The sequence below is a fragment of the Dama dama genome, chromosome X (genome assembly GCF_033118175.1).
Source record: "Dama dama isolate Ldn47 chromosome X, ASM3311817v1, whole genome shotgun sequence".
Classification (NCBI taxonomy): domain Eukaryota; kingdom Metazoa; phylum Chordata; class Mammalia; order Artiodactyla; family Cervidae; genus Dama; species Dama dama.
Genome location: NC_083714.1, coordinates 115,421,399 through 115,658,156, shown reverse-complemented (window position 1 = coordinate 115,658,156; position 236,758 = coordinate 115,421,399). Strand labels below are relative to the sequence as shown.

At 40.2% G+C, this 236,758-nt stretch overlaps 3 protein-coding genes and 1 long non-coding RNA gene across 5 annotated transcripts in view; 3 read left to right on the top strand and 1 right to left on the bottom strand.

The window, feature by feature from the left end:
* The first annotated feature begins 12,791 nt into the window (after positions 1 to 12,791).
* LOC133051459 (cytochrome b-245 heavy chain) lies at positions 12,792 to 45,886 on the top strand. The gene is made up of 13 exons (XM_061135880.1): positions 12,792 to 12,947; positions 15,117 to 15,212; positions 16,597 to 16,707; positions 23,248 to 23,332; positions 24,500 to 24,645; positions 27,060 to 27,250; positions 30,025 to 30,154; positions 32,573 to 32,665; positions 35,343 to 35,596; positions 36,907 to 37,069; positions 38,943 to 39,089; positions 41,784 to 41,908; positions 43,342 to 45,886. Exons 1-13 carry the CDS (start codon positions 12,903 to 12,905, stop codon positions 43,466 to 43,468), a joined length of 1,713 nt encoding a protein of 570 aa, XP_060991863.1. The 5' UTR covers positions 12,792 to 12,902; the 3' UTR covers positions 43,469 to 45,886.
* Positions 45,887 to 52,769: 6,883 nt separating this feature from the next.
* Positions 52,770 to 144,330, top strand: LOC133052467 (uncharacterized). 2 transcript variants are annotated; one of them, XR_009692054.1, is made up of 4 exons: positions 52,770 to 53,035; positions 61,806 to 61,888; positions 67,081 to 67,193; positions 144,258 to 144,330. It is a non-coding gene; the product is annotated as an uncharacterized LOC133052467 (long non-coding RNA). The 2 variants fall into 2 exon arrangements; XR_009692053.1 differs by lacking the exon at positions 144,258 to 144,330 and adding an exon at positions 68,889 to 69,340.
* On the bottom strand, positions 82,351 to 93,066 carry DYNLT3 (dynein light chain Tctex-type 3). Its single transcript, XM_061136285.1, has 5 exons — positions 92,996 to 93,066; positions 90,296 to 90,337; positions 85,364 to 85,487; positions 84,652 to 84,729; positions 82,351 to 84,134 (listed from the first exon to the last, which is right to left on the bottom strand). The coding sequence occupies exons 1-5, from the start codon at positions 93,023 to 93,025 to the stop codon at positions 84,058 to 84,060; spliced, it is 351 nt and encodes a 116-aa protein (XP_060992268.1). The 5' UTR covers positions 93,026 to 93,066; the 3' UTR covers positions 82,351 to 84,057.
* An 8,877-nt stretch (positions 144,331 to 153,207) lies between the features above and the next one.
* The window catches only part of SYTL5 (synaptotagmin like 5), a 265,631-nt gene continuing 182,080 nt past the window's right edge, over positions 153,208 to 236,758 (top strand). Inside the window, exons 1-2 of the mRNA XM_061136176.1 lie at positions 153,208 to 153,281; positions 208,800 to 208,856. The gene's annotated coding sequence lies outside the window, so the exon portion shown is untranslated. The remainder of the gene's footprint in view (positions 153,282 to 208,799; positions 208,857 to 236,758) is intronic.

Below are 236,758 nucleotides of genomic sequence, written 5' to 3'. Positions count from 1 at the left end.
TTGGGATATAATTGACAATGATGTATAAGTTTAAGATTAGTTATCTTCAATAAGGTTAGTTATCACCTCTGTCACCACACATAATTAACATTTAATTATTGTAATGAGAATGTTGGAGATCTACTCTTAACAACTTTCCAGTATATGATACAGTGTTGCTAGTTATAGTCTCCATACTGTACATTAGATCCTCAGAACTGATTCATATAACTGGGCATTTGTACCCTTTGACCACCAACTCATACTGATCTAAGGTGGCATCATCTTGCAGCAGCTTGAAGCAGGTCTTGGGTTTTCAACCACAGATTGAGGTTGGGTTGTGGTCCTGAGAGCCCCGAATCCTAGCTACTAGACCAGTGGTCAGTGATAAGGCCCTGGCCCTTCGGTTGTGCAGAAAAGAATTCCCACAAAGATGGAAAGTAGGGAAACAAGTGAAGTATTTATGGGGGGGTGGGGTGGGAATAGAGTACAGTGCGTGTGATTAAACACACAGGCAGGCTCAGAGAGAGTCACTGAGTCGCACCCTTGTGGCAGTTTGAATCTCTTTTATGGGCATTTCTTCCAGGTTTCCTTTGACCAATCATCTTGCTTTGTCTGGTCCTGAGTCTGTATTTGGTTTGTCTCAGGGTCCTCCCGTGTGTGTGTGTGTGTGTGTGTGTGTGTGTGTGTGCGTGCGCGTGTGTGCCCACATCTCTCAGCCAAGATGGATTCCAGCAAAGAGGCTTATGGGTAGTTGATTCATTTACTTTGAGGTGACAACACCCTCTCCCTTTTGACCTCCAAGGAGCCTTTCTGTGTATATGTAGTCAGGGAGGTCTCCTTGACTTCAAGAATGAGAAATATGTTGTCTTTTATCTCTTATCTTGGCAGAGTCCAGAATCCTCCATCATCCTGCTTTTAAGGAGTTTCTGCTGTTATGGAATTTCTGTGCACAGAGGAGAAAGTATTCAGCCTGGGGCCCATCTATCTCCTACCTCAATACATATAGCTCACATCTTCTTTATCCATTCATCTGAGTCATACTTTCTTGTTTCTTTGCATGCCTGTAATATTTTGTTGAAAACTGGACATTTTGAATCTTATCCTGTACTAATTTAGATTATTTGCCTCACTTCCAGGATTTGTTGTTGCTTGCCTTGGGTTTTAGTTGTTTGTTTACTGACTTCTCTAAACTACTTTCGTGAAGACTGTATTCTTTACAATGAATGCTATATGAGGTCTCTGTTCCATCAGCTCAGTGGTCAGCTAGTCAACAGAGGCTTTCATTTCAATGCTTTTGAGGGAGGATCTTTGCATGGCCCCTCCTCCACTCCGAGAGAGTTCTGATTTAGAGGAAACAAAATCAAGCACTTATGCCAGTCTTTCATGGAACCCCTAGACCAATCAAAACAGACAAATGCTGTTCCTTGGGATTAAGGTCTGCCCTGGTCCCTCTACAACCAGGTACCCACAATGGGAATGCAGGCTGCTGTCTTCAAAGTCACTGCCATCCTGCAGAGGGGGAAGGGACTAAGGTAAATTAAAATGCCACAAAGCTCTCCTACTGTGTTCTCATGGCCTTTCTCTTAGTTAAGTATTCACTTGTTGCTGTAAACATTTCATTATCGTCCAGTGTTCTGATGAGGTTTCTGCTGACAGTTTTTCCCCAGGTTTTTCAATGATTCTGGGCATGGACAACCTCCTGGATTTCCTTCTTCTGCCTGTATTAATCTACTCAGGCTGCTAAAAGAAAATACCACAGACTGTGTGGCTTCAATAAGTGAAATTTTTTTTGCACAGTTCAGGGGCTAGAAGTCTTAAGGTGCCATCAGGGTTGGTTTCTGGTGATGCTTCTCTTGCTGCTTCCTCCCTGTATCCTGCATGGACTCTTCTCTTGCACACAGAGGAGAAGAAAGAGCTCTCTGGTGTCAGTCTTCTTATGAGGATACCAGTCCAATCAGATTAGGGCCCCATCCTGTGGTCTCATGTAACCTTAATTACCTCCTAAAGTCCCTGAGTCCAAATACAGTCACAATAGGGGTTAGGGATATAACAGATAAGCTTTATTTTTTATTTATTTTTAAAAATTTTATTATTGGGTTATGGTGCCTTACAATGTTGTGTTAATTTCTGCTGTATAACACCATGAATCAGCTGTTTGTATAACAATTCCCTCCTTCTTAAGCCTCCCTCCCACCCCACCCCCCCCACAGATTTTAGAGGGACCCAATTCAGTCCATAAAACCACCATTGTCACTGACATCATCCTTGACTTCATTATTATTACAGTTTTTTCAAATAAAAGGAAATTTTTTTCCTGTAATGTATTATCTTCCATGCTCCTGGAAGATATTTTTGTTTTTTGGCCATGCTGTTTTATCGCTGTGCACTAGCTTTTCTCCAGTTGCAGTCAGCAGGGCTACTCTTCATTGCGGTGTGTGGGCTTCTCATTGCGGTGGCTTCTCTTGCTGAGGAGCACAGGCTCTAGGTACATGGGCTCAGTAGTTGTGGCACACAGGCTTAGTTACTGCACAGGCAGGTGGACTCTTCCTGGACCAGGGATTGAACCCCTGTCCCTTGCTTTAGCATATGAATTCCTAACCACTAGACCACTAAGGAAGTCCTGGAAGCTTGTATTTTACAGTCTACTTGGGAGGAAGTTTGGGAGCTTCCAGAGACGTTGTATTTGTTTTTATTTCTGTTCTTGTTTTCATTCTCTATATTGGGAGGCAGTGGAGGAGAAGGGAGTTAAGAAAATCTTGAGAGTAATGAAAACAGTGCGTGCTGTGCTGGTATTTAACAGGCTAACCCATCCTGGGGAAATGGATTGAGTTAGAGAGTACCTCATTTTGACTCTGAGCTTGCATTGCTCATGGTGCCTCTTTGATTTCAGCTATTTCATTATTGCCTGCAATGCAGGAGACCTGGGTTCAAATCCCTGGGCTGGGAAGATCGCCTGGAGAAGAGAACGGCTATCCATTCCAGTATTCTTGCCTGGAGAATTCCATGGACAGGGAAGCCTGGCAGGCTATAGTCCATGGGGTCACAAAGAATTGGACATGACTGAGCGACTAACACTTTCACTTCATTTCATTAATAATTGCAATTTTATACAGTCACTTAAGACTCAAACATTGTTCATCATTGCGCCATATTGCTAGATATTTTATGAGAGTTTTAGCATCTAGAGCCACATATTTCCATGGACAGTATCAGCTTTGATGGGCATGTGTTATTTTTAAGCCCAATCAGTGCTTTTAAAACTGAATCACACTCTCAGGACTGATATTTATCCAATTATATGTGTATAGATATAGACATTTAAATTTCTAAGGCAACTGAATAGATGTTAAATATCATCCAGAGTCATCAAATCATTTTTTTAAATTGTGGTTTCATTTCCACAAAAATGTTTGCCTTTGTTCAAAATCTTGAATCCATTGAGTCCAGGGAAGTTTAATAAGGGAAATAGATGTGATCTCTGAATTATATAACAGTCTGAGTTGTGTCTGAATATCTTCACTTCCTTGAACTGACAACAGTATTTCACATTTTTAGTCTGTAGTTTCAAGTTTAGTGTGTGCAGATGTCTTCTCACATCAGTGAGAAAATAAAACCTCTTGGTTCATTTGAACTCTTGTTGTAGAGCTTCTTAGACTTTTTAAATTCCTGAGATCTCAGTGTCAAGAAAGCAGTGCAGTAAATCTCACAAGTAACCACAAATTAATAATCTCACTGTGCTAAAATCAAATAAATAGTCATTACCTGTCTTCTTATTTTTATACATGGTCCCTAAATTAGCAAAGCTTGAAAGTCCACACAGAGGAATATTCTCATTCTTGATCCACCTCATATGCAAGGGATGACTTTGCATAACAAAATCATTATTCTCCTGATGCTTGTTGTAGTAGAAGGTAGGCACACCAACTCTTCCTTTGGACTTGAATAAACCACTCAGCTATATTTTTTTTAACCATTTATTGTACATGACCCACATGTGGCCAGTGAACTCTACTTTCCTATATATGCTTACGTTCTCTGGAGTTCTGCAATCTTCTTCTCCTTAACAGTCAAATCGCTGCAATTCAAACACCAGAGTATGCCTGGAAGTCCAGTGTCTTTTCCCAAATATTTCCAGGAATTTTTCAGACTGTTGGTATCCTCCTGATTGTCTCCTGCTCTTCCTTTCACGTCTGATCATCTCATCATTTTTTTTCCTCCTTGCTGCCTCAGGCCCTCCTAGTCAATTTCACCACATGGCCAACTTCCACTTTATCCCTCAAGATGACCATTAATTCAAGGCTGATGCTATGGCTTGCTGGTTTATCAGCTGTAGTGAAGACAGAGGAACAACATAAAGGAATGACACTATAGAAAAGGGAAAACCAACAATCATTATCACATGGCCCCATTCCTGCAGATTATTACCGTGAACAGGAAAGTCCCTTATTGCCCATGTTCTCTTTTTCTTTTTTTAAAATTAGATGACTTCCCCACCCCCCACCCCCACCGGCCATGCCACAAGGCATATAGGATCTTAGTTCCCTGACGAGGTATCAAACTGGCGCCTCCTACGTTGGAAGCATGAAGTCCTAACCACTAGGGCTACCTGCCTGTGTCCTCTCTTGGGCCAGATACTCTGTTCTGTTCTTGGGCCTGTTACTCATCTCTGTGAGAAACACTTCTGTCCTCCAGGACACTCTATTTCACCGTCTCCAGTGCAAGCCTCATATCAAGGTAACACTATAAGTTTCTCCATTCAAGGACATCATCCTTTCGTTGTATTATGCTAAGCAGCTTAGCTTTTTTTTCTCTGACTCTACCTCTAACCCCTTGACCAAGCAATGCCTTTGAATCACCAACAAGCCCGTTGAAGTGCCTTCCCTCACAAAAAGCAGCATCCCCCCAAACCAATGCTGCCCCCGCAATGCCAGAGCAATCTGTACATACTGAAGACAGCTTCTAATGTGTCAGATTTTTAAGCTGCTTTATTTAAAAATGATGTCAAGCCTGCAGTAGAGTTATCAGAACAGGACAAAGAAACCCAGTGTGCTGTTGACCCAGATTTATCAGCTATTACCATTTTGTCAGATTTCCACGATCATGGTTATTGTTTGTGAACCATTTGAAAATAAATGGCCTACATTTACTCTTAAAGATTTCTCTGTGTGTTACCTAAGAGAAAGGTCATCATCAGCAATGTGACAGACTGACATCATGTGCCTCTCTGATGTGATGCTCTGACAAGGACACTTGCCATTTCTAGCATATTCCCGCCCAAAAGGCGTAAGTTGAGTCTAGTCATAAACAAATGCAGTACATCAAAGGAGGGACATTCTATGCAATAACCAGCCTATATTCTTCAAAAATGCCACAATCAGGAAAAATCAATCAATCAAAGCTCAGGAACTGGTCCAGATTAAAGGAGCCCCAGAGGTACATGACAACTGTATTCCATACATGATCTTAGACTAGATTCCAGAGCACAACAACAAATCACAAAAAGGGCAGTTGGTAAACTCCATGAACTGTAGATTACACAATAATATTGTATTTGTGTTGTATCTCCTAATTTTGACAACTGTACTGTGATTATATATCTTAACAGATGTTTGCATGTGGCTACAAGTATTGACGTGAAATATCTTCAGTTTCTCCTTAGCAAGCAGTCAGACCCTATTATTAATAGTTTTGTTAGGCTAGACATTATTTGGTGAAACTGTCAAGGGAACTAGACCTCAGGCTCACGTGAAATGAAGATGCCTTTTCTCTTGGAGAGAATCCTATTTCAATTCCAGTGGTCCTACAAGAACTGACACTTGCCTCTCCCATGTGGCTGACACTTGTGATGACAATGATGATGTTTAGTTGCTCAGTCGTGCCTAACTCTTTGCGACCCTATGGACTATAGCCCTCCAGGCTCCTCTGTCCATGGGATTCTCCAGGCAAGGATCTTCCTGACCCAGAGATTGAACCCGCATCTCCTGCATTGGCAGGCAGGTTCTCTACACTCTGAGCCACCTGGGAAGCCCGGCTAACACTGAAGTGACTGATTAACATCTCCTCCAGAATGAACCCTTGCTAACTGCTGCAAGTGGGGCTATGAGAGCTCAGATACCTCCTAGGGCAAGGAAAAGTGATAGTGGAAACACAGAGAGAGTTTTCCTGCTTCGGGTCAAGGTGAAATACGCAGAAACTGGTTGTACGGAGTCACCCTTGTGGCTCAACAGACTCCTTCAGGCTTCTTGGGTGGAGCCAGTCCTGCATGCCAATGGTTACTGCAGGAAACCATCAGCAACATCTAGACTGTCAGAGGGAGGCTGGAAATCAAGGGCAATTCTGGTCAGTCCTAGGTGGGAGAGCTATGTGTTGCAAACTAACAGCAGGATAGCAGAGTTCAATCCAGGGATCTTGGAACAGAGGCTGATCCAGGGATCTTGGGACAGAGGCTGATGCTCCAAAATAAATGACTTTATTATTGACAAGGAAGTCCTAGCTTTACGAAATGATTCTGGCGGCACGAATAAGCAGTGATGCATCAGACTGCCCGCAGCATTCAAATCTCAGCTCCAACATCAAGCAGCCGTGTGATTCTGGGCAAGCTACTTTATCTCCTCACAGCTCTTATCTCTGGTCTTTAAAGAGGGATATGAGTCTTCTATTGCTTCTGTAACAAATTTCCACAAACGACTGGCTTAAATCCACACAAACTTACTTTCTTGCAGTTCTGGAGGTCAGAGGTCTGGAATCCATTTCATGGGGTTAAAATCAAGGTGTCAGCAGGCCTGCATTCCTTCTGGAGGCTCCAGAAGAAAATCTGTTTCCTTGCCTCTTAGAGATCCTAGAGCTGTGTTCCTTCCATTCCTTTGTTCGGGGCTTCTTCCTCCATCTTTGAAGTCAGCCACATAGCATCTTCTCTGCTCTCTGAATTCTGCTTCATCCCTCACATCCTCTCTCAGTGCATCTGAACCTCCTGCCTCCTTCAAATAAGGGCCCTTGGGATTACATTGGCCTACTCAGAATAATCCCTGATAATCTCTCCATCTCAAAATTGTTAACTCAATCATGTCTTCAAAGTAAAGTTAAAGTTACTTTAACCATGTAAAGTGACATATTCATAGGTTCTGGGAATCAGTACCTAGACATTTTGGCTGAGGCGGTGGGTGGGGGTGCAATACCTTCCCTGATGGCTCAGATTGTAAAGAACTCGCCTGCAATGCAGGAGACCTCAGTTTGATCCTGGGTCGGGAAGATGCCCTGGAGAAGGAAATGGCAACCCACTCCAGTATACTTGCCTGGAGAGTTCCATGGACAGAGGAGCCTGGAGGGCTACAGTCCATGGGGTCGCATAGAGTCGGATGCAACTGAGTGACTAACACACAATATTCATCCTACTTCAAATGGATATGATAAGTTTGCACACTTCGTAATGTGACTGTGAAAAGTGAATGAGATAAAGCATGTCAGGCACCTGGCATGTGTAAAATGCTTTACAAATGTTAGCTATTGTTAGGACCTAGCTAAAGCCTGTAAAAATATTTTTTTTTTCAAGAAAAAACAAATTATTTACACAGGAAGTATCCTCAAAAGTTTTAAATTCAAATCAATGATTAGTGAGAAAAAATAGGTAAGCTTTCCTCATTTTCTTCCTTATTCTTGTGAATAAATGTATGCAAATCACAATCTAAAGAGTTAAATTTTAAATCCTCATCACCAGACATTTTCACTTTCTGATAAATAAAATATCAGGTAAAACCATGTTCTTAATGCCTACATCAGTAAATTACCCCTTCCTCCCTGACTGTCTCTTCTTTTACTCTATTTTCTCCTTCAAACAAGAAATAGAATATCTGGATCCCATTCCAGCAGCCTTATTCAACTTTCACTAAACCTTTGAGACTGTGGTTATGGAATAAAAAGTGGTTTCCATTGCAACATGCTTTAGTAGGAACCCTTCTAGGTATAAGTGGTAGAAAGCCAACTCAAACTGTTTTTTCTTCCCCTTAAAAATAGGAATTTATGGCTTGTGTAACTGGGTATTATACTATAATGTGGCAACTTCAAAAGTGAAAGACTTACTCCCCTGCTGTCGACACCTCCAGGGAGTGTCTTAGTGAAGAGCACCGTCTTGCCCAAGATCATGCATTCATCCCAGCTTCACATCTCCCCACAGGGTTGCTGAGGCCTTCTTATGACCACATGATAATTCAGCTTCTCCTTCTGCCCACTGCTGTTTTCTTATGTTTCCTTCCTTTATGCGGGCGTGTGCCTCCAAAGACACTCTCAGATCAAACTCCTGAGCACTCATCTCCAACTTGGAATGTACTTCCAGGGAACTCAATCTGTAAGAATAACTGAGATATCCCAGTGTCTCAGGTAGATCAGACCCAGAAAGCAAATGCTGTTATATTTGTCTCCAGACCTCTCGCTGCTTCCCCAACTACTGATCTGATTTTGTGTTGGCATGATTCTTATGCAGCTTCTTGGCACGAAGTAGTAGAGATGGTCAGTGGCAGCCGCATTCATGCATATTCACAAAGAACAAAGAAAAAAGCTTCACTCTCTCGCCTCCATAGACCCTAAAAACTCCCTCCTTGTGCAAAAAGAACTCTCATTGGCCTAATTTGGGTCAAATACCCATCCATGAGTTACTATTTCCAGGAGGATAAAGTCCTCTCATTAATCATCCTTAAGCAAGGGAAGTGGGGCCATGTAACTCATGGATGCATAGAGAGTGGGAACATGGTAGTTCTGAAAAGAATAGCTTGCACAGTAGAGATAATAGGAATAGAAATCCATTTTTCATCATTACCAGGAATGAAATTTCTCAGGAATCTTGGTACAGTAACATACCTGCCTTTCTTCACCATTCCATACATCTTTCTGGAAATAACTTTAGTATACTTTTTTTTTTTTTTTAATTTGACAAAGCTTCCCTGGTGGCTCATTCGGCAAAGAATCTGCCTGCAGTGCAGGAGACCCAAGTTCGATCCGTGGGTCAGAAAGATGCCCTGGAGAAGAGAATGGCTACCCACTTCAGTATTCTTGTCTGGAGAATTCCATGGACAGAGGAGCCTGATGAGCTACAGTCCATGGGATTGCAAGGAGTCAAACATGACTGAGCAACTTTCACTTTCACATACTTTTTTATTTTGACAAATTGGGAAAGAATTATACTCAGATTGCAAAATCTAGGGATCTCCTGGAGACATGGGTCTGCTTCTCTCTTTTTTCCCTCTGCAAGAGGGGTCTAGGATTTCAATCACAAGCTGATGGTGTTGGTCATTGTCATTACTGCCTGCTGGAAGGGTTGAACACTTTCTTGCATTCATCACAGTCTAACTTGACACTAACAGCTTAGGAGGCAATGGAAGCCCAAGTGACCGGAAGAAGATAAACTGTTAGCTGATGCATAGAGGTTCAATTTTCTTCATTCTCCATGTCCAGTCAATACCAGTCAACCAATACCTGTTGCTCCTTTATCAAACTTTCTGCTTGTCTTTTCAAGAGCAGAGCACATTGAAATTAACTTGAACAGTGTTCTCAAAAGGGAAGTTACTTGCTATAAAAGAAAGATTTTACTCTTCATTGCAACTGAGCTCTCTTCCTCCAGCTGTGAAACTGATGGAGGTTAAGTCTCTCAAGACATCTCTACTCACAGCCCTGTGATTACTTTTATAAAGGAGAAAAAAGAAGCCATAGGAAGGAATGGTTGATCACCCATAAAAATATTCTTTTTTGAATTTTCTTCTCAAACTGTGGAGGGAGGGGAAAGGAGTTAGGAAATGTTCAAGGAGCATTCTTTCCTAGTATATGAGTAACTATGGTCCCCTTGTAATTGCTGCCCCAGCAGAGCACGGTCCTTGGGAGGTAGATGACAAAATGTGGGAGAGACTTGAAGTTTAAGATAGGTAGGGCAAAGGGACGATCAGCCAGTAGGTTAGGAAAGAGAGAAGCGGGGAGGGGTGGAGAGGGGAAGACTTTGGCAAGTTTTGTTTTGTTTTTGTTTTTAATTGGGGTATAGTTGCTATACAATGTAGTGTAGGTTTCTGCTGTACAATGAAGTGAATCAGCTTTATGTTTATATATATATATATATCTCCTCTCTCTCTCGGACCTCCCTCACACACACACCCCCACCCCACCCCTCTAGGTCACCACGGACCACCAAGCTGAGCTCCCTGTGCTATATGGCAGGTTCCCACTAGCTGTCTGTTTTACACATGGTAATGTATATATGTCAGTCCTAATCTCCCAATTCATCCCATCCCCCCACCATGTCCACTCGTCCGATCTCTACATCTGCATCTCTATTCCTGCCCTGCAAATAGATTCATCTGAACCATTTTTCTAGATTCCACATATATGTGTTAATACATGATATTTGTTTTTCTCTTTCTGACTTACTTCAGTTTATACGACAGGCTCTAGGTCCATCCACGTCTCTATAAATGACCCCATTTCTTTCCTTTTTTATGGCTGAGTAATATGCTTCCCTGGTGGCTCAGATGGTAAAGAATCTGCCTGCAGTGGAGGAAACCTGGCTTTGATCCCTGGGTTGGGAAGACCCCCTGGAGTAGAGCATGGCAATCCACTCCAGTATTCTTGCCTGGAGAATCCCATGGACTGTACAGCCTGGTGGGCTACAGTCCATAGGGTCACAAAGATTCGGACACAGCTGAGCAACTAAGCATAGCACAATATTCCATTGTATTTTTGTAGCACATCTTCTTCATCCTTTCATCTGTCGATGGACTACTTGGGTAAGTTTCAAAGACCCTGATGGAGCAGGAATCATCCCTGTGGAAGAGTTTGAGAGTGGCAGGAAGAGAGAGAGCAGATTTTAATGTGTTTTATTCCTCTTTAGGCATACATGCCTCACTTATTTAATTCCATGAGAAAATGAGTACAGGTCTGAATTACTTTCTGTATCAGGCAAAGTCCAGTCAGAAAAACAGAAACCACCCTGTTTCAACAGAGGGAATTTCATACCAGGGATTTGTTACATGGATGACGTGAAAGTGGAGAATCCCAATGTGGGTGCAGAGGCAGCAAAAAGATTACCGGCTACAGGAAGTGGTGACTGCCCTCTGGATTGGAGGGAACCTGGGAGGAGTTGGTGTAACTCAAGCCCAGAAGCGAGGGCCATCTGATAGGGGCTGGACCTATAGTGGTGATGGCCAACAGGAGCTCAGGCCACAGGGAGAAAGGCTGACTGGTGGGAGCTGGGGTTTCTGGTTAAAAGCAAGCACTTCTGAGACACCTCTTGAAGCTGCAAGCCAGGGGAAGAAGCACTGTGACTCCTCGCCTGCTCCTCATCCTCCAGTTTGACTGACCATCCCAGAAGCCAGAGGGCCAAGGAGCCTGGCAAATACAACTCTCTCTAAAACAGAACAGAACAAAGAAAGGGTGAGGAATAGGTCCCAGAGCAGAGAGGCAAATTACTGACACATAACTTGATTGTCTGTGTTTCTTTGATTATCTCTGTGTGTAACTGAACCATGAAGCTGACTGTCCTTGATGTGGGTTACGCATGATTCAAGAGCCATGCAGAAAGTCACAGTTGAGTACCTTTCCTTAAATATTAAAAGGTGAAAAAGAATTACTTTACTCATGGTCACAATTCTGCAGGTTGTCTCAAGTGCCTCAGCAGACACCAACCCAAATAGTTCAGGCCTCTCTTTCTCTTTTTTCTTCTATTTTTCCCGTTTGCTCCTCCAGTTTCTTCTTTTATCTCTCTCTCTGCTCTAGCTGTTGTACCTTGATGCAATTAGTCAACTTTGATGTTGTACCTTGATGCAATTAGTCAACTTTGAACTCAGAGTGGCGTTACCACCCTATCATTCTGTCTCTTTCATTTCCTGAAGACTGGGTGGGAGTCAGGGGGGAAAAAAATGCTAAATCAGACTTTTGACATCCACCACCTAGAACATACCTTTGTTCTGACCCTGTTTACCTATCCTGCCTAGAAAAACGGCCTGTCAACCTGGGACTACTACAGCCATCCAAACATTTTGGCCTGTTTGTTGTTTTCTTTTCCCATAGTTGTTTTGGAAGTGATTTGGGACGGGGTTGCCACTGTCAGGCTTTTTTATTTTGGTATCATGGTAAAAGTATGGCCAAATTATTTAGGTTTCAAATCCCAACTCCACAGTTTCCTAATTGCATGACCTTGGCCAAGTAACTTAACTGCTCTGGGTCTCAGTTTCCTCATCTGTAAATGTAATCATAATAATAGAAACTACTTTATAAGGTGGAATATTAGAATCAAATTAATTTATTTACATACTGAATTTATATATGTGTGTATATGGGTGCCTTTGTGTGTAGACACACACATAGATGTGTATCAACTTTTATATATGTATATGTGTGTGTGTATGTACATGTGTGTATGTACACACATATGTATCTTAGAAAATTGGCATAATGTAAGCATGGTATAAATATCAGCCATCACTATTGTTATTTTTCTCAGTAGGATTATAAATGCTGCTCCAGCCTATCAAAAAAGATCACATCTATCTAATTATTTTTTTTTTACCTAACACGAAGTCATGGCTAGTTGGGTGACTTTTTAAAAATTGCCATTTGCTAACCAGTCAGTCCAGAAATTAAATCACTGTGTAATTCACCATGAATTACACTGTTATTTGTCTCTCCATTGTAGAAATTAGTTTCATTTCTCATTATGTTTAATCGTGATTGGATCATTGTAGACTTTTTTTTCTGTCTTTTTTTTTTGTGGTTTGAAGATTTAAATTTGTTATGGAAACAAGCTTTTCAGTTGACCAATGATTAGCTAATTTCTGATAATAGAAAAGGAAACAGATTGCCCCAAGGCTGCTGTTTTCATTTCCTCATGGGAAGAAGAAGCATAGCAGAGAAGAAAGGCAAACTCAAGGCATTGAACCTCTGCTACCATGGGGAACTGGGCTGTGAATGAGGGCATCTCCATCTTTGTCATTGTAAGTACCAATAAGAAAGAAATTACAAGTTCTCTAACTTGTCTATGTTCTCTTGAAAATGAAAATAGAGCAAAGCTTTATTTCATTCATTTGAGAAATTGTGTTGAAACTTATTTATGTGAGCATGCATCCATCTGATGGATACAGAATGAGTCCATTCTTCCAAATTTACTCATGGAAGGAATGCATCTAGGGGCTCACTTCGCCTAGTTTATTTCTGGAATTTTTTAAAAGTACTAAATTAGCCAGCATTTCACAGTGGGAGTAGAAGATATTTCATGATAACAATCCCTGAATATGAATTGGTTACAATGTTAACTCAGAAGCAAATTTTTTCTATTTTTTATGTACTTATACCACCTAAAAATGAGCAATTGAAACTTTATACAGTTTTCCAAATAATAAACACAAGATTGGCAGATGTACGGGAAATTGGCCTGTATGTTCAGTAATTACACCAAAAATAATTGAATTTCTCAATTTTCTCTTTTAAAGAAGTATCTTCTTTCTTCTGAAGTAAACTTTAGTTATTTGTGAAGTTTTTTTTAAAAAGTCAAGGAAAAGGAATTGAAGTAAACTAGATATATGTGTATAATGTTTGTATGATATATATTACACATAGTTACATGTAAATTAATATAATGTGTCATGAGAAACAACTTTTAAGTAAAGTTATGGTGATTTTTCTAATAGACATGTTGATTTCTTTAGTTTTTGACATAACAAATATCAACTATTATTTTAAGGTGGTGGTCTCAGCAAAGCAATCACAGATGGTTGGGATGATAGAAATATGATTTATAAGTAGCTTTTCCAGTAGTCAGTAAAAGCAGTATTCAGATTTTTAAAAAGGACACCTATGAATGAAATTTTTAAAAGAATTTGTCATGAAGTAAATATGACTATTTTAACTGGAGAGGTAGAAACAAGTGGCACAAGTAAAATAAAAGCCACAATATCTTTTTCATTTAAAAAAATCAAGCCAAATTAACAGTAATGAAATACAGAATTGTTCTGAGGACTCAAAGTTCTTAAGTTGATTGCTCATTTCTGTTTTAAGAACAGATGACTCCTATAGAAACTAAGTTCAAATTATACTTTTAGCCCTTACCACAGTTTTCCCAGGGAAATGACCTCTATCTAAATTATGCATTCATATACTTGAAAGTGAAGACACAGCTTAGAAATCAAGAATAAACATGACAAAGTCAGAAAATGGAGAAGTGGTTTTAGCACCTTCTTTTTTGTAAGGAGAGACTGTTCTCCAGCATTGAAGGACATTAAATAAGCTGAAAGCACAGTTAAGATAGCAACCAGGGACCTGAAGGTAGAGCACCAGGCAGAGTCACTGTTGAATGCAGTCAGTGCTTGAGATGAAATGGACACTCACAGTCTAGAAGGATCTCCTTTTAATAATAATAATAATAAATCCCATGCCTCTCATCCCCTTGGGCTTCCCAGGTGGCTCTATTGGTAAAGAACCTGCCTGCCAATGAAGGAGACACAAGAGATGCAGGTTCATTCCCAGGGCTGGGAAGATCCCCTGGACGAGGGCATAGCAACCCACTCCAGTACTCTTGCCTGGAGAATCCCATGGACAGAAGAGCCTGGCGGGCTACAGTCCATAGGGTCACAAAGAGCCGGACACGACTGAAGCAGCTTAGCATGCAGTCATCCCCTCATTGATGCTCACTTGAAGCAAAATTCATCAAGTAGAATTAAAGACTGAGGAGAGTCCCACTAACTGGGGCAAGATGCTGTGTGAACAAGGGAGATCTTCCACCTGTGAGAATTGAGAATCGAACCCAGAGTCCTCCTGGTGTGAGAAACAGCATAGTAACAGATTCCTTTCCCTTTGAGTCACTTGCTATCATCTATCAACCTAAGAGGAGGAGAAAGAAACAAGAAGAGATAGACAGATAATAACAGCATAGTGGCCAAGTAGTAGAACAGTCACAGGGGACAAGACAGAGTGGAAAGGTTACTACCAAAGTGCAGAGACACCTTGGTAGGAAAGAGCTGGTTCGAAGCTGGTTCCACCCAGCTTTGTAACCACCTATACTGAGGCCTGTCCATGGGGGAAGCCCTGACCCTGGTCTGACTCCAACTTGGTGTGAAATTTGCTTGTTGAAACTTGAAAACTTCATGCAACCATTTCTATTTGTGCAGCTGATATGGCTGGGGATGAACGTCTTCCTCTTTGTCTGGTACTACCGGGTTTATGATATTCCAGATAAGTTCTTTTACACTCGAAAACTTCTTGGGGTAAGTATAAGTTCCATTTCCCATGGTATTGGCTGGCTCCCATGTCTCATCAGAGATTCTTGTCCCTATTCCTCTTAACATTTTAAAGAAATATTCTGACCAACCCAACAGCACCATTGGCCTCAGTCCTTCCATTGCAACCCCCTGAGCAAGAGTCTTTCGGTCCTCCAGTGTGGGGCAAACAGAAGGCTGGCAGAAGGTCCCAGCAGCAACCTTCCCCTCCCAAGAACTACTGTGTACCTGTTTAGCTTAAAGGAGAAATCTAATACTGACTCTGGAATGGATGGCCAGCTTGAAGAGATCCATCCAGGGTGATACAGGTAGCACAAGTGGGACTGTCTGTATTCTCTAAATCATCAATTCCTACTACTTTTTTGCATGAAAAGCCCTAGTGACATGTTATGAAATAGTCTTCAGGAAATAAGCCTCTCCCTACGTATGGAGCCTTTGAGGAACTTGCCCAAAGGTCACATCTGTTGACTAGACTGGCAGAGCAAAGGCCCCTGCCTTTCCTTGGGTCTATTAGCATTCTCAGTTTCCTTGAACTGCCAGAGTTCTTCTTCATCATAAATGAAATAATTACAATTAGGGCTGCCTCAGAGGATGTCATTTGTTACATCATGCTGAAACCACAAATTGATTACTTAATGATGGTAATTATAATATGTATTATGCATCATATGCATAAATACTTATAGCATATAATTATACTATGTTATTATAATTGTTGTTAATTTATTCAGGTTGATGCTGAAAAGGATGATTTCCTTTTGCATTTTCCTCCCCCCATATTTAATTGCATATATGCAGTTTTTTTAGGCATTACAAGGAACAGTTTTAATGCCAAAGCATTACACCATACCAACTTAGTTACTGTTGAGGTTAGTCTAAGTGCTAAGAAAATCTTCTTTACAAAGCCCCAGTTTCTATACTGAACTCTAATTAATGATATGCATATTGAGGTATTTAGGAGGAAGTGAACTAATGTCTGCAACTTGGAAACGCATCAAAAATAAGATGCATTGATGGATGGATGGATACAGAGGTAGGCAGATGAATGGATAGATTAATAGACATTTGCTAAAGCAAGCTTCATAAAATGTAAAAGGTAGAATCTGGGAGATGAATAAACAGGTATTCATTGTGAAATTATTTCAGATTCTCTTTGTGTTTGAAAATGTTCATAATAAAAATGTTGGGGTGGGGAGCAAGGCCTTAAAAATAAATCCTTGGCTCTGAAGAACCTTCGTTCCCAGATAACTTGATGTCTCTGGAGTATGGTCCTCATGCTTGCTGGGAAGCCTGGAGGTTGGGGGGCCGGAGTGAGATGGGGGAGTGTTCTGGGCTCACAAGAGTCACCTGCTTTTCATCCTGCCCTTTTCAGTCAGCGCTGGCCCTGGCCAGAGCCCCTGCAGCCTGCCTGAATTTCAACTGCATGCTGATTCTGCTGCCTGTCTGTCGAAATCTGCTCTCCTTCCTCAGGGGTTCCAGTGCGGTAAGAACCAACGTTTACAAAGTTTGAGTTCCTCAAAATTTCGAAGGCCATCAAGCTCAACGCCCTTTTATAGGAAAAGCAAACCAAGGGTTTATAAGAATTCCAACCACTGTACAATATTCATTATACAATCAAGCCATGCTTGATTCTCTATTTTTATATTATCTGTCAATGGAGCTCCCTGAGACAACCTTTTAACCTGGAACAGACTTTGAAAACAAAACAAAACCCCCCAAAAAGCAAAACAACCAATCTACCTATACCTCCACAATAGCAATAAAGTACATGTACACACACACACAGACAGATATACATAATATGACATATCTGTATATATATACATACATATAGAAATTTATGAGACTGATGTGAAATTTGGGGATTAATCTCATAGTGTCATGTTTTTCAAAATGTTTAAGTCAGAGAAACTCTCTTTGGTGGGTAATATCCCAAGAAGATTGGAACAATGAGCCATGAGTCACTATGCAATGAATGTGACAGGTGTTTGGTCCATGGAATTGAGGAGTTCAGAGCTTTCTAAATGCCCCAGGCTCTTTCACCCTCACTTCAACAGTCTACTGAACCCCTAATATACTATGCTGGAAGAAAAAAAGATTATGTAGGAAGAACTTTTGTAACCTGTAAAATGGTATACGAATTTCTTATTGTTATACAAAGATGAGAAGCAAGGAACTTGGAATCTACATACATACTCAAATATGATACAAAGCAAAATGTGATGGGTCCCACAAAATGTTACAAAGAAGGAGCTACAGGGAATCAAGCAAAGGCAAAGGAAATTGTATCAGGTGGTGCAGGGGATGAAAAAAGAATTCTTAGAGAAGGTAGCATCAGGTATGGGCATAAAGGATAAAAATAAACCTGTAGGAGATATAAGCACAGGAAATGGTGAAGAAATCATATTCTTGAAAGTCCTGTGTGATCATAACTTGTGGCTTCTCTTTGGCTGTGTTGGCCATTCCTGACCACACCACAGAGGGTAGCTCTTCCAGACTTAGGGACTGATGCCTGGGGGGACCCATTCCACTGCTCATTAGTGACTAGTTGCCTCTGTTTGGGGGCTTCCCTGCCGGCTCAGTGGTAAAGAACCTGCCTGCAATGCAGGAGACCCAGGTTCAATCCCTGAGTCAGGAAGATTCCCTGGATTAGGAAATGACAACCCACTCCAGTATTCTTGCCTGGAAAATCCCACGGACAGAGGAACCTGGTGAGCTACAGTTCATGGGGTTGCAAAGAGTTGGACATGACTTAGCATGCATGCAGCCTCTGTTTTTCCTTTTAATAAAATGCTCCTTTTATATTAACTAGCTTTTTAAAAAATGACCTATTAAATAGAAGTCATTTATAGTGGAGAGAAGCAAGCAATCTACTTTGATGAGAGTGTAAGGATTTTAAATGGTAGATACCTGAGGTCAAGTTGGAGCTTTGCTAGTAAACTTGGACCTGAAATGTATAGCTTAGGTGTTAATCTTAATTGGTAATCAATGACTACTTGAGGGACGGAAAGTGATCTAAACTGTCAATAACAATTAGAACTTGCCTTGAACTCTACTTCACTTTTCCCTAGTCTTACTAAATTCACATTGATCCTAAGGAGATTTTTTTTTTCTTTAAGACTATACAACACTTGATTTACAAATATAGGGTTAACAAGCCATAACTAACACATTGATCACAAGGATTTCCAAAATAATCTTAACCTAAGAAACCACAGAGGTAGAACTCCATTTGATGGAAAAGTTTTCTTTTTTATTGAAGTATAATTGATTTACAGTGTTAATCTATGCTGTATACCAAAGTGACTAAGTTATATATATACATACATTCTCCTTTATATTCTCTTCCATTATAGTTTATCACAGGACATTGAATATAGTTCCCTGCTCTATACAGTAGGACCTTGTTGTTCATCCATTCTAAATGTAATAATTTATATCTGCTAATACCAAACTCCATCCCTCCACCACACTCCTCCCTTTTGGCAACCGCATGTCTGTTCTCTATTTCTGTGATTCCATTTCTGTTTTGTAGATAGGTTCATTTGTGTCATATTTTAGATTCCACATATAAATATCATATGGGATTTTTCTTTCTCTTTCTGACTTTTTTCACTTAGGATGATGATCTCTAGGTGCATCTATGTTGCTGTAAATGGCATTATTTTGGTTTTTTTTTTATGGCTGAGTAATATTTCATTGTATATGTGTACCACATCTTCTTTATGCATTCATCTGCTGATGAGCATTTATTTACGTTGTTTCCATGTCTCAACTACTGTAAACAGTGCTGCTATGAACATAGGGGTGCATATATAGTTTTGTCTGGATATATGCCAAGGAGTGGAATTGCTGGATCATATGGCAATTGAAAAGTTTTCTTGAAGGGCGACCTGTAAAGTACAACATCTGGACATTTTCTAAATGAAATTCAGGGACTGTAGCTGTTTTATTCTCCCCCAATATCTCCTGTTCAAATAGTTTCTATTTAGAGGAAGTAAACCCTAAGAAACAGGCAGTGTTTTCACCAGGACAGCTTGTTAAGAAATCCTTGTTACTCCACAGGCTCAAATTGCACTGCCATTTCATGGCTATTATCAGCACATGTTGTAATGGCCGCTTTTAGGCTTCCTGTGACCTAAAGGGAGTGAAGATTCTCATGAGGGTCTCTAAAGACAAGGGTGAAATGAGGCTATTCTTCAAATTGCAGAGAAGTTCAGCTCTCTAGCTAGAGAGACCTGAACATCAAAGAATGCGTTTTTTAAAAAGGAGGAGCAAGTAACATTCTTTTATAGATGGGGTGTGTCCTTCCTTGCAGATTTCCCAACCTGAAATGTGAACTTGGCAAAGAACCTTCTTTTCTGGTTGGGATTAAAATGAGTGGACATACTGTGACTCATTGGAAATGGTAACAGCTGCAACTTACTGAGTCTTCATAAACCTTACCTCCATGAAATCTGCATGTCAGGCCAGTGAGGTGGGGATGAAATTCAATGAGAGTGTTGAAGTTCCAACCCAGGCATTTGTGCCCCCACAGCCTGTCCACTTTCCCACTTGCCACCTAAACTCAAAACTCTTGTGGTCTTAGGAAGTCCATCAAATATATCAATGTTTGGGCAGGCTGAATAAACTAACCTAGAAGTGGCAAGGATGTTGTAGATTCAAGGATTTATTAGTTGGCCTTTATGAAAACTAAACAGTCACAGAACTTCAGTGTCTAATGGTCTTAATCCTTTAGAACTGGCTTTATAATCCTGGTTAGCTGGAGAAAAAAAGCCCCAGGGTTGGCCTTTCCCAGGGAAGATAGGGGTAAACACTGAGCCTGCTCTGTTGAGGGAAATGGGGAATGGTGGGACTCAGCAGACAGAAGTCCCTAAAGAAACCTTAACAACCTCAGCTTGGATGGAAGTTCTAGTCTGAAGATCAGAAAGAAACAGAAACGTGAGAGAGTGAGCTCTTTTCTATAACCTTATATAGCCTGTGAGTCAGAGGCTCTCAATGTAGCCCTCTATCTAACATGTGGTCCAGGGCAAGGCTCTTAGACTTCCTGTCTTGTAGCTGTTTTTTTCTTCTTCTCTTTGTTGTTGTTTTTAGCTTAAAAACAAATGAAATAATGCGAATGTAAGAACAGATATGAATGACATTCTAAAAGTGTATTAATTGACTAAGTCTGTCAACTAGTGAGTTGTCAGTGAACAAATATTTGTTGAGTGCCAACTATGTGCTAAGCACAGGGACACGTAGTGAGTATAGGGTAAGACATGGATGAGCCAAGAGCTCAGAGAGCTTAGAGTTTTATGGAAGAGATAGAAGATAAACATGGAATTTTAAAATTATAGACAGTGCTACACGAATCCAGTGGTGATCTTCATATTTATCGCATATTCTAATGCTTCCAGGTTTCTGTCAGCTTCTTTGCCTGAGTTCTGTAGAGTCAAGGCTGGCTTTGCAATTTCTCTCAAATTGCATATAAATATCTAATTCAGATTCATTTATGGCATTTGTGGTGAGACCAGGTGTACATAAAATAGAACTTTAAAGTTTCCGTAACACTCATGTTACAGAAGCTAATGTTATGCTCCATTAAATATGTAGTTCTGTAGTTTGTAGTTCTGTTTCTCGATTTTTTTAAATTTTTTTACTCTTGCAGTTTGAATCAAGCATAGAAATCTGCCAAGGTGACTGAGTAATCTCCCTTGCACTTGAATGTTAGCTTATTGAGATTGAGCAAGGCTCTAACTGACAGTAACAGAGGACCTCCCCATTATAAGTCAAGGGAGTGGAAGTTCCCTGATGGTCCTGTGGCTAAGGCTCCATGCTCCCAATACAGAGGCCCAGGGTTCAATCCCTGATTGGGGAACTAGATCCTGCATACCTCTACTGAGGATCCCTCATGCCACAACTAAGACCCAGCACAGCCAAATAGATAAATATTTTTCTAAAAAAAAAGAAGTCACTGGTCATTCAGTGAAGAAGCTATGGTACATGATGGCAGCTTGGGTCATTAGTAGGTGGCTGGTGGTAATTCACAAGTGACTCAAAAGCATAAAAATTGTATCTGCATGGTAGTGAGGAAGAATAAAGCCCTGGGCAATCACAGGCAGCAAAGCCCTCCCTTCCCAACCAACCATCTCACCGCCACCCCCCCCCCCCACCCCTTGTCAGGAAACGATGAGGAAATTCTATCTGGAAGCCTGGTATAATCATGATGTATGGCTTCTCTTTGGATGTGTTTGCCATTCCTGACCACATTATAGAGGGTGACTAGGAAAAAAATGAGGGATTGGTGCCCTAGTAGGACCCCATTCTACTAACTCATTAGTGACTACAAGTCTCTGTTTTTCCTTTTAATAAAATGTATATATATGGTGGTGGTTTAGTCACTAAGTCATGTCTGACTCTTACAACCCCATGGACTGTAGCCCACCAGGCTCCTCTGTCCATGTGGGTTGTCCAGGCAAGCAAGAATACTGGAGTGGGTTGCCATTCCCTTCTCCAGGGCATCTTTCCTACCCAGGGATCGAGCCCGGGTCTCCTGCTTGGCAGGCAGATTTTTTACCACTGAGCCATCTGGGAAGCTTCAGTTTTGTTATCTGTAAAATGAAAATAGTAATATTTATCTGGTTATATTAAATGGTGTAGTGATTATGGATAAGCTGCCTGGCTCATAGAAGGCACTCAGCAAAGCCTAATTGTTTTTTTCCCTTTTTTTGGAATCATGTGTCTTCGTTACTAGTATTTCTGCAGTTTCAGCAATCTGCTTTCATGGTCCGTTTGGCCTACCCTCCCTAAATGTAACTAACTCCAAGATAGTGGAGTAAGCAGTTTTCCATGTAATTCTATTTTTTCTATAAAACCACAATATTTTATTAAAATTAAGTAAGTCAAATATTTAATGCCCTTGTATTGAAATTAAATATGTTTAGAACCAGTTATTTATAATACCTAAGTTTTTTGTTTTGTTTTGGGGTTTTTTCACTTTGGTCTCCTTAAAAGTTTTCTGAATCTTTATGCCAGTACATCTACCCTTGGAAACAAAGCAGCCAGAGCAAGCACTTGACTCCTTTTCAGGAAAACAAGGTTCCGATTCAACCAAAAAGCAGGGTTTTTTCTCTATTTTGGGCGATGTCCTGAATCCAGATTGAAGCATTGAAACCCACAGCCTCTAACATATGTTCGTAAGAAAATTACACTAACCAACTGGCCATAATTCCATAGTAATGCCAAGGTAATCATAAAAGGTATGAAATATCAGATTGTTGATATCTCTAGCATCAGGGAACTGGGGTTTAGACCCCAGCCAATTCTGTCACTTATTAACTATGAAACCTAGGGGAAGGTAACCTCTCTATGCCTGTCATGTGGTGATAACAATGGTACCTCCCACATAGAATTAATGTAAGAATGAAATGAGTCAATGCATGTAAAACACTTCTGCACAAGCTCTTTGTGAATACCCTTGGCTATTATTATTTTTGCTGTGATTGTTTTAATGATTTCCCTTGTTTTGTTGTCTCTATCAACATGTGCAGGTGGACACTTTTCTACCTCTCATAGTGTGTATTTCCTAGAAGGGTGCTATTCTAAAACTATTCACTTGTTGTAGAACTGTTCATTTGTCTGTGTCCCCACTGGACCTTTGGATCTTTGAGGGCACCCCTGTCCTTATAAAATTTCTATATCCTCTCTTTATTGAGTAAATTAATCTGAACTAGAAGCTACATAGTTTGATGCTTTCTGTCCAAATTCATATTTTATACCATTAAGCAATGAATTCCATGCGAGGCTTTTTATGTTAATAGTATGAGAACCTAAAACATTGCTTAAGCCAACCATGCTACTCATTGGCTGTTTGACCAATCTGAGCCTCAGTTTTCTTATCTGTCAAATGGGTAGGATGATATAGCTTTGTTTTTTTTTTAGAGAATTGGTTGTAATAATTAAATGTGAAAATATGTGTCTGATATCTGACACAGAGAAAACTTTCTTGTTAACAGTTACTATTTTTCCCTTTAATCCAAAGTGCTGCTCAACAAGAATTCGGAGACAACTGGACAGGAACCTCACCTTTCATAAAATGGTGGCATGGATGATTGCACTTCACACTGGTAAGTTCATTCAGATATTTGAGATTGCAAAGAAAACTCGAAACCAGAGTATTCCCTCTAAGATACTTTCAAAATAAGAGATCAGCCTTTGCAGGTAGGTTGAGATATTTTTTTGAACGAGTTCTGTTAGAAAAATATTCAACACTCTTTCTGCCATCCCAACATTAGGATTTATTCCTTCAGGTCTTAAAATGTTATTCCCTAAGGCTCTTCTGATAAAATCCCAGTGCACTCCCCCTTTTCCACACTTTTTAATGTGAAAATTGTTAGTTCACATGTAAGAACTTTTGTTCATTCATTTTTAAAAAAATACTTGGTTGACACAATTGAGCGACTGAACTGAAGCAATAACAGTCTAGATCAAGAAATGGAACATTATCAGGCTGCAGCTCATTCTCTGGGCTCCTAAGTCACCCCCATCACAAAGAATCACCATCCTGATGACTAACTCCCTTGAATAGCTACTCTTACTTTCAGCTTTATATAAATCAAATTATGCTGTATATGATTAGACAGAGGTTTCCTCCATTCACTATCAGCTTCTGAGACCTGTCCATGTAGTTCATTCATTCTCATTGTTGATTCATTGAGCACTGTTTGAACATACTATGATTTATTTATTTATTCTTTTATTGATGAATATTTGTCATAACAGCTGCCTAGTTATTAAAATAGTGCTTTCATTAAAAAAAAATACTTGGTTGCACATATAGATCCATGGATTTCTTGCAGTAACCCTACAAGGACCATAGCCCATAAATTGAGAATCAAAGATAGACATTATGAGCTAAAGATTTTATTTTTATTATTGTTTTTTATATGTATATATAATAGTATTCATGTATTTATATGTGTTAAATATTTTGTTTTATTACTATAATTATTAAGAAAGTGGTGTTGGTATAAGAAGGGATCCTTATCAAATCTTCACTACTTTATCATAGAGTCAGGAAATGGCAACCCACTCCAGTATTCTTCCTGGAAAATTCCATGGACAGAGAAGGCTGGCAGGCCACAGTCCATGGGATCACAATGACTCAGACATGACTGAGCGACAGAGCACCACACAGACACACATACACACAGGGACTGTAGCCAGAAACTCGGCTCCAAATAAAATTATGTACACCACTCACCCTCTTTGTTTCTCTTCTCTGCCCTCTTTAGCAATTCACACCATTGCACATCTATTTAATGTGGAGTGGTGTGTGAATGCCCGAGTCAACAATTCTGATCCTTATTCAATAGCACTCTCTGACATTGGAGATAAGCCCGGTGAAACTTACCTCAATTTTGTTCGACAGAGAATCAAGGTAAGCCTCTAACTTCCTAATTCAGATGTTCTCTAGACTGTTAAAACTGAGGATTAGATTTCAGTGAGTGAACAATTTTACTTGGTCAGAACAGCAACAAGGACAAAAGTAGACTAACTATATCAGAGGGCCAGGTCTGTAGGTTCTAAGAATGTGGCCACATAGAAAATGCTTCCCATACTCCTGATGCTAAATGTGGAAGGTCACGAGATGTTTTCCAGTTTCTTAAACTCGCCTGTAAGAGCGAGTATACATGAAGCCTGGAGCAACTCAGGCTTATCCTTGACAAGGCCCAGCAGTCAAAGAAAGCCAGGAACATCGTCTAGTCAAACAAACTTGGGTTTATTACTTACTGCAGCAAAGAAACCTCACACTCTGAGGAAATCTGGGGTTTCTCAGGAGGATGTTGAGAAAGGCTTGTTGTGGGATTTGTGTCAGATGATTTGGGAGGGGTTTCAGAAAACAAGCATTTGCTCTGGGTCAGATTCAGTCCGGAATTGGGATAGTTCCAGCATTAGGTATCTTAATAATTCTTTTTTTCTAGGAGGCAGAAGAATGGGGCTAAGTCTGTAATAGGCTAAGAAGCAGCAGTCATACGTGTGTTTGTCTTGACTGCTCTTGAATGACAAGGTCACAGAATGACCTTGTCTGATGTTGGTGTTCTATGAAACTGTTTATGTGAAATAGGGAAGCTTCTGGCTGAGGTGTTAATACCAGGTCAGCCACCAGCTGACACCCATCAGCAATGCTTTTCCTCTTTCTTGCTTATAACATCTGATAGGTGGCCTCTGTCTGCTAATTGCTCCAGCAGCAGCCATATAGGCAATCCACAGGCAAGGACTTCTTCCCTTCCAGTAGTTGCTACAGCCTTCTATGCTCAGAGGGAGAAGGTCGAAATCATCTTCATGTGCCCAGTCAACGGTTGGGTAGGATAGTTGAATCAAATCACTCACTATACACTGAATTCTAAACACATTTTCTTGTCCGTTTAGATTACCAAAAAAGTCCTTTAATTTTGCAGAAATCATTATCCTCAGGCTGATATTAAAAAATGTGATCTATTTAGGGACAGAATTGAACAGCATCAAATAAAATAGGAATTCTTTTTCTATGATGTCTTGGATGACTTTTCTTTTATTTATACAATGATACATAGAGGCGACACTGCGAACATATCAAGTGAGCTGACTCTGCAGTGCTGGGCTCAGGTCACTCTTCTGATCTCTGTTCCCCCGCCCTTCTGTGTGCTTTCATTTTCAATTGCCTGTATTTGTGTTTCTTCCTCAGAGGATTGCCCTGGGGCTACTGGAGGCCCTTTGCCCACAAGCTCCAAGATCTGAAAGGGCCTAGGTAACTATCTCTCTGAGCTGGTCTTAACCAATAACTGATGGGTTCGGGCCGTAAAAACCCAGCTTCTTTGCCTCTAGTCAGGATAAACCCTGAGGTGTGTTTGACCCTCAGCAGTTTCCCTGCAGCATCAGGCTGAAGATTTGGCCTAAGATCACCCTCTCGGAAAGGACCCTGATGCAGGGAAAGATTGAAGACAAAAGAAAAGGGGGCAGCAGAGGATGAAATGGTTAGATAGCATCACCGACTCAATGGACATGAATCTGAGCAAACTCTGGGAGCTAGTGGAGGACAGAGGAGCCTGGTGGTCTGCAGTCCATGGAACACAACTAAGCCACTGAACAACACCCTCTTATTTGACTTGACATGTTCCTCTTTCCTGTTCTCTTACCAGTTTCTTCAGGAGCACATTCTTTCAAAATCACTTACCCATGAATCCTCATCTCAGGATCTGGTCAGGAGGAACATAGCCTAAGATGTGGTGTGCCCAGAATACTTTTACAAGCTAAGCATTATAACACTTTGCAAATCAAAGCGAGAAAAGAGCTTCTGACCCTTTTAGGACATGGAGTTGACAAATGTCCTTTTTTCTGATACTGAGAACTACTTCTGTATATCAATTGATATTTCTGATGACACCTCAACCATGTAAGACTTTTAATTTGGAACCATCCATTCTAAGTCTACATGGGCTTCCCTGATGGCTCAGTGGTAAAGAATCCGCCTGCCAGTACAGGAGACGTGGGTTCTATCCCTGGGTCAGGAAGATCCCCTGGAGAAGGAAATGGCAACCCACTCCAGTACTCTTGTCTGGAGAAGTCCATGGACAGAGGAGCCTAGTGGGCTACAGTCCATGGAGTTGCAAGAGAGTCAGTCACAACTGAGAGACTAAACAACAACAATTCAAAGTCTGTACCACCCTGTTGAGGGATGCTTAGGATTATCTAAAGAGGGAAAGAACATACCTATTGCCCTATTCATTGGACTCTCTATAGATGGGGAGTCCTGCATCTGAGAGCATACAAGTAATGTGTGTGTGTTTGTGTCTGTGTCTGTGTATTTTACAGAATCCTGAAGGAGGCCTATATGTGGCGGTGACTCGGTTGGCAGGCATCACCGGAGTCGTCATTACACTGTGCCTGATATTAATTATCACATCCTCCACCAAAACCATCCGGAGGTCTTATTTTGAAGTGTTTTGGTACACACACCATCTCTTTGTGATCTTCTTCATTGGTCTCGCCATCCATGGAGCTGAGTGAGTATTTAAACTCCAAGGCCAAGTACTTTATGCCCCTCAGTTCCCAGACCTGGTGCTCTGTTAAGAGGCACAGTGACCCTGTCTTGGTGTGATCAGCCTGTCTGTTGAGAGAATAAGAGGTGAAAACAGAAGTCACTTTGATAAAAACCACTCAGTACCACTTTAGTTTCTGGTGCGCAACTCATAACTATTCATAGTGCAGTTATTTATAACAAGCTTGAAAAATACACCAAAGTTTTGAATATCTTTGCAAGCATAAATGAAGCATTCTGAGAGTGCTGGTAGAGTCTTGGATGTCCGCAATGATGTTTCCCATGGCTTAATCCCTCATAAATTAGACAAATTCCCAAACAAGGGAGGGTAATGATTCATCAGGTGAAAGGGTCTGCTGTAGTTCAATGAGTTTTGATTCAAGCCAATCATTCACTGATTACCTACTGTGTATGAGGGCCAATCTCAGACATAGTTGGGAATACTAGAACGACAAACACATGGTTATTGCCTTCAAGCATACTAACATAATAAAGGGAAGACCTAAGCTTCTATTGAGCATCTGTGACAGACATGTTTCTTTTAACCTGTAAAAGGAAGACATGCTCTTACTGTCCTCATTTCCTGGGGAAATGATAGACAAGGAAACAGACTTTAAAAAGGTAAGTACAGGGTTGGCCAGAAAGTTAATTTGGCTTTTTCTGTACCATCCTATGTACAAACCCAAATGAACTTTTTGGCCAACCCAGTATGTAGCCAAGCCACCACCAGTTTATCAGTGGTTTAGATGGGATTGGAGCTCAGAGGGGCTAAGGCAGGCAGCGGTGAATCTGTCCTAGAGACACTCAGTGCCTGGATGTGCGGTTGAGAGAGTTTGCCTTATTGGGACCCCTGTTTCATACCAGGCTTCCTTTTTCTACTGTTTCACACTAGCTGATTCTCCCACCTGCACGCAAAAGCAGGCCTGGGAAGTTCCCCAGTGGGTACGGGGCTGCAGATAACTAAGAGTAGAGGAAGTAGGTGCTCAAGGCTCAATGACTCTGCTCTGAGTCAAGTCAGCCTAGAAGGGGCTGAGACTTGAGTATGAAAAGGGGAAGAGTGGGGGAAAGAAGCCTGTGGCAACTCCTCATGTGGATTCTTTTTAAAAAATGTTTTATTGAAATACAGTTGAGGTACCATGTCATGTTAGTTTCAGGTGTACATCAAAATAACTCACACATTCTTTTTCAGCTTCTTTTCCATTATGGTTTATTACCAAATATTGAATATAGTTCCCTCTCCTCGTGTGCATTCTTGATCAACTTGCAGACCCTGACCCCTGGTCATCCCTTTCTAAGCACTGAAATATCTGTATAGACAAAGCCTCTTTCAGTTCAGTTCAGTCACTCAGTCGTGTCCTGCTCTTTGTAACCCCATGGATTGCAGGATGCCAGGCTTCCGTATCCATCACCAACTCCCAGAGCTTACTCACACTCATGTCCATAGAGTTGATGATGCCATCCAACCATCTCATCCTCTGTTGTCCCCTTCTCCTCCTGCCTTCAATCTTTCCCAGCATCAGGGTCTTTTCAAATGAGTCAGCTCTTCTTCGTATCAGGTGGCCAAACTATTGGAGTTTCAGCTTCAGCATCAGTCCTTCCAGTGAATATTCAGGACTGATTTCCTTTAGGATGGACTAGTTGGATCTCCTTGCAGTCCAAGGGACTCTCAAGAGTCTTCTCCAATGCCACAGTTCAAAGGCATCAATTCGTTGACGCTCAGCCTTCTTTATAGTCCAACTCTCACATCCATACATGACTACTGGAAAACCCTCTTAAACCAATGAGTATCTTTAAATGGGACTCAGTCATCATCCAGTTGTTTCAGAGAATCCTAGAGAAAAAAAATTAATCTCTTCCCCCCTCTAGCTGAGTAATTTCACCACTTTACATTTGTATAGATTCATAAATTTGTATCTTTTTTTTTTTTTTTGGCCACGGATCATGTGGTATCCTAGTTCCCAGCCAGGGATTGAAACTGTGCCCCCTACATTTGAAGTGCAGAGACTTAATCACTGGACTGCCAAGGAAGTCCCTCCTAGATATGTATCTTACTGTGGAGCAGGCAGAGGACAGATATGTTCCCTGTTCTCCATCTGAGGAGAATCTGCCACTTACACTGGTTGACTGATTACTTAGTCTCATAGCTAGGTAGCAGCTGAACTGGGATTAAAATGCAAGTTTTCTGACTTCCGGTCGTGGCACTGAGAAGAGAAGAAAGTCAGATTTTTTTTTTCTATCACTCCCCATGTGATCTTGAGCACTAAGAACTCTAATAGTTACCATTTGTTTTGTTTTGTTTTGTTTTTCAAAAATATGTATGGATGATCCAAAACTTACCCTGTAGATGTAATGTTACATATAAATATCCTTTTTGCCACCATACATGGTTTTCCTTTTTATTCTTTTCCTCTTTTTTTGGCTATGCTGCACAGCATGTGGGATGTGGGATGTGAGATCTTAGTTCCCAGACCAGGGATCAAACCCACATCCCCTGCAATGGAAGTTTGGAATCTCAACCACTGGATTTCCAGGGAAGTCCCCATATAATTTTTTTTCTATTGCTAAAGATCATGCATTTTTCCCCTTCCTCTAATCTACTTGGAGGGGGCAATGAGATATTGCTTTTAAATGAAAAGTATAAGACCCATATTAGAATACTAAAAACATGTTCAGAATCTCAAAAAATTAAGAACTTAATGTCTCATTTCTAAATGATCAGGACTTACATTTCCTCCTCAGGCGGATTGTACGTGGGCAGACTAACGAGAGTTTGTTGAAACACCAACCAAGAAACTGTTATCAAAACATCTCACAGTGGGGAAAAATAAAGAACTGCCCAATCCCGGAGTTCTCTGGGAACCCTCCTATGGTACGTACAACCCATTGTTGCTATTATAGTTTCATTACCTACAATCTTCAAACTGCGTCTAAGAAATACATACAAATGTCATAGAGTTGTCCATTATGAATGTCATAGAACTGCTAGGATAAGTATCCAGTGTTTTTCTGCTATGCTGATTGTCTAGAATTAGTTCTTGAAAAGTAACCTAAAGGTTACTTTTTACATTAGTCTGTTAGGAGCATCCTGACATAAAACTTGGAAAAGTATTGTTTTTTTAAAGTGCATTTGGATTCAAGAACTTCTATCTCTTCTGGATAAGATGGCCACGATAATATCAGTTAATGATTTTCAGAGGGATTCCATCCTGAGCTGAATTGGGAAGCTCAGATAATGATTTATAATATAAGGAGCCAGGGACTCTTCAGATACCAGGAAATAAGATTTTCTATCCAGCTTTTAGAGCTGGGTGGAAATTTGTAAGATGGTACATAGGGCTGCCATTAGGTATCAGGAGGTCCTGTCTGTGAATAAAGGAGACTGGAGAGCTAGGTTCATGCCAATACCCAATGGCACTTCATGGTAGAACAGGAGTGTGGCAAGGGTGACCAAGGGAAAGGATGCTAAAATATTTCCCTTTTGTTGGGAACTCTCAAGAACTCCATTTGGTTTATTCTCAATATCTCTGTTTCATAGAGTGAGAAGTGAACCCCGTGATTTTCATACCTTTTCCCCCATTGGCAAGCAATACACGTTATCAGTTATTATCTTAGCTATTGGTATAAAACTAAGCAAAAATCAACGTTTGTACAGGTCTTCTGAAAAGGATCATTAATTGTGTCCTTAAACACAGTATAATATAAAGGCAAATTTCCCATCCCATTTCTCCTTCCTTTTTCCCTACTCTCCTAATATAGGGGTACTCTTCCTCTAGAAACAGCATGCTGTCTGAGGACTTAACATCTTTCAGCATCCTTACTCATTAATGAAAGTAACCAGACACGTCACTGAACTACCCTCACTACATAGAGACATCAGTTGTTGTTGTTGTTGATGTTGTTGTTTTAGTCACCCAATCTCATCCAACTCTTCGCAGCGCCATGGACTGTAGCCCACCAGGCTCCTCTCTCCATGGGATTCTCCAGGCAAGAATACTGGAGTGGGTTGCCATTTCCGTCTCCCGGGGATCTTCCCAACCCAGGGACTGAACCCACATCTCCTGCATGGCAGGTGGATTCTTTACCACTGAGCCACCAGGGAAGTCCAGAGACATCAAGAGAAAGGATTAAAAGGGAACTGTATTGCAGGTCCTCTTATGAGTTGGGGAAGGCACATTTCCTTGAAGACAGCTGGAGTCAGAATGCTACTACCTTAACAGACACCTCAGAAATGCTCCTGGGTTTCTGGGAAGATTAGAGGCGATGTCCAACACCTGGCTCCATTCAATGTGGCCCCAGGTGGCCCCCAGGAAATAGATGGATAAAGTTGGATGGTTTGAAAAACCCGTCCCATGAAAATGAAGGCCAGTAGCAGAGAATTTATGACCTCCGGGCAGATATTTTTCAACTTTGACTGGAGATAGGTCTATTTGGGTGCTCTCAACTTCCAAAAATAAGTTTCTTAAAAATTTTCATAGAAAGCTCATAAGTGAGAGTCCGGAAAGTCCTCTGGGGTTTCTTCCCCTCTTGGAATCCCTTCTGGAATGTCATATTTTAGATGGTATCACCTTCTAAAATTCTTTGCTACTTCAGATATTCAACTAGGAACCTAACTGACTGAATCCCAGGATGGATCTGTTTGGTCTAAATATTTTTGGACAGCCAACAATGCCACAGAGTAATTCCAGTGGTCTGAAACATTGCAGATTCTGACAAGAGGGGACTTTAGAAAAAGCTGAAAATCTCTGGATCTGTCCCTATTCAGCAAGTGCATTGCTTAGCTCTGAGAACTTGCCAGAATATTGGAGAAACAGCTAAATTCTTACATGAAATTTCTCATCTTGTGACGAATTAAGCTTTGACTACATGACTGAGAGAAAGTAATTGCAATGTTACATTAAAAATATGATGTTGTTGAAATGCTATCCTTTAGAGAAATGTTAATTCCGAAACCAACTTTACTCTGCTGTAGGATTATTGCAACTACTATTGCAACAATAGGAGGAAATCCCATTCTTGTGGGCAGTTCCTCTTGGGAGAGTTTCATACTGTAGATATAGTTCCCCAATGTGACCAAAGAAAATGTTTATTTTTACTGGCTCAGAAATTTATTTTAACTTTAGGTATTTTCATGCATTCTCTTATAGAAGAAATTTACTAATATAATATCAAATATTTAAACAAGCCCACAAATGTTAATTGCATTTCTGAAATGTTTTGTCCCTGTGAATCTTTTATTAACTACCACCCCTTAACACACGCTTTTTTTCGTTGTTTGTTCTGATTACAGACTTGGAAATGGATAGTGGGTCCCATGTTCCTGTATCTCTGTGAGAGGTTGGTACGGTTTTGGCGATCTCAACAGAAGGTGGTCATCACCAAGGTAGGCACTGACTTAGGAATGACTGTCTAACTATATCATGGACAAGTCTACCCAAGTTCTCTACAACACTGTCAGAGCTGTCTTTTACTTGGTTTCTTTTGATTAAACTTAGGGCAGAGAGATGACCTATGGTTTGTTTCAATGCCCCTAGCCTGATAATCAAATGATTGGATCTTTTCATTGGGGAAACTAGAATTTAACATTTTCTGTTGAAAAATGAACACAAATGTTTCATGTAAATGAATTTGTGTTGTGTGTGTGTGTGTGTGTGTGTGTGTGTGTGTGTGTGTGTTAAGGGGAGAGGCATGAGGGATGATGTAATTAGTTAAGAGTAAAGAAGCAAAAGAGATGAGTTCAAAAAGTCACAAAGGTCATTTATTGAGCCTTAAAATGTTCAGTTGCCGAAAGAATCCAGGAACCAGGGCAGGTCTTACTGAGAGAGAGATCATTCCCCAGGTCCTCTTTGCCTCCTTCTCTGTGCTTTGTATGTGGTAACAGAATATCAGAGGTAATGTCTTCAAAGTCTTCAGTAAGCTAACTAAACTTCATTGAGAGTTGAGTCTGGTAACTTCAAATATATAGCAGTTTATTCCCCTCATGTCAATGCCACTTCTTATCACTAAATAAATAAATAGAAATAAAATCACCTTATTATAGTTTCAGGAAACATCAGACAAGACTATTTTTATCAAATAAAGTTGAATTCAATTCAGTTCAGAAAGTAGTTACCAAAGTTTACCATGGGTTGCTTTTGCAAAACACACAAAACCTTCCTGTCCACCTACCTCTTCTTTCTGGACCTCTATGGAAGGTCATAGGAACGTAGTCCAGCTAGCAATAGAGATCTTGAAATATAGGAAGCCACAACAGTTCTCCTTTTATGATATTTATATTGTATGAGAAAAAGCCCACAGATCAGCAAAAAGAGCCACCACAAAATTTCCCTTACTCGACTAAAATGAACTAACCAGACAAGTATTTCTGCTTGGCCTATTTCTAAGGCAAACTTGTTTTCCTGTGAATAAAATGAATATCCATTTTCTTCTCATGTCAACACATGTAAGGAACGAAGTACTATCCAAAAGTATTTTGTGACTGTATTGTCCACTAGGACATTTTACTCCCTCCTGTCCCAGTGTTGCCTGCGGTGGCAACATTGCAATATGGTAAAGATCATGTTCACCACACAAAATTGCAATGTGAGCAGCGTAATTTGCAAAATCATTTTCATCAAACTTTATTTTCTGTTTTCAAAATGAAGCTTTACACCTCCTTAATTCAATGATGAAGGGACATGGGTTGCAGCCTTGTCATTTAAGTTACATTTGGATCACAAATTTTGGAAACATTTGACAATTTTTCTTCAAAGGATTTCCCATTCTCCTACTCCTCACTCATGAAAAGAAAAGCTCAGCAGTATCAGTTAACATTGTGCTCAGTCCCTTTAGTCATGTCTGACTCTTTGCAGCCCCATGGACTGTAGCCTGTCAGACCCCTCTATCCATGGGATTTTCCAGGCAAGAATACTGGAGTGGGTTGCCATGCCTTCCTCCAGGGGATCTTTCCAACCAAGGGATTGAACCAGTGTCTCCTATGTCTCTTGCATCGCGGGTGGATTCCTTACCACCGAGCTACCAGAGAAGCCCCTCAGTCAACATTAGGAGAGTGCTATTTTGTTTCTATTGATTTTCCTTTCCTTTGATGTCCCTTGGTTTGTTTTCTGTTGTACATATAAAGTCCTTCTAAGATCTCAGGAATCATCACAGAAACAGCATATTACAGTGAAAGCATTTTGTTGTGTTCTGTTTTTATTTTTATTTACCGACTCACCAGTTGATGGGCATTTGGACTGTTTCCAAATTTTTTTGCTATTGTAAACAAAGCTATTATGAACATTCAGGTACATGGAGAAAGAACAACGGGTGGGTGGGGCTTGGCTTTGGGAGAGATGGACCGTGTACTCCCCAAATAGAGAGAAACAAACAATGCATGAAATCAGGCAGGCTCAAGGTGGGACTTGGGACAAAGACAGACCAGCACCTTAGGCTTGGTTTGGGGGACGTAGCTATACAACTAGTCAATAGGGTCGCCTTCTGCCTCTGTCCGGCTGCTGAGGCTCTTGATCATCCCCTGGGGAAACAGGAAGGCTGAATAGAAAACCATCTCTTCTTCCTGTTTCTAGCCACTGCCTTGATTTCTTAGAGGAAAAGAAAAAAATCACAATAAGCTGGAGTCTTAGGGTGAATTCCCCAGCCAAGACTCAGGGACAGAGAACTGCATGCAGAAGACTTATTGAGGCGGGTTCTCAGGAGATGAACTTGTAAAAGAAAAAAGGCAGGACTGAGGGAAGGAAATGGGTGGCTGTCAAAGTGGTTGCAACTGCAGCCTCAGCGGATCCTACAGGAAGTGTTGGAGCTGGGATGGCCCCCGGGAGTTGTCCCAAAGTGAGGACAATGGCCAGGCCTTTGGGTCCCTGCATCAGAGCTCATTGTGGGCCACTGGCTACAGCCGAGGGCTCTTCCCAGTAAGAGATTAATTTGCTGGAAGAACTACTCTGTTGGCCCTGAAGAAGGGACATGGGTGAGGCCTCTTAGCTCAGCCTCTTATCCATACAGACACTGACAGGACAAGTACTGGGAAAAAGGGGCATTTCCAGAGACATGTTTTATTTCCTTAGGTGGTCACTCACCCTTTCAAAACCATTGAGCTCCAGATGAAGAAGAAGGGATTCAAGATGGAGGTGGGCCAATACATTTTCGTCAAGTGTCCCGTGGTGTCCAAGCTGGAGTGGCACCCTTTCACCCTGACCTCTGCCCCTGAGGAAGACTTCTTTAGCATCCATATCCGCATCGTGGGGGACTGGACAGAGGGACTCTTCAAAGCTTGTGGCTGTGATAAGCAGGAGTTTCAAGATGCCTGGAAACTACCAAAGTGAGTACAGAGTGCCTGTTACAAAGGTGCATGAGTTCAGGAAAAATGTCACTAAATAGCTTTGCTTCTCACGTCTCTTACTCCAGTAGCCCCTGAGTCTTGACAAAATACTCGGATTCTACAAACAGAAGTAACGATCTCTGTGTTCCCCATCTTACATGTGGTGAAGTGTTAGTCTTTCAGTCGTGTCCGACTCTTTGAGACCCCATGCACTGTAGCGCACCAGGCTCCTCTGTCCATGGAATTCTTCAGGCAAGAATACTGGAGTGGGTTGCCATTTCCTTCTCCAGGGGATCTTCCCGACCCAGGGATCGAACTCAGGTCTCCTGTGTCTTCTGCATTGCAGGCGGATTCTTTACCATCTGAGCCACCAGGGAAGCTGTTTATGCATATCTGTATAAATCTTATGTAAAATATAAAATATTTGAATCATATGTTAATCAGGGATATTCCCCAATGCCTTTACATTTATAAGGGTCAAGGTCAAGGTATATTAACTTTCAATCAAAGCTATACTTAAAATTTAATTGCTGTACATTATTTGAGGGGAAATGCCAGGTGGCGCTAGTGGTAAAGAACCCACCTGCCAATGCAGGAGACATAAGACACTCTGGTTCGATCCCTGGGTCGGGAAGATTCCCTGGAGGAGGACATACCAACCCACTCCAGTATTCTTGCCTGGAGAATCCCATGGACAGGTGAGCCTGGCGGGCCACAGTCCATAGGGTTGCAAAGAGTCAGACACGACTGAAGTGACTTAGCATGCATGCATGCCAGATATTACTCAGTGGGCCTCCTTCTTCCCACATGCCTAACATGGTGTCAGGTACTTAGTAGATGCTGAAGAAAAGTTGGTCAAGTAACTCAATGACTAGACAAATGGAAAGTGCAGATAATAAATTTATTAGATATTATAGTATGGAAAATTCTCACTTTAATGTGCAAGAATTTCAAGTGCGGGCTGCCCTGGCAAAACACAGACATGTGTGTGTGAGTGTGTATGTGAGTGTGTGTGTGTGTGTGTGTGTGTGTGTGTGTGTTTGATGTGTGAAGGGAGGTACAGGAAAAAATAACCCTGAGAGTTACCGCATGTTTTCAGTTAGCTAAAACTTCCTCTTCTTACTTCCAATCCCAATGTCCACACTGAGTTGGTTACTTGAAAGCCATCTCACAGAAGAAAGTGCCACATCATCAATACATTGTCCCGGTTTGAAGTGACGTATTGCACACCCCCAGTGATAATGTGTGCCCCCTCCACCTCTGAAGAGCAAGACATCTGTGTAACCATCTCCCCCCATGCTTCCCTCCAGGATAGCTGTTGATGGGCCCTTTGGCACCGCAAGTGAGGACGTGTTCAGTTACGAGGTGGTGATGTTAGTGGGAGCAGGGATTGGGGTCACGCCCTTTGCATCCATCCTCAAGTCGGTCTGGTACAAATATTGCAATAAAGCCCCAAATCTGAGGCTCCAAAAGGTAGGTTCTTTCTTTTTCTCAAAGAGCTTGGACTGGTCATCACACTCTGCCAAGTGAAGCCTCAAAGAGCCATCAGGGCAGTGGCTGGCAGAGATCAGGCGAAGTGAAGACAAGTTCTGGGTGGTTTCAGAGAGGCAGGCTTCTCCCAAGAGGGCTATTTGATAAATTAAAGGTGTCTCTGGGACTTACCTGGTGTTCCAGTGGTTAGGACTCAGCACTTGCACTGCCAAGGGTTTTGGGTTCGATGCCTGGTCAGGGAGCTAAGATCCCTCAAGCCTCGCAGCACCACCAAAGAAACAAACAAATAAATGTGGTTCTATAGAATCAGGCCTATTATTGAAAGTAATATACCGTATTTGCATAGTATTACTAGAAATTCAGAAGAGAGAGCTAAAGTTTTCACAATCCCAATCCAGTAATTCTCCTTTTGGTAAATTCTCTTCCAACATTTTTCCACTTGTTTATACATTTTCAGAAAGCTGCATATATTGAGTATGTACAATTTCATGTCCCACTCTTTTGAAAACATATAGTGTTTTTCAGTGTTGTCACAAGCTTGCTAATAATCATTTTTGATGAGTCCTTCCTGTTCCATTGAGAGGATATAGAATAATTTTTCTATCATCTTCTATTAGATATTGAGGTAGATTCCATTTCCAGTCACCCCTCCCCCACATGTCCTTTCATGACACTTTTATTTGTTTACTTTCTGTGGCTGTCTCCTCAGAGTAAAATCCCAGGGGAATTTTTGGTCCCGTGTAAATTGGGTTTCATTGCCTGAGAAACGACATCTTTAATAAAGCTTGAGTCACTCTAATAACTGTTGTTATTTAGTCACTAAGTCATGTCCAAGTCTTTGCGACCCCATAGACTGTAGCCCAGCAGGCTCCTCTGTCCATGGGATTTCCCAGGCAAGAATACTGGAGCGGGTTGCCATTTCTTTCTCCAGGGGATCTTCCTGAGAGATAACCTCTAATAGGCACATGGAGCTTACTTTGACTTTCATTCTCCCTTCCCCTCTTTTCGATGTTGAGGAGGTATGGGTATAACTACTTTTTCCCCTAGAGCTCAAAGGTGTCTGGTGTAGCAGGCAGGGAAGTTGCATGGTGGCAACCATGGCTCATCTACATCCTACTGATCTTTCTGAAAGGAGAATCCAAGGAAGTGAGGAATTCTGGGAGGCAAGAGCAGTCCCAGGGGGCAAGTGGTGGGCTCATGTTTTCTTCTTAAGCTACAGATTTCTGAGAACAAGCTGATTATTTACTATCCTGCCATGTAAAGGCCAGAGCAGGTTCATGCGAGCTAGTTTGTCAAATATCTAGAGTTTTCTGAAAACCTATGTTTCTAGACATTCTGAGCAACAGGGAAAAGTGGAAGGTGGGAGGGTAGAAATCCATATGTCAATGCTGATAGGTCTCTATTTAAATATAATCTACTCAATTCACAGATATAGAGAACTAGTGGTTACCGGTGGGGAGAAGGGACAGGGAAGGGCAACATAGGGGGAGAGGATCAAGAGATACAAACTATTAGAAATAAAATAAGCTACAAGGATATACAGCATGGGGAATATAGCCAATGATTTATAATAATTATAAAGGGGATATAACCTTTGAAATTATTGATCACTCTATTATACACTTGTAATTTATATAATACTATACATCAACTATACTTCAATTTAAAAATAAAATATATATATAATGGTTGGATGGCATCATCAGCTTAATGCACATGAGTCTGAGCAAAATCCGGAAGATGGTGAAGGACTGTGATGCCTGGCATGCTATAGCCCATGGGGTTGCAAAGAGTTGGACATGACCGAATGACTGAACAGCAAATAATCTGCTTCACGGTCTGTCCCCCACCTCAGATCTACTTCTACTGGCTGTGCCGGGACACACATGCCTTTGAGTGGTTTGCAGACCTGCTGCAGCTGCTAGAAACCCAGATGCAGGAGAAGAACAACTCGGGCTTCCTCAGCTACAACATCTACCTCACTGGCTGGGATGAGTCTCAGGTAAGGACAAGATCCCCAATCTAAGTTCTCTCCCATAGCACCCAGGGCTTACCGACTTCCCCTTGGCTATTGGAGTGTCTTGTTTTAAGACTAGTCAGTGGGTTCAGGTGATCCACCGCATTCACTCTGACTCAGTATGCCCATATGTTCAGACTGTTGAGACTAAATTCAAAGTTGGTATCTGTGGGACAGGTCAAAGCTAGGGAGCCTGCAAAGAAGTCAGAGCCATGACTGTGACCTTGTTAGAGCAATGCTCCACCAGGGGTAATGAAACAGGTAGATAAGATGATCCACTGGGTTATGGGAAGAAAAGAAAACATTAGCTTTATCTCACTCTCCTTCTGTACTCTCCTTCTGTGTGTGTATATACATATATATACATGCACATGTATGTTGCTGTTGTTTAGTCACTAAGTTGTGTCCAACTCTTTTGTGACCCCGTGGACTGTAACCCGCCAGGTTCCTCTGTCCCTCGGATTTCCCAGGCAAGAATACTGGAGTGGGGTTGCTATTTCCTACTCCAGGGGATCTTCCAGACCCAGGGATCAAACCCATGTCTCCTGCATTGGCAGGCAGATTCTTTACCACTGAGCCCCCTGGGAAGCCCATAAATATGTATACACATGCATAGATATGGGTATATATTCCTTTAATTTGTATTATGTATGTTTTATAATATACATAATACATTTAATAAGGAGTCATAATAACTGGTAATAGTTCTTAAGCATATGCTTGTGCCAAGTATTCCTCTTAGTGTTTATATAGATTGTCTAATTAAATCCTCACAACAACCTTATAAGTAGCTATTATCCTTATCCATATTTTACAGATAGGGAAGCCAAGGCCCAGAACAGCTTAGGTCATTTGTCCAAGGGCATCCAAGTAATAAATATGCCAGGACCTGCCACTTCCAGTAGTTCATGATAATCGTTTGTAAATAAATCAATATATATCTAATGAAGGTGATATATGTGTGTATATATGTATACATGTGTGTAGTATACATATGTATATATACTCCCTCCTGAGACATTTAGCAATGAACTTGTGAATTTTCAATGGATAAAACAATTACAGCTACAAGTATTGATAAGATAACAATTCACGAGACAACCCCCCACCACAAAAAACTGCTGCTGCTGCTAAGTCGCTTCAGTCGTGTCCGACTCTGTGTAACCCCAAAGACGACAGCCCACCAGGCTCCCCCATCCCTGGGATTCTCCAGGCAAGAACACTGGAGTGGGTTGCCATTTCCTTCTCCAACGTGTGAAAGTGAAAAGTGAAAGTGAAGTCGTTCAGTCCTGTCCGACTCCTAGCGAACCCATGGACTGCAGCCTACCAGGCTCCCCCATCCCTGGGATTCTCCAGGCAAGAGTACTGGAGTGGGTTGCCATTTCCTTCTCTGCCAGGAAGAACTATCTGGCCTTAGAACTATCAAATGTCTAAAGTGATGAGACTGAGAAACTTAGAAACAAGTTAATGACTCCTAGCAGGTAACATGTTTCTAAATAAGCAAACGTTAATGACGTGGCCCAGAAGCAGCCTAACTGTCCTCCTGAGTGAGGAGCTAAGGCAAGACTTTCTGGTCACTGGCTCAGCTGGCCACACCCACACACTGGCTCCTCATCAGAGACATTTTTCACATGTACCTTGTACCTGTGAAAACTGACTTCTTCTCATTCAGGTTTTGGCATATTGCCTATCATAAATTCTCCAAGTCTTCGGAAAGTCTTGTAGGTCCCGTAGGTCCCACAAACATAGGTCCCGGGCCACATGACCATGAAAATTGCTGCTCTAGAAAAGTGGTTTTAAGATGTCACTTCTGCAATTTAAAGACATAACAACAACAAAATTTGATAAAAATGAAACCCAGGGGCAAAAATGTATAATATATAAATTGCTCTGCAGTTCTGTTTTTTTTTTAAATGGGGAATTTTTTGCATTGAAAAATAATTCTTTTGCTTTGCAAAACTTTGTGTCTACAGGATTATTAAACCAGAGAAACCACCCTTCTTAACCTCTTCCATCCCCATTATCCATCTCCTGTCCAGTGAATTTAAAATCTGATTTAATTGTTAAATTTAATTAACCATTTTTACTAAAAAATACCTGTGGTTCAAACTGAGGCTCCCTGGAATGGTAACAGAAAGCAACCCCTCCCCACCCCACCCCCACACAGACTATTAATAGCTTTAGGCTTGGTTTGATGTCTCATTACATTAGCAAAATATGAGTGCATTTTAATCTATGATTGTCTTAATTTTTAGTGATTCTCTCAAAACAGTGGGAGTATATTTAGGACAGACTGCTAGATGTACTGCAGAGAGAAAAACAGTGAAACAGAATTTAAATCGTACCCACACTTTAAAGTCTGGCTCAAATGCTGCCACCCTGAGACCTTCTCATATCCTCCACTTGTCCTCCCTTCTTTGTTATGGAGATATTTGTGCCTCCTCTATGGCATTCATGGTACCTTAGTCTACAAACAGGATTGCCCACCTTTTTACTTCAAGGTCTCCCTTTCTAGACTATAAATGGCTTGAAATCAGTGTATTCAGTGTTATTGACCTTCTAGCTTCTGGCATAATGCCTTGCTTCAAATATGTACATTTAGAATGGGTAGTTAGAGCTTGGTTTGTGTGTGTTTATAGAGCATGCCTTTTTTTTCTGATTTCATGTCCTTTCCTGCAGGCCAGTCACTTTGCTGTGCATCATGACGAGGAGAAAGATGTAATCACAGGCCTGAAACAAAAGACCTTGTATGGACGACCCAACTGGGATAACGAGTTCAAGACCATTGGAAGTCAACACCCCAAGTAAGGAGTTCCCCCAACAGAGTGTTCTTGAGGCTTACCGTCTATGTAAAGGAGCAGCTCCCAAACACTGCTAGATTTATATATTCTGGAAACTAAAATATCTAGATAACTATATTCACACTCATAAAAGGTTCTAAATATCTCTCACTTTAAGAAGAAGTCTTTAAATCACACCCAGAATTGACTGGTGAGCCAAACAAAGATTCCCAGGCCCCACCTCAGACTTTCTGAACCCTGCTGCCCCCAAGTAGGCCCGTAACTCAATTCTTTGCTTTTATCTCCTAAATTTCACTCATGTATCTGCTTCTATTAATTCAACAAGATTTATATTGTTTACTAAGGAGACACTGGCCCCATTTTCATGTATAGCTTTTGGGTCCTAGATCATAAGTTGACAGATACCCCAGGTCTTTCCTGCCCTAACTAAAGCTTTAGTCATTATGAAGCTTTGAGGAGATCTTTTATCTTGTTAGAACACATGACAAACTCAAGAAATCACCATAAATACACTATGTCATTTCTTCTTACACTTTAATGAACATGTAAGTTGGAGGAGCTTTTTAAAACGCTGATTTAGTATATGTGGGGTGGGGCCCAAGAATCTGCATTCTTGGCTTTGAATGGCTTTTTGAGTTTTCTTGAAATCTTAACATGAACAAGGAATTGGAAATACAGTCACATCAAAGAACAAATCATCACAGCTTTGACATTTAAGCCAAATAGATATTTTAGGGCAGATTTGAAAAAAGTGTGAAGTCATAACAATTTAAAAACACAGCTGACCTACTTCAATAATATGTATTCTTGAAAAGCTGACACCAGGGCTACTGGTCTGAAACCACAGCTAGAGGAACAAGGCTTTAGAATCTAAAAAGTTGAAGGACGAAGCCGCACCAAGTTTTTAGCAGAGTTGCCGTTCCTAAGGTGGGTTTGTTCCTGATTTTAAGACACTGGAGGGACTTCCCTGGTCGTCCAATGGTTAAAAGTCCGCGCTTCAAGTACAGGAGGGTGTGGTTCGATCCTGGGTCATGGAACTAAGCTCTCACATGTCCCATGGTGTGGTCAAAATAATTTTTTTTTTTAAAATGATGCTGGAGCGTTTGAGAACACAGAGCCCTGAAAGGAAGTAGACCACAGACTCACAATTTCACCACCATTTTCTCTGTGGTAGAAGTTTCCATAAACCTTGCTTGAATGTCATTTTTTTTTCAATAAAGTCAGCTGCCTTTTGAAGTAGCCAGCTGCCCCCGTGAACAGGACCAAGCCACCCTCCTGAGGGTCACCTGAACTCTGTCATTTGTGGAAAGACAAAGGAGCTGAGGAGGCTCTGCTCTGAGGCCTAAAATCAATAGGAAATCTCCCCATGTGCTTTGTAATTGATCCCATCCCAAAGCCTAAAACTGTCTTTTTCTTTCTCTTTTTCTCCCCAAAAGTACCAGAATAGGAGTCTTCCTCTGCGGACCGGAAGCCTTGGCTGACACCCTTAATAAGCAGTGCATCTCCAACTCCGACTCTGGCCCCAGGGGAGTGCATTTCATTTTCAACAAGGAAAACTTCTAACTGGTCCCTTCCATGAGGAAATAAGTGTGGGTTGTACCACTGAATAACCAAGTAATGCTAGTGGATAATATAAGTTCCTTCCTTAAAAAAAAAAAAGAAAAAGGAACTATGAAGTGATGACTTTCCCTGAAAGGAATGTCAAAGATTTTTAATGGTGATAAATTTGCATTTGTATTGAGCTTTGTGGTTTTCAGAGCAATTATATAAACTTTTTTTTTTTCATTTTTTTTCCCCTTCACAGTAATGCCAGAGAAAGGTAGGGCGAAGATTCTCAGACTCAGTTTTCAGGGTGAAAAAAAAAAAAGGTTCAAAATGGTGAAGTAACCTCCCTAAGATTAAAGCTGAGACTGGCTCTAGGCCATCTGACTCTAGGTTTGGTGATCTTTCAGCAATAGCAGGTTGCCTGGGAATTGGTTGGTATACTCCCCCAAAGAAGAAGCAAACCAGGGAATAATTATTCATATTCCCTTTTGTGTCATCTTTGTTATCATTACTGTCCTATTGAAGGAAATTTTCCAAGTAGGAGGTAATTTATGCTGAGAGTGATTCATCACTTAATAGTGACAACATCCTCCAGTTTACCAATAGAGCAGCCTAACTGGGTCAGAGATTTCTCCTAAAAAAGAATATTACACTGACTGGATGTATGTATGACCTACCATTTACACTGGTGTTTGACAAAGAGTGGATACTCATTGAAAGTTAACTGAATGAATGAATGAAAAAACATTTAGAACCATACAGTGCCAAGGTAGAATCAACTGAAAGCCTTAAACAGTATTATCTGAGGAAATCACTTCCGATACTCTAGTTGACCAAACGAGCCTGATTCTCTTAAGGGTACAGAACAGGCTAAGGTTAGTAACCAATAGTTTGTCCTGTCCAAACACTCTTATTTGAAGCATTGCACCAAAGGGAGATGAAGGCAGAGAAATGAACTCCTCTCATAACTCTGGCTGGCTCCTTTAGTCCTGCTCCTGATGCTATGAGAGAAATGCAAACTAATTTATTGCCCAAAACAGTCCTCTCAGCCAGCACTTGTGAATTTGAAAATAAGAATTGTGACAAATATGTATCTGACATCTGCTTTAAATAGCATCCACCCTTTGTTTTACTTAAATACACATGCAAAATTGATCTTGCTGGTGTAACTAATGATTTATCCTTCTATCATCATGATCATGATAAAATTTACATCCCAGAAACTAAAATCCCTAGCTTACTATGTAGCTTTTGAATTCATATCCAATAGCATATTCTGGATATTCATGAGTCCAAGAATCTCTAAATCACGGTTAATGTAACTGCTCCTATTTCTGGGAACTAAAAACAGCTTTATTTGTTATATTCTCTGGGGCCACAGATATTTAGAAGTAGTCAACTTTAATAATGAGAAAGAAGGAGAAAGGAGCAGAGGGGAAGGGCAGAAGACCAGGTTAGGAGGAAAGGGGAGGGAAGGAGGGAGAGAAGAGAAGGAAAGTGAGAGAAAGCCAAAAAAAAAAAAAAATGGGAAAAGGGAAGGGTAGGGGAAGGGGGTCACTTTCTACCCCAGATTTCTTAAAGTCTTGTATATATTGAATGTAATTGCAGGAGCCATACACATATTCATTTTATTTTGATCACATAAGGTATTGAATCTGAAATTCTGGCCACAAATTTGATGCTGAGTGGGCCTATTCAGGGGACCGAGCTGAACTAGAAAGAACTCAGTTGTTCCATTGGGTCCCCAGGATGCCCAGGGCACTGAGGGCATCAAGTCAGGCTTGCTTTGGGAAGGTCATTTCCCCACGATGTCCAGGACTGTTTCTTCAAAGAGAAACTTAGGTCCACCCCATTCACACTGCACCTGAGGTATCAGTTCATTCATTCAACAAATTTGTATTGTGCTATTGCTATGACTCAGGATCCATATTTGTGGTTTCATTTCTTTATGACAAAGTGCGAGCCAGAAGGGGGACCAGGGTTACAGGGAGTCTGAGAATCTGGGCCCTTGCTCCCTATGTGGCATAAGTAAAACCAACTTCATTTGTTGCTCTGAAAATATTTCTCCAGGGTTTTCTATTTTTGACACCCAGAGAGTTACGCCCTGTGTTATCCTGGTTATAAGATGGAAAATGAGTGTAAATATGCTTGTCATTATAAGAGCTTCCTTCCTGCTCCCCAGCCGCCGGCTGCCCATGCAGCCTTTTTAGCATTTAGTATTTAGTAACAGTTACTGAGAGAACGATTAAGCATTATTTTTAATCTCAAAGCTATGAAGGCGTTTCTTATTTCTTTTGCTTTTGCAACATTGTGTTTATTAAATTTGAATATTTGTAGATGTTGTGTGTGAGTAGTTTGGGAGAGGGGGGCCCTGGGAGATAATTCTTGGGAAGAACTATCAAAATTGCACTCAATTATTAAAATGAATGAGCTCTCTCTGTGTCTGTGTTATTCATCTTCATATTCAAGGATGGACTCAGAGGGCATAGATTTTCTCTGCCCCAGTGGGATTGAGATACTTTGTGTTTTCATAGATGACATGTCAGTTCAGTTCAGTTGCTCAGTCGTGTCCGACTGTTTGCAACCCCATGAACCTCAGCACACCAGGCCTCCCTGTCCATCACCAACTCCTGGAGTCCACCCAAACCCATGTCCATTGAGTCGGTGATGCCATCCAACCATCTCATCCTCTGTCGTCCTCTTCTCCTCCTGCCCTCAATCTTTCCCAGCATCAGGGTCTTTTCCAGTGAGTCAGTTCTTCGCATCAGGTGGCCCAAGTATTGGAGTTTCAGCTTCAGCATCAGTCCTTCCAATGAACACCCAGGACTGATCTCCTTTAGGATGGACTGGTTGGATCTCCTTGCAGTCCAAGGGACTCTCAAGAGTCTTCTCCAAAACCACAGTTCTAAAGCATCAATTCTTCTTTATAGTCCAACTCTCACATCCATACATGACCACTGGAAAAATCATAGCCTTGACTAGACGGACCTTTGCTGACAAAGTAATGTCTCTGCTTTTTAATATGCTGTCTAGGATGGTCATAACTTTCCTTCCAAGGAGTAAGCGTCTTTTAATTTCATGGCTGCAATCGCCATCTGCAGTGATTTTGGAGCCCAGAAAAATAAAGTCAGCCACTGTTTCCACTGTTTCCCCATCTATTTGCCATGAAGTGATGGGACTGGATGCCATGATCTTAGTTTTCTGAATGTTGAGCTTTAAGCCAACTTTTTCACTTTTCTCTTTCACTTTCATCAAGAGGCTCTTTAGTTCTTCACTCTCTGCCATAAGGGTGGTGTCATCTGCATATCTGAGGTTATTGATATTTCTCCCAGCAATCTTGATCCAGTCTGTGCTTCCTCCAACCCAGCGTTTCTCATGATGTACTCTGCATATAAGTTAAATAAGCAGGGTGACAATATACAGTTTTGACATACTCCTTTGCCTATTTGGAACCAGTCTGTTGTTCCATGTCCAGTTCTAACTGTTGCTTCCTGACCTGTATACAGGTTTCTCAAGAGGCAGGTCAGATGGTCTGGTATTCCCATCTCTTTCAGAATTTTCCACAGTTTATTGTGATCCACACAGCCAAAGGCTTTGGCATAGTCAATAAAGCAGAAATAGATGTTTTTCTGGAACTCTCTTGCTTTTTCGATGATCCAGCAGATGTTGGCAATTTGATCTCTGGTTCCTCTGCCTTTTCTAAAACCAGCTTGAACATCTGGAAGTTCATGGTTCATGTATTGCTGAAGCCCAGCTTGGAGAATTTTGAGCATTACTTACTAGCCTGTGAGATGAGTGCAATTGTGCAGTAGTTTGAGCATTCTTTGGGATTGGAATGAAAACTGACCTTTTCCAGTCCTGTGGCCACTGCTGTGTTTTCCAAATTTGCTAGCATATTGAGTGCAGCACTTTCACAGCATCATCTTTCAGGATTTGAAATAGCTCAACTGGAATTCCATCACCTCCACTAGCTTTGTTCATAGTGATGCTTCCTAAGGCCCACTTGACTTCACATTCCAGGATGTCTGGCTCTGGGTGAGTGATCACACCATCGTGATTATCTGGGTCATGAAGATCTTTTTTGTACAGTTCTTCTGTGTATTCTTGCCACCTGTATTTAATATCTTCTGCTTCTGTTAGGTCCCTACCATTCCAAACCCGGCACAATTTCTGGGTTGAGTAAGGAAAACTAAGTACTGACTTCTGTACTGATATCCGGGTGACACTCAAAACACTGGTACGAGGAAATGGACAAGAGAGTATCACCTGATATTGTAGATAGAATTTCAAAGGCAAAGAAGCCCTAGTATAGCAACCTTTTTTTTTTTTTCATTTCTACTCATCTTTTAGGTTCTATCTTTGCAATTAGGTTCCATCAAATCAGGTTGTGAATAGATATACACTCATGGTTCTTCGTCGGTCATTGTTCTAAATGAGTCAACCAAGTATGATCCCCCCCATTTAGGAAAGCGATAGAGATGTGGGCATATGTTCCTGCGGGGGTTAGCAAATGCTGCCATGGAGGGAAAGGTCATTAACTGAAACAAACATCAGCAACATCAATAGCTAATCTTTAATAAACACTTTCTACTATGTCAAATGTTTTAATCCCTCAGGATTTTGCAAGGTAGTTGTGTGCGTACGTGATAAGTCGCTTCAGTTGTGTCTGACTCTGCAACCCTATGGACTATAGCCTGCCAGGCTCCTCTGTCCATGGGATTTTCCAGGCAAAAATACTGGAGTGAGTTGCCATGCTCTCCTCCAGGGGATCTTCCCAACCCAGGAGCTGAACCGCCATCTCTTAGCAAGGTAGCTATTTTATCTCAGTTTTGTTGATTAAAAAAAAAAACTGAAGTTGATAGAGGATAACTGATAGGCTCAAACTATCCAACAACTACTGGGCAACTGTAATCAAAATTAAGTCCGTGTATTTCTAGCTAAAAATTTCATGTTCTTTATGCCATGCTAGCAGATTAGACAAGGTATAAGTAACCAAGGATTTTTTTTAAAGCTATTGTGCTAGGTACAGATAATGCACTAAGAATAGCTGGGTAAGAGTGGTGTCTAAACCTTCGGTTTATACTATCTAAGTATCTTGGTAACTTAATTTCGAATTATCGGTTAACCAGATTCATGCTAATTTTTACTTTATTTTAATGTTTTTGGCTTTGTTGAGGTATAGTTGACAAATAAAATTGTAAGATATTTAAAGGTGACATTGTATCCTTAGTGCATTGCATTGGGAGGCAGGTATTATCAGTTTGTCCTGTTATTAGTGGTATTAAGTTTGACCACCAGATTTTTCTGTTATGAATGTAAAGGTATTATTTTACTTTTGTAATTAACATTTGGGGAATACTTCTGACGACATCAATATCATTTTCTCTGATAGTCTTTCACCCAGTCATTTTAGGATACATTGATGAAATCACATTGAATTGATTTTTGTAATGATGGTTACAAAATATCTAGATTCTTAATAAAACTAGCTATTTTATAAATATCTTAAACCTCAGTAACCTACCAATTTCTTTCCCCTCCTCAGATTTATTGAGATATAATTGACATGGAACATTGTGTAAGTTTAAGATGTACAACGTGTTGATTCAATACATTTATATATTGCAAAATGATTACCACTATAACCTTAGCTAACACTTCCATCCTGTCACATACTTACAATTGCTTTATCATGGTAAGAATATTTAAGATATATTCTTTGCAGTATTCCAGACATTTTGACATGTTGCGCTTTTCATTTCCATTTGTTTTGAGACATTTCTTGATTTACTTTGATTTCTTCTTTGACCCATTGGTTGTTCAGGAACATGTTTAATTTCCACATATTTGTGAATTTTCCAGTTTCCTCCTGTTACTGGTTTCTGGCTTCATACCATTGTGGTCAGAAAAGATACTCATGATTTCAGTCTTTTTAAATTTACTAAAACTTGTGTGAGACCCATCATTTACTCTATCCTAGAGTATGTTCTGTGTGTGCTTGAGAAGAATGTGTATTCTTTGTTGTTTGATGAAATGTTTTATATATGTCTGTTAGTTCTATTGGTCTGAAGTATGTTTCAGATTCATTTCCCTGTTGATTTCCTGTCTGAATAACCTATCCATTGTTGAAAGTGGGGTATTGAAGTCCTCTACGATTATTGGATACTTGTCTATTTCTCCCTTCAGATCTGTTAGTATTTGCTTAATGCATTTAGGTGCTCTGATGTTGGGTGTATATATATTTATGATTATTATATCTTCTTGACTAATTTCCCCCCCTTATCATTATATAATGACTGTCTTTGTCTCCTTACCATTTTTGCCTTAGAATCTATTTTGTCTGATCTAAGTATAGCTACTTTTGCTCTCTTTTGGTTTCCACTTGCATGGAATATCTTTTGCCATCCCTTCACTTTGAGTCTATGTGTGTCCTTAATGCTGAAGTGAGTTTCTTGTGGACAACATAGACTCTTTGCGACCCTATGGACTGTAGCCTGCCAGGCTCCTCTCTCTGTCCATAGGATTTTCCAGGCAAGAATACTGAAGTGGGTTGCCATTTCTTTCTCCAGGGGATCTTCCTGACCCAGGGCTCCCACATTGCAGGCAGACTCTTTACCGTCTGAGCCACCAGGGAATCCTATATATATATAATATATTTATATAAAACATTATATATATATATAAAACAGTCTACCTTACAGTGATAATTTCAACTATATACAAAACCTCTTTTCACTACCCCCTTTTATATTCTTTATGTCACTATTTACATCTTTTTATATTGTGTAACTAAACAAATTGTAATACTTTTGTCCTTTAACCTTTATACTAGAGTTAAGTAGTCAACACATCACCATATTACAGTGTTTAGGTATTCTGAATCTAGCCTTATGCTTACTTTACCAATGTGTTGTCTTTTTTCACATCTAATTAGCATCCATTTGTTTCAAGCTTGAAGAGCTCTTTTCAGCATTTCTCTTAGGGCAGATTTACTGGTGAGAAATTCCTTCAGTTTTTGTTTGCTAGGGAAAGTTTTTATTTTGCCTTCAATTCTTTTTGTTTAAGATTTACTTATTTATTTTATTTATGGCTGTGCTGGGTCTTCATTGCTGGGCATGGGCTTTCTCTGGTTACAGTGAGCAGAGGCAGCTCTTCGCTCCAGTGTGCAGGCTTCTCATTGCGGTGGCTTTTGTTGTTGCAGACTACAGGCTCTAGACCCAAGGACTTCAGGAGTTGGGGTTTGTAGGCTCAGGAGTTGCGGCTCCAGGCTATAGAGTGCAAGCTCAATAGTTGGGGCTCACAGGCTTAGTTGCTCTGTGGCATATGGGATCTTCCTGGACCAGGGATCGAACTCATGTCCCCTACATTAGCATGCAGACTCTTAACCAATGGACCACCAGGGAAGCCCTTGCTTTCAATTCTGAAATACACCTTTGCTGGCTAAAGTTTTCTTGGCTGGTAGTTTCTTTCTTTCAGTATCTTGAATTTTCAGCATCCTTTATAAAGCATCCCATTCTCTCCTGGCCTGCAAGGTCTCTGCTGAGAAATCCACTGATAACCTTATGGAAGTTCCTTTGCATGGAAGATTTTTTTTTTCTTTTGCCGGTTTTAAAATTCTCTCTTTGTCTTCAGTTTTGGACAGTTTTGTTATTACATGTCTTGGAGAAGATTGTTTTGGATTGAAATTTTTAGGTGACATTAGCTTCATAAACTTGGATGTCTAAATCTCTTCCCATGTTTGGGAAGTTCTCAGTCATTATTCTTTAAATAAGCTTTCTACTCCTTTCTGACTCTCTTCTTCTAAAACTCTAATGGTATATACATTATTTTTTATCGTGTCCCATAATCCCCCAGGCTTTCTTCATCCTTTTCCATTCTTTTTTCTTCTTATTCCTTGATTGGATAATTTCACTTGGTCTCTCTTCTTGCTCAAAGATTCTCTCTTCTGTTTGCTAAATTCTGCTGTTCTATACTGACTTCTTCAATTATTGTATTCTTCAGCCCCAAAATTTATGTTTGTTTTTTTTTCATTTTTTTTCTTTTTGTTGAACTTCTCATGTTCTTGTATTTTTTCCTGATATCATTAAGTTGTTTATCTGTGTTCTCTTGTAGCCCTCTGAGCATCTGTAATTATTTTGAACTCTTTATCAGGCAGTTCCTAGATCTCCATTTCTTTGAGGCCAATTACTGAAATTTTACTATATCCCTTTGGTGGAAGCATGTTTCCTGATTCTTCATCATTCCTGTAGCCTCAAATAGGTGTCAGCATATTTGAAGAAGCAGTCGCTTCTTCCAGACTTCATGAACAGAGTTTAGGGAAGGAAGCCTTTTACCTGCAGGAGAGGCATACTGGATCATATTGTGACGCTGGGTCACCTGGTCCAGGGTCCCGAGCGTGGGGGTATGTTGCAGCGCCCAGTCTGGGAAAACGCGATGTCTCTGCAGCTCAGGCCATTGGACTCTACAGTACAGAAAACTGTGCTCCTTCGTGAGTACTGCATGGGGGAGAGGGGTTCCGTAGTGGCTGCTAAACAGTACCTCCAGTTCTGTTAGTGTAGGCAGTGGGGATGGCCAGAGCTGGTGGCATACACACACTTGGTTGTGGCAGCCAGCTGCAGTTCCCATGCAGTGGCGGAGGCTCCTTGCAAACACACTCGTAGTGATAGGAACCAGGGCTGGTAGCGAGGGCCAGGCTAACCGTGTGCCCTCTAGTAGCTGCTGGGGACCAGGCTGTTGACACGTTCTCCTGCAGCTGCAGACACTCCCCCGCAGGGTGTACACGGCAGTGTAGGCTGGTGATGGGTTCAGGCTGGGGGCGTGGAGCAAAGCTGGAGGTGCTAGGTACAGGTGGGCAGGGTGGTGCTGGCCAGTGACAGAACGTGGCCAGATCCCAGCTCACAAGCTGCTGTCGGGCCCTGGTTGTCGGCGCACTCACCCATGGCTGAGCACTCACCCAGGGATGCACACTCCAGCTTGCAGGCTGCAGTCAGAGGCCAATGCCTGGCGGCAGGCCAGTGGTATGCAGGTGCCCAGCTGCGGGGCTCGCTTCCAGGGCAGGCCCGGCAGTGGGGTCACCGAGGGGTGGGCGCTAGGCTGGCTGTGAGCCTGACTCCAGGGCGCTGGTGGGGGTGGGGAGGGACTCGGGCAGCTGGTATCTTACACTTGCCCAGCCGCCCGGACCTCAGTGCCTGCAGGTGTGACCGGCTTCCGGTGGGGGCTGGGTGGCAGTGCTCGGGGTAGGGGGCGGGGCAAGACTCAGGCGTTAAGCATCACTGAACAGACTACCTGTGGGGCAAAGGCTGGAGACATCAGCTGGGCGTCCACGCAGGTGTGCTGGCCATTGCCTTCATCAGTGGAGAAACCTGCAGAGTTTTTCTGCAGAGCGGGTCTCCGTGAACCACACTCTCTCCCACTGCGTGTCTGCTAATAGTTAGCAGCTAGTCTCTGCGTTTCTTCCTGGTTCGTAGCCGGCTGTATTAACCTCTCAATTTGGCCGGTGGGGTGGGGGTGAAACTGAAGCAGAACCTTCCTGCAGTGTCCCAAGAACCCAAGGAAGCTGTCATTCACCCCACTCTTAGGGAAGGGGTGAGTTCCTGGTGAGGGCAGCTCTTTCTAACTGGGAGGTTCCTTCTTGGCCCTGATCAATGCCTGCTTGGGAAGAGGGGGAGGGTGGCAGGGAATGAAGTGCGCAAAATGAATTTGTTTTTTCTTCTCTTTTTGTGTGATGATTCTCGGGTGTTTTTTTTGTTGTTGTTGTTCCACAGTGTTGCTAACAGTTCCTAAGTGGACTCCAGATGTCTCCCAGAGCTGTTTGTGTTCAGGAAGAGTGTCCAGTCATTAATCTTCGTAGGGAGATTAGGAAGCTGGGTTCTCCTATGTCACTATATATTAATTTTTGGTTGTGTTGGGTTTTCCTTGCATTGTGTGGACTTTCTCTAGTTGTGGCAAGCAGGGGTTACTTTTCTTTCCAGTTCTAGGGCTTCTTATTGTGGTGGCTTCTCTTGTTGTGGAGCAGGGCCCTAGGGTGCTAGGGCTTCAGTAGTTGTGGCAAACGGGCTTAGTTGCTCTGCAGTATGTGGGATCTTCCCTGACCAGGGATCAAACCCACATCTCCTGCATGGATAAACAGATTCTTTACCACCGAGGAGACAGGGAGAGGCGGGTTTGATCCTTGCATCGGGAAGATCCCCTGGAGAAGAAAATGGCAACCTACTCCAGTATTCTGGCCTGGGAAATCCCATGGACAAAGGAGCCCGGTGGACTACAATCCATGGCGTGGAAAAGATTGGAACGTGATTTAGCGACTAAAACAACAAACAAACAACACCCGGGAAGCCTCCTACGTCACTGTTTATCCCATAACTTAATTTTCGCTTTAGGATGGACCTATTAAGAAATGGAATTATTTTGCTTGGAGAAAAGGTTTCAAAGTGATTCAATAATATTTATGAAATCCATGTTTTTAATATTTATTTTATGCATAAAGGATTTCTATCTGACAGAAAAGGCCAGTTATTGTCAATATTGTTGTGTGTGTGTTATGAAATAAAATTACATGAGGAAGAAGCCACTTTGAGTTTTAAGCCAGCTTTTCCACTCTCCTCTTTCACCATCAAGAGGCTCTTTAGTTCCTCTTTGCTTTCTGCCATAAGGGTGGTGTCATCTGCCTATCTGGCCTTATTGATATTTCTCCCAGCAATCTTGATTCCAGCTTGTGCTTCAATCCAGCCTGGCATTTTGCATTAAGTACTCTGAATATAAGTTAAATAAGCAGTGTGAGAGCCTTGACATTCTCCTTTCCCAGTTTGGAACCAGCCCGTTGTTACATGCCAGGTTCTAACTGTTGCTTCTTGACCTGCATACAGGTTTTTCAGGAGGCAGGTCGGGTGGTCTGGTATTCCCATCTCTTTAAGAATTTTCCAGTTTGTTGTGAGCCACACAGTCAAAGGCTTTAGCATAGTCAATGAGGCAGAAGTAGATGTTTCTCTGGAATTCTCTTGCTTTTTCTATAATCCAACAGATGTTGGCAATTTGATATCTGGTTCCTCGGCCTTTTATAAATCCAGCTTGTACATCTGGAAGTTCTCAGTTCACATATTATTGAAGCCTAGCTTGGAGAATTTTGAGCATGACCTTGCTAGCATGTGAAATGAGTGCAATTGTGCAGTAGTTTGAACATCCTTTGGCATTGCCTTTCTTTGGGATTGGAATGAAAACTGACCTTTTCCAGTCCTGTGGCCACTGCTGAGTTTTCCAAATTTGCTGGGATAATGAGTGCAGCACTTTAACAGCATCATCCTTTAGCATTTGAAATAGCTCAGCTGGAATTCCATCACCTCCACTAGCTTTGTTCAGGCCTACTTGATGCTTCCTCAGGCCTACTTGACTTCACACTCCAGGATGTCTGGCTCTTGGTGAGTGATCACACCATCATGTTTATGCAGGTCATTAGGCTCTTTTTTGTATAGTTCTTCTGTATATTCTTGCCACCACTTCTTTTTTTTATATTTTTTTAGTATCAGTGCAATATTTTTTTAAAATAATAATCATGCAAAAGAATCCTGATTATCAAAACTCTAAAGGACAAGATCAGTATGTTACAGTTTCTCCTGGTCTATTTATCTTAATAACAGCTCTATTGAGCTGTAACTCACAGACCATACAATTAACCCATTTAAAGTGTAGACTGTAGTGGTTTTTAGTCTATTCACTGAGTTGTGGAACTGTCACCATAATCAATTTTAAAACATTTCATCACCCTTTAAAGGAGCTCTGTACCATTAACAGTCACTCCCCATTTCCCCCTAATCTCCCCAGTCTTAGACAACCATTAATTTACTTTCTGTCTCTATGGATTGAATTTGCTTATTCTGGGGCATTTCTTATAAATGGAATCATTCAATATGTAGTCATTGGTGATTAACTTCTTTCACCTGGCATAATGTTTCCACCTCTTCCTAATATCTTCTGCTTCTGTTAGGTCCATATTATTTCTGTCCTTTATTGAGCCCATCTTTGCATGAAATGTTCCCTTGGTATCTCCAATTTTCTTGAAGAGATCTCTAGTCTTTCCCATTCTATTGTTTTCCTCTATTTCTTTGCATTGATCACTGAGAAAGACTTCCTTATCTCTCCTTGCTATTCTTTGGAACTCTGCATTCAGATTGGTATATCTTTCCTTTTCTCCTTTGTCTTTAGCTTCTCCTCTTTTCACAGCTATTATAAGGCCTCCTCAGACAACCATTTTGCCTTTTTGCATTTCTTTTTCTTGAGGACTGTTTTGATCACTGCCTCCTGTACAGTGTTACGAACCTCCGTCCATAGTTCTTCAGGCACTCTATCAGATCTGATCCCTTGAATCTATTTGTCACTTCTACTGTATAATCGTAAGGGATTTGATTTAGGTCATACCTGAATGGTCTGGTGATTTTCCCTACTTTCTTCAATTTAAGTCTGAATTTGGTTCATGAGCTGAGCCACAGTCAGCTCCTGGTCTTGTTTTTGCTGTATGGAGCTTCTCCATCTTTGGCTGCAAAGAATAGAATCAATCTGATTTCAGTGTTGACCATCTGGTGATGTCCATGTGTAGAGTCATCTCTTGTGAGGCTGTTTGCTATGACCAGTACGTTCTCTTGGCAAAAATATGACCCCTAGAGTTTTCTAAATACTGGACAAAAGATCAATCAGGTAGCCTGAGATTCTTTAAAAACTGTAGTCTTTATTATCCTGTGGTGATGGTTGGGAAATAGCCTCAGGAATTAGATATTCCAGTTAATAATAATTAATACCAACAGATTTGCAATCTTCAAGGAATTGCAATACTTTATAAAGTATAAGAGGAAACTCAGTCCTGATATATACTACTTTGTGGACATGAATAATGGCCCCTCTGAGTTTATTTTCTTGATCTTACTCTGAGAACTATTAGCTGTCTGACTTTGGGAAACAGTCCAAAATACTATATTCTGAAACTTCATCTGTCAGAGAAGACTACTCCAAATACAGTAAAATCTGATTTATATTAAAAAAAATGAGGTTCAAAAATCTTAAGTTTTAGAATGACATGAGAATATTAAGTAATCACCAAGTTTACCATTATATTAGATCACTTGCTTGCTAAACACTGCTTCCTCTTTCCAGTCATGCAATTCCCAGTTAAGTAACAATAAAAATCACTAGCCCTCCCACTCACATAGAAAAAGCGAAACATCCCTCTTTCACATCAGATGGAGGGAAATTCAGGGCAGAAGGAATGAACCACCTTTGTCTTTCCTGAGATTCCAGAGGAAATTTCAGATCTCCTTGCATTTGTTGATAAGAAGAAAGAATCATGCTTCTAAACATCTCCCAGGAATAGTTAATGTGCCTGTATTGGCTGAAAATCACCAGAGCATGCAATTCACATAGTAATTATTCCATATGTAGCTAATGAAGTTCAGCAGACCTCTCTGATGATCCTGTTTTTCAGTTGGGGGCTCAGCAGCACCCACCCATGGCTAAAATATTAAAGTCAAGTTATCTCCGTTGTCAGCTTCCTGGTGCATTTATTACTTGGTGTTCCATTCTTCTAGGGCCACTGTGCCTGTTACTTAAGAGATCAAAGGCAACAGCGGGTTTGACCACATCCAACTCACAATGGAATTACACTGTCAACCTCCTTTTAAGAATATGAGTTTTTGCACTTTTTTCCTTTGTAGAAACCATTCAACAAATTTTACTTTCCATGTGCTCGGTAGAAAAATGCATTTTGATAAGTCTTCCTCTTTAAGATATTGTATATCAAAGAATGTGGAGATGGAAATAGGGGGGAAAAATGCAACATCACTAGATGATACCAGCATTAATTAGAAGGAGTGAAACAAAATAGGGAATATTACAATAAAATGGAGTGAGTCTTTTTCCTTGCTTTAAAAAAAAAAAGTAAATGTTTCCATTGATGGCCATTTGGCCCTGAGTTTCCACTACTCTCTATATCCATGTCCTCTGCAACGTGACTTCACAGTTTCTTTCAGCAAGAGCAGGAGTCTTAAACCTCGGCTATCCTTATAACTTGGCACTGACCAGTGGAATGCAGTGAAATTGGTGTGTGAGTTCCAGAGTCTAGGCCTCAAGAAACCTGGCCTGCTTCTCTGTTCTCTTTTGCCCTTCTGCCTTTTCCATGGCAGTATGCCCAGGCTAGCTTGCTCAGAGGTCAAGTGTGGAGAACAGAGCAGATCCAGCCTAGAAGTGCCAGCCGAGATACCAGACACACAAGAGCCCAAGACTAACAGAACTTCTTAGGCAACCCACTACTGACTGTGGATGTATAAGAGAGCCCAGCTTAAATCAACAGAATCACCCAAATGACCTCTAGATGCATAGAAAATAGTAAAAAGTTCTTGTTTTAAGCCTCTAGAATAATTTGTTACATGACAAAGCTGCTGACTGGACAGATCTAGGATGAGGGTTGAAGGTGATAATATACTTGTTGACACTGCATGAGAAATTTTTCTGGGGATTACCATAAAGAACACGTTGGCTTTACTTTGAGTAAAAACACTATATCCTCTGAATTATCATGACTGATGTGGTGTTATACTTGCTTTGAAAATCCCTGGGATCATGGATCCCAAAGGTGTTGCCATGTAGAAAATACAAGTAGTTTATTTTAGACAGTTCTAACCCAATGGATAGCATCTTGTCCTGTCTATGCAGCAATAAGCTATCAGACAGTCTATCTGAAACAGAACTAAAAGCTGGGGATGAGGGCAGAAGGAAGTGTATGAGCCGCCAAAATAGAACTAAAATCCACAAGCAGCACTTATAACTCTGCCCAAGCCAATCTGAAATTCACTCAGAGCATTTTCATACTTGCCATAACAAGCTCAGTGATCTTGGTCCCAAATCCATAGTTGATGAGAAGTGGCAAGTAAGAAGAAGCAGAGGGTGGCAGAGGATGAGATGGTTAGATAGCATCACTGACCAAGTGGACAAGAATTTGAATAAACTCCAGGAGATAGTGAAGGACAGAGGAGCCTGGCGTGCTGCAGTTCATGGGGTTGCAAACAGTCGAACATGACTTAATGACAAAAAAACAACAGGACAGAGTGGTATCAAGTGACATCTGAGAACCTAAAGGTAGGGCAAAGAAAGACATGCTACAGCAGACTCAAAAACTCAGAAGCTTAGCGATCTGGAGTCATTTAGTGTAAAGGAAAAGAGGTCCATATACCTCAACCAGACAAAGACATCATTGTATTGTATTTCCTTTTTTTGTACTGTATTTCTTCATTCATTCATTCATATTCAACAAATGCAATATACACTGAGCTTTTTCTCTGGTCATTGTACTGGCCAGAACCTAAAGGGTGGAGAATATTAATTAGAACCTACAATTTGACATAATATCCTGTGTGATGGCTGGAGAAGGCAATGGCAACCCACTCCAGTACTCTTGGCTGGAAAATCCCAGGGACGGCGGAGCCTGGTGGGCTGCCGTCTATGGGGTCGCACAGAGTCAGACACGACTGACGAGAGCAGCAGCAGCATGTCTGACTCTTTGCGACCCCATGGACTGTAGCCCGCCAGGCTCCTCTGTCCATGGGATTCTGCAGGCAAGAATACTGGAGTGGGCTGCCATTCCCTTTGCCAGGGGATCTTCCTAACCCAGGGATCGAACCCAGGTCTCCCACATTGCAGGCAGATTCTTTACTATCTGAGCCATCAAGGAAGCCCTGCTCCATTCAAAAAAAGATAAAAAAGAGTTAAATCATGTTAGTCAGCTAGGTATTCATGCACAATGGTTAAGATTTTTGTCTCTGTTTAAAGGGTAAATTTTCAGTTATCTGGAAAGTTCAGACATTGAAAATGGCTCAGGGTGTTCCTAGATGGCTTAAGTTTTGCATTATTAGTATGTCCAAGTTATGTCTAATGTGGGTTTTGTATAGTTAGTGTATCCCTGTCCAGTATAGGAATGGCCACATTTCTTGGAGAAAGACAAGGAGAACTTGTGTAGATTTTCCTTTAAAAAGTAAACTTTGGGGGCTTCCCTGGTGGTCCAGTGGCTAAGACTCCATGCTCCCAGTGCAGGGGACCCGGGTTCAATCCCTGGTCAGGGAACTAGATCCCACATGCCACAATTAAAGAGTTTGTATGCCACAAGTAAAGACCTGGTGCAAATAAATAAACAAATATTTTTTTAAAAAGTAAACTTTGTTTATAATTAAAGATAAAAATACAGAATTAGATTGCTTTCAAAGTGGGGAGGGGAAAAAAAGTTACATGATATGTAAGACATTAAAAGAAGAAATATAGTTTTCTTCTTCTGAAAATAAAGCCTCAAATCTTCTGCTGAAAATGGAAAAGTACAGAATACACTAACACTATTTTTTTTACTTTTCATTTTCTTTTACTGGTATTTAAAAACAAGATTAGTTATTTTCAGAAATGAGGAAGTTTTGACCTGCTGGATAAAGTTCTGCTGCAGGTGGTGTTGATTGCTTTCAGATGGCAGAGAATGGTAAGCTCTTCTCTAAGTGAAGATTAAACTGGGAAAATGAACCCAAAGTGTGCCTAGCACTTAGGGAAAAAAACACGAAACCCACCAGTCACCATGGAAAAGACAGATTCAACTACATAATAAAAATTTAGACACTTCCAGTTCGAGATGAACTGACCCTAAACAATTTTCTTCCTCTTTTTCCCAAGACTTATAAAGCACATTTAAAAATAATAATAGTATAACCCATGCAAAAAGAATAAAAGAGGGCCATCAAGGGATAAAAGATTTCAGTATATTCCTAGAAGCTGGGTAATTGGCAAGGGAGTGGTAATTCATGAACTGGGATAATGAAAACCAAAACCAGAATTATGTGAAGAGGAGGCTAAAGCTCAAGAAGATGCCTAGCTGTCCTGAAGAATGCCAGAGGGTTTCAGTTCTGTTCAGTCACTCAGTTGTGTCCAACTCTTTGCGACACCAGGGACTGCAGCACTCCAGGCCTCCCTGTCCATCACCAATTCCCGGAGCTTACTCAAGCTCAGGTCCATTGAGTCAGTGATGCCATCCAACCATCTCATCCTCTGTCGTCCCCTTCTCCTCCTGCCTTCAATCTTTCCCAGCATCAGGGTCTTTTCCAATGAGTCAGTTCTTCACATCAGGTGGCCAAAGCATTGGAGCTTCAGCATCAGTCCTTCCAATGAATATTCAGGACTGCCGGAGGGTTTAGGGACATGGAAATACCAGATATAAAGGAAGAGAATAGTGACACCTGTGACTAAAAAGAGTAGAACATCATCCAACTAATGAAAATTCCAGAAAGAATGCAGAGATAGCAGGTGGGAGAAAAGCATCAGAGAGAAGATAATTTCTCTGAGCCAAATAACATAAGTTATCATACTGATAGGATTCCACTGAATAACCAGTACATTGAAAGTGAATCCCCACATCTAGATACAGTGTTACAAAGTTTCAGAATATCAGGTTAAAGCAAGATGGAAAGAGCCTACACAAAGCACAATCAAACAAATGAAAACAAAGCTAACCCATAATGTAGAAAGAATCAAACAGTTTCTACCAACACTGCAGACTTGAAGACTGTGAACTTCCATAGCTCCTCATAGTTTTGCTACAAGTTATATTCAACTTTGAGTTCTATTTGGTCTCAGACTAGGTTCCCTTGAAAGCAGAGTTTAAAGCAAAGATTAAAGTGCAAGAGGTGTGCTCCGCCATCTGAGCCACCAGGGAAGCTGGGTCAAATTTAAGGAGTATGCTTTTCATTTATTTCAGATGGGACTGGGCCTTTAATTTGTGAACTCTGTTGATAACTCCAGATATTAATAGAGGGTGTCAAAACTGAATTGAGTTGCAGGACACCTAGCTGGTGTTAGAGAATTGGTCAGTGTAGGGCAAAATCCATCCATACATTTGGCAACCAGAAGTGAAATAGTGTTGAGAGGAGAGAGATTTTCCTTTTCATCACCCTCCTCCCATCCCCCCAGCTTCTAACCCACATTTTTGCACTGTATGGTCCAGCCTCAGTGACATGAGAGAAACAAGATGTCATGTTTTGCGTTGGGACATTTCATTGAAGTCTGGGAAGGAAGGAGCCACCCCACACAGATGGGACTCTGACATGAGGGAAAGAAAGGAGACATTTGAGAGAATCAAGGAGGAAGCACACAGTTCATGTCCTAAAAGCTGGTTGTTGTTCAGGTGCCCAGTTGTGTCCAACTCTTTGCGATCCCGTGGACTGCAGGCCTCCCTGTCCCTCACCATCTCCCAGAGTTTGTCCAGGTTCCTATCCATTGCATCGGTGATACTGTCCAGCCATCTCATCCTCTGATGCCCTCTTCTCCTTCTGCCCTCAATCTTTTCCAGCATCAGGGACTTTTCCAATGAGTCGACTGTTCGCATCAGACGACCAAAATAGTGGAACTTCAGCTTCAGCATCAGTCCTTCCAGTGAGTATTCAGGGTTGATTTCCTTTAAGATTGACAGGTTTGATCTCTCTATAACCCAGCTCAACACTCAATTGTAAGGCAGAATAAAGGTATTTTGTGACTCCCATTTTTTTTCCTTTTCAAATCGTTTGTTGATTATATAATGTATGTAAAGCTAAGTGTATAATGGACACTAATCTGGAGTGTGCAACTCGAGCCATTTTTTACATATGTAGGCACCATGTAACACCACACAGATTGAGATCCAGAACATTTGTAGAAACCTGATTTCCCTCTTGCCCCTCGACAGTCAATACCCTGACCCTTAGAGATCATCACTGTTCTGACTGCTAATATATACTTGTTTTTTGTAAGCTCTGAATTTCATATTCATAGAATCCTGTAGTATATGCAGTTTTGTGCCTTTTGTTCAAAAGTCTTCCTGTGACTCATTCATGTTGTGTGCAGTAGAAGTTTGTCCTTTTTTATGGTGGTGTTACTTTCAGTTGTATGATGCCACTGAAATTCATTTACCCATTCTTCCATTAATAAACATCTGGTTTGTTTCAGGTTTGTTTCCAATTTTCAGCTATTGTGAGTAAAGCTGCTCTAAATATTTTTGTATATCTTTTGGTAAACATATGCATATATGTAGGAGTCAGATTCCTAGATCATAGAGTAGTGTATGGTGTTTTGTTTTGTTTTAACAGATTTTTATTTATTTATTTTTATTTTTGACCCTGGCTCATGGCATGTGGGATCTTGTTCCTCAACCAGGGAACCAACCCGAGCCCCCTGCAGTGGAAACGAGCACAGTCTTAACCACTGGACTGCCAAGGAAGCCCCTGAGTGGTGTATGTTTAGATTTAATAGACACTTCCAGACTTTTCCAAAGTGGTTGTCCCAATTCATAGTTTATAGTCCTGGACTTTCCTAGCAATCCAGTTGGCTAAGACTCCATGCTTCCACTGCAGTGGACACAGATTCGATCCCTGGTCAAGGAACTAAGAGCTCACATGCCACGAGGTGTGGCCAAAAAAAAGAAATAGAAAATATATAGTCCTACTAGCATACTATGAATGTATAATAATTAAGACAGTGTGGTATAAGATATAAAATAGCCTATATATTTTTCAAGTTTATATAGTCAAGTTTAACATAAATGTATATAAATCATAAATATATATAAATCAAGTTAATCTATATTCATGTAAACCAAATGTACTATTTCACTTAAGGGAAAGGTTGGTCTTTTCTATAAATGATGCTAAAGCAATTATATTTCCATATGAAATAATATAAACCTTGACTTCTATCTTACCATAAAATTAGAGATTAGTATAGACTTAAGTGACCTAAATGCAAAATGTTACTAACAAAACTTGTAGAATAAAATGTAGATTACCTTTATGATATAGGGGTAGGCAAAGGTTTAATAAACAGCATATAATGAGCACTAACCATAAAAGAAAAAAATTAAAAATCAGACTTTATAAAATTAGGAAATTTTGTTCATTGAAAAATATTAAGAAAGTGAAAAGTCACAGATGGGGAGAAGATAATTGAAATACATATATCCATAAAGGACTCATTTTTCAAGTATATAAAGAACTTGTACAGATCTATAATAGAGACAAAGATATTCAAAATGGACAAAACACTTCAACAGTCACTTCTCAACAAAATGTATCTACATAGTCAATAGCAATGAAAAATTCTCAACTTCATTAGTCATCAGGAAGACACAAATTAAGATCACAGGGCAATACTACCTCATATGGACCAATACAGCTAAAATTTTGAACTTTTGGTGTTAATGGAGACGTGGGGTAATTGGGACTCTAAGACATTTTCATATTTTTAAGTACACTAAAATTAACCTCCCATTACTCTTTCTTGAGAAGTCACTTAAGGCTGTATTTTTTGAAAAATGAGGAAGTAATCTAAAACAAATGAGGAAGTAGGATCTAGAAAGCAGTGGTTCTAACCCAGGAGAGCAGAGAAAGAATATCCCAGGATTATGACTGTGGAATATTTCAGGCTGAGCAGATATTTTGATTGAAGCTGCAGGAAATAAATGAATGGGATGGAATACATAAACTGATGGGGAGTTGGGTTTCTTGAGCATATGGGAAAAACATTTGATGGGAGCTTGGGAAAAAAAAGTATCAATTCAGACATCACTCTAGGAATATCTTCTTTTTAGTAGCATAGACATGACATTAGAGCCATAGAGAAGGAAAAATATACTAGCACAACTCAGCTCAAAATTAATAATAATAAATAATGAATGTGGAATATTACGTCCATTGATCAAGGCAAATTGGAAGTGGTCAAACAGGAGATTGCAAGAGTGAACATCTACATTTTAGGAATCAGCGAACTAAAATGGACTGGAATGGGTGAATTTAACTCAGATAACCATTATATCTTTTATATCTACTACTATGGGCAAGAATCCCTTTGAAGAAATGGAGTAGCCATCATAGTCTACAAGAGAGTCCAAAATGCGGTACTTGGATGCAATCTCAAAAACAATAGAATGATCTCTGTTTGTTTCCAAGGCAAACCATTCATTATCACAGTAATCCAAGTCTATGCCTCGATCAGTAATGCTGAAGAAGCTGAAGCTGAACGGTTCTATGAAGACTTACAAGACCTTCTAGAACTAATACCCAAAAAAGACATCCTTTTCATTATAGGGGACTGGAATGCAAAAGTAGAAAATCAAGAAATACCTGGAGTAACAGGTAAATTTGGCCTTGGAGTACAGAATGAAGCAGGGCAACAGCTAATAGAGTTTTGCCAAGAGAACGCACTGGTCATAGCAAACACCCTCTTCCAACAACACAAGAGAAAACTCTACACATGGACGTCACCAGATGGTCAATACAAAAATCAGATTGATTATATTCTTTGCAGCCAAAGATGGAAAAGCTCTATACAGTCAGCAAAAACAAGACCGGGAGTTGACTGGCTCAGGTCGTGAACTCCTTATTGCCACACTGAGACTTAAATTGAAGAAAGTAGGGAAAACCACTAGACCATTCAGGTACGACCTAAATTAAATTCCTTATGATTATACAATAGAAGTGACAAATAGCTTCAAGGGATTAGGTCTGATAGAGTGCCTGAAGAACTATGCATGGAGGTTCGTGACATTGTACAGGAGGCAGTGATCAAGACCATTCTTAAGAAAAAGAAAGGCAAAATGGTTGTCTGAGGAGGCCTTACAAATAGCTATGAAAAGAAGAGAAGCGAAAGGCAAAGGAGAAAATGAAAGATATTCCCATTTGAATGCAGAGTTCCAAAGAAGAGCAAGGAGAGATAAGAAAGCCTTCCTCAGTGATCAGTGCAAAGAAATAGAGGAAAACAATAGAATGGTAAAGACTAGAGATCTCTTCAAGAAAATTAGAGACACCAAGGGAACATTTCATGCAAAGATGGGCACATTATAGGACAGAAATGGTATGGACCTAACAGAAGCAGAAGATATTAAGAAGAGGTGGCAAAAATACACAGAAGTATAAAAAAAGATCTTCATGACCCAGATAACCACAATGGTGTGATCACTCACCTAGAACCAGACGTCCTGGAATGCAAAGTCAAGTGGGCCTTAGGAAGCATCACTATGAACAAAGCTAGTGGAGGTGATGGAATTCCAGTTGAGCTATTTCAAATCCTAAATGATGATGCTATGAAAGTGCTGCACTCAATATGTCAGCAAATTTGGAAAACTCAGCAGTGGCCACAGGACTGGAAAAGGTCAGTTTTCATTCCAATCCCAAAGAAAGGCAATGCCAAAGAATGCTCAAACTACCACACAATTGCACTCATCTCACACACTAGCAAAGTAATGCTCAAAATTCTCCAAGCCAGGCTTCAATAGTACGTGAACTATGAATTTCCAGATGTTCAAGTTGGATTTAGAAAAGGCTAAGGAACCAGAGATCAAATTGCCAACATCCGTTGGATCATCGAAAAAGCAAGAGAGTTCCTGAAAAACATCTACTTCTGCTTTATGGACTACACCAAAACCTTTGACTGTGTGGATCACAACACACTATGGAAAATTCATAAAGAGATGGGAATACCAGACCATCTGACCTGCCTCTTGAGAAATCTGTATGCAGATCAAGAAGCAGCAGTTAGAACTGGACATGGAACAACAGACTGGTTCCAAATAGGGAAAGGAGTACGTTAGGGCTGTATATTGTCACCCTGCTTATTTAACTTATATGCAGGGTACATCATGAGAAATGCTGGACTGGATGAAGCACAAGCTGGAATCAAGATTGCCAGGAGAAATCTGGATAACCTCAGATATGCAGATGACACCACCCTTATGGCAGAAAGCAAAGAAGAACTAAAGAGCCTCTTGATGAAGGTGAAAGAGGAGAGTGAAGAAGTTGACTTAAAACTCAACATTCAGCAAACTAAGATCATGGCATCTGGTCACATCACTTCATGGCAAATAGATGAGGAAACAATGGAAACAGTGAGAGAGTTTATTTCTGGGGGCTCCAAAATCACTGCAGATGGTGACTGCAGCCATGAAATTAAAAGATGCTTGCTTATGACCAACCTAGACAGCATATTAAAAAGCAGAGACATTACTTTGCCAACAAAGGTCCATCTAGTCAAAGTTTTGATTTTTCCGGTAGTCATGTATGGATATGAGAGTTGGACTATAAAGAAAGCTGAGCGCAGAAGAACTGATGCTTTTGAACTGTGGTTTTGGAGAAGACTCTTGAGAGTCCCTTGGACAGCAAGGAGATCCAACCAGTCCATCCTAAAGGAAATTAGTCCTGCATATTCATTGGAAGAACTGATGTTGAAGCTGAAACTCCAATATTTTGGCCACCTGATATGAAGAACTGACTCATTTGAAAAGACCCTGATACTGGGAAAGATTGAAGGAGGGAGGAGAAGGGGATGACAGAGGATAAGATGGTTGGATGGCATCTCCAACTCAATGGACATGAATTTGAGTAAGCTCCAAGGAGTTGGTGATGGACATGGAAGCATGGCTTGCTTCAGTCCATGGGGTCACAAAAAGTCAGACATGACTGAGTGACTGAACTTAACTGAATGATCTATATTATCATAATATCATAATGTCATTATAATGTAAATCTTTATTGGTTTTCTGATTTCAGAATTATTATAAGCATACATCATTTTATTGCATTTTCTTTTATTGTGCTTTGCAGATACTGTATTTTTTACATATTGAAGGTTTGTGGCAACCCTGCATGGAGCAAGTCTATTGGCATCCTTTTTCCAACAGCATTATTTTTTTTTAACAGCATTATTTTTAATGAAGGTATGTACATTGTTTCCTTAGACATAATGCTATTTGCACATGTAATAGGCTATCATATAATGTAAAGAAAACTCCTATATCCACTGGAAAAACCCCAAAATGTGTGTGACTCGCTTTATCGAGATATTCACTTTATTGTGGTGGTCTGGAACTGAAAGATCTCTGAGGTATGCTTGTAGACAAATCACAGAAGAATTAGGCATGTATACAAAGGTTTGAAAAGATATGCACCAAAATATTGATATGTTAATCTGAGGAAGTAAGAGGGGTTTGGGGTTGGTGAAAGGCTGTTCTCACTTTTGCTTCCTGTTGTGTTGTGCTATGTTGTGTTATTTTTTGGATATTTTGATCAGATTTCACATGATCAGATTCATGCTTAGATTTTGTTTATAAAACAGCCTATTCTAAGTTTTGGTGGGAAATGTAATTCTGGCCAGCCCATCTTACTTCTTTCCTCTTTTGAATACTTTCCAAGGCTTTAGAGCCCTGACTTTGTAACATGACTTAAAAGAGACGGTGTTTACTTTTTGGCTTCACTTCTTTACTTCTTGATTTTGTACCTAGTAGTATTGATATTATGAGGGCTTCCCTTGTGACTCAGATGGTAAAGAATCCACCTGCCAGTGCAGGAGACCCAGGTTTGATCCCTGGGTCACGAAGATGGCCTGGAGAAGGGAATGGTAGCCCACTCCAGTATTCTTACCTGGAGAATTCCATGGACAGAGGAGCCTGGGGGGATACAGTCCACAGGGTGGCAAAGAGCCAGACACCACTGAGCAACTAAACAACACAACAAACAACATTATACCTAATATTGGGTGGGCTGAAAAGTGCCATCCTGCCATATGCCTCATACTGGGTACTTGTGAAGAACACCACTAGTTCATGATCCTTTTTGTGTTCAAAATACACTCAACCTTTGCCTAAGGTTGACAACCCCAGGGTTCTTCCTTCCTGTCTCAGTATTAAGCTCAAAGTCCAGGAATGTTGGTTGATACCCAGGAGTTACTGTCATTTCTACCTGCAAGCCAGTCAATTCTCAGTTAACAGCCAGGAGCTCATTGCCAGCATTAAGTTTTCCAACTTTCCCTCCTAGATCTACAGATTTAATAGATACAGGATTTTCTTCCCAAGGGACTACAAGCAACATTTTAACACCTTGCCTGTTGCCTCACAGAGATCTTCACTCTTTTCAGTCTTCAGTATCTGCTGCTTTGCTACCCACCAACTGATCGCTATGTCAAAGTCATTTATTTTAGGTTTCTTATGCTATGCCCTACTTTCTGTCTCAATTTCTATGTCAGTAAGTCAGTATTAGACTCTGCTGCAATAACAAATAACACCCATATCTCAACAGCTTAAAGCAATAAAAGTTTACTTCTTGCTATACTACATGATCATTGCCTGTTGGCTGGGGGTGAGAGGAGACTCTGTTCAACATTATCCTATATGGACCCAGGCTGGGGCAGGCTCCATCTTCTTGCTTCTATGTGCCAAGGGTGCTATATGCTTCATTTCATTGAATCCTCACAATTATTTTTCCTGCTTTTCAGAGGAGGAAATTGAGACATAGAGATATTAAGCAATTTTCCCAGGAAATTTTCTTTCCTAGGAAACAAAGCAGTTAGGATTTGAATCTGATTGGTTTGTCTCCCACCAAACTTAACTACTACCCTTCATGCTGTTTCTTCATAGAATAATGATGAAGGATCAAGGTAAATGGATGAAGATACTGAAGTTCACTGGGATGAAGGGGGGCAGTTTAAACTCAAAAGATGATCTTGGAAGAATTCTTTCTTTAATTTGTTTATTTATATATTTCGACTATTCTGGGTCTTCATTGCTACACACAGGCTTTCTCTAGTTGCAGCAAGCAGAGGCTACTCTTGTTTGCCATGTGCAGGCTTCTCATTGCAGTGGCTTCTCTTCTTATGGAGCACATCAGCTTCAGTAGTTGTGGCATGCAGGCTTAGTTGCTCTACAGCATTGAACTTATGTCTCTGCAATGGCCGGTGGGTTCTTAACCACTGGACCCCCAGAGAAGTCCTTGGAAGAGAATTCTGCTTTCAAACCCAGAAGTTTAATTAGTGATGATATCTAAGAGCAAAATTGGGTTATGATGTTAAACAGTTAACAATCGAGTGAGATTAAAGTGCATTTATTTTAGTAATTTCATTTATTTTGACAAGACACTTAAGATATAATCCTGGAATACAGTGTGGTATGGTTTCCAGATCTAGGGCCACTGTGAGTCCTGGAGTACCTGTGATTATCTGGGGAGATTTGATGTGAGTGGTGAATGACTGTGGAAAGCGTTGGTGTTGCTTGAAGCCCTAGGAGCTCTGTGGATGGTCAACCGAACTGAAGCAGCATTCTGGGTGGAAAAGAAACACCCTAAATGGAGAAGTCTGTGTTCCTCTTAAAGACTTGTGATGTGTTTGCTCGTCTCCCACTGTGGGATTGAGAATTCAGCTGTTTACTGTCTAGTAGAACTCTTAGAAGTGGGAAACTGAGAACAGACGTAGAGAACAGTCATGTTTTGAGGCTGGATATGAAAATTATCCGGAGAAGGCAGTGGCACCCCACTCCAGTCCTCTTGCCTGGAAAATCCCATGGACAGAGGAGCCTGGTGGGCTGCAGTCCATGGGGTCGCTAAGAGTCGGACACGACTGAGCGACTTCACTCTCACTTTTCACTTTCATGCATTGGAGAAGGAAATGGCAACCCACTCCAGTGTTCTTGCCTGGAGAATCCCAGGGACGGGGGAGCCTGGTGGGCTGACGTCTGTGGGGTCGCACAGAGTCGGACACGACTGAAGTGACGCAGCAGCAGCAGCAGCATGAAAATTATCTCTGGACTTTTGTGGCAATCCAGCAGTTAAGACTCTGCACTTCCACTGCAGGGGCGCAGGTTCAATCCCTGGTTGGGGAACTAAGATCCCACAAGCTACGTGGCATGAAGTGAAGTGAAAGTCACTCAGTTGTGTCCGACTCTTTGCTACCCCATGAACCATACAGTTCATGGAATTCTCTAGGTCAGAATACTGGAGTGGGTAGCCTTTCCCTTCTCCAGGGGATCTTCCCAACCCAGGGATTGAACCCAGGTCTCCCGCATTGCAGGCAGATTCTTTACCAGCTGAGCCATAAGGGAAGCCCAAGAATACTGAAGTAGGAGCCTATCCCTTCTCCATTGGATCTTCCTGAACCAGGAATCAAACCGGCATCTCCTGCATTGCAGGCAGTTTCATTACCAACTGAGCTATCAGGGAAGCCAACCCAAAAATAAATGAAGAAATCATTTTTTTTAAAAAGAAGGAAAATTGTCTCTAACAGTCCACTGATATCAGTGAGACTGTGAGGTAAGCAGTGACTGTCACCATAGCTGCAGCCAAAAGGGTTGCCATCCACCTCCTCAGTGCATGACTGAGTTGATCACAGCCTTCTCCTTGCGAAACTCTCCTCACTGGACTTTCCAGGACCACACCCTCTTCTGACACTGCTGTAGTTTTCCTCTGACTCTGCTGTCCATCCCCCAAGCCTTCCATCTCCAGTGCATGACTCCGTTTGCTTACCCAGAACCTCCGCTTACCCAGTTACCTGCCGCTGACTTTTCTCTCTCTCACACAACAGGCATCTCATTTTCAAGTCCTGTCCACCCTACCTTCAGAACGTGTCCAGCATCTGACCTCCATGGCTGCTCATCACCTCTGCCTTGACTATCCTAGTCTGGGCTGCCATCATCTGTCACCTGCATATCACAGTAGCCCTGCTGACGGGGCTCTTGGCTTGTGTCCCCACCCGCCTACTGTTGACTCTCAACACAGGAGCTATGGGGATCACTCCCTCCTCTGCTCAGAAACATCAGAGCAGCAGCATCTCATGCAGATATGGTCCCATATGATCAAGTCCCCTGGCACTGATTTGGTTTTATTTCCCATTACCTCCTTCCTTTTCTCACTCAGCTCCAGCCACACTGGCCCTTTTCTTGTGTTAATATTTCTTTCTTTCTTTGGCTGTGCCAGGTCTTAGTTGCAGCATGCAGGATCTTTAGTTGCGGCGTGTGGCATCTATTCCCTGACCTGGGATCGAACCCAGGCTCCCTACAGTGGGAGGGTGGAGTCTTAACCACTGGACCTCCACGGAAGTCCCTCACACTGGCCACTTTGTCCCTCAAACATACCAAGTCTGGTTTCACCTCAGGATCGTCACACTTAGGATTCCTTCTGCCTGGAAGGCACCTTCTGTCACAATTCTATGTGACTCACTCCCTCATCTCCTTCCGACCTCAGATGGAATGTCACCTTTACGAGAGAGGTCTGCTCTGACTGTTGTGTCTGCCTCTCCACTAGAATGTAAGCTCCAGGAGGGGAGAGTTTTGTTCATTTCTTTCCCAAAAGCCCAGAATGGGGTGTCTGGCACATGATGAAAACTTAAGTAACTGCTAACTGCATAAATTACTGACCTTACATTGTTCTGTGTAGGGAAGAGACTAGATAAGGAAAGTAGGTCTTGGGAGTTTGGCAAGAGGTGGCCTGGAAGGGCCACTGAGGAGACCCAGCTGAGAGATGGTGAACGGAGCAGATCAGTCACTGCCCTGTCTCTGCTACTTATACTCAGAGGCCTGGGAAGCGCGAGTTCCAGGGTGATAGGTTTAGAGTTTGACTTATTTTAACCATCTGAAAAATTAGATATGTTTTATGGGAAAAGCTGGAAATCTCTGACTATCCATCTTGGATGAGTGATCAAAGGCAGCAGCGAGCCATGGTTTTTCATCTCAGGGAGAACAGACTCTGGAGCTTAGACTTCAGGACACAGTCAATGGCATCCTTCTGTCCCCTGGTGGCAGCACAGCAAAACTGCACAGGGAGACAGATGCCTTCAAGAAAAAGAAAAGGCAAAACAAAAATGTCAAGCAAGGTTCTAGCTCTCAAAGCCTGTACCCACCAGAGGTATGTGTACACGGGTGTGTTTGCCTGGGAGAAAGATCTCTAAGTGTTTTTCCTTTCTGAAATCTGATCATGCTTCCTTACTCACGTGACTCCAGCATCCCAGGGGACCAGTTTTCATGAAATACATTATCCCGATAGCTAGGTTTAGATATACACACCCCTTAATCCAGGCCCTGGACAACCTCTTCTCATAACCATCTGCCAAACGTGTTTATAGAAAGGACTTCTCTGTGGCTGGGAGGTTGACAAAGGCAACCTCAAAGTCCCCTCCAGCTCTAGGCTTCAATGACTTCACAGTGAGCCCTTGTCACTCCATTCCCTTGACCGGAGTGGGATTCTAGCCAGCCCTAAGTTTCCTGCTTCAGACTCTCACTTGCTGGAGGCATCTCCATTCCCCTTGAAATCGTCACTGCTTGCATCTTACTTCTAGCAATATGCACCTTTTTAAAATTTTTTTAAATTTTTTGGCCACACCATGTGGCATTTGGGATCCTAGTTCCCCAACCAGGAATCAAACCCACGCCCCCTGTGGTGGAAGCAGAGTCTTAACCACTGGACTGTCAGGGAAGTCCCGAAGCAACACATTTCTTATTCTTGGTTTTGTGTAACTAGAGATCTTATCTTTAAACTGTGTCATGAATGTAGTGGACTCCCAAAGCTAATGGTTCTCTCTAACATGCATATGGATCGCCAGAGGAGAATGTTAGAATTGGAGAATTTCAATTCTTCCCCATGTCACTCTCCACCTCTGATTCAGCACATCAAGCAAGGAGCCTGGGTATTGTCCTTTTAGCTGGCACTTCCGGTCTTCCCACTGTAGGTGGTCTATGGACAACCTTTGGGAAATACTGGAAAAAATGGTAACAAGAGAACAGAGTTCTAAGGCCCCTCCTCTGACACTGCCCTGAACCATTAAAAGGAAAGCGTCAAGCAGTTTGTAAATATCGTACGTAGAATTGGATTTTCTCAGAAGATACGTCCTGTAGGCTGACTTAGAGAAGAATATGATCCAGTGTTGCCAAGGCTACTGGCCTCAGCCACTGATCACTTTCCTGTCTTTCTGGCTTCTGGATCATGGCCAGCTTTAAGCCAAACTTCCTGCTTGAACCCGCTCCCTTGCTTGGTGCCAGTCTTGGCTGGATTTTCTATTTATCCCATCTTAATTCTGTAAAGTCCTATAACATATTATGAAGGGGAGAGGCTTCTGGACAGATGCAAAAGGTGGATTTAGCATCAAATATATATTAGATGAATAGACTGTTGCTTTGGATTTTTTATTCTGTGATACTAAAGGCCCTAACCTGCCCTCTTCATTTTATAGATGAATAAAGTACAGTTTAGAAAGATGCAGTGATTACTTCAAGATCACATAGGCAACTGGAGTTAGAGCCAGAACTAAAGTGGAGGCTTCTTACTCCCACTCAAGTGCCATTGTTGACTCGAGAGAGGCAAAGCTACAGGCCTTAATGAAGCTGATCCCAGTGAATGGTGCTGTGTGTGTGTTTTTTTTTTTTTTTTAATGTTAATTGTAACTCATTTTATTTCATTTTTGGCTGTGCTCGGTCTTCATTGCTGCACAGTCTTTTTTCTAGTTGCAGCAAGTAGGGGCTACTCTTCGTTGGGGTGCATGGGCTCTCATTGCAGTGGCTTCTCTTGTTGTGAAGCACAGTCTCTAGGCCACATGGGCTTCAGTAGTTGCGGCTCACAGACTCTAGAGCACAGCCTCAGTAGTTCTGGTGCATGGGCTTAGTTGCCCTGCAGCATCTGGGATCTTCCTGAATTAAGGATCAAACCCATGCCCCTTGCATTGGCAGGCAGATTCTTAACCACTGAAATACCAGGGAAATTCACTCTGCATGATTTTAGATACTTTAACAAACCTTATTCAGCTCAACCAGTGAGAAACCAAATCCCATGGCATCCTTAGATTTTCTTTCTTCTTGGCTCCCTAGACCTACCAGTCATGAGTTCCAGATAATTCAAGCTCCACTATATTTCTAACATTTACACATTTCATTCCTACTTCCACAGCACTTGCTATTGTTCAAGATAGTCATCCAGAAGAAAGCCTACTGCAAGTTCTCTGTGGCACACACACACAAATACACACAGTCATAAATAAAGAGCTGGGCAGGTTTGATACCCTGAACATGACAAAAAGAGCAGGCCTAGTGTGTATGATTTTTGTGCTTGTTGGGGGAGCTATACTGCGATTCACAATGAATTCCATTTTAGAATGGATCTTTTTAAGGGCTGGCACGGCATCTCTTTAGCTATATGTGTATATGTTGTATATTTATACATGGCAGAGGGAATTCTCTCCCATGTACAGATATATGTGCTTGCTGGTTTCCAGAGTCTTAACTCTGTTCTCTCTTCTGAAGACAAATGACAAAAGAAATAAAATTTATTAAGATTTAAAAGGTACTCTTCTTATAATCCAATAATTCCACTTTTAAAGTGTTTGAGAAGCATTCACACATGGACACAAGGAGGTTTGAGCAAAGGTATTCATATCAGCATTGTCTGTAAGAGTGGAACACTGGAAACTTATGTAAATATCCACCAATAGGAAATGGAATAAACTATGGCCTGTCCATACTATGTGATACAACATAGCAGCTAAACTCAACAAGGTGACTCTGTATATGTTGACATAAAAAAAAAATCCCTAAGGCATACTGTTGCCTAAAAGGAGCAATCTGCAGAAGAATATACATTATATACAATAATACAAGCGTATATGTATATAAATGTGAAAAGAAACAGAATCATATACATCAAAATAGCAATAATTATTAGCTCCTATTATCCTTGGGAGTGGATGGCAGGATAGGAGATCAAAAGAGGATAAGATGGAGAACAAGGGGCTTTTAAGCTTTTGTTATGTGGAAAAGCTTGGTGTAAAACAGTGCATTCACGTACTGTGTAATTTAAAGTAAGTTTTTCAAAGTAATGTATGATTGTTTCTAACCACATAATACATAAAGTGACATGTGATACTTCCCTTTTCTTCCCTGTAATTTCTCTCTTCCCCTATTGGTGGGCATTTCAGTTGTTTTCGTCTTCTTTTTTAAATTAGCTTTTACAAACAGTATTGCAAGGAAAACTTTTGTTTTTATCCATTTATGTTATTATTTCTGTGATATAGATCTTAAGAATTGTGATCATGGGACATAACACTTAAAAAATTGATAGATGCTGCCAAAATACCCTCCAAAAAGAGCATACCAATAATTCATAGAACAGTAGTTCTGTGGTAACTCTCTAGATCATATTATCATGATTGCAACAGTAATAGCTGCTTCCAGACATACTGCGTTGGCCTTAAGGCCAGACAATAGCTGACTTAATGTCCTTCCCCTTGCCTGTTGACCACTGATGGAACAATCACAGAGCCCGCCACAGCAGCCTAATGGTGGAGGAGACTGGGATAGGGTGGGAGGGGAAGGTAGAGGCTGGTAGACCATGAAACTGACACAAATTAATGACCCATGGGCCACATTAACCCAAAAACATGTTTTCTTTGGCCTGTACAATATTAGGCTACACAGTGCTTAAAAACTATATATATATATATCAAAATCAGTGCCAAGTGTCAAGGGAGCAGTACTTAATCCCCACTCATGTTCTCTTCCATATGGTTCTCCATGTGGAGAATCATCAATTTCCTTAACATTCCTGATCTTTCTTTACTCTCACTCATTCCTGACCTGGTAAGTAGAGTGCTTCTTCTTCCTTTCCTCTATGTTGATTCATCAGACAGCGAGTATTTATGCTTACGACTGGATGGTAACTCTCATTCTGGGGGTCAGTATATTTTATGTATTTATTAATCTTTGGCTGTGCTGGGCCATCATTGCTGCATGCCAGTTTTCCTCTGGTTACAGTGAGCAGGGGCTACTCTTCACTGTGGTGCACAGGCTTCTCATTGCAGTGGCTCGCTTGTTGCAGAGCACAGGCTCTGGGCATGCAGGCTTCAGTAGTTGTGGCTCATGGGTTCATTAGTTGCGGTTCCCAGGCTCTAGAGCACAGGCTCAAAAATTGTGGTGCATGGACTTAGTTGCTCTGCATCATGTGTGATCTTCCCAGACCAGAGATCAAACCTGAGTCCCCTGCATTGACCTGCAGATTCTTATCCACCATGCCACCAGCGAAGCCCCTGGCAAGTGTGAAAGTGTCAACCACTCAGTCATGTCTGGCTCTTTGCGACCCAATGGACTCTAACCTTCCACGCTCCTCTGTCCTTGCGATTCTCCAGGCAAGAATACTGGAGTCGGTAACCATTCCCTTCTCCAGGGGATCTTTCCCACCCAGGGATCAAACCTGGGTCTCCTGGGTTGCAGACATGGCTACCGTCTGAGCCATGAAGGAAGCCAAACTATTAAAATATTAATAAGACCAGTTCCCCTCAGTCCCATTCTCCAACAAAAAGGTCATTTTTAAAATTTTTATAATTTTTTAAACTTTTTTAACTGAAGTATAGTTGTTTTACAATATTGTGTTAATTTCTGGTGTATTATACAACAAAGTGATTCAGTTATGCAGATCCATGTATTATATATTATTTTCATATTCTTTTCCATTATGGTTTGTTACAAGACATTGAGTAGAGTTCCCTGTGCTATATAGTAGGACAAGTTGTTGTTTATCTATTTTATATATAGTAGTTTATATCTGCTAATCCCAAACTCCTAATTTATCTCCCCCTCACCCTCTTTCCCCTTTGGTAAACATAAATTTGTTTTCTGTGTCTTTAAGTTTGTTTCTGTCTTGTAAATAAATTTATTTGTGTATTTTAGATTCCACATGTAACTGATATCATGTAATATTTGTCTTTCTCAGAAAGGGGATACTTCGGTTTTAATCTTTCTCCCTGTCTCTTAATTTGTTCAGAACTCAGGAAGGGAGGAGACCCACCTGCCCCCCCATCCCCTGCCGCCACTAGGTCCAAATACCAATGTTGAAAAATATTGAGGCTTTGAAATTGAGAGACTTCACACGTATTTCTGAATTTCTTGCAAAGCTGGCAGATTAGGGAACCCCAAAACCTTAATGACTGGAGCTGAGGTGTAGTCTCCCTCTGAAGGGGCATGTGCTATCAAACACCTCACAGTCCTCAATATTCCCTATTTCTTTTCTGATACTGAGTCATTTTCTGATATTTTTTAAATCATTGAGATGCAGCATCATGTGATAATGGAGTTGCACTACATAAAATGATGCCCAAAGGTATCCACTTCTCAATCCTCAGAACATGTAAATGTTACATGGCAAAAGGACTTTGCAGATGTGATTAAAGCTCTTGGGATGGGGAGGTTGTCCTGGGTGGACCCAGTGTAATCACAAGGGTCCTAATAAGGGAAAGATAGAGGCAGGAGCCTCAGAGTCAAAAGAGGAGATGACAGAAGCAGAGGTCAGAAAAGAGAAGAGATTTGAAATTGCTACACTTCCGGTTTTGAAGATGGAACCACTAACCAAGAAATGTACATAGCCTCTAGAAGCTAGACAAGGCAAAAAAAAAAAATGGATGCTCACCTGCAGAAGGAATGCAGGCCTGTTTAAACTTTGACATTAACCCAGTAAGGGGCTTCCCTGGTAGCTCAGTGGTAAAGCATGTGCCTGCAGTGCAGGAGACATGGGTTTGATCCCTGGGTCAGGAAGATCGTCTGGAGGAAGGAATGGCAACCCACTCAATATTCTTGCCGGAAAATCCCATGGACAGAGGAGACTGGTGGGCTACAATCCATGGGGTCGCAAAGAGTCAGACACAACTGAGCAACTCAGCATGCATGCACACAGCCCAGTAAGACCATTGTGGACTTCTGACCTCTAAAACTTACTGTAACAGAGTCAATTCAGGTTGTTTTCAGACCACCGAGTTTAAGCAGCAATAGAAAACTAATAGAAACATTAACAAGAAAGTCTTTCTTTCTTTAATTGAAGTACAGTTGATTTACAATGTTGTGTTAATTTCTGGCATACAGCAAAGTGACCCAGTTATGTATTTATATACATTCTCTTTTATATTCTTTTCCATTATGACTTATCACAGGATATTGAATATAGTTCCCTGTGCTGTAGAGTAGGACCTTGTTGTTGAGCCATTCTACGTATAATAGTTTGTATCCCCAAACTCCCAATCCAGCCCTCCCCCATCTCCTTCCCCCTTGGCAGACAGAAGTCTCTTCTTTATGTCTGTTCTGTTTGTTTTGCAGACAAGTTCATTTGTGTCGTATTTTAGATTCCACATGTGATAGCATATGGTATTTGTCTTTCTGACTTGAAAGTATTTCTTTTCACTCACTTTATTCATATTTCCCCAACTTTACTCGTACTCATTTGTATTTAGTTCTACACAATTTTATAATGTGTACATTTGTGTATCCACCACCCCAGCCCAAGATACTGAACAGTTCCAATACCACAAGAATTCCTCATGTTGGCCCTTTATAACCACACCCACCTTCCTTCTGCCCATTTCCTCTTTCCCCTCCACTATGTCTAACCTCTGGCACCCACTAATCTGTTTGACATTTTTTATTTTTATTATTTTTTAAATTTTGGCTACATTTGGGTCTTCATTGTGGCACAGACTTTTTGTAGCTGTGGAGAATGGGCTCTGGAGTGAGTATAATCAGTAGTTGGGATTCTTGGGCTTAGTTGCCCAACCAGGGATTGAACCTGAGTCCCCTGCAATGGGGGGCTTTCCTGGTGGCTCAGACGGTAAAGAATCTGCCTGCAATGCAAGAGACCAGGGTTCAATCCCTGAGTTAGGAAGAGCCCCTGGAGAGAGGGCATGGCGACCTACTCCAGTATTCTTGCTTGGAGAATTCCATGGACAGAGGAACCTGGTGGGCTACAGTCCATGGGGTCGCAGAGTCAGAAACGACTAAAGTGACTAACACTTTCATTTTCACTTTTAACCACTGCATTGGAAGGTGGATTCTTAACCACTGGACCACCAGGGTAGTCACTGTTTGCCATTTTTTAAACTTTTGTTTCAAAATGATATATAAATGGAATCATAACAGTCTTCTTTTTGGGTTGGCTTTTTCACTCAGCATAGTTCTCAGGAGATTCATACAAGTTCTTGTGTGTGTTTTCTGAGTAACAGCCCATGTATGTACCAGTTTGTTAAACTATTCACCTGTTGACGGACAAAGTGGTTTCTAGGTTTTGCTGTTACTAATAATGCTGCTATGAACATTTATGTACAGGTTTTGTTCTGTAATCACCCTATGCTGGTGATTCTAAACTGACCACCAGACCATTGCCATCAACCTGCTCCCTGCCTAATACACCACTCCCTCTGCCACATTTGCTGCTGACACCATTCTCAAAACTGCTGCTGGTGTTGCTGGTATTCGAAGTGTGGTATGTCTTCCCTGGGTTGGAAGGTGGTAGAGAGAGGAGCAGGCAGCTGTGATATTTCTGCTAATAAGAAAACTTGGATGAGTCCTTGACAAGATTTCTGCTTTTCATCTGCCCTTTTCCTCCTGTCGAATAATACTCTCCTTATTTTACAAACCAAAATTCAGAGAGACTTACTTTGCCTGACCAAATGTGTCCCAGCCATCTCATGGATTAAAAATAAATTTACGGATAAACTATCATTGGGTCAGGTGCTCATGCCTGGTATAACATGTAGCCATTCCTGGGTAAAGAACATCTACTTCCCCTAAATTTTCATGGGGCAGAGTCATTTTATCTTCAGCCTGTGCAATTTCGTGTTTGTGTGTGTGTGGTATGATTTCTAGCAGGAGGCACTGAATGGGTTACTACCATGTTCAGTATGCATGGATGACTCTCTTGGTAGAAGAGATGTCCATCTTAGCTATTAAAAAAAAAAAGCAAAAATCAGTAAATAAAACGGTAACCTTTTTATAATAACGTTCTTTCAAATAAGGCTGTTAAAATGAACTCCAAGACAATATAAAATTATCTGTACACCAGTAAAAAGTGAGGTGATATACATCAAAAAATGAATACTTTGGAACTTCCCTGGTGGTCCAGTGATTAAGACTCTGCCCTTTCAATGCAGAGGCCATGGGTTTGATCCCTGGTTGGGGAACTAAGATCCCACATGTTAGAAAAAAAAATGAATACTTCAGTTTTGGAAAAGTTGACTTCTTTCTTTTAATAAGGAGAGTACAGGTTTGGTTTATTGGTAAGGCCTCTGAGTCCAAGATAATAAAAACATAATATATGAAAGTACCTTGTATTCCATTGTTTATAACTGAGAACAGTAAAAAGAAAAAAGTCCTCAAATTAAGGTATAATTTTTTAAGTGGCTAGGAAACACCTCTTACTCTTAAACAGGGGTTGGTAAACTCTGGCCAGCCTGCGACCTATTTTTGTAAATAAAGTTCTATTGGAACATGGTCATGCCCATTCATTTACATACTATCTTGGGCTGTTTCACACTACAATAGCATATTTGAATAGCTGCAAAGGCCTATAAAGTCTCAGATATTTATTACTTGGCCCTATAAGAATGAATCTGCTTTAATTATTAAGAGACCACTACTCTAGTCCTGATCATTTTGAGTGGTATTCTCCATGAGCATTATCTGTAGAAGCCTATGTTATCACATGCAGCTTACTCCAAATTCCTAGCATACAAAATTAAAAATTAAGGAAAAGTCAGTACATGATATAATATTAATTTTCATGGAGATTTTCTCTACAAGGTATTATAGGGATTGAAAACAACAGAACTGTCATTAATAATGCTGCCTCATGTAAAATTCTGTGCTGAGAAGCCTAAATGGAGATATCTTAAGTTAGAAGCTGGCATACAGAAAAACATCTAAAAAGACAAAGCATTCAATAAAATAAAAAAGCTTATTTTGGCATGAAGCAAGTTGAATTTGCATTATTGGCTAAGTCCAGGCATCAAATTCCCTGACCTGGTTACACAGAACTGCAAAGACACTTCCCCATACAGTCTTCACCTTTAAAGCATCCCAGAGGGAGGGTAGCTGCCCACATTTTATGTCCTCTAGGGAAGATACGTACTGTCCCAGTGGTGCCTACAAGTGTTTATACAAAGTTCCAGCTTCATCTCTGAGATCCTTAGAAACCATTTTGGGAAGAGATGCTCTTCATGAAGTAATTAGGGGCCATTTCTAATTAGGCCTGGATTGTCAGTATTTCCTACATATTCAAGAATGACATGGAGTGACACCACCATGAGAAATACGAATTTGCAATGAGACAAGGTAGGCTAGAAACTCCTGGACTCCTGAGGTTGATGTATGTTGATGGTGGCTATCTAAATCTTGGAAAGGCTGAATGCTTAAGATACTTTTATAGGGAATTTAGTAAATATGCAAAGGTCAATTTTATTGAATTATTAGACACTGAAACTATAAACCTCTTTAGCCACAAATATAACTCTACCTCTGAATGTGAAACAAGTTCCCCTTGGGCAGATTCTAGTGCATGGGGTGAAATTTTCAATTCATCTCTCAAACTTTTCTTTGGTGTCTGTTATAAAAAAAAAAAAAAAAGACCTAATTCCTTTACCACAAAAAAAAAATCACAGATTTTTATCCCACTTTTAAAAACCTGTTATCAAGGATAGACATAGTTTTTTACTCAAACTTTAAAAATACAATCTGCAGCATCGTAAGATTACCTTTAAAATGTGATGACGACTGTAGGTGATGAAAATGCTTTTGGTGACTCATAATTAGATAACACCCAACTTGGAAAGAAGAGCAAAAAAGTACTTCTTATCAGAGAAAACGTAATGAGATGTTGCCATCATTTAGGGCTATATACTGGTACTTTACAAACATAAAATTATAGCTTTACCAAAATCCAAGTTAGTACTTACAGCTGAATACCCTAATTTTACATACTTAAAGTCCTTAATTAAAAAAACACAAAACAGCAACAACTCAATTGCAAGTTAACAAATAGGACAAAATTCCTTGCCACAAATAGTTATTAAAAGCTAATAAATAGTTACATTGCTTTTTAAAATAATTTTTTGTTAAAAAATAATAGAAGGCATAAAATAGGAGCTGTTATTTATGTTAACACTGGTGAACACCAGTGTTTGGGCTGCTATTTTAACGGCATTTATTCTGTACAGTGTATCTCTGTGGTCCAACATTCATTTCACGTCCCCATTCTTATTATTTAGAATTTCTTAAAGACGATGTCATTTCTTATTCAAAGATCATCCAGAAGCAAACGTACAGTGCAGGAAGATAATCTTTATTACATTTTAACTAGAAACAGAACAGATAGCAAGTTCACGAGGTATTTTTGATTATTATTCTCTTAAAATCAGGCTTCAATAACAATAGTCAAAAGCGAGCCTTAACTGCACAGATATATTTTGGTCACTATTATAATCTTCAAGGGCACCAAAGCCAGCAGCGTAAACTAACATAAAAGTAATGACTGAAAAATTTAATGTGCCAAAGTGTAGATCACTGCATTAAACTCTATCCTTGTATTTTCTTAATCATCTTCTTCAACACAGAACAATAATTGTTACTCAGCAAAATATCAAACATGCACATAGCATGCCTACAAGAATACTCTCTCAACACTGTCAACACTAAGCCTTCTTTTACCCCTGGAATTCAATGACTCATGGTTCCACTCCCTACATGTATTAGTGGTAATATGCAAAACTGATTTTGTTTTCAAGGTTAAATAGCAGATTGACTTTGCATTTGGTGGCCAGCTGTGTACCCTAATTTTTTATCAGTTATTTTTTCCACAAATTTAACTACATTTCATAAGCCCTGAGATATTCAATAACCTGCTAATGATTGTATACTTTTAATTTACACTTTACTCAATTTGAACCCCTCATAAGTACTTAAAATTATTTACAGATGATTGTAACTAAAGCAATGATGAAATTTACTACTTATGTGTAGACTGATAATAAGGCCTTTAACTAAGAGTCGCATATTTTATGCAGTTTTTTGCTTGCTAGGAGCCATTCTTAAAACTACATCAATAATTTTCTGTCAGTAATAAGTGTTTTTCGTTTGCTTATTCCTACTTGGATAACCAGACTCACTTTTTTCCTCTCGTAAAACAATTTTTTTTCTCTTTCCTAGACATAAATGTTGTCCAACTGACTAGGTACCAAAAGAAAGTTTGAACAGCATATTGATAACTATGATTAGCAGAGAAATAGCTCATAATAGACATTCAATAAATGCTTCTTCCATCTGGAATGAATGAATTGTAAGGCAGCTGTTAGAGTCTTATACTTTCATCATATGCTGTAACTAATTTTGTTTACCTAGGGAATTCAGGTTACCCAATTCAATTCGCCCTCAGATGTAAATCTAAGAATTTTAAATTTTAAGAAACGATTTAACTATTCTCAGAAAAGGTAAACAATAATAACAGTTGCTACTAGTTGATGAAAAAAAAAAAAGTAAGGATGGGATTACTTTCCACTAAATCATACATACAACTGAGAAGGAGAAATAAAAAACTAAGCATTAACTGATTTTTATCATTTTCTCCACATTTATCCTTGCAGCATTTCTGTTCATATATCTATCCCTTTTAACTTTTCTAGCTGAAAGAAAATTTAATTATCTGCATCGATTTCCCCATCTCCTTACGTACATATTGTTAGTGAAAAGCTGGTGTAAATTTAAGAGTGTAGTTTCATGTCATGCCATAGTTCTATATTTGTTTTTTGCTAACATTAAGTTTTCCCTATTTAAATGATTCTGTATGGAAGATAAGAAAATCTGCCAACTTCCTACGAGACTGCTTGCTTGCACTATTCAGTTTTTGTTGATAGTTTTGAAGCATATTGCACACTTGTCATCTAGCATATGAATAAGTAACTGTTACTCTTTTTAGAAAGGATACACTGACAAATTCTTAGGTTAATGGCTTTGGCCGAGTATTTTTAGCCAGCTACAGGACAATAGCAATGGCAAAAACGTTGACGATACAGTTCATGGTTCGGTTCTCCCATCTTACAGTGCAGGTTCCTGAAAATACACAACAAAAGGACTCAGAAACATCAAAACATCAAAATTACCAGGAATATATATACATTTTTCATAGGTTTTAATATCATATTTCCTGTAACCCATTAGCTCTTCCCATTTCCTATTTGTCTGATAGCAGACTTGCCACTAGGTATAAAGCAATTCTGTTGATCAAGTCTTGTGGGAATTTAAGTAGAGATAAATAAAGATTTCATAACAAGGACCACTATTTAACTTTGCTAGAAGTTGGATTTTGTTTGAGTCAGCTTAAAGTCTCTTAGGGCTTCCCAGGTGGTGCTAGTGGTAAAGAACCTGCCTGCCAGTGCAAGAGACATAAGAGATGTGGGTTTGATCCCTGGGGCAGGAAGATCCCCTGGACTAGGAAATGGCAACCCACTCTAGTATTCTTGCCTGGGAAATCCCATAGACAAAGGAACCTGGTGGGCTACAGTCCATGGGGTCACAAACAGTCGGACACAACTGAAGTGACTTAGCACGCACATACAAAGTCTCTTACCATCAGATGTGGTGTCCCAAAAACATGAGCTGGCTGTGTGAAAGCCATATGGACTCCTCTGGACCACTGCGCAGGTCACTAAAAATAAAGATGCAGGGTGAGAACACTTAAAAGGAAAAGTAAGTGTTTGAGTTCACAGCAGTAAATGCTATATAAATAAATAACAGAAAACAAAGCATTCAGTGAATCGATTGAAAAACATAAGTCTCTCATTTTGCTGATTTACTACCACAATTGAGACCCCACTGGATCCAGTCTGTTTGTTGCCCAGTGCCATAACCAATGGTAATTGTACCACAGGAAAAATGTGGGCCAAATCATGTGCCTTGTCCCATAGGCATAATTCAGACACAGAAACAAAGAAAATCAATATTATGTGTCACCTCACAATCCCACAGGTAAGGAAGCAAGGCACCACTGAAAAGACAGTAGGGCTGAGATGGTTTCAGTGAAAAGAACCAGTGCAAATGTAAAAGGTGATGCTACCAAGACAAGTAGATGGTTGGCAGGAGCCCAAACTGCTTTTGAGTAGCAAGAGATCTCCATCTTTCAGGTATTATCACAGCTTATTTGGGGGTGAATAAGTCAAAAACCCTTCACACCCTATTAGTATCCAACTTGAGGGTCTAGCATTCATTTACATTCTCTAAATTCAGAGAAAACCACAGAGATGAAAGTGAGTAAACTAATGAGGAAGGACACCAATACTTACCAATATACTTATAAGCTTTTCCCAACTTAACCAGATGTGCTAAGGATTGTTCCACTATGCTTGCAGTCCATTGGTTGATATTGTTCTGATTATAGTCTTCACCTCCCAAGACCCCATCTATACACTAAAAGGGCAGAGGACAATTATACACATATCACAGAAAAAAATTTATTCAAAATATAAAATATACTTATAACCCAATAAAACATTTTAGAAAATATGCATCTGGTAAATATTTATTATGCATTATCTCTAACTGTTGGAGAATTTTCAAAGCATTTCTGCATGCATTATCTCACTCTGAGATATTACGGGCCATATAAAGATAAATGTGACATGGCCTCTACTGTAAAGAACTCAACAGCCTAGCAGAGAAGCTAATAAAAGAACTCTATCACACAAGGAAGACCAATCAAGGGTGATAAGTTATGTTGTAAAATGATTATGAGAGGGGTGATTTTAAAAGGGTGATATCAATTAGTTAAAGAACGGCTTTGCAACAGCTGGGATTTGACCTAGGTTTCGGATGCTAGAAACAAAGGAGACCAATGAAAAAATATATTTCTCATGTACAATAATATTTTCATCCATATTAGGTAACTGCTTAGCTATCAAAAAGCAAGCACACCTACCACTAAAAGTGAATCATCAACTAACACTACTTTTCAGGTGCTCTAGAAACAGACAGTTAAATATTTTCCCACAGTGTTTACTAGCATCCACTTCTGATACTTGATGATACTGGTGTAGCATCACAGTCTTAGGTTTTAAGGTCACCTCTCCCACCCTTGTGTGACCTTTTGCAAGTGACTTAATCTCTTGAAACCCCTATTTTCCTAATCCTTAAAGTAGGGATAACAGCCTCATCTCAGCAAGTTGTTTTTGATGTAGTGAGGGAAGGAAAGCCATGTGCCCAGACACAGTGACTGCCACAGAGTAAACACCTAAGTAATGACAGACATTATTATTGTCATAGCATTATTGCTGTTATTTTTCCAGTTTTATTGAGATATAATTGGCACACAACATTGTATAAGTTTAAGGTATACCATGTGATGATCTGACATGTTATATTATGAAACAACTGCCACAATAAGGTTAGTTAACACATTCACTTCCTCACGTAGTTTGTGTGTGTGTATGTTGAGAACACTGAAGATCTACTTTAGCAACCTTTAGCACTGTTAACTATAGGCACCATAGTGTATATTAGATCCTCAGAACATATGCATTTTTTAAAATTAATTATTATTTTCTCGGTGTTTTTGGTCTTCGTTGCTGCCCCTGGGCTTTCTCTGGTTGCGCTGAGTGGGGGATGCTCTCTAGCTGCGATGTGAGGGTTTCTTGTTGCGGTGGCTTCTCTTATTGGGGAGCACAGGCTCGAGTGCAGGCTCAGGAGTTGTGGCACCAGGGCTTAGTTGCCCCATGGCATATGGAATCTCCCCAGACCAGGGATCAAACCCGTGTCCCCTGCATTGGCAGGCAGATTCCCACCACTGGACCACCAGGGAAGTCCCTTATTCATCTTATAACTAGAAGTTTGTACCCTCTGACTGACATTTTCCCCACCCCGTGACAATTATCATTCTACTGCTTCTATGAGTTTGGGGTTTTTCAGATTCCACATATAAGTGAGATCATATAGTATTTGTCTTTCTCTTGACTTATTTGGCTGCTACTATTTTTAATTCAAGTGACAGAGTCAGGAGAGTAAAGCATTTATTCAGTTCATTCATAGAATCAGCTTAATAAGACAGACACACAGGTGCAGAGCTTTCATTAACTACAACTGGACTATAGTACAGGCATTAATAGCTTCCCAGGTGGCTCAGTGGTAAAGAATCCGCCTGCCAATGCAGGAGATGCGGGTTCAATCCCTGGGTCAGGAAGATCCTCTGGAGGAGGAGATGGCAACCCACTCCAGTATTCTTGCCTGGAAAATCCCATGGACAGAGGAGCCTGGCAGGCTATGGTCCAAGGGGTAACAAAGAGCTGGACACGACTGAGCATGCATGCAGAGACATTAATGGGCTTCCCTGGTGGCTCAGTGAAGAGCATGCCTGCAAGAGGCATTAATTAATATGGAATCCTAAGCTGGATAGTATATCTTCACTAATCATGAAATGTAAAAAGAGAAATGAAATTTAGAGGGATTAAAAAAAAAAAGAAATGTAGAAGGACTGAAGAAAGTAAAATGGCTCAAATTATTCTCCCAGGATGTTCAATAACATGAAGAGTTAGGAGAGTCAGTGGCCCAAGGGTCAGTGGGCCAGCAATTTCATTTTGGCTTTACCATTCCCAAGCTGACAGTCTTTGGGAAGCCTCTGCCTCTCCCTAGACCGCCATACCTTAATGAGAAACAAAAGCCCTTGTTCCCTTTCACATGATCTAATAGAACCACTTCAGGTTCTGTTCGAAACAACAGAAACATCCAGGGCCTGTGGCTGCCATTGTAAATAACCCTGCTAATTACTATTAATTAACATTTAGCCTCTTCATTGCCATTAACCAGGAGACCTACTAGATAATGAGGTCCTTAACCTGCTCTGTATTCACAGGGCCAAACTCAGAAGTTGGGCTCTAGCAGGCACTCCATGCATGATTGCTGTTGAAGTAATATTGGTGTTGATATACTCTCTGGACATCCTGAATCAAATGTACTTTAGATTAAGCTCCAAGTTAATTCCATTTGTAACCCACTTTTTCTACCAAAATGTGTTTGTGGCAAATTCTGTTACTGACAATGAATAAAATATATGTGTATCACTGATGAGTGAGTGACTCTAAGACTTTAGCAGGAAAAATATATTAGCAGAGGAGCTCAGAGCAAGGACTCTAAGAAAATAATGAGAGTGGCAAAAGATAAGAAAAACAAAAATGCCTACTGAAATTATAGTCATCTGGGAAGTGCTGAAATGTTTTCAGTAGCATTCTCTCTCCCCACCCCACTCTCTATCCACCTTCCCTCCCTCCCACACCTCTCTCCATGAGATGTTTTTCAAGTCTCCTATTTCATATGAAAATTTCAAATGAAGCTTGTTTTTGACTCGGTAGTGTATCCATTTGTATCCATTGTATCCGTTTGTTATCCCTATTTGAAAATGGTTATTTATATTACTTAACTCCCTCTTGCAAGTATAGAAGTAAAACTTATGCCCTAAAACACACTTGTGGCTGCTTCTAGAACCACCTGGCCACCACTAAGTATGTGTATCACATTTTAAGAAGCACGGTTCTTTTACCTGAATAAACTATTTAAGTAACCCATGCACGGGTGGGTTGAAAATCCAACAGAAGAGTTTACAATGAAAAGTAAAAATCCTTTCCTCCCTACTTCCCCCCAATCCTTAGCCCCCTTCTGCAGAGCAAACACTTTTAGGGTACAACTGGTTTTTTTAATCTCTTAAGGGTCCCTTACATATCTCCAGATAATGTTTTTATTGTTATGACATGAAAATTTAGTTCCCTGTGACCACCTGCCACCTCCTGCCCCCCAACCATGTCCCCTCAATATAGTGAATTCACTATTTTTACTTCAGTATATTTACACCATTAGGAGCATGTTTCTTTCCTACTCTGGATGTTTCCTTCCACACAGAGGATTTTTCCTGATCACCCCATGGAGGGGGAGCGAGTTACCTGCTGGTGCTCCACCCTTCTCATCTGGGACAGCCAGTCTCCAAATGCCTTGGACTTGAGTATTGGGTTTCTCCTTCCCTCTTCACCCAAACCAACGAAAGGCACCAACCTGGTTAAGTGTTTCTGCTGACTCTAACTTTTCCCTGGATGCCTCTTCAGAGGTCTGAACTGAACCGGTACGCAGTTTGAAAAACAAGCTCCCATCTCTAATCTTCTTGTTGTTGTTCAGTCCCTCAGCCGTGCCTCTTTTGCAACCCCGTGGACTGTAGCCCACCAGGCTCTTCTGTCCATGGAATTTCCCAGGCAAGAATACTGGAGTGGGTTGCCATTTCCTCCTCCAGGGGATCTTCCCAACCCAGGGATCACACCCACATCTCCTGAATTGGCAGGTGGATTCTTGACCACAGAGCCACCAGGGAAGCCCCAATCTTTAATCTAGTTTTTAACCAATAACAAAGGTGGTATTTGATTCTCCTTCTAGTCACTCTTTAGTCTTTTCATGTGGTTCATAATGTGTGTAAAGAAGCAGGTACCACTGAAAAGACTCCTCCAATACCTCAGCATCCTTTGCTTCATGTTCCATCCAGCAAGGACAGTCTCTCTTGACTTTGCACTTTGAAAAATGAGGCTCCTATCACTCCTGCCCTCCCATGATCCATGCTATCTTCCATCTCCCCAATGCCCTCATTTGTGCTTCTGCATTGTCAAAGGATGGAAAACTTTGCATTTTTTAAATCATGATTTCATTTTAAAAAATTAATTTTAAGGTGGTTTAGTATTTTTAACTCTATATTGTATTTGTTACAATATTACTTCTATTTTTTTGAGAGAGAATCAAACCCATGCCCCCTGCACTGGAAGGCAAAATCTTAACCACTGGACTGCTAGGCAAGTCCCTGCATTTTGTTTTAATAATGAAATATTCCTGGCTACAAAGTTCTAATATGTGATTCTGAACTATTAAACATTTAGAATAATATTTGGCCCCACTGGAATAAAAGTTATTTTATTCAAAAGATAGAGAATCAGCTTTAGAAGACAGCAAGCCAATATTATAGATCAACACTTAAATATCCCTTTCAGGGTAAGCCCTAAGATGCCTGACAGCGTACAATATGACTGACAGCATGCAACATAACAAACACAGAAGCACCCCTATAAAGAATTAGTGAATGAACATTAAAAATCTTGTTTTAATACTCAGGCTTTTAACTGTACTGAAAGTGAAAACACAGTTTTAAAAAATTTCAACCAATGCATCAATCTTCAAGATAAACAAGATATGTAACTCACCTCTTTAACGATATTGTGGGCTTCATCAGCATTGAAGCCAACCTAAAGATGGAAAACAAAAGAGAGAGTTGCTTGCAACACAGACTTCCTTCTCCTGGGAGCTACGACGCTATACAGAATACCCTAGGCTGGCCTATACAGGTATTAGTGACGGGACCACAGCGAAAAGGAGCATTAAGACTACTGAGGCTACTAATCCCACCTTGATCTTTAAAATCGCAAAATGCCATGCCACCTACCTCCCTGGAGATTTTTTACTTACTAGATCTCAGGCAGAGCCTAGGCAACATTTTTTTTAAAGCACTTTACTCATATGGGGCTTCCCAGGTGGTGCTAGTGGTAAAGAATCCGCCTGCCAACACAGCAGACGCAAGAGATGAGGGTTCCATCCCTGGATTGGGAAGATCCCCTGGAGGAGGAAATGGCATCCCACTCCAGTATTCTTGCCTGGAAAATTCCATGGGCAGAGGAGTCTGGTGAGCTATAGCCCATAGGGTCACAAAAGTGTCAGACATGACTGAGCACGTGAGCACACATATACACACTACTATATATAAAATAGATAATCAACAAGGACCTATTTATATAGCACAGAGAACTCAACTTAATATTCTATAATAACCTATATGGGACAAGAATCTGAAAAAGGATACATATATGGAAACAAAAAACAGAATACATATATGTCTAACTAAATCATTTTGTTGTACCACCTGAAACTAACACAACACTGTAAATCAACTTGTACTCCAATATAAAATAAATTTTTTTACAAAGATATGGGCAGCACAAGAAAAAAAAAGTGCTTTCCTGGTGATTCTGATGAACACCCAGACTGCAGATCATTGTGTTGTAAAGCTCAGGAAACAGGAGATAGACATATGATGTGTTATCAGTACACAGGAAATAGTTGTGACTAAATAATAATGAGGGGGGCCATGAAAAATGAATGCTGGTAAGTTTGAATTTTGTTCTTAACTTATATTCGCAATTTATGTGGCTTTCCTGAGTTAAAGTTTATGAAAATACTTGATCATTCCAAATTACTGTCACTTTATAACATATAAATAATATTTAGACCTTTAATCTATGCCCATAATACAACAGGTCTGGCAACTTCTTTCTTGGGGAGTGGCCTGATACAATCTTGAGTTAAAAGCAACTATTAATGACTAATAAATGTCCTAAAGTTAAGAACTAGGTTATGTGATAAAATCACAATCTAAACCAAAACATTTCAGGTAGTACATGACTTGTTTCCATGGAGACATTTTTTAGGTGCTTTATAACATCAGCATGTTTGTAAATCCCACTATACAACAAAATAGTTCAAAGACCAAGTAAATTCTGAAAATAAGTATTTTGTTAAGTACAGATTTAAAATATTTTCAACTTATTTAAATTATACCAGATAATTCCCCAACAACATCCTAAATCATCAGAATAATCATGAAAACAGGTGTCACAATTGCCCCTATTAAAATAATTTTACCTTCAAATAAGGTCGTTATCTATTTTCAAAAGTGGTCTACAAACTAAATGATGTCCATTTCCATTCAACTTGGAAGGTCACCAGGGAATCAGGTTGTACTGGATGGCCATGGTAACACAGGTAATTTTATTTCTTTTAAAATACAGGCATTTAGGGGGTACCGCAGTACAGAACCCTCTCAGGAGTCAGGAGACTGGTGCTTTCATGGGATATGCCTTGAGGATGAAATTGCTTATGCTTCAATTTCTAAAATAAGAAAACCACTAACCTTGAAGCTGTATGCAACCTGCATCATAGAAGTAATGAGTTTAAATGTGATCTTAGCTTCTGCAAAAGCCCACATCCTAAAGATGAAAGGTCCAGAAGGCCCTTCCAGGGGTCTAATAATACACCATTTTATGCTGCACCTCCACCTGCCTAGTTTTATTTCACGGCACCATTCACCTGTGGCTACCACTGGACAGAAAATGTCTTTGTTCTGCCCTGTCACAGGTTATGCTGGGATCCAAGAGGCCTCATCCTCCTCCTGGTTAAAGTGAAGCCAGAGTTGTAGCTGTGTAGTCAGAGGTCTGGGTTCAAGTGGAGCGGCTGTCATTTCTGGCAGTTCTAACTTTGCCTTAGGCGCCATGAAAGTCACAGTCCCCCCGTGGGTAACAGGAAGATGACAATTGACATCACGGGCTTCTGGTGAGGTTTTGGGAAGCCTGAGTCAATAAGCAAGGGCTCCTAATCCATAAAGTACCTCCTTCCAAACCACCCCAGCGAGAGTGCCCGGGAGGGCGAGCGGCTCTGCCACCAAGGCCTCGCTTGGCAGGGATGTGGCACCTGCTTTGGGGACACCAAGGGGCGGAGGAAGCAGCCAGGAAGACCGGTTCCCAAGGCCCGCCCTGTAGACGGGCGGCTCCCGCCACCCCACGCACCCCAAGTCAAGGCTTCCAACCTTCGGCCCCGACCCCACTGCCAGCCCCCCAGCGCTCCCAGTCGCCCCTGCCATCCCGAGTCTCAGCACACCCTCAAGGCCTCGGGGTCGGGGGGTCGAGGGCCGGGGAAGGGTGGGGCGTATCCCAGGCCCTGTGGAGAGGACCCGGGCACGGAGGACGCTGCACCCCAACTCTCCTGGCTGCCGGGTGCCAGGAGACCACCCTGCCAAGACAAAGCGCCGAAACGGGCGGGGGCGGGGGTCGCTCGGGGCGGCGGAGGGGCGGTACCTCGTCGCAGGGGCGATGGTACTCCTCCATGGTGGCGCCGAGTCTCCCGGGGGGCGGAGCTATGGGCGGGTCAAGCTCCGCGGCCGCGCACTGGCCTCGGGGGAGGCCCCGCCCCCGTTCATGGCCCGGGGCGTTCCCCACGCAGGCCCCGCCTTTGCGTCCTCTCAGTGGCACCACCTTCCTTTCCCCTCATCCCAGCCCCGCCATCACCACTTTCCTGCAGGGCTCCTGCGACTGGGTGTCTCTCTCCGTTGCCTCCTGCCTTTCTGGAAACCACAGTTTGCTCTTAAAGAGCTAGCATCTGTGCCAATGAGGGTCAAGATAGGGTGACCTAGTGTCAGTCTGTCTAGAATCCTCATTATTTAGGAGTGCCCACTGCAGTGGTTATTTGCACATATTTGTGCATCATCCAGCAAATAAATGTAGTGAATGCAATGGTGAATAAGCTGCTTTGATTTGTCTTCTTACTAGCTATGTCACTTGAAAAAATTAACCTCCCATAGCCTCAGTTTTCCCTTATGATAACAAAATTATACTTATTTTATGACTGCTTGTGGCATCAAATAAGATGCTGTAGGTAGAGGCTCTCACACCCTTCCTCCTCCATGACTATGTAAAAAAAAACAACAACAACAACTTTGATTTATAGGAGAGAAGGTACAAATATACTAAATTATAAATACTAGCAGAACAATGGTTACATTTATTTTTAAATTGTGAAGCTTCAGATATTCCTAAGTAGTTTCTCATTTAAATCCATGACAACCCAACAGGTTTGGTTCTGTTACCATCATCCCATTTTTCGAGATGGAACTGCAGGGTAGAGAGTTTAATTTGCCCAAGGTCTCATATCCAGTGAGCAGTAGAAGGATTTAAACTTAGGAGGCTGATAGCAGCACCCAAGTTCTTAATCACTGTATTAGTTTACTCTTGTTGCTGTACTAATTATCATAAATTTTGTGGCTTAAGGCAGCACAAAATTCAGAAATCTAAAATGAGCCTGTAGAACTACATTCCCTTTGGAGGCTCAAGGGAGAATCCATTTCCTTGCCTTTCCAACTTCTAGAAGCTGCCTACCTTTCTATAGTAGTTGACATTCAATACATGTCAAATCCTTTGGGGACCATGCTTTGAAACCACTATAGCGCTATTAGCATCCAGGTTGCAAGAAACAGAACATTCAAATAAGATGAACTGAAATACTAAGGACCTTTGTTTTCTGGTATAGTCAGAAATACAACAGTAGACACGTTCCGGGTTGGTTCAATAGCTCAACAAGTTTTTGGAGCCTTTGTGCTTTCCAGCTTTCTGTTCTATTATCCTCAGCATATCAGCAATATTTGGTCATGGTCATACATAGCTGCAGCAGTTCTGGTATTACAAGGAATGAAGGTATCATATCCAATGAAGAAAGTGGACATTGACTTGGGTTTATCGATTTTTCTTAGAAAGGCAAATCTTTCCTTCAAGTTCCTGGGAGTCTTCTCTTCAGGTCCCTCCCAATCACCAACATTTAGTCATGTAGATTTTAGTTCAGTTCAGTCACTCAGTCATGTCCAACTCTTTGCAACCCCATGAATCGCAGCATGCCAGGCCTCCCTGTCCATCACCAACTCCCGGAGTTTACTCAAACTCATGTCCATCGAGTCGGTGATGCCATCCAGCCATCTCATCCTCTGTCGTCCCCTTCTCCTCCTGCCCCAATCCCTCCCAGCATCAGGGTCTTCTCCAATGAGTCAGCTCTTCGCATGAGGTGGCCAAAGTATTGGAGTTTCAGCTTCAACATCAGTCCTTCCAATGAACACCCAGGACTGATCTCCTTTAGGATGGACTGGTTGGATCTCCTTGCAGTCCAAGGGACTCTCAAGAGTCTTCTCCAACACCACAGTTCAAAAACATCAGTTTTTCAGCGCTTAGCTTTCTTCACAGTCCAACTCTCACATTTATCCCTTAACAAAACCTATGTGAAAAAAAAGTCTTGTATTTTCATCTTCTATGATGAAAAGTGAGCGTTATTAGAAGGGAAAAGGGGATGTGAAATAAGTGTTGGTAGGAAAGTCCTTACCAACTATTTTCATGCAGTGGAAATATTTGCATGGTAAAGTGAAAGTGTTAGTTGCTCAGTCATGTGAAACTCCTTGTGACCCCACAGACTGTAGCACACCAGGCTCCTCTGTCCATGGGATTATCCAGGCAAGAATATTGGAGGGAGTAGCCAAACCCTTCTCCCAGGGACCTTCCTGACCCAGGGATCAAACCTGTGTCTCCTGTATTGCAGGCAGATTCTTTACCATCTGAGCCAGCAGGGAAGCCCCAAAAAGATTTCCATGCCTCCCCATCAGGGAATCAAAGTCTGGTCTCCTGCATGACAAATGTGGGTACTCACCACTATGGGGTAAACTACAGAGGCTTTGGGGGCATTTTTATGGTGTTTAGTTAAAAAATATATTTTTTCTTTAAGTTATGTAATTGTAAGGAAAAAATTAAATACATAGATTTTTAAACATTGAATTTGTAAAAACTTGCAAGTGAAATCATTCAAATGTTTTAATGAGACCCTCAATTTTGCTTTCATGGATAATATTTTATATCTGGATTTATGCTTAAAATGGCTATATGCAATTTCTGTTTGAGAGATTTTAATAATTATTTATCCTCCAAATTTAAATAAATTCTGTTGTTGAGATGTGTTCTTCATAGAAGTGACTGATAAAACATTTAGACCCATTTTATAAACCATTCAATTTATATTTAAAAGCTTCTGTAATAGTAGTCTAAGTAATTAGGACTAACCCTTTCACTGCCAATTAGGACGGCTGTGCAAAAATATAATCATTTGCTCAAAGGAATTGGAGCTTCAACAACATGAGGAAGAATCATGGATCTAAGACCTGGAGAAGAATGAAACTTTGAAGCATGAGCAGGGCATTTGGGACAAATTTTCCCCCTGAGGGGAGAGAAGATGCAAAGCTTTTTGCTCATAAGCCAGGAGGTAAAATCAGATTTGTGCCCTGCCAAGGAGGAGATCTCTGATAACAATCATATTTTGGGTTGAGAATCCAAGGATTACACCCTAGAAAAATAGTGTAAAACAATAAAATTTGATCTTACAGGCATTGAAGCTCAGTTTTTGCTGGCATTGACTCTTTTGTGACCCCAAGGACTGTAGCCCGCCAGGCTCCTCTGTCCATGGGATTTCCCAGGCAAGAATGCTGGAGTAGATTGCTATTTCCTTCTCTAGGGGATCTGCCCAACCCAGAGATTGCACCCGCTTCTCCTGCATTGGAAGGCAGATTCTTTACCACTGAGCCACCAGGGAAGCCCAAAACTCAGTTTTAAATCACTCCAAGTCTTGAAATCAAATTAACATGACCTGGCATTGCTAATGCCTCTAGCCAACTTCTAGAAGCAAATGTACATTCTTTCTGGAGGAAGAAAACATCATCCTAGATCTCAAGTTAGATCCTTAATTGTTCACATATATCATCAGATGCAGAATAAAATATAACTAGTCACATAAACAGACAAAATATTATCATAAATCAACAGACAATGGGAACAACTCAACCAGGGATCTAGGTGGCATTATCAGAATACAGTAGATTTTAAAATAACTATGCTTTGGGACTTCCCTAGTGGTCCAGTGGTTAGGACTCTGCACTTCCAATGCAGGGGACCTCGGTTCAATCCTTGGTAGGGGAACTAGATCCCACATTCTGCAACTAAGACCGGGTACAACAAATAAAATATATATATATATTAAAAAAATGTATTAATGTATTTGAGATAATATTGAGAATTTCCTCAAAGAACTGGAAACTAGGACTTCCCTGGTGATGTGGTTGGGAATCTGCCTGCCAAAACAGGGAACATGGGTTCGATCCCTGGTCTGGGAAGATTTCACATGTCACAGGGCAACTAAGCCCACTTACTGCAACTACTGAAGCCTGCTCTCATAGAACCCATGTTCCTCATAGAACCCATGCTCCACAACAAGAGAAATCATTGCAATGAGAAGCCAAAACACCATAACTAGAGAGTAGCCCCTCATGGCTGTAACTAGAGAAAGCCCCTGTACAGCAACAAAGACCCAGCACAGGCATAAATAAATAAAATTTTTTTTTAAAAAAACTAGAAACTATCAAAAATATCCAAATGGAATTTCCAGAAGTGGGAAACACAATAACCAAGATTAAAATTTTAAAGGATTGGTTCTATAGTAGTTTAGACAAAGCTGAAGATTTAATTAGTGTAATTTTAAAGATAGGTTGCAAGAAAATATTCAGAATGGGAAATAAATGAATGTAAAATATGCAAGAAATCATAGAACTAAAAAGAACACAATGAGAATGTTTAACACACATAAATGTAGTTCCAAAAGATGAGAGGGAATGAACAGAAGCAATATCTGATGAAATAATAGCTGACTATCTAACAAAAATGATTGAAGGACCATATTAATCAGGTCTTCTACAGGAAGCAGATGAACACTCAAAGTATAATAATTCAATAAGGATTTATTAACAATGATGTGTGTTGCACTGAGGAAACCAGATCTGAAAGAGACACGTGCACCCCAATGTTCATCGCAGCACTGTTTATAATAGCCAGGACATGGAAGCAACCTAGATGCCCATCAGCAGACTAATGGATAAGGAAGCTGTGGTACATATACACCATGGAATATTACTCAGCCGTTAAAAAGAATTCATTTGAATCAGTTCTAATGAGATGGACGAAACTGGAGCCCATTATACAGAGTGAAGTAAGCCAGAAAGATAAAGAACAGTACAGCATACTAACACATATATATGGAATTTAGAAAGATGGTAATGATAACCCTATATGCAAAACAGAAAAAGAGACACAGAAGTACAGAACAGACTTTTGAACTCTGTGGGAGAAGGCGAGGGTGGGATGTTTCAAAAGAACAGCATGTATATTATCTATAGTGAAACAGATCACCAGCCCAGGTGGGATGCATGAGACAAAAACTCTGTGGGAGAAGGCGAGGGTGGGATGTTTCAAAAGAACAGCATGTATATTATCTATAGTGAAACAGATCACCAGCCCAGGTGGGATGCATGAGACAAGTGCTCAGGCCTGGTGCACTGGGAAGACCCAGAGGAATTGGGTGGAGAGGGAGGTGGGAGAGGGGATCGGGATGGGGAATACATGTAACTCCATGGCTGATTCATGTCAATGTATGACAAAACCCACTGAAATGTTGTGAAGTAATTAGCCTCCAACTAATAAAGAAAAAAAGAAAAAAAAAAAACAATGATGTGTGTTGGGGAAGTAGGTATGGGCAATCCATAATGAATAGTTCAGGAACCTGATACAGTCTACAAATTTTGCCCTCAACATTCAGCCTCTTGACCAGCTACAGAGGCAGAGACTTTCACAACTATTTTATGTTACTTGAGCCTCTCCCCTTAGTAACGCCACCATTTCATGTAAGACACAAATTATAGCTAATTTTTTTTTTTTGGTTTCAGGTGGTTGCATGATCAACTTGTTTTCACATCAGAATGATACTGTAGTTGATGGGTCACCTCTGTGTGTCAAGCAACATATCTTAAACTGCACATTTATTACATTTATATGGAGCTTGTGATTACCATTGTAAAGTCACCTCTGTGATGGATCAATGTGATGTTGTACAATTGTGGGAAATGACGGACTCCTTCAAACTTGCCCTGGAGGCCTTCTAATGTTTTAGTGCAGGTTTTAAATTTTGTGCTCATAACTCTTAATTTCTATCTGTGTTTTCCAAAGTTACAGTAAGATTCCAGGTGACTCTACAGTCTTTTTTAGTGCTCTTGTTACCATTGAGACTACCCTCTAGCCCCTTGACCCCCAGTACCTTGCCCTCCACATGCATTTCACCCTCTGCTGATAATGTAATTATGATGTCACCTCATGCCATGAATTACTCATGTGCATGATTCTCAGTAGGAAGATCATCCATGAGCTGCTTTAGAATATGAATACTTAAGGATTTATTTCATAAGGATCTAACTCCTAATATCTTGTGTTAGTCAGGGTTCTCCCGAGAAACAGAACCAACAGGATGTATGTATATAGAGGAGGAATTTATCTTAAGGAATTGGCTCACACAACTGGATAGGCTTGGTGAACCCAGAATCTGATGGGGAAGCCACCCCCTGAAGATTCAGGAAAGAAATTCATTTCAAGTCCAAAGGCAGCCTTCTGTAGAACCAGGAGAACCTATGTTGCAGATGAAGTCAGAAGGCAGTCTGCTAGAGAATTCTCTTTTACTTAAGGGAGGTCAGCCTTTTGTTTTAGTCAGTCCTTCAACTGATTAGATGAGACCCACCCACATTATAGAAGGCGATCTGCTTTACTCAGAGTCCACTGACTTAAATGTATACCTCATTCAAAAATACCCCCACTGAAATATTCAAAATAATGTTTGACTAAATATCTGGGAACTGTGGCTCAGAAAATGTGATGTATAAAATTAACCATCACAATAAGAATACAGTTAAACTAACCATCAGAGACTACTTCTCATCCTAGTTACTGTATAGTCAGGTTGCCAAGATGAAAGTGGCATACTCAAATTAGCATAAATTGAGGGGGGCTTATTTACAAAGGGACTAATTACATGGGTGTGGGCAGGTGAATAACAAGTGAGATTGCAATAACCTGGGCTGAGAAACTGTGGAACTGTCAGTCCTTTCCCCATAAGTTTAAGGGGAAAGAGAGGCTTAAACAATTATGTAAAGAAAGCCACTTTGAGAGGAACAAATCCTTTTGTCAAAGGATACAGCAAACCCAGGGTACGTTCAAAAAAGGAAGCCAGAGGAGTCATTTTCCTAATCTCTTCATTCTCCTTCTGATCTCCTACTAATGCTCCTCACTGGCTGCAATCAACTGGAAATCAGAAGGCACGGGAGCTATTGTATTAGTAATCAATATACGTCGGCTTCCCAAGGCAGAGAATGGATGTAGAGAGGCAAACAGGATATGTAGCAGAGATTGCAAGCCACAGATCCGAGAATCCCTAAGATTTCCCACGCAGAGTGAATAAAATAAAACTTGTATTTTGGCACATTGCACTAAAATGATTGAAAACCAAAGGAAACTGAAAAATTACAAAGTAGCATCCCCTTCCAACACAGAAGACAAATTACCTACAAAAGTCAAACAAGAAGACTGACATCTAACTGCTCACAGAAACAATAGAAAACCAAAGACAGACAATACATTTGCCTTCAGTGACAATGTATTTTGACACCTTCAGAATACTGAAGAAAAGTTCCATGAACTTAGGATGTGTCCCTAGCAAAATAACCTCCAAAAATAAAGATGAAGTAATAAAAAATTTAGGCAAATAGCTGAGAAAATTAGTCAGCAACAGAAGTCAAGGAATTCAAAATTCCACATCAAGGAATACAAAAATTTATTAGTTTGGCAAAAGCGAATAATCCTGGGAAGAAATTAGGGCAAATTAGGAAGAAATGAGTAATTAAAGAAGTAAATTTTTTGATAATTTAATGACTATCAACTCTACAAAACAATAATGATGTCTCATGGAATTGAACTGTTGCTATTCGGTCGCTCAGTCGTGTCCGACTCTTTGCAACCCCGTGGACTGCAGCATGCCAGGCTTCCTTGTCCTTCACCAATTCCCGGAACATGCTCAAACTCACATCCATAGAGTCAGTGATGCCATCCAACCATCTCGCCCTCAGTCGTCCCCTTCTCCTCCCACCTTCAATCTTTCCCAGCATCAGGGTCTTTTCTAATGAGTCGGCTCTTTGCATTAGGTGGCCAAAGTATTGGAGTTTCAGCTTCAGCATCAGTCCTCCAATGGATATTCAGGACTGATTTCCTTTAGGATTGACTGATTTGATCTCCTTGCAGTCCAAGGGAATCTCAAGAATCTTCTCCCCCACCACAGTTCAAAGGCATCAATTCTTTGGCGTTCAGCCTTCTTTATGGTCCATCCCTCACATCCATACATGACTACTGGAAAAACCATAGCTTTGACTAGACGGACCTTTGCTGGCAAAGTCATGTCTCTGCTTTTTAATATGCTGTCTAGCTTTTCTTTTGTCATAGCTTTTCTTCCAAGTAGCAACTGTCTTTTAATTTCATGGCTGCAGTCACCATCTGCAGTGATTTTGGAACCCAAGAAAATTTAGTCTGTCATTGATTCCATTGTTTCCCCGTCTAATTGCCATGAAGTGATGGGACTGGATGTCATGATTTTAGTTTTATGAATGTTGAGTTTTAAGCCAGCTTTTTCACTCTCCTCTTTCATCTTCATCAAGAGGCTCTTTACTTCCTTTTCACTTTCTATCATTAGGGTGATGTCATATGCATATCTGAGGTTATTGAGTTGAATAGATAATGTCAAATTAAAATACAGGATAAGAATATAAATTGAGAGGAAAATAGAATTAAAGTGTTCAAAGGCCCTTACATTGTCAATGACATGGGTAAAAGTATCAAGTTGTATTTTGACAAGTCAAAGATACATTTTATATACGGTAAGCAATAAAGGAAAGGTTTTAAAAAAGTATAACTACCAAGCCAATAGAATGAAGAAATGGAATAATAAAAATACTCAAAAGAAAGCATAAAGGGAGAGGAAAAAATAGCATAATGAAGGTGGGACAAATATGTACCAAGTAATAAGATAATACAGGTGTCCCCAACCTCTGAGATCTAATGCCTGATGATCTGAGGTGGAGCTGATGTAATAATGATAGAATTAAAGTGCACAATAAAGGTAGTGTGTTTGAATCATCCAAAAACCATGCCCTACCCCCAGATCCATGGAAAAATTGTCCTCCATGAAACAGACCCCTGGTGCCAAAAAGGTTGGGGACCACTAAGATAATGTATATAAACCTCAATGTATCATAATTATGATAAATATAACTAGATCATATGTTTCACTTAAAAGACCAAAGGCAAAACAAAACTTAACCCACCTATATGCTGTTTACCAGAGACACATAAAAATTATTAGGGAAGCGTAAAAAGTTGAAAGCAAAATGACAGGAAGGAAATGCCATGCAACATGATCATATATATATTATTTATTAATAATACATATGTATGTACATATACATATATGTTAATATCAGATATATAGCATACATACATTAACATCAGATAAAGTAGGCTCTCAGGCACAAAGCATCACTTGAGGAGAAGACAGACATTTCACAGTGATAAAAGAGTCAATTCATTCAGTTCAGTTCAATTCAGTCGCTCAGTCATGTCCGACTCTTTGCGACCCCATGAGCCTGTAGCCTACCAGGCTCCTCCATCCGTGGGATTCTCCAGGCAAGAATACTGGAGTGGGTTGCCATTTCCTTCTCCAGGAGATCTTCCCAACCCAGGGATCGAACCCGGGTCTCCCGCATTGCGGGCAGACGCTTTACTATCTGAGCCACTGCCTCCAAGGAGTAAGTGTCTTTTAATTTCATGGCTGCAATCACCATCTGCAGTGATTTTGGAGCCCAAAAAAATAAAATCTGACAGTCTCCACTGTTTCCCCATCTATTTCCCAAGAAATGATGGGACCAGATGCCATGATCTTAGTTTTCTGAATGTTGAGCTTTAAGCCAACTTCTTCACTCTCCTCTTTCACTTTCATCAAGAGGCTTTTTAGTTCCTCTTCACATTCTGCCATAAGGGTGGTGTCATCTGCATATCTGAGGTTATTGATATTTCTCCCCGCAATCTTGATTCCAGCTTGTGCTTCTTCCAGCCCAGCATTTCTCATGATGTACTCTGCATATAAGTTGAACAAGCAGGGTGACAACATACAGCCTTGACATACTCCTTTTCCTATTTGGAACCAGTCTGTTGTTCCATGTCCAGTTCCAACTGTTGCTTCCTGACCTGCATACAGGTTTCTCAAGAGGTAGGTCAAGTGGTCTGGTATTCCCATCTCTTTCAATTCATTAAGTAGACATAACTGTCCTACATTTGTATGCACTTAATAGCCTCCTAACATAAGAAATAAAAATTAATAGAATAAAAAGATGAAATAGGTAAATTCATAATCATATGGGAGATTTTAATACCACTCCCTCAGTAGGTGACAACAAGTTGGCAAAAACATACATCAAGAAGTATATGGGAGACTTAAACAAGATGAACATATTTTTTTCCAATTGACATGTGTAGAAAACAATGCAGCAACCACAAAATACTTATTCTTTTGAAATACAAACCACTTTATATGAACTAGATTATATTGCATGGGGAATTTAATCAGCATTATTTTTATGAACAATGATTGCAATATGATGATAGATATTATGCCTATTTGTTTTGTAGCTGACAGTCCTTCAGTTTCAAATGGGAGTAACACATACTCTCATAAGAGATCTTTTCTAGAATTAGAAAATAGTAATTTTACTTCAGAATTATTCATCTTTGACACCAGAGTTCATTTTTCAAGCTACACGTTACCACTTTGGGAATGAAAAACTGTCTACTTGATAAGACACAATATCATAGTTATCAATGTTCTCACTGGTAGGGCATCATATGTAACTTACTGATGAAACTCTGCAATTTTTAATGCTAACCCTGCTTCCCAATAGGTTCTGTTTTAGGTATCTGCTTCTACAATCCTTTTGTTTCCAGCAGGTAAGCTACTATAAGACTTCCACATCATACTTTTTAAAGCCTTTGTGACATCTGGGTCCAATATGACAGAATACATTTTCTTCCATGGCATAAGCCATTAGCAAAAAAGAAAATTACAAGGTAATACATTTTTTCTCATTACCAGTGTGTATTGTGTGTCAGTCGCTCAGTCGTGTCTGACTCTTTGTGACCCCATGGGCTGTAGACCACCAGGCTCCTCTGTCCATGGGATTCTCCAGGCAAGAATGCTAGAGTAGGTTGCCATTTCCTTCTCCAGGGGATCTTTCCAACCCAGGGACTGAACCCAGGTCTCAAGCATTGCAAGCAGATTCTTTACCATCTGAGCCACCAAATAGAACACTAATTTTATTTTATTTTTTTCCATTTACTTTTATTAGTTGGAGGCTAATTACTTTACAATATTGTAGTGGTTTTTGTCATATATTGACATGAATCAGTCATGGATTTACATGTATTCCCCATCCCGATCCCCCCTCCCACCTCCCTCTCCACCAGATTCCTCTGGGTCTTCCCAGTGCACCAGGCCCAAGCACTTGTCTCATGCATCCAGCCTGGGCTGGTGATCTGTTTCACCCTATACATGTGAAATACGTGTGAAAAATATACATGTTTCGATGCTACAACACTAATTTTAAATTGCCTCACTTAGGATGAACATGGATCAACAATGGGGCTGGCTCCAGACTTCCTGGTGGTTAAGACTCCGCACTTCCAATGCAGGGGGCCCAGGTTTGTTTCCTGGTCAGAGAACTAAGATCCCACATAGGGTGTGGTCAAAAAAAAAATGAGGCAGGGAATAGAAGCTACAAATGCAGTTACTATGCTGACATACACTTTCTCCCATTCCAAAAACACTCATCAATAATGCAGATGTATGAGGGAAAATGTCCTATTTATGAGGATTGCAATGCTGTGAAATTAGTCTTTGGAGGACTGAAAAGAACAGGATTTGAACCCAGGCTACAAATCAGAATCATGGGAGGAGCTTTGTAAAACTATCCTAGATCCCCGGGCTTTCCTAGTGGCTCAGCGGTAAAGAATCAGCCTGTTAATGCAGGAGACGCAGGTTCCATCTCTGGGTCAGGAAGATCCACTGGAGAAGGAAACGGCAACCCATTCCAGTATTCTTACCTGGGAAATCCCATGGACAGAGGAGCCTGGTGGGCTACAGTCCATGGGGTTGCAAAGAGTTGGATACAACTGAAGGACTAAACAACAACATCCTAGACCGCCCGCCCCCACCCCCCGCAACCCGAGATTCTCATTTAACTGTTCTGGCATCAGTTTTTCCAAAGCTTTACCTAGGTGATTATAACATGATGTCCAAGATGAGAACCCTTGGTACAAAATCCATTTTACCTGTCTCTGAATGTCAGTAAAACAAGGTCAATTCACTTTTGCTGGTAAGGCTTAAATAGAGTTCTGCTGGAAGTTAGGACAATAAATTATATTCTTGGTTTTTTTTGGTGACCCATGGTGTGGTGATTCATTCATTCATAAAATGTTTGCTTAGCACCCACTATGTGCCAGGCATCATGTTAAAGCAGTAGTTCTCAATCAGGGGCGATTTTTGCCCCCTTTTGGACCCGAGGGATACTTGAAAACATCTGAAGATATTTTTGATTGTTATGACTAGGTTGGATAGTACTGCACGTAATGAGTACTGGTCACTGATGCTGCTAAACATTCCACAATGCACAGGATAGTTCCCCACAAAAAAAAATTATTTTGCACAAAACACTAATAGTGCTCAAGTTGAGAAATCCTATATTGGATGTGGGTAAACGGGAGAAAGTCTCTGTCTCTCTGGATCTTATGGTCTAGTGGAAGAAGCCAGCCAATAAGCAAATACTATATATATTTGTGTATTCATATGTATGTGTATGACATCAAGTAGTTTGTTTTAACTGTTACAGAGATTTTCAGCAAAGTAAGGGACTAAAGTGTGATTGGAGAGAGGCTCTTTTACATGAGGTGATGAAGGAAGGTTCCTTTGAGAAAAAGAATTTTAAGCCATCACTGGAATATCAAGAAGCTACATGAGAACTTGGGAGTTAGACTAGAATTTATTTATTTATTTATTTTTAGTTCTACCACTTTATTGCTACCAACCCATCTCCCTCCACCCTCGTGCACACATGCTCAGTCATGTAATCCCATGGACTTCAGCCCGCCAGGCTCCTCTGTCCATGGACTTTTCCAGGCAAGAATACTGGAGTGGGTTGCCATTTCCTTCTCCATAGAGTAGAATTTAGACTAGAAATCGGCAGTTACTGAGAGAGGACAATGTATTTTCTCAGAGAGCAAGGGAGAGAACTAATTAGGAAAATATGATAAGACTTAAGGCTGCTCAGTTGGGCTTTTCGATCCTTATTTCAAAGTAAAAACAATTATTCCAGTCACGAGGTCTAGCCACGTTCAGCTCTTGGAAGCACTTGCAGAAGAGTAGGGTCAACCAGCCGTGGGCTTTTCCCAGGTGATTCTAATCGAGGAAGAGCAGTGCTTGGGGCTTGAAGGCATTTGCAGGGGAGAGAATGTGCGGATAGGTCATGGATTTTAAGCTGGGTGAGTAATGGTGGACAGTACAAAAGTAATAGGGTCTTTGCTTTAAGTCGGATTACAGAGTTACCGTGGTGAGGGTTTTAGAAGAAGTGAGATGGGAAGAAAGAAAGGGTCAGAAAGTCAGATGATTGAAAATAAAACTTTTTGAGGCCAACATCTGCAGAGCAAGGAGGAGCCTCTCCTACTTGGCACCCCCTTTGTAGCCCACTGTGGGCAGTGAAGCCAGGGGACAGGGGGCTCCTAGGAGTACAGGAGCTTTGTATTAGGGTCACACCTGGGGGCCAGTGCTTGTATCAGATTCTATGATTCGGACTTGATGTCTTTCCCTGGCTGGTTGGTATATGGGGTGTTCTGGGGTATAAGTGAAGAGAGGTAGCTGAAGGACTTCCCTGGAGGTCCAGTGGTGAAGAATCCACCTTCCAATGCAGGGGAGGAGAGCTCGATCCGTGGTGGGGTAACTAAGATTCCAACTGCTGAAGGGGCAGCCAGGTCCACATGCTGCAACTAAGACCCGACACACGTCAAAAATAAATAAATATGTATATATTTAAAAAGAAAGAGGTCACTGAGAACAAAGCCCAGTGTCGTGACTCAGGCACGAGGGAAGAAAAAGAACTTTTCCATGCAAGCTGATCCTTCCTCCCAAACATGTAAATTCTATATGAGACATCTATCTCTTTTTTTCTGTCCTTTTCTCTGAGTGAATTTTTAGTATGATTTAGTATTTGTTCATGCAGTGAAGGTGAAATTACATTTCTGACTCTGATATGCTCTGCTTGTCCACACAGTTGCATAACAACAATAAGAGTGTTTCAGGCTAAGGTTTGGAGGATTTATTTATTTGTGCATATTTGATCCCTCCTACTCCTGCTATTTCTAGCAAAGGCAGTAATTTTTGAACCATATGGTTTTAAAAATTCTATGCATGTTTTGGGTGATCCATTTCCTATCTCATCCACAAATTGCAAACTTGAAATGACTCAGAATATTTTCTTCCTTCACAGAGGAGAAAAATCTATTTCTTATTTATTGTCTATCTTATGATGGAAAGAAATGCTGACCTTTTGATTCAGGGTATGTAATCTGACCCTGTTGTCTATTATAGTGCCTTATTGTACTGATGGGAACTATAATCTGGTTAAAAAAGAAATGTACTTCAAAATAAATAAATAAATAAATGTACTTCATGAATCTGCTCTATACTTACTTAGGGAAAATACAGGTGCAAAGAGACCAATTAAGTCTCACCAAGCTCTTCATTTCTGTGATTCTTCTAAACCATGTCTCACGAAGGACATTACTTGATGATTTTGAAGGCCTGGAGTAAGGTATTTACAAGCATAAAATGCCTTCATTAAGTTTAGTCATTTTGCTCATCAAAAATCTTCAGGAAATCATTCATTGTCAAAGCTTGCATGCTAATAACCCTCTTCATAGGCAAAGCACATTATAAATATTTATTCACAGGCCAGATGAGAACCTTTAAAGTGGTTAATTTTAAAACAACTTTTGTATAGGGTGAAAATAACACTGAATATGAACAAGATGAGCATTTGTGTCATGGTTTCCACATAATAAAGCATTTGCTAAGCACAAGTACTAATCACACATGTTTATTCAACATGTCATACAGCCCTGGTTTTCAAAGGCATAATCAAATAGAAACTTATATAGTTTGATCTTAGTCGATATTAAGGGATTATGGATAGATTTTTAAATTTTATTTTATTGAAGTATAGTAGATTTACAATGTTGTGTTAATTTCTGCTGCATAGCAAACTAATTCAGTTATACATATGTATATATATATTCTTTTTCATTATGGTTTATCACAAGATATTGACTCTAGTTCCCTGTGCTATACAGTAGGACCTTGTTGTTTATCCATTCTATATATAATAGTTTGTATCTGCTAATCCTAAACTCCCAATCCTCTCTCCCGCTTGGCAACCACAATTCTGTTCTCTGTGTCTGTGAGTCTGTTTCATAGATAAGTTTATTTGTGTTGCATTTTAGATTCCACATATAAAGATATCATATGGTATTTGTCTTTCTCTTTCTGACTTCATTTAGTATGATAACTCCTCAGTCCATCCATGTTGCTGTGGATAGATTTCTCATAGCAATCATCATTCTATTGCACTCTCCTTAGGTAAATACATGGATGACACAGATATTGAACAGTGCTTTGAAGCAATATGATTAAACACATTTCTCATTCCTTTATTCCCAGGTATAAAAGTTTAGGAATCAGCACCAATTGAAATGTTCAAATTTCAACCGTCTCCTTCCAGACACAGACAAGTGCATAGAGAACAATGAAAGTTGTTTATAAAGAGTTTTCTGCCCACCCTGGTCAGCGGTAAAGAACCCACTTGCCAATGCAGGAGACACAGAAGACTTAGGTTTGATCCTTGGGTTGGGAAGATCCCCTGGAGGAGGGCATGGCAGTTCACTCCGGTATTCTTGTCTGGAAAAATCCCATGGACAGAGGAGCCTGGTGAGCTACAGTCCATGGGGTTGCAAAAGAGTCAGACATGACTGAGCCACCAAGCACCCAGGCATGCACACACGCTTGCATGCAACCTTAACTCTCCCCTGTTTAATGTTTGATAGAATGTGAGATTCAGAGCCTGGAGATAGACAGCCATGATGGTGAGGACATCAGGCCAGTGTGGCAGGAATTTGTTCAGATGTGAAGAAGGCCCTCACTGGGGGGAATTTTACTAGAGGTGTCTTTCTGAGGTCATTTTGAAATTTAGCTTTTGGCTACTTGTTTTAGAAATCATCACAAAGTAAAGAAAACTATGGTTTTCTTTGACTCTTTGTTGACTAACAGCTTAACACAGCTGAACACTTCAGTTGATCCAACTCATCTGCCTTTTCTCTACCTAAGCCAGGCTGGTGGGTAAGTCCTTCAGGGAACAGAGTGGGGCCTCTAATTCTGGGGTCTCCATCTACAGTGGGGTTTTCAGAACAGTGGGTTCTGGATTATTCTCTGGTCTCCACAGTCCATGGAATTCTCCAGGCCAGAATACTGGAGAGGGTCAGTTCAGTTGCTCAGCCGTGTCCGACTCTGCGACCCCAGAGTGGACTGCAGCACACCAGGCTTCCCTGTCCATCACCAACTCCCGGACCTTGCTCAAACTCATGTCCATCTAGTTGGTGAAGCCATCCAACCATCTCATCCTCTCTCATCCCCTTCTCCCTCTCGCCTTCAATTTTTCCCAGGATCAGGGTCTTTTCAAATGAGTCAGTTCTTTGCATCAGGTGGCCAAAGTATTGGAGTTTCAGCTTCAGCGTCAGTCCTTCCAATGAATATTCAGGACTAATTTCCTTTAGGGTGGACTGGCTGGATCTCCTTGCAGTCCAAGGGACTCTCAAGAGTCTTCTCCAACACCACAGTTCAAAAGCATCAATTTTTTGGCACTCAGTTTTCTTTATAGCCTAACTCTCACATCCATACATGACTACTGGAAAAACCATAGCTTTGACTAGACAGACCTTTTCTGGCAAAGTAATATTTCTGCTTTTAAATATGCTGTCTGGGTTGGTCATAGCTTTTCTTCCAAGGAGCAAGCATCTTTTAGTTTCACGGCTGCAGTCACCATCTACAGTGATTTTGGAGCCCCCCAAAATAAAGTCAGCCACTGTTTCCACTGTTTCCCCATCTATTTGCCATGAAGTGATGAGACCGGATGCCATGATCTTAGTTTGCTGAATGTTGAATTTTAAGCCAACTTTTTCATTTTCTTCTTTCACCTTCATCAAGAGGGTCTTTAGTTCTTCTTCACTTTCTGCCATAAGGGTGGTGTCATCTGCATCTCTGAGGTTATTGATATTTCTCCCGGCAATCTTGATTCCAGCTTGTGCATCATCCAGCCTGGCAGTTTGCATGATGTACTCTGCAAATAAGTTAAATAAGCAGGGTGACAATATACAGCCTTGATGTTCTCCTTTCCTGACTTGGAACCAGTCTGTTGCTCCGCGTCCAGTTCTAACTCTTGCTTCCTGACCTGCATACAGATTTCTCAGGAGGAGGCAGGTCAGGTGGTCTGGTATTCTCATCTCTTTTAGAATTTTCCAGTTTGTTGTGATCCACACAGTCAAAGGCTTTGGCATAGTCAATAAAGCAGAAATAGATATTTTTCTGGAACTCTCTTGCTTTTTCAGTGATACAGCAGATGTTGGCAATTTGATCTCTGGTTCCTCTGCCTTTTCTAAATCCAGCTTGAAACATCTGGAAGTTCATGGTTCACATACTTTTGAAGCCTGGTTTGGAGAATTTTGAGCATTACTTTGCTAGCATGTTCTCCAGGGGATCTTCCCAACCCAGGGATTAAACCCAGGTCTCCTGCATTGCAGGCAGATTCTTTAGCAGCTGAGCCACAAGGGAAGCCCAATAATGCTGGAGTGGGTGGCCTTTCCCTTCTCCAGGGGATCTTCCCAACCCAGGAATCAAACCAGGGTCTCCTGCGTTGCAGGCAGATTCTTTACCAACTGAGCTATGAGAGACTTTCACTTTCACTTTCTGCTCAGCTCTCGTTCTTCACCATGGCTATTATAAACATTCACCCCACTCTCTGACCCTCTGACTCCAGAACATTCCTGTCAGAATTGTCAGAATATTGCTTCCCACTTCACTAAGAAACGGTATCCATCATATGAGGCTTCTTTTAACCTCTCGCCACATAATGTAAGAACACACTTGCAAGCCTAGCTATTCTTTGCTTCTCTTATAACAGAAGTAGTAATCTCTCCATCAGTTCTTTGATGTTTCTTTCTTTCTTACTTGGGGCTTCCCTGATAGTTCAGTTGGTAAAGAATCCGCCTGCAATGCAGGAGACCTCAGTTCGATTTCTGGGTCGGGAAGATCCCCTAGAGGAGGGAAAATCTACACACTCTAATATTCTGGCCTGGAGAATTCCATGGACTGACTGCATAGTCCATGGGGTCTCAAATAGTCTGACACTGACTGAGCGACTTTCACTTTCTTTCTCACTCATAGACTATGAGAAGACACTGTTTTGAATTCCCCCTTTGTTTTTAATCCCCCTCCATTTAGGGTTTATTGTAACTGCAAAACTGCACGCATCTTTCATGTAAGTGTAAACCCTATGAGGGCATGTGTTGAGGCAGTCCGAGCTCAGGTTGGAAAAGAATTTCCAGATGCAGTATTTCCGAAGGGAGTGAGTTTATTAAGAACAAAGAGCAGAGATAAAGTGAACACTTTGAGAGCAGCAGGCCGACAATTCCTGACAGGCCAGGGAGAGTGGACAATTTCTGTAGGATAATAGCCGATTTTTTTTTTTTTAATAGTCGATTTTTATAGCCTCAAGACAAAGAAAATTCCTGCTGCATAGTTTGCATTAGTTGATTGTTTGGGCGCTATAGGAAAGGGCATCTTTGCTTAATTGGGAGTCAGGAAGCTTGTTAGTGATGATCAAGTGGCTTTTGGCAAAGTTACAAAGGGATTCAGTCAGTTTTGGAGGTGTTCTTGGATCTGAGCTCCTCTTTTGTGGCCTTGGTGCAAAGTCTTGCACCTGTGGCCTTGCGGGCAGGACATGGACAGTATGGACAAAGAAGGTTGCCTGCCATATAAGTAAACAAAGGATGTTGCGGCCACCAGTCCATCAGTCACTGCCGCCACACCCGACTGTACACCCTGAGGGGTTTTAGAATAGAGAAAAAGAGGATATTGGCCCTGGAGAGTTAAGGTGCATAGCAAAGGAGTCATTTCATTAAGATGCAGACTCCTTGGAGAAGGAAATAGCAACCCACTACAGTACTCTTGCCTGGAAAATCCCATGGACAGAGGAGCCTGGTAGGCTGCAGTCCATGGGGTCGCAAAGAGTCAAACATGACTGAGCAACTTCACTTCTCATAAATACCAGAGTATTCCTAATTTCCTAGTCTTCATAGAACATAGCTATGAGTTTAGTAAGTTTTCAGTTACTTAATAGATTATTAATGTCCCATCAATGTAAATGCTTTAAAACTAAAATAAAAGTTGCCTCTATCACATTGACAGGTCGTGGAATGTTGAGAGTTGTAAGCAGTTGACAATGTGTATGATAAAAACTATAAACTAATCCCTAAGATAGATTGTTGACATAAGGCAGTTTCAGTGTTTATTATTTTTGTTAATATCAAAATAATATCTTGCATTTATATAATGACTTATTTTTATCAAAACTTTTATTAAATTACATAATCTGATGTTTACATTAACCTGTGAAGTTATGGCAAATATGATTCCATTTTGTATTTTAGTTTTTAGATTTTTTCTCATTATAGATGTGTAATATGTACTAATTTGGCCATATGTAATATTGGTCCAGTAATTTCACTTAAAGGACACTATCCAAAGGAAGTAGATTAGAGATCAGGTGAAATATTCCATCTAGGGTTACAAATAATAAAAATGGAATTAATAGAAATTATCTACAAGAGCAAAATAGTTAAATACATTATGTTGTTTCCAAAAAAAAAAAAAAAAGATGCAAACTCTTTCATCTTCCCACACATAGAAAAGCAGTAAATTCATTAACTTGAGACATACGATTTTTCTTTAATTAACAGTAATCTTTTGATGTTCAAATACCTGATTTGCTTTTGTTTTCCAAAAACTCCTGTATATCCTGGCATCTCTCTTATCTCTTTGGAATAGTCCCTCAGTTATCCAAAAGATTGTATCCCAGGCTTCAGTCCTCCACATGTTGCTGGCCAAAATCTTGGCCTTCTCTACCCACCAAAGCTGAATTAAAAAACAAAAATATGGAGACAGAGTTTGGAGGAAATAAAAAGGTGGCTTTAAGTCTCAGCGGCAGAGAGGGGAACACAGTAGGCTCCTGTCTCAAGAACTGTGCCCCACCCCCGCTCCATGAGGAGTCTAGGGGCTTATATAAGATGAGGGCTTGCAGTCAGGAGTCAGTGATGAGGAACAAAGGTGATAGTATCTTGATTTTTTTCCTCTTGCATTGTTTCAAAGACAGTCATAGACTGGTGTCAGTAACCCAGTAATTGAGTCTGGCAGTTCAGTGACTCTTTGGCCTTCTTTCTGATAAGTAACTACAAGGGGAAGCGTGTTGTAAAGGTAAACACCAGATACGGGATGTATTTAAGCATAGAGTCAAAGGAAAGAATGTGAACTGTAGCTCCTGCAGAGTTAGGGAGCAGAAAAGCAAACTTAGTCACAGACACGCAGAGTTGAGAGCAGTTAAACTATAAAAACTAGGAATGTTCAGGCCTATCTTCTTTGTTCTCAGGAAAGGGAAAGAGAAAAACTCATTCCTTGTTTTTTCTTTTCACTGCAACAAGAATTCTCCAAATAAAATACAACCCATAACTTTTAGGTTGTGTTCCCCCTAGTTGTCAGCAGTTTTGATGGACAACCAAGGGAGCCAGAGCAGATTTTTCACCTTCCCCTGAACACTATGAGAACCCTGAGCCTTGGACCAGCAGAGGCCTCTTGTGCCTGTCCACCTCCTTGGAAAGTCCTGGGGAATTTGGGTGAGCCTTTCCTGGTTTTTGAATCTTCTGATTATTGGTTGATGATCCTGAGTTGTATTTGGTGATGTCTAACAGGTGCGCACCCCGCCACAACATCCCCCAGTTGAAAAAATACTGGAAGAGCCCAGTTGAAAGACATTGGGAGTTGCTCAGTTGAGAAACACCCAACTGTCTGGACTAGCTAATTAGGTAAGAGGCTGGTCTAACACCTTTCCTAAACAAGGTGCGTCAGACGGTCAGCTTGGCTTATGTACTTACCGAATCTTATACTTACACCCCAGCTAGGTTTATGTACTTAAAAAACATATAAGAACTTAATTGGGAATTAAAGGAAATCTCGCCTTGAAAATGGCCAAAATGGGGCTCATTTATTGAGTATGCAGTTAAGTTAGAGAAAGTAGGCTTGATTAAACATCACTTTAGAATTCTGACCTTAAAGAAATAGAAGTCCTTCTGGGGGGAATTTGCATTTTTCTCCCTGTGTCTTTGAGGTGTAAATAGTCTACCTGACCTTCTTAGGCAGTTCTCTGATGTGTGTACCTCTGTGTATGTGTTTTGAGAGCTTGGTTCCTGCCATCTGGAAGGTACACATATGATGTACAGTTGGTAGCCAATCAAATAGACTGGGATTCTGAGCAGACTAGTCTGACTGTGCCAACTCTCAGGGACTTTTGCCATCTTAACTTTCATTGTGTCAGCCTTTATTTAGACTATTTTCAGGAGAAAATTTTCTAGATGTATAGATGGCATTCTTCACACTTGTGCGGGGATGCCTCTTACATCTTATGACATTCCTGGTGGCTCAGTGGTAAAGAATTTGCTTGCCAATGCAGGAGACACAGATTTGATCCCTGGGTCAAGAAGATCTCCCAGAGGAGGAAGTGACCAACCACTCCAATATTCCTGCCTGGAGAATTCCATGGACAGAGGAGCCTGGTGGACTACAGTTCATAGGGTTACAAAAGTGACTACAACAACTGTTACATCTTACTGCTTTTGTTGCAGGAAGAGGGGCCCCTTCCAGGGCCCGTAACTGGGCTCTTGTCTAACACTCAGAAATGATTTGTCCGAGGAGACACATGTGCTGACAAAGCAAGAGATTTTATTGGGAAAGAGTGCCCAGGTGGAGAGCAGTAGGGTAATGGGACCCAGGAGAACTTCTCTGCCACTTGGTCTCAGGTTTTAAAGTGATGGGATTAGTTTCTGGGTTGTCTTTAGCCAATCATTTTGACCCAGAGTCCTTCCTGCTGGTGCACGCCTCGTTCAACCAAGATGGATGCCAGCAAGAAGGATTCTGGGAGGTGGTCGGACATGTGGTGTTGCCTTTCAAACTTTCCTGAACTCTTCTGGTTGGTGGTGGCTTATTAGTTCCAGGGTCCTTATCAGGACCTCCTGTTGTAAAAAACTCATGCAAATAGTTACTATGGTGCCTGGCCAGGGTGGGCAATTTCAGTCAGTGTGCTTCGCCTAACACTTTGAGTCACTGTTAACAAATATATCATTAATGGCAAGACGATGGATCCTTTAAACTGGAGGAACTTGTTATAAATAGCTGTTTTATTGGCACCAATGAAAAACAGAAATTAGAAAGTCGAAAGAAATATACATAATGGTTAACCTAAGAACTCCCTTAGTTTTAAACAACCAAAACAAAACAAAACAAAAAAATAAATAAACAACCAAAACAAAACAACTGGTTTAGGAAGCCTTATTTGAGGTCTGTGCTTTCCCTTGATGAGTCTAGAGATACTAATAAAAACATTAGGATAGTTAATGTTAATTAGGTTGATTAACAGGGAAATAAGAAAAAAAAAAACTGAAGGAAAGTCTAGAGACTTCTTCCCAACAAGGTAGAAATTTTAAAGGGAATCATACCAAGAGGATAAAGAAATCTTTATATGCTTATTTATAATAGAATAAGTAAAACAGACGTTAAAGAGATAAAAACAAAAAATTTTGATACAATACTGCCTAAGTTTAGATCTCCCCAAAGGACCCCTTATTCATTCTCAACATTAAAGGGCCTCAAGCAAGTCTGATCTATTTATACTGAGAGGGTAACAGGCAGGAAGGCCAGGGGTCTCCAAACGGAGGAATAGGCTGCAAGTGTCAGACATTTTTCTCTCTCTTAAGCGGCAGGAGGAAACAAACTGGTGATATTTTTTTCCTTCTCTATACAAATTTAAAAGGAGGTTTCTCTTAAAATGCTGTGTTGCCATGACACCTGGTTTCACCTGAAGCTAACTATTCTCAAACCTTGAGTTAACCCATACATTTCTTCTTATGGAAATGTCTGTCTTAAGCTATGTTAATGTGCTATGCATTTACCCCAGACTCCTTAAGTTCCGCCAAATGGCTCAGAAACTACTTGACTGACCAGTATGTTACACTCAGATATTGTTCCCCTAATTTATGTAAACGAAACTATTTGTATGGTAATCTGCCCTTCTACAAGATTCAAGTCAATCGTTTTATGGCCTGGGATGAATTATCTGGTGCCAAGATTATCACAAAATGCAATTTATGGATGAGGGGCCTGGTGCCATTCTGAGTTTTAAGACATTCCTTTCTTTTCATTAACAGACTGCCAGTGACTATATAACATCCAGCTGAATACTAGCAGGGGGGTACTGTTTCTGCCCACTTCTGATGCCTATGTCAGAAGCTTTCTCTATCTACTTTATACTTTAATAAAACTTTATTACACAAAAGCTCTGAGCGATCCAGCCTCGTCTCTGGCTCCGGATTGAATTCGTCTCCTCCAGAGGCCAAGAATCCCGGCGTCTTATCGTTCAGCAACAACCTTTCAATACCCCAGTTTAAAAAAAAAATTATACATATATATATATATATGTATATATATTTAAAAGACTACAAGAAAATTACACCTAGATACCTGGCCAGCAATTGCTTGGGCCAACAGGCCAATTAATCAAGTTTTTAAGAAAATGAACAAAAGTCCTGTGTCCCTTGGCTCAACTCACATTGAGGATCCCAAGGTCTTTTATATAAAAATAGATTCAGTGGTCAGGATAACAAGAAAGATTTGTGGACTCCTTGTAAGAACAAGGACTGTTGATGGGATTCTAATAGAAACAAAACTTAAAATGTATGAAAGTTGATAGAATTGAGATGAAAGCTAATATAAATTGCTATATTTAAATAAGATTTATATAAGATAGTTACATCTCTTTTGCCTAATTATATTGCAGGGTAAACGTGTTTCACTGGGGAATGCTTCCCCTGCTTGAAATCATAAATCTGCCCATCAGGAAATATTAATTAAACATACTAAAGGTGATCAGCAGGGTTACCTGAGCCCACACAATATAAAATAAAAACTGAGAGTTAATATTCAGGGGCTAATAATTTTTTTTTTGCTTCAGGTTTAACCTGTGCACTCAGAGGGCCTCTGCTGAATGCCTTATACAAACTTTTGAAGACATGATATATTGAATCTTAGATGATATATGATATATACATGATATATTGAATCTAGAACATAGAACTCTTGACTTGCAGTTTAGTTGGAAATCTTCTTGCTGATATGAAAACAAATTAGAGAAAATATAGTTGGACCAATCAATCTTTTAATATCATTTAGGCAGCAGACTGAATCTTTGGGCAATTAAAAGCAACTGTCTTTGTCTTGCAGATCCCTACAAATCAGAAATATATCCATTCCCTTCTCCAGGGGAGCTTCCCAACCCAGGGATCAAACGTAGGTTTCCTGCATTGCAGGTGGATTCTTTACCATCAGAACTACCAGGGAAGCCCAATATAAACACAGCCCACATGTAAAATGTAAATACAGACCTAAGCCTGAGTCTAATTAGATCAGTAGAACCTGAAACCAAAGAGGAAAAAGAGACTTTTAAAACTCAAACCACTGGAAAGGCTCGCTCAGCTAAAATCTAATCCACAACTTCTTAAATATTTATTAAGGACAAATATGAGCAACCTAGATGCCCATCAGCAGATGAATGGATAAGGAAGCTGTGGTACATATACACCATGGAATATTACTCAGCCATTAAAAAGAATTCATTTGAACCAGTCCTAATGAGATGGATGAAGCTGGAGCCCCTTATACAGAGTGAAGTAAGCCAGAAAGATAAAGAACATTACAGCATACTGACACATGTATATGGAATTTAGAAAGGTGATAACGATAACCCTATATGCAGAACAGAAAAAGAGACACAGAAATACAGAACAGACTTTTGAACTTTGTGGGAGAATGTGAGGGTGGGATATTTCAAAAGAACAGCATGTATACTATCTATGGTGAAATAGATCACCAGCCCAGGTGGGATGCACGAGACAAGTGCTCCGGCCTGGTGCACTGGGAAGACCCAGAGGAATCGGGTGGAGAGGGAGGTGGGAGGGGGGATCGGGATGGGAATACATGTAAATCCATGGCTGATTCATATCAATGTATGACAAAACCCACTGGAAAAAAAATAATAATAAAAAAAAAAAAGGACAAATATGAATCTTAAAAGTCCTTTCCACAAATAGTAAAGATTTAGTCATGTGAGAAAACAACTGTAACTTATTCCAATTGTTATTTATAAACTAGTAAGCTGGGTGGCTCAGTCGTTAAGAATCCACCTGCAATGTTTGATCCCTGGGTTGGGAAGATCCCCTGGAGGAGGGCGTAGCAACCCATTCCAGTACTCTTGCCTGGAGAATCCCATGGACAGAGGAGCCTGGTGGGCTATACAGCCCATAGGGTCACAAAGAGTCAGACTGGAATGAAGCGACTGAACATGCACGAAAGTTTTTATTGTAGTACCTGATTCATAACTAAACCATAAAGTGAAGCTTTGAGATCTCTAGATTTGTCTATATATGTCTGTGTGTACGTTATATATGTGAGATTTCTCTACCTCTAGAAAATATTATCAAAATTAAATTTATAAATGTGCTCTGTTTGACTTAAAAGTAAACACTTATAGATTAAGTATTTCTAGATATACAAGAAACTATCCAAGATGAGTTTCAAGTTCATGTGATCTAGGAAATATTCAGTATTAGCTAATATCAGGTATTAGAGCTAACTTAAGCTTGTTGGATTGACCAGTACAGATATCTCTTGTTTTTATTGTACCTAGGTTTACTTAAGGTCAGTAAGTTCATGTTATTTCTTTTGCAGAGTGTCAGCAAGCAAAATTAATTTGGTATGATGATATTTTCATAAGTTATAAAATAAAGGTAAATGATGTAAGAGTTTTCAGGAAGAAGTATGTTTAATTTCTCTAGATTTTTGGTAGCCTGCAGCTTTATTTTTTATTAAGTTAAATAATGGGAGTTTATTGAATATCTAGGTCATTTCTTTTTTTTTAAAACATTTATTTTTATTTATTTGGCTGCATAGAGTCTTCGTTGTGGCATGTGGGATCTATTTCCCTAACCAGGGATCAAAGCCAGCCCCCCTGTATCAGGAGCACAGAGTCTTAGCCACTGGACCACAAGGGAATTCCCAGGTCATTTCAAATAAGATAAAATATTAGAACATTAATTGCTAAACATGTCTAAAATGAATTACTTTTGTCTCCTTATGAGAAGGAAGCTAAAGATGCTTGGGTTTGTTAGACATATGTCTTAAACCATGTTGAGGAAAGAAATTATGCTATGAGAAGAGTTATGTTTCTAAAGGTTATAGGATAATGCAATCAGGAAACAAGTATAGTATGATAAACAAGTTAGTATTACAAACAGTTTACAACTACTTGCTACTTTTGGTTTTTACTAGAGATTAAGATTTTTAAGGATTAAAATTATAATATGTAATTAAATCTACTAAATAAGGGAAATATTTCAGTATTCATGGAAAATAGAATGTGTGTTTTCAGCAAAAGAAGGTATGAGGAATTAAAATATATTCTGTTAAGGGAAAAAATAAATAAAATAAAATATATTATGTTAAGGGGAAAGAGTGATTTTGCTCTAGAGCTTGCTGTTTCTGGATGGCAGAATAAGGGACAAATAGGAATATAGAAGGCTGTGGAAAGTATTTAGAAAGGCAGTTTCATGAATGGTTAGGCTGAGATTTGATTAAATTTAACTAGTTAAATGGATTTTGTTATTAAGAGTAGGCTGATGCATGACAGAATTTGGTTCCTCTCTCAAAATAACAAAATTTTCTTGGAATACTGCTTTTGGTAACAGGTTGTGTGACTTTCTATGCCTTTAAGTGATTTGTATTTGCTTTTGAAATCTTTTGTCACTTTAGTTAAGTTGAATGAGTACTGTTTCACAATAGAATCTGTGATTCTATTTGACCAAGTGCTTTGTGTTGGTCCTTTAATGGACCGGAACCTGGTGGTCTAGAGTCGACAATGAGAAAGTGAAAGAAGGAAAGAGGCTAATATTCCCTGGGTTACGCAGACGGTTTTAGCGTTCCAGGGAATCAGCCAGAAATAGAGATGGAGAAAGAGAGAGAGAGAGAGAGAGAGAGAGACACAGGGACCCAAGCTCTGATGGAGCAAAGGTGTTTTAATCAACATGGTGTGGGCATATATACTGTCTTACAAGGTAGTTATTCTCAGCAAAGATAAAGATTAAAATTCCAGACTTACAAAACATGAGGCGATCCCTATCAAAGAGAGAGTGTTGTAAACAATCACTTTTACCGTATGGTTCATAAGAAGGAAGAGGGTACTTATCACCGTATTGAAAAACTAACGAAAGAAATGCCTGGATTCCTCAGCCCTGGAGAAGCTTGCCTCTCCTATTCAGGAATTAAGAAGGAACAGAGGATTCATGACAGATCCAAAACTGCACATAGGAAGCCTCCTGTTAAATGCTTCCTGACAGCTTTGAATCTTTTTGATATTTTAAAAAGTTATTTATTTATTTGACTGCATCTAGTCTTTAGTTGCCACATGTGGGATCTAGTTCCCCAATCAGGGATATGAACCCCGGCCCACTGCATTGGGGGCTCAGAGTCTTAGCCACTGGATGACTGGGGAAGTCCCTTCTTTTTGATATTTTTGACAGACTTCCCAAATATAAAATTTTAACTGAAATTCTTTTGACACCTCAAAGAAATCTTGAGGCATCTCTGAGAGGAATGTTAAACTAATTAGGCTTATTTGGTATGTTAATACTAGAGAAGCATTGTCAGGTAATTGGAGATAAACCTTCTTAGGTTATATTTTATATGGGAAAATAATATAGATATTCCAAAATTTATATGGAATTCCTGGGAATCTAATGTGATATTTATAACTTTATGACTTTTTTCTGAAATATACTGGCTTTTAATCTCTGTTTTACAGAAAACCTATTGTCTTATGCTAACTATGACCTACAATAAGTTGATAAAGCACAGCTTTTGTAAACAAAGACAAAACATTAATTTTTTTCTGTCTTCCTGATCCGTCCAGAACTTGGCTTCTCCAACTGGCTCCCCTATGGACTTGATGGCTTATTGTAACTAGACTACAGCTAGTTATACTAATCTTAGTTCTAATTTGTTCTCTCCTGTCATTTTCAAATCATTTATGCTTGATGCCTCTCTCTACTATGATTTTATTAACATTACTAGATGTATTCCTTGTATATCTAGTACTTGCAATCTTGGCTGTTTTATAAGATGGTTGTCTCTTTTTTTTAACCAAATGTGTAGCCAGGGTCTCCAACAAAATTAATGATGGTTAAACATCTTGAGGCAATCAATTTTATACATATATGTGTGTGTGTGTGTGTGTGTGTGTGTGTGTGTGTATCCATTCCTCTGGAGGAGGAAATGGCAACTCACTCCAGTATTCTTGCCTGAAAAATCCCATGGACAGAGGAGCCTGGTAGGCTACATTCCAAAGGGTTGCAAAGAGTTGGACACAGCTGAGCAACTAAGCATGCAGAGTATGCATATTCTACATAGAATAATTGTAATAATGCAACTCTTTATGTGAGAAGAAGAAACAAGGGAAGACACTTCCTAGATCATAACAGACCGGTTAGAGAGGCATTTCAGATAATTTTAGATTATCAATAGGACCTGATCCAAAAATTAGCACATTGAGTGGCCTATCAACAAAATCTTTGTGTAATCTAGGAAGGATACTTACTAGTGCCATGGGATAAAGTCGGTCATGAAATGCCTCCCAAATGTTGGTTAAATTTATGAGGAAGAGGAGGCACTGTAGACAATGTTGCCATGTCATATCAGTAAACAAAGGATGCTGAAGCGTTGAAGCCTTCAAGCCTTTAGTCACTGCAAGCAACCCCCAATGGTGTACTCTGAGGGGATTCAGGATGAAGAAAAAGAGGGTACTGGCTCTGGGATAGCTAAGGTACATATCAAAGGAATCATTTCGTTAAGCCCAAACTCTTGCATCTTCCCATACATAGAAAAACACCAAATTCATCAGCTTGACATGTCTGATTTTTAATTAGCAGTAATTTTTTGGTGTTTGATTTTTGGCTTTTGTTTCTTTTCAAAAACTCCTATATATCGTGGCTTCTCCCTTATCTCTTAAGAACAGTCCCTCAGAACAGCCTCCCTGAGAGGCTGTATCCCAAGCTGAAGTTCTCAGTACAATAAGTCCTCTACATCCAAGTGAGTTTGTTCCAAGAGCATGTTCGGAAGTCCAATGTGTTCCTAAGTCCGACAAAGTTAGCCTAAGTCCCAACTAATATAATCAGTTGTTATTTGTGTGAGAATTTTATAATACTTCTCACACAGATAACATATAAAAAACAAACACAAAAAGAAGACATTTCCAAGACAATACCTTGAAAAGTACAGTAGTAGATTACAATAGCTGGCATACAGGGGCTGGCATTGAGTGAACAGGTGAGAGAACACTTACTGACTGGAGGAGGGAGAGGAGGTGGGAGATGGTAGAGCTGAAGAATCATCAATAGGAGATGGAGTGAACGTGAAAGTTGCTCAGTCGTGTCTGACTCTTTGCAATCCTATGGACTGTAGTCCATGGGATTCTCCAGGCCAGAATATTGGAGTGGGTAGCCTTTCCCTTCTCCAGGGGATCTTTCCAACCCAGGGATTGAACTCAGGTCTCCTATATTGCAGGAGGATTCTTTACCAACTGAGCCACAAGGGAAGCCCAGGAGATGGAGGGCAAACTGCAGTTTCACTCATGCCTGACATTGATGGCACAGGTTCTGGTTTCTTGCTGGATTCAATTCTATCTACCCTCTAAAAGAAAAATGACGCATGTGACAATGTATGCCAGATGGGTGAAATTACAACTTACGTGATTGGACTTGCAAACACACATTTATATCTTTGAAAGTTTCCAACTTGAAAATTCATATGTAGGGGATTTATTGTAATGCCCCAAATAAAACATAATTCTCAAATTTATGTTGCGTATTTTTTTTTTCAGTTGACAAGGGCAAGGAACCATTTGCCACTGTATTTCTAGAGCCAAGATCAGTAGTATTATGGAGAGTAGTATTATGGAACCCAGAGTGTTTTATCATTCAATTTCAATAATTCTGTTACTTATGAAATCTCCTACTGATAGGCAGTCTTCCATCAGCAAAGCAGTAGTGCTATTGAAATACTTATCTATAGTTGATTGTTTACTTTTACATCAACACAGTCTCTGACTCTAACTAGTTGTCAAGTTTATGACATTTATACTGTACTATGCTACCAATGTGTGAATTTCCCAGTGAGTTATTTATCAGAAAGTTAAGTAGTAAAACTCAATGTGAAATGAGGGAGCTGCATAAGAAACTGTTTTGATAAAATTATATTTATTCAATTTATTGGAGCATTGCATAGTATCTTAGATATCAGTGACATGGTTGAACAAAGCACGCTTTCCTCAAAAGAAAAGCATTCAGCCATTTACATAGAAAATGAAGATACAAAATGTCAACTTCAAAACAGAGAATGTCATCTCTTTTTAAAAAATGCAATTTATGGAGAAGGAAATAGCAACCCATTCCAGTATTCTTGCCTGGAAAAGTCCATGGACAGAGGAGCCTGGCGGGCTGAAGTCCATGGGATTACATGACTGAGCATGTATGCACAAGGGTGGAGGGAGATGGGTTGGTAGCAATAAAGTGGTAGAACTAAAAAAAAAAAAATTGCAATTTAAGGCCTATCCCTTAAAGGTTATATGTGAGGTTCAAATAAAATGAATGATTCACTCCTAGCTATCACATATTACACTGTGATTCTCTCTTGAAGAGCAGTGAAAGGAAAAAGCAGTATAAAATCTGTCTCTTTGTCACCTTTTATCTAAGTAGCCCGAAACAAATTTTCGTGTTATGTCTTTCCCCAGTAGACTGACTTTTTTAAAATCTTTGTAATAAAATTAAATGCAGATTTTTATTTTAAACAATATTTCACCAAATGTTTGTTGATGGCCTGTTACAGTCTAATAGTAGTCTGGAGTTTTGAGGCTCATGGGAGGAAGGGAATGTGACACATTAGCTGAGCTCAGTCTTAGAAGAAAGGCAGATATTAACTGGGTTAAGAAAGGTAAAAATGCCAGGAAGAAGAAACAGAATGTTCAAAAGCATGGAAGCGTGAAAGATTACAATGCATGTGGGAAACTATAAATGTTTCCATTTGAATAGAAACAGGATACACGTTGAGATATAAAAATCAAAGTCCTAAAAAAAAAAAAATCAAAGTCCTTAATATATAAAGAGTGGTTAGATCACCCAGGGGGAATATGCAGAGTGAGGAGGAAAAAAGGGGCATAGAGGTTGAAATACTAGAAAACACTTACATCCAAGGGATGGGCAGCAGAAGTGTGCCCCAGAAGACAGAAAGAATAATTATGAAAGAAGTGAAATCGCACACGCACACACACAAATCCAAAGTAGAAGAGTAAATAAATTGCACCAATGACTAATTTTTTTGCCCCTCCTGGTGTCTACTCCTGTTATTATGTACATTTTCAGTGTTTTCCTTCTCTGACTCTAAGCTCGGTCACATGACATGTTTTAGCCAGTGGAATGTCAACAGATGTGACACAGAGATTTGAAATGAAGCTTATACAAGTTAGCCTATACTCTTGTACCTCTGCCATGAGAAGGACTAGTCTGTATATCTCACTGGTCATAGCAGAAGGATAGACCAGCTTAGATCAAACAGCCCCCAACTGACTCACAGACTTGTGTTAAAATGACCAATGATTATTTAATATTTATTATTTATTTGACTGTGCCAGATCTTAGCTGTGGCACACAGGATCTTTGATCTGTGTTACAGCATGCAGGATCTTTTGTTGTCTTTAGCTGTGGCATGTGGGATCTAGTTTCCCGAACAGGAACTGAATCCAGGCCCCCTGAACCACCATGGAAGTTCCACCAATGGTCTTTAAGTCACTGAGTTTGGGGGTAGAGTGTTATGCAGCAACAGCTGACTAATGCATAAAGTTTCAAAGAAAGAGTGAGCACTGGCATTGAATGTCAGAGAAAGAAAATAAGGATCGAACATAGTACACTGAATTATGCAATTAGGAGAATTCTGTTTACCTTAATCAGAGCAGCTTCAATGAAGTGATGGGTTCAGACCCACAACTGCAGAGAATTTAAAGAGTGTAAGGATATATTCAGCCTACCATGTAATGGAAACAGACTGGGAATGTAGTGTGGGGAGATAGACGGCAATAACTAGCTGATATTGGTGAAGGGAAAGGTGCTGCGTGAAAATTGTAGAGATCTTTTCTATGCTTAGGAGACAGAACCAGCAAAGAGGCAGGAGTCGAAAATACAGAAGAAAGGACTTATGCAGAGTGATCCTTGAGCAAGTGGAAGGAGATGACTACCTAGAGCAAAGGAAGAGAAAATCATGTTGGTTAGAAGAAGGGATACTTCTCCACTGAGCTAGAAAGATAGAAATTAGGATTGGGGGACTTCCCTCGTGGTCCAGTGGTTAAGACTCTATGCTCCCAATGCAGGAAGCCTGGGTTAGATCCCTGGTTGGGGAATTAGATCCCACATGCTGCAACTAAGACCCTATGAAGGCAGAAAAAAAATTTTTTTAAAAAGAAGTAGGATGGAAAAAAGATACATTTCCAGAAAAGAAGTGAGAGGAGAAAGAAAAGTGAAACAGGGAGTCCCAATATTATGACCTCTATATAAAGTGCAAAAGGATATTAGTCAGGAAACATCACAAAGTCACACAGGAAAGAGCAATAAAGTGATAAACATTAATTATGGCTAGTACATGAAGAGAGGGGAGACTTACTCCAATACCGAGTAAAGCTCAGGATGCTTTACCAACTAACCCTGCAGTGGTATGACTTGTATGATTTTTCTAGACAGGCTTTGTAATTCAGGTCTAGGAATAGGCAGACAGTTGGAGGGATTCTTGCATGAAATGTTGCAGGCTAGTGTGATAGAAGAGATGTATTAAATACATTAGGACCAAATAGGGAAGCGAGTTGTAACAGTCCAACTGTACTAAACAGCCATGAGCTACAGAAAACCTTACTGTACAGAATAGCTTAAATAAGTAATAAATTACTTTTCTCATACAATGAGAATCCTGAAGAAGGGACTAGGTCTGTGTTGTAATTCTGTAGTATCATCATTGTAACATCAGTGTATCATCTTCTTCATCCTTGCCATATAGCTTTGATCTTTGTGGTTGTCATATGGCTGCCAAACAAGCACATGGGCACATCTGAGTTCCAGGCAAGAAGGCAGAAGATGTAGTCAGGGGCTTTCTCTTAATGAGATTCTCTTTGGGAAGGAAATCCTTCCATTGGGACTTCCCCTAACCTCTTTGGACACAATTGTGTCACACTACACCCCTTGTTGCAAAGGAGACCAAAATTTCAAGATTTTCATCTTCCAGCCTTTATTTACACAGGTGTTTGCAGGAAGAAAGGTCTGATATTGGGGTTAAGTGAGCCAATGTATAGTGTCTGCAATAGTAGTGAGATCAAGAGAGCTGGCATATTGCAAGAAAACAGAGGAACCAGAGATAGAAATTTCCAATAAATCAGATGTGGTGAGAAATGGGAGGAAGCTAAAGGATATTGGAGGTTAAAAATTCTGGGGTGAAGCAGTTCAGATAGTGAGAGATGATTGTTGAAGAGCCACGAGGGTAAAGGTTCTTGGACTTGAAAAGGTAAAACAAAACAAAACATCAGGCTAGAGAGACCCTTCTACATGGATATTGACATTTCTCAGAATGATGGAGGGGTTTGGGATTTCAGCAAAGTAAAAAGTTAGTATTGCTAATAAAATAGCATCCTTTTCTGTGTATTACATCAGTAATGAAGACAATTGTTGCCCATGTTTGAAACCTGAAAGAAGCAATGACTGGGTTGGCCAAAAAGTTCCTTTGAGTTTTTCTCTGAATTGAACCTTCTGACCAAACCAATAGGATAACTTCAAAGAAAATCAGACAGCAGGGCCAAAAGAAACTTAATATTCATTGACTGTTCAATTAGCTGTTGCTAAAAGTAGTACCTTAAAACAATAACCATCTATAATTTTTCAGAAGTCTATTGATTGACTAGGTGCTCTGGGTTTTGTTGATCTGAGCTGGGTTGAGCTAATTTCCAGAGAAGGTAATGGTATCCCACTCCAGTACTCTTGCCTGGAAAATCCCATGGATGGAGGAGCCTGGTAGGCTATAGTCCATGGGGTCACGAAGAGTCGGACACGACTGAGCGACTTCACTTTCACTTTTCACTTTCATGCATTGGAGAAGGAAATGGCAACCCACTCCAGTGTTCTTGCCTGGAGAATCCCCGGGACAGGGGAGCCTGGTGGACTGCCGTCTATGGGGTCGCACAGAGTCGGACACGACTGAAGCGACTTAGCAGCAGCAGCAGCAGCTAATTTCAGGGCTCAACTTATTTCAGGCTTCCCAGGTGGTACAGTGGTAAAGAATCCACCTGCTAATGCAGGAGACACAGGAGGCACAGGTTCAATCCCTGGGTCGAGAAGATCCACTGGAATAGGAAGTGGCAACCCACTCCAGTATGCTTGCCTGGAAAATTCCATGGACAGAGGAGCCTGGTGGGCTACAGACCTTGAGGTTGCCAAGAGTCAGACATGTCTGAGCGATTGATTATGCACACTCACAGCTTTTTTCAACCTCTCTCATTCATATATCTCTGTTTGGATGGCAAGTCAGCTGGTGGCTGACTAGTCTAGGATGGTCTCAGCTGGGATGACTAGGCCCTGTTAATCATGGCCTCTCATCTTCCATCAGTCTAGCCTGGACTTATTTTCATACAAAGGAAAAAGTTCAAGGGAAAAAGCATAAGACTGCAAGGTTTCTTGCCACCCAGACTCAGAACTGGAACATCATTATTTCTCCTGCACTGTGTTGGCCAAAGTAAGGCACAAGTTGTGCTGTGTTGTGCTTAGTCACTCAGTCGTGTCTGACTCTTTGCCACCTCATAGACTGTAGCCCACCAGGCTCCTCTGTCCATGGGATTTCCCAGGTGTGAATACTGGAGTGGGTTGCCATGCCCTCCACTGGGGGATCTTCCCAACCCGGGGATCGAACCTAGGTCTCCTGCATTGCAGGCGGATTCTTTACTGACTAAGCCACCAGGCAAGCCCAAGGCACAGGTTGACCCACATTCAAAAGGTGGGAGATAGGACTCCACCTCTTGGTGGGAGGAGCTGAAATTTCGTAGTGTGATGGGTACAGATACTGGAAGGGAAGAATTGGAGCTATTTCTGTTATCAACTGACCACATGGTTCATTTTTTTTGAGTCACTTATTGAAATTTAAGACCATGGTATGGTAAGTCTGATTACATCTACTTCATAAAAACAAGCAAGCATAAATGCTTACAGCTTGACTAAGTGGTTCCTCTTAGATTACTTAGATGAGATGATTTGTTGAAGTGTCAGTAGTTGGTAGTCATAAATATGAATGGATATAGCCACTTAGAAGTTTGAGTGATTCTTTTATTTCAGCTTGAATCACTAACCCTAGTAGTTACTATGCATGGTGAGGACTTTTGACCCTTTAATTATGACTTTACCCTCTTCTCGCCAGCCATGTAGAAACATATGGACTCATCACTGAATTGCTCAGCTATCACGTGCTTGCTTTTTAATTTTTTGGCTGCGTCATAAGGCATGTGGGATCTTAGTTCCCCAACCAGGGATCAAACCCATGTCCCCTGCACTGGAAGCATGGAGTCTTAACCACTGGACTGCCAGGGAAGTCCCCCATATGCCGGATTTATTAAGCAACTTGTTATACGGGTGAAACTGAGGCAGACACTAATATCTTTCTACTATTTTCATAACCCCTGGGAGTGGAAATGACCACTCACTCCAGTTTTCTTGCATGGGAAATTTTATGGACAGAGGAGCCTGGTGGGCTACAGTCTGTGCTGTTGCAGAGTCAGACACTACTAAGGACGTATGCATGCATTTTCATGAGAGAAGGAAGAGAACTTTTTGTAAATCCAGTGATCCTTGGCACATCTGAAACAAACAAGCCCAAGCCTGGGGTGCTGAAAGCTGTGACCACAAATGGTCCCCCAACTGCGTTTGCCCTCATCCAGAGCACACACAGATCCATCTGTGTCAACACGGGTCCTTCTCTTCTCCTTCCCCCTCTCCAAGGTCGCTCCACATGAATACAGGTTTGTGTGCATGCATGCATGCTCAGTCGTGTCCAACTCTTTGCAACCCCATGGACGATAGCCCACCAGGCTCCTCTGTCCATAGAATACAGGTTTGGAAAAGAGTAACAGCAGAACACTCAGCCTGCCTTCTCTGGATGAGTGAGTTTCTCTAACCATGACGCTCCCCAGTGCCACAAAGAAACTGTTGTCAGGTTGTGGAACCTGAAGCCACAGCTCCCTTACCAGTTGTTCTTTGATGCATCACTTCAGGAGCCGTGAAACAGATGAGATCTAAGGGCAAGCACAGTTTTCCACACAGTTCAATGAAACAATCTGTCCCTTGAAAGCTCCTTTATTTCCAGGGGTACTTTCCATACCAGTGTGTTGAAAATGTCACTGAATCAAGCTTTTTATTAACTTGTCAGTGTATCCAAAGTGTTCCATAGAATCTCCGCGGGGGATTTTCTTGTCTTTTAAACCTACACATTGCCACACAGGTTTTCCTCCCTAATTAGCACTGACAGGTTCTCTTTAGCGCAAATATCCCCACTTAGAGCACAAGAGAGCAGGTGGGTGGAAACAGATTTCGATCATTTGCTAGACACAGAAAGAGAAGCCAACAGTGCTAATGGGCGTATGGCTGAGATGGGAATATTGTACGAATGAGTCCAGGGCAGTGAAGTCATACAAGTCAACAGTGGGTTGAGGTATTAACATAGGCTGCTTATTCTGAGAAAAATGGAACATGTTGGATCCTATGGGGACTGAGAATTTTTTTTTTTCCTAATTCAGAAAACTAACACACATTGCTGAGTTCTAAGTTGTGCTGGTAGACATAGTATCCTAAGGCAAACATTACTCACTCCTTGGATGTCTTGGCTAGTGTGTTTCATGGTGTCTGGGTAGTTTTCAGAGTACACCTTCCTTGACTAAAGTGATTTTTATGGCCCTAAACTCCAGATGCCGATTCAGTTTTTTGTCTTTACCCCATCCCAATGTCCTCAAATTTCCAAAAGACCACAAGTCCACCCTGATATCACTAGAAATTCACTCACTTAGCCTAAGGTAAAATTCAAATTCAGTGTTGGGTGATTTTGTAGTGTCAACTCTGTCCTTTGACCCAGAGGGTTCACACCTATGTAGTGTGATTTTAAGATTTTATACCCTATCATCCAGATTATATGAACAGCTTGCCAGAAGATCCCAAGTACCTGCTATTGGAGTGAAGCATTATTTTGATCAGATCCAAATTAAAAAAGAATCGTCACTTTCAAATTGTGGTGCTGGAGAAGACTTTTGAGAGTCCCTTGGACTGCAAGGAGATCAAACCAGTCAATCCTAAAGGAAGTCAACCCTGAATATTCATTGGAAGGACTGGTGCTGAAGCTGAAGTTCCAATACTTTGGCCACCTGATGCGAAGAGCTGACTCATTGGAAAAGACCCTGATGCTGGGAAAGATTGAGGGCAGGAGAAGGGGGTGACAGAGGATGAGATGATTCGATAACATCACCAACTCAATGGACATGAATCTGAGCAAACTCTGGGAGAGAGTGGAGGACAGAGGAGCCTGGTGTGCTGCAGTCCATGGGGTTGCAGAGTCAGACATGACTTAGTGACCAAACAACAACAACCAAGAGTTGCACACCAAGACCTGGTAGCCATATCTAGCTGCAGGGAGTCTGGGAAATGTAGTCCTTATCTGGATGGCTAGCTACCCAGTTTAAACGTAGAGGTTTCTAGTCTTAAAAAGGAGAAGAAAGAATAAATACTGGGGACATTTAGCAGTCAAATCTCTGGTCACCCAAAGGTCCATGAATACCACTTCGCCTAGGGAGACAATCCAGAGAGCCATGCAATCACTTTATCTGAGAACCCAGCATCCCTTTGTGATGCATAGTCTGACTTTTGATGTGACTTCTCATGGTCTGGTGACCTGTGAACTTGACAAATGATCAGCCTTCTCATCATCTAATATGCTGTGATGAGGAGGGCTAGGATAACCACACTTTAAGCTCCCATTTTGGAAAAAGGAAGAATTGGAAACACATGATAATTATTGTACCTGGCATTTATCGGATTCTGTTGCACAGCAGTTGTGAAAGCTTCCTTCCTGGCAGTGAAGTGCCACTGGGTTCTACTCTGAAGTAACTCATGTATCTTATTCTGGAAGGCCACACTTGGAATGTGTTGGAACGCATACCCTTCCTGGGCGTTGCATAGTTTTTTATTGCCTAATTCCTACTGGTACAGATTGGAGGGATTAGGGGTTGTTTCAGGGTTTAAATAGGTTTGAGCATTGTAAGTCCACCAAAAAAATTAGAAAACTAATAGTTTATTTGCTTTCAATCAATTCCATGTAAAAGTGACCCTGGTCACCACTGCTTTCTTTGTGCTCTGGACTACAGAAACAGGAAGAGGGGAAGGGGAAGGGAAGATGTTTTCTTTTATGAATGTGCCTGAGATGTCACACAGTACAGTTGAGCCTTGAAAAACACACTTCGAACTGTGTAGATCCACTTATACGTGGATATTTTTTCAATAGTAAATACTACACATCCTGCAGTTAGTAGAGTCTTTGAATGTGGAACCATGGATGAAAGTGAAAGTGAAAGTTGCTCAGTTGTGTCTGACTCTTTACAACCCTATGGACTATACAGTCCATACAATTCTCCAGGCCAGGATACTGGAGTGGGTATCCTTTCCTTTCTCCAGGGGATCTTCCCAACCCAGGGATTAAACCCATGTCACTTGTATTGCAGGCAGATTCTTTATCAGCTGAGCCACAAGGGAAGCCCAAGAATACTGGAGTAGGAGCCTATCCCTTCTCCAGAGGACCTTCCTGATCCAAGAACTGAACCCAGGTCTCCTGCATTGCAGGTGGATTCTTTACCAACTGAGCTATCAGGGAACTGTGGATATGGAGAGTCAACTGTACATAATACTCACATTTTCAACTGTGAAGAAGGATCAGCATCCCTAACCCCTATGTTGTTCAAGGGTCAACTATACTTCCACTTAATGGTGTATCAGAACTTCCTCACACCAGGTTGCACAAGCTCACAAGAGGCAATTGTTAAATTGTTGAGAATTTTGTGAGTTGGTTGCAAAAGATAGCCATTGCTAAAAATTAAATATATAAATTTACCATTAAACAAATTGTATTTGAAGAGCAAATAATTAAAGTGTATTTTCCCTCAATTATTTTACTACACTTTACTATTATCTATGCTACTGATGTTATTTGTGTCTGTCTATCCACATGGTCGGAATACAATATAATGTTGCAAATCATTTCCAACTCTGCCATTCAATGACATTGTAGATTGAAATCAGATGTGGTTGGAGTATTTACACCATAGAAATTAGAAAATGCTACAAATCTGGGCTCCTCCTCCTCTACACCCACATGTGCTCGGACTCTTCATGGCCCTATTGACTGTAGCCTGCCAGGCTCCTCTGTCCATGGGATTCTCTAGGCAAGAATACAGGAGTGGGTTGCCATTCCCTCCTCCAGTGGATCTTCCCAACCCAGGGATCAAGCCTGTATCTCTTATGTCTCTTGCATTGGTAGGCAGGTTCTTTACCACTAGTATACCACCTGGGAAGTTCCCTACACCTGAGAGCTGGTGGTTAAACATTTACCAATACACAATCACTTCCATCATATCTCTTTGGCCAAAATTTACTCACACAGCCACACTTACTTACAAGGGAAGCTGGGATATGTAGTCTTTAGCTGGGTGACCATGTACCTACCTATAATTGAGTGATTCTATTATAAGGGAGAAATGGAGAATGCTTTTTGGAAGACCATGAGCACTCACATGTTTTGAAGTAGAAGAGGAAGCTCTGGTCAGGTTTCCAGAACTGAGACGCACTCTATCAGTAGTTCTTTGTAGAGATGGTAATAAACTCAAAATAGAGATTTTAGTGCTTGAGTAGTCCACCACTCCAGGGTCAGTGAAAATGAGTGATTTCAGTTTAGAATAGTGGACGGAGCACATAAGACAAGCCTCCTCTGTCCTGTGTCCAGTTGCCAGAAAATGCAAAACATATATTAAAATATTTTTTAAAATGTATAAATGTGCCAGAAAATAAGAACGTGAACCCTTTGTACCTCCAGAAACTCTGAGGAATCACTGAGAGGCAGAAAGATGATGTATTAATAGGATTTAAGTATGTACCTAAAACCCAAAATATACCTGAGCGATGTGGGTACTGTAAAAACTGGAAACCACTCACAGAGAACTAGTTTCAGGGAAATCCAAATTAGAACATTGAGTATACTCTGGAATAAAAGAAAGTCCATACTTTTGATTTGGTAAGGAATTGGGATATGGAGGTATTGAGCCCCTGCCTCTTCCTTTCTCAATGTGTTCTTATGAAGGGCAAATTTTGTTGTAAAGTTTTAAGTCTGTGAGTACTTTTTTTCAGCTGATACACCAAGCTCTACAATTTAGTACCCAACAGAGACTCCTAAGGCCAGAAAAGATATGACCAGTGACTGAACGCAATGCTTATCTTGGGTATTTGCCTGCAGAGTAAACATTCATGCAAACTGTTTGCTCTTTCTATATTATAGTATAATGAGGATATTTGGACTAGGTAATATCGTCAGAGACTTGTCTCATGCATATATGACTTATATTAAATGATTCTATCCAAACATTTTTCTTTAAAATCATGTTAGAACCAAAGCGTGTGTGTGTGCGCGCGCGCGCACACACACACACACACACACACACACACACACACACACACAGAGTCAGAAGTAAAACTATTCCCAGAATGATGGATGCTAAACTGTTTTCTTCTTCCTCACAAAAAATTAAAGTGGTAGGTGTCTGTTTCTAGCAGCATTTTCCACCGGAGATCAGGAAAGCCATTAGAGGGTTATGGATGAATTCTTGGTATTTGATGATAAAAATGACTAACGTGTCTATGGGTTTAACAGAGCTGGAAAAGGCTGTACAGATAAACAGTACTTTAGGATATTGGACATTTGGATTCTGGAAGGAAGAAATGTAAAATTACAAACATATTCAAGTGATTTATTTTTTCTCTTTTTTTAAGGAGTAAATATTGTTTAAAAATTTTTTTAACAGTATGTCCTTATTGGTTGTTTTATGTATAACAGTGTACATGTCAATCCCTAATTCCCAGTCTATCCTTTTCCCCTTCCCCAACCATAAATTCATTCTCTAAGACTGTAAGTCTGTTTCTGTTTTGTGCATAAGTTCATTTGTATTATTGTATTTGTAATTTTTTGATCATTGGACACATATGTCTAATACTATTAATTGAGAACCTACTATATGCAAAATGCCACTAAGCCCTAAAGTAAACACAAGGAGCTTGCAATCTAGAGGGGAATGTAAGAGAGACATTTCAGCTCATTTTTTTTGTAAAAGTATTGATAGCAAGTACATATGGACTGTCCCACATTTAAAACAGGTGCTGTCATTCTCAACAAGGTGGGAATTCCTAAGTTAGGAGATTTGTAATACTAGGCAAGAGAGCTAGCATTCTGCTATTTCTTCAGTATTCACAGAGCACAGCCTACATGTCCTAGTTTAGAGGGAGATAAATCCTTTCTAATAAGCCTGTTTTCCCCCTAAATGGGCTGAATTAGCATAGGAGGGAGAAAAGACAGGACTGAACTGACAATTTTCCACAAAAAAAAACTTCGCAATGTTGCTTTTAACTCTGATAGGAAGCAATTTTAGTTATGTATGTGTTTTTCCAGTCTTTTCCCCTTATTTCTCCTTTTGAGAATCCTGGGTTTTTGAAGCATCAGTGCTGGAGTATGAAGTGGAGAGAAGAATTTGAGAAAGTGAAAACACTTATTTATATATGAAAAGGTACAGAGCTACTCCCAGAAGATGAGAATAGTCTGGAAAGGCTGGCGATCTGTGGAGAAAAAGGCACCTGGGAGATTCATGAGAAGAGAGGGAATAAGGAAAGCAACCACAAAGGAACTAGCAGAATGATGCCTTGAAAAAGGACTTTGGGATTGACATATATACGCTATTGATACTGCGTATAGCATAGATAACTAATGAGAACCTATTGTGTAGCATGGGGACCTCTACTTACTGCTCTGCAGTGACCTAAATGGGAAGGAAATCCAAAAAAGAGGGTATATATGTATAACATATAGCTGGTTCACTTTTCTGTACAGCAGAAACTAACACAACATTTTAAAGCAGCTATACACCAATAACATTTTTAAAAAACATCCAACCAGGACCTTGGCTGCCCAAGGTCACACAGTTCCAGGGGCAGGGCCAATTTGCTGCTTTAGAAAGCAGGAGGTATTGAAAGGAAACCCCAGTGGAGAACCTGGAAGAAGGGAAGAAGTATTATTTCTTTTCTTTCTATCTCTGTGCCGCTTGACTGGCTAGAATATTCATTTACTAGAAAAGTTTTTGTTAAAATCTAATAGAATGTTTTAAACATGGAGGAAAAAAGGACTTTGGAGAAGTCTTATTCCCTGGTGAGGTATAGTTCTACTTTACTGATTCCTGAAGAGACTTCAGGACATGCTTTCCTGGCTTTACAAGGCTTTTTAGAATCAGACTTGTGGGAGTTTTGCCCGTGTTTTGTTATTTGCTTGTTTTGGGTGTCACTAAGGGCTTCCCAGGTGGCACAGTAATAAAGAATCCAACTGCCAGTGCAGGAGATGCAGGAGACACAGGTTTGATCCCTGGATTGGGAAGATCCCCTGGAGAAGGGAATGGCAACCCACTCCAGTATTCTTGCCTAGAGAATCCCATGGACAGAGGAGCCTGGCAGGCTACAGTCCATGGGGTCACAAAGAGTTGGACCTGACTGAGCATCTGAGCATAGCACAGCCTCTACCATATGGGCCTTAAGCAAGGGGTGAGAATAATCATGTTAATTGAGAATAAACAGGAAAAATTCTGCCACCCCCAATGATGTACCCTGAGGGGCCTCAGGATGGAAAAGAATAGGATACTGGCCCTAGAGAGCTAAGATGCATATCAAAGGAATGATTTCCCTGAGCCCAGACTCTTGTATCTTCCCATACATAGAATAACCCTAAATTCAGTAACTTGAGATATCTGGTTTCCTTTTGTTAACACTAACCTTTTGATGTTCCTACTACTTGGTTTTTTTTGCAAAACTGTATATCCTGGCTCCTCCCTTATCTCTTCAGAATAGTCCCTTAGAGCTACCTGAGAGCTTGTCTCCTATGCCTAAGTCCTCAGTATGTCCACTGAATAAAACATAATTCTCAACTTGTAGGTTGTATAATTTTTCTTCAGTAGACACTGTATTGGTATTCTCTAACATAAGTTGGTACACCCCTGGTCTTCCTTCCAACAGGTACTTCCTTCTTTGCATAGAGGACTTTTAAAGATTAAATATGCTTTGAAGCCCAAAGGAATGGTAAGATTTCAGCACAGAAACACACTGCTCGGGTGGTGGAAAGGAGAGCTCTTTTTCAAACATATCACAGAGGTAACTGCCTTTCTTACTTGAGGACAAAACTAAGCATAGCATATTACTCCAATGTTTAAGCTTTCCATTTCAGATTTAATTTTGCTTTAAAGAATAATACCGATTTCCTGCTTGATCAGTGATTCTCCCCTCATCACTTCTCCAGTCCCATTTTTAGCCTTAGGTGATAAATGGACAAACTTTCGCAATTGGACTTTTCAGAGCATTACTATCTAAGTATAAAAAAAATTGAGAGAATCCCCTGGTGGTCCAGTTGTTAGGACTCCATGCTGTCACTACCAAAGGCCTGGGTATGATCGTTGGTCAAGGAACTACAATCCCATAAGCCACACAGTGTGGCAAAAAAAAAAAAAAAAAGCAACAAAATAAACAGAAAAGAAAATTGACATTGGGTTCTTAAATTGTGCCTTTGCAGCCTTATACTGAAGTATTTACTGTAATTGAAACAGAATTTCAAATCTAGACGAAAATGTTAATGATGGACGTTTGCGTACCTAATACATAGTGAGGCCAATCAAACTGAGATGTTGGAATTTGGAGTAGAGAAAGGTTATTGCAGGGCCATGCAAGGAGAATGTTGGCTTGTGCTCAAAAAGAAAAAAAGAAAAGAAAAGAAAAACCAAACTCCCCAGTGGTTTTGGGGAAAAGTTTTTAGAGGCAAAATTTGGGATGAGTTTGCAGGGTGTGTGACTTTGTTCTGATTGGTTGGTGGTGAGGTAACAGGGCGGTGCTCTAGGAATCTTGTGCTCAGCCTGAAGTTACCATCCTCTACCTTGGTGGGCACCTTAGTTCTTGTATTGTTTTACATATATATATATATATGTGTGTGTGTGTGTGTATATATATATATTCATATTCCTTGGGGAGGAACCAGGATCCTACACTGTACTCTCTTGATTTTTTTCCCTCCTTTGTTTCTGCATTCCCTCACTTCCCTAATTAGCAACTGTTTGAAACTGCTCTTTGGAAATCAGGGAGCTCTAGGAGGCTAAAGATTTTATTCCTACAAATAAGAGAGGGGGACATGGAAAGAGTTTCATGCCCTGGAGGGCCTCAGAAGGTCCAGTTCCATTACAAAAACAAGTAGCACAAATAATTTAATTTTTTTCTGTTAGATTTGGTCCAGTGGTTAAGATTTCTCACTTCCACTGCAGGAGGCTCAGGTTTGATCCCTGGTTGGGAGAGTTCCACATGTTACATAATGTGGCCAAAAAATAAAATAGTGCATATCCTGGACATTATAAAATCCAAGAATTTTATACTAGAAATGCAATTTAAAAATAATACCTCACCTTGGACCTTCTAAAATAAATTAATGTTATAATGGATGGGAACAAGAATTGGAAATCAAGAAAGAAGCCCAGAAAGATAAAATATAAGATAGTGGGTATTACAAGTAGGTTTAATTTTTTTTTAATTTATAGTTTTCTACCTTTTAAAAGTGAGAATGTATAATTTTAAAAATCATGATAAAACTATTTCATTAAAAATTAAATATGAATAAGAGATCTACTTTTATAATTTTCAGAGAGTTAACTGAATCTGCTAGGATTACTGGATTTAAGAACTAGCTTTAGTAACCATTTGGGCTGATTGTTTCATTTGGGGGTTGAGGCTGTTGAGGTCAGAGAGGTCCTGTGTGTTACTTCAGCTCACATAGTAAATAAGTTGGCAAATCTGGATATAAAATTTGGATTTCCTGGAGACTCATCTAATATTTATTCCACTGTGCCCCCAATCAATTCTACATGTCCATCTCCAAAGGCTATTATAGACAGGAGATGTGGCAGGCTCTCTGTTAGGTATTTTTGTGTGTGTATGTTGTCAAGTAAAGGGTAGGTCACACGATAAAGAATCTGTTTGCACACGATAAAGAATCTGTTTGCAATGCAGGAGACTCGGGTTCAACCCCTGGGTCGAGAAGATCCCCTGGAGAAGGACATGGCAACCCACTCCAATATTCTTGCCTGGGAAATCCCATGGACAGAGGAGCCTGGTGGGCTACAGTCCATGGGGTCAGAAAGAATCAGACATGCCTAATAAAGGTGTGCTTTGTAATTCAAACTATGTTGCACAATGATAAACACTGCCTACTGTAAATGTCAAGACAGAAGATAGAAAATCAGGTTGTTGGGGCAGCTGTTTGGCTAGCCTAGGTGGCGGAAGAGGGCAGTTCTGCCATGTGCCCTGGGAATTGTTGACTTAAAAAATATTCACAACCTAAAATTTGAGAGTTATGTTTTATTCAGTGGAAATTTTTAGGACTTCGAGTCTAGGAGACAGCAACTCAAGTAACCCTGAGAGAACTGCTCCAAGGAGGCGAGGGTGGAGGGAGCTAGGTTATATAGAAGTTTTGTAACAAAAGACAGGTATTCTGAACATAAAAAGATTATTGTAAATTAAAGTAAACCAGATAGTCCAAGTTAAGGAAATCAGTGATTTTCTATGTTTGGGAAGATGTAAGAGTCTGGGCTCACTGAAATCACTCCTTTCATATGCATCCCCCTCAGCTATCTGGGGCCAGTTTCCTCTTTTCACATCCTGGGTTTCCTTAGGACATACTGCAGGGAATGGGTGCTGGATGGCAGGTATTCTTTTCTTTCCCAAGTTTCCTCAGGGCTCATTGGCTCACATTGGTGGGCTGCAATCACTGATGGCTGTGGCATCCTTGTTTACTGCCATGGCAGGAAATATTCCATTTCTCAGCATGTTACCAAGAAGTTCAGCATAGAGATTATTCCTCTGACTCCTTCAAAGTTAAATCTCTGAGATTTTAATATTCATTTACAGTTCCCTCTCTGCTTATTTAGATTCTGAAGCTTGAATCCTAGAACCTATCAAGTAAACCTGCCTACAGCATCTCAGCCAGTAATGGAAAGATCTAGGGCTTGAAGTTGGTTCTGACTCTCTTAGCTGACACTCTTCAATTCTGAAGTATTAGAAAGAAAAAGGAGAGGTTTACTCTCCTTACTCACTTATTCCAGAGTGAATTTATTTTTTTTTTTAGTTTTAAGAAGCAATTATATCGTAAGTAGAAAAGCTTTGGGAAATGAAAATCTCTAATCAGACACTTTATTGAAAGGATTGTGGTTCCACTAAAAGAGCTGGAGTTACGAGCAGAATGGGAGAGGATATTTGCTGATTTCTTTGTCAATGTGGCATTAAGGGAAACCTAGGTGGCCTAGATGTTAAAGAAAAGATATTAGGCTGCGGAGAATACTGAATTAATCACAGCAACAAAGAGTGGTAAGCAGACCGTGCTGGTACTGGGAGTGTTTTTGCAGAGTCAGTAATAGGAACTGTACATGACCTGGAGAATACTCCTTACCAAACGCGATTGTGTGTGCCTGATGCATAGTGAGGCGAAACAAACCAAAATATCAGAGCTTGGATCAGAGAAAGGTTTATTGCAAAGCCAGGAAAGGAGAACAGTAGCTTGTGCTAAAAACAAACAAACAAAAAAACCCACACTCTGATTGTTTTGGGGGAGAAGTTTTACACGCAAAATTTGGGGTGAAGGCTGCAGGGTGTATGACTTTCCTGATTGGTTGGTGGTGAGGTAACAGGGTGGTGCTCCAGGAATCTTGTGCTCAGCCTGAAGTTACCATCCATACTTCACCTGTGTTCTGTGGTCAGAGCTCTCCACGGAGTAGTCTAATGTAGACAACTATCTAGGTTTTTTTTTTTTTTTCTTTTTCTTGGAAGTTCATATTAGAAAAGTTAAATTGTCTCTTCTACTACAGATATGTTAATCCTAGAGATAGTTTTGGATGACACATAGGTTTTAATGTTTCCATAATAAGGTCATATGAAGCCAAAAACTCCTGGATATGGGAAGGTGTTTGGGGGATGAGCATACAGTCTTTTTTAGAAACATTTTAAAAGCAAAGTGCAATTTGCCTAATAATAGCCTACCCAGTAGAAAAGAATTGCTTTAACTTCTCTTGAGTGCTTTCCTCTCAACTCTGACAAAATGAACGCCTGTTGGCAATTTAACAGTTCCTTGGTTTTTAGCTGAAAGAAAATCAAATAAATGGAGTGCCGCTAATACTGAGGTGAATGTGCAGTCTTGCAAGACTGGATTTAATTTGTTTTCCAAAATATATCACATAAAATATATGTGATAAAAATATATCACACTTATAGATCCTTAGGTCAGGAAGATCCCCTGGAGGGGAGGGCATGGCAATCCACTCCAGTATTCCTGCCTGGAGAATCCCATGGATAGAGGAGCCTGGTGGGGCTACAGTCCATGGGATCCCAAAGAATTGGACACAGCAGAAGTGACTTAGCACTTATGTACATACTGCATTTAGCTATTTTTCTGTGTTATTTTATCTTTGTGTTATACTGATGCCTGATATCCCCAGACCTATATGTATATTGGTCTTGCCACTGTGAGAGAGAATTATATGGGAACATTTTTTGAATGAAAAATGTTGCCTGCCATATCAATGAAGATGCTGTGACCATCAAGCCATCTTCTTTGAGAAGTCAAGTGAGTTGATCTGATGACAACATTGTGCCTTTATAATAATTTTAACAAACACAAAAGTATAGGGTGACATTGGAGAAAGTGGGAGAGGGTGGCTGAAAAAGAGAAAAGGATAAAAATGTAGGTGGGTAAGACATCATGTACCCTACATCATGCACCCATCTAAAAAATAAAGTTCTCCATAATAATGCTGACATTGGGGGTGGGGGGGTAGTGGTGAGCAGAATAGAGCATCTGATATTCTGAAAATTAAGCTTCATCGTCTGTATCAACATTAACCACACACATACGTATACTAGAAAAGAGACTGATTCAGCCTTAATGATACACTATAAGTAGATTTGCATTGAACTGAAAATATGTCCATGTGAAAGTATATCAAAATTAAAATCTCATTTGCATATATAATATCAGTTAGAGCAAATGTTCATTGCATAATAATCCTCCCTCTAGGAGAGGCCATTAGGTTGATTTGCATTCATTTAAATGTTCATGTGAAACGTGGATTTTATCTATGCAATTATGAGAGTGGTTAATACATTGTGCTATTAAAGCAGTTAAAGAGTACTCAGAATTTATAAGACACAAATGTGGCATTAGATGGGCCCAACTCAAAGGAAAGCCTCTCGCATAAATAGACTCCATTTCTTCAGTGCGGGCAGAGAAACAGAAACTAATCACTCCACACAAATTTCTCCACATCCAGTGTTATTCTTGTGGCAGGGATTCATGAATGAATGGAGAGTTATTTTTACAGTAAGCAAAATAATAAGTAAACTACATGATATATTAAAGATGTGATAGATTGCAAATATAGCCATGAGTTCTTTTCATCCCTGTTTGTACACCCTTCTACTGTTTTACTTTGCAGCTCTTCTCACTAAGCATTGGAGTCTATTTCTCAACCCATTAGATCTAGGCTGTTCACAAGACTTACTTTGGCCAAAAGGACATTAGCAAATAAAATACAAATACAAGCAAGGTTCGAAAAGTGCTAGCTCACCGGGGCTTACTCCCTTATTATTCCTGGAATCCTCAAAGAAAGTGTGTTAGTCAATAAGTTGTGTCTGAGTCTTTGCCACCCTATGGACTATAGCCTGTCAGGCTACTCTGTTCATGGAATTCTCCAGGCAAGAATACTGAAGTGGGTTGCCATTCCCTTCTCCAGGGGATCTTCCCAACCCAGGGATTGAACCTGGGTCTCCGGCATTTTAGGCAGATTCTTTACCGTCTGAGCCATCAGACCTCTATACCACTCAACCACTATATGAATGATTCCAAGGAAAACTGCTGGAAGATAAAAAAACTACATGGAAGAGAACAACCACTAGAAATGTGAATGAGGCCATTCTGGATTGTGCAACCATCAGCTGGCCTGCCAGCTGACCATAGATCCATGAGCAAACCCAGGGGAGGTCAACTGAGTCAGTCCAGGCCAGAAGAACTGCACAACCAACCCACTGTCGACAAGCGAGATAAAATGGCAGTTGTTTAAAGCTGCTAAATTTGCACTGTTTTGTTACAGAAGTAGCTAACTGGTGCGTGCATGCTAAGTTGCTTCAGTCCTGTCCGACTCTTTGCAGTTGTGTCTGAGTCTTTGCCACCCTATGGACTATAGCCCGCCAGGCTCCTCTGTCCATGGGATTCTCCAGGCAAGAATACTGGAGTGGGTTGCCATGTTCTCCTCTAGGGGATGAAAATTTCCCAACCTAGGGATCCAACGTGTCTCTTATGTCTCCTGCATTGGTAGGCAGGTTCTTTACCAGTAGCGCCACCTGGGAAGCCCCGGCTAACTGGTACTGCAGGTTATAAATATTTTAGAACGAGAGCAGAGAAAGTGTGATTTGAGGTGTGTATGTGGATGTCTGGGGGGGATATGTTGCCGTTTTAAATAACTTTGTTGGCAATTCCCGGGGATCCAGTAGTTAGGACTCCCTACTTTCACCACTGAGGGCCTAGTTTAATCCCTGATCGGGGAACTAAGATCCCACAAGGTGCATGGCATGGCCTAAAAAAAATTTTTTTTTAAGTTTAAAAATAAATAAATAACTGTGTCAGGGAAGGCTTTGCTGAGCAGATAACATTTGACTCAATATATGAAAGAGATAAGGAAGTGATTCATGGGGTTATTTAACAGAAGGGCATGCCTGGCAAAGGGAATAGCAAATAGCAAGTTTCTGAGGCAGTGTGTCTGGCTATTTTGAGGGAAATCAAGGTCAGAGTGTCTGGAGTACTGTAGGAGATGAGGGCAAAGGGGTAACAGGAAGCCATCTATTTATTCCCTGAGTTCCTTGTTAACATCTGGAAAAAAAAGCCTTCCAATGTATACAATGGGATACCCCTGTACCTTGCCCTGACTGATAGGAGACCACCCTAATGAATCAATCCAGAGGTAGAACACTGAGACAAACTGGCTAACCAGCTTCTTCCTCAAGGAAATTAAAACTTGGAAACCAGGAAACCAGAGATTAAAAGGTGTTAAGAGTTGAAGTCCCCTTACTTGCTGAGCTCAAGAGACCCAGGGTCCACACCCAGTCACCCAGTTCTAGTTGTTGAATTTCTAGAGCTGGCTGGCTTCTTGTCCATGTCAAGGTTTTGGACCTAAACTGACTTTTGAGGCCATGGAACACCCCTGAATCATTACAATGAATTTATTCTCACTCTCAATCTTTTTTCTTAAAGTTAATTTTCATTGCTTGCAAATAAAAGAACCTTAACTAATGTAATCATCTTGTGATTTCTCTCTTGTTTTTTAATGTATGCCTTCTCTTCTGAAATGGGATTATTAGATTCTTAGAGAGAAGAAGAATTTCTTCAACTTATTTCAAATCTTTTGTCTAAACAGCTGTGCACATAGGGCAAGATAATCACAGCTAAATATTCATTCAGTGCCATAATGTGGCAAGCACAGAGCTAAATGCTTATGTAGATTATTTTATTTAAGTGTCATAATTCTATGAATAACTACTCTGATTATCTCCATTTTTACAGATGAGGAAACAGAGGCCAGAGAGGTGCCATGGCTAACAAATGGAGGATGGATTCAAATCCAGACAATCTCACCCACATTCTTTCAGGACCCAGCACCAAGTAAGTACTTAAAGATAATTGTGTATTTTTTCATTGAAGTGTACTAGGTATGTGCAAAATCACCATCTGGGATGATCATCTGGCCTTCACCATCCAGATAGGGTTTCTCCAGCATCCCCTCTACTACGGGCAGAGAGGTTTTATCCTAGGAACTTACTGTCAGTGATAAGTTAGGGGTTGCGATGTACAGACAGCAGGAAACCATGCCTTCTCAGAAAGTGTTCCTTACCCCATCAGGACCAGACAGGACAAAAATGGATCACATTTTGGGTCAGCATTCTTGTTAAGATGCAAATAAGTTATGCAAATGTGAGTTAAGTATAACATGACACGAATTCATTCACATACATCAGTACATATTAATTTACCAGGAAAAAACAAACAAACAAACAAAGCTCTGTGAAGGCAAGGCCTGCGGCTCCTCTGCTCATCTCTGCATTACCTCCCACAATGTCTGACTCATAGTATGTACTCATTAAACTATCGCCAAATGAATTGGATGAATGAGTAAAGAGAATTAGGCACCAGAGAATAAGGGTCCAGCTAGGAGAGTTTAAATACATAGAATTATCCATTCCTGATGGATGCATATGAATCTTACTATATGAATTTTATTTATTAAAAATTGTTTTTCCTTTGGTGCCACTACATGGCATGTGGGATCTTAGTTCCCTAACCAGGGATGGAACCCATGCCCACTGCATCGGAAGGGCAGAGTCTTAACCACTGGACCACCAGGGAATCCCAGTATGAATTTTATGATTCTTCTGAGTTGTAGGGGTTTCTGTGTTGTACACGTGCACTGGGTGAACTTAGATGAGGCCATTCCCCTGTGTTTTGGAGGTAGGTCTCACAGGAAGGGTAAGATGAGAGTTTGAATCAATAACGCAGACAAGACTGTCAGAAATGCAGTGGGAGAGCCACGATGGGTGGCAAGGCAGGGACATGTCCTTTGGTTCTAATTTGAAGACAGAATAGACATCCATTGTCTCAGCTGTAGGTAGCTAGAATGTAGATGACAAACCTGTGTAGAGAAGTTGCCTGGTACCCTGGGGAGGAGCACTGTGTTTAATACATTGATAGTTCCAGTTTCTTATCCCTTCCTATATAGATGCCCACTGTCATGTAATTTTGCAGTGCCTTCTTGGGTTCGGTGTACTTCTGTCCCTTGACCTTCAGTTCAGCCAAAGGATTTTATTTGGCCAACAGAGTGAGGTGGCAATGATGCTGCACCAGTTCTGAGCCTAGCAAGAGACTTTGCAAGTTTCCTTTTGTGTCTGCCCTTTTACTATTACCATAGGAAGAGTATGCAGGCACCAGCCTTCTAGTCCCACACGGTAACAGACTCCATGTAGCAGAGTCACCTCCAACCAAGCTCAGCCTAAATTAGCTGACTCTGATTTAACTCATTGATACTTGAGAGTAAACGATTCTGGTTTTAAGCCACTGGTTTTTGAAGCATCAGTTTATGGCTAGGGCTAATTGATACAAGCTGGAGAAGGCAATGGCACCCACTCCAGTACTCTTGCCTGGAAAATCCCATGGACGGAGGAGCCTGGTGGGCTGCAGTCCATGGGGTTGCAAAGAGTCGGACACGACTGAGCAACTTCACTTTCACTTTTCACTTTCATGCATTGGAGAAGGAAATGGCAACCCACTCCAGTGTTCTTGCCTGGAGAATCCCAGGGACGGGGGAGCCTGGTGGGCTGCTGTCTATGGGGTCACACAGAGTTGGCCACGACTGAAGTGACTTAGCAGCAGCAGCAATTGATACAAGCACCAAACTTATGGAAGAGCAGGCCTTAGTTTGAATTCTAGCTCAAACTACAGTTGGCTATGTGCCCATGGACAAAGCATTTAAATGTTCTGAGCCTCAGTTTTCTCATCAGTAAAATGGGCATAATGATAACTACCTTATCATTTAGGGCTACTAAGAGCAATATCAAGATAAGTGTGAAAATCTTCATAAATAAATATTAGATTAATGCTTTTTTTTTTTATTAATGGAGATCATTGGTTCATTCTACAACACTTTTTTTTACTTTTTTTTATTCTTTGTGTGTTATAGAAATGTCACTTAAAATTTTACATTGTCACAACTGTTCTACCCCACTTCAATTTTTATTTTAAAAGTCATGTATTTATTTTCTATGTTTTAAAATCTCATGTAATTTTCAATTGAATTATAGTTGGTTTACAAGAGCTTGTTGGTTTCAGATGTACAGCACGTGTCAAAGTTTTAATGAGGGAACATTGAGCCTCTGGGGGCCACAGTGGTAGTGGGAATAAGTGGAAGACTGAAAGACCCTCAAGAGGAATAATGAAACTCAAGTGGGCAAAATCAATACCTCCCCACTCGGTGCTTTAGTGTTTGGTTTCATAAGAAAACATTTCCTGATACTTAGAGGGAAAAGCCATCTGAAACAGCCCAACTGTCCCTGCCTTCCTGGCCACCCTTGATGTCAAAAGCCTAGAGATGAACCAGAAGATAAAAGAAGGTACAAGAAGAGCAAATCCTATAAGTTATCATAACATGACACTTCCCAACCCCAGGGGTGCTGTAGTCAATGCACTAGAAATGCAAATATACCCAACTCTTAGATCCAGCTTCTCTACCCACAAATTATTACTCCTCCTCTGAGCTTACAACCTATTCTCTCTGTCTCATTTGTCATTTAATTATGTGCTGTCCCCGTAACACTAGTGTGTTACTCTGATCATGTTAATTTCAGTATTGCACGGCCTCCTTGTAATTTTTCTCTTCAGACCCTTTATTTATTTGTTTTTTCCAGACCCTTTATTTTATGTCAGATACTGATAACAATGGATTCTTCCTATGACAAAACAGATTTACAGATTTATAGTCAGCTTGTGATGGTTTAATGCCAAGATGTTATAGAACCATCTACCAGTGAAAAAGTGTTCAGTGGAAGCAGACTTAATGATTAATTGGACTTTTCAGATTTAAAGAAAAAATCAAGCAACATAGCAAACAGACTTTTTCTAATTTACAAGTATTAGTAAGCCTGTAGGGGGATCCTTATTGCATAATATTCATTATTTGTTCTCTTAAGCATAACAACTTTGCTTGTTCATGTCAAATGGGCTGAATGATGCTAAAACGGGTCTTGCTTTTCAGAAGGTAGTATTTAGGGAGTCACACACATATGATAGGGAGGCTTAATCTGTTTTAACTTTTTAAATTTACTGTCATATTCCTAATGCCTGGAACAATTCCTGGCATATAGCAGGTAAATATGCACTCCAGTATTTCTTGACTGCCTACTACCTGCCAGATTCTGTTCTAGGCACTAGGTATAATCCATTAAGTAAAGCAGAAATGCATGTTTTCATGGCGTTTATATTGTACAAGTGGGAGACAGAAAATAAAGAAATAAGTGAATACCATATTTAGTATGTCAGATGGGGTAAAAACTATAGGGGGAAATAAAGCAGGAATGGGGGATGGGATACTGGGGTTAGGAGAAAGAGTTAGTATTTTAAATTTGGTAGTCAAGGAAGACTTCAGGGATAGATGACTTTTTTTTTTTTTTTAAGGCTGCCTGCATATGGCATGTGGGATCTTAGTTCCCTGACCAGGGATCAAACCCATGCTCTTTGCATTGGGAGTGCAGAGTCTCACCTGCTGGACTGCCAGGGAAGTCCTAGGGATAGATGACTTTTGAAGAGAAACCTTAAGTTGTTAAGAGACAAGCCCTGGTGATATCTAGGGGAAGAGAGTTCTGGGCAGAGGGAACAGTTAGTGCACCAGCTTTATATGTGGAAGGAAGAGCAGGAAGGCCAGTATGAACAGAATGCAGGAAACTAGGGAGACAGTGGGAGACGACAGGCTTAGAATGATGGTGAACTCTAGAATATGTTGGGACTTAGTGACCATTGTAAGAATATGGTTTTTACTCTGAGGGAGACAGGCAATGGGGGATTTTGAATAGATGAATGACATGTTTAGAATTATAATTTTTAAAATAAATCAAGGATTAAGTTAATAATAAATTGTAGAGACTAGACAAATTTCATGTTCAGAAAAACTGCAGACACCTTACATTTAAGGACATGTAAGATAACTTCCCACCCTCTTAAAGGGTGGGCTGTGATTTTTTTTCCAAAATGTACGGTATAAAAAGGGAAAGAAGAACAGTAACTTCATTTTGTGTTTTGTTTTTGGCTGTGTTGTATATGGGATCTTAGTTCCCAAGACAGGGATTGAACCTATGCCCCCTGCAGTGGAAGCACAGAGTCTTAACCACTGGACTTCCAGGGAAGTCTCCCCAAATTAATTTTAAAGTGGAGAAACCTGCCAAATACTTCCTTGGCCAGGTGACCAAGGTCAACATCTACAGTGATGTCATACTGATAATATAAACACTATCAATACTCTTGTATATACTATCAAGGGTTATATACAGTCAACATAGAATTGTATTCTTAAAGGATAATTCCAGCCACTGTGGGAGAATAGATTAGAGGGGTCAATGGGCAGAAGCAAGGAGACTAGCTGGGCTGTTTGTAATAACACAGCAGAAATAATGGTGGCTGGACTAGATGGTAGCAGTGGAGGTAATAAGAAGTGGTTGGATTCTAGATGTGTCTTGAAGGTTGAATAGGCAGGGTTTGCTGATGAATTGGATGTGAGGTGTGAGAAAAAATAAAAATGATCTAAGGATATTTAGCTTGAGTGTCAATATGGATGGAGTTTCCATTCAAAAAGATGAGGAAGACCTGAGAAGGAGAAATCTGATGAATATATCAAGGGTTGGATTTTGTATACAAGGCAAGTTGCAGATTCCTATTTAGCCATCCATGTCATGCCATGCGTGTGCACTTAATTGTGTCCGACTTTTTGCGACCCCATGGACCCACCAGGCTCTTCTGTCCATGGGATTTTCCAGTCAAGAATACTGGAGTGGGTTACCATTTCCTATTCCAGGGGATCTTCCAGACCCAGGGATTGAACCTGAGTCTCTCCTATCTCCTGTGTTGGTAGGCGGGTTCTTTACCACTGCACCACCTAGGAAGCGCATTTAGCCATCGAAGTGAGGATATTAAGCAGGTTGTTGGATTAGTGTCTGGAATTCAGAGGAAATTCCGGGCGGGAGATAGAAATCTGAAAGTCATTAGCAAATAATTGGAATTTAAAATCACAAGACCAGATTAGATCACAGGTGCTTGATAACTATTTGATAGAACATAAATATATACCATCTCTTCTGGTCAAACACATTTTCTATAAGAATTGTTTATATGCAGTTGCAAATAGGGGAATGAAATCAATATAATGTGGAAATTGTATTGGAGTATAATTATAACCTTCAGCATGAAAGGAAAAAGGACTCAATTTGGCTGCTGCACAGTCAGAAGCCTTCTTAGCTTTATTTTAAGAAAATGAAAAGTGAGAGTCTGTACCAAGGGGCTTCCTCCCCAAGGAAGCCTTACTTATGGTTCTTGCACCAGGTAGATTGCACTTCCTCCTGTGCTTACCTTAATGACAAGCTCAGGTCTGAGTTCCACTTTCTTGTGTGCTGTCTCAGCTCTAATAAGTCAGAATTTCTGCTGTGTTGGTTTATTGCACATTTAATATTCTAGGGATAGCCTCTCGCCATATCAAACTGTTGTGTCTGAGACATTCATTTTTTATTTTATTAATGTTCTGCTAATAAGGTTGCATACGTTTTGAGTGATCTGCCCCAACTCTCTTTTTTTTCCAGAAGTCTTGTTACTTTTAGTGTGTTTTTTGCAAAATGAGAGATTTTTCAGGGAAATGATTGTATACATGTAGTGGACATGTTACTTTTGTCCACATCTTTCCTAGCATCTTTTTCTTTAGGAACTGTACCTTCCTCATCAGGTAAGGCTATTAATCTGTCTATTACACTCCCCTCCAAAACAGATGGACAGGAATGGGCACATGACTCAGGATAGCCAATCAGAACACATCACCTACCTGGCCCATGGTGATTGGCTCAGGGATAGACACATGACTCAAGCAGAGCCAATCCCTGGAGCTTTGCTGGAACTCTTAGGAAGTTAGGACTCTCTCAACTCTGGAGCTCTCTTGGACATTATCTGACTAAATGATGATGCAGTTGCAAGAGGAAGACACAAATTAAGAATCCACAGTAAATTGTTCAACTCCTGTGTATTTCTCCCATTATTATTTTCTTGGAAAATACATAGTCTTTCTTCAAGTCTCAGTTCAGTTGTTATCTTCTGATTAAATAATTCATGACCACTGCACCTCCTCCACCGAGGGCTGCAAACTCCCTTCTCAATCCCACAATACATTGTACACGTCCCTCTTACAGCTTTGTTGCCTGAGTTTGTTTATTGTCTGCTCTTCCCCTTCCCCCACTCTTCGGTGTATGGTGTATGGCATTCTTGATCTTAGTGACTTTGCCTTATTCATCTTTATAAGCCCAGGACCTAACATAATGCCAAGCACATGGTAGGTGTATATTAAATGTGAGTTGAATGAATGGATGATGATATGATTCTAGTAATACTTATAGTTGATCATCTTGCATGAAAAGAGACATTGCCTTACACTCACACACAGACACATACACACTCTAGGGGAATATAGGATTTATGACAGGAAATAATTTTGATCCATGATGCTAAAGCTGAAGCTCTGATACTTTGGTCACCTGATGCAAAGACCTGACACCTTAGAAAAGATCCTGATGCTGGGAAAGATTGAAGGCAGGAGAAGAGGATGACAGAGGAAGAGATGGTTGGATGGCATCATCCACTCTTTGGACATGAGTTTGAGCAAGCTCTGGGAGTTGGTAATGTGACAGGGAAGCCTGGCACACTGCAGACCACGGGGTCACAAAGAGTCGGACATGACTGAACTGAGTGACTTAAGCTTAAAACAATACAGTTCATTGAGATGAACCTTGAAAAGAATACAGTAAGGAAGAATGCAGAGTATTGGACACTTTGGAAGAAGAGAAAAAATAAAGTTAGAAAAGAAACAGTGCCTTATAAACTTGGAGAGGAGAGAGAGAGAGAGAGAGGCTGAGGGATGATATTATTAAGGGAAGTAAGTATAGATAAGGAAGAAAAGTAAAAGGAAATAGATGTGAAAGGAGGAAAAGTAGAGAGGTGTTGGTGGAAGGCAGGAGTGGGAAGGAAAATTCTGGTGTCAGGCTGGATATTGGAATACTGAAATGAATGTCATAGTCTCTGTCCACTCTAGGGGAGATCTAGGTTTGTCATGATGGTTAAAATAAAAAAAAAAAGGGATGATGAGAAGGGTGTGTGTTAGGGGAGATTACACACTTTTCTGAATGGGCAGCAACCTTCCACAGTTGAAATGCTGTCCTCAAGCTGGGAAAATGTGCCACTCTCCCCCCATTCTTGTCTCTTTCTCTCTGAACTCTGGATTCTCTCAAGCTTGTCAAGACTAGCAGTATTTTTATTCAACATGCTGTTCATCCCAGTTTTGATATGGTGGAGGCAGGACTGTGGTCTCATCACCCTTCTCCACCCAGCAGAGCAAGATTTTTGTTGTTTACTTGCTAGGTCTTGTCCGACTATTTTGCAACCCTATGGACTGTAGCCCACCAGGCTCCTCTGTCCATGGAATTCTCCAGGCAAGAATACTGGAGCGCGTAGCCATGCCCTTCTCCCGGGGATCTTCCTGACCCAGGGATGGAACCCTGGTCTCCTGCACTGCAGGCAGACCTTTACCCTCTGAGCCACCAGGGAAGCCTGTGGGAGGGTCTGGGCATTGCCAAATCCAGCTGACAGGTGGAAAGAGTTGTTGGAGGAGCTGCTCTGGAGTAATTGATCAGGACCCTAAGGGGCCTTCTCCAGACAGGCCTTCTCTCCTATCCTCTGCTTTAGCTCCTCTCTGAAAGAGGTGCCTAGGTAATAGTATTTGATGTAAATTTCCTGAGTTGTTTTGTAAATGTGAAAACCCCCCAGCAAAAGGAAGATGTTAACTACTTAATGAGCACAAAGCCCCAGGCCTCTTGGAGCCTCAGGACTGATGAAGGTAACCCTTTTGACACTACCCAGCTACCTCACCAGCTGCCAATCAGAGACTTGCACAGGATTTAATCACAGACCCTGCGACCTCCTTCCCTCACCTGACTTTTAAAAAGTGATTTGTGAAAACCCTTGGGGGGAGTTTGGGGCTTTTAGGGCAGGAGCCACCCCATCTCCTGGCATGGCCCTGCAAGGGACGGTTTTCTGATCCAAACTCAGACCTTTCTTTTTTTTTTTTTGCCTCACTGTGCAAGGGACTTACTAACGAGCCTTAATAAGGCGGGAGAGACCTACAGGAAAGGATACACCTGGGATCTTGGAACCAGCTGTGCTCGCTTCTGGAAGGGATAAGTTCTGGTGCCCCGGTCACAAGGGGGAGACCGAGGGTGGCAGGGCAAGAGGGTCTTGCCGGGTTGGTCCTGCCTTCCCCGGAGGGGAGGGGGTGCGGGCCTTGGCGTTGCGTGTCCAGATGGCGCGTGGAAGGTGTGTGGAGCTCAGATGGGTAGACCAGGGGTAGCGGGTCCCCGGGTGGCGGCGGAGAGGGGAGACCCACGACGGCAGCCCATGTCCGGCACGGTCGTCTTCAGGGGCGAGCTGTGGCAGGCACGGCCCCCGCTGGATGGGCTCTGGCGCCGCCGCCTAGGGGAGTCCGGCAGACGGCGCTGAGCTTGAGGGCGGCCGGAGACGCCCCCCAGCGCCCCGACCCGGTACCTGCCGGGGGCGGGCGGCGCGAGGGGCGCGCGGCGCGAGAGGCGGGCACCGAGCGCGTGAGTCACTCGGCTCCCCGGGGCTCGGAGCGGGACTTCGCCTCCCGCCTGGGGTCTAATTTCATCTCCAGCTTCGGCGACTCAACCCTGAATACCTGCCCCTCCTGAGAGGGGACCAGCGTTCTTCCGTCTAGGTGACGGCCAGGTAAGTTTCTGGTCTTTGGATGCTTGGGTGGCTCGCGGGGAGGAGGGGGGCGGTCTTCCAGTCTGTGCCTCGGTCTGCCTTTGCTTCCACCTCTGGTTCTCTCCGTTGGAGACAGAAAGTTCGATTTTGAAAAAACGCAACAGAAAAGATCAAATGCACGCTCAGACCCCAAACAAGCCAAACTCTGGGGCCCTATTTAATTTCCCGGGTATCTTCAAATGTCCGGATGCGGCGTTTATGGGGCTAGGAATGTTCGATTTGTTTCGTTTGGGTCCCTCCTCCCCCACTTTCTTTCTGGGTTATTCTCAGAGGTCGCGTTTGAGAGGGGGGTTGGGGGACAAGGGTGACGAGAAAGCTGGAAGGCTGGGCTGGAATCCCTTGCCAGGGCGGTTTCCTCATTTCTCTGCGAGGTGGCAGATGCTCTACCGTAGCCGGAGTTGGGATCTTGGAGCCAGCCCAGGACCTGCCGGAGCTGTAAGGTAACTGCAGTTTGCTGCATATCAATCTCGGCGCCGCTGACTGAATCAAAATGTTCCGGAGGCACAATTAATGGGAATGCCACGGTCATGTTGGAACAATTCACTGAAGGACTCTCTTGAATATTTTATTTTGAATGTATCGTATTTCAGGAAAATTTTAGGAGGCTACCGCGGGTCTCATTTTCTCTATTTTCAGAGATGCTTCCAAACCTATTATTTCTCTTGCAAGAAAATCAATGAACACTGTCTCTTAGAAGGATTTAACAATGCAAAGCTACCTCTTACTTTTCTTTTACCAGTCTGTGTGGGGTTGTGTGGGGGGGGGGGAGGTGCTCCCACAAACTGCTTTTAGAAAAATCGACGCGGGGAGGGTGCATGCCCCTTTCTCGACCATTAAGCTCAAGTGTTTCCCTGACTATTAAATGGGTACTAATTGTTGCTGCTCTTTTTTTTGCTTAAAAGTAGCAAAGGAAAGAACCTCCTAGAATGCCCTGCGTTTGTGGCTCATCTTGTCGACTGATTGCTTTATCATCAGTACTGTTTGGTTTGATGCAGTGTTAACAGGTGGTCTAAATTCACAGCACAGTTTTGTTCTAGACGAACAACCCTGCTGATATGGGCGGAAAGTGGAAAGTCTCCTCACTCCCCCCTCAAAAAAAAAACCCATGTCTTTCTCCTGCTTTGTGGGAGAGACAAAGATGGTGGGGGCAGCTTTTCTGGCAGTTGATTGGGTCGCCTGTCATTAATTGTGCTTTCCTGAATCATCATTTGGTTTATAATCTGTGATTATAGAGATGAACCTTTACCCTCCTCCCCCCAGAAAATGAATAAAACCTGAGATGTTTAGTCAGTTCCCAGAGGTAACTTTTTAGAGTTAAATGGAAACTGTGATGATCTTGTTTTTTTTTTTTTTTTCCAAAGCTCTTCCCAGGGAGTCCCCCGCAACTGACTCAGGTTTTCTACCTGTTGGATAACATGACTCTTTTCCTCTGCCTCTTGTGACTCTTAGTTTGCACACCAGTATTTCTCAAGATAGTAAAATTTCTTGAAAGGCAGGGTAATGTCTTAGTCATCTGTATATCCTTGGAGCCTATTAAATTAGGTGGGGGTCTGAATGAATGAATGAATACATGAATTTGGCAGTTTAAATTGGGTTTGGCATCCCTTGAACATCTCCTGGGCATGCTTTTTCTTCACTCCTGTAAGATAAGCCTTCTAATTCAATGATTCTCAATGTGGATTCTCAGACTATACTTATTCTAAATAAGGGTTTGACATATATGGAAAACATCTATATATTAGTTATGACCCCCTTTTTCCCCCCTGCAACAGAAAAGTCAACTAAAAGAGGCTTTAACAAATTAGAGAATGCTGACAGCAGGTGATCACTGGAGTAGGCTCAGTGGCCCAACAGTGTCAGGGGATTGGACTGATACCTTACCCTCCTGGTTTCCTGGGCTTCCCTTGTGGTTCAGCTAATAAAGAATCCGCCTGCAATGTGGGAGACCTGGGTTCGATCCCTGGGTTGGGAAGATCCCCTGGAGAAGGTAAAGGCTACCCCCTCCAGTATTCTGGCCTGGAGAATTCCATGGACTGTATAGTCCATGGGGTTGCAAAGAGCTGGACACAACTGAGCGACTTTCACTTTCCTGGTTTCAAGATGTCTGTAACAGCTCTAGGCTTACATCCTCATCCCACATTCAAATGCAGTTAATGGGGTAGAAAGCGGTAGAATAACTTCCTCCTGCAACTTTCTCCTATCAGAGAAGAAATAACTTCCCCAAAGTTCCTCAACAAAATCTCCCTTGTATCTCATTGGTCAGAGTTGGGCCACCTATCAATCCATGAGATTGGACTGTGGAATGGGGAGGCCAGGAAATATCTGGCTTTTTAGCTTGTATTGTGGGAAGGAGCCCGGGGAGAGGGGCTTTGGAGAGAGATTTTGGGAGCTAGCTGGCAAGTCTGTTGAACTGTCATGAAAGAAAGTGGTTCTGTTTTAGCCAGTGATGGTATTAATGATTGGTCCAACTGCCACATTAAATATTAAGCAATGTAGCAAAAGCATATTCAGAACAGGATTATTTTCTCTCGGGCATGGTATTTTAAGGGTGCTAAATCATTTTTGTGGAGTGGTAACTTTTAGAGACTGCAGGTAGAAAAATAAATTTCTATATATAATATATATATGGCATGTATGGTTTTTCATTGTTATAAATGTGGGTCAGATCCTCCAGCTTCTGAAAGAGAGTAAACCTTCAGTAAGTAGATAGTTGTGCTGTGAGTTTGGGAGCATCACAACCTTGCAAGGACAAATGGAAAGGGGTTTAGCAATTTAAAAACCTAATTACTGGTTTGGCACCTATGCCCAGAAATTCTGGGTTACACAAACTCAGCGTCTCGAATTTGCATCCGAGGAGTCTGGAGAGCAACTTAGCTGGTAGGGGCAAGAAGAACATGAGAAGTAGTAGATACTGATGATTTAGGGCGATGGATTTTCTTTGGGAGCCTTCTCTGTTCCTTACTGTGGAACATGTACTACAAACAATGTTTGAGATGATCCTTAGCGCACACATGAAAGCTGAAGTTGATGAAGGAAAAGAGAGCATATATCTCACTGCCAGTTTGGATTCTTGACTTTTCCAGTAGGAGTCCTGATGTATTTGCAGAGGGGACCTACTCATGGGAGCTCAGCTAAGAAAGTTCCAAGAGATTGAAATGTAGCAATCAATCCTATGCCTTAGCTTTCTCACCAGTCAAACGAATAAAGAAGACTAACAGTGGTTCTCAAACTGTTTTGCACTTTAAAAATCACCCAGGGAGCTTTTAAAAGTCCAGATTTAATGGCTGATCCCTGGACTTCCTAAATTGGAACCTCTGGGAATGGGATACAGGCGCCAGGACTTTTAAACCTCCCCTAGATGATTGCAGTATGCACCTAACTTTGGGAACTGTTATCGGTTGCTCCAGCTTGCAAAATGAAGTACCACAGAGTAGATGACTTAAAAACCAAATTTATTTTCTCACAATTCTGAGAGCTAGATGTTCATCAAGGTGTTGACAGGGCTGGCATCTTCTGATTTAGGTCTCTCTCCTTGCCTTGCACATGGCCATCTTCTCACTGTTTGCATGTCTTTCCTCTGATGTATCTGTGTCCCAGTCTCCTCTTACAAGGACACCAGTCATATTGGATTAGGGCCCACCCCTCATTTTGATTTCATTACCTCTTTATAAAAGCTCTGTCTCAAAAAAAGCTCTGTCTCCACACACAGATTCTGAAGTGTTAGGGGTTTAGGATTTCAACTGGTGAATTGGAGTGGGGTTGGGGGTGTGGGGGCACAATTCAGCCCAGAACAGGAACCACTGGACAGGTATTAGTATGGCACTACACAAAAGTTACTGTGCAGACAATTCACCGGAAGATCTTTCTATAGTTGAGATTCCAGTTCACTGACTCTGGGTGAGACATGAGCGTCTGAAGTTCTCACGAACTCCAGGTGATGCCAATGCTGCCAGTCCCGAGATAATGCTGGAAGCAGCTTTCGTGCTGTCTAGATTGGTAGTTCTGAAGCTTGAGCAGGCATGGGAATCAATCACCTGGAGAGCTTCTTACAAACAGATTGCTGGATCCTGGCTTCAGAATTTGTGATTCTGTAGGGTTAGGGTTAGAGCCCAAGTCTCCAAGCTGGCAGTGAGATATATGCTCTCTTTTCCTTCATCAATTTCAGCTTTCATGTGTGCACTAAGGATCGTCTCCAACATTGTTTGTAGTACATGTTCCACAGTAAGGAACAGAGAAGGCTCCCAAAGAAAATCCATCACCCTAAATCATCAGTATCCACTACTACTCATGGTGCTGCTGGTCTCGGGACCACCCCTTGTTTTTTTATTTTTTAAATGTTTAATTTCAGTTATTTAAAGTTCCATCCGTCTGTATACACTTTATATTAAACACACAGGAAGCCGGGGCTCCTAGCGGAAATACACATTTTAATTTTGGGGATTGTTCAGATACTGAGAAGAGCTTTGTGAACCATGTCTCTCTCACATTTTGAGATTTTGTGGTATGGAGTGAATCTAGTTCATTACACACATCATTGTTTGTGAAGTTTATAGTGTTGTATTTTTTGTTTTGCCAGGCTTAATTACTTTATCTGCTCAAAAGACAAAGGAAATGAGAGAAAATGCTACACTGAGGTCTCTCTTAATCTCTTATGCAAATAGAGGTGAATGAATAGGGAGTCTATACATCAGCGCGTTTATCTCTATTTATGTTTCTTCTCTAATCACAGAGCTAAATTGTAGCTTGCCCTTATACGAGCTCAAAGATGATTTTATGAGATGAGTTGCTGGCTTCTTATATGTGATTTTTTTCTTGGGAGGATTAACTATTCTAGAGATTGTACAATCCGGGGCGAGGGGGAGGGAGGCATTGCACATTTCTCAAAACACATTAATTTTAAATTCTAATTTAATTACATTTTTATTTCTACATGAGACCAATGGTGAGCTACATCAAACAATACCCCCCTCTCCAAAATGATTGGAGGTGGAAAAATAGTTTGCCTGCTCTTTGGAAGTTCAATTAGTAGAATTCACGGTCTGCAGATGTTTTTACTTCATTGGGAGAGTAAAACAGGAGACTGTCTGCAAATGTGAGACTAAATGGTTTAGAAACATCCAAAAACTTATGTTAGTGACCTGGGTATAATTTCAAGAATGTGGTTGTAGTTTTTTTAAAGTAGAAACTTGTCCCCCAAAATAGCTATATATATATATATATATATATTTTTAGTATATTGGTCACTCTACCTTTGATATCTCATTTAGCTGTTGTAACCTCTAATATATCAGATATGTGTGTGTCAGTTATCTGCTGCCATAATAATGCTGCATAACAAGCAACCATAGAATCTCTGTAGCATATGACAGTGTGCATATTATAAGCTCGTGTGTCTAGATCAGCTGGGGGTTAACTAGATTGTTTTGTTGATCTTGGCTGGGATTGTTCACATGTCTTGGGTTTATCTGGATATTGGCTGATGTAGGCTAACCCTTTCAGTTTTTTCAGATATATACATGCACACACACACACACACACTTTTTTTTAATGTTCTCTTCCATTATAGGTTATTACAAGATATTGGGTATCGTTCCTTGTGCTGTACAGTAGGTCCTTGTTGGTTATCTATTTTATATATAGTAGTGTGTATATTTTAATCCCAAACTCATAATTCATCCCTCCCCTCTCCCCTTTCTCCTTTGGTGACCATACATTTGTGTTTTGTGAGTCTTTCTATTTTATGAATAAATTCATTTATATCATTTTTTTTTTTTTAGATCCTACATATAAGTGGTGCCGTATGATATTCGTCTTTTTCTGTCTGGCTTATTTCACTTAGTATGATAATCTCTAGGTCCATCCATGTTGCTGCAGATGGCATTATTTGATTCTTTTTTTTTTTCTTAAATCACTGAGTAATATTCCTAGACTAACCTTGAGTGGAGTAACTGGTGCCTGGGCTCAGCTTCACTTGTTTGTGATCTGGCAGGTTATCCGGTCATGTCCTCAGGGCAGCCGGCAGAGGTGCAGGAAAGAACAAATGGAAATAAACAGGTCTCTTGAGGCCTCGATGCATAACTGGCATACCCGCACTTTACCTTGTCCTGTTGGCCAAAGCAAGCCCAATGGTTAGGCCCAGAGTCAGAGTGGGAGGGCCCTACAAAGTGATGACCAAAGAAATGGATGTAGAGAGGGATAAAGAACAGGGGCTATTTTTTTGCAGTCTATCACAGAGGAGAAAAAGTTTTGAGACATTAAATAACTTGTTCAGATCCCATTACTTACACGAGGTAAAGCCAAGACTGAAAAGCAACTTTGATGCCAAAGTTTAACACTCTTTCCTTTATGCCACATTGCTCTCCTACTTTTTATTGTACCCTATTTAGAGCAAAACTGTGTCAAGAGAAGGTATATGTACAGCCTAGAAGATAAAAAATTGTCACAAGTGAGATTCTGGGCACATGCATGTATATATATACATATTGTTATATTTTTCAGTTTGCTCAATTTGTAGCATTTATGTTTTTAATTTTTATTAATGTTCTCTCTTATCTCTGGTATGAAGCATGTAAAGTATTTCCATTTTAAAGAAAAAAATGGATTCAACTTTTAATCCTATAAATCTAAAGAGGTTTCATGCTGCCCCATTTTCCCTGACTTCTGACTTTTCCAAAATTATGCCAGGTTTATAGGGCCTCCTATTCAGAATGAATTTGCTGATGCCAAAAGTGTTAGAGTTTACCCTCAGGGTCTTCGCACAGTTTCCACATTCTTGGTGAGTTTTGCCAACAATTGGTAAACCTCCCGGCACTGTCCAGGGGAGAGGTTACCTGTGATATTTCCAGCCTGATCTTCGGACCTGCCAGGCTAGATAAACTCAGTTGTAGAGATGGATGCAAGAGAGTGTCCAAGCCTAATGTTGTTAAAGAGTTGAATTGTATAATGAATTCTCTTTCTCCTGATTTCATGCTTGGCAGTCAACCTTATGATTCTCCATGTCCGTTGCCTTCAGGGAGCGAATAACCTGGTCAGGCTGTCTGGTCTGTGTGAAAGTTACATTTCTCACTGTAAATTACTAAGCAGCCACTCTGACTTTAAACACTTATGAGCATTATGGGAGTGAGTCAGCATCCAGCACCTTCAAGCCTGAGAAATGCAGAGACACTGATAAGATCAGTTATCCGAGCTCGCACTGCTAGCGTTTATTCATCATTTTCTGCATCCCAGCAACTGTGCAATTTTATTTACATGATCTCATTTGGTCCTCGTAATAACTTTGTGAAGTAGTACTTTTACTTCCAATGTACAAAGAGGAAGACTGCAGTATAGATTTAAGAGCTTGCCCCACATCAAACGGCTCCTTTGGCAGCGACCTCTAGTTGCCATTCAGTATCCTTTCTTGCCTTCTCCCTTAGTGACAATGCAGTTTTCTTCCTGGTGCCAATGCATCTACTGACGGTCTCTGTGACCCAGCATCTCTTGTACCAAGGTGTGATCCTATGACTGAGCAGTGCCACAGAGAACTGTTGTGTTGTGTGGGGACTTCTTTTTGTGTGTGTGTGTTGGGGGGACTTCTAAGGAAGCCTGCCTAAAGAGAGCTGGCTTGGCTGGTAGGAGGGTCCTTTGCATACTTCCTGTTTCCTCCAGCTGCTAGCCTGGAATGCAGCCATGAAGGCTAGAGCCGTCTTGGACTCGGGAGTGGTGCGTTGCATGTATGTTAGCAATGATGTGGTAAGAATGGAAAAGTCAAGGAATCTGGGCTCATGATGGAGCCCTGCTGCTACTGTGCCAGCTCCATTTCACAGCTCTTTGCTGGCTTCCTGAGCATATTAGTGTTGTCCTAGCCGAGAAGAAAGGTAGCGAAGGCTGTTGGGTAGGCAGTGGACAGTGTTGACATACTTTGTGCCAAATGCCTACTGTTTGAACTGTGATAGACACATGTGTTTGCGTTCCATCCCTGCCGCTTAGTAGCTGCGTATATTGAGCACATCTTTGTCTCACTGTGCATCCTTTCAGTCTCCCTTTTGGTCAAGCCATTGATCCTACAACCAATTTCATGTGGGTGTAACCAGATAGGACTTTGCTTGAACCTTACAGTGGATAGTTCACTTTCCACCCTGGGACTGCATTGATGTTACAACACAGAGGCCTGTTGGAATTGCCTGGCACTTACATAGGTATTATGGACTGTGAGGGTATTTAAGGCCCGTGAATCAATCCTTGACTAACATGGGTTGGGAGCCAGAGATAAAGGCTTCTTTCTCCCATCCTTGACTAGATAATTTGGAACTGCATTTTAGTTTTGTTAGCTTCTAAGACATTCACATAGAGTCTAAGAAAGGTCCCCATTGCCTACAGTTTGTGGCCAACTTGAAAATATGCCCCTGTATTGATTTGCTCTTTTCTGCTTCCCTTTCCTGAATTCCCTAATTCTATTTTCTGAAATCAATTCCCCAAATAAATTAGTTGCCTGCAAACCCTTGTCTCAGGCTCTGCATTTCAGGGAGAACTTAGGTTAAGACCTTGTATAACTTTGAATTAGTTGTACTGATAAAACTTTTGGCACTTGCAGATACTTCTCTGCCCCTAATAGGATGAAGCAGTATACTATCTTGAGTGTGCAAAGATGGCAATACATTATGAAATCTGATAGCATCAAGTATTGGTATGTACATGGATCAATAGGAATTGACATACCTTGTTTTTTAAAAACATTTGTAAAATTCATTTTTAATTGGAGGATAGTTGCTTTACAACGTTGTGTTGGTTTCTGCCATCCATCAACATGAATCAGCCATAGGTATACATATGTCCCCTCCCTCTTGAACCTTTCTCCTACCTCACCCCTTTCCACCCTTCTATGTACCTTGTTGAGGGGAGTGCACATTTGGTAAAATCATTTTGGAAAATAAAATTGGCACTTTAAAAAAAATATTTTGTTATTTGGTTGCATGAAGATCTTTAGTTGCAGCACCGGAACACTTAGTTGCGGCACGTGGGATCTAGTTCCCTGACCAGGGATCGAACACAGGTTCCCTGCATTGGGAGCAGGGAGTCTTAGCCACTGGACCACCAGGGAAGTCCCCTTGGCATTATCTTGTGAAGTTGAACATGTATATATTCTTTGACCATATAACCTCTCAAATTCTTCTGCATGCGAACCAGGAAATCTCCTTAGACATGTCCTTGGCAACATAGCTGATAATACAAAAGTACTGGAATAAATTATTTGTTCACTGATGGGAAAATAGATAAATTAAAAATTTTGTTATTCGTTATTTTTACGATAGAATAAAAATGAATTCACCACTGTTATATACAAGAACATAGCTGCCTATTAGAAACAAAGTAGTGAATGAAAGACTACATTACCAAAAACTTCATGCAGTTGGGCATAATTTTTATAAAGCTCAAAAACAATACTAAGCAATACCTTGGGAGGAATCCCACATACATGATAAACTGTAAAGTAAGGTAAATCCCAGTTCAGGCTAGTGCTTTCCTCTGATGGGGAGACAGGGATGGGAGAGGCAAGAACACACAGTAGATGCACTAACATTCAGAATGTTCTAGGTCTTGCATTCGGTGATAGGTTCACTGAAACTCATGTATCATTATTCCTTATACTTTATAAATGATGTAGATGATTTTGTATATATCAGATTATATAATAATTTTTTAAAAAAATGGAACTACCACCAACAAAGATGCTGTGCTAACAGAGAGTGGTCTTGGTGAAAGCCTATTCCAGCCCTTGCTCTGAGCTAATGACTTTGAGTCGGTGTTCTTCATCGTGTGATACATTTCCTCCCTTTTTGTTTCCAGTGTATTGTGACCAGTTAGAATGGCAGGGCACAATATTCAGTTTCCTTATGGCCCTTAGGGGCTTCCCTGGGTGGCTCAGATGGTAAAGAATCTTGGAAAGATCCCCTGGAGAAGGGAATGGCTACCCCCTCCAGTATTCTTGCCCGAAGAATCCCATGGACAGAGGAGCCTGGAGGGCTGTAGTCCATAGGGTTGCAAAGAATCAGAAACGACTGAGTGACTAAGCACGTGGCCCTTAAGGGTTATGTCCTTTAGTATATTTAGAAAAGAACAGTTGTTGTATCCTCTGTTTCGTCATCTGCTTTGCCTGTGGTTCCTATGTGTCCTGAGGCTCCTTGCTGCTTTCGCTGTACGCCCACTGTCATTTTATTGCTAGTCTGATCACTGCATTTGTGGGCTACAGTCCCCTTGTCTCTTTGGGGTGTGCGTTTGTATTGGGCGCTAGTTTAATGGTGGGGAGTGGTGAGGCTATTAACAGGACATTTCTCTCTTGATTTTTAAACCTACTCCTTGTTGTATCATACGGTTAATAACCTTTACCCCATTTTTGTGTCATGGACCCTTTGACGAAGGTGATGGTCTCTTTATCAGAATAGTGGTTTAAATACATAAAATCAAACAGATTGGATTACAAAGGAAACAAATTATATTGAAATACAATGATCAGAATATTACAAAAATTTGCAATGTACTACTTTATTAACTTACTACACAGCAAGGTCTAATTGTGGGCCTACTGACTGCCCAAATTTTAAAGTGGTAATGAGCAAAAGGGATATTTCACAATATACTGTTGTTCAGTTGTTAAGCCACGTCTGACTCTTTGAGACCCCATGAGCTGCAGTACACCAGGCTCCTGTTTCCTCTGCTGTCTCCCAGAGTTTGCTGAGTCAGTGATGCTATATAACCATCTCATCCTCTGCCACCCCTTTCTTGTTTTGCCTTCAATCTTTCCCAGCATCACAGTCTTTTCCTATTAGCTGGCTCTTTGCATCAGGTGGCCAAAGTATTGGAACTTCAGTATTGGAACTTGATGAATATTCAAGATTGATTTCATTTAGGATTGACTGGTTTGATCTCCTTGATGTCCAACAGACTCTTAAAGAGTCATCTCCAGCACCACAATTTGAAACCATCAATTCTGTGGCACTAAGCTTTCTTTGTGGTCCAGCTCTCACATCCATACATGATTACTGGAAAAACCATAGGTTTGACTATGTGGACCTTTGTTGGCAAAGTGATGTCTCTGCTTTTTAATACACTGTCTTTGTTTGTCATACCTTTCCTTTCAAGGAGCAAGCGTCTTTTATTTTCATGGCTGCAGTCACCGCCTGAAGTGATTTTTGGAGCCCATGTATTTCACAATATATGCAATAACTGTAATGTAATGTGTGAAATATGTGTGATCTCTATTGGTGACAAAGCCACACAGATACCGAAACTATTGTGGTTTATTGCCTATATCCATATTTGAAGGAAATACTAAATTTTGGTTAGAGATTAGTGAATTCAGTTCAGTCGCTCAGTCGTGTCTGACTCTTTGCAACCCCATGAACCACAGCACGCCAGGCCTCCCTGTCCATCACCAACTCCCAGAGTTCACCCAAACTCATGTCCATTGAGTCGGTGATGCCATCCAACCATCTCATCCTCTGTTGTCCCCTTTCCTCCTGCCCTCAATCTTTCCCAGCATCAGGGTCTTTTCAGATGAGTCAGCTCTTCGCATCAGGTGGTCAAAGTATGGGAGTTTCAGCTTCAACATCAGTCCTTCCAATGAACACCTAGGACTGACCTCCTTTAGGATGGACTGGTTGGATCTCCTTGCAGTCCAAGGGACTCTCAAGAGTCTTCTCCAACACCACAGTTCAAAAGCATCAATTCTTTGGCGCTCAGCTTTCTTTACAATCTAACTCTCACATCCATACATGACCACTGGAAAAACCATAGCCTTGACTAAACAGACCTTTGTTGACAGAGTAATGTCTCTGAGATTAGTGAATATAAGGATGTAATTTTTTTTTCCATCCAAGTTCATTGACCTTCCAAATTCTATCCACACACCGTTGGGGACCATGGACCCTAAGTTGAGAACCTTGCTGTAAGCAAAACAAAGGAAATTACAACAGATGAAGGAAATGATTTAAAGTGAATACCCAATATTATCTAATCCATAGTCCACAAGGAAAGCATTTATTAAGTAATTCCAACCCTTCATAGGGGGTTTCCCAGGTGGTGCCAGTGGTAAAGAACCCACCTGCCAATGCAAGAGATGTAAGAGACCTGAGTTTGATCCCTGGGTCAGGAAGATCCCCTGGAGGAGGACATGGCAACCCACTCCAGTATCCTTGTCTGGAGAATCCCATGGTCAGAGGAGTCTGGTAAGCTACAGTCCATGGGGTTGTAAAGAGTTGGTCACTTCTGAAGCGACTTAGCGCTCACACATAACCCTTCATGGGAGGAGGTAGGGATTGCAATACATACCAGTTCCCTTCGAATCTCACAGGCCTTCTCTTTGAGAGGAACTTCCTGTTCATTGCCCTGCAGACAGACCTCCATGCTTCTTGGTGAAAGTCCTGCCTCCTCCTCAGAGGACTTGATCTTACCATGGGTTTCATCCATCTCCCTTCTCCACTCTATTTTCCCCATTCAGGGTTGTCCACCTTCAAATAGTTCTCTAGTGACTGCCCCATAACAGTGTACAGTGGTCTTTGGCACCCTGAACCTCTTCTGCTTCAAGGCCTTTCCCCTGTGGTGTGTTATATTGAGCAGAGCCAAGCACTCCTCCTAACTCTCCAGTAAAATCACTCTCAGAGGTAGTTCAGTCTTTTATTTTTTATTTTTTTTTAGTTGAGTCTTTTAAAAAAATTTTTTATTTTATTTTTAAAAAATTTTTAATTGAAATACAGTTGATTTACAATGTTGAGTTAGTTTCAGGTATATAGCACAGTGATTCAGTTATATGTATATATATATGTTTATATTCTCTTCTCTTATAGGTTATTACAAGATACTGAGTAGAGTTCTTAGTGCTATACAGTAGGTCCTTGTTGGTGATCCATTTTATATATAGAAGTGTCTATATGTAATCTCAACTTCTTAATTTATCCCTCTCCCTCCACTTTTCCTCTTTGGTAATCATAAGCTTGTTTTCTCTGTCTGAGTTTATTTCTGGCTTTTGTAAGTAAGTTCATTTGTATCCTTTAAGATTCCACATATAAACAACATCATATGATATTTGTCTTTCTCTTTCTGATTCAACTTTACTTAGTATGATAATCTCTAGGTCCATCCATGTTGCTACAAATGGCATTAGTTCATTCTTTTTTATGGCTGAGTAGTATTCCATTGTCAGACAAGGCAATGGCACCCCACTCCAGTACTCTTGCCTGGAAAATCCCATGGATGGAGGAGCCTGGTAGGCTGCAGTCCATGGGGTCGCGAAGAGTCAGACATGACTGAGCGACTTCACTTTCACTTTTCACTTTTATGCATTGGAGAAGGAAATGGCAACCTACTCCAGTGTTCTTGCCTGGAGAATCCCAGGGATGGGGTCGCACAGAGTCAGACACGACTGAAGTGACTTAGCAGTAGCAGCAGTATTCCATTGTATATGTGTACCATATCTTCTTTATCTATTCATCTGTTAATGGACATTTAGGTTGTTTCCATGTCTTAGCTCTTGTAAGTATATAATAAACATTGGGGTACATGTGACTTTTCAAATTATGTTTTTTGCTGGATATATGCCCAGGAGTGGGATTGCTGAATCATACGGTAGAAAGGAAGCCACTCTGTGCAGTCCATGCTCAAGTTGTGGGGAATTATGTTCCATCTCCTTGAGGGTGGAGTATCTATATAAATTAGGTAGAATTCTTCTGTGTGGGAAAATGGTCTCCTCTGTCCCATTTACTTATTCAGTCATTTATTTATATTAGTATGCACTCATGGTAACGAATTTGTAATGAAATAATCCCAATCTTATTTATGGCCAATAGCATGAATTTCTATACCAAACTATGGCCAGCCCTATAGTTTTTAAGCACACAAAAAAGATTAAAACCAATGGTTACACGTGGACTTTGTTTTACTGTTTGTCTCTCTTTCCTTTTTTAGGGTCAGAGTTTTGCTTTAATTTCTAACCCAAAGAATAATTAACTACTGTGGTTTAAAAAAAAAAATCAACCATCAAAGAGCACACAGTGAAAATTAAGATTACTTTCCACCCCATATCCTTTTATCCTTTTCAGATACATCTCTTATTAACTGTTACTGGTATTTTTCCAGAGATCTTTCAATGCATGTATTAACATATATCATTCAGCTATTTTAAACTCCAGAGCAAAGGGTTAGGAGAGGAATAGCAGGGTAATGACAGAGAAATAAGAAAGGAGAGGGTAGAAGTAGGCCAAAGGTGGTTAGGTCAATCATAGAATTCTTAATCACTATATTGGAAATTGATTCATTTTTCCAAGGTTTTTTTCTGGTAGAGTTTTGCTGCATTTGTGCATTTTAACCTTTGCTTATCAAGCAGTATAGCTGTATCAGTCTGGTGTCTTAGCAGAGGACAATCAAATCCTCTCTTACTAGTTTAAGAAGAAGAATTTATTTGAAGGTATTAGGTGGTATGGTGTTTCTGGCCCCACTTCTCCCCACCTCTACCCAGGCCTTTTGGACATGTGACTTTGTAGTTTTTCTTTTTATATAAATATATATTTAATTTTTGTTTGTTTGTTTGGGTCTTAGTTGCAGCACGCAGGATCTTTAGTTGTGGCCTATGGGTTCTAGTTCCCTGACTAGGGATTGAACCTGGGCCTCCTGCATTGAGGGCTTTCCAGATGACTCGGTAAAAAATCCACTTGCCAATGCAGGAGACTCAGGTTTGATCCCTGGGTCGAGAAGATCTCCCTTCAGGGGAAGGGAATGGCAACCCACTCCAGTATCCTTGACTGGAGAATCCCATGAACAGAGGAGACTGGTGGGCTACAGTCCAAGGGTCACCCAGAGTTGGACATGACTGAGCATGCATGCATGCACACCCCTGCATTGGGAGCGTGGAGTCTTAGCCACTGAACCACGAGAGAAGTCCCTGATCCCCTCATTGCCTGCCATCATCGCATAGGGACAGTCAAGGATGACATTCCCAGGACTTGAAATCCTGAGGGGAGGCACCATGGACCCTTCATTTACTCTACACCAGACTTGCTATATATGATCTTCTTAGCTCTAAGAAAGCAGTTTGGTTCTGATATTGTTCACTGAAGGTACTCCCTGCCATTTCCTCCCATGACATCTGGCAGGGTGAATAGCATGAGAATAATTCCAGGTGAAGCAACACTTTAGTTACATTGGATACTGTAAACAAGGAGTTTGACCCCATTGCACTTTCCCCATAATAAGTGAAAAGTCATAAGCAAAGGCCTATAGAAAAGAATATTCAGGCTGTCCTGTGGAGAAGATGTAAAGGAAGAAATACATCCCTGTCTCTGTCTATACCCTATATTTATATGCCAGTTGCTTTGGCTTAGGTATCCTAAATACCTAAAGGGTGATGGTGGTGGGCTAATGGATTTGAAGCTCACTCTTGCCCTCCAGCGTCACTCCCACCACAAGCTAGAATGGCCTTATCAAGTGTCTGGTCTGGGTTATGTGGCATTAACTGATTGATCGAAGACATTTCCATTAAATGAAAGGGTTTTGAGTGTAGGTGTATATATTTGTTAAGTGCCAGTTGTGAGATTGGCCCACTTGAAACCTTTATTTGTTCTTTTTTTCTCCCCCTCTGAAGACCTTGTTCCAGCTAAATATTTGCTGAAACATTTTGGCGACCTTTTTATGTTTTAATTTAATAGGTAAAACCATACCGCTGCTAACAGTACAGATGCTAAAAACTACTGCATTTATGCAGTATTTTCAGGGGGGGATTTTAGTACATCTGGATGAAAAATGAAGTATTGATATTTAGCTATGTAGCCAATATCTGGATCCTTGACTGGATATTAATGAAAGGAGTTGGAATATGTATATATGAATATATATTGAAATATATATACACATACATGTTATATATATGTGTTTATATATGTGTGTGTATATATAGATATATATGCTTTAGAAAAGCATATAGTCTATAAACATTCCCAACTATGGCAACATGACCAGGACATTTACTTGGAGGATCAAAACATATTGTGATATTGGCAAGAAGCTACTTGGCCCATATAACTTTGTACATTTAGTCATTTGGTTTGATGGAGATAGTTCACAAGGGATGTTAAGTACGGAATAATAACCCACTCAGCTGTCTGGGAGTTTGTGGTAGGCACTCATTATTATTATTTTTTGAGGTAGATTTTCTTGTGTAATATGTTACCAAAAATATTTGTGACAGGGTCTGAAACTTCTGTTCACAAAGGTGCCAGACTTGAATCAAGACTTAGGCTAGGAATGATATATATGGGATGTAAAATATGACACAAATGAATTTACCTATGAAACAGATTCACAGACAACAGACTTCGTAGTTGCCAAGGGGGAGGGAGGTGGAGGAGGGATGGAGTGGGAGTTTGGGGTTAGCAAATGCAGACTATGACATTTAGAGCAGATCAACAAGGCCCTACTGTATAGCACAGGGAACTATATTCAGTATCCTGTGATAAACCAGAATGGAAAAGAAGATGAAAAAGAGTGTGTGTGTGTGTATATATATATAACTGAATCACTTTGCTGTACAGTAGAAATATGGCACCCCACTCCAGTACTCTTGTCTGGAAAACCCCAAGGATGGAGGAGCCTGGTAGGCTATAGTCCATGGGGTCCCAAAGAGTCGGACATGACTGAGTGACTTTACTACTACTAGAAATTAACACAACACTGTAAATCAGCTATGCTTCAGTAAAATAAATTAAAAAAAGACTTAGGCCAGGGGAAAACTACGTCTATATATTGGCCCCTACCTATACCACTCACTGGCACCTTCCCTATGGAATCTTTCCCCCAGCCAACTGGTATAACTGGTCACTAGTCGTCATTTCTGCCTTTGCCTGTACCTTTTGACCTGCCTTGAGGACCTCGCTGATTCTCTCTGTGCATCTGCAATCTATTATATAAGGCCTGGCCTAGACCAAGGTAGAGCTTAGCTTATAAATCCAGAACTCTCCTGGTTTGCTCAGCTCTTGCCCGCTGCCCTCTCCTCTGAACTGTTTCTTTTTAAATTAATTTTTAGTGGAGTACGGTTGCTTTATACTGTTGTTAGTTTCTACTGTACATACAGCAAAGTAAATCAGCTATACGTTCACATGGATTCCTTCTTTTTTGGATCTCCTTCCCATTTAGCTCACCACAGAGCACTGAGTAGAATTCCTTGTGCTATATAGTAAGTTCTTCTTAGTTACTTATTTTATATATAGTGTATATATATATGATGATCCCCAATCTCTCAGTTCATCCACGCCCCACCCCCCCATCCCCCACCAAACTTCTAATGTGTCTATACTTTCGGTATCTAAGCTAGGCCTTCTGTGACTCCAAGATGTCTGCTCACAGCCACAATGTTGGCCTCTAGAGGATACAAATAGACTGACTGGTAATTCTGTGTCTCCTCAGCCTTGCCTCAGGGCTGTACAGATCTAATCAGTCCTCAACTGATGAGATATGGTACCTGGAACCTCTAGCACAGAACTGGAGTTTGGGTAGCAAAATGCTTTGCATTTCCCTAGGGCTTCCTTCATTGCCTTGTCTGACTTCTGTTTGTCTTAGTTCTTCCAGAGTCATGTGATTCCTTTAGTGCTTTTCTCCAGTAATGGAGGGACTTCCCCAGTTGGCTGGGGGAAAGATTCCATAGGGAAGGTGCCAGTGAGTGGTATAGGTAGGGGCCAATATATAGACGTGGTTTTCCCCTGGCCTAAGTCTTTTTTTAATTTATTTTACTGAAGCATAGCTGATTTACAGTGTTGTGTTAATTTCTAGTAGTAGTAAAGTCACTCAGTCATGTCCGACTCTTTGGGACCCCATGGACTATAGCCTACCAGGCTCCACCTGCAAGGTAGGAGACCTGGGTTCGATTCCGGAGTCAGGAAGGTCCCCTGGAGGAGGAAATGGCAACCCACTCCAGTATTCTTGCCTGGGAAATCCCATGGACAGAGGAGCCTGGCAGGTTGCAGTCCATGGGGTTGCAAAGAATTGGACGCAGCTGAGCAACTAACACTCCAGTCATGGAGAAGGAAGGTGTTGTCTCACTGATCTTCTGTCCCAAATGCCTTTAAGTAGATGCTTTATGTGTAAGGGACCAAAGTACTGTTGCCTTTGGCCTGTGGGCTTGGCAGCCTTAAGAGTTTGGTGCTATTATTATTCCTGTTTGGAGGGGAGGAAACTGAGGCCTGCTGTTGGCCATTTATTAGTTAGAACACGAGTGTGTTACTTTACCTCTCTTACCTGGCACTTGGTAAACACTAAAACAGTGTTAGCTGTCATTTCTATATCACAATATTTCCTTAGCCCTCTATCTTTCCTTATGACAAAGCACGTGTAACTAGCTTTTATGTCAGTCGGCAAGCTGCCTGATACTTTATTGAATTAAATAAACATGTTAGTAAATATGAGATGGAACAGTGATGATGAAAAAATGGATACCCAAGAAGTCTACATGGTCAAGGTGACTTTGTTTCTTTGTTAACATAATGACAAGTTGGAAGGAAGAGGAATGAGTCACACTGACAATGAACTATCAATTTAGGGTTCATTTTAGCTTATTATTTTATGACTGTTGCTTGTTTCCTGTTGCTATTCATTTCTTATTCATTGGGGGAACAATAGTCGTTTTTGGCTTTGTGAGTTTCGTATCTGAGACATTCACTTCAAAACATATTAGTCAAACCTTTTCTTCTCCCCACCTCATCAGTCATCTCCAACACCAAAAATCAAATGTCCAAATTTTTTCAGAAGTATTGGATGTGCAAAAATGTTGGCATGTGCTTACTCTTTTGGGATTACTTCTTATGAAGGGTTCAATATAGGATTATTTTATTACAGAGAAGATGAATATGAAAGATCTTGTGGCAGTTGTCACTTTCCTTCTCTTAAAATGATGTTGGGTAGAGAGCCTTTATGATAAAGGACTTAACAGTTGACGATCCGTTTTAAAAGGGAGAGTTTGAAGTAGTAACAGAAGTAGCTATAGCCTAGGGAAAGTTTGGCTATACTTCGTTGTTCAGTCGCTCACTCATGTCGGACTCTTTGTGACCCCATGGACTGCAGCATGCCAGGCTTCCCTGTCCTTCACTATCTCTCAGAGTTTGCTCAGCCTCCTGTCCATGGAGTCAGTGATGCTATCTAACCATCTCATCCTCTGCCATCCCCTTCTCCTCCTGCCCTCAGTCTTTCCCAAGCATCATGGTCTTTTCAAATTAGTCGGCTCTTCCTGTTAGGTGGCCAAAATATTGGAGCTTCAGCTTCAGCATCAGTCCTTCCAATGAATATTCAGGATTGATTTCATTTAGGATTGACTGGTTTGATCTTGTTGCTGCCCAAGGGACTGTCAAAGAGTCTTCTCCAGGACCACAATTTGAAAGCATCAATTCTTTGGCACTCATCCTTCTTTATGGTCCAACTCTCACATCCATACATGACTACTGGATGTACTTTATGGAGTATTTAAATACAAATACTTTGTCCACTTTGTGCTGTGCCTTACCTGGGACTGCTGAATGCATTTTCTGTCTCTACACATTTGTTCCTACCTCATGTGCCTTCTGGTAATGCCCTTTATTATGCCTGGAAATCAAGGCACCTCTTCTATGATGTAATTCAAGTATGTCTAAATTCTTCAGTCTTCAGAGATTGGGGAGGCGTGGCATTGCCTCTCCCTTTAATAAGCCAGGAATGTGATTATTTGCCACGCTGGGAGTCAATTTCCTCTTCCGATATGCTTGTGGAGCCCTGAGTGTCATTACATGTATCACAAGTTTGTCCTGGTTATCTCTTGTCCCCTCACTTAGCTCATCACAGATGTCTGCTGCCTAGTAACTGAACCTCCATGCTGCTGCCTCTCTCTGACCCATCCCCACACTGTGGACAAGAGCCTCTTTTTTCCTTTCCCTTTCTGTCTATTTGTATTACCACCAAATTTACTTACATAAAGCTCTTCATACCTATATCTTTTATCACCCTTTTGTATCTTGTTTTTTATAAAGTTTTGTATAAAACTTTATTTTATATTGGAGTATAGCCAATTAACAATGTTGTGATAGTTTCAGGTGAATAGCAAAGGGACTCAGCCATACACATACATGTATCCATTCTCCCCCAAACTCCCCTCCTGTCCAGGCTGCCACATTACATTGAGCAGAGTTCTCTATGCTATACAGTAGGGCCTTGTTGGTTATCCATTTTAATTATAGCAGTGTGGACATGTCCATCCCAAACTCCCTAACTATCCCTTCCCCCTAGTCTTTCCCCTTATGGTAACCATAAGTTTGTTCTCTTAAGTCTGTGAGTTTCTGTTTTGTAAGTTCTTTGGTATCATTTCTTTTTAGATTTCATGCAGAAGGGATATCATATGGATTTCTTTCTCTGCCTGACTCATTTCACTTAGTATGATAATCTGTAGGTCCATCCATGTTGCTGCAAATGGCATTATTTCATTCTTTTTAATGGCTGAGTAATATTCCGTTGTATACATGTACCACATGTTCTTGATCCATTCTTCTGTTGATAGACATTTAGGTTGCTTCCATGTAAACAGTACTGCAATGAACATTGGGGTGCATGTATCTTTTTGGATCATGTTTTTCTCCAGATATATGCCTAGGAGTGGGATTGCAGGGTCATATGGTAGCTCTATTTTTAATTTTTTAAAGGAACCTCCACACTTTTCTCCATAGTGGCTGGCTGTAGACAAGGTTCTCTTTATCAAAACTCTGCTCATAGAAAACTGTGTTGTTTAAGGCTTGGAGATAACAGTGGGGGAGTACAATGCAGAAAGGAAATTTTCAACTGGATATCAGCCATATTATGCTTTCAGTCCACTGGCCTTGCCCCTTCATTTTTCTTCCCTCTTGGCCTGCATCTGTGTTTCAGATCTCACCTATGCCTCTTCCATAAGAGTCATCCTTTTCCTATTTTCAATCCTTTCTCCTCTGTGTCAGGAGAAGTGAAAGCCCTTCACAACCATTACGATCTTTGCTGAATGGATCCTGGGGATCATAAAAACACTGTTGTCCATCATCCTACAGAATCCATTGCCTCTCACTTGGAATCATCAGCTCCTGGGTTTCTCCCACTAGTCCAGTCATGTGTGTGTCATACATTTCAACCTGCTTGGCTGCAAACTATTTCCAATGCAGTGACTGCAAGAAAAAAAGAAACACGTTTGGAGTTTTTCTCTGAAGATTATGTATGGTTACAGGGTCAAACATAGTATTTTCTTTGTCCCCTTGTCTATGGTTTACAAAGGGTGAATATGACTGTGAAATCTGGAAGAAACATAAACATAAAATATAAAAACAAACCATTGCACCTTTTCACAAACACTTGAGACCTAATTCCACAGGTCCACAAAACTCATGTGCCTAGCAGTAGGTGGGGTTCCACATGTTCCAAAACAAAACCAAATGCAACAGCAGCACCAATTAAGACTTTGCATCAAAGAACACTTAAAGTCTACTTAGTCAATACTGTGAATTTCATATGCAAATACTGTTTTTAAAGTTCTGGTTTAGCTCTTTATTAATTAAATGATGGAAACAAGTGACAGTTTTAGTTGCTATATGGGTTTTTTAGTGTATTGTTTGAAAAACATTATTATTGTCTGAGGAGAGAGTTAATATTTAGTGACTTGATTCTAAGCTTTTCCATTTATTTCATTCAGTCCAGTATTTGTTTGGTCACACCATGCAACTTGCAGGATCTCAGATCCCTGGCCAGGGCCATGTGGTGAAAGCTCAGGGTCCTAAGAACTAGGTCACCAGGGAACTCCCTTCTGTCCAGTTTTTAGACATATGTTTAATAAGTTCCTGCTGAGGGCCAGATCACCAGACACCAAAGATGACCCAGGAGAGATTTGGATAGAAAGTTCATTTACAGCACTTAATATTCAAGAGCAGTATGATTCCTCTGATAGCACTTTCAACTGCCTAGGGCATCCCACTTGATTTGCACGTCTTTGAATCTCAATAGACTGAGGTTCAAATCCTACCTCTGACACAGAACAGCTGTATGACCTTAGAATGTTCCTTTATATTCAGTGAAATTCAGTGTCCCCATTTATACAGTGAGGTCAATAATTCCTCAGAGGGTGACGTGAGGATGACCTGAAATGACACATACGGTATAGAAAGTACTTGGCACATAGTAGGTACCTAGCAGGTGTCTCCTCTCCCGTTGCTCCATAAACAAACCGAATAGGTGAATAGATGTAAGTGCCCTAATGTGTGAAAATGTACTGGATAATCCAAAGAAGAAGGAGGAAGTCACAGCTTCCAATCTAAGGGTATAAAAACTTCATGACATATTTAAATTTTACTTTATCACAAGGCCTTTGCTGATGGCCCTGTATAAAATAACAACATAGTGTGTATGTATAAACATACATACTATGTTGTATATAGTTTATGAGGTAAAAAGTCCACCTGCCAATGCAGGAGTCCCGAGTTTGATCGCTGGGTCAGCAAGATCCCCTGGAGGAGGGAATGGCAACCCACTCCAGTATTCTTGCCTGGAGAATCCCATGGACAGTGGAGCCTGGTGGGCTATAGTCCCTGGGGTTGCAAAGAGTTGGACACGACTTAATGGCCAAACAGCAGCAACACTGCTAACTTCTTTTCTACTTTGTTTTCTCCCTAGCATGACTCATCTGAAATATTACATATTTACTTATTTCCTGGCTGCCCACAACCCTTCCCCTTGGAGAATGTATGTTCCCCAAGAGCACAGGCTTTGTCATTTAGTTCACTGCTGTATCCCTGGAGCCTAGAAGAGTGATTAGCATATAGTTAACACTTAATAAATATTTATTAGATGAGTGAATGTAGGGATTAAAACAAATTTTGAAGTAAATTAGTTTTTTTCTTTCTAAATTTCTTTCTTTATTTTGGCTGTGCTGGATCTTTGTTGCTGTGTGGGCTTCTCTCTAGTTGTGATGAGCAGAGGCTACTCTCTAGTTATAGTGAATGGGCTTCTCATCACAGTGGCTTCTCTTGTTGCAGAGCATGGTCCCTAGGGCACATGGGCTTTAGTAGTTGTTGCACATGGGCTCAGTAATTGTGGCTCCAGGGCTCTGGAGCACAGACTCAGTAGTTGTGGTGAATGGGCTAAGTTGCTCTGTGGCATGTGGGATCTTCCCAGACCAGGGATCAAAGCCATGTCTCCTGCATTGGTAGGAGGATTCCTTACCATTGAGCCACCAGGGAAGCCCCTGGTTCTTTTTCTTTCCATTGGTTTCTGTGATAACATCAAACTTTTTGGCTAATGGGTTAGTGTCACTGGTACATTGGATCCTGAGGTTTTGCATTCCATCATGTCTGTTAGTAATGGTCATCTCTTAGCTATTTTCAGTTTTTTCCAGTGTGCTACTTGCTTGTCTCCAGAATCCCCCTCTACCCTTGAACCTTATCAATCTCTCTCACCTCTGCTGATTTATTTCTTTCCAGGAGTATCCCTGACTTTGTATTTGTAATTTCTAGATCTTTCTTTTCTCTCTCCAGTGGTTTCTGTGTGATGGTGACTCTGTCACATTTCCACCAGTAGGTGCCAGTATCTGATATGACTTGCAGAGACAGATTTACCACTTATGGAGGATTCTTTTTCTGGAAAATGTTCCCATTTGAGGAAAATTCAGAAAGAGCAAAACCTTCTCTCTGCTCGGAAGAAGGCTAGGTGGAAATCTTATTAACCTATAAAAGATGCCCTGGAGAAGGAAATGGCAACCCACTCCAGTATTCTTGCCTGGAGAATCTCATGAACAGAGGGCTACAGTTCATGGAGTTGCAAAATGTCAGACAGGACTGAACACACACACACACTGCATTATGAGGAGAGACTGTGGGTGTGCCTTGGAGTTCTGCATTCAGAGCTGCTTAAAGGTGTCATCCACTTAGTATGAATAGAATGCTAGATTTCTAATTTTAAAAAGTAGATATGCAAGAAGCAACAGGGAACTATAGTCAATATCTTATAATAACCTATAATGGAAAATAATTTCAAAAGTAATGTGTACCTGTACAACTGAATCACCTTGTTCTGCACCTGAAACATTGTATGTAAGTCAGCTATACTTCAATAAAAGATATATATTAAAAAAAATAAAGATGAGATGATTGAAGGTGTTATATCCTTGTTCTTTTAGATAGTTCTTACTGCCTTTATTTATATGGTTTCAGAAAAAATTCATTTTCCTGCATGTTGGTGCCAACATAGTAGCCAAAAACTATTTTGGAAAAGGTGTACAAAAATAAAAATAATATACAAGTGAGGGTAGTATTTTAAAGTTTTTGGTAAGATAAAAAGTTTGGTTTCTTAAATTAGATGACTTAAAAACTGGAAAATATGCATTTTCAAGATGAATATTTCAGTAAAACAAAAGTTAAAGCTGTAATATATCCAAACATTGTAAAATATTAATGTTTCCCTAAGAATCTTACCCTTGATCCTACCAGATACAGGAAGAATCTCAAAGAGAGGTTTCATATGTTCTCTTTAAAGTTTTGAAAGTAAAAATTCAATGGATAAATATTTAGAGGGTGATAACAATGATAGATTTAATGTAATGATTTAAATTCTGGTTAAAAGATTATTCCATATTAGGAAGTCTCTTCATATAATATTTATCAAATAAAATTTAAAAGATTGCCTTTTTAAATTGAAGTGTAGTTGATTGACAGTGTTGTATTAATTACTGCTGTAAAGCAAAGTGATTCAGTTATATATATATATTCAGTAATATAAAAATATATTCTTTTCCATTATGGTTTAGCATAGGACACTGAATATCATTCCCTGTGCTATACAGTAGGATCTTGTTGTTTATCCATTCTATATGTAATAGTTTGCATCTACTAATCTTAAACTCCCAATCCTTCCCTCCTTCCCATTCCCTTCTGCCTGGCAACTCCAAGTCTGTACTGTTATGTCTGAGTCAATATCTATGTCATAGGTAGGTTCATTTGTGTCATAGTTTAGATTCCACATGTAAGTGATATCATATGGTATTTGTCTTTCTGACTTAACTTCAGTTAATATGATAATCTCTAGTTGCATCCATGTTGCTGCAAATGACATTATTTCGTTCTTTTTTATGGCTGAGTAATATTCCATTGTACGTACATACCACATCTTCTTTATTCATGTATCTGTTGATGGACATTTGGCTTGTTTCCATGTCTTGGCTATGTACATAGGGTGGAGGTGTTAAATTTCTGAACAAAACTCTCTGATACCATTTATCCTCACATAAATACAAATTCTTTACAGAATCTTTTTAATGGATACATCTACACACTGTAAGCCTTTAAAAGGCATATTTAAATCAGCCTCAAAAGCAGTTACCCCATTTCATCTCCCAAATGTTCAAGGAGCTCTTCCATGCTGTTGGGCTACTTAGCAAAAAATTCACAGTATCCACTGAAAAATGTGCACAACCGAAAAGTTGAGAATAACGTTTTATTGGGGGCATTATTAAGGACTTCAGCCCAAGATACAGCCTCTCGGACAACTGAGGGCCTGTTCTGAAGAGGTGAGACAGGAGCCAGGATACATAGAGTTTTTGCAACAACAACAAAAATACCCAGGTAGTTGAACATAAAAAGATTACTTGTAATTAAAGAAAACCAGACATCTCAAGTTAGTGAATTTAGCACTCTTCTATGTATGGGAAGATGTGAGAATCTGGGTTTATGGAAATTACTGCTTTGATATGCACGTTAGCTATCTAGGGTCTGTATCCAGTTTTTCTCCATCCTGAATCCTCTGAGGGTATATGTCTGGCTCAAACCTTAACTTAGAGCTAGTGATTTTTTTTTTTTTTTTTGGTAAGCCATCTCATTTCTTATTTGGAAGGTAGAATTTAAGCAGTAAGTTAACATGATACAGTATTGTCATTCTGCCTAACAGTCAAATGATGCTTTAAAATACATGAAGTCAGACCAAAATTGCTACTTTAATAGCTTTCTGCAGTTTGTGCTTGTAACTTTCAGGGCGAGGACAGAATTTATCATTGGGACACCTGAGCTATTGTGTATGGGGGGAAAATACCACTTTAATGCATCTCTTGGTTATTCAGAGGCAAGGCCCAGATCCTATTATGCATAAAAATGGAAAATGCTGTCTTCTTTGGAGCACAGCTGTGTCTCTGAGAGATGATTACGTTGTTAATATACTTTTTTTTTTTTTTAACTTTCTTTAAAGGGAGTGAGTTATGGGCCCAGTAATTTGTGGGAGAGAGCAGGAGAGGGAAGTCTGTAATGAGAGGAGAAAGTGAGGTAGGAGACAGTGGGCCTCTGGGCCAGACACCTGGTGGTTATCAAGTGGAGTAAAACTGAGCCGTTTTTCTCACCCAGACACTCTAAGGACAAAGCTAGTGGCAAAAGCTGAGCTCTGCTAAAGCAAAGAGATAAGGTGCCCACTGCTGAGGTCAAGGAAGACTTCCCCGTCTGCACATGCGCAGGAAGGTTTCTTGGGGGTCGAAGAGGGAGGGAGGCCCCACCCCATAAGAAGTGTGGACATGTACCCGTAGGCCTTTATGGTGGGATCCACAATGCAAGTTGCGCATGCATCTTGGGGAGGATCCATGGACCAGTCAGGTGTGAAGAAAGAAAAAAGACAGGAGAAGGAAATGGCAACCCACTTCAGTATTCTTGCCTGGAAAAATCCATGGACAGAGGAGTCTGGCAGGCTGAAGTTCATGGGATTACATGACTGAGCATGTGTGCATAAGGGTGGAGGGAGATGGGTTGGTAGCAATAAACTGGTAGAACTAAAAAAAAAAAAGAAAGAAAAAAGACAACTGGTCAAGGGTAAATAGAGACCCGGAAGGACTGTCCTATATAAGTGATTTACCTTACCTCCATATTGCGCTCCTTCTCACTCAGGATGCCTGCACTCCTTTCCGGGTGTGTATCTCTGCCTAGCTTCTGAGTTGGATAAACTGTTTTACTGTGTGCTCTCCCAAACATTGTCCTGTGTCTCTAATAGTAAACCGTGTACCTGTTTGTACAATCTTTGCCTCCTTGAAATACTCTTCTTTTCAAACAGGAGCAAGAGCCAGGGCCATTTTGCTTCTAGCCTCTAGCCCCTGGTGGTCTAGTGGCGAGGACTCCTGATTTTCATCCAGGTTACCCAGCTTTAATTCCTGGGCAGGGAACTAAGATCTCTCTTCAGGACCAGTCACTGCGATCAAAAGGAGCTTTCCCCACCAACAGCAGGGGTGTGCTGAGTTGTTAAAGAGGAAGAGGGGTCCATATGAGACCCCGGAGAATGGGTATGACCTGTGGGCTCTAGAAAAAAAAAGTTTCAGGAAAGGTTTTAAAGCTTTCAGATTTGTGTAAACGTTCCCCTCTGTTTATCATAAGCCTGCAATAAAGTTGGTTAAATAGTAGCCTGGTGTTGATCACACTTTGCTGAAAAATGGGCAGGGCTGTGTCAGTGGTTTGGATCAATACTGTTGCATTCAGTGGAAGTGAGGAGGGCAACATGCAGAGGAAAAAGAGAACAAAACATTTATAAGGTGGACAGAGGTGGTCAGGGGAGGATTGACAAGCTGATATCACCAGCTTAGACAAGTAGCCACCTTTGGGGAACCTCAGAAGCATGTGAGGAGGGAACTGGCTATTTTCTTTGGATCAATCAAAAGAGGGATCTCAGAAAACAGGAGAACTATATTTGTATACATAAAGTCCTTTCACATATAGTTTTAGCATCACTTTAGTGTTTTTAGCAGAAAGTTATGAAAGTTTAGCAGAAAGATATGAAAAACATAATTGATGTGGTTTTGACCTAAAGAGGAAACATGTGACAAGAGTTCAGAATTCAATCAGGCTGCACAAATTAACTGAAGGAAGTTAGCTGCAAAAATAATTGGAATTCAGTGTCGACTTCTAGGCAAGTCAGATATTACATTAGGATAAAACCCGAAACAGGCAGAGACAAATCCCCTTCAAAAAAGTATTGATTGAGAGTTTCACATTTCATAGTAAATATAAGAGGGGCTTAAAGGCATCTATTAGGGCCTCACATAGGATACTTATCCTAAAGCTTGGATCCTGTGTCTTGCCTACCTGCCTGTCCTCTGAGATGGTAACTGAGTTTGACTTATTAGTAATCTGGATATGTTTAAGCTTTGGATGTCCCCAAATATTCATATTTTTCCCTTTTCTAAGTTAATAGCATCCTTGCTTTTTAGCCAGGCATGTGATTGCTCAAGATAACATTTCCTAGCCATTTTTTTAGTTAAGTTTGACCACATGAATGCATATAAGAAGAAGTGGTGTGCACCATACAGAAACTATCTTTGAAAGGAGAGGGGACCCGTATTTGTTTTCTTTTTTCATTCCTGGTGGGGGGATATAGATATGATGGCTGGATATGAGGTGACGAATAGCAGACAGGGAAGTGGCCAATAGGGTGACAAGATAGAAGGAGCCTGGGTCCCTGATACCATGAAACAGCTGGACCAGCCCAACTGCCTTTCTCTAGATTTTTTTATTAGGGATAAGGACATTTTGACTTTTTTAGCTGCTTCTGCACGTGAACCTGGTCCTGATAAGTATAGGAAAGTACTCTCAATTCACTTGAAAGGAAAATATTTTCTCTTTGCTGGTAAGTACATTTCCAAACCAGGGAATATATAGAATAAAAATAAGGGTTGTATCAGCTATCTTTCACTACTGTAATGCTGTATAATAGCCACAGAACAGCACAACTTTCTTCTCTGTGTCCCTCATCCTCCAGCAAGCTAGCCCAGGCATAGTCTCACGACAGTGGTAGACGTGTAAGAGAACAAGCTTCTACTTGTCTCATGGTTGTTAACACTCCATTGTCCAAAGCAAGGCATGTACCTGGACTCAATCATGGGGATGGAAATATATTCTCTCTCTCTTTTTTAAAACATGTATTGATTTGTGTGCACTGGGTCTTAGTTGTGGCACACGGGGGATCTTCGATCTTTATTGAGGCATGTGGGTTCTTTAGTTGGGGCATGTGGGTTCTTTAGTTGGGGCATGTGGGTTCTTTAGTTGGGGCATGTGGGGTCTAATTCCCTGACCAGAGATCAAATCCAGGTCCCCTGCTTTGGGAGCACTTAGTCTTAGCCACTGAACCACCAGCAAAGTCCGAAATCTGTCTCTTGCTGTGGGAAGCTGCAAAGTCACTTGGCAAAAGACATGGATACAGAAATGAGTAAAGAACTGGGACCAGTAGTGAGATCAGTCTAACTTGAGTATAACGCTTAGTACTAATAGTTTGTCTATATTTGGTATTTAATGTATTTGCGATATTGAGGTGAATTGGGCATGTTAGAGATTGTGACTCACTTAGATTGTGATTCCAATTTTGCATGTATGATTTTGTCATTAATTTGAATCTTTTGACTCACAGTTGAAAGGTGTAGAGTAACTTTACTAAGTGAAGAATATTGAAGGTCTGAGACAACTTGAGGTTCATTATATTTTTTAGTTGAATTTTTAGATTTTTCTAAAATTTGATACTTAACGAAACTACTTCATTTAGTGCTATTCTTAGCTCTTTTGAAAGGCTTTTCCTGACCAGGCTATTTAAAAAAAAAAAAAAAGACTATATCCACTTACCTTGTTGCCTCTAGTGCATTTATCACTATGTGGCATTATATTATATATTTAAAAATGACTAGTTTTACCCCTAAAATATTACTCACCATAAAGGTAATAATTTTGTGTTGCCTCAATGATGCTGTATCCAGAACACCTTAAAATCATTTGGCATAAAGAAAGTGTTCAAAAAATTTACTGACTGAATGAATGAAGCTTTTACTTTTAGGCTACGTGTTTGAAATGCTTAAAAAGCATTGAAAATAGGTCAGTTGAGATTACTCAATCTGAGGAGCAAAAACAAACAACGGAGAAATGAACAGTGCCTAAGAGACCTGTGGGATACCACCAAGCATAACAACATAGTCATAAAGGGAAAACTGAGAGAATTTATTAGTACCAGACCTACCCAACAAGACACATTAAAGGGAGTCCTTCAGACTGAAATGAAAGGACAGTAGTAAGTTACCCAAATCCACATGAAGAAATAAAGAGTACCAGTAAATATACATGTTAGTAAATATATGAAAGACAGCATAAATGTATTTTTTGTTTAACTTTTACCATATCTAATTTAAAAGACAATTACATAAAGCAATCATTATAATTCTGTGTTGGTGGGCAGACAGTGTATAAAGCTATAATTTGTGTGACAATAATAAAACAAAGATAAAGAATGGAATGGAGACAAGTTGGAGCAGATTTTGTATACTACTGTAGTTAAGTTGGTATTAATTTGAACTAGATTGTTTTAAGTTAAGATGATAATTGTCATTGCAAGGGCAATCACTAAGAAAATAACTTAAAATATATTAAAATAAATGAAAAGGGAATGAAATGGTACATTATAAGACATCTTTTAACACAAAAAAGACAGTGGTAGAGGAATAGAAGAACAAAAAAGACATAAGATATAAGGAAAACAAATAGCGAAATGGTGGGTATATTATGAGTAAGCTCTTTATTTTTTATTTTTATTTTTTTTTTGAGTTAGCTCTTTAAATGTAAATGGATTGAAAGTCACTCAGTTGTATCCGACTTTGTGACCCTGTGGACTATACAGTCCATGGAATTCTCCAGGCCAGAATACTCCAGAAGAGTCGAGTGGGTAGCCTTTCCCTTCTCCAGGGGATCTTCCCAACTCAGGGATTGAACCCAGGTCTCCCGCACTGCAGGCAGATTCTTTACCAGCTGAGCCACAAGGGAAGCCCAAGAATACTGGAGTGAGTAGCCTATCCCTTCTCCAGTGGATCTTTCCGACCCAGGGATCGAACTGGGGTCTCCTGCATTGCAGGCAGATTCTTTACCAACTGAGCTATCAGGGAAGCCCATAAATCGATTAAGCATTCCAATTACACTAATTGGCAGAATGCATTTTTAAAAAATGAACCAATTACATGCTGGCTATAAGAGTCATATTGGCTTGGCCAAAAAGTTTTGTAAGGTGTTACGGAAAGAACCTGAACGAACTTTTTGGCCTACCCAGTGCTTTAGATTCAAAGTCACAAAAGATTGAAAGTTAAAGGGTGGAGAAACCACGCAAACAGTAATCAAAAGAGAGCTGAATCAACTATTCTAATATCTGACAAAATAGACTTTAAGACAAAATTGTAGCTACAGCCAAAGAAATACAGTTTATACTATGTCTCAACCCACCAAAAAGGTATAACAATTGTTGTTTGGTTGCTATGTTCTCTTGGACTCTTTGCGACCCCCGTGGACTGTAGCCCGCCAGACTCCTCTGTCCATGGCATTTTCCAGGCAAGATTACTGGAGGGGGTTGCCATTTCCTACTCCAGGGGATCTTCCCCACACACGCATCTCCGTAGCTCCTGCATTTTTTACTTCTGAGCCACCAGAGTATGCATCTAACCAAAAAAACCCTGAGATACATGAAGCAAAAGTTAACAGAAAAGCATATGTATTAGGGGTATCCTGGCTATCTTTAGAAAATATAATCTGCCACATCCACATATATTAAAAGCAGGGAAAATTACACAACTTTTGGAATTCACATCATCTTGTTCCAATAACTCTTGTTTAGGTACATGTTATAAAAATTAATGGGCTGATTACCCTGTCAAATCTCAAGATTGTTTATTGAGCCCAAATTAACAGGGAAAGGCTGAGGCAATGCAGAGTGTATACAGTTCATATGACTTTAAAATGAAGGCATCTTTATGTTTAGGTTGGTTATCTCTTGTACATCAGTCTGCATCCCTCTAATGGCCTGGATATCATGTATTGATACTAGGTATTTAGGGCTGTGGCTGATTATCCTTTAAATTATGGGAGGCATGTATTTATGCTCTCCCAGGAAGCTGAGGCTTCCTTCATTGGATATTTGGAATGCTGTTCTTTACCTAACAGTGGATGTAGTCTATGTTGTACCAGTGAATTGTCCCTACAAGGGGACAGTATGTGTCAACATGTACATCGATAGATGTGATAGGTAGGTAGACTTTCTAGAAGTGGCCCCCAGGATTCCAGGTCTCAATCTCTAGGACCTGTAAACATATATGGATGTCTCTCTTTGTGCTGTAGGACACAGTTGATCTTAAAAATACAGATTTTCAGAGTGGGCCTAACCCAATCACATGAGCTCTTAAAAGCAGAGAACTTTCTTTAGCTGGTGGTAGAATAGGAGGGCAGAAGGGAATATCTGAGTCAGAACATAGAAAAGAATTTTTAGAAATTTATTTTATTGAAATATAGTTATTTACAGTGTTAATTCTGCCATATAGCACAGTGATTCAGTTTTACATATATGTGTATATATATACACACACACATTATTGTTCATAATCTTTCCCAGTATGGTTTATCACAGGAAATTGAATATAATTCCCTGTGTTCTACAGTAGGACCTTGTTGTTAATCCATTATATATATGTAATAGCTTGCATCTGCTAATCCCGAGCTCCTCATTACTCCCTCACCGCCATCCTCCTTGGCAGTGACAAGTCTGTTCTCTATATCACTGAGTCTGTTTCATAGATAAGTTCATTTGTGTCATAATTTAGATTCTGCTTATAAGTGATATCATAAACCCTGTTGCCTGATAAGTCGGCCCTGCTCTTGTGCCCAGGTGTCAGATGAGGAAACTGATGCTCAAAGGACCAAAAGTCACAGTGAAAAAGACACAGAGCTGGGACCAGAAGCCAGGTCATGAATGAGTCTAGTTAAGAACTTCTACTGGAGCCAGTATCCCTGGGACCCAACCAGGTTGTGTTCCTGGATCCTGACATTTGTCACTTTCTTTTTGACCTACTTCACTTAGTTTGATAACCTCTAGTTGCATCCATGTTGCTGCAAATGGCATTATTTCATGCTTTTTCATGGCCAAGTAGTATTCTATTGTATATATTGTATGTACCACAGCTTCTTTACCCATTCATCTGTTGATGGAGAGTTTGTTTCCATGTCTTGGCTATTGTGAATAGTGCCGCTATGAACATAGGGGTGCATGTATCTATTTGAATTAAAGTTCTGTTCGGATATATGCCCAGGAATGGAATTGCTGGATCATACGGCAACTATTTTTAGTTTTATGAGTAAGAACATGAGATCTAGCACACTGTTAACAGCCTTGAAGATGGAAGGGACCACTTGATAAGAAATACAGGTGGCCTCCAGGAGCTGAGAGTCAGAAAGGACAGCTGACAATTAGAAAGGAAATGGGAACCTGAGTCCTACAACTTCAGGGTAATGAATTTTGCCAACCAGCTAAATGAACTTCAGTTTGGAGCAGATTCTCCCCCAGAATTTCTGGATAAGAGCCCATCCCAGCTTGTGCCTTGATTTTGGTCTCATGAGACCCAGAGCAGAGAATCCAGATGAGTCCACCGGACCTTTGACTTATAGAGCTGTGAGGTAATAAATGGTGGTTATTATGAGCTTCTCAGTTTATGGTAATTTGTTAAACAGCCATAGAAAATGGACACAGTGGATTGAGTACCATTGTATTCCTGTTATTTCTAGGTTATGCACTTCTTCAAATGAATCTACGTGTACCCCAACTTTTTTTTGGCCTGAGGTTTTTGAGGTTGCTTGGAAAGATAATTAACCTATTCCATGAGGAAATAGGTTGCCTTGCTAACAGATTATTCTCTGAGATACATTTTTATTCCTTAGGTGTAACTTCTTTCCATGTTTTAGCTGCATAACCTTTATCCCTCCAGCCTTCCACTGCTCTGCTGGTTCTGATGTAGAAATTAGCTAGGGGAAGGTTTGAATAAGGTAGAAGCAGGACCTATTGCACGATGGGATCAGGAGAGTCTTGCTAAGAGTCCAACAGAAACTGGATAGATTCTCTTAGATTATCTTATGGGCTATACATTGTCATCGTAGGTACACTGGCTGAGTACCGGCAATAACACCCATGAATACAGTCAATCAGGGCAAAGAAAGCCATATTCTAGATGTAAACTCCCTTCGTCTGAGGTATCTGTTGGTGTAAAAGGTGAAATGTGCTACATTTCCTAAGCTTGGTGCTCAAAATTCTGTTTACTGTGTTTCATCTGGGTTACAAACTGCATGCCACTAGAGGCAAGACAGATAGACAGTAGAAGACAGTGGTCACCGTAGTAAACCAGAAGTGTGTAGCCTGTCATCAGGGGACAGCCGTCCACCCACCCCTTCCTAATGATGCCGTGCAGATTTTGACACCAGCATTTCTCTATCCTCTGATTTTTCAAAGAGGAAGCAGAAACGTGGGTTATTTTATGTGAAATGTCCCCATTAATAAATGTTTGCCATTATTTTGTAAAAATTTAAAACAATAATTAAGACTAAGTAAAATACTCCTGGAGGCTGGATTTAGTCACTGGATCAGTTGGTGACCTTTGATCGAAACCAAGGTTTACTTGGAGACTTCCCTGGTGGTCCAGTGGTTAAGACTTTATTCTTCTGCTGTAGGGAAGACAGGTTTGATCCCTGGTCTCAGGGAACTGACATCCCTGCATGCCTTGCTGTGTGGCCAGAAAACAAACACAAAACCAAGGGTTCCTTGTGATCTTGTTTTCCTCATTCATTCTCTCTTGGAGAAGGCATGCATGTTGAGTAAACAGGTATTTTGAATGAAGACTGGATACATCACAGGTGATATAATTTGTACAAGGATGTAATCTTTTACATCAATATTTACCTAGCTGCTTGAACTAGGGTTGGGAAATTTATATGAAGTCAGTGATACATGCATATGACCACTGTGTTTGTTTTCCTATCTTTTACTATATGATGTATGGTGACTATGGAAAGGGTTTTGATAAGCTGGAATTGCAAAGTCATAGGGGACTTACTTGGGAAATTTGATTAAAACCCACAAGAGGGTAAATGACAGAGTCTAGGGGGAAGAAGTTATTCCTTCAGACTGCTGTATCCATTCCTCAAAAGGCCATTTTTGGAAATAAAGCTTTAGAGAAGGATGCTGCCTAACAAGGGCTTTCTGCAGAAGGAGTTTTCCTGTTCCTGCTGGTAGTTTATGTGGTTGCTATGAATCACTGTTAGAATTAGATGAATTTGTTGCCTGAATAAATTGGAGTTTCATTTTAAGTCAGGCGTACAATATATCATGCTCTGAAACAATATTTAAATAGAGTTTCAGAATCACTAGGTTATTAAATTTCAGTGTCAGGGGGACCAGTAAAGCTCATCCACTCGAAAGATTCCTTGCTAGAAAGTCATGTTTCCTGTATTCATTGCACAGCAGTAATTGGGACCAGCTCCCCACTCCACCCAGCTTGTGCTGGGACACAGGGAAATGCAGAGTGGCTAATTAGTGTTTGGTAGTGTAATGAGTTGGGCTTCCCTGGTGGCTCAGTGATAAAGAACCTGCCTGCCAATGCAGGAGACACGGGTTTGATCCCTGGGTTGGAAAGATGCCCAGGAGAAGTGCATGGCAACCCACTCCAGTATTCTTGCCTGGAGGATTCCATGGACAGAGGAGCCTGGCAGGCTACAGTCCATGGGGTCTCAAAGAGTCAGACACAACTGAGTGACTAACTCTCTCTCTCTCTCTCTCTCTCTCTCTCTCTGTCTCTGTCTCTGTCTCTCTCTGTCTCGTTATCACCCAAGATTCCTTACCCTTTGTGATCATGGAATCCATCATTCGTATTGACATAAGAATGATGATTTGTGTAATCAAACCTAGACCTCGCTCATAAAAAGTTCGGGGACTGTAGTCAAGGTGATGTGTTCCCAGCCCATATCCCTTCTGTGCTCATCTCACATGCCAAGGCTTGCTTATTGCTAATACTTGCTAATCTCTGTCTGAGGTCTTTGTTCTGTGGCCAATGGGGCAAGCTCACCTTATATAGGCAAGGTTCCCAGAGTCAGCCTTCAACCAATGACAAGTGGGGAGTTGCTGGATTAAAAACACACCAAGTTTGGCACTTCCCTGGTGGTCTAGTGGTTAAGATTCCACTACACTTCCTGTGGAGCAGGCACGAGTTTGATCCCTAGTCAGGGAACTAAGATCTCGTGTGCCATGCAGCAAAAAACAAGCAAACAAAAATCCAAGTTCTTTGCTACTTCCTTGAGGTATCGCTAAGACATGTTCTCACAGTCTCCCGGTGATCTCTAGAAGGACTGAGACCCAGTTACCCACAGTGGTAGGAAACTGGCTTGATAACAGACTCCTGATTGGTTTTCTTTCCTTCCTCACCTCTCTTCCTACTTCCATACTAGGGTTTTTACTCTGTGATTACTTCCTGAAACAACTTCTTGGACTCAAATGCTCATCTCAGGATCTGCTTTTGGGGACACCTAAACGAGGACAGGAACACTGATCTAGTGCTCCAAAATTCATTTTGACCTAGTTTGGAAGAACATTAGTTTGCATTTTAGGATCACTTCGTAACTTTAAAATAAAATGAAATCTAGAGAAGACTTCCTGTACCTTTTATAATTTTTGGTGTTGATAAAATGTGGCACATGAATTTAGGGTATAGCTGATGGTTGAACACTTTCAGTGAGGTCTCTGGGATACAGAATTTCTAGTTGATGGCGAGAGAGCTATTATTTTAAGGTCTGCATCATCCAGGATGGGCACATGAATATAATGTAATATTACATATATAATTATAATTATATATATATAATTCAGTTCAGTTCACTCAGTCATGTCTGACTCTTTGCGACCCCATGAACCACAGCACGCCAGGCTTCCCTGTTCATCACCAGCTCCTGGAGCTTACTCAAACTCATGTCCATTGAGTTGGTGATGCCATCCAACCATCTCATCCTCTGTTGTCCCCTTCTCCTCCCGTCTTCAATCTTTCCCAGCATCAGGGTCTTTTCCAGTGAGTCAGTTTTTCACATCAGGTGGCCAAAGTATTGGAGTTTCAGCTTCAACATCAGTCCTTCCAATGAATATTCAGGACTAATTTCCTTTAGGTTGGACTGGTTGGATCTCCTTGCAGTCCAAGGGACTCTCAAGAGTCTTCTCCAACACCACAGTTCAAAAGCATCAATTTTGGTGCTCAGCTTTCTTTATAGTCCAGCTCTCACATCCATACATGACTACTGGAAAAACTATAGCTTTGACTAGATGGACCTTTGTTGGCAAGGTAATGTCTCTGCTTTTTAATATGCTGTCTTGGTTGGTCATAGCTTTTCTTCCAAGGAGCAGGCGTCTTTTAATTTCGTGACTGCAGTTACCATCTGCAGTGATTTTGGAACCCCCCCAAAAAATAAAGTCAACCACTGTTTCCATTATTTCCCCATCTATTTGCCATGAAGTGATGGGACCGGATGCCATGATCTTAGTTTTCTGAATGTTGAGTTTTAAGCCAACTTTTTCACTCTCCTCTTTCACTTTCATCAAGAGGCTCTTTAGTTCTTCTTCTTCTTCACTTTCTGACATTAAGGTGGTGTCCTCTGCATATCTGAGGTTATTGATATTTCTCCTGGCAATCTTGATTCCAGCTTGTGCGTCATCCAGCCTGGTAGTTTGCGTGATGTACTCTGCAAATAAGTTAAATAAGCAGGATGACAATATACAGCCTTGATGTACTCCTTTTCCTATTTGGAAGCAGCCTGTTCTATGTCCAGTTCTCACTGTTGCTTCTTGACCTGCATACAGATTTCTTAGGAGGCAGGTCAGGTGGTCTGGTATTCCCATCTCTTAAGAATTTTCCAGTTTGTTGTGATCCACACAGTCAAAGGCTTTGACATAGTCAATAAAGCAGAAATAGATGCTTTTCTGGAACTCTCTTGCTTTTTCGATGATCCAGCAGATGTTGGCAATTTGATCTCCCATTCCTCTGCCTTTTCTAAATACAGCTTGAACATCTGGAAGTTCATGGTTCACGTACTGTTGAAGCTTGGCTTGGAGAATTTTGAGCATTACTTTACTAGTGTGTGAGATTAGTGCAGTTGTGCAGTAGTTTGAATATTCTTTGGCATTGCCTTTGAGATTGGAATGAAAACTGACCTTTTCCAGTCCTGTGGCCACTGCTGAGATTTCCAAATTTGCTGGCATATTGAGTGCAGCACTTTCACAGCATCATCTTTTAGGATTTGGAAATAGCTCAAGTGGAATTCCATCACCTCCACTAACTTTGTCCGTAGTGATGCTTCCTAAGGCCCACTTGACTTCACATTCCAGGATGTCTGGCTCTAGGTGAGTGATCACACCATCGTGGTTATCTGGGTTGTGAAGATCTTTCTTGTACAGTTCTTCTGTGTATTCTTGCCACCTCTTCTTAATATCTTCTGCTTTTGTTAGGTCTATGCCATTTCTGTCTTTAATTGTGTCCATCTTTGCATGAAATGTTCCCTTGGTATATATATATATACTTATATGTATAGAATTACTTATAATCACATATAATTATATACAATTATATGTGTATAATATATATGTAGTAATATATAATAAAATGTATAATGTGGAACAGGTGCTTAGCACAGAACAGGGTCTGGAGAAATACAGCCCATTGGCCACATCTAGCCTGATGTCCGGTTTGGAAATGAAGTTATATTGCAACACAGCTACACTCATTTGTTTATAGATTGTCTAATGATGGCTGCTTTTGTGCAACAATAGCAAAGTTGAATGGTTGTGACAGAGGTTATATAGCTCACAAAGTTCCAAATATTATCTGTCTGGTTCTTTTTGAAATTTTCCAACCCCCAGTACAGAATAGGGCTTGTATAATATTTTAATTTAGTTTTTTTTTTAGTGAATAAACCATCTAATTGAGCATGGTTTGCTCTTGCTGACTCATACCAATGGCTAGCTTAATACTGCACTGGGTGCTCGTGTGGTGGCTTTAAAAAAAATAAGTGATGTGTAGTGTGGAAATGCAGCACTGAGTATGAGTTGTTGGCCAATTGGAAGAGCCAATGTTAATTTCTACAAAGTTAATAGATATAGACATGATCTTGTAAAGATGCACAATGATGGTTTGGTATAATAAGGCAGGTGAATGTCTGTGTCTGTATCTATTTAATAACTCTGGTGTGAAAAACTCAAACCTAGAGAATTGTTGTAAGAACAGTCCAGTAAATGCTCATATACCTTGGACATAGATTCACCAATACTTGGTATTTTACTGAATTTCTCCTATGCTTATCTCATGCATAGTGTTAATTGCTCAGTCATGTCTGACCCTTTGCAATCCCATGGACTGTAGCCTACCAGGCTCCTCTGTCCATGGGATTCTCCTGGCAGGAATACTGGAGTTGGTTGCCGGAAGCCCTCTCAAGCATAAGGACATTCTTTTAAAAAAACCACAGTAAATTTATCAAATTCAAGAAGTTTATTATTGTCACAATATTATCTTAAAATCCATTTTCAAATTTCACCAATTGTCCCAATTTTGTGATTTGTGTTTTGTGTTTTAACCTGTCCGCTAGATAATCCTGATGCTTCTTAACATTTGAGAAGGCTTCTCAATCTAATGGGCAGGTTAAAACACAGATTCCCGGGAGATTCTGGTAATAGTAGGTTTGGGGTGGAGCTCGAGTATTTTCATTTTTCATTTTTTACAAGCTCTCAACAGATTTGGTCAAAATACTGCCAGCTTTACACCTTCGCCCTCCACCCAACCCACCCTCCTAAATCCAGGCTACTACTCAGGACCCCACACTACATTTAGTAACTTGTTTCTTTAGTCGTCTTTAAGTTGGCACAGCTCCTTTGTCTTGCCTTTGTTTTTCATGATATTACCATTTTAAAAGAGAACATGCTGGGTTTTGTTCCCCTGTAAAATGTCTTTCACTTTGGGTTTAGCTGATGTTTTCTCATGGTCTCATTTAGATAGTGCATTTTTTTTGGTAGAAATATTACAGGAGTAATGTTGATCCGTTTGTCCCTTTTGTTGATGATTTAACTTTGATCACTAGGTTAAGGTAGTGTCTACCTGATTTCTCCTCTGTAAAGGTGCCTTTTTACTTTGGAATTAATCTGTAACCTGTGGGGAGGTACTTTGACCCTGTTTTCCAACAGACTTTCATCCCATTTATTTGATTCTTGCCTGAATTATCACTATATTAATTGCTGAGTATCGATTTTCTAACTCTATCATTCCAGCTACATTTATTAATTTTCCTTTTATAGTAAAGAAGAACTTTCCCAATAGTCTTGTTTACTTGTTTTATGGAATCATCATGAACTAATGGTCTCCTATTTTATTTATTGGATTATAATCCTTTGTTTTCATGATTCCTTTTTGATCCTCAATCATCTCTGATTTGACCAGTGCCAGCACCTCCAGGGAACTCCTGTGTTCTTATAACATGACTCCATCCATTTTTGAGCACACTAGATACATCTACTTATAAAATATTTCATCAATATATACCTCTTATCTGTCACTAAACACTTGCTTTGCCTTTAGTGTATCTCTAGTGCTCTTAGGTGTCAAAAGGTATACAAGAGTGCTGAAAGACATCCCTTCTTTCACTCAAGAAATAATATCTCACTTAATATAGTAGTACTAACATAGAGAAATCAGACTAATTTAAGAGGATATATAATCCTCTTTAAGAGAATTTATAATCCTATTGTTTATTTCTAGTTTATTACTCCTTCTAAAACTAATTCATACCACTTAACAATAGCAACAAATTTTATTCTTGTGGAATAGGAAACAATCTTTAGTCTATACGCAAGACTTATTCCTATGCTACTGTGTAGGAAAAAGTCAGTCAGCAAGATACACCTGAAATTTATCTTTCTGCATTTAGTGTGTGCAGTGTAAATTTTCGGGTCTTCTCCAACAGCTCATCAGTGAAGAATCTCCCTGTAATGCAGGAGATGCAGATTCAATCCCTGGGTTGGGAAGATCCCTTGGAGGAGGAAATGACTACCCACTTCAGTATTCTTGCCTGGAGAATCCCATGGACAGAGGAGCCTGGCAGGCTACAGTTCATGGGGTCACAAAGAGTTGGACACAACTGAGCATGCACACACGTGTAGATTTTAATATAGTTAGACAAAGAATTTCAGGTTTTATAGTGTCACATATCCCGTAAGTTTGTGGAATGCTATTTGGTGTAATAGGTATTTGGCCAGTCTTGTGATTAGCTAGCTAATTCTTGTAATCAGTTTGGTTTTGTATGTTTCAACTTTATATAGTATCGTTAGGTATGACCATTTTACTTTTTTTTTCTGTATCTCCAGTCATCTTTTTTTTTCATCCTTTTGTCCTTCTAAATATTTTTAAGAAGTTCTTCTCTGGTCTGTTCCTGAATACCAGTTCTCTTCTATTTTTCTATTATGTCTGATAACACTCATCTGTTGAATTCTTCATTTTGGCTCTTGTACTTTTTCCTATTTTAAAAATTCTCTTGCTTTAACAAATATGCTATATCACTTATAGTTTCCAGTTCTCTCCTAAACAATTTAGTCTTGACTTTTATGTCCTTAAACATTGTAACCATAGTTATTTTTAGATCTGTATTTATTGTTAACTAGACTTACTATGGTGATCATTTTGCAGTATATACAAATATTGAATTATTATGTTATATACCTGAAACTAAAGCAATGTTATGTGTCAATTATACTTCAATAAAAGATAAAGTAATACAAGTTTCTAGATCTATTTACAACCTACATCTGTTGTAGAGAGCTAGTCATCTTATTCTAGGTTCTACATTTGAATTCAGTTCTCCTGTGCAGAAAACATTTTACTTGACTTGGAAAATGAATTTTCCTATACTTTAGTTCCAACTTAAAAATTCCAGGGCTTTTCTGTAGACATCATTTTTCCTTACAGTTAATAGTTGGAACAGGGTTACACACAATAGTATTTATTTAGGAAGTCAAGTTAAATCATCATTGGGGGAAGAAAAGGAACAATGGAAGAAGGAGTTTTAAGTGAAACTTAGTGTGCAATAAAAGCTCTGTGAATATCTAATAAGGCTAGAATTCATAGATTACTTAAACATGTCAAGCGAGCCAATATATTGGAAAGATAAATTCTGTGCTGTCCCAGGGTATATTTGCAACATGGGCAAATGGGGCCATAGTATCATAACATTAAACTCTCACAGTGATAAGTAACATTAAGGATGCTGTGTTACTTAACAGTTCCTGTTCTTCCAAATGTGAAATAGATAATAACCCTAATGATAAACATTTTGATGAAGTGATTATCAATGTGCATTGTTTCTGTGTTAGAATAATGGGAACATTTCAAGGCTATTTGCTTCTTTTTTAAGATAAAGGAAGTAATCTTTTAAATATGAAGCTTGAGGATTTTTTTTGTAAACTCCTTAAAGAATTCTTAAAAACAAGATATAAAAATAAGATATAACTTTGGCAAGATCTTGGTGCTCATTGTTTGGATCTAGGTAGATGATCAGGATGATGACAGAAGATGCCATCTAAACTCATTTGCTGATTACACTGTGGGAAGAATCAAACAGTGTTATTTTGGGGGGGCAGGGGGAGGTCAGAGCTGATTCAAATAAGCAAAAATTTCTGTGACTTCTTCAAAGTCAACATGGATTTCAGAATAGTAGTAGTTGTTGTTCAGTTGCTAAATTGTGCTAGACTCTTTGTGACCCCGTGGACTACAGCATGCCAGGCTTCCCTGTCCTTCACTATCTCCCAGAGTTTGCTCAAACTCATGTCCATTGAGTTGGTGATGCCATCCAATCATCTCATCCTCTGTTGCTCCCTTCTTTTCCTGCCCTCAATCTTTTCCATCATTAGGATCTTTTCTAATGAGTGTGCTCTTTGCATCAGGTGGCCAAAGTATTGGAATTTCATCATCAGTCCTTGCAATGAATATTCAGGGTTGATTTCCTTTAGGATTGACTGGTTTGATCTCCTTGCTGTCCAAGGGACTCTCAAGAGTCTTCTCCAACACCACAGTTCAAAAGCATCAATTCTTCGCCACTCAGCGTTCTTTATGGTCCAAATTTCACATTCATACATGACTACTGGAAAAACCATAGCTTTAACTAGATGGACGTTTGTTGGCAAAGTGATGTCTCTGCTTTGAATACCCTATCTAGGTTTGTCATAGTTTTTCTTCCAAGGAGGCAAGTATCTTTTAGTTTTATGGCTGCAGTCACTGCCTGCAGTGATTTTAGAGCCCAAGAAAAAAAAACCTGCCACTGTTTCCATTTTTTTCCCCTCCATCTATTTGACATGAAGTGATAGAGTACTGCTCTTTTAAAATAAAAGAGAAGAGAATTCAATAAATCAGGTTGTGGGCACTAATTAGAGAACCATAGAATATTGCCATTTAAGTTTTTTTCTGTTTCTTCAGTTTTAATGTCCAAGAATTCATAAAAACAAAAATTTGCATATGATAATTCCATTATCTGAAGCCCTGTGGCTCTATTTATGTTGGTGTTGTTTCTGCTGATTTTCAGTCATGAACAAGAGCCTGCATTATTCTTGTCTGAGGACCCACAGTTCAGGTAACATTAAAGAATCCGTTTTTTTTCCCTTGGAAAAATGTGCATTTGTCAAAGAATGGATGAGTAGAATGACAATGTAGTAGGGTCATAGTCTAAAAGTATAGTAAAACATAATGGTTAAGAGTGAAATGACTTAAAAAAAAAAATAAAAAGAGTGACATGACTGGATTCAGGCTGCCTATGTCCAAATCCCAGCTCCTTTATCTGCTAAACCTCAGTTTCCTCATCCTTAAGATGAAATACTTACTTGTTAAAATTGATATATAGTTGATATTGTAATATAACACAATATCTACAATATGCTATATTATATACAAATTAACAATGTTGTATTAATTTCTGCTGTACAACAAAGTGATTCAGCTTGTGAATTCAGGATGTGTGTACATATTATTTTTCATATTTTCCATTATGGTTTGTCACAGGATATTGAATATAGTTCCCTTATACAGTAGGACCTTGTTCCTTATCCATCCTATATATACTAGTTTGCATTTGCTAACCCCACACTCCCAGCCCACCCCTTGCTACTTCCATCCTTTTTGGCAACTACAGACTGTACCTATGTCTGAGTCTGTTTCTGTTTCATAGATAGATTAATTTGTGTCATATTTTAGATTCCATATATAAGTGATGTTGCATGGTATTTGTCTTTCTCTTTATGACTTAACTTCACTCAGTTTGACAATCTCTAGGTCTATCCATGTTGCTGCAAATGGCATTATGTCATTCCTTTTTACAACTGGGTAGTATTCCACTGTATGTACATACCACATCTATTTTATTTCTTCATTTGTTGATGGACATTTAGGTTGCTTCCCTGGCTTGGCTATTGTGAATACGCTGTGATGAACACAGAGGTGGATATACATACAATGAAATATTATAGAGTTCTTATAAGTATTAAAAGAGAAAATGCACATAAAGTAATTAAGCTGATACCTGGCAAGCACTCAATAAATGTTAACTTTATCGTTATTGTTAGATATTCAGAGGGAAGAGAGTCTCAAATTTTGCACATGGTAAGTGTTTGAGAAGGTGTTGAAAAATGCATTCATTCATTCATCATTTATTTTATTTGATATATGTGTAATAGTTCTTGAAATTAATAATTTGAGCAACTGGTGGACAAAGTGAGCAGAATCCCAAAAGGAAGGTAGAGCTGTAAAGGGTCAGACAAGAGTAAAGAATATCATAGAAGCAGTCAAAACAAAGCTTGGAATCATGATTTATATGAGAAGATCACCATGGATGGAATGTATAAGAGAAAAAGATAACCTGCAGAAAAATAATGGGCAAGTGTATTATTTTGTAATGTTCTGTAATCATCTTATATACATGTATACACTTCTGGGTCCTGTCTCATTCCTAGTTCTATCCTGTGACATTTAGCTGATTATGTGTACAAATCATCGAAAAAGCAAGAGAGTTCCAGAAAAACATCTATTCCTGCTTTATTGACTATGCCAAAGCCTTTGACCGTGTGGATCACAATAAACTGTGGAAAATTCTTAAAGAGATGGGAATACCAGACCACCTGACCTGCCTCTTGAGAAATCTGTATGCAGGTCAGGAAGCAACAGTTAGAACTGGACATGGAACAACAGACTGGTTCCAAATGGGAAAAGGAGTACGTCAAGGCTGTATATTGTCACCCTGCTTATTTAATTTATATGCAGAGTATATAATGAGAAACTCTGGGCTGGAGGAAGCACAAGCTGGAATCAAGATTGCCAGGAGAAATATCAATAACCTCAGATATGCAGATGACACCACCCTAATGTCAGAAAGTGAAGAAGAACTAAAGAGCCTGTTGATGGACGTGAAGGAGGAGAGTGAAAAAGTTGGCTTAAAGCTCAGCATTCAGGAAACTAAGATCATGGCATCCAGTCCCATCACTTCATGGCAAATAGATAGCGAAACAGTGGAAACAGTGGCTGACTTTATTTTTCTGGGCTCCAAAATCACTGCAGATGGTGATTGCAGCCATGAAATTAAAAGACACTTACTCGTTGGAAGGATAGTTATGAACAACCTAGATAGCATATTAAAAAGCAGAGACATTACTTTGCCAACAAAGGTCTGTCTAGTCAAGGCTATGGTTTTTCCAGTGGTCATGTATGGATGTGAGAGTGGGGCTGTAAAGAAACCTGAGCGCAGAAGAATTGATGCTTTTGAGCTGTGGTGTTGGAGAAGACTCTTGAGAGTCCCTTGGACTGCAAGGAGATCCAACCAGTCCATCCTAAGGGAAATTAGTCCTGAATATTCATTGGAAGGACTGATGTTGAAGCTGAAACTCCAATACTTTGGCCACCTGATGTGAAAAACTGACTCACTGGAAAAGACCCTGATGCTGGGAAAGATTGAAGATGGGAGGAGAAGGGACAACAGAGGATGAGATGGTTGGATGGCATCACCAACTCAATGGACATGGGTTTGGGTAGACTCCGGGAGTTGGTGATGGACAGGGAAGCCTGGCGTGCTGTGGTTCATGGGGTCGCAAAGAGTCAGACACGACTGAACGACTGAATTGAACTGAAGTGCAAGAACCACGTATCAGCTAAACTGATGGGCTTTTTCCCACTGACATAATAGATACCCCTTGAGTAAACTGGAAGGCTCCAAGCCATTACCGTCTTTAGATCATGTGATCTATGTCTTTTGTATGCATTGATAATCTTTGAGAGCCATTTTATCTGAAGCTACTCAAGCAGTGATTCTCAAGCTTGAGCATGCTTTAGAAACACCTAGAGAGCTCTTTCCAGTGTTGACTGCTGAGCCTCATCCTGAAAGCTGTGGATTTCATAGGTCTGTTGTAGGTCCCTAGAATCTACATTTCTAACAAGTTCCTAGGTAACACCCATGCTGGTGGTCCTGGGACCACATTGTGAGAACTAGTATCTTAATGACCATACTGAGTACTAAACTATCTTAGAATTTCATCTTGTTTTCTTTTGGTAGAATAACTTTCTAACTTGTGTATTTAGTTGTTTCTCCTACCCATGGAATTCAACTCTTTGAAATAACTTATGGGGAAAAAAATAAAACACACTTTTTCATTTATATTTTCTTAGCTGTTCCCTTACTATGATTTTGGATTTTCTTGCTGTTAAGGTTAACTGCTTTGGGAGGCCTAAGCTACCATTAAGCTCCATTAGTGGTATAAATTTTCTAATATTTCAGAGAAATCCCATTGCATTATTCATAATGGGTTGAGTGGGGCTTTTTCTAAAAGTAATTGTTATAATAATAGGCCTTTCATAAATGTAAGCATAAATTCTTTCATCAGTACGTTCTTGATGTTCATAATATGTCAGCATTTAAAATAAAGTACATGTGCAAATTTTATGGCATTTTCCCCCTTCGTGATCATATTTCTTTAAAGCAAATACGCATCCCTTCAAATTCCTGTTAATTTTACCTGCTGCTGCCTCCTACCTAAATGAGTCACACCAAGTTTTACATGTCAGTTCTCCTGACAAGAAACTGAACACTGAAGTAATTTTCATACATTCTTTTTCACTTTTCCTCATAGCGCTTTCATGCACAATAAGCAGGAAATTACTTTGATGTGAAGAGGTGGTAAGAAGATGGTCAAAACACATAGTGCCCAGATCATTCACTCACCCTCAGCCTTCTCTCTCAGCTCTGGCCTCCACTGTCTACTTCCCCATTGCTAGTCCTCATTTTATCTGTTTACTCAAATAAAACTGACAAAAGGCTTTTGTGCGTGGCCAGACTTCTAAATCTTGGTAGTAACAGGAAAGGGAAGATGGTGACAGCCAAGGCCTGCCTGGCCCCACAAATAACTTGCAACCGAATATCACACCACCATGTTTACACTGAATCTCTCGGGAGGACTCCATATTGCTTCCACCCAGGCCCCTCTCACTCCCCTGCTCTCATCCCTGCTTTCCTTCTTGCTGGTCTCCCTCTCAGCCACCTTAATCTCTCTTACCCTGTTTCACAGAGTAATTCAGCTCTCTTTTCTGGCTGTCATTTAAATTTAAATTTGGGGCCAAATGTTCCCCATTTCTCCATTAAAAAACTAGTCAAGTTTCATCATGAAAGGATTTCTCTAAACAAACTACCTCTGAGGTGATTTGGATCATTTCCTTAGAGAGCAGTAAGTGGCTGCAGTCAGTATTAAGTACCATTTTATTTTCTTCCTGGTACATTTGTTAAAGAAAAGACAGTAGGGCTGCTTGGTGCTAAGAGGACTGGCTCAAGGTTGTTGACGCAAAACCCTCCTCCCAACCCTCTCCCCCACCAAAAAAATTACTGAGGTGAATTAGGAAGTGTGTTGCTGGCTTAGAACTCCTATTCCTGGTCTTAGCTTTGTTTTTATTTGGCAGTGCAGTCATTAACAAGCCACTTTTCAGCTCCCAGTTTGTTTCTTCATTTTTTATTTTTATTTTTTGGCTACACTGTGTGGCTTGCAGGATCCTAGTTCCTCTACCAGGGATTGAACCTGGGCTCTCCTCAGTGAAAGCACTGGGTCCATACTACTAAACCACCAGGGAAGTCCTGTTTTCATTTATAAATGGAAAGAGTTGGGTTAGTGTTCTTCAAGTTTAAGCAAAAACAGAAAGGAAACGAAAACGTTTCAGAGTGACTCCCATTGAAGTCCTGACTCACCCTCTTAATTCTTCCTCCCTAGTGGCCCCCTGAGCTTTCTCACAGTGTAGTTCTGAAAGCACTGACCAAATTTTTTTTTTTTTTGGCTCTTTGTCATGTGGGATCCTTGTTCCCCAAGCAGGGATCAAACCCATTCCCGCTTCACTGGAAATGCAGACTCTTAACCACTGGACCACCAGGGAAGGTCATGATCTAGATGGTTTTCATCCACAATTGTTCCCTGATTTTCTGGAATTTCTGACTGGAGTTTCACAGTTTAATGTGAATGCTCCTCGTAATTAGAATGAAGGCAAATGATTGGAATCATTGATTCCATTGAATCATTGGTCAATCAACCAATTCCAAATGATTGAGAGAGAAACTCTCCATGACCTGGCATAGCAGAGGAATTTTGGTATTGTCTGATGTTCAGTCAGATGTTGTCTGATGTTCCCTTGTGGCTCAGATGGTAAAGCGTCTGCCTGTTTGACTGAATGATATTCAGTCATTAGTTACTTGTGGCTTTGAGCTAAGAGGTAATCAAATCTCTCTTGCTACCTTATGTATTTCCAATATTTAAAAGTCCTTTGCAGGTCTGCTTATTTTAGAAAAGATGTCACTGTTGAAAAACACTTCTAAAAAAGAGATGGGGATCATTTTGATTGAAATTGGCCCTTCAGGACTTGACAATAATTGATGAATATCTGTATTGTCTTAGGATGCCTGTGCAGTCAATAATATAGAAACCCATCTCACTAGTTTCTGATTCCATGAAGACAACAGCAATCACTCAGACCTCTTTAACAGGGTTTGGTGACATACCACCTGACACCTCAGGCACTTGATTTATGCTTATCTCTGAAGGAGAGTCTCCCGAAGTTGCCAGAGACCCATGTCAAATGGGCACATGGGGCCAAGAATGGTGTCAGTCCATGGATGCAGGCACAGGTGAAAGTAGGGTCCATGGGACGAGCCTCAGCTAGTGATGTGTATGAGTAGGTAGATTAATGTCCTCGCCCCCACAAACATCAGTGGTATCCTTTTGAGGCATGTGCCTTGCAATTTCTCATATTCTGTCTGCATGAACTCAGTCCCGTTGGCTCACAACAATAATAAAACTTTGATTTTCTTTCCTTCTTTCTTTGCCCCACTTTCCCTTCTCTCTCACTTTTACAATCCTGGGGTTACCTTGCAAGTAATTAATCTGCCCCCAAGTCCTTGTCTCAAGACCTACTGTTGGGAGACCCAAGTACAACTTGATGCAATGGAGTAATATACAACAATGGAAAAGAATAAAATAATGCCATTTGCAGCAACGTGGATGAACCTGGAGATTCTCATACCAAGTGAAGTAAACAAGCCAGAGAAAGACAAGTATCACATGATATTAAATCATGAAATGATATCACTTATGTGGAATGTAAAAAAGAAAAATACAGATGAACTTATTTATAAGACAGAAATGGACTCACAGACATAGAAAACAAACATGGTTACCAAAAGGGAGGGAGAGGGATAAATTAGGAGTTTGGGATTAACATATACACACTAAAATAGATAAGAAACAAGGACCTGCTGTATAGCACAGGGAGCTCTATGCAATATCTTGTAATAACCTATAAAGCAAAAGAATCTGAAACAGGATATATATATATATGTATAACTGAATGATTGTGTTGTATACTTGAAACTAACATAACTTTGTAAATCAACTTCATTTCAATAAAGTAAAAAACCTCACAGATTAAGCTACTAACTTTCAGTGCTGTTAGAAAAATGGATAGTGTGCTGTCTATTTTGAACTCTGCGACCACTTACTTTTCTATGTGCTCTCTTGTTTCAACAAATCATGTTGGGTTATCGTTACCATCTTTTTAAATTCCATATATATGCGTTAGAATACTGTATTGGTCTTCTATGCAAAACAGAAAAAGAGACACAGATGTACAGAACAGACTTTTGGACTCTGTGGGAGAAGGCGAGGGTGGGATGTTCTGAGAGAACAGCGTTGAAACAAGTATACTATCAAGGGTGAAACAGATCACCAGCCTAGGTTGGATGCATGAGACAAGTGCTCAGGGCTGGTGCACTGGGAAGACCCAGAGGGATGGGATGGGGAGGGAGGTGGGAGGGGGGATCGGGATGGGGAACACATGTAAATCCATGGCTGATTCATGTCAATGTATGGCCAAAACCACTACAATATTGTAAAGTAATTAGCCTCCAACTAATAAAAATAAATGAAAAAAAAGTCATATTGTGCTCTTAATGGCCCAAGCTGAAGAAAAGCAGGATGTAGGCAATTTTATTTTTCAGAGAATTATAAATCGATGTGGCCATGAATTACATGATTCTAAATTTTATCATTTTAGGTCCTAGGACCAGATTGTTGAGGATTTTTAAGTCACTGGGGGAAAAAAAGTGATACAGCTTTATTTTTACTAGGGAATTGTCCCCCAACTGTGTCAAAATTCCTTTCCCATAGATCAGATACTACCTTAAGGATATCTTAGCCAGATTCTCTAACTCTCCTCTTGCTTTGCATTCCTGGAAGAGGACCATTTCATTTCAGATAATTATTTCCTCCCCATTGAGAGGCAAGAGAATAATTTGTCTTCATGAACACCCCCTAAAAGACTGGCAACCCTTCCCCTCCTGCATATTCTCTTTTAATATTGACTGGGAAAGCAGGGTGGTGTTGGTTGATGGTGAGAATCATACTGTATTGGCACACTTCAGTAGGCCTGAGGGGAAGAGGCTGGGTTGAGCTGTTAGCTCACTGGTGGTTCACTGACCTTGGAGTGTCCTTAACCTTGGGTCTTAAAAATGTCATCTGCATCCTCTTATGGCATGTTTACTTAGCTCTAACAGTCTAACAGTTAATTAATTTGTACCTCCTGAGTTCACATCAACAAGCTTGTTATTGAGATAAGTCAATTTGAGTTTTAGAGATTTATCAGCTATGATTTACTCATGAGTCAGTGAAAGTCAGCTAAAGATAAGGGAGATAACAAAATCAGAAGCATCAAAAAAACATCATGGCTAGAATAAAATCACTGTTGGTTTTACTGATGAGAACTGCAAATAAAAAAAATTTAAATTCAAGGATATTAGGGATTAAAAAATTAAATTGTAAAATGCTTGAAGCATGGACTTCCTTGAAGGATAATGGCCAGAGGGGAAATGTTTATGCTCAGAAAAGTTACGTAAGTACCTGCTGTACTCAATAATTGGGTATGGGGGGATATAATCAGTTCAACCAGAGTCCTTACATCTGTGGATTCTCTGTGATATTTGAACCATTAAGGTTGATCTCGGAAGACATATAAGAGAGAAGAATCACTTTGGCTCATAGAAAATTGATCTTTCCTTTTACTTCAAATGGTTCCATCTCAATCATTGTGACAGAAGCTCTTCTTCCAGAAGAACATCTTGCGTGATAGAATGTTCTTGATAATGGCTACTTTCCTGCCCAACCAGTTTCGCCTTCATCACTTAATTGCCCTAGTACCTCTTCTCTCCCATTTCCTTCTCTCTCTCCTCTCTTTCACTGCCCACCTTACTTACTTTTCTCTCCCTTCTCCCTCCCTCTTTGGAGTCTAAATTGGCTGTCTTCCTATTACAAGGTTCATTCTTTTATTGGTTATCTCTGGTCAGTTAGCTTCACCCACAATTGCTTTGAGAACTTTGTTTTGTGATTGTTCTGTGCATCCAAGGACATTTCCTATTTCCTTCAGGGAGCTGTTGTCGTTTTAACTGGGCTTTGCATCTTTTTCATTTAATAGAACATTTCTGAAGAATACACCTATTCTGGGCATGTGTGATGGCTCCTCTTTGTTTGGTGGAAAAAGTCAAAATTACATCAATTTGGCAGACAGACTTTAGTGTAGATTCTGATCTTCCCAGTTTGTAACCTTAATCAAGTGATTTATTTGTTCTTTATTCAGTTTCCTTACTGTAAATGAGGATAATAGCCACCTCCAAATTTGTTGTGAGATTAAATAAAATGAACTACTTAATTTTTGTGAACACTGTAAGCTGAAAACTTTATATTTTCTTCTTGTTCCTATTTCATTTCTCATTTATTTTTCTAATGTTTTTATAGACTTTCAAACTAGGTCAAGGTACCAAATGATCCAGTCCATTCAAATCCAAGTGCACAAAGTTTTCTTCTTCATAGATTCATGTTTGTTTTCAGCTGAGGGAACATTTCTTAAGTGGGCAAATCCTACTCCAAGAAGTTTCAAAGTTGTAGGGATTTTTCTCTTATTTTCTCACACTTCAATTAAATCCTGAATAATTTCTCCCCATTTTGTTCTATTATTGAGCAGTGTAAGGTACAATACTGATAGGGGAGCAAATAGAATAGTAAACATTAACAACAACATGAGGTATAATGGGAGCTGCTTTTGTTTTGTAGAAATATTAGTTACTCTTCTGAAATTTTACTTTTTTTTATTTTATATATTTTAATTGAGCTCTAGTTGAGTTACAGTGTTGTATTAATTTTTGGTGTATAGCAAACTGATTCAGATATACATATATTTATATATATATTTTTTCAGATTCTTTTCCATTATAAGTTATTATAAGATACCAGTTTAGTTTCCTGTACTATACAGTGCATGCTTAGTCACTTCAGTCATGTCCAACTCTCTGTGACCCCATGGACCATGGCCCACCAGGCTCCTCTGTCCATGGGATTCTCCAGGCAAGAATACTGGAGTGGGTTGCCGTTTCCTTTTCCAGTGATAAAGCATGAAGTGAGTGAAGTGAAGTCGCTCAGTCATGTCCGACTCTTTGTGGCCCTGTGGACTGTAGCCTACCAGGCTCCTCCGTCCATGGGATTTTCCAGGCAAGAGTACTGGAGTGGGTTTCCATTTCCTTCTCCACTATACAGTAGGACCTTATTATTTATCTGTTTTATGTAAAGTAATGTAGATCTGTTAATCCCACTCTTGCAATTTGTGCCTCCCTCCCCTTTCCCCTTTGGTAACCATAAATTTGTTTTCTATATCTGACAGTCTCTTTTGTAAACAAGTTTATTTGTATCATTTTTTAAAGATTCTACCAGTGATACCATATTATGTTTGTCTTTGTCTGACTTCACCACTTATATGATAACCTGTGGGTCTATGGGTGTTGTTGCAAATGGCATTATTTCATTCTTTTTTGTGGCTGAGTAATATTCCATTGTATATATACCACACCTTCTTTATCCATTCATCGGGCAATATACATTTAGGTGGCTTCCATGTCCTGGTGTTGTAAATATTGCTACAGTGAACATTGGGCCACATGTATTATATCTTTTCAAATTAGAGTCATTTTCTGAATACATGCCCAGAAATGGGATCATTGGATCATATGATAACTGTTTTTAGTTTTCTAAGGAGCCTCCGCACTGTTCTCCATAGTGGTTGCACCAATTTAAATTCCCGCCAACAACGTAGGAGGGCTTCTTATGGAATTTTAGAGTCTAAAAGCATCACTGGAATTGATTCACTGCATTGGTGTAATGTATCATTTTGACCAAATGCTGATCCCCCAGGTTTATTACTTCTCACTCTGGCAATACTTTATAAAATACCTGTCATCTTCTCCAGTTCACACCAGAGTCTTGATACTTTTCCTTTCAGTTAAAAAATATCCTGTGAGGAATAGATGTGTTGGAGTTGTGAAGCATACAGTGAATTCCTGTGGAATTCATTCCAAGAGATTTTCATATTCTGCCATCATTTGTTCTATGAACATGTATGAAATTTCTGAAGTGGAAATAAAAACATGAATAAGACAGCTTCTACCTACTCCAGATTCACAGGTGGATAGGAGGGGGATATTTACAAACAGTCACAACCTCCATTTATTTATTGTTGTTCTTTTTTCCTACGTAAGCCTAAAGATCTCTATTTAATCTCAAGCACATTGTCTGGTATGGCAGGCACATTTAGTTCATTCCCTGGAAAACATTTTTAATCCTTTTTCTCATTGGCCTCCACTGTGGAGGGTAAAAAATCCTGAGAGTTACTTCCCTGTTCTTCCTTGTCAATGAGATATAAAGGAAATTCATCTGGGGCTTCTTGGAAAGTTTGTATTTTCTCATAAAAGGAATGAAGTACATCAGGGGAAAGAGTGATTTCGGTTTAATTTCTGTCACATCCTGCCTTTGTTTTCTTGTTACTGTGATGCTTGGAACTAGGAAAGTCATCTTCCAGTCATGAAGCAAATAGCCAAGGGACCATATCCCATATGCTAAGTATGGTAGAACTTAACAATAGAGAGAGCCTAGATCTTTGGTCACATGGGTGAGCCACCATACCTAACTGACATTGCTCTTCCTCCAGTAGTTAATGTCACTGTAGCTTTTTTTTTTAATCATCATTGTTCCTGATATCACTGTTACTTACTGCCCAAAGCACTCCTCATTGATAGATCTGGAAAGAGTAATTTATCATACCATTAGCATTTCAGCTTTAGTCAGCTTAATTTCTCAAACCTTGTAGGGCCTGAGTACATTTTGAATGTACTTAGCAGGTAGAACATGAAAAAGACAGAAAGTGAGGAAGGTTGTTGAGCACCAGGGAAGAAATACTACTTTAACAACAAAGAGAAGAAAAAGGGAATGCAGACTACAAATTTTGCCTCTGCAGTTGCACCTGGAGTGATCCTCAGTACAACATTTAAGGAGAAATGTAGTGTTTAGTTGGTAATTTGTTCTGTGCTGTGTAATACAGTACTTACACATGAACCATGGCTATCAATTATTCATGATCTCAATGTTTTTGAGTGGTTTTTTTTTTTTTTTTAGTTGAAGTATAGTTGATTTGGGCTTCCCTGGTGGCTCAGATGGTAAAGGATCTGCCTGCAATGTGGGTGACCTGGGTTCAATCCCTGGGTTGGGACGATCTCCTGGGAAAGGGCATGGCTACCCACTCCAGTATTCTTGCCTGGAGAATCCCAGGGATTGGGGAGTCTGGTGGGCTGCCGTCTATGGGGTCGCACAGGGTCGGATACGACTGAAGTGACTTAGCAGCAGCAGCAGTGTGTGTATGTTAAACCCAACCTCCTAATTGACCCCCTCTTTTTCCCCTTTGGTAACTGTAAATGTATTTTCTATGTCTGTGAGTCTATTTTCTAAATAAATTCTTTTGTATCATATTTTAGATTCTACATATAGGCGATATCATATGGTATTCATCTTTGTCTGTCTGACTTACTTTACTCAGTATGACAATCTCTAGGTTCAGATTTTTGAGTTTTTAAGATGTGTTTACTCAATGCTTGTTTTAAATCCTCAGGGAATGCCATTATAGACAGGTTGGAATTTCAAAAATGTACGTTTATCAATAGATTGAGTTACATGTATCCTTCTCTTGCCTTTCAGCCTTCTCCCTACATAAAGAAATACCAACCACACCTTTGAATGCCCTCTTGCTCTTAGGTGAGTCATGTGTGGATGTGACCCTTCCTGTTAGCACCTCTTCTACGCTGTCGGTCACTTAGAGCAAAGCTAACAAATGTAAATTCGAAAGATACCCCTGTACTGTGTGTATGTATTTTACAGGAATAATTACTTGCTCAAAGTATTTTTATAAGAGCTCTCTTAGGTAGGAGGACTTTATTGTTTAATAACACATATTTGAATTACAGTTGACCCTTGAACAATGTGAAATTGAACTGTCCAGCTCCATTTAACAGGCAGATGTTTCTCAATAGTAAATTCTAGATAACTGCACAGTCCATGGTTGGATGAATCCACAGTGCAGAGGAACCATGGTTATGGAGGCCTGGCAAGCTATATGCAGATTAACTTCCATGTTATTCAAGGGTCAACTGTAGTACATTTTCAGAAATACTCACCATGTAAAGCAGAGAAGATCTTTATTAACTTTTACCTTTTTGAAGTTTTTGTATATGCGTTCAGTTATCAGAAGCTGTGCTTGAAATTCCAGGTACAGGTACAACTGGAAAGTATGTGATGCTTGGGAATCCCTGGCGGCTCAGTGGTAAAGAATTTGCCTGCAATGCAGAGGATGCAAGCTCTCTCCCTGGGTCAGGAAGATACCCTGGAGGAGGAAATGGCAACCCAGTCCACTATTCTTGCCTGGGAAATTCCATGGACAGAGGAGCCTGGTGGGCTACAGTCCATGGGGCTGCAAAGAGTCAGACATGACTTAGCAACTAAACCACCATGACCATGTAATACTTTTCTATTTAAGAAATTCAGACCAATGTGTTGCTTTTTAGGTGGCTCTAAAAATGATGGAAATCACCTTTAATGTGTGATGTGTATTCAGTTGGTTGTCATAGAATAGCTTACTCAATAATAACTTTTATTACAAAAATTAGTAATTTAAAGTACTAAATATTGACTTTTGACTAAATGAAATAAATACTTTTCCTGAGATCTTTTTAGGCTATGAAAGTGTAAAGATATTTGCAAACATACCTTGGATTTATGTGTTGCTTTTCATGTGTATTGAAGTTTTTGAATAGTGGTACATATGATGGATACTATCCATGCAGTGTGTACTACTAATTTTACTTTTTAGTAATTACCAAAATTGATTCTGAGGCAAAGAGCTTGAGGAGAATACTAACAATGGAAGAAATTGAGTAGGTATAGATTGATTTGATCTTAGAGGATAGAAAGAATTTCATAGCATAAAAATAAGTCATGGATCCATAAATGAAAAAGAAAATGGTTTATGACTAATTAAAAATTTGAAAGTTTGAAACATGAATATATACCCAAGAAAAGTGGCATCTAAGTAAGAGGTCCAGTTGTCTGTCGTCTTACTAAATGTGTGTTAAGATGTGAAAGTAAATTCAAATTCCCAACCTTAGAACTTTTGGAAGTAGACAATTGGGATTCACTAGAGTGGTTACAGGAGAACAGAGGGATAAGAGTTAGATTACAGCAATTTGAGAAGTGACTGGGGGGTAGGTTGGACACAAAGTGTAGCCAAGCATGTCAATAAATTCAGTAAATGTGATGAAGGTACAGACTGTATAGTAGATTGACAACCATGTGTATGTATTTTAGACTTGTTTATAGGCTAAGGCTTTAGGAATAAGTGAAATTGGAGTTTCAAGATAAAGAAGAGCATGTTTGCAGGAACAAGGAGATGGAGGAGGGATGAAGGGATAAGGTAGAGGAAGAAGACATGAAGGAACTAGATTTGAAAAAGGAGGAACGTTGGAAGCAACCTAAATGTCTCAACAGATGAATGGATAAAAAACATATATACAATGGAATATTACTTTACCATAGAAAAGAATGAAATAATACCATTTGCAGCAACATGGATGAACCTAGAGATTATCGTACTAGGTGAAGTCAGGCATATGGTATCACTTATAGGTGGAATCTAAAATACGATGCAAAAGAACTTATCTATGAAACAGAAACAGACTCACAGGCATAGAGAACAGACTTGTGGTTGCCAAGAGGGAAAGGGGCCGGAGAGGGATAAAGTAGAAGTTTGGAATTATCAGATACAAATTACTAGATATAAGATAGATAAACAACAATGTCCTACTATATAGCACAGGGAACTATATACAGTAACTTGTAATAACCTATGATAGAAAAGATTCTGAAAAAGAATATATATCTGAACCATTTTGTGATATACCTGAAACATTGTAAATCAACTGCACTTAAACTTTAAAAAATGTAATGAATAAACATTTATTTAGTGATACTAAAAGTCTTAGAGGTCATTGCAAGAAAGTCTTATCAATAACTAGAAATATTTTGTGTCATAAAGAACACAGAATTCCTTTATCACAAATGCAATTTGAGATCCAGGGCAAATGAGTCTCCCCCTAATCTGTGAAATTGGAGTTACAATTTCTTCTCATATACCTTACAGTGTGGTTATAAAAAAAATCAAAGAGGAAATGTAACAAAAATCTTTAAAAATAATAAATGAGATTATGTTTTTTGAGTAACATGTTTTTATTGATATCACATTTATATTCATTTGGCCCCACAGCATGTGTTGATTACACATTGGTCTCTTTCTGGGGAACCTGGAGGAATAGTATAAACTGGTTATACACTATGAAAATTTACTTAAAAACAGCTGAATTCTTCTTGCTTTTAATTTATGTAACAGATGTTAAGACTACAAGGACAAGGATTCAAGTCATTTATTGTATTTGCAAAATTAGTGAGGTGAATGACTAGAATTATCTGTCAACATCATCTGTATCTATCCTGGAAACATGTAGGCTGACATCTTTTACTCGTTTCTTATTTATTTATTTATTTTTTTCGTTTTTTATTTTTTATCTTTTATTTCTTATCTTTTAGTTATTCATTATTGGTAGGGTTAAGAGATGACAGCCTTGAATTTTTCAAGTCTAGTGGAATTACTCACATCTTCTTAGTTGGAACTCACCTTTAGCAATGATTTCATGACCAATAGGCATAAGGAGGGTCTTAGATTTTATTAATAAGTAAGTGAATTTGATTACCTTTCCCCAAAGGAGTCTATGAATTGGCTTAACACATATCTCCTACCTGGGAACTTGAGTTCAAGGTTAGGCTTTGATAAGGACCCCTTCACTTTCTTACACTGAATCCCAAATTTGCAACCTGAACATTCATGTATTTTGGAGCTTCTCGTGTGTCACAGTAGGGTGATTATGAGAGGCATGGGGGACAAATGCAGAATTTAGTCATTTATTTGTGGCCTGTTTCCCATGAGGAATCACGTTAAAAATGAGCACAATTACATTTTACTGATTCTCCTAAATCAACCCTGCTGGTTGAACTATGTGAGGGAGAGAGAGAAATATGGTGTGGAATAATCTTGCAGTTCCAAGTCAGGCTTGTTATTTAACACATAATTTCATTTTGAAACCCAGGAGAAGAAATTATATGATTGTAGCTAGAAAGTTTAGAGTTGTAGGTTCTTGCTTATGGTTGGTATAGGAGGCACTTTTCTGCAAAACTGTGCTTAAATCAAGTAATTTTAAATGGCATAGAGAAGTTTATTGTTAAAGTAAGTTGAGTGTGAAGCTTTTTTATCAAGTATATAATCACTTAATTTGCATGCCCAAATGTTAATATATCAGATTTTCTTAAATGAAGGTTTTTTTTCATTTAGATAAGTAATTTTTAACTTAAGGTACGTCTGCTATCATTTTCATTATTTGTATTAAGAGGAGTTCCTTTTATTTAAGGAATGGTTCATTTTGTAAGTTACAATGGAATGGTGCTCATAAGTTCCTTGTTTTTTAACTATAGATTCTCAGTGTAGGACGATGCTGAAGGCAATTTATAATGAATTTATTCACAGCCAGCATTATGGTAATCTTGATTGCTTCTTTTTATAGAACTGCAACCTCTTAAAGGTTCAGGGCTTCCCTGGTGGCTCAGACGGTAAAGAATCCGCCTGCAATGCAGGAGACCCAGGTTTGATCCCTGATAGAAGGAAATGTCAACCCACTCCAGTGTTCTTGCCTGGAGAATTCCACAGACAGAGGAGCCTGGTGGGCTACAGTCCATGGGATCGCAAAGAATAGGACACGACTGAGTGACTTTCACCTTCACAAAGGTGAAATTTGCATTTTTTAAAGGAAAATCAGACAATCGTTCAGGAGAAGCTTGTGATATATTTTTAAAATAATTTTATTTATTTATTTGGTTATGCTGAGTCTTTGTTGCTGCTCAGGCTTTTCTCTAGTTTCGGTGAGTGGGGGCTACTCTTGGTTGCAGAGCACAGGCTCTAAGGTGTGGCCTGCAGTAGTTGTAGCACATGGGCTCAGTAGTTGCAGCTTGCAGGCTCTAGAGCATGGGCTTAGTAGCTGTGGCTCACGGGCTTAGTTGCTCCGTGGCCTGTGGGATCTTGCCAGATCAGAGATGGAACCTGTGTCTCCTGCACTGCAGACAAATTCTTCACCACTGCATCACCAGGGAAGCCAATAGGTATATCACAATTGGTTTATCCCTTTACCAGCTGATGGACATTTGGATTGTTTCCAGTTTGGGGCAACTGTGAATAAAGCTGTTACAGTTATTTGGATGCAGGTATTGCTGTGGACATGTATTTTCATTTCTCTTAGAAAAATACCTTTGAGTAGGATTCTGTGTCTTATGGTAACTGTAAGGTTTAACATTAAGAGAAACAACCAAATTGTTTCCCAAAGTGGCTCTACCATTTTTCTTTTTTTAAAATAAATTTATTTATTTTAATTGGAGGCTAATTACTTTACAATATTGTAGTGGTTTTTGCATACATTGACATGAATCCGCCATGGGTGTACATGTGTTCTCCATCTTGAACCCTTCTCCCACCTCCCTCCCCATCCCATCCCTCTGGGTCATCCCAGTGCACCAGCCCTGAGCACCCTGTCTCATGCATCGAACCTGGACTGGCGATCTGTTTCACATATGATAATGTACATGTTTCAATGTCATTCTCCCAAATCATCTCACCCTCGCCCTCTCCCACAAGAGTCCAAAAGACTGTTCTATACATCTGTGTCTCTTTTGCTGTCTCACATATAGGGTTATCATTACCATCTTTCTAAATTCCACATATATGCGTTAGTATACTATATTGGTGTTTTCCATTCTGGCTTACTTCACTCTGTATAATAGGCTCCAGTTTCATCCACCTCATTAGAACTGATTCAAATGCATTCTTTTTAATGGCTGAGTAATATTCCCTTGTGTATATGTACCATAGCTTTCTTATCCATTCGTCTGCTGATGGATATCTAGGTTGCTTCCATGTCCTGGCTATTGTAAACAGTGCTGCAATGAACATTGGGGTACTGGTTTCAATTCTGGTTTCCTCAGTGTGTATGCCCAGCAGTGGGATTGCTGGGTCCTATGGCAGTTCTATTTCCAGTTTTTTTAAGGCATCTCCACACTGTTTTACATAGTGGCTGTACTAGTTTGCATTCCCACTAACAGTGTTTTTCATTTGAAGCAGCAATGTATGAAAATTTGGTTGCTAGCATATGGTATAGTCAGGGTTTTTAATATTAGCCATTCCTGTAGGTGTTGTACTAGCATCACATTATGGTTTTAATTTGCCTTTCCCTAATGGACAGTGGTGTTAAATATGTTGTCATGTACTTATTGACCATACGTATAGCTTTAGTAAAGCATTTGTTCAAACCTTTGTCCATTTATAAAAGTTGTTTGTTTTGTTATTATTGAGTTGTAAGATTCTTTTAACATGCTCTGGATAAAAATTCTTTATCAGATATAAATTTTTAAATTATTTTCTTCCAGTATGGCTTGCCATTTAATTTTCTTAAGAGTATCTTCCCTAGACTAGAACTGTTAGTTTTGATGAGGTACATTTTATCAATTTATTTCTCTTGTGGTTCATGCTTTTTATGCCCTAAGAACTCTTTGTCTAACCCAAGATCACAAAGATTTTCTCCTATGTGTTCATCTACAAGTATTATAACCTTAGCATTTATATTTAGGTCTGTTACTCACTTCAAGTTAGTTTTTGTACATAGTATAATGTAAAGTGTGAGATTAATTTTTTTCCATAGGAGTACCTAATTATTCTAGCAACAGTTTTTAGAGATTGTCTTTTCCCCATTGAATTACCTTGGCACATTTATTGAAAATCAGTCGAGAGAGTGAGTGTGTGCATGCATGCGTGTGTTTGTGTTGAGTCTATTTCTGGATTCTCTAGGTCCCTGGTATACATGTACTTCCTGAGCTGTGAAAAATTTGTTACCCATTTTCACCACTGCCACCATATTATATACTCTGTTCTCCGTGCTAAGTCTGTATCTCATATATTTCTGTCACTGAATATATAATGTAACTATTCATAATAATAATAATAATATAGTTGTAATTATTTGTTTCTCCTAGTAATATATGAGCTTGAGGGCAAGGATTCTGGTCTATGTTCTTATGTGGTAATATTAGGCACATAAATAGGCATCCAATACATATTTATTGAATTTCAATAAATAGAATATAGAAATTTGATTAAAATAGTAACCAAATATTTTATATGATTATACATAGTATTATTTTTATAATGTTATATAATGTTACCATGTTGGTAAGAAAATGTCTAGTATTGATCCATAGCACCAATGTCAACTTTTTCCCTGACAACACGAATCATTTAATTTTGGCTAATTGGTTAAGGTTTTCTTCTGGAATCTGTTCTTTGATAACAAAAGCAGATTATAACTCTTAGGATATGCCAGTCACTGGACTACATGCTAGCAGGTATTATCTCATTTACTGTTTACAACAACTCTATGAGGCAGATACCATCATTATCCTTATTTTATAGAGAAGGGAACAGAACTTGGAAGGAAAGTAACTTGCCCAAGATCATACAGATGATCAGTGGCAGAGAGAATGCAGGTAGCCCTTAAGTGAAACACTATATATAGTCATTGCCTGGCTTCATATAGGAAAGTTGTTAACTTTAACCTGAATTAAGTGTTGTGTGAGTCATCAGGGTTTGGAATATGGCACCGTACCCTCCATAAAAAGAGAGTTGCTGGATTTATCATCGTTGAGTATACATGCAATCATTTTCTTAGGCAAAGTTGATTATTTCATTTCATGTTTCTCAGTAAGTAACATTAAATGTCTTTTAGGGCCTTCCCTGGAGAGCCAGTGATTAAGATTGCACTTCCAACTGTAGAGGGCATTCTGTCCTTGTAGTAGGGTTCTGTTCCTGGTTGGGGGACTAAGATCTGGCATGCAACATTGTACAGCACCTCCCACCAAAAAAAAAAAAAAAAGTCTTCTACATCGTGCTCAAGATAGTATACAAAATGTTGTGATGTGATATTTAGCCTGACATTTCCCCTTTACAGAAACATTTCTTTGGACGTGAAAGTTGTTTGTCCTTCTGAGCCTTGTTTGAAATAAAATTGCCATGGGGTGAAACTCCTCCTAATCAGCTAATACCTCATTTAATTACTTACACTAAACTTTACTGACAGGTACTGGATGCAGGCTGTGAATCTAGGGTAGAGCAGAGCACCTTGGGAAAGATGGGTCTTACAAACAAAGAAAGCCTAAAAGCATTCTGTTTACATCTCAGTATTTTCCGACTCTTAATAGGGGCCCAAATCCTACCCATTCCCAACTTCAATTTTTCTGATAGGTATGAGTTTCAAACCAGTTTTCTCTAATCCCAGGAATGGTGCTTCCCGGGTACCCCATCCCATGAGTGAAGAATTCTTGTGTGTCGCTTCCTTTCTCAATATGCCACCGATTATCTTTTCCAACACCTTTTCTTCTTTTCCACAATGGTCTCTGAAATCTGGCTTGGTGGTAATACATTCATTCCAATAGTCATGACAGTAATAAGAGGCATGTTGTAAATAGCATTTACCATCGACTGTTTGCCTGATATTACATTGATCTTCATTAACCCTCACGACAACTGTATGAAGCAAGTTCTATTATCACCCTCATTTTATACATGAGAAATGTGAGGTCACATGGTCCAGAAGTGGTAGAGACAGGGCATGGATCCAGCTTTGATGGAGGAACGGGTACTCTTTTTAAACTTACTTTATTGAAGTATAGTTGATTTATAATATGGTGTTCGTTTCTGCTGTATAGCAGTGTTCAGTTTTATATATACACACACACACACATATATATATACACACATTCTTTTTTATATTCTTTTCCATATGTTTAGGAGATTGAACACAGTGCTCTGTGCTATACAGTAGGACCTTGTTGTTAATCCATTCTGTATATAATAGGTTGCATCTGCTAATCCCACACTTCTACTCCATCCCTCCCTCACCTTCCCTCCCCCTCACAGCCACAGGTCTGTTCTCTATGTGAGTTGGTTTCTGTTTTGTAGATGTGTTCATTTGTGTCATTTTTTTAGATTCTACATATAAGTGATATTGTATGATATTTGTTTCTCTGTCTGACTTCATTTAGTATGATAACCTCTAGGTCCGTCCATGTTGCTGCAAATGGCACTATTTTATTCTTTTTTATGACTGAGTAGAATTCCATTATATATACATACACACATATATTATAGCTTCTGTTTTTTTAAAATACAGCTTCTTTATCCATTCACCTGTTGTTGGATGTTTATGTTGGAGGAGTGAGTACTCTTAGTTACTGCATTATCATGCCTCACAGAAACCCCACAATGTCTCAGAAATGGACCTGAGAGCAGCTTTTGAGCCAAGCAGAAGATAGTATTATAATCATCATAAATTTTGTATCATTCATTCCTGTTCATAAAGCACTATCATATCCACTATCTGGATACGATTTGTATGCTGTCCTTGTTTTTCCCTACAAAGTTACATTTGCAACTGTAGCCGTAATATTAGGAGGACATTGAGGGAATTGAGGAAGTGTCTTCTTCAGGACTAAGGAGAGGATTCTGATAAGATGACCTTGGCATGAGTGACAAGATTAATTTCTTTGCTGTTACTTTAATGGGTAACTTCCCTGTGTTGTTTTGAAATGAATATACTCAGCTTCTTGATTAAATAATAGGGGGGATTGAAAGGGTATGATTTATTTCTAACCTGTCTGATTTAGAATGTATCAGTTCATTTAGAAAGTTCTGTCTGGAACATACTCTCATATCTCCTAAACATTTGTGTGTGGTTCCACCTGAAGGTTAAAGGATGAAGTGGATGGTCTCTTCAGGCCTTTCAGAGATTCAAAACAAACAAAAAACCAAAAAAACTGCTAAGAACGCACAAGTCCTGTGTTGTAACCCTGCCCCTTCACTACCTACCTGTGTAACTTGGAACAAAAATGTCTCTGAGCCTCACTTTCTTCATCTATTAAAAAGATGATTAGATAACAACTAAAGGCTCTTCTATATCTAAAATTCTTGGAGTTTGAATGTATTTTTTCCTGTTTTCTAAATTTATCTGGGAATGCCCTGACGGTCCAGTGGTTAGGATTTTGTGCTCTCTCTGCCAAGGGCCCGAGTTCAGTCTCTGGTCAGGGAACTAAAATCCCACAAGCTGTGCAGCATGACTCCCCTCAAAAAATAATAATAATTAATCTAATCTTTATTTATAGTAGATACCTTACATTAATACTAGTACTAAAGAATACCGTAGAACAGTGGTTCTCAAACTTTGTGGCTTTGAACCTTTAAAAATGATTGAGGACCTTAAGAGCTTTTGTTTATCTGGGTTATTTCTATCCACCGTGTTTACCAGATTAGAAATATAACTCTTAATGACCCCATGGACTATACAATCCATGGAATTCTGGCCAGAATACTGGAGTGGGTAGCCATTCCCTTCTCCAGGGTATCTTCCCAACCTGGGAATTGAACTCAGGTCTCCCTCATTGCAAGCAGATTCTTTACCAGCTGAACTACCAGGGAATCCTTTTTTATTTTTTTTTAAGGGAATCCTTTTTTAAACATGAAAATACAAAAGCACATGTTCCCTTAGCTGTCAGAATGATGACATCTTTGCAGGTCATATAGCCTCTGAAAAGTTCCATCATACACTCCTGAGAAAATGAGGGTAAAAAAGTAAAGTCTTGATATTAGTATGAAAATAGCTTTGACCTCACTGACTCACTGAAAAGGTCTCAGGGATCCCTACGGGTTCTTGAATCACATTTGGAGAACCAATGCCATAGAACTTGTATATTTAATTTCTGTATGAATTAAATGAATTTTGTGAATGAAAGCAAATGAACAGTTAGCTTGTCCAGTTCACTGTTATTTATCCCACATTCAGTCCTGGTTCCTTCCTCCATTGCAGGTTAATGTATTAACAGGACAGGCCTTGTTCAAGAACTGTTTTACAATGGTGCTGTTTATCCGTTCTCTCTGGCCACCGGAATCCACACCCCAGTTGCTGAGTTGATCCAAGTGGTTGAGATAACTTTTCGTTAATGCTCAAAGGATTTCCTTTGAGGCTTCATTGTAATAATTAAAGGATTAACTTGAAACCGAGGAACATTGTGGGACAAATACTGTGTACTAAGTGATTTGAGCATGGCTTAGATAAAACAAAAATAATATAGAGTATGGTTTCTAATTTAACTTCCAATCATACTGTACTAACTGAGTAAAACTGATAAAGTGTAAGTGAAATGTCTCTTTGGTCCATATTAGGATTTTCTTCTCTTAGTCATCTGGATTCTATGGCATCTTTTGATCCTCGGCCGTGAGCCAACTCTCTTCCGGCCCACCATGAACCCCCAACTTCCACTGTACCGCTTCTGCATAAAGGTATTTTTTTCTCGGTCATAGAGGATTTTCCTTCTCTCTAAGTGTTATTACTCAGAGTTCAAACTTGAAGTCCAGAGTTCTCTCCCACTCTAATTTTATTATTCTAGCTACATTGTTCTTAGTATATGGTATGAAAATTTAGCGTTTAGATTTAATGAAGCTCATTACCCTTCAAGTGGATTACTGGTGAATGATCTCAGTCTCTCGACTGTACTAGAATGGTAGACCAGTATGATGGTGCATCTCAGCTTTTGAGGTGGAAAGCCACTGATAAAGTCTTCTCCAATGCTAAGTCAGTACTGTTGATTTCTTTGTCATGTTATTATCCCTCTTTAGCACCTCAATACTTATTATTTCTCTGCTGGCTGAAGGTTTCTTATTGTAAGCATGTGCAACTCTGCTTGGGAACCTTTTCTGGCTTTATTATATGCTTTGGAATATAAAGGTAGGCAGAAAAAAAAAAAAAAAAAAAAACAACTCCAGGATCTTAAAGCCTATGGAGAAAGCTCAACCAGTAATAGGTAGGAGTTTGTTAGTAACTAACCCCAGCTCTCTCACTTTCATTTGAGACAATTCTGAGCATGTTCTATATATTCCCCTAGCTATTTCCAATGGAATTGAGCCTCAGTTGCCCATAGCAGAAGCCACTTGGTTTACAAACCTAGCACTGATTTGTTTCTTCCCTTCTCTGACTCACTACTGGTATTCCCTGAGATCACCGCCCATTCGGCCTCAAATCCTTGTCTCAGAGTCTCCTTTGAGGGCATCCTGTACTTAGACCACTTTAAATTTGTGATTTAGTTTTTTTAGTTGGTCCACATCAGTACTTCTTGTTCCAGTGGCACTAAGGCTCATTTATCATCCATGGCTGATCACTGTCCCACGGTAGCAGCCAGAGCTTACAGTCAGTGGTGTCCTGGTAGATGTTTAACAACCACCCCTTTTCCCCGCCAAGGGCAAACCCCCCTCATTTATAGCTTTTGTTGGTGACTGTGGTATACATACTCCCACCATGGCTGACTTCACACTACCAATATGTGACTGAATGTAATATTGAACAGAGATGTACACATTTGACTCTTGTGAGTCCATAGATGCTAGCGATAGCACACCAGTAGTGCTCACTGGGGTGAACTGTCAATAGAATAGGGTGCTGCAGAGATGAGTGTTTGAATGCCAGAGTGTAAATATCAACTAAGCGCATTCCCTTATGGTATATAGATGAGGACCCTGAGGTCCAGGGGAGGAAGGGATCTCTCCCTTTTTTTAACACAGTCGGTTAGGGAGACCAAGAATCAGGTCTTTGTGGTTCTTGTCTATTGATACAGATGACAGGGAGCAGAGTTCGGGTCACCAGGGGACAACAAAAAGGATCTGATTTTCCAAGTTCAGTGATAATGGTAAAACATGTGTTGAGGGTGTAGGATCTATAAGGAGATAAGATTAGGTCAGGATAAACATGGATAGTGCCTTAATAGATGGTTTTTCTATTCTCCCCTCTGTCTGTCCACAAACACTTATTGATTGCTTCCAATATGCCTGGAATGATGTTAGGAACTAGGAAATCAACACTGAACAGACAATTCCTGTCTTCCTCCAGGTGACATACTAGTGAGAAAAAAGATGCTAAACTATTAAGTGCAAGTAGAATAAGTATTAAGAGAGAAGTACGGGGTGCTATGTATTAACAGAGACCTAATCTAATCTGGTGGGGAAAGAAATGGCAACCCACTCCAGTATTCTTTCCTGGGAGATCCCATGAACAGAAGGCAGGCTATAGTCCATGGTGTCACAAAAGAGTCAGGAACAATTTAGGGACTAAACAACAGCAATCTAATCTGGAACTTTGGAAGAGAAGACGAATTCTAGGGAGGGCAAACAGACCTGAGGCTCAGAAAGACTGATTTGCAAAATCATATTAAGGTCGGCCAAACAGCGCTGGATGGGTAATAAAATAGAGAAAATTAAAAGAACACTCTGAAAGAGAGAGATTACTCTTTATGATTGTAAGAGGTATTTAATTTGCTTTTTGATGTGGGATAGGTTGGGGAGTGTGACATGGGGAGTCACTGAACAGATTTATGTTTTTAAGAAGATCCACCACGATTATGGACTAGAAAAGCAACGAAGTTTCAGCTGAACCAGGAGACTCGTGCTGATATCATTAGGGTCCCACAAATATTTGTTGGGTGATCACTCCAGTAATTCCTTAACACTCCACTGGTTTAGCTTAGCAATTTGATAGGGTAGATATAGTAAAAATATTATCTCTGACATTGAACTTTTTTTTATATTTGCCAATGTAATTTCTAATCTTTATACTACCCTACTAAATATCTGGCTGGGCTTCCCTGGTGGCTCAGGTGGTAAAGAATCTGCCTGCAATGCAGTTGACCCGGGTTCGATCCCTGACCTGGGAAGATCCCCTGGAGCAGAGAATGGCTGCCCACTACAGTACTCTTGCCTGGAGAAACCCATGGACAGAAAAGCCTGGAAGGCTGCAGACCATGGGGTCACAAAGAGTTAGACACGACTGATGGACTAACACACAAAAAAGCAAATATCTGGCTATAAAACCTGTATCTTAAAATGTAATAACAGTAAAAATGCCAGGCATTGTTCCAAGTACTTTACATATATTAACTCATTTAATATGTACAATAATTCTATGATATATGGTGTTTCAGTTCAGTTCAGTCGCTCAGTCATGTTCGACTCTTTGCGACCCCATGAATCGCAGCACACCAGGCCTCCCTGTCCGTCACCAACCCCTGGAGTTTACTCAAACCCATGTCCATCAAGTCGGTGATGCCATCCAGCCATCTCATCCTCTGTCGTCCCCTTCTCCTCCTGCCCCCAATCCCTCCCAGCATCAGGGTCTTTTCCAGTGAGTCAGCTCTTCGCATGAGGTGGCCAAAGTATTGGAGTTTCAGTTTCAGCATCAGTCCTTCCAGTGAACACCCAGGACTGATCTCCTTTAGGAATATGGTGTATACTTTTCCTTATTTGAATAAACTAAAGCCCAGAGAAGGTGGAGAAAGAAATGGAGGCATTTATACAGGATTACCTAGATGATAAGTGGTAGCACTAGGATTTGAACTGAAGCCTTCTTGCTGCAGTGTCTGAGTATTCTTTACTGTGCCATATTACATAGTTTATCATCTATGTAGGTAACTAATTGTAAGAAGTTCAATAACAATTATATTCCCTTAGGAAAGTAAATTCTCTTCAGCTATGCGATTTGCCACTTTGTCTCTCTCTATATCTATCTATCTATCTATCTATCTATCTATCTATCTATATAATATAACTTTGTTATTTGGTTAGAATCATTGAGGGGGCTTCCCTGATAGCTCAGTTGGTAAAGAATCTGCCTGCAATGCGGGAGACCCCGGTTTGATTCCTAGGTCGGGAAGATCCGCTGGAGAAGGGATAGGCTATCCACTCCAGTATTCTTGAGCTTCCCTTGTGGCTCAGCTGGTAAAGAATCCACCTGCAATGCAGGAGACCTGGGTTCGACCCCTGGGTTGGGAAGATCCCCTGGAGAAGGGAAAGGCTACCCACTCTAGTATTCTGGTCTGGAGAATTCCATGGACTCTATGGCGTTGCAAAGAGTCAGACACAACTGAGTGACTTTCACTAGAATCATTGAACTTCTTATTAAGATAATCAGAGTCCAAAAGTCATAGGCTCTTTTTCCTCTTTTATTTCTTAATGAACACATTCGTGTTATTTATTAAGTAGCAGAACTGTTAGGGGAGGCACACTGAAACCGCCCACCCTGGCCAGGCACCATAGTAACCATTTGCACGAGTTGTTTTATGACAGGAGGTCCTGGTAAGGAACAGGGAAGGGAACTAATAAGCCACCACCAACCGGAAGAGTTCAGGAAAGATCAAAAGGAGACACCGCATGTCCGACCACCTCCCAGAATCCTTCTCTCTGGCATCCATCTTGGCTGAGCAAGGTGTGCACCACTAGGAAGGACTCTGAGTCAGAATGATTGGCTAAAGACCACCCGGAAACTAATCCCATCATCATAAAACCTGAGACTGGGAGCCACGCCGCAGAACAGTTCTCCTGGGTTCCCTTACCCACTGCTCTCCACCCGGGTGCCCTTCCCTAATAAAATCTCTTGCTTTGTCAGCACATGTGTCTCCTCGGACAATTCATTTCCAAGTGTTAGACAAGAGCCTGGTTTTGGGCCCTGGAAGGGGTCCCTCTTCCTGCAACAGAACTACTGTAAATGTTTTACAAACACTAACTCATCACAACTGAACAAGTTGTACTCCTTTCCAGTAGAAATGTACTGCCATTTCCATTTTAGAGGTGAAGTAACTGAGGTACCAGGAACTTAAATAATAAGGCTAAGATCACACAGCTTTTAATCTAATAATAATTGGGAACCAAACCTAGGTAACCTAGTTTAAGTGCCATGCTTTTAACCTCTAGACTGCATGCAGAACACTTCAGCTGAGTCCCAAAGAACTATACTTTATTAAATGACAAGAATGAATTTTTCACATTTTTAGACTAAATATTTTCAGTTCTTCTAATCTTTCCTGATAGTACAATTTGGCACTTACGTGCACTGATTATTTTCAGTTCAAGATAGGAAAGATAAAGTGAAAGCAGTACAGTATTCTGAGCTTTACGTATAAACTACTTGAAGGTTAATTCTACAGTGTATAATTGTTTAAACCTCTCACAGACCTCAGGGTGGAAGAGCCATCATAGGTGCTCCATAATTTGCTTCTTGATGAATTGATGTATCTTTAATTTTCGTATTAGAACTGATGTTCTTTTTAGGTTCTACCTCATGAACAATAATAACAACAAATATTTTGCCTTATCAGATATGTCTAAATGTGAATTACAATTGGATCTCTATAAAAATCCTTCTCATGTCATTTATGTCAGTTAGAGGATAGCATCTGTTTAAAAAAAATTGTATTTAGCTTTTGTAAATGGAGCTGTAATGGCGTATAATTAAGGAAAATCACTTATCAATGTCATCTGTCATATTAGCTCTTCATCATTACTACTTCTTGAACAAGTACCTGAAACAAGTACAAAAATCTGCATCTTGCAATTTTATGCATTGATGGGCTCAGCTAATAAAGAGTATCATTTTAGCTTTAAATAACATTTCTAGTTTGGGGAACACTTTCAGGTAACCTCTTTTGATCTTTCTTTCTGACTTTCTGTACTCCTTTCTCTTCATTGGTAATTGTTTTTCCTATCAAACAGAAACTCCAGGTGTTGTCAAAATAACCAAAGAGAATGTGATGTGGGGTTTTAGTGTAAATATGTCAGGTTGAACTTCAAGCCAGTAAAATTCAGTCAAGTGCTATCATTTAAAAAGCTGTCATAAAGGATTATATGACTCACAGTACACATTTTATTTTTATAGGTGACTAATGCTTCACAGATGTGTGATTGTTTGGTGATTACAATAACGAAGAATGACTTTGCCCGTTGATTCCTGAATTTCATCCATCCTTTCCCTCTTCCTACTTCCTTTGACCTTGATAAGATCCACCTTGAGTGTATAAGTGTTTTCACTACCCAGATTCCTAAAATGGTCTCCTGACTATTTGTTTTTCCTGGGGTTATTGTTGAACTACCAAATGGAAGAAATGAGCTTGTTGAGTTGAAGAAACATCCAAATCTTCGGGAGAAAGGCACCCAAGCAAGATCTCCTGGGCCATTTAATTATTTAGCAGACACTGTTGAGAACCCAGTAAATTCTTGGCATTGGGCATGGGATTAGGTATTCAAAGATGAATAGCATTGACCCAACCTCAAAGGGCTCTTGGTCTCTTGGTGTATGAAACCAGAGAGGTAGGAATTGATACCTGGATATTCTACTACATCAGCTGTCTTTCCTGTGTAAACTGAGAATGAAGGGAGTAAATAGTTATTAAATATTTTAACAGGCTTTGTACATATCTCATTTAATTCTTCCCCAATTTGTCATTGTGTGCTCAGTTGTGTCCAACTGTTTGCAATGCCATGGACTGTAGCTCACCAGGCTGCTTTGTCCATGGGATTTTCCAGGCAGGAATACTGGAGTGAGTTGCTGTTTCCTCCCCCAGGGTATCTTCCAAACCCAGGGATCAAACCCATGTCTTTTGGGTCTCCTACATTGGCAGGCAGATTCTTTACCAGTGAGCCATGTGGAAACCCCTAATTTGTCAAGAAGCGGATAAATCTGCAAATTTTACAGATCAGGGAATTTAGAAAAGTTAAATAATTTGCTTAAAGTTACAGAGTTGGCAGGGCTGAGATTGAACACAGGTTGAGGCTGAAACTCAACCTGACATGTCAGAGATACCTGTTCGTTGTGTCTAAGCTCATGAATCCCCATCATTCCAGCCTGGCTTTTAACACTGAAAAAGTCCCAATTAAAAAAAGGAAAAAAATGTGAGAGAGAAAAAAAAGCCAACAAAAAACCAACAAAGTAAATTGGAGTAACAGCTAGGGCTTAAAAAGTGTGGAAATTTAGATTGAAGGAACGAATTCTATCTTGTACCATGGAATAGAATATAACATCTTGTGAATAGCTATGTGAGATGTGAAAATGCCTAGCCTCTGGATGTTGGAACTTTAATGACCATAAGACCCCTTTTACATTAGGATGGTTTACATCATCTGCTATTAATATTTCATGACTGAGAGCCAGTCAGCTATTTCAAGCAGTTCCAGTGACAGGAAATGAGTGTCATATTTGAGATAGTCCATCATATTTGTAAACTACTGTCATAGTAATAATCAAATATCTAATACCTGTGATTTCTACTAATGGGTCCTAGTTCTGTTCCTAAAGCAACATAGAATTTGCGTAATTTACATCATTAGAATTTACATAGTTCTATGTTGGAGCAAATGCTGTTTGGCTATGTCTCAAGTGTGAATTGAAGAGAATTCTTGGTTTCCAGGGGAAGAAAATCTGGTTATCTGAATTTGCAGTATTCTGGTTCCTGTAGTAGTTTTCTTTCTCATTGTGTTTTGTTAACTTGTTTAGTGTCAGTAGACCCCTATCCACTGTTAGTGTGGTGAGAGGAGTCAAGTTTTTGAACCTTGGCTGAGGGTGAAATCCTTGCAGTATTTTTTTTTTATTGGAGTCATAAGTCATACTCTAGGACATTTCTCAGTAAGCAAGCAGCTGGGGCTCTGGTGGAAACTCACCACTCTGACCTTGCTGCATGGAACATGCACATCTTTATGATATTCTTTTTCCATGCTCTGATTCAATTAAGTATGGAATGCTGTGGGAACAGTTAGGTCAGGTAGCCCAGATTTGGTGCAAAAAGGTTTTCTGAAATAGTCGGCAGACATCAGAACTAATTTCACAAGTTAGAAGAAGAATTAGCCAGGCAAAGCTGAATAATGGGAGTAAGGAACAGGGTACCTCCAAAAGAGAAGGAACACTATATGTTATGGTACTGAGGTGAGAGAGAATATGGCATGTTTAAGCAGTAAGAAAGGATTCAGTATGACTTCTTTAAAAATTTCCAACTTTTTTGAGATGCAAACAATATATATAATTTATGTACAGTAAAGCACGTCCTTTTAAAATATACATTTTTATAAGGTTTTAAATTGGTCTATGAAACATAAAATTTACCATCTTAACCATTTAATATGTATAATTAGGTAATGTTAAGTATGTTCACATTGTGGTACACAGTCTCTTGAATAAAAACATACTCAACCTCCTTCATAGGACAAGAAAAATAATATAGCATTACCCTTTATATTTTCATGACACTTGGATTGCAGATATGTTGGTAATGAAGATGTTGATCCAAATGAAGTTCATATTGTAATCATTAAAGCCAATTAACTTTTCTCTATCACTGTCCCACTCACCTCAATGGAAATAGTTCTTTTCCTTGTCCAGGATGAAATCTGAGTAGGCTTCACAACTCTTTTTCATCACTTACACAACAGTGAATCTTGTGGTCACTGTGTGTGAAAGTCACTCAGTTGTGTCTGACTCTTTGGGTCCCCATACCGTCCATGGAATTCTCCAGGTCAGAATACTGGAGTAGGCAGCCTTTCCCTTCTCTAGGGGATCTTTACAACCCAGGGGTCGAACCTAGGTCTCCCACATCACAGACGGATTCTTTTTTTTTTTTTTTCATTTATTTTTATTTGTTGGAGACTAATTACTTTACAATATTGTAGTGGTTTTTGCCGTACATTGACATGAATCAGCCATGGATTTACATGTGTTCCCGACTGAGCCACAAGGGAAGCCCTGTGGTCACTGTAAGGATCAGAATAATTTAATATATTGCCTGTGGCCAGGAAATTAGTTGGTATAGCAGGTCATATTAAAATAAAATTCCTTTCATTCTGAGTGTGAAAGTCTTTCCCACATTCTTTGATAAAAATATATAGCACTGAGGATAAAGATGAAGAAATGGGCAGTAAATCAAAGTGGTCACCACTGGCCTTTGCAGATGGTTCTCTACTATGGGGAAGGGTTTTAAGAGTTTATTCATTTTCATTGCTACATAAAATTTCATGGTATAAACATACCACTGTTAAATCACACAAGAAAATGTGTTTCAAATATTTTGCCACATCAGTGTAGTAGGAAACATATTTTATGCCTAGCTCTTGTGCCTGTGTGTAGGAATTTCTCTACATAGTTTATAACAGTAAAATTCCTCAGTCATGGGGGTGAGGATCATCAAAATTTAAAGATATTGGCAAAGTGCTTTTTAGGAGTTTGTCTCATTGCTATCTTTTTAAAAAGTAATATTATTTGTTTATTTATGGCTGCACTCGGTCTTTGTTGCTGTGCGTGGGTGTTCTCTATTTGCAGCAAGTGGGAGCTACTTTTCATTGCAGTGTGCAGGCTTCTCATTGAGGTGGCTTCTCTTGTTCGGGAGTGCGGGCTCTAGCACACTCAGGCTTCAGTAGTTGTGACACAAGCTCATTAGTTGTGGTGCAGGGCTTCGTTGCTCCATGACATGTGGAATCTTCCCAGATCAGGGATTGAACCCATGTCTCCTGCATTGGCTGGCAGGTTCTTTACCACTGAGCCACCAAGGACACCCTCATTACTATTTTTTTTTTCATTACTATCTTTATAAAAACATTTAAATGTTTACTTATTTAGTGAATATGAAATTGTACTTCATTGGCATTTTAATTTGCATTCTATTTATTATAAATAACATATTAAGTTGAATTTCCATAGCAAGTTACCACAGACTGGGGTGGCTTCCCTGGTGGCTCAGATTGTAAAGAATCAGCCTGCAGTGTGGGAGACCTGAGTTCCATCCCTGGTTTGGGAAGATCCCTTGGAGGAGGGCATGGCAACCCACTCCATTATTCTTGCCTGGAGAATCTCCATGGATATGACTGAGCGACTGAGCACACCCACAGGAGTGGCTTAAACAATAAAAATGTATTTCTTAAAGTTCTGAAGGCTGTAAGTTTGAGATCAGGGTACAAGCATGGTTGTTTCTGGTGAAGGCTTGCTGATGGCAGTCTTCTCATTGTGTCCTCACATGGTGGAGAGAGAGACTCAGCAAAGTCTCTGGTATATGTTTTTTATAAGGGCACTAACCCCATTGTGAGGGCCCCTCCCTCATGACCTCATCTAATTCTTAGTGAAGTCACTCAGTCGTGTCCGACTCTTTGCAACCCTATGGACTGTAGCCTACCAGGCTCCTCCGACCATGGAATTTTCCAGGCAAGAGTACTGGAGTGGGTTGCCATTTCCTTCTCCAGGGGATCTTCCCAACCCAGGGAACGAACCCGGGTCTCCTGCATTGCAGGCAGATGCTTTACTATCTGAGCCACCAGGGAAGCCTAATCTAATTCTTACTACCTCTCAAAAGATCCCATCCCCAAACAATATCGTATTGGAGACTAGGGCTTCAACATAAAGAAATTTGATAAGCCTTGATCCATGTATACACCCATGAAAACACTGCTACAGTGAATTTACGGAATACTTCCAGTTTCCTAAGGCCCCTTGGAGTCAATCCTTTCCTCCACCCCTGGTCTAAGGACAACAATGATTTCCTTTCTGTCTCTATGGATTAGTTTCCAATTTCTAGAAATTTATGTAAATGGGATCATACAGCCTGTACAATTTTTTTGCCTACCTTCTTTCACTGATTTTGAGATTTATTCATATTATGTCTATAAGTAATCTGTTCACTTTTATTACTGAATATTATTTCATTGTATGGATATTCCACATTTTGTTTATCCATTTACTTGTTGATGGACATTCATATTGTTTTTAGTTTAGGGCAGTGATGAATAAAACCTTGTATGAACATTCATGTACAAATCTTTTGAGGGATCATAGATTTTCATTTTACTAGCAAAAATGCCTAGGAGTAGAATGGTTGGGCAGTTTGCTAAATGTCTAACTTTTAAAGAAGCAGACAAAAGTTTTTCAAAGTGGTTTTACCATTTTACTTTCCTAACAGTAATGTGTAATAGTTCCATTGTTTTCACATCCTCTCAAACGCATGATATTGTTGCTGTTGACTTTTTGTTGTAGTCATCCTAGTGGTCATATACTGGTATTTCATTGTCTTTTAATTTGCATTTCCCTAAAATTCCAGATATATTTTAAAGATATTGAATACGGTTTTCATGTGCTTACTGGTCAATTATATATGTCTTAAGAAGTTCTTGTTAAAAATTAAAAAAAAAAAAAAAAAAGAAGTTCTTGTTAAAGTCTTTTGCTCATTTTTAATTGGGTTGATTTTTGAGGCATAATAAATTTTTGTATATTTTAGATGCAAGTTCTTTGTGTTGTATTTTCTCCTGTTCTTTGACTTACCTTTTTAATTTTCTTAATAGTGTCTTTTAATTTTGATGAAGTCCAGTTTTTACTGTTATTTTTGATGGTTCATGCTTTTAGTGTCTTACTAAGAAATCTTTCTCTATACAACATCACAAAATTTTTTTCCTATGTTTTCTTCTAAAAGTTTTATAGTTTTGGCTTTACATTTCAGTCTGTGATCCATTTCTAATTTATTATACACTGTATGTGTATTATATATGTTACATATATCACAGTAAATTATTATATGTATCATGTATAATATGATCTAAACTAATATGTGTGTATATATTATACCTAATATGGTTTAAACTATTATACAGTTTACATTAACATTGTAATAAATATACATTTATAGTGCTATAATTAATGTATGTATTATATTAGTGTGTATATATTAGCTTAGCTCATATATGCCATATATGCACATATACACTGTAATCTGATAAGATGCTAATTATAGGCAAGGGCTGAGGTTCATTTTTTTCTCATATGAATATCCATTATGCAAACACCATTCACTGAAAAGATTACCCTTTCTCCATTGAATTTTCTTGGTGAATTTCTTGAAAATCAACTGACCATATACTCTGGGTCTACTTCTGATCCTTTAATTCTGTTATATGTGTCTGTCGTTTCACCGGTACTACACCATCTTTATTCCTGTAGCTTTATAGTAAGACTGAAAGTCAGGTAATGTATGTCCTCCAACTTGTTCTTCTTTTTAAAACTGTTTGACTATTTTAGGTCACTGTGACTTGAACTGTAGAGGTATTCGCAAAAGATTAGGGCTGAGAGTTAGACTGAGGCCAGATAATGCAGAATATTGTTAGTCAGGTTACAAAGCTTTTGTTCCCCAAACAATGGAGGAGTATTAAAGAATTGCTAACTGAGGAGTAACATTGTTGTATTTGCATTCTGGAAATCTTTCTGGGAAACAAGTGGAGCATAAATTGAGGGATAGGGCAAAGGCAGAAAAACTAATACCTAGGCTGTTTCAGTATTGTTGGAAAGAGATGAACTCTGCTTTAAGGCGTTGAAGCTAGAGCAGTCCAGTAGAGCTGTCTGGTATGATGGTGATGTTCTAGAGCTGCTCTGTCTGATGCAGTAGCCACTGGCTACATGTTTCTCAGTTCATTTCAGTCGCTTGTTTGTGTCCAACTCTTTGCGACCCCATGGACTGCAGCACGCCAGGTTTTCCTGTCCATCACTTAACTCCCGGAGCTTGCTTAAACTCATGTCCATTGAGTCGGTGATACCATCCAACCATTTCATCCTCTGTCGTCCCCTTCTCCTCCTGCCTTCAATCTATCCCAGCATCAGGGTCTTTTTCCAATGAGTCAGTTCTATTCCAATGAGTCGTGTTTCTACTAAGTTCTTATGTGACCAGTGGGACTAGGGGATTGACTTTCTAAATTGTATTTAATTTTGACTAATGTGAATCTGAATGTAAATGTCTACATCTGGTTCAGCGCAGAGCTCAAGGAAGGAATAGACTTCAGAGAAAATAAGGAGAAAAAGTGGGAAGCGTTTCATCACTCATGAAAGTCAAAACACACAGAACAAGGGTAAGGGGAGAAGAAGAAAAATATGACACTCAACTTTCTGTACTGTATTAATTAGTTATCAGGTATATTACCATTAGACTATAAACTTAATGGGGGTGGGGATTATCTTTTAAAGATTTATTTTTTTATTGAAGTATAGTTAATTTACAATATGGAGTTACTTTCAGGTATATAGCATGGTTATTCAGTAGTGTGTGTGTATTCTTTTTCAGATTGTTTTCCCTTATAGATTATTATAAAATGTTGAGTATAGTTCCTTGTGCTATACAATAGATCTTTTAATCCCAAACTGCTAATTTGTGCCCCCCCACCCACTGCTTTTCCCCTTTGGTAACCATGAGTTTGTTATCTGTGTGAGTCTGTTTCTGTTTTATAAATAGGCTCATTTATATCATTTTTTTTTAGATTCCACATATAAGCAGTATCATATTTGTCTTGGCTTATTTCCCTTAGTATGACAATACCTAGGTACATCCATGTTGCTGCAAATGGCAAAATTTTATTCTTTTTTTTTTGCTGAGTAGTATTCCATTTTATACACCTCCCCCCACCACACATCTTTATTTTTGGCCATACTGTGTGGCATGCAGGATCTTAGTTTCCTGACCAGGGATTGAACCCAGGCCTCCTGCAGTGGAAACATGGAGTCTTAACCAGTGGACCACCAGGGATATCCTTATACCACATCTTCTTTATCCATTCATCTGTTGATGGACATTAAGGTTGCTTGAACGGTCTTTCTTAGTCATTGTTTTATTCCTAGCACCTTACATACTGCTTGGCATGTAGCAGAAACTCAGTGAATATTTGTCAAAGTATGAAAGGAAAGGAGGGAGGGAAAACAATCTGATATGATATTAGCCACATTCAATATGATAAGGGACTAATGTGAGAAGAAAATCCAGGAGGAAGTAGATAATACTAGTAATACCTAATGTGTGTTGAGGACTGTGGTCAGGTACTATTATATGTTCCTACCTACATTATATCATTTAATACGTACAACAATCCTGTCAGATATTATGCCCATTTTACAGATATAAATTTAAGTAACAGAAATAAAGTGCATTACCAAGTGGTAGAGTTAGAATGAGGTTAGTTTGGGCCAAGTGGTGGGACAAATAGTGGTAGCTCAAAGAGAGAAATCTCGACTCCAGATAACAGATTTTGGAATCATCAGTAAAAGATGGTTGCATGTGAATGGAAGTGTTTGTTTAGTAAGAGAGATTATAAAATGAAAATAGTGATCTGTGCGGAGAGAATCCTTGAAACTGAGAAGTACTGAGAAATGATGGATGGATGGAAGAGGAAACCCAGAGAAGGTCATGTCCCTAAAATCAAGGGAGACAAAGGAATGAGGAACGGGAAGGTGTGGTCCGCATTTCATAGGCTGGAGATCTCTATATATTTCATGGAGTTAACAACTAGCAGTTTACTGTATTGATGACAGAAACAGTTTTCTGAACTGGTGGAAACAGATTACAAGACAACGAGGAGTAAATAAGGATGTAGTGATAAGATATGAAGTTCTTTGTTCATAAGGATAAAAAGATATGGTGGTATGGGAAATGGGAGTGTGGGTTATCTACATTGTTGTTTTAAGAAGGAAAATATTTGAGCATGCTTATGAAAGAAAAGGCTGTTGTGGTGGAGGAGGAGGTTGGAATGTGAGGGTTAGAGAGTGAGAACCTTGACAATGGATTTTGTTATCTACACTGATGCTGCTCATTGTGGTCAGCAGACCCATGCCAGTCCATGCACTGTGAGCTACTGGTCTGAGACACGATGAATATGGAAATGAAAAATAAACATGTAGGAATACTAATTGTTATTTGACAGTCATTTGATACCTGTTGAATGTAAATATAAGGGCTTCCCTGATAGGCCAGTTGGTAAAGAACCGCCTGCGATGCCGGAGACCCCAGTTCGATTCCTGGGTTGGGAAGATCCACTGGAGAAGGGATAGGCTACCCACTCCAGTATGTTAAAACTAGGAGCTTATACTCTGTATATTCTTCTTTGGTCATTTTTGCTTTTGCAATGATTCACTTTTATTATGTTTTACACAAACATAAGACAAAAAATTGATCCTCAGAAGACTGGATGTTTTTATTAAATGGTCCTTCATCACAGTTTGAGAACCACTATGGAAAAAAAACAAAACAACACAACAGTATGATGAAGCAGGCATGGTAAAATGTTAACATTGAGGAGAACTGGTTGAAAGGTATATGGAAATTTTGTATTTTTAAAAAATATTCTAGAAATCTGAAATTAATTAAAAGTAAAATGATTTTTTTTTAAAGTTTGAAGACTAATGAATGTAGATAACAAATTAGGGGATTAATCTTAAGGGAAAAATCGACAACTCTTCCACCACAGTTGAAAGGTGGGAAGGAAGTATGAGTGTGGGTTAGGTTAAGTTTATTTTTTTTAACTTTTATTTCATTGGAGGATAATTACTTTACAATGTTGTGTTGGTTTCTGCTATACAACAAAGTGAATCACCTATAAGTATACATACGTCTGGTCTTCCCTGGTGGCTCAATGGTAAAGAATCCTCCTGCCATTGCAGGAGACGCAAATTCGATCCCTGACTTGGGACTACCCCCTGGAGAAGGAAATGGCAACCGACTCCAGTATTCTTCCCTGGAAAATTCCACGCACAGAGGAGCCTGGCGGGCCACAGTCCATGGGGTCACAGAAGAGTCGGACACAATTGAGTAACTAAACAGCAACGTACATACGTCCCCCTCCCTCTTGAACTTCCCTCCCACTTCCCACTCCATCCCACTCCTCTTGGTTGTCACAGAGCACTGAGTTGATACGTTAAGTTTATAACTGGAGCTTTGGTGTCAAAGACCACCCCTGCCTGGGACTTGGGTGACATCTCTATATTCTCTCTGGGGAGTAGGAGGTGAGTACTCTTGCTGAAAGGAAGTGCTTTTGTACCTTCTTGAGAAGGGAATGGCAACCCACTCCAGTATTTTTGCCTACAGAATCCCATGGACAGAGGAGCCTGGTGGGTACAGTCCATAGGGTCACAAAGAGTTGGACACGACTGAGCAACTAACACTTTCACTTTTGTACCTTCAGAGATGGGCTCTGAATCAGAGTTTGTGTGCAGGTAGTTTATTTAGAAGTTCATTCCAAGAATCACCATTAGTTATAGTTAGGGAGTCAAGAGAGAGAGGAGAAGTCAGGTGATAAAGTGTGTGTTATGGAATAGGTTTCTCCCATGGACAACTGGGATTCAGTCCTTCTGGGAAATGCTACGGAACAGTGCAGAACATAGATCACGATTATCCCATTTTAGAGGCAAGAGAACTGAAACCTTTGTCTTCCATCTGCCATCTATTTGTCATCTCCTGAGAGCTGCAGTAGGGTGAAGCTGGGACATATGAGAATAGTGGGAGTTGAGGATTTGAAGGCACTGACAGCATCTTCTATGATGAGATAAGAAATGAGGGAAAACAGGGTTTGAAGAGAGGGATGGAAGTGAAAACATGATACCGGTAGGAATGGGCAAAGGAACTAACCGGGGAACATGTGATTGATTGCCATGATTCCTGTGTAGGCTTGAGAACTTGGTGAAGGTTGGAGTCCATGGATTTATCACTGTCAATCCTCACATGGCCATAACAGTGGGTCATGTATAGAGGCTATGAAAGCAGTCAGACGTTTGACTTTTATTATTTTCCTTGGCAGCTGCGTAAATCTATGAGCACATCTCACTGGGCTTTTAGACTACAAGGGTAGTAGCTCACATCTTTTCAGATGAAGCACTCTCAAGCTTGGTTTTCACCTTATGTATTTAGGCAGTTGATTTGCAAACCTCACTATAGAAATTTACATCCGTATCATTCCATTGCTTTCAGGATTTGCAGTCTTTAGGTATCAGTAAGTTCCATAAGATAATGAGGCCAGGTTTCCTTCAGCCCTGGATCCATGTGCCAAGCTAGTACATAGAGTGTGCTGAGTCGTGTCTGACTCTTTGTGGCCCCGTGGACTATAACTGGTCAGGTTCCTCTGTCCATGGATTCCCCAGGCAAGAATACTGGAGTGGGTTGCCATTTCCTCCTCCAGGGGATCTTCCCGACTCAGGGATGGAACCTGAGTCTCTTGTGTCTGCTGCCTTGGCAGGCAGGTTCTTTACCACTGAGCCACCTGGGAAGCCAAAGTCAGCATGTGTAGTGGGTATTATGTGAAAATAGGATGATCTGTGCACTCAAAAGCTCAGAGACTTGCAGGGGAACAGGAACCTGTAAAGACATAAGCAGGGCACAGTGGATTGAGTTCTGTGATACAGCTTACATAGTAGATGCTCAATTAATATTTGCTGAGTGACTGAAGTGTGATCCAGTATACAAGATCCCTCTTGTCATGAAAAGCTCATCATATTCTTAGTGGAAGTTAGCAACTGTGGACTTAAAGTGGTTTCAAGAAGAGATGGAGGTATTTGCCATCATATGGTGAGAACATTTTCTTCACTCTTCCATAAACAAAATGGAAGAAAACACTGAACCCATTAGTTTGCAAATTTTGTTTTTATGGGAGGAGAGACTGAGACACAGAGTCGTTTTCATTTTGTTAACTAATTATCTCATGATTATTGAGCCGTAGCGGTCACACTGCTTCTTCTTTGGCGATTAAATTTGGCAGAGTAGCATCATTTAGGCCTCAAGACATCTAACTCAGTAGTGATGAAATGCTTATGATCTGGGAATGATTA

What these genes read in the sequence shown, in the direction of transcription:
- LOC133051459 (XM_061135880.1), top strand. Translation starts at nt 12,903, where the DNA reads ATGGGGAACTGGGCTGTGAATGAGGGCATCTCCATCTTTGTCATT. An exon ending in GATGATTGCACTTCACACTG is followed by an intron (nt 23,333 to 24,499) that starts GTAAGTTCATTC and finishes TGCCCTCTTTAG; the next exon opens with CAATTCACACCATTGCACAT. An exon ending in ATTGGAAGTCAACACCCCAA is followed by an intron (nt 41,909 to 43,341) that starts GTAAGGAGTTCC and finishes TCTCCCCAAAAG; the next exon opens with TACCAGAATAGGAGTCTTCC.
- DYNLT3 (XM_061136285.1), bottom strand. Translation starts at nt 93,025, where the DNA reads ATGGAGGAGTACCATCGCCCCTGCGACGAG. An exon ending in CCCACAATATCGTTAAAGAG is followed by an intron (nt 85,488 to 90,295) that starts GTGAGTTACATA and finishes CTGCCCTTTTAG; the next exon opens with TGTATAGATGGGGTCTTGGG. An exon ending in AAAAGCTTATAAGTATATTG is followed by an intron (nt 84,730 to 85,363) that starts GTAAGTATTGGT and finishes CTTTATTTTTAG; the next exon opens with TGACCTGCGCAGTGGTCCAG.